This window comes from Lacerta agilis, chromosome 5 (genome assembly GCF_009819535.1).
Source record: "Lacerta agilis isolate rLacAgi1 chromosome 5, rLacAgi1.pri, whole genome shotgun sequence".
NCBI lineage: Eukaryota > Metazoa > Chordata > Lepidosauria > Squamata > Lacertidae > Lacerta > Lacerta agilis.
Genome location: NC_046316.1, coordinates 55,443,157 through 55,730,863, shown reverse-complemented (window position 1 = coordinate 55,730,863; position 287,707 = coordinate 55,443,157). Strand labels below are relative to the sequence as shown.

General features: G+C 45.2%; 6 protein-coding genes across 11 annotated transcripts; 5 read left to right on the top strand and 1 right to left on the bottom strand.

Moving 5' to 3' along the window:
- Window positions 1-39,421: 39,421 nt before the first annotated feature.
- GOT1 (glutamic-oxaloacetic transaminase 1) lies at window positions 39,422-48,713 on the top strand. The gene is made up of 9 exons (XM_033149913.1): window positions 39,422-39,637; window positions 42,662-42,843; window positions 43,140-43,263; window positions 44,125-44,237; window positions 45,187-45,291; window positions 46,027-46,177; window positions 46,472-46,637; window positions 47,149-47,291; window positions 47,677-48,713. The coding sequence occupies exons 1-9, from the start codon at window positions 39,514-39,516 to the stop codon at window positions 47,814-47,816; spliced, it is 1,248 nt and encodes a 415-aa protein (XP_033005804.1). The 5' UTR covers window positions 39,422-39,513; the 3' UTR covers window positions 47,817-48,713.
- A 1,929-nt stretch (window positions 48,714-50,642) lies between these two features.
- CNNM1 (cyclin and CBS domain divalent metal cation transport mediator 1) lies at window positions 50,643-70,117 on the bottom strand. Of its 2 annotated transcripts, XM_033149909.1 has the most exons (13): window positions 68,578-70,117; window positions 65,128-65,271; window positions 64,152-64,292; window positions 63,559-63,728; window positions 62,295-62,394; window positions 61,154-61,201; window positions 59,799-59,861; window positions 54,752-54,918; window positions 53,952-54,120; window positions 53,516-53,632; window positions 53,304-53,423; window positions 52,908-53,016; window positions 50,643-51,295 (listed from the first exon to the last, which is right to left on the bottom strand). In XM_033149909.1, exons 1-12 carry the CDS (start codon window positions 70,097-70,099, stop codon window positions 52,937-52,939), a joined length of 2,841 nt encoding a protein of 946 aa, XP_033005800.1. In that variant the 5' UTR covers window positions 70,100-70,117; the 3' UTR covers window positions 50,643-51,295; window positions 52,908-52,936. The 2 variants fall into 2 exon arrangements, with proteins under 2 accessions (XP_033005800.1, XP_033005801.1); XM_033149910.1 differs by lacking the exon at window positions 59,799-59,861.
- Window positions 70,118-104,721: 34,604 nt separating this feature from the next.
- HPSE2 (heparanase 2 (inactive)) lies at window positions 104,722-217,592 on the top strand. 2 transcript variants are annotated; one of them, XM_033149911.1, is made up of 12 exons: window positions 104,722-105,099; window positions 106,013-106,170; window positions 121,824-121,985; window positions 182,565-182,738; window positions 183,577-183,748; window positions 193,711-193,758; window positions 200,264-200,357; window positions 202,519-202,625; window positions 206,648-206,762; window positions 212,693-212,838; window positions 215,218-215,364; window positions 216,412-217,591. In XM_033149911.1, the coding sequence occupies exons 1-12, from the start codon at window positions 104,840-104,842 to the stop codon at window positions 216,575-216,577; spliced, it is 1,749 nt and encodes a 582-aa protein (XP_033005802.1). In that variant the 5' UTR covers window positions 104,722-104,839; the 3' UTR covers window positions 216,578-217,591. The 2 variants fall into 2 exon arrangements, with proteins under 2 accessions (XP_033005802.1, XP_033005803.1); XM_033149912.1 differs by lacking the exon at window positions 182,565-182,738 and having other exon boundaries at window positions 216,412-217,592.
- A 6,205-nt stretch (window positions 217,593-223,797) lies between these two features.
- On the top strand, window positions 223,798-239,902 carry HPS1 (HPS1 biogenesis of lysosomal organelles complex 3 subunit 1). Of its 2 annotated transcripts, XM_033149907.1 has the most exons (19): window positions 223,799-224,150; window positions 225,354-225,470; window positions 225,921-226,058; window positions 226,853-226,995; window positions 228,107-228,215; window positions 228,588-228,748; window positions 229,006-229,108; window positions 230,500-230,592; window positions 230,894-230,963; window positions 231,371-231,438; window positions 233,426-233,593; window positions 233,674-233,853; window positions 234,127-234,194; window positions 235,757-235,882; window positions 236,489-236,554; window positions 237,243-237,387; window positions 237,596-237,709; window positions 237,995-238,077; window positions 238,721-239,902. In XM_033149907.1, the coding sequence occupies exons 2-19, from the start codon at window positions 225,354-225,356 to the stop codon at window positions 238,881-238,883; spliced, it is 2,115 nt and encodes a 704-aa protein (XP_033005798.1). In that variant the 5' UTR covers window positions 223,799-224,150; the 3' UTR covers window positions 238,884-239,902. The 2 variants fall into 2 exon arrangements, with proteins under 2 accessions (XP_033005799.1, XP_033005798.1); XM_033149908.1 differs by lacking the exons at window positions 230,894-230,963; window positions 231,371-231,438 and having other exon boundaries at window positions 223,798-224,150; window positions 229,006-229,120.
- A 2,992-nt stretch (window positions 239,903-242,894) lies between these two features.
- Window positions 242,895-259,405, top strand: PYROXD2 (pyridine nucleotide-disulphide oxidoreductase domain 2). 3 transcript variants are annotated; one of them, XM_033149905.1, is made up of 16 exons: window positions 242,895-243,084; window positions 243,947-243,966; window positions 244,149-244,242; window positions 244,337-244,410; window positions 245,894-246,049; window positions 247,863-248,016; window positions 248,987-249,048; window positions 249,180-249,277; window positions 250,253-250,394; window positions 251,158-251,292; window positions 252,951-253,017; window positions 255,135-255,291; window positions 256,848-257,002; window positions 257,520-257,626; window positions 257,784-257,904; window positions 259,059-259,405. In XM_033149905.1, the coding sequence occupies exons 1-16, from the start codon at window positions 242,949-242,951 to the stop codon at window positions 259,127-259,129; spliced, it is 1,749 nt and encodes a 582-aa protein (XP_033005796.1). In that variant the 5' UTR covers window positions 242,895-242,948; the 3' UTR covers window positions 259,130-259,405. The 3 variants fall into 3 exon arrangements, with proteins under 3 accessions (XP_033005796.1, XP_033005797.1, XP_033005795.1); XM_033149904.1 differs by having other exon boundaries at window positions 242,897-243,084; window positions 252,945-253,017; XM_033149906.1 differs by lacking the exon at window positions 245,894-246,049 and having other exon boundaries at window positions 242,896-243,084; window positions 252,945-253,017.
- Window positions 259,406-273,012: 13,607 nt separating this feature from the next.
- Window positions 273,013-286,786, top strand: LOXL4 (lysyl oxidase like 4). Its single transcript, XM_033149903.1, has 15 exons — window positions 273,013-273,073; window positions 274,459-274,743; window positions 276,332-276,492; window positions 276,849-277,054; window positions 279,665-279,703; window positions 280,078-280,294; window positions 280,843-281,026; window positions 281,509-281,663; window positions 281,996-282,163; window positions 282,404-282,566; window positions 283,121-283,364; window positions 283,900-284,015; window positions 284,480-284,616; window positions 284,735-284,846; window positions 285,826-286,786. The coding sequence occupies exons 2-15, from the start codon at window positions 274,482-274,484 to the stop codon at window positions 285,894-285,896; spliced, it is 2,235 nt and encodes a 744-aa protein (XP_033005794.1). The 5' UTR covers window positions 273,013-273,073; window positions 274,459-274,481; the 3' UTR covers window positions 285,897-286,786.
- Window positions 286,787-287,707: the final 921 nt, after the last annotated feature.

Sequence of the window (287,707 nt, the reverse complement as noted above, 5' to 3'; positions counted from 1 at the left end):
TAAACCGTACTTATTTTAAAAGTTCTTTTCTTTAAACAAACAAACAAACAAAAAACTATCATTTTGCCGAACTCTTGAGGCTGGACGGAGAGGGGATATGGGAGAAGCCACGCTCCCCTTCTCTTGTCTCCAAGCCTCCCTCTTTGCGCGCCTCCTCGCCGTCTCGGTTTGGTTGGTTTTTTTGGGGGGGGGGGACAAGGAGGGCGCTGCTCTTAATGGTTATTGTCTCGAGCCCATTAGCTTTTTTTTTTTTCGCTGCCCGCTCTGGTTTGAGCGCTGCCTCGTTGTCCCAGCCGCGCTGCGCACTGTTTAGACAAGGGATTAAGGTAATGGATGGAGCCGGAGTCCGCCCAAGCGAGGGGGATGTTGACTGGAGCCGCGGCCGGAGCAGGAAGCCCAGTCGCCGCAGAAGGGATCCCCCACCCTCGTGGCCTCTAATGGCTCCATCAGCCCCGCAGGCCGGGGAGAAGACCGGCAGAGCCGACACGTCCGGCTGCTAATGGCCCCGAAACAAACAAACAAACAACATCCAAGTCCCCCCATTTTAGCGAGCTCGGCGCCTTTGATCAGCTTTGGGAAGCTTCCGCGGGTCTGTAAAACGTGGAAGCCAGGAACGCGAGACGAGGCATCTCACTAGGTGGCCTTAGAAAAGCCAGGGGATTCTTTCGGCCCTCCCCGTCTAACAATCTGGGGAGAACAGCCGATCTCGAGGGCTGCAGAGAGGGTCGCCCCGATTTCTCTCCAGCAGACGGCAAGGTAGATCTTAAGCAGGGTTTTTGGAAGCCAAAAGTTCCCTTGAAACGGAAGGCGTTTTTTTCGCCTGGTCATGTTTCCATTATATAATATATACATATATGTTATATATTTCTCTTTAGATGTGCCAACGTGTGTTGAGCAGACCTCTCTCCTAAGAAGAGGCACCCCTTTATTCGTTGACACGCAGGAGGCAGCGCCTCTTTTAAAATAGCGCTTGCCTCCTGCAGTTTTATGGTAATAAATAATACATTAAAACAAACACGACGTTGACCGATTAATCTGAGGCATCTTTTTAGTTCATTAAAAGTATTCTCAGTGGATTAATTTGGCGGACTACCGTTGCAGCCCTGGAGGTACTTAATTAAAAATAACTGCTACCCATTCATAAAAATCTTCAGCGATAATTCGAACTTCCCTCCTAATTGGAAGGGCGGGGAAATTAATTCTGTGCCTGCAATCCTATGTTATGCTTTCTCGAAAGAAAGTCCCCCGGTGTTCGGTGTTGACTCGAGTCTCGCCCTGGGTCAGTATGCATGGTATTGCTGTCTAAGGCGCGCAAACTGTGAGTAACGTAGGGTCGGGAAAAGTTGTTAAGGTGACAGCCCTGTCAAGTCATCTGAATTCTGAAATGTGCGTCCTTTGGAAGACTGAGCGCCCCCCTCCCACCAACAATCCCGGGACCCTCGCGCCCACAGCCCCACATATCTAATGCAGCCACGCGCACCTTCAGAGATTGCAACTTCTTCCATCTCCTTCCCCCTTCCAAATCCGGTCCACGAATCTTATGTTTTATTTTATTATTTTATTGGTTAGTATTTGCGCCACTGACATTCATTGCAAACCTCCTTCTGCACATTGTATGGAAAGGCGGAAGTAATAATAAACTAAGGCATAGAATGGTCAGAGCGATACAATCCGCGCGATCCAGAAGAGAGAAAATCAAGCGGCTTTCTTGTCATACTTATTCAAAAAGCGACAGTTTAAGGACGTTTAAGACTGCCCATTGAAAACAATGAGACTTCACCATGCTTAACACCAATTAGATGGGGTCGCTGCTTTATCAGGACCCTTTGACTTTTTATAACCCGAACCTAAACACTTTATCTGGGGAGGAACAACTCCTCACTAGGTGTTTGCTTCAGATATCTAAGCAGGAATGCTAAAACGTTGCAGTGATTGTATCCCACAGCAAAATTTCCCATGCAAGCAAATAGGTACGGGAAGATTTGGTGGTTTGCAAGCAACTAGATTCGTATGGGAAGGGACACCCATTTCTTTCTCCTTCGCTCTCGGACTGGTGCGTACACGTGTGAATGTTGTTCCGCAAACTAGAAGGCAAAAGAGAACCATTTTTAAATTACAGGTACTGTATCTGTATTTTCGGGACAGCGGTTGCTAATGGGCTTTAGCTTCTCGATTTCGCAGCTGGCATTGTTCACCTTGGAACCCAGAGCAGAGCTGGTTCATTTGGTTAGTTTTTAAAAAGCGAATAGGGCAGCACTTACTTTGGCGAATTTCGTTTAGCTTAGTCTGCTCTCATCCTCGCATTAAAAAGACTTCCACGTGAGGTCCGAGCAATTGCTGGCGGGCATCCCTGGAGCAGTTAAAGCAGGCGACGCGGATTGAAACACAGCCGTAGCCCCACCGTTTGATATTATTGGCTTAACTGTTCCCCACTAAAAATTCACCTCAGCGGGTTGACAAGACATTGGCCAAAGGGAAGAGTTTTGAATTTCCCATTGATTTCAGTGGGGAAATTAAGCAGATACTGTTAAAAGCCTTTCCCCCCTGAAAGCGGCAACCGACCGCGCGTTTACTCAAAGTAGGTTGTAGACAGTCGGTTTATTTATTATTTTATATACCGCTTATCATTACAAATAAATCTAGAAGCGGTTTAGGAAGGCAGAAATAAAAGCACATTGAAACATTTAAACCATTCGATTTAATAATAATAATAATAATAATAAATAAAACGATAGCAGCAACAGCAGACATGAAACAAAACCAACATTAAATAAACCACAGGTATGTGGCTGCGTGGAAAGTAGCGACTAAAACTGTATATACCATAAACATAATAGTTAGATAAGACAAGGTTACAAAACAAGTACCGGTACTGTACGCTGTTATACCAGGGAGAATAATCAGACTATTCAACAACAACGACGTATATCAACATTAGCAGAGGGCTATAGAATCAGAGAGGAGTGTTTAATGGACGTCGGAAGCATCCAGCGCTTTCCCCGTCGAGGAGGGTGGGGGCGCTCCAGAGGGCAGGGGCCACCACCAACAAGGCACGCTTCCACCTGTTGTCGCCTGAGGGCATTCCACAGCTCATAGAATCATAGCATATGATTCATAGCAGAGTTGGAAGGGACCCCCAAGGTCATCTAGTCCAACCCTCTGCAATGCAGGAATCTCAACTAAAAGCATCCATGGCAGATGGCCATCCAACCTGTGCTCAAAAACCTCCAAGGAAGGAGTCTACGACAGGCATAGGCAAACTCGGCCCTCCAGATGTTTTTGAACTACAACTCCCATGATCCCTAGCTAACAGGACCAGTGGTCAGGGATGATGGGAATTGTAGTCCCAAAACATATGGAGGGCCGAGTTTGCCTATGCCTGGTCTACCACCTCACCGGACCTTCAGTTCAGAGGGGCTTACTCCTGGGTAAACGTGCACAGGATCGCACCCTTAAAGCGCAGGAGTGGCTTGGCAGCCTTGGAGTCCAGCAACGTCTGGAGAGTCACAACTCTCATCACCACTGACCACGGACCAGGCCGGATTGAAGCCCTTTGCTTTGGGCTGGATCGTGTCCCCACGTCCTGAACTGAAGCAAGTGAGCCCCATTGGATTTTAATGCATTGCACTTCCGTGGCCACAGCGTCGGGGAATTGTCTCTCCCTGGCCGCCGAGGAGATAAATTGGAGCGTCCCCTCCCTTCTCGTGCCCCCCCTCTCCCCCCCCATCCCGTCCAGTGGGTCTAAGGACCTCGCCAGGAGCGGGCGGCGGCGCTGGCTCTCCCTCCCTCCCTCCCATCCCGGCTCCATATTTACACAGCGCCTGCCCTTGTGTAAACTCGGCCCGGGCCGTGGTTATTCTCAGGCCGGTCTGTTTGTCGTTGCCTGTCAGCAGCGCCCGATGAGAAAGTGCCCTTCCCGGCGCTCCGCCCGCGCTGATTTATGTGGGAACCTCACGAGGGAATGTGGACGGAGTGTCCGGGCGGACGCGCCCACGGGGGGCAGCAGTAGCAGCTGCGAAGCCCAGGGAGGCCTCGGGTGGGCACCTTCGCTGCCAGGCAGTCCAGTCCCCCTCTGGCAGCCACCTCCGCAGAGAGCATTGGTCATGTGGACCGACCGCAGGATCTCGAGGGGGTCAGCCAGTGTGGCATAATGGTTAGAGCGTTGGATTAGGACCTGGGAGAGCAGGGTTCAGCCACGAAGCTCACTGGGTGACTTGGGCCAATCCCTCCTTTAGGCTAACCTACCTCACAGGGTAGTTGTGAGGATGAAATGGAGAGGAGGAGAACCAGGTAGAACCACCTTGTGATCCTTGGAACAGAAAAGAAAGGTGGGATGCAACTGTAATTTTATATATATTATATATATATTATACACACACATACACACACACACACCACACACCCACACCCTTAAAACACATTCCCCACCTTCAAAGAATTCGGGCACTGTAGTTTACCCCTCACAGAGTTACAATCCCAGCAGCCTTTAACAAACTACAATGCCCAGAATTCTTTGAGACAGCAGATCACACGGCACACACCAGCTGATTCCCCCAACACCTTCCTGCCACTACTTCTTACTTCACATCACCTGCTTCCTCACTCTGTCCTAGTTATTGCAGAAGATGAAAACATCGTTTCCCAACTGGTACCTTTTACAGTGAAATCTGATTTCTCCCAACAGGGAGCTAGAAACCTGACTTCCCAAACCAACCCCAATTATTGCCATAGTTTAGTTTGAAGTGTAGTCACATGTCTGATCATCTGCTGACTAGTTTTTGCGTTATCATTACAGATAATGAAGCAGTCACACAGTCTGCACCATAACATTCTGCATTGTTATTTAAAAAAGGAATCGTACACATCTGTACTTATGCAGAAGTTATATATGTTTGTGATTAAAATAAAGCAAAGGAGTGACAAGATTGAAGATGGTCCTGAAACTTTTTATTCCAAAAACATCACAGATAAAATCTGCCTTTCACAAAGTTATTCAGTTGCTTGTCACCACTCATTCTTCTGTACTATATTATTTAGGCAATAACTATGTTCCATATTCTACTAAGCCGCCCTCCCCCAGTTTCATGCTATCCAGATCCTGGCACCAGTAAGAAGATTAAGAACCATTTCCAAGTCAACTCAGTTGTTCTGTCCAACTGCTTTTTTTTGCAGAGAAATCTCATTTCCCCAATGCTGAATTAGAAAATTGATTTCCTAAATGAGTCCACTTATTGCAATAGTTTATGCAGTTTGAACTATAGTCGCATGTCACGATCACCGATTTATTCATTTTTGTGTTATCACAGATAAGGAGCAACACTTACACACACAACCATGCATGCATGCACGCATGCACACATGCACACATGCACACACAGACTCTATGTCATAACTTTCTGCAGTAATTTTTTAATGAAAGAACTGACCTTTTTAAAGGAGCCAAACATTACTTGTCATATCATTCCTGTGGATACGCTCATCTGAATGGCAACAGCAGCAACAACAAAAGTCAGTGGATCAAACTCTTTTCCTTAGCAATTCTAAGGAATATTAACAAGACAGGGAAAATATGTAAACCCATTACATCATCATTATCATCATCATCACCACCACCATCTGCTTGCCCTTCATCCTTAGGTTCCATGGCAGATTACAACTATTAAAACACAGTGTTTAAAACATTTAAAACAACTTACATGTGCAGCGTGGCAAGGCTATTCCCACAGTCCCATTGCTTTGGGGTTATGACTGCTGGACCCAGGACAGTTCAATTTTAGCTTTAAGAAAGAAAAACCTGTATAAGCCTGAGGTTTTATGCTGCTATAGACTCTTCAGCTCATACATTGTGTTTATGTGTCTGTTGTAACATGGTACCTTGATCTCCTAAAGCGGCCCGCAAGTTTCTCATGAAAGGCCACACAATGAACACTGAGGCATATTTAGCCCAGCCCAAATGCTTAGCCAGCTCTTCATGCTAATTGGAAGGATATCAGTTCTGGAAAAATCACTCTCAAGTCTTCTGAAATTCATTGACAGCGTTCAGATTTGGACATTTCCTAACACTTCATTGGGGAAGGACAGTCAATGACATGGGAAATCCCTTCCTGAGAGATGACACCAAGCGGCCTTTCTCTTGCCTGGATCTGGATGGAGATCACAAACTGCAGAATTATTCAGGGTAACCACCAAACATTTCAGGCCACTGCAGTCTTCTAGAAAAGGTTAGAAATGTACAATATACGATGAGTTAAGTGAGATGAGCTCTTTCGTAAGGCCCAGCCTTTTAAAGCTTTGGGATAAGCAGCAGTTGCACATGCCCAAGCCTGTCTAGCCCCCCCCCCCATGATCCCTCCTTGCATTTTGGAGGATCTTGCTTTCTCTGGAGTTACAGTCCAAGAAGCTGCTTCTTAAACCGAGCGGTGTTGGGAGAAGAAGCCCATTCTCTGATTCATTACTGTGGCTCTTTTTTTTTTAGCTCATTCAGCAATTGTAAATAAATAAATAAAACTGATTTCATCTGCATACAAAGGAGGGTGTATCTGTTGAGTACCGAGGATAATAACAGTACAGTCCAAACCCAAGATCTGTCGGGGTGACAGTTTGGATTTGGTCGGTCTTGTTTCCCACCCCACCCCCACCCCCACCCGCTGAGCCTGGGCTCAGCTGGGGCTCTGCTGGTAGAAGTCTCTCACCCCGACCGAGTTGTAGATCCCTCACTCTGGCTCAGTCGGTGCTCAGCCAGCAGAAATTAAGATGGCTACTAGTAGCTTTATTTGCTTTATGTTGGCTCCTGGTAATTAAAAAAATCAGACCAAATTTACATACTAATAATCCTTATCCATTTTTGTCGCTAAACTAATGTTGCTGGTCATGCAAATTATTACTATTTATTAAATTCCTATACCACCCTTCAACCAAGGATCACAGGGCAGTGTACGATAAAAACACAAAAATACATAACATGGTTGTAACAAACAAAAACAATACCCTACACCACAGCTTAAAAGGTCATATATGGTTTGACTAGCCCAGTGTTTTTCAACCTTTTTTGGGCAAGGGCACACTTGTTTTATGAAAAAAATCACGAGGCACACCACCATTAGAAAATGTTAAAAATTTTAACTCTGTGCCTATATTGACTATATATAAAGTAATTCTCTTGAATAGGAATCAAATAACACAATTTTTCCCACGGCACACCAGGCAACATCTCGCGGCACGCTAGTGTGCCGCGGAACAGTGGTTGAAAAACACTGGACTAGCCAAAGGCCTGGGAGAAGAGGAATGTTTCTTTGCCTGGCTGTGTCCAAAGATATGTAATGAAGGTACCAGGCGAGACTCCCTGAGGAGAGCATTTCACAAGCTGGGAGCCACCACAGAAATGGCTTATGAGGTTTACGGGTTGGAAAATGGGGTTAATATTCTTCCTTCAACATTTGGCTCAGCTTTACGCCACTTCTATTTCTTCATTCTGGTAGTTCTGGCTCACCTACTTCGGTCATTAGTTAAAAGGCACAGGAACAGCAAGGCCAGGAAAGGCAAACCAGGGTGTCTCCAAGCATATCAGTTCACTGATGGATAAGGAAATATCACTTTCTGCAGAGCAGGCAACTGGGTAGCAAATTCCTCAGAATCCATTGGCACTGCTGTGCTATCTTTTAAAATCTACGTGGCACAACTGCAGCTTCTACTGAGTTATCTTTGCTGTGGCCCCTGATGCATCTTCCATGCTGAGCTTGGAGAGAACATAAACCCAGATTCAAAAAAGTTCAAGGCTTTGATTGGCAGAGTGCAAGGTGTGGACGACAGGCAAACTCGAGGCCTGAGTGAAAACAAGTATAAATATAGAATCCCCTTTTAGCCTTTCAGCCCTAGCCTATCTCACAGGGCGGTTGTGGTGATTAAATGGGGAGGGGAAGAACAATGAAGGCCACATTGAGTCCTTGGAGGAAAAGGTGAAATATAAATGCAATAAATGAAAATAAGCATACATCCAATATCCTTTCCAGAAGAGGATAAACCTGCACCCCACCCACCTTCAAACCACATCCCAGAGAAAGGGGGAAAGAAAAGAAAGAAGAAAGAAAGCAAAGCTGGGGTGAAGGGGCCAGAGAGAGACTTTGTTTAAGGAAGAGAGTCTCCCAGCCGTTCACTTAAAGGATGAAGCAGTAGATGTTTCATCAATCCTCTCAGTTCCTCGTTTGACTGATTATTTGCTCACCTTGGACTGTGCAAACTGGAAAATGCAATAAGAAGCTTGTAGGGGAAAATCCGATTTATTTGTGATGGCTGGGAATGTGTCCTTTTTAAGGGTTTATTTTTAGAAATTTTTGAATAGGGCTTAGGGCAGGGAGCTTTTAAAGGGTGGTTGCAATAACATTAGTGACGGTGGGCAGAGCTGATGTGTAAAAGCTGTCCTCAAATCCAATTACAGGAGTGCGAAAAGGTCACGTTGTCATTGAGTCAAAGCAGGGTAGGAAATGCCTCCACCAGGGAGCCGCTGCTGGCTGATTTTAATGGAATATTTCATGCCAGTTGTATATGCAAGCTCCACGCAGCCTCCCCAGTTACAGACTGTTAAAAGCCCGTTAAGACTATTCCTCTTCTGAAATAGGGTTGCTCGTAAATCACATCTGAGCAGCTTGTTAGATCACAGCTCTCCAGTGTCTGAGGCTCAGTTCCCATAAAGCACACTACAATACATGAGGATCAGCTGCCTGCTGCTCACTCAACATTCACCAGCCTCGACCAAGTGGTTGAAGTTAGGAGGCCTATGAGAAATGGTTGATGTGAGTTGAGTGACAGCAGCCAAAGTAAGAGCTCTGTGCTTTCAACAGCTGCATAGCAGGCAACTGAGTCAGCTTTCCCCATTGCTGCATCTCTCTTGCCTGGCAAAGCAGCATTCACAGAATTTATGCTGTTCATTCAGTTGTACAGGAACCCAGTGGTGGTGGGCGGGCTAATAGGTACACAGCAGCAGCCCTAGGGGGAGCAAGGGGAACCCTGCAATTTGCATGGAAGGGGTAAACTGAACGAGGCTGATTTTGGCACCAGTTTGCTGAAACCACTGGAAGAACAGTGTCTGCATGTGTCAGAGTGGGTGGAAAGGACGGGAATTTCAACCAATAAAAATGTAAATGACCCGTGAGTGTTTTATTGTTCAATAAAATGCACAGCTTAGTTTGCTGTGTGTACAGTAGTTGGTGGGTTCTCACTTTCTGCCAGGTGCTGCTTCAGAGGCTCCGCCTTTCTCTTCTCTTGAAGAAGTTGAGATGGCTGGAGAGTTTTTTCTGCCTCCATGGTCCTTCTGCCCATCATTCTTTCTCAAGAGGCAACTATACTCCTGATTTCTCTAGCTGGCGCTTCCAGATGTCCTGTCTACTGAGCATCCATCTTGATTTGTTTGCAGGAAGGGTAGATGATGTTGGCTATTTAAAGAGGAAGTGTGCATGTACAGAAAGCTCATACCAAGAATAAACTTAGTTGGTCTCTAAGGTGCTACTGGAAGGATTTTTTATTTATTTTTTATTTTGTTTTGACTATGGCAGGCCAACACGGCTACCTACTGTATCTGATTTGTTTCAAGGAGTTGAAATTATGTTGCTTCAAAGCGTTTCCCAGTGCATTTTCCCATCACATTCCTTATTACAAGACATCCTATCTTTTGGTGAAGCATGTTTGTTGTGCAAGACCCCAACTGGCTTTAAGTGTGCAACCTGGATTTGATGGTATGTGGTTGAATCCCAGCTGAAAATAGCACAGGTAAGTGTGAAGGGGAGAGCCGTTGAAGCAGCAGCAACATAATAAAGAGATGCTACACAGTCTATGGTTGGCTCCAGATTGCTTAAGAGGGGCATATGAAAAGTCTACAGACAAATCAGGCTTGCAAGTGGCTGTTTTGGCCCTTTATTTATTTATCTAAACAGGCTCATACAATCACATACACAAAACCAGACGTAAAAACAATGAGACAATGAAACACAATAAAAATCATAAAAATAAAATCAACAGCAGGAAGAAGGAAAGAAAGAATGCTAAGCAATAAATATTGCAGCAGACAAAAAAAATATCTAAACAACAACAGAAATGTTTTGACATAATGCTGGAAAGCCAGACCTGAGTAAGTTAAAAGGCCAGAGGCAATGGCTGGAAAAGTCCCTGTCCTGTGCACCCACTTGCCTAAATTGGGATCCAGAGAGGACCTCAGGTGACTACCAAGAGTGTTGCCACATTCAGAATAGTGAAAGAAGGTGGTCCCTATGATTGGGAAAGGGCTGTAGCTCAGTGGCATATTTATTTATTTCCAGGGGGATATCTGGGCTAGTTTCTTGCAGCAAAAACAACAAGGAGGCCACCTCTCGATCATCATTATTTTCTGAAAGGATTCCGTTGCATACTGGAAATTTAAGTTTATAAAACTGAAGGGCTCTGTTGCTCTACAGCAGCCTTCACCAACCTGGTGCCCTCCAGATGACATTGGACTACAACTCCCATCAGCCCCAGCCAGCATGAGAAAGGTCAACATGTCCAGCCATCCTCACTGGGGAGCATGATGGGGAAGGCTTCACCTGTAGAATGTCATGCAGCTGTAAAAGGCACAGGAGCCCTACCAGAACAAGGAGGCAACCCTTCTGTTCTGTGTACATCCACCCGCTCAACTCAAGTCATGTACGAGCATGACTTGGAGTAACGGCTGTATTTTGAACACTGAGAAAACAGTGCAGAGAGAAGCTACTATTAATATCTTTTTTTAAGAGTGGGAGATCCTAGTCATGGTTTGGCTCTCAGGCTGTGAAGCTCGAAAGCCCGACAATTGTTTGTCATGCAGAACAGAAGGTAGCTAAATTTAATTTGCAGTATAAACAGACCAACATTACGCCACTTCCTGGGAATCGTTTCGGATACATTGTGGATGTGAAGGATCCCTGCAGACAATATAAAGGACAAAGGTAAGAGGAAATACGTTTCTGACAAACTTGCAGATCACTGTCCTCTGTTTTCATCACCTTCTGAATAACTGCATATAATATTTATGCTTTCTGCCGTACAAAGTAGTTTTCAGTGGTGAAGAAGACATCAGTGCTTTCCATGTCACTTTAAATGTGTTGGCTACAAGAGCAAACTCCCATATACAGGTAGTAGACGCTTTGATCAGTGGCCCTTGGACAGATGTAGTCAACACGGTACCCTTCAGCTGCTGTGAACCAGAACTCCCATTACCCTGTCCATTGGCCATGCTGGATGGGGCTGACAAGAGCTGTAATCTAGAACATCTGTGGGACCCCACATTGGCTATCGCTGCCCTAGAATATCAACAAAAACATTTTTGCTCACAACCAACTTCTTGGAACAAAACATGGTACAGAGTTATGGGCTTTCTCTTTTTAAAGTGGCTTTGCTCTTACTTATGCCATTAACTTCTCATCCCATTCTGCTTTATTTCTCTCAATTTTTTCTACTGCATCCCCACTTTGCTTCTCCTTGAGCTCAAATTCCTAACATTGGTACGTCTCACCTCTCCATGAGCTCAAGGCTTCTGTAACTAGTCAGTAGTCTCCCCACCCACCCACCCACCCTGCTTTATGCATGGCAATTTAAAATCTTGTAATTTTCAGAAGTCAGAAACCTGCACTACAAGGACAAATCCTTGTGTGAAAGTCACTGGCTATTTGGTTGTGTACACCAGTCGTTCCCAATTAGGGGTCTGGGGACCTCTGGGGCTCTGCAGAACGCACCCAGGGAGTTTGCGGCCCCATCCAGTGGCGTAGGAAGGGGGGCAAGGGGGTGGGGTGTCCTGATTTCCACCCTGGAGGGGTGACACTCTGGGCCCCCCAACACCCAAGCCGAGCCCTGCGGCTGCCCAGTAAAAAGCCACGCTTGGTGGCGGGCTCGCAAACCTGTTCGGCCCTCGCCTCCGCCCGAGCTGGAAATAGCAGAGCGTGAACCGACGGCTAACCTACTTTGCTTCGTTCCTTCCTGCTCAGGCTGCGGGAGGGAAGGGGGCTTCTCTTGGGCGGCTGATGCCCCTCCCTGGCTCTCCTCTACCCGCAGCCCAAGCAGCAAAGTGCATGCCGAGCTGCTTGGGTTGCGGGCGGAGGCGAGCCAGGGAGGGGTGTAGCGCGCATGCGCAGCATTGCTATGCATGCGTCGTATAGCGATGTTGCACATGCACGCTACGGAGTGACTCCGCCCCATAGCTGTCAATCTTTCCTTTTTTGCGGAAATTCCCTTATTATAGCATTGGGAAACAGCAGGGAGGGTTGACAGCTATGTATATAGCAGTGGGGAACAGCGGGAGGGTTGACAGCTATGCTCCGCCCCTGGATTTGCCGCCCCGGGTGACGAAGCGGCTTCCTCTGCCAGTGGCCCCATCCCTTGCCTCCCCCCAACTAGTTTTTTCATTTATGCATGGTAATATCACAAATTTTATGGTCTGTTTTAGCACCGTGCAATTTTTCAATATATTGGCCAAAATTGGTTTTGAAATCACACAATGATAACGATTTTGACCAGGCAATATGCAGCGATATATCGCTCCTCGTACAAGAGAGCAGGGCAGCCATTTCAAGGCAACACTGATATCGCAGTATTATCTCAGCTGATACCGCTGCTGATGTGAGCTGCCTTCCCTCACACTGAGGGAAAACAGGGCAGCCGATTGCGAGGCGCTCCTTCCCCTCATGATGATGGAGAACCGGGCAGCTGATCACCCTCATTTAAGGCACCACAGCACTACCTTCCCCTGGCATGGAGGTGGAGCAGCTTTTCTCAGTCCACAGGAAAGCAGCAGCCGCCACTGTGGATCTGCACTTCACGGCTGCCACCAGAGCCATAGCTAGGTGATCTTGCGCCCCTGGCAGAACTGTCCAGATTGCGCCCCCTAGCCACTGACAAATTAGCTCTTCTTTCTGCCTCTCCTCCAACCCCCCCATTCAATTCACCCTCTACTTTTAAAAACCTTTTCTTATGAGGCAATAATCAATATTTTTATTTATGGACATATTTTAAAGCCGGTTTCGCACACCCTTGCCTGCGCCCCTGGCGGGGGCCCACCTCACCACCCCCTAGCTACGGCCCTGACTGCCAGCACTGGCTGCCCCTCCCCTCCCCCTCAATCCATGCGATGGAGGTGATTCCACTTCCTCTTCTCCCCACACCCATCCGATCTCTGTGGCTGCTCCTTCCCTCATCCCCACACCTGATCTCCAATTTCAGACATCATGATATATCAGAATACCATGTTTAGCTGCTGGTACGTCACAATGTTGAAAACCAGGTATCGCCCAGCCCTAGTCTGCTTTTTAGTATACCTAAAAACTGCTGCTTATTAGGGGCCTCCCCATATTTTGTTCAAAACACTGCTTTGCAAAGGTAACTTCCATAAAGTTATCAAAATTTTCAAAAGTCCAGGTAATCCGTGGCTTGGCTTTTGAAAAATAGGGGCAGAAATTAGCTATTTGGGAACACCTGGCACCCCTGTACAAAAGGAAACAAACATCGTTTCACCCACAATGCACTTTGCCCAAATCCTGCTGACAGAATGGAAATCAGCCACCGTGTCCTTGCACCAACCTTTGGGTGACCTTCCAGGGACATTCTAGAAGGCATTGGAAAGAATTTCTCATTGTATTATCTAGGAGTTTCCAAGGAATTAGTCAGCAGGCTGGAATCGGGCTGCTTCCCCCACCCCCCGAAATCTTGGAGCTGGACCGAACTGAGAGAAATGTTGCCAGGGTGACAGCAAGATGTGATGGATGGGCAGAGAGTGGCTGCGGAGTGGCAGGGCTGCTGGTCAGTTACCCAGGCCTGTGTTTATAAGAAGGAAGAGGCTGTTTCCTGCAGCGAACATAATGCAGCTCTAAAAATGGCAAGGGAAATACATCATGTGAGGGGAGGGCTGCTGGGGAGCTGAGGACCAGAGCGAGTCTGCAGGTCAAGGTGCCTCTGACAGGGCTTTTTAATAGGCTGTTTGCGTGAGAGTTTGCTGCTGTTTCTCTGGAGCCTGATGGCAGCTGAAGGGACAGCCAGGATTCGGGAAGGGCCTGCTCTAAATTGCCTCTTTCCAGGGCGTGCTGATTTATTTAGAAAATAAATAACCAATACTCTCTATTGTTTAATGGCTGTCAATGACAATCCCTCCCTGGTGCAGCAGTCTTCTGTCAAATCCCATTGGAACAGGGAGCGCCGGTCTCTGAGTCCTGGTATCGTGGACAGAGTTCATCTGTCAAGGAAACTGCAAGATGAATTTTGCTCCCAATGGAACAGTGCGCTGCCATACCCTTATCCTCCTCTGCCTTTACTTTGGCTGAGTCAGCCCTGGAGGGAGGGAGTCCAATCCATCAGCCCAAACAGAGGAAACAGGGTCCTCAGTTCCTTTATCACCCTGTGCACCTTATAGCGCAGCTGTACATTAAATGGGTTTCCCACAACATATTGTAATTATGAAAGGGCCATGCATTCATACGGACTTTATCTGAGACCACAAAGCCATTTCCCCTTAAATTTGATCTTTCTCTCTGCAAAAGCACTCCAGGAGTTGGTGCTGGTAGGATTGAAGGCCAGTCTCAGCTACAACAGCTAAATACCATTTTACAATCCCAGGACAGATTGCAGCGCTAATCTATCCCTTTTCACAGAATAATAGACAGCATGGTAGGCGTGGCACATGGTGATGGAGATGTAGCTGTCTCAGGAGATGGGCCATGAGTTGTGTTTCCCATTCTTGCTTCAAGATGATTGAGTAAAACCAAATCTTACCCTGCTTTTCTAATAAAGCCTCAAGGTGGCTTCCATGAACAGCTCACAACAATTCATATAAAGCAAAAAAAAAAACACCTTCTGTTGCAAATTAATACTGCCCACAGTTTGCTTTTCTCTGATGCTCAATGTTTCTTTTTCATGTGTTTCTTTTTTCCTCTGCAATTCTACTGCAAGCTGCATTTGTTGCTGTTTGAGAACCTTTAGAAAGTTGAGATGTCTGCCAGTTAAGCTGGAAAGTTCTCTTAGGGTGTCTGTGTCTTGGGAAGAAAAGACAACAAGTTGTAGCTCCAGCACTAGGGTGAGGACCCTTTTTTCAAACTGAGGGCCACATTCTGATTGGCAGGGGCATAGCAAGGGGGAGCGTAGGGGGTGGACCGCCCCATGTTCCATAATGGAGGGGTGACAAATTATCAAGGAACAATTACTGCCCTACTAGGGCGGTTCATAAAAAACTCTCTTTTTTAAAAAAATGCCTGCTCCAAAGGTCTTATCTTACTATACTAGGGATTATATAGCTATATATGAAATTTCATGTATATCGGTTAATATCTTGACCCTCCTCCACCAAAATTTACCCTCCTCCACAGCTGTTTACTTGGCTGTTTTCCTATGTCATGAAGGCTGAAATTTCAGTTCAGTGGAGCACTTACTGTTCCAAACTCTAATCCTGTGGAAAGCCATCTAATTAGACTTTAATTAGATTTTGAGATGTTTTTAGGGGGTAATTTAATTATTTTTTGATTTTATACCAATGTTATGTATCTGATGTCAGCCACCCTGAACCCGACTTCGGACGGGAGGGCGGGATATAAATAAAAGTTTTATTATTATTATTACTTGTTATTATTCCTTTGTAAGAAAATATGAAATAACGTAAAACAATTTTTGCAGGGAGGGGAATCAATGGGGGGGGGACAAGAAATTATCCGCACCGGGTACCACCTGACCTTCCTACGCCTCTGCTCATTGGGGCAGCCTTCCAGGGCCCATGTGTGGGGAAAATGAGCAAAGTAACTAATGCAAATGTTAACTTTGTAAAGTAGGCCAGTTTCTTCACACACCCCTCTCTACCCTGCCTCAAGGCAATCAAGAGGCATCATCAGAGTTCAAGGGGAAATTTTAGTCAGGCAAAAAGTAGGGCTAGTGAGGGATGTTACCTGGATAGAGGTGATGTGTCTTAGGTGGAGTCTGAGTCTCAAGAGACAGATAGAAACGTGTGAAGGGTCACATCTGGCCCCCAGGATTGAAGTTTCTCACCCGTGATCAGGTACAATGAGCAGAACCAGCTCAGCTCTTTTCTTTCTCCAGCCACTGGGATCTGGCAGGTGAGTAGAATGAAATTCTGCTGGGCGTCTGGAATGATGAGCACTCACAGTAGCTGCTCAATGTTAGAGTTGTTCATTGGTATCCCTGATCTGGAATCCTCTCCATTGCAAGAATGCACTTCCAAGCTTTACTGCAAAACAGTCTTAAATACTATTTACAATAAGATAAATGTTACGAAATAACAAAGCAATCCACTGCAAGCAAGCAATGAGGTTGTCCTTTATGAGGTTCAGTAAATTTTCCTCTTTCTGGTCCCAGAGGGAAATCCTAAGCTTGTTCATCATTGCAGAACATCTCTGCAACCAGCTGCTTCTACCTGCCATCTCCAAGCAACCACACACAGAGTTTCTCAAGCTTCAGCTTCCTGCTGTGAGCACACTCCAGCTCCTGTTTCCGGAGATGAGTCATCAGGTAGCTTATCTCACTCTAATGGGAAAATGCTTTCTCTGACGCATTTGCCAGAGTGGAAGCTTTTTGCCTAAGGAAGGCATGGCCAAACCTGGCCCTCCAGATGTTTTGGGATGACAACTCACATCATCCCTAGCTAACAGGACCAGTTGTCGGGCTTCATGCTCTGCCACCAGAGGGCGGAGAGCAGGTGGGGGCAGGGCTGGCATGAGTCCTGGGGGCATGGCGTCCAGCACGGGCGGAGGGACAGCCGCGAAGATCGCCAGGATTGCGCTGCCGTGGGAGGTGCGCCCCCCCGCACTCCTCTTCCTCTGCCAGTGGCCATGCCTGGCCTAAGGTAAACTTCCATTACAGCATTTTAAATACAGTGCATTCAAACACAGCATTTTAGTAGATTAAACGTATAACTTTAATACTCAAGACTCTGGTGAATGGCAGTCAGAATGATTTCCTCCCTCCATACAGCCCTGTCAGTTTAATATTAAAAAACACAAAAAACACCAAGCATTACAAAAAATTTTTAAAAAAAGAATGAATATTTTATGGGCATGCGCTTTGTTTTACTTCACTATATATCTTCACAGAGACTAACAGAACTGTCAGTTCCTGGACCCAGAGTCTGATTTGGGAATCTCAGATTTACAGACCTACTCTTTAGAGGCCAACCTTCTGTGATTCACTCACTGAATTCAGTTTCATTCTACTAAATATTTATCAGCCTAATAGCCCAGTTCTGTGCATGTTTATGTCACAATCCAACTGAGTTCAGTCAGGGATGGGGAACTTGTCATCCACCTGTTGTTGTTGAACTCCAGCTCCCATCAGCTCCAGCTGGCATAGCCAATGATTAGGGGTGATGGGGATTGTATTCCAACAGCATATGGAGAGGCTCCTTACTTCTGCTATTCCCTAACCTGCCTTCTGGCTCATTTTGTATTTCCCTGCACCTGCCAATGTCTTTCTGTGTAACAATAAATGATTATATTATCTCAGCTTGAGTAGGATAAGAGCATAACAGTTGCATCTCTGAAACTTGCATGCATCTGTGGTTAGGGATGTCAGAGAATTCCGATGAAAACAGGAGTGGAAATTGCTGGTGTTCACTTCTTTGTCCCATGTCCGGAATGGAAATCAATCCAGAAAATATGATCACGACTAGCGCTGCTGCTGCTATTGCTTTCAGTCTGCAAATTATATAGAGTTTATTGTGCCCCTCTATTTGCATTGCATTTCCTTTGCACTCAAATGAAAGGGGTGGAAGAATGTAAGAGCAATGTAAATTAAATAAGTTATGTAATTTACATAGGTTATGAAATTTCACCGCTGTGGACAGGGAGATGAATAATGTCATTTGTGGTGGAAGATGAACTGCAGTGGAATAGAAACAGTGCTTCATGTGATGAATTCAGACAGAACAGAAAACAGCGGCTTCTTATATCCCTACCTGTGTGTATGATGCCTGCCACTAGTGTAGGACCCATCGGTCAGGCACCTGAGCATTTAATTTAATCCCATACTACAATGTTCTTGCTTAGCAGACGCTTCCTAAACAAGCTGGTCATCTGCATTTTGTTCAGTCAATCGCTATCTACCAACTTTCCTCCTTTGAATCTGTGCAAGAATTCACTGTTTGTACAGAGCTGTTTTCACATTCATTTTGGTTTTAAAAATACAGTTTGTTTTAAAAAACTTTGTTTTGAAAATACTATAGGCCTTGTTTCCTGTTTGTTTCCATGTTCCCCAGGGGTTTATAGGTCTGATCTGAATGAAACATACCTCATATTTGTCCTTTCCAATGCCCACTAGACACCTCTCAACAACCACTTCTTCTTCACAAATTGTTCCATAGCTTTGCTATCCAGGATGATATTTTAACTTCTGTTGTGTGCAGCCTCTGCTATTCCATTCCCCAAGTTGAAATCAGATGTCTCAGAGTTCAAATTCATAGCAGTTTGGGGGTTTTCCTCTGCTTTCTCGTCTGTCCCTTCATGCAGCTAACATGGGAGAGTTTGAATATTGAAGTTCTGACAGGGAGAGCTGCTATTTTCAACTGCTTCCCCCTTGCACAGCTTTCCCCCTCTGAATGATCTCGGTTGCCAATGGAAAGGGTGTGTCTTCTCCCCTGAATGGTAGGCAGGGATATTCTTCTGAAGCATGGTATATACCGGTATATGCCAGTGAGCAGAGCGTTCCCACTTTGTGGTAGGAGCAGGGCATGACTCTGCTTGTCTGGGATGATAGCCTGGAGGCCTCTCTCCTGTGGCTGAATGAGAAGTTGGGCTTGCTGACATTCTCTTGTCAATCTCTGCCAGCAATTGGCCAAATGCAGCATCTTGTCTCATCAGACAAAGGGAAGACATGGGTGTTTCCTTCAAGGAGGCTGAGGAGCGCTGAGTGAAGCTCTAGGAATGAGACTGAGTCACTCAGCCGATGGAGATGCAGACCCTGCATTAAGAGCCTGGGCTTGCTCTGCCAAAGTCGAAAGAGGCTTGAGGCAAGGTGAATAGGAAGGTGCCTAAACTATGGGTAGGCAAACCAAGGCCTGGGGGCTGGATCCGGCCCAATCGCCTTCTAAATCCAGCCCGCGGACAGTCCAGGAATCAGTGTGTTTTTACAGGAGTATAACATGTCCTTTTATTTAAAATGCATCTCTGGGTTATTTGTGGGGCACAGTAATTCATTCTTTTTCCGTTCCCCCCCCCCAAAATATAGTCTGGTCCCCCACAAGGTATGAGGGACAGTGGACCAGCCCCCTGCTGAAAAAGTTTGATGACCCCTGGGCCCTAAACTGTAAAATAAGCTGCTGTGAACAGGGCTGTGGAACCTTAGATCTGATGTCTGTCCCTCAGGACTCTCTCAAAGCCACACTCTCTCCCCAGGCTGCACTTCTGCCCTGCAGCCTCCTTGAGTGCTTTTGCTTGGCTGGAATGTCCTTGGACAGTGACAATGCTTGCCTGAACAATGGATGGAGAAGTGTGTGTGTGTGTGTGTGTGTGTGTGTGTAATGTTCAGATGCTCTCTCCCTCCTTGCTGGCACCATCTTTTGGAGAAGGATGTGCTGAAGGCCACATTTGTCTCCGTTTCTGTAAGGATAGTAAGCTGCTCCTTCAGATATTTTAGGATTAGTGAAAATAATCCTTTAAGGAATGATCACTTACCGGTATTCATGCCATCAGCAGCAGTGACGGTCTTAACAAGGTGCAAAGTCAGGCCTTACTCTGGCTGGATACGTACCGGTACTATACTTTAAAAGCACATTTAAGACATTCCTCAAAAAACTCTGGTCACTGTAGTTATTTAAAGGGCTGCTGGGAATTGTAACTCTATGAGAGGTAAACTGTAGCGCTCAGGATTCTTTGGGGAAAAGAATGTGTTTTGAATGTAATTTAAAGGTATATTGTCTAGGCAGCCTTTAACATTCCCATTTGGCTGGTTGTAAACGAATTCAGTCGTGTTGTTTTTAACAAAAACAACTTGTTTTGAATACTTTTGACTTTGGAAAAAATGAAACTCACATCACAGTGTGTTTTTCTTCTTCGTTTGCTAATGAACTGTAGAACTTTTTCACCAGGTATATTGCTTCGCTGTATGATACAATGAAGAGTAAACAAGCAACCAAACAAACACCAGCCTTGATAGTGTATTCATTTCAAATTCTCATTGTGGTTTGGGATTTTCTGCTTCTTGGCATCTTTCTGTTACTCTGGTCCACTATAGAGACATACATTTAATGTACCAAATGACTAGGGCTATAGAAAGCCCCTTGGCACCGTATGACTTTCCTCATTGTATACTGCTAATGTGCCCTTCACAGCCATTAGTTGAAGGTCTTCTTCATAATTACGTTGACACTTGTTTCTTTATCTTCTCCTCTGGAATTTCATGCTTGTACATCTAAGAGCAATTTCATTGCCTATCTCTCTGTTTTGTTAATGAAGATTATATTGTCACGCTTGCCTGAGTATTTATAGCTACAAGCTGGTCGATTTGTTACACAGAATGTGGGTAATGACCAACGTTGTGTTAGAGTCTGTAGACGATCCTTAAAGGTAAAGGTAAAGGGGACCCCTGACCATTAGGTCCAGTCGCGGACGACTCTGGGGTTGCGGCGCTCATCTGCTTATTGGCTGAGGAAGCTGGCGTACAGCTTCCGGTCATGTGGCCAGCATGACAAAGCTGCTTCTGGCAAACCAGAGCAGTACACGGAAACACCGTTTACCTTCCTGCCGGAGCGGTACCTATTTATCTACTTGCACTTTGACATGCTTTTGAACTACTAGGTTGGCAGGAGCAGGGACCGAGCAACAGGAGCTCACCCCATTGCGGGGATTCGAACCGCCGACCTTCTGATCGGCAAGCCCTAGACTCTGTGGTTTAACCCACAGTGCCACCCGCATCCCTTAGAAGATCCTTATTGATCATGAATCCTTTATTTAGTTCATTAAAAAATCAATCACAGACTGAGAAGGGAACAGAGGACATCTAACTAGTGTAGTGATCAGGATGTCAAATAAATGATTGGGAAGGCCCAGGTTTAATTCCCTACTCACCGATTAGCTCTCATTGGTGACTTTGCTGCCTCAAACTCCTTAGATGAAGGGCAGGATAGACACAGAACTAATTCACTTGGGCTAGATCAGTCCCTTCCTCATTCCCAGTGCAGAAAGAGGGATGTGGACCAAAAAGTTCCAGAGGACTTGTGCATCATCCATGTCTTAGGAAAAGATGACTCCCTGGTCCTACCTACAGTTCTCTGTAAGATTCACATTCAGAAAAAAGGTAAGGGTATTTTGCTTTTCTGATGCTTCTCCATCAGAGAACTGAGGGTGTGGTTTGAAGCAAGCTTCTCAATTTTCTAGCTACTTACTTAGGATACCCCTTTCTTTTCTTAATGCATTGGAATCACCCAGGAAGACTTACATCAATTTTTTTTATTAAAAAAAATCAAATTTAATAAAATTTTAAAAGCATAAAATGAAAGGTGTGCGGTTGACTTAGCCTGAAGCTGGACATCTTCTACACATGTAGGGTTTCTAACATGAGAATGTGAACCCTAACTGGTCAGGGTTTCCGTCTCAATGGAGAAAACCCTACACATATTGAAGTGGCCTTGTTCTGATCAAGCCTATATTGCATTGACCGTGGAGCATTGCTGGCATGTGCGTCGTCATCATCATCATCATCACCATCATCATCCAAGAGGTGGGGCTAACTCCAAACGTTCCCACTGACTCCTTCACATGTTTAGAAAAGGACATCTGGAGAGGGCTAGTTTCAAAGTAGTTCTTCCAAACACAGTTGTGACAAATGGTGGCAATCCAAGAATTAACAGAAATATGCTGTGCTTTACATGCAATGAGATAGCCCCTTCTACTCTCAGCAAGTCTATTATTATGGAGAACAACAATAGATCTTAAAACATGTTTTGAATTATCTCCAAGTACTAAGGTCGTGGTGTTCCCATATTCTTCTCCCTACAAAGTTTGCACATGGAGTGCAGCTCTAACAGTTCTGCATGGTGGAACGATCATGTTTCCTCTTTGCAATCTCATAAAAACAGTCTGTGTAGGGTATAATGGTTGGCAGGGGGAGAGCTTCAGAAGCACCGATGCATGCTTCCTGAAGGGAAGGTGTTCTTGGAAGAAGCGGCTCAGTTTGTTGCTAACCAGTCAAGCATCTTCCAGAATGTGCTCTTCAGAATCCATGTGTGATGCAGAGCGGTCAGGGGTATATGTGTGCACCAGACAGCTGGTGGGTCCCCTTCCCTCAATAATCTTGACATTATCTCCCAAACAGTTGTTGCTTGTTTTCTTTTGGCCTGGTCTGTTATTTACAGTCCCCATCCTGCTTATGGTTCATGGTTTCATTTTTCTTCTGGTGTTTACTGAGATCTTTCCCGAGTATTTGTGACGTAATTTTATTAGGGGACGTGGGAGAGATGTCAGACACTCACCATCTGGCTCATCCTCTCCCACTAGGATCTCAGGCAAAGCTTGTGAAGGATTCACAATCCTACACCCATCAGTTAGACTCATGGCTACCATACCTATTGTTTACATGCACCCCACTTTCCCATCTGGTGAGAAGTTCTAGGGAAAGGGCTACTGGGGTAATTTCCCATTGGATGGAAGACAGCATTGGAGAATTAAGATGTGTTTGTAATCAGTGCTAATCTTCTAAAAAAAAAAAAAAAAAAGAGGTGCCAGAACTTCTCTTTTGTTCTCTTAGAATGCCAATGGCATCCACCTGAGAGATGCCAGAGCTTAGCTATGGCTGAAAAAAGCCCTGCTTGTAACAATTGCTTTGTTTAGAAACCAACAAGCATAAGTGAAGGCAAAGAGGGGCTCCTTCAAGGCAGTGAAGCTTCTGAAGAAGAAGAAGAGTTTGGATTTGATATCCCCCTTTATCACTACCCGAAGGAGTCTCAAAGCAGCTAACATTCTCCTTTCCCTTCCTCCCCCACAACAAACACTCTGTGAGGTGAGTGGGGCTGAGAGATTTCAGAGAAATGTGACTAGTCCAAGGTCACCCAGCAGCTGCATGTGGAGGAGTAGAGACTCAAACCAGGTTCCCCAGATTATGAGTCTACAACTCTTAACCACTACACCACACTGCTCTCCATAAGGCCCCCAGAGAGACCTTCAGCCAACTCTCATCTTCCAAATTGTCAACCTCTTTTTGTTTCACACACACGCAGTAGGCTATGTGTCCTACTTTATAGACAGCTGTCCTCTATTTGAAGGCATCTTCTATTTGAAAATCGTCTAGGCCCAAATCTGAGTTGAAGATAAGAACCCTAAGAAGGGAGAACAGGGTCTTTGGAGTTGCCAGCAACACTTAGCACCTGGGTAGCAGACTGAGCAGGAACATAGCACACAGCACACCTGGTCAGAGTCTTCCCCGCTATAATGGGTAACAATTTAATATTTAAAATACTTAAAATAATAATAAATAAATAATTTAAATACTTAAAAATAATTTAAGCATTTCAACTTAAATTATAATAATACATTCTAAGTTTGTATCTCTACATATAAGTTATTGAACTTTACGCAAATTGGTATCCCTTTTTTGGTGATAGATCCCCACCCTACCCCCGCACACACGCTTCATAAGAGGTAGAGTGGCTACTTATGAAATTAATCTCATAAGGACAATAAGAAGGCAGAATTGCCCATCAACTCTTAGCACTTGGACAGCAGAATGAGCTGACACACACGGGTCACCTGATCAGAGTCACCCCACCTCTCAGGATATGTATCGTATTTCAATTTAAATTATAATACTTATTTCTAAATTTGTAGCCATTGTATGCTACAAATGTAAATCCGATTATGTAAATCCAAGTCACTTTTTGCCCTGTTAATAATTTATGACTTATTGCAAATGTACATGAAATAAACACTGGACAAACCACACCTACCTCTGCAAATATGGATACAGAAATCCTCCTCCTCCTCCTTCCTCTTTTGGATCCTTAGACCAGTGTTTTTCAACCACTGTTCCGCGGCACACTAGTGTGCCGCGAGATGTTGCCTGGTGTGCCGTGGGAAAAATTTGTTTATTTGATTCCTATTCAAGAGAATTACTTTATATATAGTCAATATAGGCACAGAGTTAATTTTTTTAACATTTTCTAATGGTGGTGTGCCTCATGATTTTTTTCATGAAACAAGTGTGCCTTTGCCCAAAAAAGGTTGAAAAACACTGCCTTAGACCTCACTGTGGTATGGTTACATTTTCACATTTTGTTCTGCTGTTCTAAAGAAAGCATGAGTGCTATGTGCTTGTTCAATTCAACTATATTTCTTACTTGAACATCAGCTACACAGGACCTTATAAATATTTTTGAAACAACTTCACTCCTAATTCATGTTGCCTATGTAGGGCATGGCCCTTCTGCTGTCTTAGCACATTTTATTGCAACGGCACAAAAATAACAACAACGCTTTCACTTTTGTTACACATTTGGGAAAACCCTGAATTCATACTCTCCACTTATAGATCTCTCTTTACAATAACATTTTGTTGAAAACAAAGGGCATTATTCAATTAAATCCTCTTGATTTCAACCGGAGACGTTGAAGTAATTTTGCTCAGCTGAAATTAAGGGGTATAAAATTACATCGTTTGACTGAAACGTGAATTTCAATGCTTCTCATTCAGATTCAGATTGTCAATGTTTTATTCTATTTTTACATGACAGCAAAACATATAAAAATGGGAAACAGGAAGTTTGTTAAATGCAACTTCCTCTGTTCTCCAGTGCTGTGTGATATTGTAAAACCATGATTCTAGGGTGTTTCAGAAGACAATTTCTCCGAAACATGAATTGGCCTAAACAAATCCTTGACTTGCAAAGTTCCTTCCTTTTCCAATTTGACCATCATAATTATAGCTTTGTTAATCGTTTAGTTCTACATCTCTGAGGACAACCTAGTCAAAGATAAGCACTTTCTAATCCCATGTATTTAAATGGGAGGGATTTTAGCCTTTGCTTTTTATTCACTCATCCAAACCAATGTGGGAGTCAGAAAAATACCTAACTACCACATTTTAAAATCCTGTGAGTATGGCTGAAGTACTGGCAGGCAAGCTACTGTCTGCAATGTGTAAAACACTCTGCCTAATATTGTCCTTATAAGTTTTATACATTTCTATTGACGGTGTAAATAATTTTTGGTCGTTAAAGTATTTTGTGCTTTCTCCTCTTCTGCTGAGAAACCTCATTGCACACACCTGGTCCACTCACACAGTCAGGTTTCTCTTTATTAAGGAAAGGAACTCTTCACATGTTCTGAGACTCTCAGCTCATGCTGGGATTATTATTTTTTAAAATCCAAACATAGCAAACTTCCTGACTAGAGATGAATGTCAAGGATCAGTTTGGCATCTAGGCAGTGTATGGCAGGTGTTTGTGGAGATAACTAGTCCTTGGGCTTTTGGGAACATGGGCTGCACTTTCATGCCAGCAAAGCATTGCTGTGTTTGTGGGAATGTGGCAGCCTCGGAGGGAGGGACATGTCAGTGCTTTTGTATTCCAGCAGGAGTTTATCTCATGGGATCTCACCAGGTTTCCTGGGTCATGCTACACCTCTTTGTTTTCTGAAAACACAGGAACAGGCTTCTCCAGAGCCAAGCGGCACTCAAACTTCTCAACCTCCATGCAGTGGCAACAGCACACAATGCAATTCCACCCCCCCCCCACCCATAAGGGAATATGAGACTGGGCTGGGGGGAGGGGAGAGGGAGGCTGAGATTCATCTGTTTCCTTCATGCATTTCCAGTTCCACATCAGCACTGTCTCAATTGCAGGGATCCTTCACTTTTCAGCAGGCAGTATTTCTTCATATTGGGTAGTAGCCAGAGTTCCCCCCCAACCAGCACTGCACAGGAGAATAATATTAGGCAGGGCCTGCATCAGAGACTGGAATTGCTGGACACAAGGCCTATAGTGCAGGTGTGGGGAGCGGACACTGCCAGTCCCCAGAGCCTCTTGGTTCTGCTGTGCCCGTATCCTTGCTTCTACTGCTTGTTCACTTGCCTTTGCAAGTGAGCAGTAAGAGGAGTGAGGAGGTAGAACAGGAACCTCCAATTGGTGGTGCCAATTGGGCCAGAGAGAGAGAGAGGGAAGGAAGGGAATGCGCTGTGACAGCAGTGGCAAGGAACATGCACACCAAAGCTCATACCAAGCATGCACACGAAAGCTCATACCAAGAACTAACTTAGTTGGTTTCTAAGGTGCTACTGGAAGGATTTTTTAATTTTATTTTGTTTTGACTATGGCAGACCAACACGGCTACGTACCTGTAAAAGGAACAGCAGGTGAGGGGAGTCTACTGAGAGCATCTTGCCAAAGGACCCCCCCCCCCAAAAAAACCTTGGAACTGGCAGTAGTAACTATATGATGAGCAATCTTCACTTGCAGATGGCTTCCCATTGCTCCTAAGACCACTAAGTGTGTTCTCTTTGTGGCAAAGTAGGCTGCAGAGTATCTCCAGATGAAATAACTCCACACGTGAACTCAGCAAGAATCCATTGATCTGGAGCTATGATGTGTTGCCCTGATCCTTTAATGCAAAGCTATCGGTCATCCAAACTAGTGTGGTGCCAGCTTTGTGCCAGGACCAGCATAAGCAAAATAAATTTTATTTTATTTTAAATTAATATTTGTTTATGAAAGTATTTATAAACCACCAACACATAAAAAACATCATGGTGATGTGCGATGGAATCATTCTAGCATAAAATGCTTATCACCATTCCAGTTACTATGGAGGGAATGAAGCCACAGGTTGCCTCTGTACCTTGATATACACCTTGTGTCCAGTCCAAGAAATGGGAATATTCAGAGTCTGTGGAGGGCCCCATCCCTTAGCCTCAAAGTGAATGATATTTCCCCAGACGCCTCTGTATGTCAAAACCCTTTGTATGTCCTGCTCCAACATTTCTGGTAAATAATTGGTGACGCCATGTCATGAGGCCTGTGAATAACCCCAGCGTGGCTTGTGAGCCTAGGATGGACATGGCCACCCACGGTCCGACCCCCTAGAAGGGCAAGGCTACTTTTGTTTGAATTCCTGGATGACTAAATGCTTGGGCTACTTCTGCCCAAACAAGGGGATGTGGGTTTTTTATTTTAATACTATATAAAGCATGTGCAGTCTTAGTTTCAGCAAGGTCTCGACATCTCTTTCCCAGCACCAGCTCTGGAATTCTCAGCTGAGCTTCTGAAAGAACCCCCAGTTTTCTCCTGGGCCCTTCAGAGATTCCCCTCCCCCCAGTCCATATTTTGGTCCCTCTAATGTTTGCAGGTTGCGCGTGCCAGAAAACCGCACTGAAGCTTTGAAACTACCAAGGATGTTGAACATGAGGCAGCTGCAGCTTCTGCTGCCAGTTCCTTCTCTGGTCATTTTTTTCGGCTTCCTCTCTTGCCTGCTCTATCTATAAGGATCAGGGATCATCCACAAAGGATGTCAGACCTCACATGGGAGACTGGGAAGCAAAGTTGTGACAAAGGAGGAATTGGCTATTGGATAAAGGGGGGGGGGTAATTTTCAGCAGCCGCTATTGCCAGGTTTACAGTCTGTGCATCCAAGGCAGTGCTTGGTTATAATGCTCACCTTAGGATCAGATTAATATTATGAGGAATGCATAGGGTGCCTCCAGTCTGTCAATATTTTGCGGCAGAGATTCCAGCATATACAAGGAAATTTAGAAATGCACAATTAAAGTGGATTAAAGCACCTGTAGCTTTAGTGCATCAAAACTCTACTTCACCCACACTAGAGATGTGAAGACCTGGTGAAGAAATGGAAACACTGGGGGAAACCAATTTGGCTCCAATTTTTCCTTATTTGTCTGAAAAAGATGAGGGGAACCCCCCCCCCAGAAAAATTGGGAAAACATGTAACCCCCACCCTGTCTTCTGACCCTTAATTCCAGGTGCATGGGAAAGAAAATTGTTTGCAATAGATTCTGACCTTTCTCTTTGCCCTTAAGTCAACACTGCTTGTTCTTTTCCATCAGGAGATTCCAGGAAGACGTCAGCTTCATAGAAGCATTAGAAAAGTCCTGCTTCATCTGACTAAAGGCCCATCTAGTCCAGCAACCTGTTCTCACTGTGGCCGATCAGATGCCTAGGCCTAGGGAAAACTTGTAAGAGGGACTTGAGTGTTACAGCACTTTTCTCACTTCTGATTCACAGCCATTTTATTTATATATCACATCAGATCAAGTTTAACTCTGCAGTGCTGGAAAAAAATACCATTAACATTGGGTGATCTTCTGAGCACTCCATTCAAGTGGATTCAACTTTCAGTATGGAAAAGCCAAAGAGCCAGTTGGTTGGGTTCCTGTAGTGGCTTAAACAGAGATAGAGAAAACACACACAACAAGATTGCTTATTGTTTCAGCTCTACTCACTGCCTCCAAGTCTTGCAGCTTCTGTAAACCCTTTGAGCTATCATCACCCTCAAGTGATGACAGACAAATCCTGGGATCCAATGCAGCCTTGGCCTGGAAACTCCTGATTCTTCCTTATCCGTCAGTTTTCTTCATTGGCTTGTTATATGCTCATATTTCCAGTCACTGTCTATCCCCCTGCTGATACACTCAGCTATCTAATCATCTCAATTTTCTGCTTGTCTGTTTTTCCTCTCACAGGCTTATCCTCCTCCTGTTTCTTATGTGTTAACTGTAGACACAGTCCGGTCACTAGCAGAAGACAAAAAAAGTTTGAATAAAGCTTCTCACTTCTGAATCAAGTTTGAACATTCTTTTGAACCTTTCAAATACAGCATTCAAAGAGAAACCTATGAAATCATGGACAAAACAGAAGGGTTTTAAAATAATTTTTAAAACTTGGAATTTTTTTGCCTGGCAATTTATAACTTGAGGTTTGTTTGTTTTTTAACTGGAGGATGTATTTTTATGTAACTTTTTTTTAAACCCCTGCTAATTTTATTTACAACTTTTATGGTCAACTTGTTTTTAATGCTTGGTGTTCTCCGTATATTTTAATGAATGTTTTATGTTGTTTTATGTAAATTAACTGGCAGTTTCTGTGGAATAAGCTTTATATAAACCTAGTCAGTTAGATAGATAAAGAAGTAAATGATAAAATGAAGGGAGGCTCTGAACTGCAAATTTGAATATCACACGTATTTATTTACTTATTTTATTATTGATGAATTTACATACTTCCCTTCCTCCTGAAGGAAGGAGCCCAGGTTTGCAAACACATCCAAAGCAAAGCATTCTAAAATGTGTTAAAACACTATTTTTAAAAAAAATCTAGTAGTTTTTATATATAACATATTTGTGAATTTAACAACAACAACTTAAGAAATGATGGCCCTTATCTGTCTCCTGACAAAGGTGTTTCACTTAGTCTAAGAATGGGGTTGGCCATGGGCTCATATTGAGGGAATAATTTCCACTGATATAAATGGTGTATGCGGCCACTACTGAAATCTTTTGCCATTGCATGCAAAACCACAAGACTGCTGCATTCCCAGATCAGGGGGTTCTTTTATCCTGAATGATCATTTTCCACAGAAGTGGCTTCCATCTCTCCCCACCCTTCCCTTTTCACAGAGAAAGTACTTGCAGGCAGAGGAATGTAAACACATTGGAGCTTTGCTCTCTTTGAGTCTCTGGTTCTTGTCCTGGAGCAGGCATATACAAATGAGGAATCCTGGACAATGGAGCTCTCGCTCCTCCTTTTCTATCCCAAGCATGGCCTGCCTTGGCCTGACTTTGGACTGCTAGTTCTGAGGAAAGACAGCTGTAGGGATTGGCCTAGTCTGCTAAGGGCATCCTTCTGCAAATGCTTGCTGCCAGGTCCTGCTCACCTTGTTAGAAACCACCTAGCCATGTTTCCTGCTTCAAACATAATAACCCTTGAAGATGGGGAAGGTCTCTTCCCCAATAAACTCACCAGGAGTGAGGGACCTGTAGCCTTCTTCTATGTCTTGAGTTTCCAAGAAGGAGAGCTAAAAGAGCTTATGGCACAGGCCTCCATTGGCATAAGAACTTAAGATCTCCAATCTGAGTGGGCATCTGGTAAGGGAAGTTTGGTCTTCCTTGAGCATTGGGGTCCTACTGCAGCCACTGTATAAAGAGAATGTCACCATGGCATCAACGTTAAGGAAAAGGAACCAGGAATAACTTTGAGAGATACATTCTTGTAGAACAAATCAGTTGAGGTAAGTTTGAAGGAGTTGGGTATGATTAACCTGGAGAAGAGCCAGTTATGAGCCAATATGATGGCCATCTTCAAATATCTGAAAGGATGAAGATGGTGAAGCAAATTTGTTTTCTGCTGCTCAGGTGTGAGTAGGGCCTGAACCAATGGGTTCAAATTAGAAGAAAGGGGATTTTGATTAAACAATAAGAATAACTTCCTGATAATACAACATGTGTTGTAGTCCAACAGATTGTTTCAGAAGGCAGTGGACTCTCATTTGCTAGGCTGCATACACACTATACCTTTAAAGCACATTTAAAGCATATTTCCCACCTCAAAGAAGTATGAGTACTGTAGTTTACCCCTCACAGCAACCCTTAACAAACCACAGGGCCCAGAATTCTTTGTGGGGGGTGAGGGACGACGACAGCTGGGAGTCAGAAACATCTACTGCAAATCATGCAGAGATCTACCAGTAGATCCCAGTGTACCTTCTGCCCACCGCTGAATTAATGGTATTAACATCAGAACAGTTTTGATCATACTCATTATCATAAAACAGGAAACAATTACGATGTAAGTAACTATTTACACAGCAGACGTAACTCTCCATTCATCTGAGTTATTTGCTTATTTATATAGAGCTCACGACAAATAACAATGTCACGTTTGCTCAAAAATTGAGCCAGCTCTGTGCTTTGTAACATGTTTATGCCCAACTTGGATGGCAGGACATGCATCTTGTTTGCTGTGCTCATCTGAAACAAAGCTGCCAAGTAAGTGACTTGTCTGAGGCCATAAAATTAGTTTTTGCTGGAGAATTCTTAAAGTGTGCCACTATTCAGCTGCTTGAGAGCGGCACTTTTGCTCCTCATTTTAACTCTCCCCTCTTTGATCTAATATATAATTCCCTTCTTAAGCACACACACAAAAATCATGGTTATCCTTGTGCACAAGTAATTTTGTTGCTAAAAGTCTGGGTTAACAAGTGTGGGGTGAAATACATCAAGGTTAGCTAGCGTGTTAGTTGTCAGCTGGCTTGCAGCAAGTGACCCACAGGGGTGGCACAGCTGAGAAGAACTTCCCACATGCAGCTGATATTTTGCTCATGTGGTGGCAATGTTCAAAATCACAGTCATCTCAGCGCAGTGGTGTAGTGTGGGTTGCCAGTACCCTGGGCCATGCAAAGGGGGTGGGTGGGAGGGAAACAGACAGAGTATGCATGCTCATTCAACTGCCTATTGGCATCTGCATCACCCAGCAGATCGCAGCAGCAGAGATAAGAAGAGTCACTTCCTGGTTGACGTGCAGAAGCTGTTTTCAATGGAGCCCCACAATAGAAGCATGCAACTGTATTGAGACAGCACTAGGAGTTGATGAACAACTTTTGATGATCACTGAAAAAAAGCTTGGCAACTGTGTCCGGATTTATACTTCTTGAAATATGGCAACCCTAGATTTGAACCTGGGACCTTCTACATGCCAGGCAGGTGCTCTGCCACTGAGCTCTGGCCCTAACCCAGATACCAGATACAAATTCTTCATCATGTGGCCTTCTACCCAAACAGGTGTCAAAGCCTCATAGTTCATGGACTCATTTGGGTGGCATTCGGTGGCAAACTACTGTCTTGCAGAGTCAGTTCCCCCAGCTGCAAAAACATGTAAGTTTCCTACTCTGCAGGTTGTAAGAAACAGGCCACCATGCACCTGGAAACCTAAAAGGTTCCATACAAATGCTTTGCCAGGGCACTAGGCAGAGGCCTTTTGCTTGCTCTCTTAGGTAGACATACCAGGGATTGAACCCGAGATCACCTTGGTATTCCCTCTTCCTGTTAACCATTGTGATCAGTGGTGTAGTGGTAAAAAATGACATGCAGGAGCTCATTATGGTAGCCCCCATAGCCCCACCCCAAAAATGCAGGGACATACACACATAGGCATGTACTGTATATGTGTGTGCCCATATGACCTTATTTTCCAACTTTATACTGATATGGCACAAACAACAGTAAAACTCAAAAGCCTCATTATCACCCCATTCACTTGCCAGAGCAAGAGCAGTCCGTCAATTACTTTGGCACTCCAGCAGAGGACATCATCACTCATACACAGAAGAAGTCCCAGAACTGTCCTCCCCTGTTTTCCTCCTCCAATACAGCACGTTATGTATGGTCGGTCATGGGGACACATCGAAGAAGAGTTACATCCTTTGGTATCCCAATTATGCCATAATTATTGTAAAAAACATGGTACATGGAGGAGGTGCACAGGAATGCCCCCCTCTTCTGTGTTATCTAGGTACTCATTGTGTTTCCAAAGGCCTTCCCAAACAATTCCTTCACAGTACTTTTCCTTTTGGTGTAGCTTCTCTGATCCCCGTCTCATGCAAAAGTTGAGGCTTTCAAGACAATCTCAGGGTAGCGGGTATGCGTGTGGCAACCAAGGGTTAATGCTGTAGATCTGGACATGTTGTTAGGGATCAGCTAATCTGGGGAATCACAGCAGAAAAAGCTTCCTGACCTGGCCTTGGGGTCTGAGAATGAAGACAGCCCACTCTCCTTAGTCTGGACCCATCTGCCAGAAAACAGCTGTGGTCAGAGGAATGCTAATGTCACCCAGATTCTGAAGAAACGCAGCTACCTCAGAGCTGTCAAGGGAAGATAATGACTACAAGTAATGTAACCCCAAGACAGGAAACAACTGAGAAAGGTTGGGGCAGAGAGGACAAGGCAACACTACCCTGGCAAAATTATAGAGCTCCAGGGCCGGTTCTATCATTTGGCAGAGTTAAGCAACCACCACCTCTGGCTGCAGGTGCTCAGTTGACAGCCACATGGCTTCTCCCAGGCCTCCTAATCTGGCCTGCTTTGCCGTAAGGTGCAGCGGAGGATGCTATCCTGTCACTAGTGTTAAGAGTCAACTGATGGTCCAGTTGGTTTCTCTGTGTGGAGTCGGGAGGTGCTGCCATTTTGTCATTTTCTTCAGGCAGCAAAATATCTTGGGCTGCCCCTGCATAACTCTATGTTTCCTTTGGAGTTTCTCTGTGAGGACCAGGAGATTGACTCACTGAGTCCAAAGAAAGCACAGTTGCCAATTCCTGATCTGGAAGCACCACCTACGGCTGAGACTGTGAGCTGCTATTCAGAAAGAGTGGCCCTTGCCCTGATGCGACACTGGTTCTATCTCCCATCTTTGTCTGTGCCTTCTGCAGCAGGCTGGACTTTAGTCCATTCCCCACCTGTTGTGAACAAGGACTATTTGGAGCATCAGTGTGGGAATCCTAATTCTGAACATTTCACTGCTAAGGTGCTGCTGAAGCTGTCTCCCAGTTACAAAAAGTGTCTGCAGCTTTTGATTTAAGAGCTAACTTTAAGCACATTTAAAGGACATAACATCTGCCAAGAACCCAGGGATCTGTAGTTTCCCCTTCACAGAGCTATAATTTTCAGCACCCTTAACTGACTACAGTTCCCAGTATTTTGTGTGTGTGTCTGTGGTAGCCACATGTTTTAAATGTGCATTGGATATGCTTTAAATCTGTGGTGTGGATCTGCCTATGGTATGCTTGGAAGCGATAACTTGGGAGATTGGCTTGATGGATGCTACCTGGAATCATTGGCAGTGGCAACAAGAATCTGCGTGGATGGCTTTTTCCGTAAAGTTTCAGGTCAGGCTATGGGTACAGGTAAATAATAATGCTAGCATTTCAATTTAGCCTGAAGATGGAAATGGTGTGCTTCATAGGAGGCGGAGTTTGCCATGATACCTATGCTCTGCCTCCACAACTGGAGGCAGTAATGTTTCTGAATGACAGTTGCTGGAAACCCCAGGAGGAAATAGAGCTCTTGTGCTCAGGTCCTCTTTGCAGGTTTCCCATAGGCATCTGGGAGAGCAGGATACTGGACTAGATGGGCCATTGGCCTGATCCAGCAGGCCCTTCATATGTCCTTGCAGGTTTGACCAACTGCGACAAACCAGAAACTGCTTTCTTGAGAGCTTGCATCTACACCTAGTTCTCCTCTCCTGGGCCCCCCTCTACACTCTGTGGGGAGTCTCCCTCCACAGCCTCCATGGTGGATGTGAAAACATAAACATGGATTCCCTGCCAGGGCATCGCTGCAGGGTGGGGCTCTGTAAGTGTGTGGGGTGGGGGAGGGTCTCCCTCTCTCTCGGCTCAGGTATATATGAATGCTCATGTTGACTGGCAGGTCATTTCTCTGTGTCAGTCATAGTCATGAGATTAAGGGGCAGAGGTGCCTCCGGGCCTCTTTCTATGTTTTCTCTTTTTACAAACTTTTCCATGGCAGCCTTTGTGTACCTGTGCAAGATTAAAGTACAGTGGGTGGGGAGCTTGAGGGGTGGGGAATGATACTTCTTGCAGCAAACCGCCACATGCATTGTTACCGGAGGGCCTAAATGCCTGAGTATGCGTTTCCTCCAACATTAATACCCTACCATCTACACTTGGTTCTAAAGTGAGGAACCGCTAAGATGGTGGTTGTTGTTGTTGATAATTAATTTACATGGTGAAATGGGCTCAAAATCTGAGAGCAAATATTCCATTTGAGATCTGGATAAATTTATGGATGAAAGCACATACATTTTATTTGAATATGCCAGTTAAGAGAGAATTGTTGTAAGCTACTGAGTAGGTGGTATATTATAAAATATCAATCAGAATCACCTGTATACGTGTTGGAAATGTCAGACAAAGGAAAGAGTGTGGTGGAATTGTGAGGAGGATTTTTTTTTTTTTTGCTGGGGAGGAGAAAAAGGAATACTGAAGAAGGATTCCTAGATCCATTGTTATTTTTACTGAATGAAGAAAGAACATGCGGAACTGGCTTCTGATATGCTGGCAGCAGCCAGAATCTTATATGCAAAGAAATGGAGATTAATAACAATACCATCTATTAGCGAGTGGATTGAGTAACTGTGGGAGTTTGCTATAATAGCTAAACTAACATATTACATCACTGAAAGAACAAAAACAAAGACAGGATATTTCATGGCTCATAAGATTAAGCTTATTGAATATTGCAATAAATATTGGTTACCACCCAAAGTTCATTATGGGTTTACAATATTCAGTTAGCTCAAGGAAGCATATTTATAAGGTACTGAAATAAATTGGGTGCCTATTGTTATAAGAAGGTAATATAATTAGTTTCTGCAACAGTCTTGGCAAAGGCTAGCAATTTAAAGACTTTTATCAGTCTACACAAAATATGGATCTAGGGATCTCCCTTGCAAATGATCTGTAGAGCCTAGTGATTCTCTCCTGGTATGCAGAAAAAGAGAACAATAGATTGACTGCGGGGCAGGATCCCAACATTTTTATTTCCTGTATCTTGAGGGTATCACTGAGAGTAGTGGGGACTCCCAAGTTTTAAACAACCACAACCAGAGAAGTTATCTTCTTCACCTTATTTATTATTACATTCAGGGCTTTTTCCAATATAATTCCAGGTCCTAGTCCAACGCTAACCACTACACCATGCTGGCCTTCCTGACAAAGGCACTTCCCAAATTTTACATAATTTCATTGTGAGGTTCCATGATGTGTTGATTAAGCAGCAGAGGATATGAATAGAAGGGTAAAGAAAATTCCTACACACATTTTCATTCAGCATGATTTGGTGCGTTAGGATTTTCCTTCAACTTGCAAAAGAAGTAGCAATGAGACTAAGTTATGGTTTCCAGTCTGTCAAAAAAACATTTGGGGACAAAAATATGGGGAAAGAGGATGAATGTCATAAAAGAGCTTGGTCTTACAAAGCTGTAATCTGTTTTTGAGAGTTTATTTCCTTTCTTTTTTAAGAACCAAGGGCCAGTCCATAATTGGTATTATCTCTCTGGGAATGGGAGATTGAATTTTAATCACAGAAGCTTGCGTTGTGTGTATCGAGTCTCTGAGAAAAGTCCCAGGAACAGAAATGATAATCTTAATTTGGATTCTTCTGAAACTATTTTTAGATGCATATTTGTTTTATAGAAGCATGCACAACTTTGTGGAAAGAAGAGTTTTGTAAGAATCCAAGTCTGATTCCTGTATCTCTTTCTACCAAGCCATGGTTATAGGGGTGGAGGTAAAACTAGTCAATGGAAATACTTCTATCCGTTAAAAAATTAGTAGACATTATTATTTCCATGAAAAACCACTTACCACATGCAATAGATAATTAGGCACTTACAATTTGGAGTCTTAAATATTTACGCAATTTTAAATATTCTGTTAACATATTAAACCTTTAAACTTTAAACCACAGGCTCAAACTTTTTTTTTACAAGATCCTTTCCCTCTTCTTCAAACCTAGTTTTAGACTGATGTGCCAAAGTACCGGATCTCAGCTTCTTAAAAATTTTCATGTAATTCTTAGGGTACCTTAAAGATGCCACAAACTTAATAATTTATATTTGGTCTATTCCCTCCCCTGTTTATTGCAGGATATGTGCTCCTCATGTGTGCAAACTTTTCATAGCAGGATTCATTCATTTTTTAATTTTGAAACTTTTATTAAGAATAATGTGCCAACATGTTAGATTTTAGGTCACAAAGAACCGCAATATTAATGTAAAATCTAATGTGTTGGCAGAACCTGGAGTTGGTGGTTCAGTCTTTCAGAAGCAGCAATGAGCATGCCTTTACTAATCCAATTAGCAGGATCCTATTTTTAACATAGAAAAGGTATACTACTGGATTACTTCATTCCTTTTTTTCATTTAACAAAATTTATGTACTGCTTGTCACAAAACGTCTCAGCAGTTTACAAGAAATATTAAACTTCTCAATAAACACACTTAAAAGCAAATAATTGGGAGTTGGGTATGTTTAGCTTAGATAAGAGGAGACTAAGAGGAGATAGAATGGCCATCTTCAAATATCTAAAGAGCTGTCACACGGAAGATGGAGCAAGCTTCTTTTTCTCTTGCTCCGGAGGGTAGTACCCAGACCAGTGACTTCAAATTACAAGGAAGGAGATTCTGACTAAACACCAGAAAGAACTTTGACAGTGGAGCGGAAACCCTCGGATGGTGGTGGACTCTCCTTCCTTGGAGATTTTTAATAAGAGGTTGGAAAACCATCTGTCATGGATGCTTTAGCTGAGATTCCTACACAGCAGGGGGTTGGGCTAGATGAGCCTCAGGGCCCCCTTACAACTCTACCATTCTATGGTCATCTAATTAAAACAGTTAAAACTAGCAGTAAACTAAATCAGATAAAACATATCAACATCTACTTGTCTGGGTAGGCTTGCCTAAACAAAAATGTTTTGATCTGGCACTGAAAAGAAAGAACACACTGAAGATGCCTGTCTGATGTCAGTAGGCAGGGGGTTAACAAAGGGTAGGTGTTCCACTTTAAACTGAAATATTTCATGTATCACTCTCGAAATGATCTTCCCCAAAAGTTAGTAGATATTACAGAATTTCAGGGCTCTATGGATAATGTGGCAAGTGCTTAGTATAGACCTGAACAAACAAAAAGAGCATCAAATTCACAGTAACTGACACAATTCCCACTAAACAAAAACAAAGTACCATTGTGCATAGATGTGGTTTAATGATTTTGTCTTGGAATACTGCTAGTTGGAATTCACTTTGCTTTGGAAAGGATTTTTTGGGGGTACTTTTAAAGGAGTAGGGGATAATCTCCTTGCAGGAAATGTGGATTAGTGTTCCAGATCTAGATAAGACATGCATGTTGTTGATTAGGTCAAGCCTTTGGCATAACAAGCAACAAAAGTAGCAGATAGAGGCCAACCTGCTGAAAGTTTTACCATTTTCATCAACTCCAAAAGGAAACTAGAATCTGAATTAGTAAAGCTTTCTAACTGCCTCTTTCTTCTGATAGAGTATGGCATGAAAAATCTTATTGTTTAATTTTGGTTAATATTTATAATGGTCATAAGCATTATCTGGATCCTTTTTAGCAAGAATTGAGAGCTGCCATAGAAATAAAATCACTATTTAATAAAAACATTGGGAAAAATTGAAATAAAAAGGGGTTATGATACAGTATTTGCTTTAAATGTTGTAGCAGTCCTGATGCAGTAAAGATGGTACAGCAGCTCCCCCCAGTGACCTTACAGAGATAACTAACTCTATATGAACAGAACCCTGGTTTTGCATCATGTTGTTTGTAGCCGAGTTCTATAGTTACAAAAAGTGGACAACATTGCTTCTTTACCCAGTAGTCCTAGGTGTAACCTGAAAACACCTAGTATAGTATAATCCATTTTACAGTGCAATCCTATACATGTCTATTCCATATATGCTGCACCAGGAAGATTTTGGGCATCACATGGCAGGACAGTCTCAAACAAAGGTGTGCTCTCACAAGCCCACCTTCCCAACATGTTTGTGCTTCTGGTTCAGCGACGTCTGTGCTGGATTGGTAATGTCCATAGAATGGAAGATGGCAGGACCCCCAAGGATGTGCTGTATGGGCCTGTTGGCAGACCAACTCTGTTACAAAGATGTCTGCAAACATGACAGGAAGGCTGGCAACATTAACCCCGCTGTGTGGGAATCCCTTGCAGACAACTGGAGTGTCTGGAAATGGCCATGTCGTGTATTCACAGCAGTGACCAGAGGAGAAATGACCGTTCTTCTGGGAGGAGCACAGAGAGAAGAAACGCCATGGTACACCTGCATCAGTACAAGCTGCAACAAAACCTTTATCTCCTGTATTGGTCTCTACAGCCGCCGTAGGCTGTAAGTTTCCAATGGGTTCAACTCCTCTCCGGAAGGTGAGGTTTGTTTAATTAATCAAGCAAGCGCCCCCTCCTCGGACCACATAATCTCCTCTCCCAAGAGCCTCCACTATTTTGGGAGGTTTCCAGGTGGTTTTTGCAAATTCCAGAATCTCCCCGCCCCGCTCGAAACAAACCCCGTGCAACCTCCCTGCTCCCGCCTTTCCTAGCGGCAGAGCATCTGGCCGCAGCTGGGCCTTATTACAAAACCGACCTATTCCGTTTCTACAACAGGCTTTATGACTCCTTTCTCCTACCGCGGAGGGATTGGTTATTTGTAGCTTTGTCCCGCCTCTAGAAGGCAGTGGTTGGCTACCCTTCAGGGGCTTCCCTCGTATGCGGTATTCCATTAGCCGGCAATCTCAAAATTCGTGCGATTGGCTGTCCCGCCTCGCCCCCCTCGAAAGCGGCTCTCCGATTGGCGGGAGGGCGCGCCTCCCTGCTATTGGGGACAGGGGATTCGCTCTCCCCATCTCTCTCTCTCTCTACCTCCGTGTGCTGTGAAGGTGACACTCTCCGTCTCCTCCAGGCAGCGGCGTTCGGGGGGTGTTCCAGCCTTGATATTGTCCTGCAATGTCTCCCGGAGGGAAATCCGTGTTCACTACCGTCCCTCAAGCTCCGCCCGTGGCTGTGTTCCAGCTCACGGCGGATTTCCGTGCCGATGGGGACCCGCGCAAGGTCAACCTGGGAGTGGGAGGTAAGAGAGAAGGGCGGGAGGAGAGAAGCACGCTTGGATGCGGCTCCTGGTCGGAAACGGGTGGTTGAAATCTGATCCCAGGGAGTCCTGGGGAGACGGGCGCTGTCATTCTCTGCAGGCAGGGTGCCCATCACTAACCTGTCCATTTTAAGAGGGGTCCTCTTGAGCCTTTGAGCAGCTGTGAGACAGACAGAAATCCATCAGGTGATGGCATCTCTATAATTGCAGCTCCGTGCCAGGGAACCTTTGCACTTGTTGAATTTCTGCCTACCACCCATCTGTCAAAGAGACACAGAAAAGCTCTGTCTGAAAAGAAATCGATGGGAATGTGACACGGATGCATGACCAAACAATTGGGGGCAGTGATGAAAACAATTTGTTATTTGTATGAATGTTTCACAATCAGCTGATTCAGACATATTTTCTATACTTTCAAAATCCTGCATAAAGTCTAGACTCTAGAGAATCTAGCTCCTGCTGATCGTTGTTGTTTGATTCGTTTTGTTCCTTGCCTAATACCAAATGTTCTCTGTGTGACTCTCAACAATTTAAAAACATGCAAAATTGTAAAGCAGTATAACATTGCAACAATATTATCAGCAGCACAAAACTGCAATGGTTAAGTGCATAGCAACCATAAAACATCATTGGCCATCAAATGGTAAGAAGAAGGGACCATTACTGAAAAAGCCCTTATGCTTTCAGTTGAACATGCATTGGTGTGTGTTTACAATTTTAACTACATTGATGATCTGAACCACTTGGGACCATCTGTGCAACCTCCGGAAAAATTCTTTACTTCTCTTGATGGCTTTCAGGCTTAGCAGGGAAAAATACGCATCAGAATACTTTCCAATTCTGTAGATTAAAAATGGCTAACACTCAATGATCCCTGATCTTCAGAGCGCACAGTTGAAATCCAAGGTGCTTCTAGACTATTTTCAAGAAAGATTTGATCACATATTGGCAAATTGAGATTGCACATTTATAATTTGATTGGGATGTTTTGTGCCACAAACATGCTTCCCCAAAATATTAGACTGTTTGCGATAAGGAGTGTGCTGGGGGAAAGCACTGGAAAGTGCAGAATAACACTGGCTTTTGATGCAGTGTCAACTAACCTTGACTTCTAATCTCCCTGCAACCAAATCTGGATAAATCAGGTTGTCTGGAAGCACCCCGAAAGATAATCACACTGGTAGGTTGTCTCTTGCAATTTGCACTCTTTCTTATGCTCATGCCTTTGCCATTGGATTCATGAAGGAACATCTGAGAAAGTTAAGCAGGAAACTGCATGTAATGATTGGGATGTGGTTCTGCACATATAATCTGTTTTGCCTAAATGGAAGATTTGTACGCTTTTATCTACAGACAGACAGAAGAATGCTCTGTATCCTTAAATACTGTTTATACTTTATGGCATGTAATTTCTCACAGCCAAGTTCAGTTTACAGAAATTGTATTTGTACTTCATCTTACCTGCAGATCTTTGGCTGTACCGTTTATAAATATTGACATGGGGTTCTGTGGTTGATCACAGCAGATCTGCAGAATACAGAAGGATGGTGCCAAAATTGATGCTTTTGATAGGTGTTAAAGACCCATATGGATATGGGCACTGTTCTGCTGTTGATACTTCGATCTGAGGGAGCCATTCAGAAAGCGGTAGAGCTACTAGCAAAGGGGCTGTGTATCACAAGGATCAGTGGCTAAATGGGGGACTTCTACCAATCCTTGAAATGTTGAAGCAATATTGCTAATGAAGCTATGTACCCTGGTTTATAGTCAAAAGTCCAATAACGACAGATGGAAACAAATTGAAGCCGTGAAGAGAAAAACAAGGAAATGGGTCAGGCTGATTGTGGAGAGAAAAGGAATTGTCGTCTCTTTCTTAATCTAATGTTGTCAGATCCAGGACTTTTTTGGATCTTTATCCTTTTTTTACCTGCACTATCCCTCCTGCATTCATTCCCCACTTTCTTCTTTTATCTATGTTCTGTGTCCTGTGACAGTCTCGGTGTATCCTTTATTTTGGGCTTGTTTCCCCAGTTGCTACTGATTGGCTTCCCTCAGGTAAGGGGCCTGTGATGCTGCCTAGACTTTTGGCACCTGATGTTCTTATGACTGGGCTACAGCTGTCAGGAGATCTGGACTGGTGCCCATGCTCTGCTTGGGTGAACCACACGACCTTGAGCAAGTTAATGCCGGGGCCTTGCAGGAACTGGAAAAGGGACTCTGTCCTTAAGAAGCAGAGTCCAGGCTGAGCGTAGTGTTTAGTTAGCTGTCAGTCCTGCAGTTTCTAAAGCATTACCCTTTGCTCCCAAGTTGTACAATCTATGGTTGCCTGTTTCCCCTTTGCCCCAAAGTCACTGCACCTCCTGCAGGTGAATAGCTCAAAGCTTGACCCTCAGCAAACTAATTAGAAGCCAGCTTGCCAGTTCCCTTTTTCTAGTATCCTCTGGAATACTTGTTGTTTGTTGTTTGTGGTGTCTCTTAACTGTGCTCTGCAGCTCATGCTCAGGATTTGAAGTCTTCTTTCTTTAATGGCCCATGCTAGCCCTTTTGCTGCCTTCAGGCATACTCTATGTGTTCTTGGCCTGAAGATCCCGTTAAGCTCTTGATGTACCCGAGCCGCCAAACTTGCCAGGTGCAGTGACCAAACTGTCATATTTGATAGCCTTTTCAATTGGAATAAAGTGCTTGGATTTGAATATGTAAGCAAAGGGGTTGTGGGAATGGCGCTGCATTGGAGACCTCCTGTGTGAGACAGGCATCCCTTTGCAAAAGGATAAAGTGAAAATTGGCAAGTGAGACTGGAAGGAGTAAGGGAGAGAACGAGCTCTCTGTAGTAAGCCTTTTTGTCCATCCTTTTATTTTATACCATACCACTCCTCTGAGAAACTCAAAGCACTGCACATGTCTCTCCCAGACCCCTTCTATCTTCACAACAACCCTGAGAGGTAGGGTTAGGCTAAGAGATGTGTGTCTGTGTCTAGAACCATTCCCTTCCCTTCCACATTGCAGCCTATCGCACAGATGAGGGGCAGCCATGGGTCCTGCCAGTGGTTCGGAAAGTGGAGCAGATGATTAACAAGGACCTCAGCTTGAACCACGAGTACCTGCCCATCCTGGGCCTGCCAGAATTTCGTTCCAATTCCTCACGAATTGCCCTAGGAGACGACAGCCCAGCCATCAAGGAGAACAGGGTGAGCCTGAAGAGGAAACTCCTATTACGAACTTAATCCGTGCAAGTTAAGCCTTATTGAACGCAGAAGAGCTTGATGGCATGGAAGAGATAGGGTGGGAATAGGTTGGCACTGTGGCATATAATCTCTCACTCACACACACATATGTAGATACTGGGGTTTGACTGGAACAGAGGAATTTGGGGACAGGTAAGGATCTCAGTATAGTTAAATGAAGCTATTACAGGAAACTGGATTCTTGCTTATAGGATGCCCAGGCACCTTGTCTTCTAATTATTGCTTTCTCTTTGTTCCAGGTGGGGGGTGTCCAGTCCTTGGGGGGCACAGGGGCTCTCCGTATTGGAGCCGAGTTCCTGAGACGCTGGTACAATGGAACCAACAACACTGCAACCCCTGTCTACATCTCTTCTCCTTCCTGGGGTGAGTGCCAAGGCCTGGCTGGCACTTTTGGCATGGTTTGGGGTAGAGAGAGAGAGAGAGAGGGAAGGCTGGGCTCCCCGTTGTTTACAAGCCTCCTCAGTAGACACGTGTTTCACATACATGTTCGAGGAGTCTTGTGAAGCTTTAGACAGCGGCAATAGCACATCTTAGTAGATTTACCCAGGAACTCAAACTCACATAGGCCTTAAAATGAGGGTGTTTATTGATACACACACATAGAATCAAAATATTCAACACTTCCCTTATGGTAGTAGGGAAAGCCCAACTACACACACACACACACACACACACACCCCTTTGGTTTGGAAGAATTGGCTAAATAATTCTAACCGTGACTAAACTAATACACACAATACACAAGGAGAAGGAAGCACACAGGGCACCAGAGAAGGAGGGGGAGGAACGGGGGAAGGGGTAGGCATCAAGTAGTTTTGACAGAAATACAAGCAGAAATGCTGCTTGAAGCCTGCTAGTCTGTCCCCCACCCCCCTTGGCTCATATTGCAGACTAGGCCTGAGTCATGTACAAGTGGATTAGAGAGGACCTGAGGGTGGCTTCTAAAATGCAGCGTCCCTGCCCCTTGCATGAAGGTAAGAAGCCAAACACAGATCTAGAAACACAGTATTTCTGTCTCTTTCTCTCTAAAGGTAGGAAGGGGGAGCAGATGTGGAGGCTACAATTTATAGGGTGAAGTGCAGGATAGGTCAGATACTTTCCTAGCCCTGATGGGCAGTTCTGAAGAAATAGATCTGGGACATTTTTTTTTAAAAGAATCCCTTCTAATCCTGAACAGCTTGAGCTTTGGCTGAATGATGAATGCTTCTTGTCTTTTCCCCGCAGAGAACCACAACTCTGTTTTCTCGGATGCTGGGTTCAAGGACATCCGAACCTATCGCTACTGGGATGCTGCAAACAGGGGTCTGGACATCCAGGGATTCCTGGAGGACTTGGAGGTGAGCCAGATCTCCTTACGGATTGGGTGTAACATAACCTAGAAGGAAATCTGAATAGGGACTGTGTAGATGTTCTACAGGAGCAACGTTTCCAGCCTATTGTAATATTAGATCTGGCTAGCCAAACATTTGCTAGGATGGTCTGTGTCTCTTGACTGCAAGACAGCACCATGCAGGAATCCCATCTTCTCACTCAGCGGGAGTCAGAGAGCTGTGGGTGGATCTCCCTGTGTGGATCTGATGCTTTCCCTACCACTTCTGTTCATGCCTCCTGAACAGTCATTCCAAACAGGAGGCCCTTTATAGAGCTGCAGCTGGAAGGGGAAATCTGGAGAGCTTGGAAACCTTGATGTGTGTGGAGTTCCTTGGATCACAGTCCATGCTAGTCTTTTAAAAGTGTATGTGTCATTGTTGGTGGCATTGTTCTATGTGAGGGTGCCTTGTCTTGTTAGTATCTATTGTATATACATAGAATATCAGAACTTTATAGAATAGACATAAAATATTTTCAACAATTCTTCACTATCTGATTGAAACCTGTATAGCTCCTATGTCTTATCCATAATGCATATATGTATAGAATAGGTCAGTTGGTAGAGCATGAGACTCTTAATCTCAGGGTCGTGGGTTTGAGCCCCACGTTGGGCTAACAAGTCCTGCATTGCAGAGGGTTGGACTAGATGTGGTCCCTTCGAATTCTACAATTCTGTGTTCATCTGGAATGCAGCATCTTCTACCCGGCTCTTTATTGTACAGTCCCATCAGTGAGTCTCAAACATAAATGGCTAGTGCCACTTGATGTTTAGGGTAATGTTTGATGTTTTATCGTGTTTTTGCTATTCTGCTGGGAGCCACCCAGAGTGGCTGGGGCAACCCAGTCAGATGGGCAGCATACAAATGAATGAATGAATGAATGAATGACTGGGTTTTATTCTCTCTCTCTACCCAGAAAGCTCCGGAGTTCTCCATCTTTGTCATCCATGCTTGTGCTCATAACCCAACTGGCACAGACCCCACACAGGAGCAATGGAAACAAATTTCTGCTGTTATGAAGGTATTAGCAATTCTGCAACAAGGTACTCTCAGAGTCTGTGCCCAAAGCCATATTTCTGGATGTTTTTGAATTAATTTATTAGTACTGCTACATTTTCATCCTGCTCTCCTACCAGGAAGCTCAGCTAAATGGTATATAGTTCCCCCCACCAGTTTTAATTTTACAGCCACCTTATGAGACTGGGGGTGCCGAGAGACAGTGATTGATTCAAGGTCACCCAGTGAGCTCTGCAGCTGAGAGGGGATTTGTATCTATATCTCCCCAGACCTACTGACACCCTAACCAGTAGACACCACTAGAAAACAACTTTTTAATTTTTAAAATGTGTAATTTAAAATAGGTTTCTTTATAGCCACAAATACACTATATTGTTGAGTGAAGGAGTGTGTGGAACCAGTGGTTTTGGTTTCTTCTTTTAAGTGTTTTAATACCTCATTTTAATCCTATTCCCAGGGCAGGTTAGAAAAAGAAGAAAACAATTAAAATGTCAATGTAAAAATCCATGACAAGCATTGTAAAACAGTTGGCAGGATTCAAATTGCGTCTGAAAAGCTTGGGAAGCACCCAAAGGGCAATAAAGTAGGTGCTGAGGAAACATCTCTGGGGGGGAGAGAGCACCATCACTGAGAAGGCCCCGTCTTTGGCAGTCATGTGCTTTCAGGGAGGGCAGTTGAGGATGCCCTGAAGTAAGTGCCAAAGACCAATCTTCTCCCCTTAACTATTCCTTCCTTGCAGCGCCGGTTCCTGTTCCCCTTCTTTGACTCTGCCTACCAAGGCTTTGCCTCGGGTTCTCTGGACAAAGATGCCTGGGCTGTCCGCTACTTCGTTTCTGAAGGCTTCGAACTCTTCTGTGCTCAGTCCTTCTCCAAAAACTTTGGCCTGTACAGTGCGTATATTCATTCAACTTCCCTGCTTCTCGGATTTTGTTCTGTTCTAATGTTAAGCTGCTTTTTTATTTTGGCCTGTAGAAGAACAATTATTGCATTGTATGGTTTTGCTGTTTCGTGCCACTATGGGAACCTGGTTTTTTTTTTTTTTTTTTTTTTTTTTTTTAGAACTGCAAGGTGGGATATAACTAAGTAGAGATTCAAATAAAGGGAAGTGAGAATTTCCTTTTGCCCTGTGGGCTGTTGCACCAGGACTAAGGCTTATGGCTTGACTTTCCTTTCTTTTCCCTCAGATGAGCGTGTGGGGAACCTGACTGTTGTTGCGAAGGATGCCGACAATGTGCAGCGCACCTTGTCTCAGATGGAGAAGATTGTCCGCACCACCTGGTCGAACCCCCCCTCGCAGGGCGCACGTATTGTGGCTACAACACTCACGACTCCAGAGCTTTTTGATGAGTGGTAAGGAACAGCAGGGGCGCGGGTGGCGCTGTGGGTTAAACCACAGAGTCTAGGGCTTGCCGATCAGAAGGTCGGTGGTTCGAATCCCCGCGACGGGGGTGAGCTCCCGTTGCTCAGTCCCTGCTGCTGCCAACCTAGCAGTTTGAAAGCACATCAAAGTGCAAGTAGATAAATAGGTACCGCTGTGGCGGGAAGGTAAACAGCGTTTCCGTGCGCTGCTCTGGTTCGCCAGAAGCGGCTTTGTCATGCTGGCCACATGACCCGGAAGCTGTACGCTGGCTCCCTCGGCCTATAGAGCGAGATGAGCGCCACAACCCTAGAGTCATCCGCGACTGGACCTAATGGTCAGGGGTCCCTTTACCTTTACCTAAGGAACAGCAAGAAGTGGAGGGGTTAAGTTGATCCCTGCCAAGTGGGGATCATGGGCCCCGTTTACTGCCCAACACTTCCCCATTGCTGCCATTTAAAAAAACTGGTGCTGGACTGAACTAATGCTTTTCCCTTGTGAAAGGAAAGCGAATGTGAAGACCATGGCAGATCGAGTCTTGCTGATGCGGGCAGAACTCAGGTCTCGTCTCGAGAAGCTGCACACACCCGGCACCTGGAATCACATCACAGAGCAGATCGGCATGTTTAGCTTCACTGGCCTCAATCGTGAGTACAGCTTTGGGCAGTGTAGATACGCATTGGAAGAGCCTGGGCAGGAAGGAGGGGGTGTGGTATAGGGAATGAAGCAGCTTTCCTGACTTTGCTTGAGGTGATCTAGCAAAAATGGTTCTGGCTTCAATAGTACCTCCTTGCCCCCCACTGCAAGTCCAAGCAACCATCTTTACACAGCTCTCCACTGTGAACAGATCTACCTGTGCATTTCCTTTTTCAATCACTTCACAGGATCTCTTCACATTGCATCCACTTTCTGGTTGCTTACCAGCGTTATTTCCTGCTGTGACCTCAGCTGCAGCCAGCAAACCTTAGTAATGGCTGCTCTGGTTACCTGATGAGATGCCTGACACAATTTTTCCTCTTGCTCTTTCTCCAGTTAAGCAAGTACAATTCATGATCAAGGAAAAACACATCTACCTGATGGCCAGCGGCCGCATAAACATGTGTGGCCTGACCACGAAGAACCTGGATTACGTTGCCAGCTCCATCCATGAGGCCGTCACCAAGATCCAGTAAATCGGTTGCATGTAACTTTCCCCCTACGTTTTGGGTTATTTTAAAACCAACAGAAGCCTTTGGAAAGTGGGAATTTTAGGCAAAGAAATAGCCAGGGGTCAGGAAAGGGTGTCTTAACACTATTGCCTCTTGCCACTTTTCTGGTTAAAATTCTACCACTCTCTGAAGCTGCTACCAGCCCCCTCCCCACTGCCTCAGTGTGGGACAACAGAGTACCCATTTCTTCCTTTGGCCAGAGAATTGAGTAGAAAAGTGGTTGTGGTGTGAGAAAGGGTTACGCTCCCCCCACCCCACCCCGCAACAAGCATCCCTAAGTTTTTGAAAAACCCAAAACAGTGGAAGAAAGAAACACACAACTGCATGTAACATCTAGTTTGGCCCTATGAAACAAGAAAAACTGAATCCCTCCATACTGTAACACATAGTTTGTCTGCTCTACCAATTGAGCTAATCTCTCATACCTCTTTGCTCAATATGGATTGAGAACAGCACTTTTGTCTGCATAGCTTCTTCCCGACTTTTAAATGGCCTTCGGTTTGAGTGTGTGAGCAGGTGGCAGTGGGAATTTTCCTTCTTGGGGTCCACTTTGTACACTTGGCATTAACAGCACCTAACTATGGAATCCAAGCACATGGCCTCTTCCGGCTGCCTTGTCTGCATCTCCGTTTGCACTTTATGTAACCAATCCTCTCTGGCTCATGCCTGTTCCAGTAGAAGGGTTGGGCATTGTGGGATATGTACCAAAAACGACTGGTCTCCTTGTATGAGCTGAGCGGGTTACTTCAGGGAGCGAGGCTGGTGCCGCTTCCCTGGTTTCCAGCCTTGCACAAGGAAAGATTGTAATCTTAATAACCACCTTTTCTGTCAGTACAACCAATAAAACATCTCTTCATGCCATACCTGTCTTTTGGCCAACTTGGGGCTGGGGTGGAGAAAGGAAGAGAGCTGTCAGTTGTGTGTGTGATCTTCAACCCCCATTGGAACAACCCATTACTGCATCCAGGCACCTATTCTTACTCTCCACTTGAGCTTTCCCTGCCTCAGTCTCTCCAGTTGTCAGATTAAGAGGTGATGCTCTTGTGGTAGCTCCGAAACTAGATACTCTGCCTGGAAACATTGATGAGCGAACTATCAAGAGTATCGTTTGGTAGAAGGAAGGGTGATGTTACTACTGATGTAGTTGGTGAGGGTGATGCTCACAGTCCACAAACTGTACTCCTGCTTCTCGTCTACAGCACCTGAAGCTTCTTTCTGCCATACAAACTGAGGCAAGGGATGATCTGTGAAGAGAGCTGGTGCCACTGCTGCCTTTGCTTCAGCAAAACTGAGTGAAGAGGCAAGCTTTGAACCTTGAGACATGCAATGTTTGTGTGTGTGCAGCTCTCTGCTGCTCTAGAGGAGCACGCTATCTTTGCTCATTGTTACACAAGTTCCTAAATTTGATCCTTCTACATCGGAAAATCTTTCAGCGGCTCCTTTTCACTGGGAACAACATATTGATCATATTTGCTTTTCCATCTTTGTATGGTTGCAACAACCCCTCTGTTCCTGCCAAAGCCACACTTTTCTCCTTGTCCATCAAGTTAGCCCCACTCTAAACCAGAACTGGGTTAGAGTCCCACCTCGGGCAAAAGATTCCTGTATTGCCCCTGTGGTCCCTTCCAACTCTACAATTCTACAGTCCTACAAAATAATAGCTACAATAAAGGATATATTCCAGCTTGAGAAGACTAGAGGTGAGCAGGACATCTTGGTACCTTGACTGCAAAATTTGGCTTACAAGCGTTCTACCCCATACTTCTCATTTATGCATTACAGGCATTAACAAAATTGAGTATGAAGTGATGTAGGATGAGAATTTGCCTGCAGTGTAGAGGTGAAAAGCGTTTTCCAGCCGCAGAGCAGCATTCCCTTCTGGGTAATGGTGGGGGTGGGTGGCACATGCCAGTGGTGGGCAGAGCTGGAGGTAAAAGCAAGCAGAGCAACTAAGGTGAATCCTGCAGCAAGCAGGCTGCTCCCTCTTAACTGCTGCAATAGGCTACTTACACACACACCCTCTAAGCAAACAATAGGCATTATCAGAGTTGAGGAACATATTTCAGCTAGGCAAAAGGCACTGAAAGAGGGTACAAAGCAGGGCTGGTAAGAGATACGGCTGAGGACAGAGTGTGACCTGGGGAGAGTCCCAAAGACTAGAGCCCACACCTGGCCCCTGGGATTGAGGTTCCCAATCCCTGTTGCAGTCAAAGTGTTGCCTTGCAAGGAGTTGTTGGAACTGAGCATTTTAATGTATTGACCTAGAGATAAAGCAAAGGAAACTCTGGTATTCTTCAGAGCAGAAGTTTAAGATAGTGTACAAGCTTTGGAGGAAGACAAAGGGTGTCCCTTGGGATTATGATAAACAAGGAGAAGTAGGGCAGTTATTTAAGAGAATGAAGCAACGCTTTCCTGGCTACAGCAAAGGCAGTGCAGGCCTGCTTTCTATGCTTTTCCCCAAGACCTGGAGTTGGCATGAAAAGCCACTTCTCACTTGGAAACAAAAGGATATAAGGAGGAGCTAGGGAATTGTCCACCCCAGATGCCTGGACACAGTGAAAAAAAACAAATCGTTCCAAAAACCTGTGTGGTGCCACCTTTCTTCGCCAGTAAAATACTTGCAAAACCTGTTTGAAAACGGATCCTGCTAGACTCAGGTCTCCAGCTTGACCACCAAACATTAGGAATGTTAAGACCAGGGCTTTTGGCGCCCCTTCACACCAGAACCTTTAACGTACATTTGCTCCTTTCTCAAAGACATACTCAAAAGCTACACGTGAAAGGGAGTGATTTAATGTAAAACAAGAACATTTTATTTCTCCCTGACAAGACGCTTGATGTCAAAACTTTCTTTTTGTCTGGACCTGGAGGACAGGATTGCTCAGTGTGCACAGGTGACAGGTGAGCAGTGCGCTGACCTGCCCTTCGGACTGCCAGCCCAAAGCCAGCAGGTGCTGGTTACAAACAGCAACGGGTCTGGAACAACAGATCTGGGATAATGACCAGACAGACATGAATACAAGAGGGAGCAGATGGTACGATGCTGTTGGCTGCACAAACATGCACTGGGGCCCCCTGTGCTGGACCATGCATAAGGAAGGGTAGGCACTTCCAGCAGGAAGGGGGATTGACCGTGTGGCACCCCCTTCCTCTGGGCATTACCCCATGAAAGTAAGATTTGAGATGGTGAGGACGTTGCCCTGCTAAGACGACCCACAGGGAGCCACACGCACCACCACTTTGCGGTCGCCTTCTCGTTTCCACCTCTTTTGCTGGGCCTTCGTTGCTCAGCTTTCTCTGCGTTTTGGCGCCACATCTCAAGCTCAAAGGGCTGCTATCTGAACCGCAAGCCCTGGAGGTAGGGGATAGTTGATGTGAGACAGAGAAGCAGGTGCCATCACGCACACATGGATCTTGTCACAGTCGGCTGTCATGCTGCAGACCTGAGAGAGCAGGAAAAACAACAGCAGCTTTTCAGCACAGTAAACTAGATGCAAGGAACCTCTTTGCCCCTGCCACAGTGTTTTGTGCAGCCCCCTGTATTTATGTGATAGTTCAGGGCCAGGCCCCCTCCACACAGCACTTGGAAAAAGCACAGGGCCATTGTGCACAGAGCCAAGCGTCCCCTAAGCACATTCCTCTCAAGCGCCTTTTGGTTTTGAAGTAAAACGTGGCCACTCCAAAAACAACATGGCGGTTTACAGGTTCTTGAGAATGATATAAAAGTCTGTAGAATTACAAAAGCTGGTGAATGGGAAGTACGTTAAAAACCATCACCAGCACCCAAGAACGACCTGGCAGGAACCCATGAGCTTGCAGAATGCTGATGGTAGCTGAGCCTAAAAAGGAGAGATTGGAGAAAGGAAATTTCTAAAGCGGTAAAGAAGGGTGGAGGCTAATCATACCCGAATCACCTTTTAATGAGAGCACCTTGAGAATTGGGGATGGGGCAGAAAAGAAATGGAGGAAAGGGGGAAATTATTCACCTGCTCAAGCACCTGAGAGCTCATATGGAAGGGAAGGGGGAGGGAACGACCTCCAGAATTGAGTGCCTCCCATAAAACAAAAACAGGTTCCCAAACTTATTTACCCCACAGACCACTAGAAAATTGCTAAGGGTTTTGAAAAACCTGATCTTTCTACTTGTTGCAGCAAGTGTAATACGTACGGTATGTTAGAGGATGTACAATTTAAAACTGCATTTTCATTGCTTCTTTTTATGGTTTCAGAATGTACACAATAAAATACAATATAAACAGTAAAAGCAGCAATGAAAAACCAATCAAAAGCAATAGGGATATTTAATGTGATAGATATGCCGTCTCCCATCTTCAACCACAATCTACCGATGTTGTGGACTACCTTATTGAAACTCGCAGACCACACTTTGGGAACTCCTGCTTTAAAGGACTTGGTTCTGGAGCTGGCAGCTGCTAGAGCAATATAGCACAGCAGGGAGAAGGTTGACCAGTGATAATGGGTGCTCGTATAAAATATAACCATTAAAATATAATAACTGCTCTTTCAGCTATCTGGAGTCATGAACAAGACAATTCCCCTTTAGAAGAAGAAGAAGGAGAGTTTGGATTTGATATTTTAGGGGTTGGGGAAACACATTTTGTGGTTGGTCCACTTATTCTTAATGTGATACTATCAGAATGCCAATTTCTCCCTCTCAAGAATACATGGAACCGGATGAACACTAACACTGGTTTTGCACAGCACAGAATTGCACAATTAACATACTTCTTTAAAACACCACCAAAGTACACATTCATGAAATGAGACATGCTATTAAAAAAACCCAAAAAAAACAAACCAAACCAAAACCACCACTGCACAATAGAGCTTCAGTACTGGGATTGCACAGCAAAGGGGTGAAGGACCACTGAAGAAATAGAAAAATCCCACATACCAAGAAGTTAACAGAATGGTATTTGTGTGCGTGCGTGCACACACACACATGCAGAGACTTGTGTGCCTAGCTCACAGCTGATGTACATAGCTTCATGAAAAACCAGCAGTGCCAAGAACACAGCAACACATGTCACTCACCTGTGGGCGGGGCAAGGCCATGTTGCCACTCATGTGATGAGAGGTGTGAAGTTGGAATTATCATCTGCACTCTTTTCGCTATCTGCTGACGGTTTTCTCCTCCTCCCACCTGCAATGTCAAGTAGTACACTGTTGCAGACCAGCACCCAGCATTAATGGGAGGGTACAAGATCCTTTGGGCCTAACACATTGGGTGTGACTTCACAGGCTCAGGGAATTTCAAGCAGATTGGTGGCTGGTGAATCTACAGCCTCTCAGTAGCTTCCGCCCTAGGAGCTGCGCCCCACCATTCCTCCCCAGTGGTGAGCAGGACTACACTCAAGTGGTCATAACTGCACAGCTACGTCAACTGCCCCCCCCCAATTTACCCCCTTCAGGCCCTTTGATGTGACTTACTAAGGGTCCGGAGTAACTTCTTGCCCAGAGGCTCCTCTGGGCCACTTGGGGATATGCTGCTCATCTCAATTTCTCTGTTTGAAGCTTCAGGTTCCAGCCTGAAAAGGCAGCCCTCGTTTTCTGTAAGGCACCAATATCCAAGATAAGGTACAACACTCTTCTCTCCCTGTTCCTGGCCCACCTAAATGCCACCGTGCTCCCAACATACTTACTCTGCTGCGTGCTGGTCTCTAGGCAGCCTGCCACCTCCTCCTGGATGTGAGGGATTCCCTCCATGTGCAGGAACACGGAGTCTGTCGGGCTCTTAAGGTGCAGGTCTGAGTGGCTAACTGCAGAGTTCAGAAGGAGAAACCACCACAGCAAGTGTGTCAGGACATGTGAACATTTCAAGTGTGGGATAAAGCGTGGCAACAAATCAGTGTGAAGGATGACCAGGGATAAAGTCAAAGGTGGGCTGTTATCAGTTAATTTAGCTTTCTCCCATTTGGCCTGGTTTTAATTCACATTGAGCCTTTGCTTCAGGATGGGTGCACAAGCAATTTACACTTGCAAAATCTTTTTGTCAAAATCGGCAGTGAATGTGCTTCACCATGGTGTTCATTACTGTACACCATCACACGGTCAGAACATGCCTCAAGCTGTACCTACTTCTCTCGTGCAGGAGGATGGCAGGGTCGTCCTTGGGGGTCTGTGGAGTGCCTCTGACGGTGGGTGCCTTTGTGGAATCGGCATCATTGAAAACCTCCATGTCAGGGGTCTGGGGTGAGATATCCATGTGGCTGGCAGCCAGCGCATTCTGGTACTGCTGCCGTGTGATCTGGGCATGGGAGAGAGGGAACCTTATTCAGATGACTTGCTTTTGTTCATCATCTCCAAAATCCACCTTACATCTTCTGCTACAACCCATGTCCACATCCCTTTGCAACTCAACCACTGGAAGTTCTCCATTTCACTGCAACATCTCTTCCACCTTCACTATCTTTAAAACTCTGCCACCTTCATGCCCTGCTAGTGGCTTTCCCATTGGCACCTGGTAGGAAACGGGGTGTTGGACTAGGCAGACCTTTGGTCTGGTCCAGCAGCATCCATCCTCAGGGAAAGACAGCTCTGCCTCAGCAACCAAAGGATTACAAGGATTACCGAACCTGCCTCAAAACGAACGGGTCTACAGAAGCCCAGAGCCTTGCAAGTTCTGTGTGATGTGCTATTCGTCAACCCTCTCCCTTCCATCTTTCTTTATCAAACCTTGCTCTGCCTTTCATTTCCGTCCATCTAACTTAAGGCTGAAATCTCACCAGGTATCAGCTCTCTGTTCTGCATGCTGTCGATTCTACTTGACTGTTCAACTGATTAACAGCTTTCACATATAGGATAGCCTTGTGCCACAAAATGCCCAAAGAAGCGGCAAGGAGTCTGCACTTGCTCCAGTCGCTCAGCCCAGCAGATACCTTGACAAACTGCACATCACAGAGGATGTGCACGGAGTAATCTGGCGTGTAGATGTTGTTGCTGCTGCTGTAGAGCTGGGTACTGCTGCCTCCATAGTCATTGCGCTCTCGGATGGGGGACTCGCCTGAGCGGTTTAATCCACTGCAACGGGATGGCGATTGGTTCACTACAGACAAAGAGGAAGCAGTGAGAAAAACCATTATCTCTCACAGCAAAGAGGCAATGGTTAAAGTGCAGGATCTCGAGGAAGCATTTCTCAAGTCCCTCCTCAAGTCTGGCATGTAAATTTGGCCACTATCACCTCCAGCCATGAAATCCAGGGTAGTCTCAGCCCAAAACATTTTGCTGGCGGAGGACAAAATGTACCCTCTCTGTTTCCATACAGCTGTCAACTAGGCCGACAGCTGAATCTTCAAATCGTGGTGATGTGATCAGGGTCCTCTACTGGCTCTGAAGCAGCAGGTTTCATGAAGTACCGGTACATGCAGATGAAAGTGGCTGGGCAACTTAGGAGGAACAGCTCTCCACTCCATTCTGCTACCCGAAGTGACTGCCTCGCTTTGTCTAACGATAGGGCTGGCCCAACCAGGGTAGCTTCTGGAGTTAATGTCACAGACTTGCTCAAGGAGAAAGAATGCTGAGCAGGGATGGGACATGGCAGATAATAAATACAACAGGCAGCAGGGTTAGAGGGAGCAGCTTGCTTACTGAAGGATTTTGCCCCCACCCACCCCTGCTTTAAACCAACATCTGCTCTTCCAAAAAAAGCCAACAGCACGCAAGCCCACACTATGCTTCTCAAGCTGATTTGCTGCAAGACTATGCAGAAAGGATATTAGAAAGAGGAAAATTTGAGGGATTATTCGCATGATGTGGATTGAGGTCACCACTGTAGCTCTGCCAGCTTCAAAAATAAGCAGTCTTGATGGGGAATAGAGCAAGAAGAGATTGAACAAAAAACTGGAGAAACTGCTGGATCTCTCTTGCTTGACAAGGAACAGAAATGGCTCAGGTTTTCCAAATGAGCCTGAGAGCATGTAACAGTGTTGCTTTCTACTGAGTCACTGAATCGATGGCTTTTATAGATAACATAAACACAACCCTTTGCAGGTCATAGCCATAAATTATACATTATCTAGTTTTAAGTACATAAAATGTTAATGATATATGTCTCTGAAGAGTGGCACAAAGTAGTACATCCCTGCTGGCATTCTCTATTGGAAAGAAGAAGAAAAGCGAGAGTGCGTTTGGTGGGCAAACCATCCGACCTCACAGAATTCCTGCACAGAGCCAGAAGAGGGGTGGGGGTGGATGGGAACTGGAACTGTTGCCAGCTCAGAAAGGCATCTCCAAATGCCCAGAGGGTTTTACAGCAGGAATTGGGAACTTGGGGTCCTCCAGATGCTGTGGACGCTCCAGCTCACCTCAGCCAGCATGTTGAGTGGTCAGGGATGATAGGCGGAGCAGCCTGGAAGGCTGCAGTTCCCCAGAGCCTTCTTTAGAGCTTCAGGTCAAATACAGCCAGAATAGCAGGAAGACTCGCTTTCAGGGTGAGACTTCAAGTCACGCAAGGAGGTGAATTTCGGAAATCTGATGTGAATACTTCTGCAATTCAGGTGTTGATAGAACACACTGGCAACTTGGATCGTGCTTATGAATTTGCTGAGAGATGTAATGAACCAGCAGTTTGGAGCCAGCTGGCCAGAGCACAGCTCCAAAAGGACTTGGTGAAGGAAGCCATAGATTCTTACATAAAGGCTGACGATCCTTCTGCCTACATGGAAGTTGTCCAGGTGGCCAACAGAAATGATAACTGGGAGGATCTGGTTAAATTTTTACAAATGGCTAGGAAAAAGGCAAGGGAATCTTACGTCGAGACTGAACTTATGTTTGCCTTGGCAAAAACTAACAGGCTCTCAGAGCTAGAAGAGTTTGTCAGCGGCCCAAACAATGCTCACATACAGCAGGTTGGCGATCGCTGCTATGAGGGCATGTATGATGCGGCCAAACTTCTCTACAACTATGTGTCTAACTTTGCTTGCCTGGCATCTATGCTGGTTCATCTTGGGGAGTACCAGGCAGCTGTTGATAGTGGCCGCAAAGCCAACAGCACCAGGACATGGAAGGAGGTGTGCTTTGCGTGTGTGGATGGAAAGGAGTTTTGGCTTGCGCAGATTTGTGGCTTACACATAGTAATCCATGCTGATGAGCTTGAAGAGCTGATCAGCTATTATCAGGATCGCGGATACTTTGAAGGGCTGACTGCCCTCTTAGAAGCTGCTCTGGGCCTCGAGCGTGCCCACATGGGGATGTTCACTGAACTTGCCATCTTGTACTCTAAATACAAACCACAGATGTTGAGAGAGCACCTGGAATTGTTTTGGTCCAGAGTCAACATTCCCAAGGTGCTTCAGGCAGCAGAACAGGCCCATCTTTGGGGAGAGCTGGTTTTCCTCTATGACAAATACAAAGAGTATGACAATGCAACCCTTTGCAGGTTTGAGTGGCACCTTTGTCTACAGCAGTCTGGGCAGCACTGAGCAGTTCTAAGAACAAGAAGTGGGTTGTTGATCGGCTTAATTTCTTCTCCTGGTAGAAATTCGGGCCCCTCAGTGGAAGTTCTGTCTGTTTTAGCATGCACCCATCAGCATGTTGAGGTGTGTGATCCCCACATGCTAAGAGAAGTGACGTTAATAAGGGCTCCAATCAGCCTGGAACAAGAACTTGCTAGTACTGTTCAGGGGAGACCTTTTCCTACTCCATGCAGAAACCTTCCCTCCATACTGCTTTATGGTGCTCAAGGGGCTGGTTTAGGCGTTGGTGATCAGCTGCCAAACTGAACAACTTATTACAATGTATTAAGGGGGGAGGTTTCTGAAAGTTGAAAAGTAAGCATCCTCTCTCCTCACTCCTCAAACTTCCCTGTGCAGTACAGGGAGGAGAGCTCACCATGAACTTCTCCCTTGTTCATGAATGGCAATGGAACCCACATGAGAGGTGCCAGAGTTGAGCACCAGATGAAAAAAAGCAATGACCACACCCTATTTAAAATTGTGTCTCTCCTGCCTATGAATAGCACCAACGTGGCGCTGTGGGTTAAACCACAGAGTCTAGGGCTAGCTGATCAGAAGGTCGGTGGTTCGAATCCCTGCCACGGGGTGAGCTCCCGTTGCTCGGTCCCAGCTCCTGCCCACCTAGCAGTTCGAAAGCACGTCAAAGTGCAAGTAGATAAATAGGGACCGCTCCGGCGGGAAGGTAAACGGCGTTTCCGTGCGCTGCTCTGGTTCACCAGAAGTGGCTTTGTCATGCTGGCCACATGACCCAGAAGCTGTCTGCGGACAAACGCCGGCTCCCTCGGCCTATAGAGCGAGATGAGCGCCGCAACCCCAGAGTCGGACACGACTGGACCTGATGGTCAGGGGTCCCTTTACCTTTACCTAAAACCTATTAATCTGAGACGCGGGTGGTGCTGTGGGTTAAACCACAGAGCCCAGGGCTTGCTAATTAGAAGGTTGGCGGTTCGAATCCCCGCGACGGGGTGAGCTCCCGTTGCTCGGTCCCTGCTCCTGCCAACCTAGCTGTTTGAAAGCATGTGAAAGTGCAAGTAGATAAATAGGTACCGCTCCGGCAGGAAGGTAAATGGCATTTCCATGCGCTGCTCTGCTTCGCCAGAAGCGGCTTAGTCATGCTGGCCACATGGCCCGGAAGCTGTACGCCGGCTCCCTCATCCAATAAAGCAAGATGAGCGCCACAACCCCAGAGTCGTCCGTGCCTGGACCTAATGGTCAGGGGTCCCTTTACCTTTAAAACCTATTAACACAGCACTTATAACATTGGATTTCACTTCAATATCCTTTGTTACTATCATTTTCCTGTACAACACTGCCAACACCACACCTTCCGGTTTTCTTATTACTGCCAAAACTGGTTAACACTCTTTTCTTTCATTCTCTCCACTAAGATTCATATTTTTAGCTTCATGTTTTCTGCAGCCTTACCCCCACCCTGTCTTTTGACCATTCTGTCTTGCAACATTTCATATCAAGTTCTCCACTTTTCTAATTCCCTTGATCCTAATCTTTCTTTCTTTCTTGCCATAGCACCTCAAACACCTTGTAGGATACCTACTGAAGTAACAAGAAGAGATTTGTGGCCCTTAATGCGTATTTATGGCAAGAGCTTTCAGAGACTAGAGTCCACATCATCAGATGCAGAAATGTCTCTAACAGTGGCTTAAAAAAACAAACCCACATTACTGCTTCCATAAAATTTCCCTAGAACACCTCCCTGGAATCCCAATTTCCTAATATTTTAGCTGCTGTTTGTGTAAGATTTACACAGGAAATGCACGTTTACCATTTTCACATGTAATCCTTGCTTTCCCCCTCTTCTTTGACTGACACTTTCTTAGCTCGTTTTCCCCCTGTAAGGTGGTCCCTCTGAATTCAGGCACCATGCACATTGCTTGAAATTCTGTTATCGAAATGAGGAAGCATGCACAGCTCAGCTGCAATAGTGAGACCACAACCCATCTAGTAAGGAGGTTATGTCCCTAGACTCTAATTTTGGAACTGGCCAATTGAGCGTATTCCTTGGATTCTGTAGAAACATATACAGCAGATTTCTGCATATGCACACATTTGTATATGGATTTGTATGCACATATTCTGTATATGCACACATGCATATTTGTATGCAATATTTATTGTTTGCAGCTCCTCTGTGTATGATAAATTATGGAAAAGTGGCTATCCCTGGTGTTTTATGTGCAGCCTTTGATGTAGATCATGGCTCAGCACAGGCAAATAGGTAACAGTTGTGGAGAAGCACAGCACATGCAAAAATATGAAGAGCGTTCATTTTTGCATGCATGCAGAGTAAATGCCCATATGTGGAATTAGAGGAAGAGCTCGCATTTAAGCACAGAATTATGAGGTTGCAGGATAGTGTAGTGTGTATTCTTCCATACTCTAATGTGCAGGGCTGGAAAAAGGATCAGCAAGCAGCAGCATGGGAACTCTTGCTGGGTGCTATGTATACAATTACCTGGGGAGCCAGCCAGTGATTCCCCTCTGCTGAAGGCGAAGGTACGGGACACGGACACAGGCACTAGATGGGGGGCCAGAATCAGGAGACAAAAACCAGGGGGCAGGGGAAGGAGCAAGGGAAAGGGTTTATAAGGAACAGAAATGAACTAGGCTGGATAGACAACAGTATTACAGCTCAGAAAGTTGCAAACTGCTTGCACATATAGAGTGGAGCTGTCTTTCCTGCAGCTATTTATAAAGGGAACAGACAGAAGGGTCCGGCAGGCAAACTGCCAGATCTAGATCAAGGCCTAAGTATCCTTAGTATTGTAGGGTTATATTATGGAGAACCCTCTCCAGACTGGGCGGGGTGGGGAGTATAACCAGAATAAGGACCTTGAAAAGAGATTTCACTCCATATGCTACCAACATTATTTCACAGACACAATGCCTCACCTAACATCATATTTAGGGCCCAGACACACTTTTGTTTGCTCTGTGATTTCAAATCATAGGTGCTAGAGGGGTTTTGTTGGTTTGTTTGTTTGCTGAATCTGCAGGCTGACATTTGTTCCGATTCTGGGTAAAGCTGGTGGGACCAGAAAAAGAAGAAGCAACAACCCTCTTGGACCCATTATTTGAAATCATGGGACAAATGGAAAAAGAGGTTTTAATAAATACGTCATGAGCATTTGTTATAGAACCATGATGCAACTCCACCAATAACCACTGGGCGGCACCAAAAATATACATTATGGTATGCTGACAGGAGCAGGGTTGTTTCTGGGCATTCAAAAGAGATTATGGACCCAAGGTTAGGGGCCATAACTCTTATTCCTACAGATTTTCCTTATTTGCATGGAGCATTACTGTCTTGAGGGAGAATGTGGGTGTTCTGCATGTGAGCAGGGATATTTGTTATGCACACACAATGCATGCATACTCGACCAAGTTACCCACACATATTAAGTATGTGCAGGGCCAGCTCCAGCTTTTTCTGGACCCAGAACAGGAGAGATGTGAGCAGGAGAGGCTTAGGGCTCCTCCACTTCATTGCCTCTTGATTGGCTGTAGAGGCAGAAGAAGTGAATGAAGAGATAGGAAGGTGGGATGAAGAGCTGTACGAGGCTGAGGTTAGGACCCTTGGAAATAATGGGCCAGCAGAGTCTCTGGGTGCAGCTTGGGAAAACTAGGACTGCCTGTTCTGGGCTAGGAAGGGGGATAGTGACAAGGGGCAGGGGATGTGAGAGGGAGGAGTGGTAGGAAGTCCAGTCTTCTATCCAGACTGGGTGTTTCAGGGGATGTCCTGCCTGAGCTGTCCCGCTCCACATTATCCACATCAGCAAAAGATTAGGTCAGGGAGAAAATACGTACACAAGAAAGACGACCCAGCCAGGCTGCCCATTTTGCGCACGTCGTTATCTGAAAATACAGGAGGCAGATGGAAGGTGAATCTCAAGTCAGAGCTTTGTAGTACCAGCCCTACCCAGTACAGGGGAGAGACCCTTCCTCTGAAGGGTATGGAAAGCCAGGGTGGTCATATCAGCTGCAGCCTGCCTGGACTGGCTGCAGATGATTGGCAGTCCCTGCTACAGAGATGCTTTTAGTCTGTCTCATAAAGTCTGCCAGCTTACAAGGATAAGAGAGTGCCCCTCTCACAGACACTGCACCTTCTGACTTTCCATCATTGTTTCCCATACTGCAGTTCCAAAAATGTTATTGGGGAGTGGGGGGGGGGCTTGTTCTTCCACATCTACAAGAGAAGCCATATAGATTGCTGCCAACCATGTGAACAGGAAGCTCAGTGGTCCAGAAGCTCAGTGACTTCCACTTAACCACTGACCATTTCCCTCTGGCAAGGCTGTTCAAACTGTACATGCTCACGTGGCTGCAGCACAGAATTAAAAGGCAACACACAATCTGAGTTCATGAGTACCTGAAGTCAAAACACTGTACTTGGAAATTAGCGTTTAGGCCTTATGTAGAACAGCATTTGACGGTGTGGGCTTAGCGCCTCCAGAAAGCTCAGGGCAAGGGCCAGAAATGAAAGGCTGCCAAGTTGGGCAGGGGTGGGGGAACTGCCTTTCAGCAGTGGGCAGAGCAATGAAGCTAAATTTCACCCTTGTACAGTAGTCTAGTTTCTGCACACATTCCTCCACCTCTCTCTATCCTCCATCCGGGGAAGCAAGAGGCATTATCAGAGTTCAAGGAAGTACCGCAGCCAAGCAGGGACCCTCAAGGAGGGTGCTGTCTGGGGAAGAATCCTAACAGGCCAGATAGACAGGCTGGGAGGATTACGGCTGGCCCCCAGGCTTGTTTAGCACAGTTACCAAGCCTTCTCCATTACTTTTGCTCTACTTTCAGACCTTTGCATTCCCTTTTCCTTTGTTCGCTTTCTGCCCTATTACCATTTGCTAACTCTGCATTTCTGTGGAAATCCAAACGCTGCCATCAGCAAAAGCCCCTTCCTTGGGGCTCCCCCCAACTCATTCTGTGGCTGGCTCTGGATTTTTACCTGAGCAGACAACAGCCATGATAGCTGGGACTCCATAGTATGTGAAGGCTCCATTCTCAAAACGCAGGCCTTCCTTCCCCACTTCCACCTCCACCTTCCCCTGAAGAAGAATAAAACAATGGGAAGATAACTCAACCCTTGTCCTCACAATCTTTGGTCATTCATTTAAAAAAAAAGAGAGAGGAAGAAAAACAAAGCCAGTGCACCTTAGCATAACTGCTTTGAACCAAAACAAAGGCTGTTTACACAGATACGTGTGCGTGTTCCTTCATAAAAGTAGAAAGCAGAAGGTGTGAGCCAAGGCTGTTGGGGCATCAGTAGGAAAAAACTCAGGATAATTGGAGACACATAAAAGCTAGGAGTGAGGGCCCCTTGACAAACTGGGAGAGCCCATACCTGATAGGCTTGGAGTGACTGCCTGAAAGGAGTCTGAAGCATCAACAGAAGGGACACAGGAAGAATGATTCCAGGTTTGGGGGTTAAGGATAAAAGCCAGCCTTGGGCAGGGAGAAAAGTAAACTGGAGTATCTAGTGCCTGGCTGCCATAAGCCAAGCTCAAGCTAACAAGATGTTTGTTTCCCTCCAATATTGATTTGTAAACAACATATTATAAATAGAGAGAAAAGGTTAGTATTACCTGTTGGCAAGGTTCTGGCATGCTGGTTTTCTACCCATCTTACAAACATCACTAAACTTGCCATCTATTATAGATGAGGCTGAATATGCAGATGACAGTGTGGGGAAGGGCTGTGGCTCAGTGGTAGAGCCATCTGCCTTGGACACAGAAGGTCTCTTGGTTCAATCCCCGACATATCCAGGTAGGGCTGGGACAGACTCCTGCTTTAAACCCTGGGGAATCACTGTCAGCCAGTGCAGTACTGATCTAGATGACTCAGTGTAAGACCATGGGGTGTAGCCAGCGGGTGTGGGGGAGCTGCCCCCAATCAAGTAAATAAATAAAAATACTTAACTGACCAATTGCATCGCAGATAACTCGGTTCTGCCCCCCCAAATAAATCCTGCTACGCCCATGTGTAAGAGGACTCCCTATGGGTGGTTTGTCAGTAGCAAATTTAGAGCATTGTCAACTTTAGTGCAAAAGAACTGGAATCCAACACCTTATTCCTTGATCTAGGCTGCAGCACTTTTAAAATCCAGCTGGGGAAGTAAGGCTTTGTAGATCCAAGGGTGGGTGTAGCTGTGCTATACTTGGCAGTCTCTTCACCCTCCGGGACTATGGATTCTCAAGGAATGTTTGACCAACCTGTAGGATGAGCACGAAGTAGTCAACTGGCCGATTGCGCTGGAAGAGGTAATGTTCAGGGGCTCGCCTGTTCTTGTGGTCAAACTTCATCTCCTGAATGACGTTTGGGTGTTTGAGCAGCCGCAGCAGGATCTTCTCTGAGAGATACGGGGACTTGAAAGGCTCGACCTCTGCAAGGGAAAAATGGGAAAGGAAAGCATTTTGAGGTTTGCGAGATGGGGCTTTACACCTTCTATGACCTGCCAACGACAACCCAAAATGGTGACCAAGGGTGCCATGGAAACTCAAAAGAGAGAGGGAATTCTCCAGTTCGGAGACTGGAATCAGGTGGTGCAGGTTTGGCTTAGTTTTATCGGGGAGGCTGCTAGCCATGGCAAAATTTGTGCCCTGCGCCCATCAACTGCTTTCTCCAGATTAAAAAAAATGGGAGCTCAAATAATTTCCACTGTACCATAAAGCAGGCCGAATCTTGAGCTGGGAAAGCTGAAGAGTATAGCTCCTTGAGGTATGCAGGCATCATGGCTGCTGACAGCACTGTCTCAAGGCAAGGACTGGACCCTCATCATTAAAGGTGCTTTGGAAGGGCTGGGTACCTGTGGCCATGAAGCGGTGGGTGGCCAGTAGCAGCTGCGGGGAGATCTTCACCTTCATCTCACTATCCGAAAGTCGGAAAATGGAGAAGTCATGAGGTTTCCGACCCCGGTGGGGGGCCCGTTCCTTCTTCCGATTGTCAGCTGAAAGTTAGGATAGCAAAAACTGAGTTATGGTACTGCTAATCTACAAATGGTGCCCTGTCTCCATCTCTTCTCCCCTGAACCTGAAAGCAAAACAAAACTGATGATTCCTGGGACTCTAGATAGACAGCTAGAAGATTTCAAGTGTATGCAACTCCTCTTCCCTTTCCTCAAATCTTTCATTCGTTGAGTGCATGATGGGGTGAGGGAAAGTTCTGAAACTGGAACCTCCTGTCTGCAAACTCAAGAGTTCCAAAGACTGGTGACATTTGTGGATTTCTTAAGCCATCTTGATAGTTTTATATGGCAATGACCAGTAAAATGCAGGCACACATTTGCCCTGCCCTGCACACTGAGGAGTTCCCACTACACAGATGTTCTGTTCCAACGTTTCTTCTCTCAAGTGCAACACAGAGCGGATATTTTATAATATCTGACAAGAGATGCACACTATGAAAGCACAGAAGTGCAGAAACTAGTTGTGGCGAGATGAAGGCATTCTGTACAACCTCAGGAACTATTTGTTAATTCCTCTGTGCCTCAGAGTGCAATCATGACATTGAAACAAAGTCTGAAGACATGGCTTCCTTGACCACCTACAGCTCTTTCCCTGCGTTTCATTACTTTAGCCATCCTTTAGCCAAATGGTTCTGATGCAGGAACATTGCCTCAGACCCTTGTGAGAAGCAGCAGCTCCACTTTCTGTCAAGCAGCAGTATGAGTAATTCATAAAATCAGTAAGAAAATTAAAACTGGCTCTGACTGAACTTGCTTCTTTCTAGATGCTTGTTTGAGGGTTGGGGGAGCAGTCACCTCTGCGCTTCAAAATACTTACTGTAGAGGTCTGTCTCATCCAGAATCTCAGATTTGATTATCTCTTCAATAACGTCCTCAAGAGTGACGATTCCCATCACTTCATAGAAGGGGTCTCCTTCCCCTTCATTATTCACCCGCTGCACAATTGCCAGGTGTGATTTACCTGCAATGAGAGAATGAACACAAGCAGGCTGAGCAGTAGTTTGAGCGAACTGCCCCACTGCACCCAACAAAAAGGAGTTAAAATATTTGAGGGCCCATTGACTCAAGTGCTCAGTTGGGTAGCAATCCTCTCTTGAAATGAGTATGCAAAGCAAGAGCACTCCATTTTATCCCATCCGCGCCAAGGACAGGTAAGCAATGTATGCCTAGGGAATACATTCTATTCGCTGTGGAATGAAAGGGCTGTGGCCTGAATGGGAAGGTGTCATGATACTTGGGACAGATGAGAGGTCCATAGTGGTATGAAGGAAAAGAGCAATGTCAAGGAAACACCGATTCTGTGACAATACAAAACATACAATCGGGTGCCCTTCAGCAATGAACCAACCCGATGAAATCAAGATGAAAGTATTACAAAAAAGGCCATTAATTCAAAGACTCTTCAATAAACACGCAAGGAACCATTATGGGTGCCCAGGAAGATGCTTTGGGAGCTGACTAGTCTTCCTGCTTCAGAAGGTGTGTGAAACAGCTAACCATAGGATTATTTTAATATGATTAAAAAACAAACCCTGACGTTCCATTTTTAACAGGGCCTGAGCACTGAAACAAAGAACTTAGGCTTAAGAGTTCAATGGTCATGGAAAAAACACGACAGGTTCCAGACTTACCTCTCATTTTCTATATGACTCTCTTCCCCCAGAGCATTGCACCTAACTCTGAGAAAATGCTGGCAGCTGCTCTTTTCCATGTATGCTGCTTTAAAGAACATTCCAAAGCATCTAAATGGGGAATAATTTGCTAGGAAGTAGCACTGAGAGGAAAGCAAGCTGAACATGACTCAGCAAGATTGTACTCGGCTTCATCAAAAGGAACAATGAAGACAAGCCATGAGATGTCATATTTAGCATTGGCTGCATCTCAGCTTCCATACTGTGGGTAGTTCTGAAAGCTGCTTTCAAATATTTCTCAGCAAAGTGGAAGTGAATGAAAGCCAAGATGCATAGATCTAATAAATGCTTAGCCTTGGTCTCTCTGCTGTTAAGAAGTGCAGACTCATTGTCTGTTAAGCTTTTCCTATCCACCCTGATGCTTTCTGATCACCAACATGACAGCATTCAAAGGTGCAGCTTCCACTGTGTGCCTATTCATTTTAATGCTAACTCAAGTGTGAGGATTCCTTTGAGTCCATTCCATCTGCTCACACAACTGGGTACATTTCAATGTATGTACTAACCCCCTCATCAGTTTTTGAGAGAAGCAATTATTGCTGTTTGCCCCAAGGCTTCTGAACTTCTTCAACTGTACTGCAGAGGCAACATCTTAAAAAATTATATATATATATATATATATATATATATATATATATATATATATATATATATATATATATATATATATATATATATACTATATAGGGCAAAATTCCCACAATTTCAGCTGCTGCAGCTTTGGCACCAGATATCACAAGGTTCACAATGAAATTGTGAATGCTGGTGACCCTGAACAACATCAATGGTTATTAATGATTTCCATATGGCCAGAGCAAAGCTGAACAGCGTCAGGGGAGCCTGTACTGCACACCTGGAGATTAAAGAAGCCAAATTCAAGACCAAACATAAAACTCCCTGCCTTTCAAAAGGGCAGCTGCTTTAGATTGCCTGTGTCTGGCACAACCAGCTGCAACTCAGCCAAGTGACCCCTAGCATCACTCAGGGATGACTAAGTAGAACCTCCACTGGACAAATCTTAAACATGGTATTACTCTGGTTCACTGTGCTCACATATCCCTAACAATTAAGGTGTACAATGCTAACTGATGAGAGGTATCGAACCCAAAATAAGTTGTCTGATGCGATGTTTATATAGTAAAACTATAACCTTTGTTCTCTCTTCCTAACAGCAGCACTGCACACCCATGGCACAATCCACCACGTTACAAGGGAATATGGGCACTGTGTCTAGAAAAGTTATCAGGAAGATAAGTTATAGTTTGGGACACCGACAGGATGCCACCTACTCATCCCCAATCCCAGTTAAGTCTAGTGCTATTTGGCCCATCTTTTTCATTTAGTTGGACAACCTATACTTGGGATGGGAAATCTGTGGTCCCCCAGATGTTGTTGGACTACAGTTCCCATGATCCTTGACCACTGACCACCCTTGCTGGGGCTGATGGGAACTGGAGTCCAACGGCATTTGGAGCACCACAATGGATTATTGGCTATATTGTTCCCTACTATTTCTTGCACCTTTTCTGTTCTGTTTTCCCTCTAATAACCTGGTATCTAGCAAGCTGCAGATTCCTACTGTAGCTTTCCCCTCAGAGATACAAATTTTCAGAACCCTTCGCCAACTACAGTTCCCAGGATTCTTTGAGGGAAGTCATGCCCTTGAAATGTGCACCAAATATGCCTGGTGTGGATCTGAATATGAGAGGTGCTGTTCTCTGTGATATTTTAAATTGGTGTAAGAGAAGCCAAGGTTGGGTTATTTGCTTTGCCGCTATCTTGCAACTGCAGGCGGGTGCACAGATCGACATGGGAGGGGCTATTTTCAGTAGACTCTCTGCTGAGAACCGGCCCATAACTCAGTACTGTAGTAGAGCACATGCTTTTCAAGCAGAAGGTCTCAGGGTTAACTCTTAGTACAGTATTTCTAGATAGGATTAGTAAAGAGCCCTATGCAAGATCCTGGGGAACTGCTTCCAGCACCAACCTTGATGGACCCATAGTCTGACTTGGTAGCTTCACATGGCAACAGCAAGTATATCATGCTGTATTCCTAACACTCAGTGGAATAGGCAGATTATAGCACAGTCATCTTCCTTACAAGAGTTGCTGAAGGCAAAGAACTGGCAGACCAGGTTCAGGCTGCTGTGAAAGGAGGGCTAAATGGCAAATGCATGAATCACTCAGCTAAGAGCAAACTATTCAGTACATATGAGTTTATGCACACTGGGTGCAGGGTTTTTGGGGAGGTGGGAGGCCTTAGGCCTACACAGCAATGCATTCCCTCCCCAGCAACTCCAGGAGAGCATTGCTTACTCAGTTAGGTCTAGGGAATCTTAGGGTTGCATGAGCCATGCATGACAAGAACACAGAAACAGACACACACACCCTTGCACCTCTCCCAGGAGTCCAGCCACATTACCTAGGCAGGACATGACTAAGCTAAGACAAGAGGGCAGGCCAGTGCAGGAGGGGGCAATGTGGAGTCCCAGGGTACCTCGCAAGCAGGGCACGCAGGGAGCAGAGAGGCATGTGATGCTGGCGGGAGGCGAGCGGCTGGGGCCCCGGGCCCTCACCCGTCTTGAACTCCTTGAGCAGCGCATCTAGGCGGGTGTCATGGAAGACACAGTGCAGCGGGCGGCGGTAGAAGCGGGTGACCGTCTGCAGCGGGGTGCAGTCATCGGGATCCACGAAGGCCAAGTCTTTGACGAACAGCAAGTCAACAATGTTGTCGCGCCGCTCGCCTTCGTAGACCGGGATGCGTGTGTAGCCTGAGCGCAGGATTTCGGAAATGGTGGCAAAGTCCAGAATGGCATCGGAGTGCAACATAAAACAGTCACTGAGGGGCGTCAGGATGTCCTCCACCATCTTGGTACGCAGCTCCAGGGCGCCTTGCACCATGGCCAGCTCCTCGCTCACCAGGTCATGGGGCTCCGCGGCGCGCAGGGTTTCCAGCAGGCGCTCCCGAGTGGAGAAGATGCTCAGCTCCTGGCGCAAGGCCCAGTCCAGAAGGCGGCTGAGCGGGTAGCAGATCGGGAAGGTGGCAGCCATGAGCAGGCGGGTGAGGAAGAGCGTGTGCGCCGCGATGGCTAGCCCGTGTCGGGAACAAACCGAGTAGGGCAACACCTCCCCGCCCAGGAAAACGACCCCGGTGCAGATGAGCACCGGCAGCCAGGGCACGCCTTGGCTCGCCTCGGGCAAGGGGCTGTGCACGGCCTGCAGCGAGGCGCACAACCAGCCCGCCAGCGCGGCGTTGGCGCCGGCCTGGCCGAGCAGCAGCGTGCACAGGAGGTAAGTGCCGCTCCCGCCGCGGCCGCGCGCCGCCTCCACCTTGCGCGCCTGCTCGCGCTCAGCCGCCGAGCCGCTGTTGCGCAGCACGCGCAGCTCCATCGGGTCGAGCGACAGCACCGCCAAGCGGAGGCCGCTGAAGAGCGCCGACAGACCCAGCAGCACCAGCGCGCCCAGCACCCGTAGCCACCCCTCGTCGGGCAGCGGCACCAAGCCCGCCGACAAGCCCGCGGCCGGCGCCTGCACTTGCAGCGCGAAGCCGCCTCGCGCGCCGTGCAGCTGCCACGCGCGCCCGTCCCAGGCGCACAGAGAGAAGCGGCGCCCCTCGGGCCCGGCGCCGGACTCGCCCTTGCGCGGCTCCCGGACCCTCACCTCGGCCAAAGCCGAGCCGGCCGAGCCTCCGGGGAGCAAAGGCCCCAGCACCTCCACATCCGAGGCCCAGGCGCTGCGCTCCGGGCAGCGCTCCGCTTTGGTCGGCTGCTCGACGAATACCAGCCGTCGCTCGCTCTCCTGCCGCGGGCCGCCGCTGCCCTCGCTCGCGTTGCCTTCGGCCGCCGGCTGGAAATAGACGCGGAGCAAGAAGCGGGAGCCCTCCACCGCCCGCAGCGCACCCCCTTCGAGCCACACGCGCCCCGGCGCCGTGCTCTCCGGCCGCAGCCCCAGCAGCCACGCCGCTCCGCCAGGGGGCCGCGGCGACAGCGAGAAGAAGAGCAGCAGCACCGCGCCTCGGCTCCGGCCCCAGCAGCAGGCGCTGCGGCGCTCCAGCCCGGGCCCCAAGCGGCTCCAAGCCTGGCCGACCATCCTCAGCATTCCGGGCTCCAAGCAGGGATCCGAAGGGCAGCCACCGGCCGCACGTGATACTGCAGCGGCGGCGCGGGGGGTGGGAGCTGCTGCCGGGCCACGTGGGCGTGGGGCGGGCCGGCCAGCCCCTTGGTGTGTCTCATTGGCCGAGCGGCGCCCGGCTAGCCCGCCCACGGACCCCCCGCACTGTCCGGGGCCGAGAGCGTGCGCGGGCGAGGCGGGAGGCGTGCAGATGCTCGGCGCCCTCCGGATTTAGGCGGATGCAAATGGTTGACTTCGAGCCGGAGTTCGAGATTCCGTCCGCCCGCCATCCGTTGGCTTGGTCCCTTGTGACGTCGTGGGCCGGGGCAGGGGAGGGTGTTGTCCAAGGAGTTCATTCGGCCATCTGAGAAGGCGTCTTGGTGTAGGCTACAGCAAAAGTACGGGTGCCGTGGCTCTCTGCTGCTACCTTTGTGGGGTCATGTATTCCGTCTTCTGTAAGGCTTGGAGGAGGAGGAGTAGAAGGAAATCGGATCCTGGAGCAAAGAGTGTAGTGGATTCTGTGCATACATTATAGCGGATAGGTAGGAAGCTCATGATTGCTGCCTAATTACTTGCTTTAATCCGCTGGACAAAATGAATGTAGAAATGGGACGTTTCGTTTTTTAATGCAATGAAATAATATGAATTTGTCAAATGCTGCAGATACTGAGGGGCTCAATCAGACCTGAAGAAAACAAGTGTGTTTTAAATCAATTAGGGGTCTGGGGATCTCAGGGGGTTTGTGGCCCTGTTTTATGGTCTGTTTTAGCGCTATGCAATTTTTCAATATATTGGCCATATATATTGACCACGATAACACTTTTTGACCTGACCATGTGCAAAAATATAACACTCCTTGCGCAAGGGAGACCAGGGTGGCCGATTTCAAGGCACCGACAATACCACACAATGATTTCAGCTGTTAGCACTGCTGATCTGAGCTGCCTTCCCACTTTTGCAGAAAAGTGGTGTGTGTGTGTGTGTGTGTGTGAGTGAGAGAGAGAGAGAGAGAGAGAGAGATGGTCATTTTGAGGGAAGAAAGAAAAGTGAAGAGGGAAGGAAGAAGATGGTGTGGAAGTGGGGGCTGCATGAGTCATTCTCCTGGTATTGGCTGCCTGTTGAAGAACTGTCCATTTGTTACTAATTCCTTAAGGGAAGGTTGTAGCTCCATGGAAGAGCATCTGTTTTGCATGCAGAAGGTGTACTTGAGTTAATAATTCCTGGCATCTCTAGGTAGGGTTGTGAATGTCCCGTCTGTAGCCCTAGAGAGTTGCTGCCAGTCAGTGTAGATAGTACCGAACTAGGTAGACCAATGGTGTGACTCAACATAGGGCAACTTGCTATGTTCCTGTGCTTTTCTGTGAATAAGGCAAATACTACAAAGAGGCTGTAATGCTCAGACATGAAGCACATCCGAAGTCCTACCTCACAATCTGCTTGTGCCAGGACATTACAGGCACCTTCAGCCACTGTTTCTCTCCAATGGTTGCTTTCTTTTTGGAAACTGCAAGCTCCTTTTCTCTAGTGAGCTCATTTTTGCCATCTTGGGATGGAAGAAAGGGTGGGATACAGATGTAAAGAAATAAATAAATAGTGCTAAACTGCACACCTTAATTACATGTTTTTACTTGTAGAAGATGTGCCATTTCCCCTAGCAGCTAAGGAAAAGGGGGGCATTGCTTGCAATGGCTACTGCCAGTAGAGTGCCAAGAGAAAATTGTATTACTAGCCCAACCTTAGGAAAGATATCTATCTGGCAAAGCCCTTTGTGAAGTTATTCTATCTTGCTAACAAAAACCCACATTTGTGAAAAACATGTTAGTTTAAATGATTCACTATAGCCTCAATCCTTTGCTGGTATTATGAAATCAGCTTAATCTCTAATCTGGTTAGACTAAATCTGTCCCCGTCTTTCTAAATCTCCAGGACTTAGTATAAGTGTTTAGAAGTAAGTTTCACTGAAATTAATAGGAATACTTCCAGGTTAAGATGCTTAAGATCAGGGTAGAATTAATTATTTTTCCTAGGAAGAAAACCCTTTATTTTTCATAATAAAAAACATGTTTATTATATTTACATCCCATCTTTCTGTCCCACAAAGTGCACCGTATAAGCAATAATAAAGGAAAAAGATTTTGCATTTGTTGTTTGTTTGTTTGTTTTTTCTAAAAAATAGACGAAAAACCAAATGAAAGAACAGCAACAGACAGTACATTCCTATACTGCAATTATACTCAAGATGGTGATATGCTAGAGTTATGCCAGTGTGGTACATGCTCAGTCCAGGACATGAGGGGGAAACCGTGGGGAAAAAATATTTAAAATCCAAGGCAAAATGCCAGAACTGCTCCCAGTATCCTTGGCTACAATGCCATTTCTCCTAATCCCAGGATATTGTGGAGATGACTGCATCCCTACACTGCCCATAAATGGAGAGAACCAACCAGTGTCAGTGATCTGGGGAACTGGCTATGCTAACACCATGTCACCTCAACACGCACATAGCATCCACAGTGATGCCACAACGTGCAGCCACCCATGTGAGGCTCAATGCCACAGGCATCAAACACACAATTCCTGTGATACCCCAGGCAGACTCACATATGCCAACAACAACCATCCCAGCCTCAGGATGCTGGCAGCCCATGGGACTGATCTCAACCTGCCCACTACTAGTTCACTTTAGAGAGAGCAGAAACTGGAGAAGCCCAGGGAGCATCCTTCTCTTTTTCCTCCAGGAGTCCCAGCCTGAAGCCAGTGTGTACTAGGGTGGGGAAAAGGGGACCCTAACCACCAACTGGGATACATATGAAAGCAACAAAACTATAGGCACAGAGATGAATGCAAAGGGCTGTTTTTTAAGTAGAAATTACCAGTGGCATGAACATGATGAGAAGCAGTACATGGGAATAGGATATGGATGTCTTAATAATTGATCACAAGCTGACCATGGGTTGGCTGAATGATTTGGCTGCTAAAAAGTTAATGCAATCTCAGACATTGCAATAACAAATGCATAGTGTACAGGAGATGCAAAGCAGGAATTCCACTCTGTTTGGGGCTGGGCTTTGATCACTCTCCACCAGACATACCCCCATTTGCCAATTCTCATTTTAAAATGTGGTACTCAGAACTAGATAGAGGAGTCCAGAAAATGATTATATGATTATATCGCACAGTAAAAGGTGAGTAAATGAAGTGGGGCTATTCTGCAATAAACAACCAGTGTGGAAGTACCCAAATCAGAAGAGATCCCATAGAAAATATGCCCTGTATTGCACTATATCAGCCTCTAGCTGGCACAATATTTGCAAACAACTCTGTTAGGTTTGGTTCTCTGCTTGTTAGAGCCGAGCTTTCTTTCTCTTTCTTCTGTATTTTCATGACTGAATGAAATGTTTGCACAATAATTTTTGCTTCAGGTTTTTAGCAAAGTGGTTTCTATAGGCTATCCCTTTTGTTTTAAAGATGTCAGAATTGCTTTGCCGGAGATCAGGCTGAAGACTCAACTAGTCCACCCCCATTCACAACTGGGGTATGTTGAAGGTAAACACTTCCTGTTTGTTTGTTTTTTCCAAATAATATTTATTGTATTTTCCAAAAAAGACAACAAATTAAACAAAAAACAACAACACACTAAAAAAGAAAAACCAAATACAAAACAGTTAAAAAAAACATCCAAAAATAACAACAAAAAACAATATCATTATGCTAAAAAAAAATTCCATTTTCTTATCATCTTTTTCTGACTTCCTCCTGTTTCCCCTAATTTACGTCCCTCGAGAATATTTCACGTAACTTCCAAATTTAACCCTTATCACATCTTTTATAAATACCATTCAATCTTCAAAATTAAAACATTTAAAATCTAAAATCATTTATATCTAAAAAAAAATCTCAATCAAATTCTGAATTCTATAATCTCCTAAAATTTTCATTTACTTCAAATTATACATGTGACAGCCTATCCTTCTAGAATCAAAATTTCAAATATTACAATACTTTTTAAAATACAATTTAAATTTTCCCCATTCTTTTTCCACCGCATCGTCTCTCAGATTACGGATTCTCCCGGTCATTTCCGCAGGCTCCATATACTCCAACATCTTCATCTGCCATTGTTCAATAGTAGGTAGCTCTTCCAGTTTCCAGTTCTTTGCTATTACAACTCTTGCTGCTGTTGTGGCATACAACACTAAATTTCTGTCACATTTCAAAATGTCATTACCTAGAATACCTAACAAAAAGGCTTCAGGCTTTTTCTTAAAGGTATATCTGAGAATTTTTTTCAATTCATTGTAAACCTTTTCCCAAAAGTCCTTCACCTTAGGGCACACCCACCACATATGAAAAAAAGTTCCTTCAGATTGCTTGCATTTCCAACACTTATTACTTAAACCATGATGTATTTTGGCCAATTTAACAGGGGTCAAATACCACCTGTAAATCATCTTCATAAAGTTCTCCCTTAATAAACTGCACGCCGTGAATTTGATGTTTTGATTCCACAGTCTCTCCCAGTCCTCCATCATAATGTTGTGCCCTAAATCTTTTGCCCAGTCAATCATTGCCGATTTCACCAGCTCATCTTGTGTATGCCACCCCAATAACAAATTGTACATTCTGGAAAGATTTTTACTTTTCGGTTCTAATAGTTCTGTCTCCAACTTGGATTTTCCTGTCTGAAAACCAATTTTCCTGTCTGCTTTAAATGTTTCATTAATCTGATGATATTGTAGCCAGTTTGTAACTTGGTCTTTCAATTGTTCATAAGTTTTTATGTTAAAACTCTGTCCTTCTTGTATCAAAATGTCTTTATATTTCGGCCATTGTCGATCCAAGTTTATACTTTTATGAGCCTTAGCTTCCAAGGGTGATAGCCATCTGGGTGTTTTGCTTTCTATAAAAACCTTATATTTCATCCAAATTTTAAACAGGGAATTTCTGATTATATGTTTCTTAAACCCGCTATGTACTTTACATTTGTCATACCATAAATAAGCGTGCCAGCCAAAAACATTGTCGTGTCCTTCTAAATCTAATACATCAGCGTTATCTAACAGAAACCAATCTTTCAACCAGCAGAAAGCTGCAGCTTCATAATAGGTTCTTAAATCTGGCACTTCCTGTTTGTGTCCCCAACATTTGGTAGCTAAACATGAAGGTTCTTAATAAGAGTAATAATAAAAATAGTATTCATTTGATAAAATTTATATACTACATAATTGTAAATACAAAAACAAAGAAAACACCCCAAGGTATTGAAATACCATCTTGTTAGACCATTTTAATATTATTAGTGAAGGGGAATGGCATTCTGCCCTCATGAGGGCTGCATCTTTATGTAGCCACTACTTAGCATTGGCAAGGCAGAGCAGGGAAACATGACAAGCCATGTCTACTTAAAAAGCTAATTAGACAGTGCACCTGACACAATGGGGAGTGAAAAGTACAGACAAGACCAGAGCCAATGCATACATCCATATACTGCATTTGTTTACCTGGGCCAGGGCACAATCTTTGGTGTTCCCAATACAGTTACACAAATCAGTGAATTTGTATTGCTGATTCCTTTAGTTTTCACAGAATCCATGGAACAAGGAGAGACATTAGGGGTTGTATTCACTGTAGTGCCAAGCAGATCACTGGTCAGTGCAAGGATTTCTCCTTGAGCGATGGAATGATCTTCCCATCTCCTTCCCCTGTACGCCCCTCAACCTCTCCTGGGTTTCCCCCCAACCCTCCAGAGCAGATTATGGAATGGTGTGGGGTGTGCATGAGGGAGGGTGTGGAATTCCCCTTGCACTATTGCTAATCCCTGTGCTAGCTCAAAAAATGTAATTAAATGCCACCCTAAGTCACAGGGCTGTCTTAAGCATATCTGGCACCGTGGTGCAAAGATCCCTCCGGTGGCCCCCCCCCCCCGCAACTCCAAAACAAGGGGGTGGTGGAAAATGTCCTCTGCCTTCCCCACCGCTCTGATCCCTGGCGTGGCGGCGGCGATCAAGCAGGAAAATGTGCTGGCAGACATGCTCTGCAGTGCAGCGCATGACGCCCAAGAAGGCAGCCCAGGAAGGCTGCGCGCTGCCTTTCGCCAGGAAGCAGGAGGAGGACAACGACCAACCAGGAGCACGGCCATCTTTAGCAGACGCAGAGGCTTGGGAGGGAAGCTGCGGGGATCGCTCTCCTCCTGTGGAGGCTTGGGAAGGAAGCTGCATGCCCACCAGCCATATAGTTGGCGGGGCACAGCTGTCGGGCGTGCAGGGAAAGGGGAGGCTGCCGGCAAAGCTGCGCAGCTCCCCCACTCACTAGAGCGCCCCTGACGCAACGAACCACTAACACCAATGGGAAAGACGGCTCTGCTACTTGGACCTCTTTCCTTAAGGTAAGATAATGCTATTTATTTTTTAGGATACCTGATGAATTACAAGGCACCATTGCAGTTTGCCAGAATCTTTAGAAATGAGTGACACGTGACTTGCCTTCTCTTCAGGTCAGCTCAGTGGTGTAGTGGAGCAGGGATGAGCAGAGTGAAGCACCACTGCTAATTTCACTGCCGTGACAATAATATCATATCCTGGAGTGCCGTTTGCTACTTCTGTACATAGGGACACAGGAGGCGCTGTGTCTAAACCACTGAGCCTCTTGGGCTTGCCAAGCGGAAGGTCGGCGGTTCAAATCTGTGCGATGGTGGTGAGATCCCGTTGCTCTGCCCCAGCTTCTGCCAACTTAGCAGTTCAAAAGCACACTAGTGCAAGTAGACAAATAGGTACCGTTGTGGCGGGATGGTAAACGGCGTCTCTGTGCGTTCTGGCACTCATCACAGTGTTCTGTTGCGCCAGAAGCAGTTTAGTCATGCTGGTCACATGATCTGGAAAGCTGTTTGTGGACAAACGTTGGCTCCCTCAGCCTGAAGTGATATGAGCGCTGCACCCCATAGTTGCTCTTGACTGGACTTAACCAATCAGGGATCATTTACCTTTATCTTTACCTTACCTATGTAGCAGATAAGTTTTTATTGGAGGGAAACCCACCAGGTAAGCTAAGCAGAGGTTGCATGCATGACAATGGATTAAATCATTTCTGTTTTGTCCCTAATGTCACAAATTAGGGAGCAAGCTTTTGAGTCTGACACAACTCATCATAAGGATGTATGTTGGGCAAAGTATTTGGGGGGAGGAGGTGGAGAAAAAAGCTTTTTTAATCTAAAAATAATTTTTGCTGCATAGTTTACAGCAACACCACTGGTTTTGTTATCAGAATGTATTGCTGAATGTACAAGATGCAGCTTTACATTCAATATAATGGCAGCTGTACTAGAGTTTATTGATGCTACATTCTTTTTTTTTTAAAAAAAAGAAAAGATTTGGGCTACACTTTAACATTTGCCCCTTCCTTCTTTGAGCCTTTATTCTGGCCTCCCTTTCCCACTCTGTATATTGAAAATATAACCATAAGGTGGCTCCCTTTCTCCATAATACAGACTCTGCAGATCTGGTGGTTTTCAAAGAGTGGGCTGTGAAGTTCTTTAGGAAGGCTGAGTAGCAACTGTTGTGATGCTTGTGTTACCATGTTGAAGAGAGTAATTTTCCATTGTGGCTGAGTCTTTACAGGAAAAATCAATAAAAATAACTGTGTCTGCAGAACCCAAAAGCTGTGGTTGATCCTTGCCTGTATTGATCTCTCTCTCTGTATAAGGAAAGTAATGTTTTTCGTGGCAGCAATATATATATAAAATGAATATTCAGGGTTTTTTAATGGCAGATTTTCCAACTGCACAAACTCCCCATCAGACAACCCACACTTGGGGAAAAGAAGAGGCTGAACCAGCACAAAGTGTGCATTGCTTCTTGCTTGCAGCATGTACCTGTGGTTTTCCCAAAGGAATCAGTACTTATCTACTGAAAAATGACAATTCATTTTATGAAACTACCCACAAAAGGAGTACCGGTACTTTAAAGGTATTTACAAGGAGGCAATGAAGTATGAGGGCAGAGTAGAGGAGATTCTGGCCAAAAAAGAAAAAAAGTGTTTTAATATGGGACACAGGAAAGTCTATGGAGCATGCCCACTAAGCTACATCCCTTCTTCTTAGGGACTTGAGATGGAGAAAATGATCATCTCACTCACAGTCTTAGTTTGTCCTGACAACCAGCACAACTCAAGTATTTCATTGTCTTAATACCCTTCATAGCTGCAGAGACTTTGTAATAAACCATTCCCCCTGCAGAATGCAATGTAGTGCAAGTACTAATGAAATATCAACTGCTCACAATTGTCTGTCAGTCCACAGCATCAATGTGATCAAGGCTCCTGTTGAGGTATCAAAATACTGCCAGCTCTGTGACAGCAGTATTTCCAAAACTAGATGGGAAATAGTTTTTGAACACCTTCCTTACACTAGATGAGATCTCTCCTCTACATGGGATAAACAACTTAGGCCCTCTCCTTTTTTGGCATGTGTTGTTTGTTTTTTCTTTCTTTTAAACTCTGCAGATGACTCAGAGCTGAGTGTAAGAGACACCCACAGAGCAGTGCATAGCAGAGAGTGAGCAGTTTGCAGGATCTACTTTATCTTTTGCTGGAACCCCAAGATCCATTAATCAGAGCCAGGTGCAAAAATGTAGGTGAGGGAAACACAGGCTTAGAATAGGTAATGGGATGCCTTGCAGCACAAGCTCAGCACGATAATTTGTTTTCAGTACCACAACTGAGCTCATGCTCCTTTCAAAAAGTCTACTGCTGTTTTCCTCCCAAACTTTTAGTTTTGCCAACCTAATTTAGGAGAAAACAACCCCAACCCTTTTAAAAAATTAAAACAATAAGCAATTGGGGGTCACAAACCCTAACTGCAAATTACCCAGCGTTTTAGCAGGATATCTCAATCTAATTTCTGCTTGCCCCTAGTGTAAGGATTATTTTAGGGAGCAGATTGAAACAGACATCCCCAGAAAAGGAAGCTTCCTGCATGCACATTCCAAAATCTTTTTGTTGTTTGTACTGAGCTGCAGTGCAGTTTATCTGGAAGTCCTCTGGGCAGTGCGTTACAAGTTGTGGGGCAGATCTGGGACAGTGGCCAAGGGCAGTCTGTTCTCATAGGGAAGTTAAGGAGAGGAAATTGTGGGGTTTCATTTAGTTCTACAATTTAAATATATAATCAGTGACAGATGGTAATGCTAACTGCAGAAGGGGCTATTGTACAATTTAACATTTTGCACATACCAAAAAGTAAATAGCCTGAACAACAAGTTAAACAGATCACCTTTCCACAGTGCCCACAGCCCAGGATACAAAGTTTTCCAGATATGTTGCCCTTGCCTCGGGATATCAACAGCCAAGAAAGATGACCAATAGAGAGCAGCATCTAATGTGTACAGTTAATTAGATTTCCATCTATGTTCTTTTGTGCTGGGAGGGACAGTGGTGGTGAAACCTTTAGATCTGGGGCAGAGGTACAGAGTATGGGCCATGTTGCACGTACAGCAGTTTGCAGTAACAGCTATTCCATGTGTGTTGTGCACTATCTCAGCTTCCCTCCCATCAAGCAGCTTTAGACAGCTCCATTTGTACAGCTCTCCGTGCTTTATTTTTCATTTTTATTTATTACATTTATATACTGCCCTTCATCCAAAGATCACAGAGTTGTTTGCAGTACAAAACACAAAAATACATAACATAATAACTAACAAAACTATAACTAACACACCCAATTTAAAAGGTGATAGATGGTTTAATTAGCCAAAGGCCTGCACTCCCAACCTCCTATGGACAGACACAGGAGCTCTCAAGATCTAGGAAGGCAGGTGTGGTGATGCTACTTCCTGGGTATGCATCTCCTTTCAAGGAGAGACAAGCACAGAAAATAGTTATTGGCAACTGCTGCTACCTGCCTGACAATCTGTGGATCCATGGCAGTGATTGTGATTGGTCACAATAGTGACTTTAGGTTCTAATTCATACTACTGGTAATATTGTTAGGAATATATAGGGTGCATCCAGATTGTCAGAATTTTCCAGGCGCAATTCATGCACATACCAGAAATTTAGGTTTGTGCACTTAAAGTATATTAAATGCTCTGTTGCCCTAGCACAACAAATCCACTTAAAAATAAAAGGAAAACCCTAACTAACTTCTGGCAGTTAGTAAAGTGATGGGGAGATGCCCAGAAAAGTGTGGGATGATTTCCTTGCTTAATAAAATGCTTAATAAAAAGACATAATCACCCTGCCTGCAAGCAAATCAGGATGAATGCTCATTGTCACATAACCTCCCAGTAAACCAATTCAAAATAATCTAACCTTTGCATTGGCTTTGTGCAAGGAAATCAGGTTGAATGCTCAATAAACAGGTTGCCTGGAAGAGTCATAGTATTAACACTGGAGCCATTTGAAGTGATGTGTTGGGGTTTTTGTGTGTGGTCTGTAAGAACTCAATTACAAGGACAGCCACCAAACTACTAAAGAGCTAACAAACTCACGGGGTGATACATAAGCAAGTCATATTCAGAAGAGATACACTGAAATCAATGGAATTAAGTTTTACTTTCTGTCCTCAGAGGGTGAATGAAAACAGTGCTCTGGCTTTAATTCAGCAATACATTGCAGTACAGTACTGCCTCTAAAGGCTTAAACCAATTAAATTAGTAATAGAGTGATGTTATGTTGCTCACAGAAGTCTTCCCTAACTGGAAAACTAAAGAAACTATGGAAGAGTACCAATAAATGTCTAGAACTAAACACACTACATGAAAGTGTGTCCTGCTGAAAACAATGGAACTTGCATCCAAATGACATATTTAAGACCCCAGTGCTGAAAACATTCAATCTGTCTTACTTTTCCTTTGACTTTTGCCATCTGAATTTCTTTACTGTTCTCAGCTAAAAAGCTTTTTCCTTGCTTTCCAGGAATAGTTGCATCACTTTTCATACATCCTCTGGGATTACTACTCTGCTGTACTGGAGAAGACCACATATCAGATAGATTGTGCAAAAAGCAAAGCAAAACCCCATACACTATGCAGTAATAAATGCACAGCAAACATATGTGAAGAAGTGTGAATTCCTGTAATGCAATGACTTCATAATATTTTTCTGCTGAACAAAGTTGTATATTATATAGCGTGTGTCAGACTTACAATCTATAAAAATCTTATTTATAGCACAATACTACACTACCTTACCTTGAAGTAAGTCCTGCTAAACTTGGTGAGACTTACTTCTGAGTAAACGTGAATATGATTACATGTCTGTTTGCTGATTAAAAATGTAAATAAATCTACTCCTATAATCTATGATGCCTTAGAGCTTGCCCTAGAGCAAGAATGGGCAAATTAAGCTCTTGTCCCCCGAAAGGGGCTTAATATTTCCCATACTAGAATTCAAGTAAATTGCCCACTGCAGACTTGACTATTACTTATACAACATATTCCTATGCATGTTTACTCAGAAGTAAGTTCCACTATGTTCAGTACTGCTAACTCCCAGCTAAGCATGCATAGGATTGCAAAAGGGGTCTCAGTGACAATATTTGCAAGTTTCCATAGGTCATTTTGCACTTTGGCATCACTGCTTCAGTCCAAGCACATGAAATCACTAATCAACAACTGCTATCCATGATGGAGGAGAAGATACCTTCTACCTTCAATAATCTCATTGGTAAGCAGCAGTGACGGATATGTAAACTCATGTGACCACAATCCTGAATGCTTACTAGTGTTAATACACCATACCAGGTCAATTCCTGGAGGTAAACTACACCCTGTGGTTTTAATTAGGTTTATGACCCAACAGAGAATCTTTCCCATGATGCAGAATTTTGTCATTATGAATATGTGTTCACTTCCACAATCTTTTTGGATGGGCAGGGGATCTTCTGGTGATGGATCAAGAATCTCCATCTTATGCTTGGGTCAGTTGTGAGCAATGCTCACCCCTTGCTCCAAGTGAACAAGAGCACAATCCCACCCAAATTGCCTGGGATTTTGGGGAGGGAGAGAGTGTTGTTGGTGCCTTTTTTCTTTTAACTGTTTGGGATTTCTGGCTTACTGTAGATGCCAGTTTCTTCATGAGATCTGTGCCCAAACCCACTTGGCTTGCTAGCTTGGCTCTGCCATGCCTTCCATCCTGCCAATGCTTGGCCTTTCTCTCTGCTTTCTCTCCTTCCGCATATAACACTCAAGTATCTGGCATTCATCTGTCATTGGGGACTTGTTTTGCCATATTGTGTAAACACACACACACCTGCCAGTGTTGCTAAACAGAACTACCTCTTCTCCTGGTGCTATTGCCATGGTATTTCTCCATATGGAACGCTTCCATTTGCTTGCCAAACTCACTGGGCTGGGGGCTTGAAGTTTCTCAAGCTCTGATACCTTCCAGATCTTTTGGAAACAACATGCTATCTTTGCTGTGCTGCATTCAAGAAACCCATCACCATATTTGTTTCCTTTTAAGGCACTGAGAGCAAAGAATATAAAGAAAGTGCTGATTGCTGAACATGATATTCAAATTAGAGAAAGTAACAAATATAAGCTTGAAGGGCCAGTTAGATCCTGTGGCTTAGAATGAAAGATTCTCCCTGCGCAACAATGCACAAGTAACATTGCAAATAACAGTCACATCCTTGCTATGTATGTGCCCCAAACAATTCATCCACTGGACGAATCTTTCCTGCAAAACTAAAGGATCACCATGGAAAAGCAGAGTCAGGTATTCTTACAGTAACCATTGCCATGTCTTTGTGTCTTGGTTGTTATTACGGTTGCATTTTTTATTTTTGCCACCAGCTTCTGTCCTGTACTTTGACCACAGCTTAATGTGCAGACATTGGCAGGTGATCATGCATATCTTGGTGCTCTAAGATGCTTCTCCTTCCTCTTCCTGCATATCAAGTTGCTATCAAATTCTGCACAGGAGCAGGCCAGGCTGCTTTTTCTGGCTAGTTGGCATTGCTAGTATCCGCTTTTAATTATTATTTCCTTTTGTTTCATTGAGTGTGTGTGCTCTAGCTAGCTTTCCCATCTTAGCTGTACTGGATAGACTTCCCCCAACAAATATATTGCAGACACAGCCTAACTTGCTAAATCCTTCACTCTCTCCATATCCCAAGCCATCTGGATGTGATCTACAGCAGTGATTTCAGCACCTGGCTATTACAGCGATAGGGCTGTAGAAATAGTTTAGATAACTCCACTGTTGCAATCTCCGAAGCATTAGAGACGGTGAGGGCATTCTGCTTTCTGCACAATTATTTGTAGTGATAACATCACCAAGACTCTCCTGAAAGTAAAGAGATTCTCTGGGCACTGGCAATACTTTTGCAATGGTTCTATCCATATTCCTGTTAAACAAAAAATCACGCTGATTTTAATGTGGCTGGATAATGCCTTTTGCTTTTAATGCTGTAACAAAGAAGGTGTTCAAGTCCTCCCTTATGGAAGATAATCCCATAAGTGGATAAGTAATGCTGCCATTTGTGCCTTATTTGTACCTTAAATTGGCAGGAAGCAGTGATAGCAGCATAATATGAAACCCAGAGGAATGTAACATCAGCAAACAATACCCAGATGTTCACAAGCTAACACTGCATAACCCAAGTACAGTACATTTATGGAATGTGCACCAGCAAAATAACGCTTACACCACCACTATCCTATGCATTTTGATTATGAGGCAAATTCAGCTGTGTCCAATTGATTTTAATCCCTTGTAAGGTTACAAACCCTTGCACACCTCCTGAGAAGTTCTATTGAACTCAGTAGGACTGTTTGCCTATGTTGTGAGTGAGAACCTAGTCAGACCTATATATCAAAGAGGCCCAAATGTGCTGTGAATGTGCTTTGAGCACACTTTGAAATGTGTGTGTGATTGCAGCACAGCAGGCACTTGGACTTGCATGTGGATAGAGTGGCCAAGTGCCATACTATAACATGGACAGTCCTCTATTTTTAAATCTGATTTAAAGAGAAAAGAACGATTAAGAAAGGAGAGCAGGGCCTTTGGCAGACTGAGCAAGCACAAAGAGATCACCAGTCTTCTCCACTGGTGGCGAGTTGCCTTTCTACTTAATTTATAATATTTGTTACTAAATTGGCAGGTAGGTTTAATATCAATTAGCATATGCAAATCCCAGGCCTCCCCTTTTTTGGGAGGAGGGGCGATGCCTAAATGGTGACTCTAGGTATGTGAGAGAAGATCTGGCTGGTAGCTACAATTCTGTGATTCTATGAATGGGCAGAGGAGAGAGGTTGGTGGGAACTGCAACTTCTCTGATCCTGAAGATGATGAGGGGCTGAGGGGAATGCGGCCCTCTCGCAGGCACAACCCTCGCTTGACTGGGACTTGGTGAGACCCAAGTTCTCTTACCTTCCGGGTGAGATAAGCGCCCCCGGGGAGCTTCTTCGCTGCGTGTCGCTAAGGAGCGGGCAGAGGCCTAGGCCTTCCTTTTTACGCAGACCTGAAGGAAGAGTGGGAGAGCTGCGCCGCTTCCTCGCTTGCCGGGAGCTCCATGGAAAGGAAATGATTGACCTGCCCGGCCCTCCGTTGAAGGCGGGGGGAAAACAACAACCCCTCACTTCCCCGCTCCTTGGCCTTCCTCTTCCAGCCACGCGGCGGCGGGGACAGGCGTCCCTGGAGAGAAGGCGGCGACGCAGCAGCTTCCTCCTTAAGCGCCCAGAACTGAGGGGATGGATGGCGGCCCACACCTCCTCTGCAGCAGAAACGACAGTCTTGCAAGCTCCACGTTAAAGGTGAAGGGCTAAAGGGCTTTAACCCCGGACTAACATTTCTCTCTCTCCCTCCCTCTCTCTCTCTCTCTCTCATATATAGAGAGAGTTGTTTTTAACCAATTATGTACAACTTTAAATTTCGGTTTATCTATCTGTCTAAAACCTAAATTTAAAGTCGTACATAATTGCTTAAAAAACACAAAGAAATGGAAAACAGACATTATTCTTGCAATGTGACAAAAGTCACATTGGCTGCACAACTGCCATATCGCGTTTATTTGTCTGTGCATGGGGGGGGGGGGGATATCAAAATTTCTTCTGGCTGTCACACAGCAGTGGTGGCAGCTGAGGTCCAGTGAGAGCAGGTATTTTTAATTTGTAATGCTCCAGGGCCTCTTAAACTTGGCATAGTTTTAGGGCCTCAGCATGTCTTAATTCATGCTGAGAAGCGAGAAGGAATACAGATGTGGGCAAGCAGATGTACCCTCCAAAAGATGTTACAGGGGTGTGCATCTAATAATCCAGTAGTACCTTTTTATCCTTTCAAAGGTACACCCCAGTCATAACCATATTATACTGAAATAGGTCCCATTGAAATGAATGGAGCTTGGTTTCAAATAGAATTGGTGGTGTTATGGGTATTCTTCGCAGAATGTAGTCCAGCACACATTTTCTAGGGAAGTCCCCATTGAACTCAAAAGATACTTCCAAGTAAATGTGTGCTTGTTAGTCACTCCACTTTCAGTGAAGAGCTAAGGGTTTAATGTAGGATTGTGCCTCTTTTTAAAGGCAGCTTTGATGTGCAGACATTAGCATGTGATAATGCTTATCTCCACAAAAAGCTTTTTCCTGCTGATTCTTGCATACCAAACTTCTGTTGAAAGCACAGACAAGGGCAGTTGCTTTTTCGCCAGTTGGCAGCCCTATTTCATTGTCTGCAGCTGACTTTCTTTGAAAATGAGCCAGATCCAGAGCTTCTCTATGCCCTTTAATAGATATTAATTCTAACAAACGACCAGCAAAAATGCTGGTGTCAGATTATTTTAGTTACTAACCATTTCAGAGGGTTCAGAACTACCTTGGGGAAAGCAATAGGAAGAACCCTGCTGGATCAGGCCAATGGCCCATCTAGTGCAGCACCCTGTTTTCATGGTGTCCAACCATATGCCCATAGGAAGCCCACAAACAGAACCTGAGTACAAGCAGAATGAGTGCTGCAACAGTACCCCTCCCTTCCTGTGGTTTCCAGCAACTGGTATACAGAGGCATACTACCTCCAACAGTTGAGGTAGAGAATAGCCATCATGCCTAGTAGCCATGTTGGCCTCCAACTGTCTCAGGGAAACAATGGAGTTGCACTTCTGGGGTTGAAGTCAAACTGCTGGAGAGTCACAGCATTGTGACTGCAGAGACCAGTTGCTCAGAACTGCTGCCTCCTGTGTTGTTTTTGATGTATTACTAGCACCAAAGTGAACTCTCTGGGGTATAAGTCTGGGCAGTGTGTATGGAGATCCTGTGCTGCCCAGACAACAAGACCCTACTCTCAGCCTTGCTGATGTGGTGCAAAGGAAAGCAGAGCATTGCTTTTCGTACTACCTTGGCTGAAAGATTTGCCAGAAGGAGGCAGACAAGACACCATCCGTCTTGGGGACTCTGCTCTGTATTTGTGTAGAGTTTACTCCTTTGCCTTTTCTTCTCCTGAAGATATCCCACAAGGCAGCAGAGGGTTAGGATCAGAGTTTTCCTTCTCCTAGATGGGCTACTTTCCCAGGTTGACAAGCCCCATCTGCAGAAACTGCCTTCTTGACCGTTTGATCCACTATTGGTCTTGTCCACTCAATCCACTGGAGCCTGTCTTCCCATGTAAGGGCAGTCCCTAACTCACCAAGGGTTTGAGACCCCTCACCTGGTTTAGTTGGCCAGTTGAAGCTGTGTGGACAAACTACCCCAGAACCCCATACACCACTGATAGCCACTGATAGCCTTATCCTTGTTTTGCCATGTGTCCTACTTTACAGAGGTCTGTCCTTTAGCTGAAGGGCTGTCAGAGGATAGTTATCTATTTATCCAGCTTAAGCCCAGTTTAAAGATCTAGCCCTAAGAAGGAAGAACAGGAGACTTTAAGTTGCCTATCAACAGTTAGCACTGGTACAGCAAACTGAACAGGCATACAGGTCACCTGGTCAAAGTCTTCTCTACCTTAGTTAGATGTATTATATTTCTTTTCTTTTTTTAGTTGTCAAATATCTCTTTATTGTTTAAAATCATAACAAATAAAACATACTCATCACATATCAATTTCAATTTAAATTATACTAATTTTCTCTAAATGTGCACCTGTATCTATAAGTTTGCATATGCAAATATTATGCAAATCTGTGTCCTCTCTCTCATCCTCTTTTTTTGTTGCATTTTCCCTTTCTTGGTCATGTGCAACTTGCCACCCCTGGATTTTGCACTGAAAGCGATAAATGGATTTTGAAATGAATTGAATGCATATGAAATGAATAATATTTTCTGTTGGAGAGTTATTGTAATGACTTACTATTTCTGTAGTGCTTTTCATGTATTGAGTCTTGTTTATAAGAAATGTACATTTCTCTGTATTATTGAAAGAACAATTACTGTAGCCTAGCTAGCTTTTGAGCTAAGAGTTCCTCTCTGTTTCTTTCCTTTGATCTCACTAATGTTAGTGAGGTTGCAATCCTATGCATTTACTGAGAAGTAAAAATACATAGGACAAACTGCTTTGATTGTCATGTACATCAGTAGGCACCAAAGGGAATGGAATTATCTGAATAAGCATGGGAATCAATTTTAGATTATTTATACAGTAAAGATTCACAAAGGCCTTATGAAATCATATAGGAAAAGTCCCCTGGCTACACTCCTAAGGAAAGTTGAAAAAAGAGCCTGTGATTGGATGGAAGATTCTTTGAATAGTTGATATGTATGGAGATTTATCCTGCATGTATATACATTGTGCTGCAATGCAGGTTTATATAGAAGTACTGGTAAGTGCCACTGAGCTCAATGGGACATTCTTCCGAGACAAAGAGATGGGGCAAATAAAGGGCATCCCTAAGGGGACCACACTTAAAGAACACTTTGAGAAATGGAACTGTCCAGAGGCAGGTGAACAGAGATGGTGTGGGTCTTAGAGACCAAGTCCTAATTGGAGAAGAGACTTCACATATTTGAAGGGCTGTCATGTACATGATGAACTCAATTTGTTTCCTGTTATTTGTTTCCTGGGGAGGTAGACCAGATGCAGTGGGTTCAAAGTACAAAAAGTGGATTTTGATTAAATATCAGGGAGAGCTTCCTGATAGTATGAGTTGTTCAGCTGTGGAACAGACTGCCTCAGAAAGTGGTGGACTCTCCTTTGTTAAAAGGTTTTAAGCAGAGGCTGGATAGCTACCTATCAGGGATGCTATAGCACCAGATCTCCTATGTCAGCAGGGGATTGAGCTTGTTGATCTTTGAGGTTCCTTCCAGCTATAAGGCTTGTAAGATAACCCCATGTAATATCACATGCAGTCTTAGCTCACACATCCAGTTTATGTGGGACCCGATTGCATTGGAAGTGGTATGAAAAATGAGACACACACACACACACAAGTGAAATGGGTATTCCTTGAACTGTGCCATCAAGCAGCTGCCAGAATGTTAAGATTAGCCCTGTTACCTAGTACCGTTTGCGTGGGATTGTAACCTTATTAGCTAACCCTGCTCTGGATAAAGCTATGTTTGCATCCAGCCTTTTGCATTCCCCTCTATCATTCCCTTACTCTCAAAGGATGTTTTTATGATTAAAAACAGCAAGCTTAGGCAAAGGGAGGGGGTGTTATTTACAAGCCTAACAAAAATCAGTGGGCTAAATATTTACAGGAGAAAATAGTTTAAAAGGAGCCAGGCTTTCAAAAGTAATTATGATAATGTTCCAAAGAAACAACCCATTCACACCAAGTGGGTGCCTGAGTCACAGCTGGTGCAAGCTGATAAAGCTCTTGGCTGGGGCCTGTAAATTGTGAATGCCCCCCCATAAGTCCTTCAAGAGATCTTCTCCTCACAGCCTCTGGTTGAGAAGAAGGTTCTCTCTAGTCCCTTTGAAATCCCAACATAAAATGTTGCCTCAAAGGAAAAAAACCTATTTTACTTTTTGAGCAGGTGGGTACAGAAAACAGCCCTTGAATTTCTTTATTTATTACTTATTCCAAGGCAGCCAACAGCTGTAAAGTGCAAACTACAAAATATTAAGAACATAAAAACAAAGCAGATAAATATACAATAAAAAACAATAATACTGATAAAAAAACAGCAGCCAGTTGAACAAATTGCAACCTATTTACAGTAGTCACAAGGAGTCAGAATATCATCAGGCCAAAGGCCCTTCTAAATAAAAATGATTTTTGCTTAACCAGCAGAATTCTCATTTTATCTTACTCTTGTTCTTAGAGGTGATTCTTCAGGAGTTTAATCTTATTCATTCCAAAGAATCATTTTCTCAGATCTCTGTTTGTTTAGTCTGCAGTGGACCATCTACAGTTCTCAGTTTTTCATCTTCGCAATCCAACATGAAGTCATTTAAGAAACCAAAAGCAGCCCCTTGACTTGTTGCAGGTGATTGCCAAAGGGTCATTTTGTGACAGTTGGAAGTACCGTAATTCTGTGGAAACTGACTTGACTGGAACTGCCAAAGTGGTGCAGTGGTTGGAGCATTGAGCTAGGTGTGGAAAGACCCTGATTCAAGTCTCCACACAACCATCAATTACTGTATTGGCCTGAATATAAGCCTCATTTCCCCCCCAAATTCTGACCATAAAAAGTTAAAGTGCGGCTTAAATTCGTGACCTTACAAAAATAGGCTTTTATGATACCGCTGCTGAAACAGACATACGGTAAAATGGAATGGGTGTGAGTACCTGTGGAATTTAAGGGAGCAGCTTATATCCGGGTATTGTCTCTCCCTCCCCCCTTGAATTTTAAAAGTACGTGTTATATTCAGGTGTGACTCTTATTTGGGCCAATACGGTACTTTGAACCAGTCTGCTTTTCAGTCTAACTCACCTTGCAGGGTTGTTTTGAAGATAAAGTAAGAGCGTGTTGGTGGGAGAACCATGTGTGCAGCCTTGAGTTCCTAGGAGAAAAAGTGGAGAAAATAAAATAATAGTAAGTGTCCTGTTTTTAGAAATTAATACTGTGTGTTCTAGAATGAGAACAGCTGTCCCTAAAATACAGGATGTTGTGGGGGGGGGGAGACCACCCGAGGGCCTCAGCCCATTGTGGAAAAATGTATCGGGGCCACACACCAGTGATGGGCGAGGCCAGAGAGGAAGAAAAACTTTTCTCTATCAATGTCATGCATACAAATTTTATAAGCTTTTATAATTTCATCTCTTTCTCTCCCTTTTTTCTAAACTCCCAAATGCTGCATCTTTTCCTCATGGGAGAGTCACTGCATCCCCTTGATCTTTATTTCACCCGGGTCAAAGACACAGGCTGGGAGCCTCTATACCCCCCCCCCACAGCTACAGCACTGCTTAATGTCACCAGCAAACTTCACCTCCTCACTGCTCACCTGTTACACTAAGTCATTTATGAACAAGTTAAAAAGCAGAGCCCCTAGTTCTGATCCTTGGGGGACACTACAGTCTACATGTCTCCATTTGGAGAACTGTCCATTTATTCCTTCTGTTTGCTTCCTGCAACTTAATCAATTTGTGATCAACAACAGAACCTCTCCTCTTCTGGATCACCTCTATCTATATGCTTGTTGACACTTTCAAATAACTTTACTTGATCATGAGACAGGACTAGCCCTTGCAGAAACCATGCAGACTTTGCTGCAGCAAGGCTTGTTCTTCTATATGCCTGGTTATTTTATCTTTAATAATACTTTCCATCAGTTTTTTGGGGGGCATACATTAAGCTAGGGACGCAGGTGGTGCTGTGGTCTAAACCACTGAGCCTAGGGCTTGCCGATTGGAAGGTCGGCAGTTTGAATCCCTGCAAAGGGGTGAGCTCCCATTGTTCGGTCCCAGCTCCTGCCCACCTAGCAGTTCGAAAGCACATCAGGTACAAGTAGATAAATAGGTACTGCTCCAGCGGGAAGGTAAACGGCGTTTCCGTGTGCTGCTCTGGTTCGCCAGAAGCGGCTTAGTCATGCTGACCACATGACCCCAAAGCTGTCTGCAGACAAATGCTGGCTCCCTTGGCCTATAGAGCGAGATGAGCACCGCAACCCCAGAGTTGTCCGCGACTGGACCTAACAGTCAGGGGTACTTTTACCTTTATACATTAAGCTAATTAGTCTGTGACTTCCATGATGCCAGTGATTGGTTCATTTTTATTTTGTCTATTAGAGCTAGAACTTTGTCTCTCTTCACCACTATCTGCTTCAGTTTCTCAGACACCCTTCTTCCAAAAGTTAGTTCAAAAGTTAGTGCTCTGCCCTACACCTTCCATTGTGAAGATAGGTGCACCCTTTCAATTCTACGATTCTATGAAATAATTAATTCAGCTTCCTCCCTCCCCAATCTCCTTATCCTCCTTTAGCACATCTTTGACTCCCTTGTAATCCAAGGGTTCTGCCATCTCCCTAGGTGGTCTGCTGCTGTTAATGGATGTAAAGACCTACTTGTTTGGTCTAATGTGTGTCTCTGTGTTTGCAACATGCTTCTCCAATTTTTTTTAGGATATATTATTCACTGCTTACACTTTTTTTTGCCAAAGTTTGTGTTCCTTTTTGTTCTCTTTGTATGGACAAGACTTTCTTTTTTTAATTTTTTTTAATCAAAGGTTTTTTTTTGCCTCTGAGAGCTTCTTAACTTTGCTAATTGACCACTTTGGCATCCTCCTGGTCCTTGTGATACCTTTATTGATCTGCAATGTACAGATTAGGGCCCGGTTAACCTGTTTGACATTCTGGCCCCAGTCAAACTAACCTTAATCATTATTGTCAGAAAAAAGAAATCAACAGGTACAAACAGGAACAGCTGACATGTTAGAATACTGCCCTCCCAAGAACAGTGCTGCTGCCACTTACCCAGATGGTACAGGGAGCAGCATGGGCATACTGATGGACGTGCCAGATTGCCTCCAATGGTGCACCCAGGCTGCCCTAAGCTCACCACCATCTGGCCCCAACTCCACACCATGGCACTGCCCTATCACATGGCTGCTACTGAGTTCAGATGTTCTCATCTGTTCCGCAACCTGTTAAGGGACCATCTGAATGGAGCTCATGGACCACAAGTGGTCAAAGGGCTACAGCTTGAGCATCACAGTAGGTAGGTAGGTAGGTAGGTAGGAGCTTGGTAGGTAGGCAAGCTAGGTAGGAGAGCTTGCCTTAGGACTCTTGGGCAGCTATACAGCTATACTTTCTCTCCTGGAGGACAGCAAAAAAGGGTTGCATCTGTATCAGAGCCAATCTATTACCTTCCATCATCAGTTCAAAACAAGAAAGAAAGCACAACTCAGGAAGAAGTGGAAAAATGCCTTGATCATCAATGATTCCTGAGTCACACACATTTCAACTTAAATTCTTGGTAGGGGTTCCTTTTCTGCCTGAAAGATGAATACTTATCTTTTTCAGTGCATTCTGCCAACATAGGCAAAATCTGCTCCAAATTATGTACCTCTTCTTCACTGCGAACCACTTACATCCATATTCAGCAAGCTCTCTGTTGGTTGCTGTTGAAGACCCAGGCTGCCATGTTTTCCCCAATATCCTCACCTTCCTAGCTTTCTGTCCTCAAGGAAACATTGGCCAAGAGTAAGCTGTAAATAAGCTGTTACTACTACCGTACAGCTATGACCCTCACCTTACCCTGGATGTGCCCACTTGACTGCTTCAATCTGCAGAAGTGGCACTTTTACAAGGGCTGCAAAATATTTGTTCCACTCTTGTGAGAAATTGATTTGTTTTTACTGTGACATCAGCTGATCTATAGATAATAGGTAGGCATCTTTGCTGTTCTGTTTTCAACTACTGCTAAAAACTTTTCTGTTTTGGCAAACCTTCCCAGACATGTAATTTGATTAGGTGCATTTATTTTTCAGTTTCAATTAGATGCATTTTCCCCCAATTGATTTATCTCTGTTTTGATCATTCATTATGTTTACTGTTTCAAAGTCTGTTTTTATTACAGTGTTAATGAATACTATATTTAAGTCACTTAGGGATTATTATTATTTGATTAAGTGGTATATAAATCTTGTTAAAGAAATAAAATAAATACCACCTGATCATTACACATAATAGTCCCTTTGATTCCACTGTGCATCAGTGTCAGCAGAGCTGATGGCCACAAAAAAGAGATACCCCTTTTTCTATGGTATCTTTTGCTCTGTGATGCTGAGCCATGAGCTTCTTTGTGTTACCTATCTCCTAGTTTGTTGCATCCTAAGCAAGGCTGTTGTCAGGCAAAGCAGCATCAAAGCTTTGCCAGGAAGGTCTGCTAGTGCAGAGGGTTCCTCTTATTCCATTGGAGCCTTGGGAACCAGGTTCCATGCAAAGGTTTTCTCCAACTCCAGTACAAACACACACAAATACACACCAACTGCTGCAGTTAATTTAAATTTCCTTCCCTGAAGAGGCCAGTGCAAGGCTGGGTTCTCTGAGATTCTGCATGATCTGACGCCACATCTCAGCCTGGCCCTGCCCTCCTCCCCCTTTCCCCGGCCTGGCTTTCATACAACGAAGAAAAGAAATAGGGGAAGACACTTTCCCCCCAACATTCTCTATTTATCTTAAATGAGGCAAAAAGGGCTTCATCAGTCTGTTTGAAACAATATCTGAAGCAGAGCTGGGCTGTGAGGGAGCGTCACTTCATCAAAGGCTGGGCTGGATACACCACTGGGGAAGAAGCCCACAGGCCTGGTGGTTACTTTAAGTTTATAATGTGCAGGATTTACTTACATCATCTGCTTTCTGTAAATCTGTCCCCCCCCCCCCCGAAAGCAACACTTTGCTCCAGCCTCACCCAGTCATGTCTGAGCACCCAATTCCACAGTCTCTGAATTAACTTGTACCTCACAGTAAGGCTAGACTGGGGTGAAGAGGGAAATCTATGGTGGGAAATTATAATCAGACAAACTTGCAATTTCAGGTACAAATCGTGTAATCATATTGGGCACAATTCCAGCAAAGCTAAGCACTTTGAATGTTCATTTATTTCAACATGAGAGATCTAATAATGCACTTGAGACTGCAATCCCATACATACTTACCTGGGAGGAAGTCCAACTGAATTCAGTGAGCCTTACTTCTGAGCAGACATGTCTAGGGTTGTACTGTGGCTGTTCTAAATGTTGACTAGATCTAGATTGTGTCTTTCATTTTGTAAATCAGTTTGGTTAGAACTTGGCCCATACCTCACAAGGTAAGAGAGTATGATGGGATGGAGTAATTGTACTTACTTTCCTTAGTTCATCATCATACATGCTTCATCTCAGTCAATAATCTTAGTGAAAAGCCTGTTTAAAAACAAACCCCCATGTGCTGCTTTTAGGCAATATTTTAACGTAAGTAGTGCGGCAAAAATCAGAAATACATGAAAAAGGAAAGGACTGCAATCATTAGCAAATTTGAGGAAAGAAGTCCCATTCAGTTGAAACTTGCTAAGTAGGCATGTTTATAGGATTGCGCTGCAAACGTGTGTGATCCATGGAGCTCAACTAGGAAGTAAATATCAAGAGCTCGATAGGACTCCTATTAAATATAAGTACGCTTATTCTGAAGTAAGCAGGCATATAATTGGGGTATGTATATTTTCCCTGAAAATTTAAAGGGCTCTGAAATCAGTGGTGTATAGTTCCAAGTAGATAGCTATGTTTAGGATCAGACTATAATACGCCAGCCTCATTTATTTTAGTGGGACTTATTTTAGGTGAATGTGTTTAGAGTGTGTATAGGAAGCAAAAGGAGAGACATTCAGAATCTACCTTATGCCTCTTGGGGGGAAGGGAGAAAGGAGGACTGTACAAATGTTAATCTGCATCCAATAATTGTCATAAATCCATCAAATAATTGTAATTCTTGGGCACAATCCACTGGAAGTAAAGCAATGCTTTGAGTCCCCTGGGAGAAAATTGCACGCCCCCATATAAATAAATGGGACACAAAAGTGCTTTGCTTTGGCTGGATCATGCCCCAAGGTTTCAACAGATTAATCAATCCACTGTTTTGTTTTTGTTTAAACCCAGCAACTCAACAGAGAGAACATATTGGGGGCATTTCAATTAATATAATTGTTCAGGGCATGTAAAATTACACCGAAATAACTGGTAGAAAATAACAATTGACAAGAGCTAATGACAGGTTTACTATGCATTAATCACAACGATGATGACGGGCACATTAATGATGATGAGGGTGATAATCATAAATAAAACGTTTTGTAGCCCAAAATCCTGTGCCATCCCTTGCTGGATTGATTCCTGTAGGCCACGGGTGGAGGGTGAGGAGATAGTGGGGTCTCCCGACGTGGTGCGGGAAGCAGAAAGAGTGGTAAGATAGAAAGCCCCGCCGCACTCCTCTTTGCCAAGCTGCTTTTCCTTTAGTTAAAATAAGAAAGGGGGAGGGGAGAGAAGACGTGGGTCTCTGGCGCTTAGTGGTACGCATCCTTTCCACAAGAGAAAGAACAGCGGAGAACTCCAAGGAGATTTTCCGCTGCTCATTCCTTAACCTATTTAAGCCATTTCTATCCGGCCTTTTCCTCGCAAGCCTTTCAAAGCGTTTTACAATCCAGAAAGAAGGGCAAAATCCAAAACGGGGGCAAATCCAAAACTAAGGGCAAAGAAATTAAACGAAAGAGTCAATCTTTTTAGCTTTCAGATTTTTGTTTTACAAGACTTGGGGTGCGGGGAGGAGATTCCCGAGATCTTTACCTGGAGGTTTTAGGTTGCAGTAAGAACCCCGCTGCCTAAAGGGATTCCATGGGACATAATTCTGCGTGGACATGGTTAGGATGGCGCTGCCTGCTAGTGGGTTTCCGAATTCTACAGTGGGACCTTGGGAAGAGACTAGAACGGCCAGATCAAAATAGATAAGGTCGAAAAGGTAATCTGCATAACAAATAAGGGATTCCCCCCCCCCCCCAGCAGAAACTCCCTCTATTTCGCAGCTAAATCCCAGCCACGCAACATAACCGATGATTTGCAATAACATAGCTATTGTCTGAAGGAAGGGAGTGCAAACGAAATCCCACTTTCTTTTGGAAACGAGTCCGACAGTGGGAATTCTCGGGGAGGTGGTAGGACTCCCTAGACGCCACTGCTCTGGGTGGAGGAAGCCGGTTTCAAGCGTCTTGCGATCCTTCGTTCCCCTTTGAGTCTCTGGGCCGCTTGTCAGCGAGTAACATAGTCGATGCCATCGGGGATCGGGCGCTGTTTTGCGGATGGAGGAGCCAAGGAGACCCGAGAGAGCATTTGTTTTGGGGCGTGTCTCCCTCCCCCAGTTTGCTTGGCCACCGGAGTGGGGAGAAGCCCACAAGTTCCCGCCGCCGCTTCCCGTCGGGGTTCCAAGGGAGACTCCACTGTTGCCGCGGACCGGTCTTCCTGCCCACCTCGATCCTTCCACGTCTCTACAACCCCCTCCCCCAGTTTCAAGGCGGGTTGTGTGGCAGAATGTGTGATGCCCTGGCTCAGCCGAAGTGATACCTCCACTCCACCCCCTCCACACAGCACCGGGCTTAATTCTACCGAATTCAAACAGAGAAAGACGTTGTTTCTCGGAGAAGATATGTTCTGGCCGGCTGGATACCGGCAGCGGATAAGCAACTTCTTCCCTTCCCTTTCTGGAGCCATTGACTAAAAACGCTCTTCGACGGAGCATCCAAAGTCCGCGAAAGGCGCTTTTGAAGGACATCAGCTCCTCCAGTTCGCTCTACCAGCGGCAAATGACCGGGAGGTTCCGTCTGAGTCCCAGGAGGTGTCTTCGGGTTTCCGAGTCCAAGTTTGCTGCCGGGTTCCCATCCCTGTCGCTCTTAGGCTTGGGGCCCCCGATGTCTTACCGTGTCCCCCTTGCTCGGCTTCCCCAGGCCCGTGGTTCTCTGTCCTGCACGATTCTTTCCTGCAATATCCGCCCGCAAGTTTTTGCGTCCCCTCCTCCAATTCGAAGCGTGAAATCGGGTCGTCGGATTCGAGGCGCGCGTTAATTGTTTCTGTTCCGCGGTGCGCCTGATTCTCTGCAAAGTCAATCCCGTTGGAAATGGGATTTCATGCTGTTTTCCTGGCCTGGTAATTGATCTCCCGAGCGCTGCTAAGTTGAGAGATTTCAGACAAATCGAGCTGTCTAAAGCTGCTAAAGTCGATTCGATTTGAGTCCCACGAGGGTCTTTGCGGCGGAAGGTGGGGGGCAGACGGGAAAAGGGGCAAGAGACCTATAGAGTTCGGGTCAAACTCCGGTATTTCGCCCCCCCCAGCATAGCTGTCAACCCTCCCTGCTGTTCCCCACTGCGGCGCCCCCAGTGATACCCAAACTCTTGTTCAGTTTCCCAAGATTCCCCCCCCCTAAAAACCCGACGGTATAAGCAACATGCCCAAGTTAACGGAGGGAGCAGTAGGTGAGGGTTAGAAAAGACAGTTCTAAGTCTGGGCTTTTGCAGGGAGAAGGGTAGAGAGCAGTCGTTTAGGGAGGACTCCAACTCCCATCAGCTCCAGCCAGCACGAACTGCGGAGCTTTGGTCCAGCAACCTAGAGGAGCATAGGCTTTTAGATCATTCCCGATGAAAAAGCGCCCCCCCCCGATCTTGACGGGTGTGAAAACTGGCTATCCGGTATTCGTACCATCCTCAAACGCAGGACGGTGATCGTTTGGAAGGCAGTGTTGTACAGTGGTTAGAGTGCTAGCTAGGACTTGGGAGACCAGGGTTCAAACCCCCGTTTGGTCTTGAAGCTCACCTTGGGTCAGTCACTGCCTTTCTTCCTAACCTACCTCACAGGGTTGTTGTTGTTGTTCAGTCCTGTCCGACTCTTCGTGACCCCATGGACCAGAGCACGCCAGGTAGGCCTATCTTTCACTGCCTCCCGCAGTTTGGCCAAACTCATGCTAGTTGCTTCGAGAACACTGTCCACCCCTTCTCCTTGTGCCCTCCATCTTTCCCAACACCAGTGTCTTTTCCAGGGAGTCTTCTCATGAGGTGGCCAAAGTATTGGAGCCTCAACTTCAGGATCTGTCCTTCCAGTGAGCACTCAGGGCTGATTTCTTTAAGGATGGATAAGTTTGATCTTTTTGCAGTCCATGGGACTCTCAAGAGTCTCCTCCAGCACATAATTCACAGGGTTGTTGTGGGGATTAAATGAGGAGGGGGAGAAGAACCATGTTCGCCACCTTGAGCTCCTTGGATAAAAAAGTGGGGTATAAATGCAATTAAATGAAGTTTTACTGAAGGAATGTGCCAAGGGGGTTGTTACCCTGTCGCGCATTAGTTTCTTCCCTTGCGTAAAGGACAGCAGGCTACCTTCCAGGAATCCGGTACCCTGCCGTTATACAACGGGGACGGATTTCCCCTGGCAGTTCCTGAGAATGTAAACGCAGCGAGATGGGGCTAGTTCACACACGGTAGTGCCTATTGTTCCTTTTCACATCGCACCAAACGCGGCGCTTTACTGCGTCATCCCCTAGACGGGGTCAGCCTTAAGCAGCTGAAACTGGGTGTCATGGAAGGGCAGAAAATTTAACTGACTTAATGATAATTGTATCTTTGCTGCCAGGGAAACGGAAAGGTATTTCTGCCCGGACCGGATGCCCTAATTCCTTGGCTGGCCTGGCTGTACATGTGTGCCATTTTGCTGCTTGGCGTAGAGCAGCGAGGTGTCTTCTTGCGCCGTCCTTGTGAACAGAGAAATCAAGAGATGGCGCTTCCTGGAACCGAACAAGGAATCAGCTGGGCTTACCCAGCGAAGCCAGGCACCTGCTGTTTAGGGATTCCCCCCCCCCCCCGACCAATCTAAATTGTGCCCCCGCCTTTTAAAAATGTGGCTGGCCAAGGCTAGAGTGTCTCGGTTAGAGCAGCATTGTCTGAAGGGTCTTCCCTTCTTTTCCCAGCCCTGCAGAAGGGGCACTCCGAAGGTTGGACCGGAATGCTAAGTATTCAAAGTTTACGCTCTAAATGGCAACGCATCAGGCTTTCGGCCGCCAGGAGGCGCTCTTTGAACATCATCAAGCTCTTGGTTGCCGTCTGTTTGGTACTGTACTAAAAGGCCTTCCGAAAGCCAGAGGCTCCGTGCAGTGCGCCCCCTGCCGGCTAGTTCTCTTGGCAATGTCTGCTTTCGGCGAGGATACCATTAAGGATGGATGGGGCGAGGGCACCGCTGCGGGTGCGACAAAGGGGGGTATTTGGGAGAAAGAACTTCGCTCCTTGCTATCCTTTTATTTCACCTCGAACAATGGCTGAGGAGATTCAGCTTAGATAGATACATCAGCCTGCCCGCTGGCAACTCTTGCTGCCCAGTCCCACACCCACTGGGAATTTTGCCTGACTATAAACTCGGCGGAAATGCCCTTATGCGGGATCTCATGATTCCAGCAAGGGGTTAGGCTGGGAATTCAGGATTCTGCTTTCCAGGGTTTTCCTGGAGACTCCAGCCTCATTTGCAAAGCAGCCAACGTCAGCACTCCGTCCCTCTGCTAAACATCTGTCCATGCGAAAATAGGTTTTTAAAAAAACAAAACAAAACCCAGGTTTCCAGACACCCACTCCACTCTCGATATTTATGTCTGCAACATCTCATTTGGAAATGCCATCGAATCAGTTTGCAACATCCCATTATAGGGGGTTAAATCCTGACTTCCCAATTTGCAGTTTATTATTATTTTTATATATTCCTCTACTTAGAGGTTTTGGCCTTGGAGCATGTGTTACCAGTTAGAGAAATATCAAAATAATGAATGACAAATTCCGAATTCTGAGGCCATGAATCACAAACTGGAGAGTCCAGACTGAGTAAACGGGGGCCAGGGAGATTCCTCATGGATCACCCAAGCAAATACATTTCATTTAGGAATTATAAGACTTCAGTCCTATACCCGCCTGCCCATTGAGCTCAGTGGGACTTCTGGTTAGATACGTCTAGACTAGCATTGCACTGTAATTATTCCCCCTCCCATAACAGTGTCATAAAAATGGATAAGAGAGACTTTGTTGATCCTCAAGCTGTTCAAAACCACTCCGTTAACTCCGTTCCTCATGAAAAGCAAAGCAGGGAAAAAAATCAAAACAAACAAAACCCTAGGAAAGCACCTAAAAATCTTGACAAGAAGGGAGCACGATTTTTTCTGGATTCCCCAGCTGGGTAAAATATAGGAAGCCAAGACCGGCCAGGCATGAACGTTGAATTCACCAGGAGCTTTTTAAAAACAAAAAAATATGTATTCATTAATGGCCTGAAAAAGGAAGTAAGAATGTGACAAGATTTGCAGGTTATCAGATCATTTAAACCAACTAAATCAGCTAAATCTAAAGCAGACTGAGGCGGTGGTCTTATCTGTTACCTGGAAGCAAGTCCCGTTGACATCAGTGGTGCTTACCTCTGAGTAGACACTTATGGGCTTGCACTGCAAAGACCAGTCGCCCTTGGTGCTAAGGAACGCAAGCAACGAAACAACAGATGAGATTTAATGCTACTTGGGAGGAGGAGAGATGGCCAAAGAACATAATAGGTCTAAAATCTAAAAATGAAGGTCGTTGATTTCAGTAGGTTTTAGACAAGGTCTTGAGGGTTCGGGAAGCAACTGCACTTATGCAGAGCCAGCTTTATACACCCTGTGAGTGTGGAGATGTTATCCAGCATTTCATCCCAGTCCTTCAAAAATCATCTTGTTTTTCTTCCTATGGAAAATGTGCTTAGGATCGCAGTCCCCTCCACTGTTTTAGGAGGTAAGTGGAACGCAGCGCCTAGCACACCTTTGTTCCCCAACAAGTGGAACGGGAACCTGACTGAGGTGGCAGATGAGAGCCCCGCTGAAAACACTGGCACTTCCTTCTGAATAAACACGCGGCCACAATCGCCCCTTGACAACAGCCAGGAGCCACCATTCTGGGGAGTTCCGTCGAAATGTCGGTCCAAGAGACTGTAGCTCCCCAGCCCAAAGAATAAACATCACGTTATACTTCCGAGCGCGGGTAGTGCGTTAAGTCTACTGCAGCGGAAACAACAAAGAGCCCTGTCCTTTCCTTGAAGAGGACAAGACTTGAGAGTGGCATTTGCTTTCCTGCGCGTCACTTCGTTGGATGCACGACGGCCGGGTTATCTAATGTACAATGGGTCTTTCTTAGTACAGAATAGCAAAGGGGCCGTTGAAAAGAAGATCACCTTCATACCATTATGCCTCGAGCCCTGAATAGTATATTTCTGCTCTCCCAGTTGATTTTAAGGGGGTAAAGAGAAGCTCAATCAGAATTACTTGGTCACAAGCAAAGATTTAAACACTTCATCTTTGAAAAAAAGAAGAGAACAAAGGAAGGATGTGTCTCAACCGCACAAAACCAGGAATACCTGAAAAGAAACTGCCCCATTTATATCCGAAGGCATCAAGCTTGAAACGCATCTGATCGTTGCTTCTCGCAAGGCCCAGTTTTAGCCTATGGAAACGTGAGATAATTGGTACCCCCTTGCCTTAAAAATTAGAGTCTCTCAAGGGAACGTTTGCTGATAATTCCTATGTTAAATGTATGCATTTATATTACAGGACATCAGGCTTACAGGACGTAAAACAGTGGTTCAGGCTGCGTACAGGCCATATATTAAAAACCCATTCTGCAAGAGTCCTGGGGATCCTGTAGTTTATCCCCCACCCACCCACAGAGCTACAGTTCCCAGCACCCTTGGCAAACTACAGTTCGCATGGTTCTTTAAAAGAGAGTTTCCCAGGTGAGCCGTGCCTTGAAAGGAACCACTTTTTAATTTTTCTTTGGGTCTGATGCCCTTTAATATGAATGTATGCGTAGCATTTCTGATATTGCTTACGTTTACAGAGGCCAGCCGTGATGGGAATACCCCCCTCCTCTCACCGCCCCCTCCTTTGAAAGCGCTTCCTGGCGCATCTGGCTCTGGACACTGTCAAAGACAGGCTACTGGGCTCGATGACCCCCTCAGGCTACTGTTGTGAATTTGGAAAGTTCTTCAGTAGTGTCAACTTGAGCATAAATACTCGTGAACGAGGAGAGGAAATTGTCCATGTCCTCCGTTATTTTCTTGCAAACCAAGGGCCAGCCTAATTCCCCCCCTCCACCGCCCCAAAATCTAATCTATTTCTCCAGTCGTCCTTTGTCAGCGACACAGCGCCAGGACTAAGTTCTTCCATCTTCGTGATTCCAAACAGCAATTTTACGCAGCATCTCTACCACCCTAAACCTTTTAAAGCTCAAAGCCGTTTTCCCCAACCCCAAGTCCAACTGGGCATCTCCGAAGGCAGAGTTGCACCCACAGCTCGCACATCCCGAGAGCATGTTCGCACAAGCAGGACTTCGATCATTTGGAGACATTCTGATTTCATGAGAAGGTCGCTCTCCTGAGATCAAGTACAAGTTATCAATCAGTGGATATTTCTGCGGTGAGATAAAGGCGATACAAAAACCGCGCGCGGGTTTCCTCAAAAGCCTTATGGGCCCGCGATCTTACACACAATTAAGCTCATATCAAGAACAAACTTAGTTGGTCTCTAAGGTGCTACTGGAAGGAATTTTTTATTTTATTTTGGTTTTTACTTGGGAGTGTAAGCCTCAAGGGGCTCACTTCCAAATTAGGAGGCGTAGAATTCAGCACGGCGGGGGTGGGATCCGAAACTCCCGGAGATTTCATTCACAACCAGCGAATCTTACGACTTAAATAAAAACCCTCTGCAGTGTAAAACAACAACAACAACAACAACAACAACTTCCAGCGTGCACACACAACGGCAATGCTCCTAGTGAAACTTGTTTTCAAACACCGGGAAAGTGCAAAGAGCCAGTTGGACACACCATCTGGGAGTTCTTCGCATACCAAGGAAACCCAGAGGACGACTGAGGCTAACCCTCCCCTATAAATGTTTAAAACTAGGCTTGGAGATCGGTCGGTCTCCATAGCAGGGCTCCAATCTATCGAGGTCCGCAAGGCTGACTACAGAAGAAATGTGATGGACTCCACCGAGAAACAGCAACTCCCGGGAGGCAATAAATCGAGCCGGTCTTCTTGCCAAACCGACCTGGCCTTTAGCGCTCCCACTAAGACAACTGAAGAGTTTGAGGGCGGATGGGCTGTGTGTGTTTGTGTTCTGCATCCCTTTTGTTTTACCCGGGTTTTCCTTTCCAGGAAAGGATCGAGACTCAGACATAAAGAAGGATTGCATTGCTTAAATGGGTTTCTCTGCTTAAAATATATATTCCCGCACTCTGGGACTAAGCAGTTCCAAGCCAGGACAAATCCTGCGGCGCGCGCTCCCGGGCGACCGGGATAAGCTTTTGGCCAAATGCTCGAGTAATATGCATTTGTTTGGCAGTAAAGTCGCCCTTTCTGGACTCGGTTTCCACCTCTGCGCGCACAGGATCGCATTCTTGCAACCTCGGGCACGTTTACTCGCAAGTCACTTCCGCGGTGTTGAACTGGAGGCTTTCACGCAGAAACAGGGCGCGAAAACAGCCCAAGTGAAGACGCCGCGCGTAGTTTGAGAGAGAGAGAGATAGAGAGGGGGGAGAGAAAGAGAAGGACCCTTCAGTCAAATAGGGGTTTCAGCTGGATTAATAAATGGCCCTGTGACACCCTCTCGCTCTTAGGCCCCCACCCCGCAAATGCAAAAACAACAACAAAACAACAACAACAAAAACCAAAACCTCCGTTTCAAAGGGAAGCCTCCCGCCTGCCCTCTGGCTCATCCCTAAGCAAACGGTTGGAGAACCTCTCTCTCTCCCCCTCACTCCAGCGCCCATTAGTCCCGGCCAGCTTGTCTAGTGGTAAGGAGCGGCGGGAGTTGGAGTCCTACAACATCTGGAGGGTCACAGGATCTCCGGTCCGTTGCGGGGTGGGTGGGGGAGATTCCCTTGGCCGGGGTAAGGCCCCTCCACCGAAAACGTAGCAGAAGGGAGCGAGATCTCTTCTCCCGTAAGGGAGATGCTTCGTTACCCATAGATGAAAACCAGCCTCCCGGGAACGACTCACCCGCGCTGCCTCCGAGCTCGGATTCTTCCCCCTTTTTTCCTCTCGGGAGCGCCGGGACTTCCTCCTTTCGTCCTCGCCAGTCTCAGCACCGAAGGCAGAGGCTGGCAGTGGGGTAGGGTGGGGTGGAGATGGAGCTGCAGGGCACCCCTGCTCCCCTCCAGCCCCCAGATTTTTTTACTGTCCAGGGCCAAAGGCCGGCGGAAAAAGATTGTGTGAACCGGGAGACCCCTGCTTACCTACCCATCTCTCGGGCTACTCTTGCGCGAGGTTTCCGCGTCGGGGCTGGGGAGAGACGAGGCAGCGACGGTCCCGGGGTTCCCGTTATTCGCCTCCGGTTGGGGCTGCTCTTGCCAAGCCACCTTTTTGTAGCGAGACTGTTAGCAACGGCGGCGACGGGAGGCCTCCTACCCGGCAGTTGGAGAGAAGGAAGCCCGGTGCGCGCGCGGAGGGGGGGGGAGGCCAATCCCCTCCCCATCTCCCCCTTCCCCCTCCCTCCGGATGCGCGCAGACCCCCTCAGGGAGCCGGCCTGGCCCCTCGGGGAACCCGTGCCGAGAGGGTTAACCCCGGAGCGACTCCCCTTTACCTTTGCGAGAGCGAAAATGTCCGCAGGCGGCGGCTCTTCCAGGGGCGGCGCTGGCGAACAAGGCGTCTTGGCACCGGCCCCGGGGAAGGCTGGTCAGGGGCGTGAGCTCCCCTCTCCCACCAGCACCAAAACATTGGGGGGGAGGGAGGGAGGGGGGCAGGGGAAAAAAGGCAGCTTCGCCCCCACGCTTTGCACTCCGGACAATTAGCCGCCCGCGACTGGCTGTGCCCGGCGCGGGTCTTAATTCGGGGAGCCCCCCTCGGCCTCGGCCCAGCATGCCCTGCCCTAGCGCTGGCCCTCCCGGCTTCCTGGCCCTCTTGGCCCCTGGACTAGCGCTGCTGGCTCACCTCTCGCTCCCCTCGCAAGCCGGGGTGAGGCGCCTTCCCGCCGGGACTGGCCCGCAGGGCGCCCCGGGCCGGACGCTCATCCTCCTGGACGTGAGCGCCAGGAGCCCCCTCCGCGTCACCAGCGAGAACTTCCTCTCGCTGCAGCTGGATCCCTCCATCCTCCACGACGGCTGGCTGGACTTCCTCAGGTAAGGAGGGGCGGCAGCGGCTCCCTGGCGCTCCCCACCCCACGGGCTCGCTCCCCTTCTGCCAGCCCACCTCGGCGCCCTCATGAGCCCTGCCGCGCGCTACCCCAGCGCGCCCTTTGCGCTCCGCGCGTCCCCCCTCCACGGCCTCGCTGAGCCGCGGCTGGGACGGGAGAAGGAGGCCGGGCCATGGTTCCTATTAAGATGCACATGTTTGCAATGGAGAAAGCATCTCGAAAAGGCTGGCTGGAGGGGTGGGGGGAGAGAAATGCTGCTGCTTGCCTTAGCCCCCCCCCCATCGCCCGCGCCCGGTTCTGGAGCGGGTTTCAGCCCCGAATGGACGAATATGAAGCTGATAACCGTCGAAGTCCCCGGGGGCGGTCGCTCCAGGGCTTCTTGGGTCAGGAGAACCGCTCCCCATCGCGATTAACAGGGCCCTGCTGGGAAAGAGTCCGAAGGAATCCCTCCAGAGCCCGCGCCGATGCCCACGACGGGGTGGGCTTGCCTTCCAGCAGGTCCGCGGGGAAAGAGGGAGAGGGGCCTCCCAGGGTCGCGACGCTACCCGTCGGGAGAGCGCAAGCTCCAGGTATTCTTTCTCAGCCGCATCTCTCCCGGCTGCCTCCCGAGGGCTGGGGGAAGATGCCCCGTTGTTCCTCTGGGCGGTCTTCCGTGGGGCGAAGGGTGGCTTTCCGGCCCCTTGGCAACGGCAGCCGGTGCGGGAGCGCAGCCCTCCTTTGCTTCTCCGGGCAGCCTCCTCTTTCCCTTCGGGGCCTTTGACGGCCTGACGGGCTAGCGGCGCCTTCGGTGTGCACCGGGGGAGGCGCGATGGCGGCGCTCCGAGCGCGGCTTGCCTCTTCGGTCGGGCCCTGGGCTGCCCAGGATCAGTGCTCTCTCACGCAGCTCCTTGTCCGCGCAGCTCCCGGCGCCTGGTGACCCTGGCTCGTGGCCTGGCGCCCGCCTTCCTCCGCTTCGCCGGCAAGAGGACCGACTTCTTGCAGTTCCAGAACGTGAAGAACCCTGCCAAGAGTCGAGGCGGACCCGGACCCGACTACTACCTCAAGAACTACGAGGACGGTGAGGCTGCGGAAGCGCAGGCAGGGGCCAGGCCGGGGAGAAGGCAGCGGCGGGGAAAGAGGGGCTGAGGAGGCGATCCCGCGATTCCCTGGACGGGACGGACGAGGGGGGGATGCGATCCCAGAGACAGAGGAAGGATGCTCTCTGCAGATCCCGGCAAACTCTTCCATTATCGGTGATTGGGCGATGGGGAAGAGAGGCAGGCTCTTTTTATGGGGGAAAGGAAGCTTATCACATGGAGCTAGTGATAATGATAAGAAGGTGGCCCTAGTGAACTGGGGCCAAAGTAAGCTCTCTGCTTATTAGGGTCTTTTTGCTGCCAGCAGTGGCTGAGCCCATGCAGGTGACTTTAAAACAACTTTTTAAAAACTCACACATTTACACCTGATTTGTGATTAAAAGCCTTCCTGTGCTGTTTGGCAGGAGGGTAAAGATGGCTAAGGCTCCCAAGCAGGCGGCAGCAAGGGTCAGATAATTTGGTCCCTGGTATCTTATGCAAGAAGCAGTTCAGGTGATGGTGGGCTGCTACCCTAGACCCAAACAATACCTTCCTTGCAGATGTGCACCTGCTTCTGTGCCAGCATGTTTGGGGTGTGGCTCCAGAGAGTGTTGAGGACATCAAGGCATATATGCTGGGATGGTTGCGTGACACAGCCTGGGTTTGTGATGGTGCATTGGGAAGGTTTGTGCCAGACAGACATCATTAACCCTTTTGCTCTGTGTGTATTTTGCAAGAGAGCTAAAAGTAGTTGCTAAACTGTGTCCACAGGTTGCATTTCACTAAGCTTTACTCATAATGGACATCAATTAACACATGACTAACGTAGGTGTGTTAATTTTAATGGGTCTACTCTGTGTAAAGGTTAGTTGAATGTCACCCTATAGGTCAGGGGTGCCCAAACTTTTTTCAAAGAGGGCGACCAAAGTTGTTGAGCTTTTTTAGAGTTTTGCCCCAGGACTTATTAGGCCTCCGAAATGGACTTTGGACATGCCTGCTATAGGTCCATGTGTGAGAAAAGCAATTTGGTCTTCGACTGGTGGTTCAGGACCCACATTAGGTAGCATCCTGATTTATGGTAAATGTGTGTGTTTTTAAGGGACACCAAATTCATGTTTGGGCAAAAGATAGGCTGAGGGTCTGAAAAAGTTGAAGACTAGGGGGAAAGGCAGAGGAGAAGATTCCACCTGTAAGAATCTGTAAGGAAAAACAATAGAATGCAAGAGTAGCTTTGCTGAATCAGACCAGACACCCAGCTAATCCCCACACTCTCCACAGCAGTAGGCAGTCAGTTGCAAGGCAGGGGGGAGAAAACCACCCCCTCTTGTTTACCTGGTAATTGGAGATACATTGCCTATAAATAGGAACGTTAGGTTTTTAAGCTAGCATGGTCAATGAAATCATCTTTACCCATGAAGTGGCTTAATTCACTTTTAACAGTGGACTCCTACCTATATTTACCCAGAAGTCCCACTTGGTTCCATGGTGCTTACTCTCAGATAAGCGGGTCTAGGATTGCAGCCTAAAGTGGTTGCTATCAATTATGCTATCAATTATGCCGTTTGCCTATCCTCTGCTTACTGCCAGTTGTTACACCAGGCCCCTGAATGAGGGAGCAAAACTAAAAAGCAAAATACATGGAAGTACACATTACACTTTGTGAGTGTTTGATTTAGGCAGAAATCCAGAATATGCAAATATCAAAATAAAAAATTGAAAGTAATAATCTAAACAAAAACATCATGGTTACCATGCAACAAAGGTCGGTCGTACAAAGTGAAGACATGGTGTCTCAAAATCTACCAGAATCCACAACCCTCCAAAATCTACCCCTCGGATGGGGTGGGGCAGACTCTCCACAAGGATTTCTTTATATTTAGACCATTTCATAATTAATTGTACATTTAACTTTCCTTCTACTATGGAATTGGGGCTGGATGAATATTTGACAAAACACTTTGAGTTTAAGGGATATAACATACAAAGAAGTAAACAATGCATCTTTCCCCAGGAACACAGGCAATTTCACTGGATAGCTCAGCTTGTTGAGAGAGACATATAATAGTGTAGGACACAGTAACCCAAGGAAACAAGGGTAGATGGAGATGCTTCCTTGCTGATCCTTCCCTGCCATCCGTGGTATAGTTGTTGCTGTGATTTGTGCACTGACCTCTCCCACCTTTATCCTCTGGCTGAGATTACGATATTCCCTCATCCTTTACCTTGGTGACACCAGCACAAAGGGGTAGAGAGCACAAAAATATTGGGGAGAGTGTGGAAGGGGCAAAGTGCATTTTGGGATGGGGAGAGCTTTGTCCCACATGTTATATTTCTCAAAGAAAAATTATGGTATATTTCATATACATTCAGGTTGTCATCAACGTCTTTTATCTGATGTGAGCCTGTTGATTTTGAAGAAGTTTAGTTTTCCTGTAAGCATGCTTGGGGACTGCAGCCTTATTTTAATTTCTAGTGTATGATTCAGTTACAATTTGTATGTAAAAAGTGCATTTTCTTCAAGCAGCTGTTGGACTCTACCAATGAGGTGGTGCGAGGCTAAGCTGCTTGTTTCCCCTCCCTACTTCTGGTACTTAAACGCAGAAAATCTGAGCTGCACACATATCCTACATTTAAAGGACATTATTTCCCCCAAAGAATCCTGAGAACTTTAGTTTACCCTACACAGAGCAACAGTTCCCAGCATCCTTTACAAACTACAGTTCTCAGAATTCTTTGTGGGAGATAATGTGCTTTAAATGTATGATGAATATGCATGCTTGGTTTTTAACGCCTGGTGGTTTTCAAGAACCTGCAACAGTTCTATCACACCAGTCTGGGCAAATGGAATGCATGCCAGCATTTCTGGTGAAGATGAGCCACACAGTAAGGGGCAGGCTTACTACATGCTAGAAAGCCCTGGCTCCATGTTACTAGACTGCTCTTTCTCTTAGCAGGAGCCCGCCCATGGCTTCCTTTCCCACTCCTTTCCCACTTCTTGAACTCAATACAGTAATTCAAGCTATATATGTTTTGTGTGTGTGTGTGTGAGTGAGAGAGAGCGAGAGAGAGAGAGAGAGCAAGAAAGAGAGAGCCTCTGTCACCACTACCAACTTAGAAGTGGTATATGAATACTAAGGGCTATGCATTAGATCAGTAATTGTTACAGAAACCATATACACCAGACACACAACTACAGCAGCTCCTGCTCATTTTGTTAGCTGGAACTGAATTTATAACTGGATCCATTCACACAACACCTCTAGACACCTCCTTTTACAGCACACATTTTCTCTCCTTCAGTTACTCAGCTCAGGGTGCTTCTGATATTTTTGGAAAAAATATCAGTCTGTACTTCTTTCTCCCTGTTTCAGGGGTGATCCTTGGGAGTGAGGAAAGACACGAGGCATTTTCTTAACAGTAGTAAACTTCTTGCTCAATATTTTAGCATCTACTTAGAGTCAAGACTTTGTAGCTGAAATAAATGCTGGTAAACACATAGGACTGAAAAGGTTTTCCATGAATGCCCAGTTTTCCCAGTTAACCTTTGGCTTGTTAGAAGCGGCTTTTCTAGCAAAGTATATTTGCTTATGATCATTTAACCACTGATCTTACTCTCAAATTTTCCACTTTATTTGTAAACTGAGCTGAAATCCCATAAAATGTTTGTAAAGTTTGACTTGCTCCCACAAAAAAGACTACACTGGAGTAGTGCCACAATGGTAACATAAGATCTGCCCTCACACATTTTTCTAGTGCTGCAATCCTGTAAAGACTTAATTTAGGAACAAGCCCCAAGAAGAACACAGTTGTACAGGATTGGGCTGCAAAGTTCAAGTGGTTGAGTTTATTATTTCACAAGCCTAAACAGTTATATGAGCATTATGTCCCTCTTCTAAATACTGATTTCAACTTAACTTCTTCCTTCTAAGCAATATATGTAGAATGGCCATTTTTCTTGGGATTTATTATTTTCATCAGGGCTGAAAGCTGCAATGACTAATTGCTAATTAAGCAATTAAATCAGAACCACTCTCCATCAAAGAGAATTCCTGGCAGTTGAAGACTTTGATGTAAACCATCCATGTGCCCTTCTTGACTTAGGAATGTCTTAATGATCACCCTAACAATAAATTAATAGTATGTAATATTTGGATAGGAGTATTATCTTGAAATACTTTCAAAAGTCCATCTGCCTGTAATATTTATTTACATAGATTGCTCTGTGAATTAACTTTCTTGCTTATTTTTGAAAAACAGTATTTAGTTTTAATATTTCTATTCATCAAAGCTTTTAGGCCTCTCTTCTTGCCTAGACTGATGACCTGGTTGAAGCTTCTGCAACTTCCCAGATGTTTTGGGCTCCACTTTCACTGCTAGCCAGCAGATCCAGTGATAAGGAATTATGCTAGCTGCAATTCAGAATTTCTGAAAGGCACCAGGCTGAGGAAGGCTGGTCTAGACTTCTGTTGCATAAGCACAGAGATTTGGTGTGTGGACATTTTAGCTCACACTCCTCATTGCTGTGATACACTGGCTTTCACTGTACAAGATGACATGCTAACTCTGGATTGATTGATTGATTGATTGATTGATTAATTATGGGTAAATGCAACTTCTGGGTATGAACTCACAGTTTATTAAAAATTGGAGGTGTCGAGGGGACATATTCAGGTTATAACTACTCAGTTTAAAGCCACAATCCTATGCAAATTTAGGAAATGTAAGAAGCTGCCTTAGTTTACATCAGGCCATTAGTCCACCTAGCTGATAATTTGTGGTCCCCAACCTTTTTTGAGCTCTGGGGCACATTTGCAAAACATAAGCAACTGTTGCAGACACTGCAAAATGACTGTTTCACAGGAGAAGAACTGCAGATGCTTAGAACACACCCAACCCTGACCAAAACCCCGGCACAACACCTACAGGCTCCAAAACAAAGAACACAGACAACAACTAAAAAAACATCTGAAGAAGTGTGCATGCACACGAAAGCTCATACCAAGAACAAACTTAGTTGGTCTCTAAGGTGCTACTGGAAGGATTTTTTAATTTTTTATTTTGTTTAAACAAAAAAAGCAGTTAAGCCCCACAAACACTGACAACAAAAAGGCAAAAAACCAACCAATCCAACTCTTAATTAAAAAACTACACAAATTAGAACCTTGGAGAGGCAGGGAAACCTTGGTGCATGCCAAAGTGAGTGTCTGAGGATGCCACGGTGCCCACAAGCACCTCATAGGGGACCCCAGACCCACAACGATTAGCAGTGGCTCTGCATCATTTTGGCAGGCATCTGTTCCCAGCCCTATTTGGAGATGCTGGGGTATTTAACTGTTTTCCTTTCCCACTGAGCTATGCTATGGCCTCTTCCTTACATGGGAATAAGCTTCATCCAGTAATAGTGGTATTTACTTCCAAGTAAACATCTACAGAAGGGATGGGACCCCTGTTTGAGCCCCACTTTGGGCAAAAAGATTCCTGCATTTCAGGAAGTTAGACAAGGTGACCCTTGTGGTCCCTTCCAATTCTTAAGATTCTACTTTATAATGTGATCACGAGACACCCAGAAAGTATAAAACAATGCAGCTACATAAGAACATGAATCATTCCCAAAATATAATACTGATTGTCCTTGAGTCTTCCTGCCACATTTGCCATCCTCCCCTGCAACTCCAGTGTTGCCCGTCACACCCTTTGAGAACCACTGCCTTAAAGGAACAACATCATCCACACTTGCCGATTCTCAGTATAAACCCAAAAATGCAGCACTAGAATCTAAATTTAGAGATGCAAATGTATATCATTTTAAGTTCATAGACTTTTAGGATGAGTGTCCTTTTAACAGAGACTATGCAAGAGTTGGTTTGTGAACTGCACCTTCGGTATTAGGATGATAACCTCTGGTCTGGAGAAAAACAAATGAGGAATCAGACTTTAAATTCCAAAGGAAAGTAACAAGATCCACGTGCGTGCACACACACCCCTTTCAGCCTTTCTTTGGCTGCATGACCCAGGAGGCTGTTAGCTGAAGATTTTCCATAAGTCATTACTGAGGAAGCCAATTAATCCCAGACAGACCTCAGCGGGTAGGTCTGCAACAGAGAGAGAGGATGTCTCTTAGAGATCTTGTCTGCCTGGACAAGAGGCTTCCAGCCCCAGTTCCTTTCTTTCCTCCTATGGGGTTTGTTTTTTTTGATGCAGATACCTCAGTCACCAGGGGTGATGCAAGCCTGAGATTCTCTTTGCAGGCATGGATAAAGTGCCCCCCCCTTCCTGCTTCACATATACTTCTGCCTGCTCCCTCTCTCCTTCCCACTCAAACTTGCTTTGTTGAGGCCACTGCAGTTTAAAAGCTAAAGGTGAAACTTCTCATCGGTAGCATAAAACTTCTCTGACCAAGAGCTGTGGTTGGTTCACACTAAACATTTGCAGAAATAAGTGTTCGCTCAGCCCAAAGGTCAATATTTCAACAAGTTGTGGTAGGGAACTTACACTTATTAAATGTCTTCGCCCAGGTTTCTTTGCTGTTGAGTGACTGCGGCCTTTTGTTTCTTCCATTTTCCCCTCCTGGCAATAAAGTTGAAATGTAGCAGCCCTTCAAAATGAAGTTTCTCATAGAAGTTGTAACCACAGGTCTTAACTTTTCATCACTTAAATGTGGAACAGAACCATTGCAAATGGGGGAAGGAGGGAGGGGACACATGTGGTGTGTATCAGGGATCAGTGTAAATCAGAAAGGTGTGGTGAGGGGGATTTCCTGCCCACAGGCCCAGTGTTCTTACTGGCTCCCCTGCACAGGCTCTTGGAATTGCAGACAGGACCTTCTTCCCATAGAATGTTACAGAGAGCCATTCTTTTTTTGTGGGCCAGGGGAGGCAAAGATCCTTGCAACACCCTCAAGACAAATTGGCTGGCCGTGGAATGGATGCATGTGACGAGGAGATCAATATTTGCAACAACATCTGACCTAATGTACAGACTGTGTTCTGCAAACATGGGTCTGTTGCTGGCTGCTCTGGAAATGCCTTCCGCTTCCCTTCAGATAATAGTGGAAATGTATGAAGGGGAAATGCACACCTTCCATTCTGTACAATGCTTTGCATTGTCCTGGCCACTATTGAAAATCCTGCTGCACCTTCAGATCAAGCATTGTTAAACCATGTCAAGTATCACATTTTTTGTGAGTAGGAATAGTTTTGTTGGCTTGCTTTCCTGGAGCACTGCCTGCCATTATGGAACTAACTTTTGTTTCCCAATTTTCAGGCAACAGGTGTAAAAATAACAAAAAGCCTTGTGGCCCAATGTAGATGAACAAATGTCACGTTTAAGGTGCCAGAAGACTCTTAGGGCTCTTCTGGATGAACTGTTTATTGAGCATTCATTCCAATCTCCTTGTGTGGAGATTATATGATGCTGTGTCAAGGGATTGCTATCACATCTTTTCTGGTGTATTTTGTTTATTTATTTAACAGAATCGATATACTTTTTGAATGTAATAAAATATTCAAGCAGTTGACAAGAAATCTTAATGTCATCAGTGAAAAACAATTTAAACTTTTAAAAAATAATTAAATTTAACAGTAAAAAAGATACATTGACATTTAAGTGTCTGGATAAGCGTGTCTAAGCAGCAATGTTTTAAGCAGGTGCTGAAAAGAGTACTGTATCACTTTCCTCCTCACAAAAGTGTGGGTTAGGTTTTTGTTTTGTTTTTTGAAGCAGGTTTGCTGTAGAAGAGTGTCTAAATACACTTCAAATTTGTACTCCAAATTTGCTGTCATAGCTGCAACAGATTAGCATGGTTATTGCTCTGGAAATAGTATAACATTTGCTAACCTTTCTAGTGATCAGGGTGTCCTAGACTAGGTATGCACCAAATCTTAGCAGCTGATTTGCTGGGGATGTATCTTAAATATTTTGATAGCACCCAACCCCATAAAGATTACTTCCTGGTGCAGGCATAAATGCAACAGCTGCTCAGGGCAACTCTTTGACTTCTGGAAGTCTGGATAACATACTGTACATTGGCTAAGGGATTGTTCTGGATCCCCAGGCTGCTGGAGATCCATACACAGAGAAAGGAATGTCCAGCTTTTGTGGCCATTTATAATCTTGTATTTCCCCCCCAAACAATCGTTTCTTGCCCATTCTGCTAGTTCCTGAGGCTTGTTTGGTGGCAGCATGGGGGAGAGACTTCTCAGTGATGGTGCCCTAGTTTGGAACATCCTCCCTGCAGAGATATGACTGCCACTGATGCTGATCTTTTGGCACCAGCTAAAGACTTGGCTGTTTGCCCAGGCCTTCATTGGAGTTAAATGTCAGACTGATGGTTGTGATTATTCTGATTGTAATTTATCTGCCTGTTTTTATGTTGTGGTTTTATAAGTTATGTATTATGATCTTATTATGATCTGAATTCGTAATGTGCTCTGAAATAGCTTGCAGCAAAGAGCGGGACAGAACAAACTAATATCACCAATCCCAGTTAACATGCTAGCCGCTATATTCTGCACCAGCTAAGTCCCTGGACTGTTTTTAAAAGCAGCTTCGCAGAGAAGGCATTGAAAATTATTCCAATGGCTTTAAGAGGAAGGAAGGCCATAATGTCATTTATCAAGTCAAGTAGCATGAACAGCTCACATGCAGTGAGTGTGCTTTGGAACACCCTGTATGTTGTGTACATGGATGCCTTGTGGCTATGTTGTTACCTGAATCTGGTACTTACCTGCATGTCACTAGTGGAAGTTAAGGATGTTTCTCCAGATGAAATCACTGGTTCATATCTGATTTATCCTGTGTGAAAAGTGTGCAAGGTAATAGGTTAATTCCATGCAGAAACAGGCATAAACTGTCTGTAAATCTAGGTCTTAAAGTTATATGAATGTAACTAGGGTCTGTGAGCCGGTCCAATGCCACCTCCACCCCACCCCAATTTTACACCTCACTTTTTCTTAGCATCTGTTTAGACCCATCTACAATAGGACATTGACTGCTGGGTGGTGGGGTTGATTAGTCTATCTAGTTCAGTATCATCCATTGTGATTGTCAGTGGATGCTGAGAGTCTCTGAAAGCTCTTTCTCAGGTCTGTTAGCTGAGAACCTTTCGCTGAAGATGAAATGCAGGGGGTTGAATCTGAGACTATATGCATGCAAAGTATACACCCTATGACTGAATTATCTTCCTCACTTTGCTGCACAGCATTTAAGTGGGTGTCAGATTTGTATCTTGGGTGGCTAACTGTCCTATGTTACAACGGACAGTCCTCACTTTGAAGGGTCCAATCCCAGTTTAAAGATCCATACGCAATCAACAGCACCGGAACAGCAGCCTGAGCAGGCACAAATGTCACCTGGTCTCAGTGCTCCACACTATCACAAGGTACGTGGAACCATATCCAGTGCTATAGCTCCACTGGTGAAAGAGACCTCTATGCACACAATGGAACTTCCTCTCTCCCCCCACTCCTTTCTAACCTCCTGCACACTCTCAAAATCAGCTCTGAAGGGTTAGGGGGCCGTCCAGAGAAGAACTTGGGGGCAAACAGTTGGAGGAGAAGAAAGAGAAGTCCTGTTTTGCCAGTGGGATCCCACTAGTGCAACACTGGATAAAACTCACTGTAGTTATATTTATATCATAATAATTATTTTTCAGTTTGAATGCTTTTTGGTGAAGTATTTGCTGTTCAAAAACGATGTGTAATTGGCTACCCTACTCCCAGATATCTGTGCTGAGTAAGACAAATCAAGTGCAAAGTAAATGCTTTAATAACTTTTTAAAGCTTTTGTCAGCCTCCCTGATCATTGTATATTGATGGAATTAAAGATTGATAATAAATACATACAGATGTTACTGGGCTAGTGTTTAGTAGAAAGAAGCTAGTTGATTTTCCCTTCTACCGTTTCTCAATGTTCTTGCATCATTCACGATAATATAATGGCCCTTGATATATTATATAGGTATATATTTGTAAATATTATTGTATGACTGTACTAAACACCTCTCCCACATTTCAGCTGCAATTCAAATCACATGCAGTTGGGAGTAAGTCCCATTGAGTACAATGGGCAATGATGGGCATTTTCTGACATCTGGAAGGACAGAAGCCACAGGTACCTAGTTTGTCTAGCTTTTGCTGGACAGTTCTTACATTTGTGAACTTGTGCTACCTTCAGAAATTGAATAGTGCAACTAACTTGGCAGAAAAGAAAGGAGGAAAGACACAAAAGTAAATTGTAGTGTAAAAGGAAGGTCAAGTGCTGCCTTTCACACCAACTGCTTGTGACAATTCTTGGTGTTGCAATATGCAAACTGTGTCTACTTTGGTTTCTTATACAGTATGTTGGTTATTTTTTAGTTTAGTTTAAGTTGCCCTATTAGCATATCAGAAGAAATGACTGAACTAAGAAATCCTTAAAGAATGAAGAAGCCCAACATTGTGTGTGCTTTAAAGGCAATTTAGTGGTGAGTATAGTAGAGAGATTATAGTTTTAGGACCAAGATAAATTTGACTTAGACTGGTGCAAAAAACCTTCTTGTCATTGCATGATTAATTCAACTTTCTGAGCCTTTGAGTCTGCTCAGGAACAGACACATTTACCAGAACAAACACATCCTCCCTGCCCCCATGGCTCCACCCAATTAACAGCTTTTCATTATGGTAGTTAGCATAAATCCCCTTGGGGTAAAATACTCACCTTATCTGATTTTATGCCAAGGCCCAGACAACCTAGTCACCGAATACTTCTAAAAACTTGGCCAGAGAGCTGAGAGAAATCACAGAAGCCATTTTAATGACCATGACCTTTTTAACTAGCTATTTTCAAAGCTTTACAGCTTTCCATTTACTGGCTCTCTTGTCTGATGACCAAGAGACAGTGGGTTTGATCCCTACAGGATGTCTCACTTTCCAGTGTCGCCCTGCCTCACTTATTTCCATTCGCGTTGGGGTTTTGTTTTAGTTTTTTTTGTCAAACAGAAGGTACAATTAAAGTTTCTTTTAAAATTCATTTGGGATTGGTCTGAAAAGTTTAAACAAAGCTCCCCTTAATGTAATTTTTGGGCAATTGCTATGTGGTGGGCATTCCAGCTCTTGGGAAATATTCACTCAGGTCTTTAGGCATCCCAAAGGAATGCAGGGCTCCACCCACAGAGGGAAACCTTTTCTGTGGACTCACACGCTCCCTCTGTCTCATACTGGCTAGATGTTCGCTCCCTCTGTCTCATACTGGCTAGATGTTCGTCTGTCCCTTGATACCAGTTTAGAGAAGGCTGATGGATGGGGTGTGAGATGTACTAATCTCTGCTGGAATTTCTCATCCCACTGCAAAGGGGGTCTCCCTCTGGGAAATTATTTGGGATGCTTTGAACCCAGAGTGCAGAGCACACTCTTCTGCCATGGCTGAAATGGGACAGAACTTCCAAACTCCCCTGGTCTGTGCCTTATTGTGAAGGCAGAAGCTTTCTAACCTACCCTGGGCTGATATGCTGAGATAACATAGGGTGGCTGGAGCATGCTGCCTACAGAAAGCCTCATTGTGCCTCTGTACTATGGTGTGAGGAGTCCTTTGCTTTTCCAGTCCCCCCAAACTCTGGGTTTTGTGTCCTGCAGTCAGCCGCAGCTCACCCACCTGCCACATGGGTGTGCTCCCTTCATACTGCATCCATCTGTGAGTCTGCTGTATCAAGGACTGCACACAGGATTCAACATTCACAGCAAGGACCTGGTGATCCATAGCTGTATTGCAACCAAGTCCAAGAGTTCTAGGCAGAGCTCAACCCACCAACCCAACCCCCATCTTTCATATGAGATCTTGGGCTAATTCTTTGTCAGTATTTGCACACTTACCTGGGAGTAAGTGCCACTGACAACAGTGAGGCTTATTCCCAAGTAAACATGCACACATTTGGGCTAAAGGGCAAACCAGCTAAGAGTCTGGTTTCCTGGAAGAACAGTTATGTAGTTTTAACTCGTTAAACAAAATGATGGGATTAGAGCAGACAAAGTGGGTGGGATTTTTGTGTCCTTTTCCTTATCCAGCTTCATATTCTGTTCCCCCCTATATTTCTTGTTCCTAGTTCCTCCCTTCTACCATCTCAGCTGGTTTTTACCCTCCTTGGGAGGAATTATGAAATATAAATCCAATAAATATAAATAATAACTTTCCCCCCTCTTTTGGCAGTAAAAATTATAATTGCTCAGAATGGGGGGTGGGGTAGGGGTGGTGGAGAAGCCCCAACAATAATGAATTTGGATATCAAATGTTGGGAAATCAGGAAAGTTAACTTACTGGATTAAAGACGGGGAAAAAACTTAGGAGGAGTTGGCAGAATGGATTATTTTGATAATAAAAAAACTATTATAGGAACAATACAGTTTTACAGCATATTGGTGTTTGTTTATGGATATGGAAAATTTCAGTAACATAAGCAGATTGTTGTATTCCAACTAATGATTAACTAACTATTAAGTTAAATAATTAAGAAATTTATATTATTTGGAATTTGTGAACATTTATTTATATGGTTGAATAATTGAATTTTAAATAAGTAAGTAAGTAAGTAAGTAAGTAAGTAAGTAGGGGGAATTGCTCCTGAAGGGATGTGGTGACAGCATCAGCATTCTTGATTTCCATGATGCCACCACCAATAAATTGGGTAGTGGCATCTACAGAGGTCTCTGTGGGCTGGTTCCAGCCCATGGGCCACTGGTTCCTATCCCTTGCTTAAACAAACTACAGATCCTTGAATTCAAACATCATGGAAGATTGGGGTCAGTTTAAGACCAGAAGTGGATGTTTCCTGTCTCCTTCTCCGGCACATGAAAAGGTAGGGGCACCAGCCTGAGACTTGTTGCAGCTCGTTCACATAATAGGAAACTGTGGCTTCCCATTGTGTCTGAACTTGGCCACCAAATGAGCTGAGTTGAGATTTGAACCAAGGATTTCCTGGCTCCCTGGTCATATGCTTAGTTACTGCAGCATTCCAATTGTCTTTCCTGAAATGGGCCCATCATTAGAATTGAATATAACTTTTATTTGAAAATAAAGTATAGACTGGACTCAATTAAGTTAGGCACGCCTTTTTCAACCTTGGGTCCCCAGAAATTGTTGGACTACAACTCCCATCATTCTTAGCTAGCAGGGTAAGTGGTGAGGGATGGTGGAAGTAGTAATTCAACAACATCTGGGGACCCAAGGTTGAGAAAGACTGGGTTAGACAGTGCTCACGAGTCCTAATTTTGTGAAACAGGAATGATAACCAGCCTATCTTACAGGTTTTCTACTGGGCACGCTGAAGGTAAACAAGGAACAGGATCAGCCCACAATATTTTGCCTTTTGAAAAGGAGCACCAAATGACGTCCTCTATAAGTCAATGAGCAGAGTACCAAAAGCTGGTCAAGTTATTTTGGCACCTGAGACAGAAATTCTCACAGGTGTCTCTTCCCATCCCTGGTAGTAATGTGCTATCTATCTATCTATCTATCTATCTATCTATCTATCTATCTATCTATCTCTATCTCAATTTGGTGGCCTTTCATGACACCCATAATCAGATACTTGAAGTGGACACTTCAGTCTGACTCGTTTACACACTTATCTTCATGTGCATGATTTATAGATACACTAAAATGTGTGTGCTGTTCTGCATGCCCTGGTCATATCTGTTTATTTACATGAAACTTAAAGGATTAAATGATATTGGGTGAGGGAAGGAGGAAGGGAGAAAATTATCTCAGCTGGTTGCCTTACAACTAGACCACATGATTTTTGTTCCCTTTCTTCTCTTCATGAGCAGATGAGTAAGGTGTGTGTGTGTGTAAAAGTGGTGTTCTTCATGCGTAATGGGAAGTGTTCTGGTTTTGGGTTCATGCATGCAGAATGAAGGCTGGCATAAAACATAATTTTAATCTGCAGAGTCAATCAACAAGTTTGTACAGCTGTTTCAGGGCCACCTCTATTTCAGCAGCCTGATGTCACCTTATGAAGGCATGCCCAGAAATTCTCAATTTTTAAGAAAGGGTTGACTATGGTGCACCAAATAAGGGAATGTTTTTAAATCACCATCTATCACTGCAGGGAGGAGTGGTAGGAGGTCCTCTCACTCACTGTTAAAAAAATACTGGTGGCGGGTCCTGCCTGCCATTAAATTCTCTTCCTGAGCAGGCTAGCTGCTAGCATTGAGAGGTTCATCAGCAATTGTTAATTATTCCAGGAAGAATGTAAAAATAAGGCTGTTGGCAAAACCTTAGCTGCGCATAGAAACCTTGCCTTCAGATAGCCTCCATCTGTGACTTTTGTTCTGAGCATGTGACTGAGACAGCACTGATTGGCATTTGGTCATAAATTCCTGCAGCTTGACAGGCACTCTTTTATTTCATTAATTTGTGGTCTTTTAGAAGTATTGATCATGAAGTATTGGTGACATGATGACTATAGAAGCTAATGGGAAGTTGTGGGACCACTCTTGAGTGATTCCACTTAGCCCTGCAAGGTCTCTGAAATGCTGATGGGAAGCTGCTCATCTTTTCACTGATACCTTTCCTGTGATGTCCTCCTGCAGGGGTCATCCTGTTTTATTTCCCAGTTATAAGTCAAGACAGGTAGCCATATTAGTCTGCTGCAGCAGAACCAACAGAATCCTGTGGATACTTTGCAGCCTAAGAAATTATCATGGCCTAAGCTTTCAGGGACTAGGGCCCACTTCCTCACTTGGTAGATACACAGACACAGACAAACACAGACCTGAACAGAGAGGGAAATATGTTAATACTAGAACCAAAATGCAAAAGGTATCAATAGGTATTTTACATTTCTAGGCAGAGTCAAATGTATACACGCTAACAACAAAGTGACCCATTTACAACAGTACATTTCATGTTAACATGCTTTTCATTATTATGCTGATTGAACACCCAAATGCCCCATCTCATCTGAGCCCAAATTCACCATTAAACTCTAGTTCAGTAGTTTTATGCTGCTGGCAGCCTTATTCTTCAGTTGTATCTGAAGTGCCTTGGCAAATCTCTCTCTCTCTCTCTCTCTCTCTCTCTCTCTCTCTCTCTCTCTCTCTCTCTCACACACACACACACACACACACACACACACTGCCCTTCATCAAAATATCTCAGGGCGATTGATATTCTCTCCCACTGGTTTCTCAACTTTTAAATGTCAGATTTCTGGCCATTTATACTCTTACATAAACCTGGTTTTTGTTTAGCAGCAGCAGCAGCAGCAGCAGCAGCAGCAGCAGCAGCAGCAGCAGCAAGACTCTGTTGGCTGGCTATAGCATGAATCCCACTGGGAGATGTGTACATGACTAAGCCCCTGTTGGTATGGCTGATGTTGTGAGGTTCTGCCATAGTGCAAAAACATGATGTTGTCAATGGCCATGTGCTGCTGTGTTTGGCTTGGTGACTCAGAACTTGTGCAGGCTTTGTCCAAGCAAAACTTCTCATTAGAAAGAAGGCAATAGTGGTGAATGAAAATGCTGGCCGTCAGGGGTCTGAAGCTGATAGAGACATGAGATGCTGAGGAAGATTGACTGGAAGGAAGCACAGACCTGCAAGGGGCAGGTGGGAATGCATTTCCCACCGGGTGAGTTTGTCTGGTTTCAACTTAAAGAATAGAGACTTTTGTTCTTTTATACCACAGACATCATTCGCAGTGATATTGCCTTGGATAAACAGAAAGGCTGCAAGATTGCCCAGCACCCAGATATCATGTTGGAGCTACAGAGGGAAAAGGCAGCTCAGATGCACCTGGTTCTCCTCAAGGAGCAGTTTTCCAACACTTACACCAATCTCACACTAACAGGTAAGGTTGCAAGGCCATCATGAGCCAAGGATCTGCCCTCATTGCTGAGACTCTGGTAGGACAAACTGATGCTTGTTTCATGGTGGGAAGAGAAAGCAGGTGGCTCCTGAGCCATGGCAGCTCACAGTCGGCAGCAAATGTTGCACAAATTAAAATGTAATCTAGAGGGTGTCTCCTCACTTTGCTGGCAACTTGGATGTTGCCAGTTTCAGAATGCAAGAGAAAGCGACAATCTGACTGTGTTACACATAAACCAAAATCTGTGCCCAATAAGATAGAAGTCAGAGAAAGGGAATAAATACTAGGAAAACCCACAGTGTCTTCATTCTTCTATTTGATGGGCTCGTGTAACAGCAATAATGGGTTGGGTTGCTTAACAACTTCTTGGGACACAGGCAGACTCCTGGATTTGATTTCAGCAGCAAGAGGTGATCTGTGGCTTTGAGCAGCGTTTTGATGCAGCCAGAACAACAAGAAAAATTATTAGCACATGCCCTTTAAAATGAAGTGAAAAATAGCTGTTCCATGAGTATTTATTTATTTAAAAATATGTGTATATAGTCTACCCTTTATCAGAACTGATGCCAGGGAAGCAGGGTATGACGTTAAACAATTGAATTTATACATAAACAATAATACAAACCCATAAAAAATACACACACATGGGGCAACTATGAAAGGGCAGAATAGGCTAAAACAACCATTCCCTTACAAACATTTAAAATTCCTGAGTGAACAGGTAAGTTTTAATATGGTGCAGAAATGATATCAATGTCTGTGCCAGTTGGGTATGTAATGGGAGGACATTCCAGAAATGGGGCACCACCAAGGAGAGGCTCTCCTTCAGGTATTTGGGTCCTAAACCATTTAGGGCTTTAAAGGTTGTCACCAACAAATTGAATTGGACTTGGTAGTGAGTAAGAAGATATATCATTGTTAATCTGGAAGCACCTCTTTATATGTCATATTCCTGACCCATCTTAGATTTCTGCTGGGACCAGAGTGCCTCAATTTAAATATCTCTTATTACACATCCTAGGCATAAACCAGGGGCAGTCATCATCTCTGGAAGGGCCACTCTATTCTTCAGATAGTGATCAGGGGACCAGAAAGGACTCAGATTTGACCTTTCCATATTCAAAGCCAAAGAGAAACATACTCTGTTCAGAGAACAAACTATCACATTCTCCATATGAACAAAAAACTAAAGGCAAGCTTTTTACTGCACACACACACATTGATTAAAATATGATCGAGTTACCAGTAGGGATGGGAGAGAAATCTTAATGAGAAGCTATCTAATTTGTACTTCTCTAAATAATACTTGAACTTATGAACCAACTGTCCATTGGAATTTTTGCTTTGCCAAATTTTGCAATGAAGTTCTCCATTTGTATTAAAATATGCACATTAGGGGGGAGGTATGTCTAAAAATGCATATGTTAGTGAAAATGTGAGCTCATATGCACAGTTTTGTGTGTAATTTTGCGTAACAGACATATTTTTGCAACAATTTTCTCTAATATGCTGCATTTTTATGTGTTAGAGAAAATTGGTTGCAAATATATGTCTGTTATGCAAAATTACACACAAAACTGCATATGGGAAGCTCACATTAACATGTTGATACTTTTTTGTGAGAACATTTTTCTAAAAAACTGCAAGCTGATAAGTAAATGCACAGAGGTGAACTTGAGACTGGAAAAACGAGAGACCAAAATTTACAGTTTTGCCCATCTCTAGGTACCAGTAGCTAGTTATGTTGCCAGCTGCAGCCAGCCTTCAGATGAGCATTTGGCCATGTGTGAAGTAAGCTCCCCTTTATTTGAAAAAAAAAATCTGATGGGGGGGGGGCTGCAGTTTTTATGAGAGATGTAGTTCTGGGATGCTGTTCTTCAAGAGGCAACAGCTACCACTGCCTTCCTCTAAGATGCACTTGGTTGAGAGGAGTGTTAGCAGGCCTAGCAGAAATTGTCTGACGACTTTCACCCTGGGCCTCTGCCCGAACAAGCAACACAAGCCTTTTTGTAGCTCTTCAGCACTCCTCAAAATAGCCGTGCAAGGCTTTCAAGCTTCTTCCCCTCTCCCTGCCCTCACTTGCTTTAGTAGAAGGGATGCAGCAATTACTAAATTTGGTGTCCTTGAAACCAAAGCAGCACATGCACTTTGTGTGAACCCAGTAAATATTAAAGAGCAAATATAAAAGAGATAATGGTCCAGATGGAGCCGAGTGGCTGTTTCTATTACGGGTGTTGTTTGAATTATCCATGAAATGGGTCCTGGAATGACTGACAGGCTGTGAGGTAGTGGGGAGAGCTGCAGGGCACTCGTAAATGTCCTGCCTGGCTAGTGGGAGGACAGAAGAGAAGGATCTATTTCTCCCACCTCTGGCCAGTGGGTGGCAGCGGAAAGCCCCACCAAGAAGTGTCCAGGTTTTCACCAGAAACGAGGCCCAGGTTTAAAAAGAATCCTTAGTTCCCAAGGTTTTTGGACGGATGCTCAGTTTATGTGACATGAACATCTATGTCAGCCTTTTGAACGTGACAGCGCCCCATGCTTTGTTGGAAGAAAACAGGAGGCATCCAGGGCTGGAGGCTTTCCTAGTCTCTTGAGAAAGACACCTAGCTGTGACAGATCCCCAGACTTGTGCCTGCATGATGTTTGGGCAGGATCCTTTCAAGCCATTTCTCATTTTGTGTAACATAATCCCCTCAGCTGTTTATTCCCACTTGAGCTCTTGGAATCTCCCCTGACAACTTGCTTACTCTCCAGTAAACAAACTTCCCCCAGAAGGGAGGGTCTTCCCCCTCCTGTGCTAGTCTGCACGGCAGTTTCAAAGAGGCCTAGGGCATTGCTTGCATTTTTGCCTGGGACCTAGCGCCCGAGGGGGCACCCGGTTATTGCAGTCTCTTGGCCTTTTAAAGTGTGTTTATGTTGGGAGGATAGAAGATTTCAGCTCCAGGTGCCTCTGTGAGGCAAAACGTCTTTCAAGTGGCAGGGCTGCGCAGCCTCCTTGGGTGAAATCGATGTAGCCTGATAATTGTTAGGAAGTTTAATCTCTCATTTCATAAATGTAACTTAGCTCTGTGTTCTTAGTGGGTAGAACATAATATTTACATATAACTAGACAGAGCCATGTAAATATTTCTCTTTTCTATGATGGATTCTATCATTTTGGTTGTGTGTATGGGATGGGATGGGATGACTGGCTGAGGGGCAATTGCACCTGCTTCTTCAGGATCAGAGAACAAATACTTGCAGGAGAAAAATGCATCAGGCAGGGGTTTTCTGGGGCGGAATGAGGTGTGGGGAGTACTGTCCAAGTGTCAAGGGGCCCCTCCAGCATGGTGTTTTCTTCTTCACACAAAAATATTGCCTTACTGGTGGGTTTATTCTGCTTTAGTATGTTCTGTGATTTTCCCCTCAATGCTACCACATTATTGCTGCCCAGAGCGACTGTAGTGCAACAAAAATAGGACAAAAATAAACCAGAACACTTGTGGTATAAAAGGTTACAGGATTTCGGCAGGAAATTACAGGATAGCCACTGACCGGGAGCGAAGCGGTATCACCTCTCCAAAACACTTGCAGGTGCAAACAGTATTGAAAGTGGGGCCATGTGTGACCACCCCAATAGCATTATGAGCACAAATAATCATGAATGCACAATGAAAAGGATGCCTGGAGGAGCCACAGGACGTTTGCAGGGTCACCACTTTCTTTATCAAGCCTTGTTTTGCCACCAGATGAACGTAGACTACACAACTGCCTCTGAGCATGAAGCTCAGCCTCTTGCACAAAGGGCATCTTCCTGCTATTCCAAGGAAAATAACAAGCTAGTTAAAATGTGTTTTGTTATCCTTTCCCACTACCCTGCTTTTCCATATGGCTAAACAGAAGAGCAAAGACAAGAGGTAGATATCTAAGCTGTGAAATGGCTGTGTTTGTACCTATGCCTAAAGTCTTTGGATCAGTTTCTGACAGAAAATCAGCCTTCAGTGTACAGCCTTCATTTGACTGTTCCAGCCCTATGGCTTGATCACCTTTCAGCATACGACAGACTGCTTTTCCCACACTCCATTTTCCTTATCATACACCAACAGCGAGAATGATATGACCATGAAATAGAGTAATTTATATTCTCATCTTGCTGTGTGGCCCAGTGTAATGTGTTTTGAACCAGCCACAGGCCTAGGAATGATTGTGAGCCATGTGAATTGGCCCTCATTTCTCTCCCAAGATTGGTGTCCCAGTGCTGGTCCTCTGCCAATTTATGAAACCTGGCTGTTTGGACAGTGTCCTGTTTGGAATGCAGCGGAGCCAGTTTTGCTTGTGAGTGAGTGTCTGAGAAAGCCATTCTGGGATGAAAACATCACCTCAACTGGGACCTAGCAGAAGCCATTGGTCTCTTTGGTGGAAGCTGTGGGGTTTTTTTGGTCATCTTCCCCCCCTGCTCACATTTATATTTCTTTTCAGTGCTTATATCCCCCACTTCAAACAAATTTTCAAGTGCACTAGTAACGTATTTCAAGTTTATCAAATACTGTAGATTGAGTATGAGACTTGCCGCCACCAATAGCAGAACCATGTGTGCTTACCCTACAGTTGTGGCCAAGGGTGAGGAAGTGCAGGTGGAACAATGAAATACGGAACAATGAAATATGACTCAACGTAGCACCACAGGGCAGGGAAATTTCCTTCTACTTCAAGGGTGTGGAAGCTTTTTCAGCCTGAGGGCCGCATTCCTTTCATAAAGAAACTTCTGGGGGCCACCTGCCCTTTGTGTGTGAGGCAAAGGAGGCATGCAACAGTCAGAGTTTGTGCTAAAATGTACATCCTTTCTTTGGCTGGCTGTGGAAAGATTAGCATTAACCCTGCTTTTGCTTTCCACAGGGGGTGTTGCAATCACTTCCAGAACTATATTAATTGGGACTGCAAGGTTTCATCTGTAGATTAGTTACTGATTAATTGTGAATTAATTGGTGGTGGGGAATCTTGTGCCAGTTTTGGTTAAGTTTTGTTCATTTTTGAGGCTATTTTATTTCTGGTATATTACCATAATACGGAATGAACAAGAAAATATTAAAGGTGCCTGTTCTAACAATGGATGGTAACATTTGCTTTTTATACTATGAGTTATGTCAACATACATCACTATGTCAAAGAAGCAACAAAGAAGTGACATGCTTGTTTATTTAGATTTAATCAATTAATTGATTAGTCAGCAAAAGCATATGAATAAGCAGTTCAAAATTGTTTTGTGGCCCCAGCATTTAGCATACTTGAAGGGACAAATTACTTCTTGGGGCCTAGGTTGTGGATATGAAACACTCCCCCAGCACGTGGCTCTTGGCCCCATGCGTGCAGACATCCGGCTCTGTGCCTGGGTTGGAAGCCTCATGCTGATTTAACTAATCACTTCCTTGAGAAGGGCGAAATGAGCATTTCTCTGCTTGTCTTGAAGGCAAGAGCCTAGGAGACCCTGCAGGGCTTCTGTTGGGGCTGCCCTGAGGAGGAATTTACTGCCAGAAAGGACATGACCTGACTACAGGCTCATTAATGGCAGCCAGATGTGCTGCTGCTGCTACTACCATCCCAACATCCTGCAACTAGGAGTGCCTGCTGTGGTGAGTGCAAACACGGCTGACCTGTCAGGCCTCAGGCTGGCCATGTACTCTGCAAAGCCCTTGCCTAACACTAAGCATGGGAGAAGAATTCAATGCAGTGTGCATTTAAAGCTAGATTTATCAAAACATAGCCATCCTTGAAAATTTGTGCTTGGCTGAATGTTGTGATGCAGTTCTCCAACTAACCAAGTGTTGCTTCCAAAAATGCATATATTAGGCAAAAATGTCCATGAAAATGAATATATAAGTGAAAATAATATACCAAAATGCATTGTATTGAGAGAAGTTGCTTGCATAAATTAATCTAAATTGCGTACAAAAATGTGTTTGCTAGGAGAAATTTGCACCAAAGTGCTGAAGAATTCTCATGTGGATTTTTTAAAAGAAAATTTTCAAATTGCTGCAGAAATGTGGAGAACCGAATTTAAGACTGGAAAAATGAGAAACTGAAGGAACCAACTCTTGACAGATCTTTCTATTACTACGTAACACTTGCTGTCACTGCGAATATTTTATAGTCTTATAGCTTTCCCTGTGAGAAAAAGCTTTCATATGGAATTATCCTCCATGCATGCAGTGTGGCCCAGCTCTTAAGTGCTGCTCTTCCATGGTTCATATTGGGAAGAGGATGGATGGGGAGCCAGCACAAAGGACATTATTCCTGGAACCTTGGGTTGCAGACGTAATCCGTGACGGAGGCACATCCGCAACCCACAGCGTTCACATCCTGAAGCGCCGTGTCTGTGCTGGCGCTGGTGCGATTTGGCAGTTCTGCGCATGCGCGAAGTGCGACTTAGCACTTCTGTGCATGCACGAGCGTCGAAACCCGGAAGTAACCTGTTCCGGTTCTTCCGGGTTTCCCACAGTCCACAACCCGAAAACACGTAACCTGAAACGGCCGTAACATGAGGTATGACTATATCTTCATTTACTGCAGCAGACTCTAGTGCCACTGTCTATAAGCAAAGTCACGTTGACTAACAGACAGAGAGCTTGCCTCTGCTTATGTAAGTATACTCTTGACCAAACGTCTTGCAAACATCAGCATAGTTGCACATGCCAACCATGCATAGCTCTGCTGAAGGGGAAAATAATATTGAAATGTCAAATGGAAATTAATCCAGTTTTGCCAAAGCTTCCATTCACAAGAGACCAGATTTTAATTAGTGCCTTCCAACTTCCTTTAGAAAGTTATTTGACTTCAGTTAGCTGAACTGGCACGTTGTTAGGGAGCAGGACAGACTGGATAGCTGAGCTTTGTGTCAGGCATAGCAGTGGCCTAAATTTTTCCAATGTTCAATAAAGCACTATGTAGAAGCAATTCACTTATTTAAAAAAGGCACCTTCAGCCATCTAACTTTGGGCCGAGATGAATAGAAATAATAGCCAGTGAGATATTCACATTCCTAATTTCTTATGTACCAGGGAACATCCCCTGGGTGAGAGGGTATATGGGGATTCTGTCCTGACATCAGATTGACTTACCGTATATGTATACATCTTATACACTGTAAAATATTCTGTCTGGTCCACTTTGAAGAAGCTAATGATTGGCAGCATGTATCTAAAACCTGCCCCAGTATATTCCTTTCTCTAATCAATCTTTGATAGTGATGCATCCACTTAGATGTGACTTACGCATGTACGTGTATCACTTTATCATTAATACTCAGTGATGCCTGGGGATGTCTGACCTGTCAACATTGAAAAGTATTGTTTGAGTTGACAGTCGGGCAATATTAACATCCTCTTTGCAGTTATTAGTCTGGAATGGCTCATTCACTGACACCAATCATTAGCTGTATGTGCAAAGTGATAGGAGTGATAGCTTTTGTTTATTACACTGTGCATAGTACTGGACATATCTAAACAAAAATTAAATAAATCATTTTGTTCAGTTAAAAATGGCTAAACTCTCCATCTATGAATTTCCCTCTTATATTCTTCATCAATTTCATGTGAACAAGCCACAGGTATAGTGCCTCACAGGAAGAAAATTGAAAAAAGAATGTTCAAGGATATTTTGAAACCTCCACGGGTTCTCCCTCCTTTTCCGCTGACTGGTGTGCACATGTACTCTCTGCCTTCGCCTCTGGTCCCTTTGCTTCCCATCTCTTTACCTCTCTTATCATTGGCTTATCTGTACTGACGTCATAGCAGGGCATTTCATGAACAACTGCCAGAGCCCCTCTATCTGCTGTTGAATCCTGCAGAATTCATAGTGGTGTGAGTGAATTGTATTTTATATTGTCATGATCTGCCTTGAACTTTTTTAATGGAAGGTGGTATATAAAATGTTTTTTTAAAAAAAATGAAGAAGAACTGTATTGCAGGCAACTTTTATTAAACTGTACAGGTAGGACATCCAGATTCCAATGGCCAAGAATTCTGAGGGAGAAAGACATCTCTTTTGGCCTCAGATAAAAAATTCTGGCCAACCTTACAGGGCCATTAAAAGTGTCACTGAGATTATGCATGGAATCTTATTTGAACCTTCTTTAAGCATTACATAACTGGTACTGGTACCACTGTCACCTGTCCTTTCCCTTTGACATTTGTCTTTAAGACATTTGTCATCATTTGCCTGTCTGAATAAAGTATTCCTTTCCAACAGAGCTGCTGGGTCCAGATTCCAAAAGAGCCTTGAGATCTTTAAGAGTTGATAAAAGGACTTATCTTGTCTCTGCTGCTGTGTGAGGGAAACACTGTGCCTGCCAGTATCATTTGAGAGGCTTCACTTCAAGCTGCTCTGTGGACAAAATGTTTGGGTGAAAAATACTAGACCCTCATTTTGAGCTCATGTGCAGCACTTGTGCTTAAATATATGACCCAAAGCTCTGTGCATGCGGGATCATTCCTTTCTCACCTGGGAAAGGATACACTTTGCACATGGATGTGATGCGCAGGCTCCTTTACTTGGACAGGGCATTTTCTTTTCTTAGATGAAAACAAGTAGCCCAAATGTATAAGAGATTCTGGATTACACTCCAGCTATGATAATTATGTTACTGCAGTATCTCTATTTAAACTGAATCAATTTCCTGATATACTTGGAATGTATTTTTCTTGAAGTTTTTCTCCCTTTTCATGTAGGCTACTTATATTTGCATGTTAAAGTGTTTATTTTAGGCAGACAATGATTTAACCACCACTACCCTCATGTTCCTTGAGCTGAAAAAGGGTATGATCACATGTTTTAATTATTGTCTGTAAGCAGCCCTGACTGACTCATGCTAGTAAAGTGGGTTGTAGTCGTAAATAAACACACAAATAAAACAAAACTCTGCCTTCTACGCTGGACGTGGGAGTCTAGGCATATGCCAGCTCTAATTTCTTCATGGTATTTACAATGGCTGAAGGCATCTTTGCATACCCCATCCTGATTCTGCTCAACAACACCCCCCCATATTAGAGCATATGAAATGGTTTTATTTTGCATTATGAAAATGCTCAAGATTTGCAGAACCTCCAGGAAATACAAGATATGCCAGATCTGTTGGGCAGGTACTCAGAATACTTCCCTTTTTGCTTAGCCTTAGTAGGAATGCTCACTCAGAATAAATCCCACTGAGATCAGTAGACCATATTTCCTATACAGCATGTCTGAAAAACCTCGTAGTTAAAACTTTACCCTCAAAGGGCTATCACCCACAGAGCTCTCTTAGCCAATTTTAAGGTAGGCTTTTGTTCAAGGGGTGGGATAGTTAACTGCTATACAACAGCTCTGTACAACGGTATATGTAAAAGCTGCTGGAGTTCCTGTGAGGAAGGAGAGTGGGAAGGAATGCTGTGGTCATGGTGCTGATGGGGTCATTGCTCATTCTTTCATCCGGGTCTTGAGGGACATGTTTCTGATGACAGATCAATTCTTCATTGTCGGGATTCCTGCACAGTTTAGAAGGAAAAGCAAAGGAAGAAGGAACAGTGGGTGAGTTTGCATCTGGATTATCATTCAAGTGGCCACAGGGGTTACTATAACTGGTGGGGGCGCTACCTGCTGCTAGGAATACAGTCTGACTCCAGTGCTTTGCTTGACTCCAAACCACTTCCCCATCTGTCTAGCCCTTCCTTGTCTACAGCTCCTCTTGCTCTCCTGTTTTGGCCAGTTCCAAATGAGATCCTGACTTAGTGGCTGCTAAGGGCTACAGCCCATTTTATTTTATTTATGTTCCCCCACCCCTTTCTTCTCTGATGAACTCAAGATGGCATAGGATTTGCAGGCGGTTGTGATCCAGAAGCTCTGGTTGCACTGTGAATTTCAAAGAAATAGACAACCATATGTAATTATAGCCTTGACATTTTTTTAGAAATTCATCTTTTAGCCAGGACAAGACTCATAGTCCTGGTGGTCTAACTTCCTATTGAATGTGCACCTATTTGTGTGCATTATTGTTCCAATAACATGCTGAGGAGCACAGGGGCTTTGCAATTATGGAAGCTTAAGTAGGTCACACTAATTGGGACAGATCAATATGATTTTTTTATAGACTAGAGCTGTGGTTGGTATTTGGCATACTCAACTTCTGATTGATCTCTATGGTAGGGACAAATTAATAATATATATATGGTTGTGATCTTGTAAGTAACATTTGCATGAATTCTGGATGCTACCACCACTGCTTTCATGATATTTTAGCACTGCATGAAATGCTTTTTTCTACCAATGAGCTGCAGGCTGTGACTGGCAATTCACACTGGACAGAAGAGTAGTTGAGTAACATTTATGGAGAAATGGGCTTGAGAGGTAGGTCACCTTTGCTCCTTCCAGCACAGCTGGGTCATCACGCCAAGAACTGCAGCTATTGAATTACCCAGAAGAAATAGAACGGGTGGGGAAACTCCTTTTCGGAGTGAAATGTGAACCCATTGGCAAGGAAGCAAGAGGAGCAGCTTTGAAGGGAGAAGTTAAAACAGATTCCAACAATCCTCCATTAAGTAATTAGGGGGCACGGGGGATGGATCCATCTGAGATGCTCAGTTACCCCTTTTCTTCCTTCTGCTGGGCACTCCCTAAACCAGATCACCTGGGGAAGCTCCTTTAAGGAGCTCCAGATGGTGTGTGTGTGTGTGTGTGTGTGTGTGTGTATGTGTGTGTAAAACGCTGCCTCCAGCTGTGGCCAATCACTCCTAGCCAGCCAATCTGCCTTTTTGCTGGAGCCCGCGGCAGCCACACTGCCCATTCGTCACGCTTCTCCGATTGCAGCGCTCTGGATAGCTTCTCCGGGCCTTGTCTGGCTCTTCCTCTCTTGTTTTATCATCCACCCCCTCCATGAGCTAATGTAGTAACATCTCTTCATTGGCTATAAATTCAGGGAAGAGCCATAGATAAAATATGGCTCTGCACAGGAAGATGGGGAAACATCTGGTTTTTAGCCCTTAGATTCAGTCTTCACTTGTCTCCTATGACAATGTCACTGTTTGTGCACGTGTAAAAAAGAGAGCTGATACATCTGAGCCAGCCCAACTGGATAATTTGGAAGAAACAAATGGTGGGTGGGGGAGCAGAGTAAAATGTTTTCATTTGGATATGCAAAGAATCACATTGAGTCCAAAACTTTTCCTAACAAGCGAACTGTACAAGCTGCATCTATGGCTAGTTTGAGAGGCTGGGTGGTCCAGGTCTCTTCCTTCTCCTTGAAGGGCTGCTGGATCTCTGAACATTCAATGAGGAAACAGCTGATTAGATGCCTCAAAAGCAGCAATGATGCAAGAGCCCTGGGAGAATTCTAGAAGAACATCAATAGTTTATTTAATGGTGGACCCTTCAGGCAGTGTGTTCCACTGTGTTTCAGTGTGACAATGTGGTATTGGGTTTAAAAAGAATGAGGGTGTATGTGAGAGAGAGCGATTAGCTTAATGAGCAGAGAGTGGCCGAGTAGGTATCCGGAAAACTATTGAGCTTCCACAGTTTTTCCGATCGGAAGGAGGTGAATCCTTGAGGAAATTCTATACTTTTTTGGATTCACCTCTTTCTGATTTGAGCCCTAATACCCTGAATCCAAATTGGGCTGCATTTTGTGCTATATCTACTTGCCTGATAATTTGGGGAGTGGAAGGAGGAACAGAGTTTTTCCACTGGGTGAACTGTTCTTATTGTGTCTAAAGGGCTAAGTAGTACAGATGCTCAGTCTGCATATTCTTTGTTATTCAAAACAAGTGTCAAAGTTCTTTGGCCTAAAATAGCAAAGGCAGAAGCAAGAGACCTTTCTAAGTCTGTTTTAAAACAAAATTCACACGTGGGTTGGAACAAGAACTCAACCTTTCCAGATGTTTGGTAGTTTGTGTGCTTTTTTTTTTACTGACAAGGAAATCAACAAATTGCCTTCAGTCATTCTTTAGACTCTACCCAGGTCTAGATTCTGTCCAGGCCATATTTTAGCACCTCCTAGAAAGAATACTGCCTCCTCCCTCCATAAGCTATAGGTAATGAAAGAACCCTATCAGCGCTTTCCTGCAGGATCATAACCAGTTGCCAAGGGAAGGCAGCTTCCAACACCAGGCCTTACTCTCTTTTATGTATATGGAGATAAGTGGGAAATGAAAAGTTGGAGAGAAGCAAAAGCAATTGGGGCAATCAATGAAGCACAAAAAGACCCATATTTGATCCACCTTTTATGGCAGTAACATGCCAGACCAGACTGAGTTTCTGCAATTAGCCTACAGAGTCACATCACCTTGGAATGTATTGTTGGAATATACTACAAGGAAGTGTCTTCCCAAAAAAGGCAGCAAGTTGAAGTTCACCAAACTGTCATCCTTGATTTGTTTTTTTCCCCAAATAATATTTATTGTATTTTCCAAAAACAACAACAAATTAAACAAAAAAAACAACAACAAACTAAAAAAGGAAAACCAAATACAAAACAGTTAAAAGAAAAAACATCCAAAAATAACAACAAAAAACAATATGTCATTATGCTAAAAAAATTCCATTTTCTTATCTTTTTCTGACTTCCTCCTGTTTCCCCTAATTTACGTCCCTCGAGAATATTTCACGTAACTTCCGAATTTAACCCTTATCACATCTTTTATAAATACCATTCAATCTTCAAAATTAAAACATTTAAAATCTAAAATCATTTATATCTAAAAAAATTCTCAATCAAATTCTAAATTCTGTAATCTCCTAAAATTTTCATTTGCTTCAAATTATACATGTGACAGCCTATCCTTCTTCTAGAATCAAAATTTCAAATATTACAATACTTTTTAAAATACAATTTAAATTTTCCCCATTCTTTTTCCACCGCGTCGTCTCTCAGATTACGGATTCTCCTGGTCATTTCCGCAGGCTCCATATACTCCAACATCTTCATCTGCCATTGTTCAATAGTAGGTAGCTCTTCCAGTTTCCAGTTCTTTGCTATTACAACTCTTGCTGCTGTTGTGGCATACAACACTAAATTTCTATCACATTTCAAAATGTCATTACCTAGAATGCCTAACAAAAAGGCTTCAGGCTTTTTCTTAAAGGTATATCTGAGAATTTTTTTCAATTCATTGTAAACCTTTTCCCAAAAGTCCTTCACCTTAGGGCACACCCACCACATATGAAAAAAAGTTCCTTCAGATTGCTTACATCTCCAACACTGTCATCCTTGATTTGGCACCCCTGCAGCTTTGTGCTGCCTTCCCAAAGGCAGGTAGGGAGGCGGACAGCTTTGGGAAGGAGGCACAAGGGCTCTGGTGGGACCTGGAGCCCTTCCACTTCCTTCCCTGATCTGGGAAAGTGCTAACTAGGTTTTGGAGAAGAGGAAGGAGGACTCCAGGACCCTTGCTTATCAGGCTTGGAGACAGTACCTCTTTGGCTAAGGGCCCAGTGCATGTGCACTGCTCGCACAGCCCTAAATCCATCCCTGCAGATGCATGCTGCCCATGACTTAAACAAATCTATCTGCTTTCCTCTTGACAGTCATAGAAACTGTAGAGACTTGAGTACACTTGCTCTTGAATCCTAGTAAACAGAATATCAATGTATATTCGGTGGCTTCCATTGTTATAGCTGTCTACCTGTTCCTATCAGAAATTATCAGTTGATGAGAGTTATCTGAATTATCCAAGGAGGCTCAAGTCTTCATAGCAAAGCTCTGCTGGATTAAGAAATCTCTTCCTTTGCCAACTGAAGCACGATCTGCCTTTATCTGTTGTCTCCAGATACTCTGAGATATTCCAAATATTTAAATAGCCCAAGACCATCTGCTGAGTACAGCGGCCCATAAGGCTGTAGCACACGTCAAAATGCTCTTAAGAGCCACTGTGCTAATAAGAAGGCTGGATAATCTTGATCCCTAAGTATACATGCATGGCCGCTTGCCTCACTTTTTACCTCTGTTGGTGAACTCACTTGCTCTGCTGGGGGGCAGGGTGGGAGAAAGAAAGGAAAGATTTGGCTGTGTAGGGGGTTATATTAAATATTGTGGCCTTCAGTGTTCTGACACCTTACCTACCAAAGATCGAGTTGTGGGATGAACTGCAACCTGGCTTGCATTCAAGGATTGCTGAGGAAAGGCTGCAGCTGACATCATGAGCACATTTTACTTCCTTTTAAGAGCTTCTTTCTCCAATTGTCAGCCATTGTAGATGGAATTGCTCGATGATTTAATTGCATGATCACATCTAGGAGTGTTTGGTCTTGGTGTCCAACAGTTCATTTATGTTTGTCCCAACTCTGAATTCCCAGCCCTAGAAGTATTGCAGAGAAAAGAGTCTCCATTTGATGGAATGCCATGGACACAAACTTTAGAAAACGAGCCTCCTGAGCCATCTTGAAGGTGTCTGGCACCAGGACAAGTCATTAGTCAATCCTGAAATAATCATCAAGCAGAGGAACAGCTTATTTTATATACTGTTTCTTAGAGTTAAACACTTCCCCATATTCCAGCACTGATTGGAGCCTTGAATTCTTTCCAAGTGTTCAACCTGTAAAGATATTTGAGAACCCCGGGACCTAGTAGTAGCTTTCCAAAAAATGATAGATTTCACTTGAATTTTCACAAATGGAAAACCACAACTCCCCCATAGCTGCAAAGAAGCAGCTGTCACACCAGGTACACTGTATGAGAAAACACTTTTTGAAAGCTTCAGGGATTTCCCATTATCTGGAAGTCTGTAGTGCTCTTAAAATTTGTGAAGAAAATGTTCTCCCCCTTCCTTTTACAGGCACATTTGCCTGGGATAATCAGCTGCACCTGTTTGGAAGCTGCTCTTCATGTTTCCCCCCTCATTTACAAGTTGCACGTGTTTTTGTTAATTTTTCCCAGTAACTCGTAAGTGTCAACAAGCTTACGTTGCAATTCTGGAGCAAGCTGGACATTGTTTTGCTCATGCCATCGTGTTGTGAAACATTGCGAAAGTGTTGGATAAGGCTGAAGTCGTCTGCAGAGAATACAGATTTCTGGGAGGTTTTTCTCCCAGCCCTACCCAAGTCCAGGGTCCAGGAGGCAATGGGGTTAAATTCTATTGCAGTGGAATTAACTGCTTTGTATTTAAAATGATGGTAATAGGATAATCTTCATGTGCTTTTATTGGCCAATTCACTGCCAAAAAAAATGTGAGAGTTGCTCTCTACTGGAAAATGGTTCCTATTTATAGGAGAAGAAGCTTGTGATGTCCTAGGCTCAGTATGTTCCATTCTCCCAGATCCTGTTTCTGATCTGGGTTTAATAGTGTGTGACATGGCCAGATAGGAACCGTATGGTGCAAGGCCCTGGCTTGGCCTGGGGCCTGTGTGTTTAATTCACCCCTACTGCCTAGTGTGGGAGCAAGGGGAGTTTGGCTGTGCATCTTCTCAAATGTTTCTGTCATATCACCTCTCCTTTTCCAAGGCAGGCTTGATAGTGGGCCTTTTGCACATGTTGGGAGGTTTCCACCCCCTTCCTGTTGGTATAGGCCCCCACAGTCCTGGGAAACACAGCTTCTAGGGAGTTTCTCTGATCCCATCTGTGGTTGGACTAAAAGATAATCTGTAAACTCAAACCTGTACCAAAGGTTCTCCAAGTTGACCTTGTATCCGGAACTGTTGCCATCCATGTAAGGAGTTTGCCTATTCTGCTGTGTCTTTGGCCTCAGGCAGTTCCCCAGCCTACATTCTTTTCCCTTCTCCTTGGCCTCTCAGATTCCCCACCCCCTTTAATTTTATGGCTGTTGCCTATCTGGGGACCACACAGCCCGCATTGTCCAGCTTTGGTAGACTGCCAAATAGTTGACTGGCAGCAAGTTCGCTACACTACATCTGGTGGTTTCCCAGCAATGGAATCTTCTCTCAGGGCTGCTTCGTATATTACTTTTATCAATGCAGATGCTAATCCCAGTCTAGGGCAGGTTTCAGGCAGCATGAATGCTCTGCCCACTAGCTGGCCCTTCCTAGTCTCAGAAAGGAAATGTACATTTCATTTCCCTTGTCAACTTGCCCAAGCACACTCTGTTCTTGCAGAAGGAGCAGGGCCTCTTACAGGCCCCTCGATGCAAGGCTGCAGAAAAGACAGTCCTTTGGGTGAACAGGGCCAGCCCTACCTTTAAGCAGAGTGAGGCAACTGCCTTGGGTGGCAGATGCTCAGGGGCAGCAGTAGCAGCTCCTGGTTGTTCCAAGCCCCAGCCATTCCCCTCTATGGTTACATGGCTTCTCCTGCCTCCCCAAATAGTGCCTCAGGTGTGGTGGAGCATGCTATCCCATCACCAGGGTTGAAGTAAGATTCAACTGCCAGTCTAATCATACTCTGTACATGAAATTGGGAGGGGGCCCAATCTTGTAATTTACATCAGGCCGCATAATATCTCGGGCCAGCCCTGACTGTGGGCTCACTCTGGCTCTAAAAGCCTCAGCACAGTTTCACCATTTTTTTGATGGGAGGCACTTGCAAGAAAGCTAGTGATGATAACCCTACAGTGGCTTTGAAATGTGAGATCCATCAGTAGTGAGGGCCATGGGGTTTGTAATTTCTCTATCTGTTAGGACTCTTCTCCACCCCTGCTTCATTTCCAAAGCCTAGCGGTTGGAGTTGTAGTCAAATGCACAAGAAACTGGGAAGGTGTATGTTGTGCCACTAAGTCCCAAGTCCTGACCTAAGGCAAGGTGCCCTCAAACCAAAGCACCCCAAATACAGCCTGTGCTTTCCCCAAAACCATATATGTAGGGCCAGCAATTCTACAACTTGTTCATCTGACAAATTGTTCTCATGAATTATAAGTTTTTCGGAGGCTTATTCTCTATCTTTTATTGTTCAAACCTACAAAGCTCAGTTATCTTTTATGAGGACATAGAAAAGTTTGGAGTAAATGGAGAGATTCTGAGTTGTCCCTAGTCTCCCTTTGATGAAATCCCAGTGTAGGAACCCCCCCCCCCTTAAGTATACATGGATTATGAATACATGGATTGAACTGCCTCTATAAACATGAGCATCAATGTACTCTCAGCAAGAAAACCCCAGCACTTCATACATTACAACACATATATGGTTTGCTACATGGAGATGAATCTCTGTGTAGGAAATTGTAACATATGAAGCAGCCTTCAGCATATGGCAAAAATGGCACAACTCCAAAGATATCCATTTCTGCTTCCATATTCCTTCCTCCAGAATAACCCTCTGCCCTTGTAGACTTAACCATTTACTTTCCATGTAAATTATGGAAACAGTTTGAGGAGATTGGTGTTGAAGCAAGGAGGTTGAGCAGGAGAAATTTTGCCTCTTCAAGTGTTTCTTTCTTTCCCCCACATCTTTCCTGCCAAGGCAAAGCTGCCTTCCCTGCTTAGCTGAACTCTACCCCACTGAAGAGTATTGCCTCATTGCTAGAGTCAGCTCTACTCTGCAGGAAGTCCAGGGCACTCTTCTTGCCCCTGCTATTTGCTCAGATATGCAATTCTAATGCCCTTATCACCTATCTGAAAAGGATTAACTCCTTTCCTTGCACATTGAAAGCACATTTGTCTCTGTTCTTAGTACAGGTCTCTATGAAACTCTTGTGAAATTCAAGGTCAAAGAAAAGCACCTGCACGTTTGCGCTGCAACCTCTGTTGTCTTTGTTTAATTATTCTACGTCTGTCCCAGGATTGATACCACTGCCCTGGGCAGATCATGAATGCCTTTATCTTTCCATGTTTTTCATCTTGCTCCTCTTACTGCATTTATGTTTTATAAATTCTTCTGCATTCCAAATGTCTCACATGCTCATGCCTCCCTATTCTTTTCTGATCTCTCTCTCTCTCTCTCGACAGCAGCAGCACTAAGACCGTAGAATTTGAAGAAAGCATGATCTAGGATCTTAGACATTTCCCAAACATTACACTTCATGGAAATATTTTTTTTCTGTGAGAAGCAGAAATGAAACAGCTGTCTCCTGCTCCTGCTGGGCTTGTTCTTGTGCAGGCTCCCACTGCAATCCTGTTGGGCAAGGGACCAGTGGCCACCTTCATGGTTGTAAGACTATGTGCCAAGCCTTGGTGTTTACATGCTTAAGTGAGATCTGGGTGGGCTTGATCAATACAGCCATTTAGCCACCACATTCAGACCCTTCACTCCAAAGCTCACAACTGACAGATCTCAGACTAAAATGCATTCTCAGTATCATTTGTAAAACCAACAAACCTCAAACCCAGAAGCCTTAAGTCTGATTGTGGGGAGAAGTCTCTTCTTTTGACTTGGAAAATGCCTCCATGTTAACACCAGCTCTAACTTTGAAGTGTTCTTGCTTCTGCTTTATTATACGCCAAGGGCCTTGACCCTTTCTGCATTGCTTCTCTGTAAGCCTTATAGGCTAGTGAGTACAAGATGAGATACTTAGGCAACAGCTAAAATTAATGAACGGGTCTATTTATATGAGTGTCCATCAGAATCCTCTGTTTCCATTCTCTTACAAGTTCATTTCTAAACTTGCCCAGTAAATGTCATCCTGTAACTGTCCTCCTGCAACTGCTAACCTTTCATGAGTATTTTGTTTTCACATAGGTGTGATATTTTATCACCCCAGTTATGGAAAATTGTGATTCCTTTTTTCTCCAGTGCAGCGTCTCAGGGCCCCTAGTGTTGGTACTCCTGCTTCTAGTGTGTTCTTCTTGACTAGAGAATGTGTGTATGTATGTGTATGTTAAATTGCGGCCAGAATGTTTTCAACTTTCCCTTAGTTTTGGAGTAGGGCTGAATCAATAAAATATTCTGAATCCATATGATATTTTTTGCATGGTTTGGCCATTATTCTCAATGCCAGAGTTCTTCATTAACCACCCAACATAAAGCTGGGACCACATTAACCTGTAAGTTTTCTATGAGGCATCAAAAAACTATATTTCTGAAGAAAGAAGACTGAACACAATCTTACCAGCACATCTGGAAGCTTTGATCCTAGCTACTGAGTAAAGCTGATTGCATCACAGATCTGAAAGCTTTGCTGCCTGTGCAGATGCTTTCTGTAGTGATGATAACCTTAGTATATCCATGACATGACATACTATGTCATCAGAAACTGAGGAGCCAAATGAACCCACCAGATTCTAATAAGTTTCTTTCTGGAACTGTGGCATTTGGAATTTCAAATGGATTCAGGAAGGATGGGTGAGAGAGCATGGATGGCAAAATTTCAGACGATACCTGGATAGAAAACCAGTGACTCCTATAATGTTTCCAGATAAAACGGGGATTCTATCAACTTCAATCCTAGCTGTTCTTGAAAACTAGATCCTTACTCAACAGGTTGTTTAACACTTGGCTGAACAAGGTACATGCTTTAAGTCCTGTTTAATTCCACAAGTGAATGGCCATAAGGCATTTTGATTGGTTGTGTGCTGTAGCAGTGACATTTCCTAAATGTAATGGCTGGGTGACAATGTGCAAGATAGATGCCTTTTAAAAGGTAACTGTTTTGACCCTCCAACTCCTTTATACCCTGCAACAATATCAAATTTGGCTGAGGGCGTTATATGTACCTGTTCCCTACTGACAGGTTCATGTGGAGAGGCCTTCTTGTTGTAGAAGCCCTTCCAATTAGAGGCTGGACCAAACCCAAGTACTTCTACAAGACTGTCTCTTTTGGTATTGCCCCCAAATATACAAACCTGTCTTTACATCAATAGGGACTAGAAAAATTCATTTTAAAAGCAATCAAAAGAGAGTGATTTCCAACACCAAATTCTGCATTCCTGTGGCACTGTAATTTGTTAATGAGTTCATGCTGAGCTAGTTGTGTGACCGCCAACTGCTGTTTCCTGTTCACATTTTGACCTGAGCAAACATGCCTACATGCTAAATTGAGCCAAATGGAATTTTGGTGCTTGGTCACAACCATAATTTTGCAGGTGGGTTTCACTGCAAAAAAAAAAAGAAAAAAAGAAAAAAAGGGAGGGGGTGGCAATCTGACTTGAAGTCAGCTTAGCACATGTCGGGTAGCCACGTTTGGCAATCACATTACCAGCTCACATTATGGCAGCTTGGTTAGAATCCAGTATTAGCTAATTAAAACCTGCAGTTGCTATGGGCTCAAATAATCATGTGCCAGATATATTAATCTCTTTAGAAAGGCACACAATTCTACATGCACACCATTTTGGAACAAATTAATCCTGTGCAACTGTGATACATTCATCTGGCAAATATGTGCACCTATAGCATTCCCACTTCATTTTCCCAAATCTTATGGAAAATAGGTTTATCTGTATACACGCATTAGAACTTGTACCATGGGGAAAAGCAATAGGACATAAGACTAGATTATGTCTGGGTCAAATGAAATGTACAACTATGCTAATTTTAGCTCCCATAGTTAGTAACTACAGCCCACTTTAAAGAGGTGCCTTGTGAATCATTTGCATTCTTAGGGCAGATGTGGCTGGTACATTGCATGTTAAATTTAACACCAGTTTAGCAGTAATCAACAGGGCAGTTCACAATTAATGTAGCACCCTTGGAGTTCCCAGCAGGGCTTTTTTTCAGGTGGGCGCCATTGCCATTCTAAGAGAACAAGGGAGAAGTTCATGGTGAGCTCCAGCACCACATTTTCTAGAAAAATAGCACTAGTTCCCAGTATCTTCCTTCTCAACAGACAGTTGTATAATGTTGTATACAAAACATTAGGCTACCATAATAGCAAAAAAAATGTTATTCATAAATATCTGTATGTTTGAAATCTTACCCTTGGTTTTTTTTAAAAAAAAAACATTTCAGACATCCAATTAATATCAAGAGCATGCATTTTGTTTTGGCTGTTTTTGCATAAAGAAAGAGGCATGTGCAAAACTGGAGTGGAAGCAAAATTGCAGTATCTGTCTTTCCTGAAGGGTCTTGTTTGTCTTGGAGTCTACACAAAGTTGGAGTATGCTCTGTCATGGTGCCAAACAATTTGGCAAAGACTATGAGCAGAGTTTCATTCAGTATGGATTCTTCCAATGTCCGGTGTTGTATGTCCTATCCCTGCATGCTCTCACAGACACGCACACACACATGTTGCATTCCTGATATATGCACCACTTATCTCTTGGACTTCTGATGGTTTTGTGGCTTGTATAATTATATAGGGCCATGTGTATGTGGTTGGCTCACCTACTCCAAAGGCCCCGTGGTAACAATTAATAACGGAAGGGCGAACACGGCAAAACATAAATCTTCTCTTAACTACTAAGAACATTTAACCTTTTATTGAAAAAGAAAAAAACAATCCAGAAAGCCAAACCTTGGCCTGTCATTTCCATAAGTGTGTGGCTAGGGAAGGATAATAATTCCCAATTCAGTAGTTAGCAGTGATTTATTTAGGCCTAAAAAGAATACAAGAGCTGCTATACTGTGTTTAGGCTATATTTCCACACATCTCAATGGAGGGGGGAGAGAAAGAAAAGAAAAGAAAAGAAAAGAAAAGAAAAGAAGGAGCTTGTAGGTTAAAAGCCAGAACTAGCTGGGACTCCATATACTTATAGATCTTGTATCTCTGCGCAGACCAACTTACAGGACTGAATTTCATTTTCCTCCTTTCCTTTCCCCTTGTCTTTCTGGAAAAAAGATTGTGGCTCTGAGCACCGTAGTGTGGAGTGTTTCTTCTTCCTGTAAGAAAATTCTGCAGGCTGTACCACACATTGTCAACAATGGAAGAAGGGGAAGCCATGGGCTAAACTGCAGGGGATCCATGGTCAAATGTCTGATCTTCTTTTTCCCTTAAAAGCAACATCATAGATCCAAATCTGACTACTACTCCACTCCAGTGTAATAAGAAGCACTGGAGAAAAATGCAGCAATTAGCAGATGTGTGTATATGATGTGAGGTTTATGTCAGATCAAGAAATAGCATAGGTATTGGGACTCCAAATTTGGCAGCCTGGAATCTTACTCTTTTTTGGTTGAAGAGGGGCAGCTAGATCATCAGATCAATGGCACCAGATGCAGAGGTGCTGGAACTGATCTAGACCAGGCCCGAGACAGAGCCCAAATCTGTTGGATTGGGGCATTGAGCCAGGAAATCCCTGACTTGGGCTCTTTGGATTCTGTGCTCTTAAAGCTTGTACCCTCTGACAAATTAACACATACACCAGAAACTCACAATGCCGGGTTATCCCCTCAGCATAGACTACAAGCCTGGAAGGAATTGTCAGAGAGAAGGAGGAGGGCTAGGCTCCAAGCCAGATGTTTTAAAATATTCCAATCCTCAAGCAAGGCGCCGAGCCTGAGATGGGTGATCTGCCTGTGGAGTCACAAAAAGCTTCAGTACAGTCCTTCCCCAAAAGAATCCTGGGAACTGTAGCTTTCCTCTCACAGAGCTACAATTTTTAGCATCCTTAACAAATGACACTCCCCAGGATTCTTTGCTTTAATTTTTTTGCTTTAGAGTCATGTGCTTTAAATTTGTGCTGAATATGCTTTAAATGTAGAGTGTAGATCTTGGTCACTTGGAGCTTTCCATGGTGCTGCAGCCACTGACCCACCTTGCTGCCTTGCCCCATTGTGTCCTGTAGGCCTCTTGTCCAGCTCTGGTTAGGGCTGAACGTGTTATCTGCCATAATCACTGCTCTGATCTAATTTGGACCCTCTGCCAGAGCCAGCTTTCAAGTCGAAACCAGTATGTCATGAGATCCAGGTCTGGATCTTCAATATAACATACAGATTGGCTTTTCTTGAGCAGGAAACTCTTTCTTTCTCTAGTTTCTCCATCTCTACCCCTATAACTGGTCAGCCTCCTGTCCGTCCTTCAGCAGCAGAAAAAGCTTTCATGCCAATGGCCATACACCACACCTTGTTTTCCTCCAGCAGTTGCTGTTAGTTGTCAGTATTGTCTACATTGGCACTGCCTTAGGCTATTTGTCAGGAAATTCCCACTTGTGGTGTATGTATGTATGAATGGGGGTGGGTGGGTTAATGCATTCAGCTCATAGGGGCATGACAGAGGCCAGACTTCTGATAGTCACATAAGTAAGGTTCTTTGCAGGACATGGGAATTCCGTATCAGGGATGAGGAACCTGTGGCCTTCCAGAGTTGCTAGACTGCAACTCCCACCATCCCACACCACTGATCGAGCTGGCTGGGGCTGTTGAGAATTGGATTACAACAACCTCTCAGAGGGCCACAGGTTCCCTACCACTTTTTCTACATATGTGATGTGGAGCAATGTATTAATTTTCCTTTCCAGCTTCCTTAAGAGAAGACAAAGTAGGAAATGGAGAGCTGGCTATGCATTATGCTCACAATGTGAAAAGTTACATAGGAGCAAGCATTGTCACCACAGTGCCTGACAGCAGCTCTCCAGGGTTTCAGGCAGGGGTCTCTGCCAGCTGTACTTGGAGATGGCAGGGATTGAACCTGGGACCTTCTGAATCTAAGGCAGATGCTCTAATGCAAAGCCTTCTGTCACGTTGCCACATCAAATATGTTGCCTGTTGACAATTCTGCAGGTGCTGGTGGAGATAGGCAGAGAAAGCAAGATGTAATCATGCACAAACACACAAGGAACAAGCGATGGCTCTTCTTCCATTGTTTCTCTTGTAGCATCTAAATTTCTCTAGGAGTTGGGGGTAGGGAAATTAACAGCTGTGCGAAGATATAAAAGGGGAGAAAAAGGATGGGAGGGAGAATGGCTGCCAGTGGTTCTTGTGTTAACCTACAATCTGCTCCCCACTCCCTCTGGGGAGCTTTCAGAACTTTCAACATACTCTTTGTGGTGAGTGTAATGTGTAGCCAGTCTCTGAGCTCAGTTCTGTGTATTGGACTGAAGGCTTTTCTTCCATCCGTTCTAGAATTCTAAAACTCCCAATAGGTGAAACAGTCTCCTTTCTGTGAAATACTTGAATGGCCCCCACTGCTGGTGGAGACACATCTTGAAGTAATATGCATCTCTTGATGACACCTCCTCAGCACTTAGTAAATCTGACCTCCCCTTTCATCTGTCATTACACCGGAGCACATGGCTCAGCAAGCGGTTAACACATTGCCTCCAAACTTTACATTTCTGAGAGAGGAACATGTGCTCCTTGAAAGTGACTGGTGGTATTAAGTGTTTAAACCCATTTCCTGTTATCTTAAGGTTAGGAGGTCAGACAACAGGAAGTCTTCTTGTACTTCCATCCTGCCAGGCTGCCATTCCACTGCCTTGCAGAAGTCTCTGTGCTACTGGCACTATCTTGTTTGGAAGTAAGCCTTCCTTCATCTTTGCATATTACAATCACTGCATTAGAATGTGTTTTGGAAAGAAGAAGTTCTCAGATTTCCTTCTGCTTAATAGAACAGACATTTCCATTATGCATTTAAGTATCCAAATGTTTTAATACATATTAGCCAAAAGAATAGAGAAACAGTTTTATTAATTTCAGGATTCAGAGAACAGCTTTCTGAGGAAATGCTGAAGCTGGAAACTTAACGATGAAACAAATTTCCTAGTATAGATTTTAGCAACTTCTACTTAGACTCCTAGTGGAATTATTTGTTGACCATTTTCCCTGACCATTTTTAGCTTCTCCAGGTCCTCATTTAAACCAGACTAGTAATTTGGTCCTTAATTTGGCACCTGTAGCTCATTGAAAGTTGTGGGCTGCATTTGGAAGCTTTATTGGTGGGTAACACAATATGCTTTTAGGATCTAAATAGCACCATTAACAGAAAATTGGCTCCTGCTCAGAGTAAAAGTATTTATTAGATTTATTTGCTTAATGTTTATTGGAAAAATGGTTGCCCAACAGCCACAGGGAATGCATTTCCTCTGAGGTCCCAAGACAGGGTTTGGAAATTCTTCCTTACTATTTCCAGGAAGAGTTGAAGGGGTTGGTTAAGAGTAGTTCTTTTCAGGTTATGAATGGACATAGGCCAAGGAGATAGCTGTGGGGATTATGAGTATTTTTTGTGGAGGATTCTGCCTCTCTGGACCTCATAAGACATTTGTGGTGTATATGTGTACATGCTTCTGACCCAGATCATCCCATTCTTATGCCTCCTCAGTAATGCTTAGTAAAAGAGAGCTGACAACCAGTGTTCCAGCTGAGATGGTTTCTTCTTCCCCTAAGTGCCACCACAAAGCTACTCAGGAACTGTCTTGCTCTGTAGTTTTCAAAGATTCCCCTGCCCCCTCATAGCTTGTCGTGACTGCTTTATTATATTGCTTTCATGCTTATTGTTTTAATATTTTCATGTAATCTTTTTTGATATTTGTCTAGCAAGTGGTATGTAATTAGCATGCGTACATTAAAAAATAAATAAAAATTGTACCAGTCCTTGCTACAATTTATTGGCTAAGCTCTAGCTTGCAGGGGTTAGGAAGACACTGAATGGAATGACATTCCAGCAACCCAGTTTATTGGGTTTTGGTCTGAGCAATCCCAGTTTTACTCTGAGCAGAAGCCAATTTGCTGCTAATGGTGGTATTCAGACCCTAAAAGCATATTGTGTTACATAGCAATAAAGGTAGCTTACTACTGTCAGAGAGCTAGAGGTGCCAGAACTGACGCAGCCACACCTTCACATTTATGAAGACTATAGCACCTCTGTAATATTGTGCAATCACCTTATGTAGCCAAAATAGCACCATCAGTGCAGAAGAGGCAGGCATCAGCAGGTTTGCTGAACCCTAAGGTTTGCAGAAGTGTGTGTGTGTGTGTGTGTGTGCGCGTAGGGGCACACCTTTCTGAAAGAACTCTTAAGGGGAAGGACCCCAAAACAGTCCAATGAGAACTGAGCATACTAAGTAGGTACAGAATATTGTTGTTTCGGGGGAGCAATGGAATGGAATGGCGTGGCTGGAACTTTGAGCAGTCCACATTTCAAGAGCTTCTTGCAGGTTCCAATATTTTGTTCTTGGCAAAGTGAGAGTGCTTTCCAGTTAATTATTTTAGTGATTTTTTGTGATAAGCAGTTGCATTAGAGTGTCACAGGCCTCTACAGGATTTTTTTTCTACTGTGATTACATGAAGCAACACAAAGCTCCCAGCCTCCATGCCTACACTCTTTTTGCAAATCTTGGATATTAAAAGAAATATTTGGAGTGAATACACATGAGAGTGTAGAGCAGCTGCAAAGTTGTTCCTTTTTTTCTTTCTTCCTTAATATTACCTTTTCGCTTTATGAACCTTCCTTCCTAATTTCATTTAATTTCTTCTAAAAATATATATGTAGGGGCTGTGATCTGAATCTTTCCTGCACTGAATGGAGGCAGGATTATTTTTTTAAAAGGCGATAAAATGCAGGATGTCTATTTCTTACATTTATATACTGTGTGTCTGCCAAGACACCCAAGGTGGTTTACAATTTAAAATATATTTAGATCCAAGAAGTTCAAAACATAGTGGAAAATGAAGGGGACCTCAGTTCCAGATATATCTCTTCCACTGCACACTTAGGGCTGGTTTGATACTTAATAAGCAGTGAATTCAGGAGGACCACCCTTGATTTGACCAAAACCTTTTAGCAAATTTCTCGAGTCCAAAATACAGCAAAAGTTGCCTTTGTCACCAGTATGATTCTGCAAGACTTTACTGCAATTCCTTCTATACTAGATGACTGTACATTCATAGAATTGTGCATGGAACCTCAAGAGAGATTGCTATATTTAGCCATTTATGGGAGTACCGTATACATGACACACACACAATTCTGGGGAAGATGGGCTTTCTGCCCAAGTGGCCAAATGTGATTGGGAAAGGCTCAAGTTCCCTACAAATGACAGTGGGTTGGAAAGAAGACAAAGAAAGACGCTCTATCTTTTATTGAGCTGGCAAAGTACTAGGGATGCTTTATCAAAGACTTAAGTGCTGCGATATCCCCTATCGCTAATGCATGAAAAAAGGATTCCCATGACACGTTCTTTGGGGCTGAAAAGTGCCAGATGGGATTTGGAGCCATTAAGCAAATACTGTCCCAAGTTCAAGTGCTTGCAAACTCTGATTTTGATAAACCTCTTGTGGCGAGGACATATAATTCAGATGCAAGCTTCGAACCTATTCTTCTGCCTCAAGTGGTAGTTGGCTACAGACATCCTTATCTAAGCAATAACCAGCTGTCTTGAGAGTGTAGCCTTGCCTTGCAATTATACAAGAATGTACATTTGGGCTGTTAAAGACCATGGAACTTTACTTGCTCAGTAAGAATCTGAGAGTTTGTCTGGAATGTTTCTCTGTTTGTTGTGACTAATCTTTCCGGAAAATGTGTGAATTTGCCCACCAGTAGAGATGGGATAAAAAATCGCATTTAAAGGTGAACCTACCTAGCAGATTTGCACTTTCTGAAAAAAAATACTTGAACCAAAACAGCCATCCTTTGACACGTGCACTTCTCAAAATTTTGCAATCCAGTCAAATAATGTGTACAGAACTGCGTAAACTGGAGGGAAAGTGTGCATAAAGATACATATAATCATGAAAATAGCATACAGCAGTGTATTACGTGGGAGTAGGCAGGATTTTTGTTGGGGGTTAGGCCTTTTGTTGGGGGGGGCAGAACCTCAGCTAGCTATGTATTTATATTGATTTTTGTTAATTTAGGAGAACAGCTGCCCCTCCCTGCCCCCCTTGGCTATGCCTATGGTATATTATATTAGGGAAACTGCTCTGCAAAAATGTGTATATTAGGAGAAAATCATACTGAAATGATGAATTTTCATGAGAACTTTTAAAAAAAAACACCACAAAAAACCCAAGCAAAGTGATGTGGAACTGTGCAGGCCTAAATTTAGGATTGGAAAAATGAGAAAATTAAGAGAAAATCCTGCAGTGTGGTGCAGTAAGGGAGGGTTCAATTCCCCTCACTTGAAATACTTTTTCTTTTATATATATATAAAAATAGAATCTCTCATCCAGATCCCCTGGTTTATAATTGAACAGGTGTCCTGGCCCTCCACAACCAAGGAAGACACACTTCTGATAGTTAACTCTTTATTGACAGGAGGAACACTTGCAGCACCTTCCAGAGTGCTCCGGATACACATGCACACATGCTTCTGATCCTCTAGGCAGCTGTCCACAGGTCTAGGCTGTGTGGAGCAGTTGCAGCAACAGGGGGACCCTGAACCCCTGCCAGCTTTTATACCCTCCCATGACGGGGTGTGCACCTGTAATCTGAGACTTCTCCTGCATGTTGTTTAATTATTGTTTGAAAATCTTATGGTAGTCAATACCATACATGATTGGGGATGTGTTTAATAATGTTATTATTAATTTTTATTTGCTGCCCTTTATATCCCAGAAGCTCAGGTCTGGTAGCAGTTTTCTAGCAAGGCTTAAATATAAGAAAGTTGCATAGATACAACAACACTTTCAGTTGTAATGATTTGAAAACACCAGGATGGTGCAGGTGGTCACTAATAGACCTCTACTGTGCTCATAAATAATTGCCATCATCTTTCCATCATGTATAGTAGTGGAAGATTCAAGTATTAGAACATGAATCACGTGTCTTATCTTGACACTTTTTAAGATATGCACACTATGACTTTAAAAAGTCATTGAAAAGAGCCAAGAAATATAGAACAGCAATCTGATAACGGAATGGTGAGCAGGATCTACCTTCTTTTAGAGAGGATGGTGGTAGCTCTGGCCTATAAATAAGTTTGTCCTCTGTTTTGCACCAGATTGTTTAAGTGAAATGGAAGCAGATTTTAATGCATTTTTTGTCACTATACATATGTGGGTCACAGATTTGACAGGCTTCTTTAGAACTGAGTGTATACAAGAGAGTGGGCATGCCCATGTTTCCTGAGATGAGAAAGAAGCTCAGGAATCTGTTAAAATGTATTTAGCGATGTTAAGTCTTGCAAGAGACACCCCTTTCACCCATCACACCTCTGCTTGCTACTAGTATGCAGTCCATCTGCCCTGAACATGCTGCATGCTTGTTTAGCTCATTAACCTGCTGGTAGGCTTTCTAGCTCTGGTGACTGCATGCTGGGCACTGTGCGAAGAGGTAGGCAACTTCATTTTGCAAGTGAAGTTACCTGCCTTACATAAGGTCATTTGTGCTAGAGCAAATGTGACTAACCAGTCCGTTTGGCCATGTGGCACCTGTAAACAAAGGGACCAAAACAATGTGCCTGTCTGTGCTGCCTGCAACCATTAGATTTTTTTCTGCAGACCCTTTAATTCCTGACTCTAAGCTGTCTGCACTTAATGCGATTTCTAGCTATTAGTTCTCGAAAATGCAACTTTCCCACACTGTTCCTTATAGCAGAAAGGAAGAAATTGCATTACCAGAAGGAGGAATGTAACTGATAGACCTTTGCAAGAGATCTATCCATTTACCACCTGAGTGAACTCAACAAGGCAACTCTCAAATCCAAATATGATGCCAAGGCCTAGGAGAAGAATCTCATGATCCTCACACTCACAGACTGTTCTTGCACTTCTAGTGTGTGTAGTATTACTTCTCTTGCTGTGTTCTTTTAAGTGCAGCGTAAAAACACAGCAATTTTTCTCATGTGCACATGGGATGGAGGAGAGAAGAGGGTCTCTTCTTGGGCTTTTCTCAGATCTTTTCCCTCTGTAACTGTTTACAGGTCCATGCACAAGACTGTCTGTTTTAATGTTTTAATATTCTAGTTTTAAGGGGTCTCTGTGTCCAATTATACAGTAGCATATCTCTGGAATATTAACACATTAAAAGCAATATACTTCCAGCAAGGAAATCTGATCTTAATTGGCCCTGGAATATTGTATTTTCCAAACTGAACTGTGAACCGTTCAGTGTGGAGCCCCCCCCCCCTTGAAGACTAAGGAAAACATTAGATTCTCTGTGAATAAACTGCTCAGAGGAACAAGGATTTGACTCTTGGCATTTACCTGTCAATCTTCCATTTTCCAGCCTTTTACCCAGAAATGAGAACAGGAACTAATTGACTCCTGTCCCTTTCTGTCTCCTTTTCCCCTCCTATTTAACATGGTGACTCAAGTTAAAGCAAAGATAAAATTCCTGGGGAAGCTGGCATTAATCAAAGTTTGGGTTAAATTAAATTAAAGGCTTTTTATTGAACTCAGCAGTATTAGTTATTAAAACCAGAAGGCCCTTCCTAGCCAATGTAAAAAAAGCAAACAATGACTCACACTGTGGCACAGAGTTTATTGGGGAATTAAAAGGCTCGTTTTCTCTTATTCTGCTGAACGAGACTTCAGACAGTTCCATGTAAACAACAGCAGAGATGGAAAACCTGGCAGCCAATTTCCCTCCGGCACCCTTTCACCATTCCTGGGCAGTGGAACTGGCATTGGTGGAGAGGGCAAGGTGGCGGAGATAAGCTAGTTTTGATTTTGGTAGTCTTCTTTCTCTGCCTGAAGGTATTATTGCTATGGTAGTTCAGGAAACTATTTTGTTGAACAAGCAAAGTTTGAGGAGGGATTGTTTTTCTCTTGTGGTTTCAAAGTCATTAGGACTGCTCTCTCTCTCATGTTTTCCCAGGCTGCCTCTGCAGGCAGGTGAATGAAAGGCATTAGTTTTGTTTCCAGTGAAAGTCAGGGTTCTCACCATTTATCATGAACCTTATACATTAGACCAGAGTAAACCCGAGAGAATTAAAGTGTATTGGATAGCCCTGCTGGTGGTCCCAGAAGTTTGGGTAGCTTGACCCCAGGCTACAAACCCAGGGTATAACTATAGCTAGCAAAAAAGAAAGAAAGAAAATAACCAGCTCAGTTCTGATTACAGGCAGAATTTAGAGCTGATCTAACAGGAAAACGTGGAAACCTGGTTGTACTTGAGTAAAACAATTAATTGTGCTGCCAAAGACCTCTGCACAACACCAAGCATATGTCTCCTTATGAATTGGGAGTACGGTTTTGAGGATCAAATCAGCCACTCACCTGCTACTTCATAGCACTAATTTCTGGCACTGGCAGGTGTATCGTATTTTATTCCCGGGGCAGAACTTGTATGTCAAGAGGCAACCCAGGATTTTCAACTCGTGAGTTTGTCTGAGAACACTTTAATTCTGGGTTTGTTGAGGGCATAAGCAGGAGAGAACATTAGCAGGTGAGAAATGCCTGTGAATTCTACCCTATGGCTCACCCAAGACTTTTTAAACTGACTTTTCCTCAACTGGACTCAGACTGGAAGTTTCCAAGCACAATTCAAAGTGCTGTTTTGAACTGAATGGCTTGGTAGCTGGGGATCTAAAGGACTCTCTTCTCCCATATGACTCTGCTTCAACATTAAGATCATCCTCAGAGGCCTTCTGTAGGTCCCCCTACCACTGGAACTAGGGCAGATGATGACTGGAGAAATAAGGCCTCTTCAGTTGTGGTGCCCCATCTCAGAACTTCCTACTGAGAGAGATTTGCCTGGTGCTATCTGATTTCTTTTCAACTCATACATTTTTTGTTTGTCTAAACTTTTTTTGATTTCTCTGTTTTGTCATGATCTCCTATCCCCTCCCTTCATGTGCTGTTTTGGATCATTTTTGTTTTGTTTTAATGAAGCTTAAGTTGAGGACACTTTGAGGGTTAGCATTTTCCCCTGCTTTGACTGGTCCCTGAGGTGCACTTCTTGGCTGGTCTCCTTTTGTATTCTTAATCCTTTTCCTTTCTCCCTCTTGCCTGCTACTCCTAACTCCGCTTGGGCTGCTAGTCTTCTCCTGTACTTGAGCCCGGAAAAGGAAGAGCCATTGAAATAATGAGATATAGCACATTATTTATCTCTCTTTGCAATTCTTTCCAGACCATGTGCTGGATTTGCAAGCACCGATAGCCATTAATTGTTTTCCTGGGTTTTGCCAGATGGTGAAAGGGTACAGAATGAACTGATACTATTTTCACAGATCCTATATGATGGGCTCGTCAAGCTGGGAAAACCCCATGTTTATTAGGATAGTGGATTGTCTGTACAGGAGATTACAGCAGCTGTAGGAGTTGCTCTCTGGCTACTGTTAGCACTTTCTATTCTGCATGCAATCTTTGGGCTCCCCTCAGGCTTGCAGCCTGTGCTGCTGGTTTTGTGATCAAACACTTTTGCCACACTGTATGGCCTTCCCTTTGATTTGCCTGTCAAACAACTGGAGTGCACTTTTGAACTAGCAGTGGGGACCCATGCCTTTCTTGCAACAACAAGCAATCAATTTCCTGTGAGTTTTCAACCCTTGTGGCAGTTTCATTTCTCTCTTTCCCACCTGTTGACTTGTAAACACACCCATCACTCAGTCCTGAGTCGTTCTGGAGTTTCCAGGAAAGCAAACATTTAATGAAATGGCAAAGGCATGGAATATATCCAATGCTCTGTTGCACCAAAGGCATTGAAGGCCTGGAACACAGTTGCAGTTTGAAGAGAAAGGCCATCATAGTTCAGTTCTACACTGAACATTGCAGAGAATTGCCACAAGGGTAACTTCCTACAACTTGCCAATCAACCAATAAAATAAAAATAAAATTTAAAAATTGAATGTTATTCTTAGCAGTAACATAACACTGCCCTGGATCCAAAGGTAAGTATAACCTTTTAAAAATATTTGAGAGGATATTCAAGTAGACGCTGCATACAAAAAGTTTCAAAAAGCTTTTGATAAATCTCCTTGCTAAAAACTCCCGAGTTATCCATAGGATAAAAGGAAGACATCCTCTTATGGATTACTCTTATGGTAAATGGCTAAAGAACGGGAAAAGAGAGTAGGAAGTAATGAACAGTACTCACAATGGGCAGATATAAACAGTGGGTTCTCCCAAGGATTGGCACTGAGACCAGTGCTTTTTAACTTAAGTTTAAGTTTTGGAGTAGTCATACTGCTTGATTTCTAATCAATGCTTATGTAACTTCCTTATGAAATCCTGTAACTTTTCATAACACAAATGTTCTGAGGGGTTCTGTTTTTGTTGCATTATAGCCCCTACAGGCGGCAGCAGCAGTGGGCAAGCATTGCAGAACAACTCATAAAGCAGAATAAATATACAACTGATGTGTTGTTATTGTGTCAAGAACATTGTGCAGAACACACCCACAATAAAATACCAGGCTGGAGGGGCCCATATGTGTCGATGGAGTCCGACCTAGTGGTGACAGACCAGGAAAGACTTATTGCGTGGATTGGCGGAGTCCCCCAGAACCCAGGCGACCCGTGAGCAGAATAATGACACAAGACAACGTGCTATGGGATTAAAATTGGCCACAACTTTATTAAGATTCAGATGTAGGGAGACCTTGGCTCGGGCGTTGGGCATTTATCCTTCCCAGTCCCCAGCCGGGGATTTGGGAGAGTTCAGGGTTATCCAGCATGTTTGGGGATTGGGCTGACTCTGGAGAACATGTGTTCAAGAAAATGTCAACCCAGTGTCTGGCAGCTGTGACAAAGGCAAGTTCTATGTTGGGGAGCGCTGGGAAGGCAATAGAAAATAAAATTTCCAATATTGAAATGTCTTTATAAAAGCATTCCATATAGTTTTGGTCAATGCATCTCAAAAAAGTTACTGTAGAACCTGAAAAGTTTCAGGAAAGGGCAATCAAAATTATCAGGGGGCATGTGTAACTCACCTATAAGAAAAAAATCATTTAGGGCTTTTTAGTTCAGGAAAAGTAAGCAGGGGCATGAAAGAGTTGGCGTGGAGAAAGTGGATAGAGAGAAGTTTTTTTTCTATTCTCTCATAATGCTAGAACCCAGCATCATCCAATGAAGCTGAGTGGTGGAAGAATAAGGACATACAACAGGAAAGACATCTTCAAAGAGTGCATAGTTAAACAATGCAATCATTATCATAAAATGCAGCGATGGCCACCAATTTAGGCAAACTGGTGCAATTCACATCCCATGGGAAGTCAGTGACAAAGGTCCTATTCATTTTAGTGGACCTGGAATCTATTTACAAACCTGGTCAAAAACTTTATCATGCACAGCAAGAAGCATTTGTAGAAAAAGAAATAACTGTAGTCAAGCATGCAGTGTTTTATCTGACACAGCAGGAAAAAAGAATAATCTGTAGGGTCACTAATCACTCTGATTGAGGGGATGGTAATCTATCCCTGAACCATGAAGATAAAATGTTTTTATTTTATTTATTTAAAATAAAATATTTGTATACAGTCTCTCATTTAAATGATGCTAAGGTAGTATACAATAAGAAAACCACCACAATAAAAACAACAAAGTTATAAAATCCAATAAAAGCAACATATAGAAATTGCAGTAGCCAGCAGAATAAGAAATCAGGAAGATAAAATATACAAAGAGGATTGGAAAATATTTATAGATTATATAAGAACCCAGTACACATAGATGAAAAGTTTAGCAGGTTTTGTGTAAAGTTCATCTGCGTAAGCTAAAACAAGAAGTTAAGAGAGGTACCATAATAAGATGGGTTTGGAAATCTCAGAAGATCCGGATAGGAAGGGTAATAAAAAGAACCCTGAAAAGAGAGGAAAGGAGGTCCATTCACATTTTCTTCTTTGGTTTTTACACACACACACACACACACACACAGAGACACAAACAGTTTTTGTAAACGTTAAAATGTATACTTTTTTCTTTTATTTTTGTATATGTTTAAATAGTAATAAGTTCAAATATGTAACAGAAATGCAATAAAAATGATTGTCAAACCATAATAATAATAATAATAATAATAATAATAATAAGCAGTAGCCAGGAATTGCTAAATTGGTGTGTGAGGGCCTAGGATGTGAGTCTATATATATAGTGGAACCTTGGTTGTCAAACACTTCGAAAGTCGAACGTTTCAACTTTTAAACATTGACAACCCAGAGTGAATGCTTTCGTTTTTGACTTCCGAGGCACGTTTCTCCATTTTTTCAATGGATTTTGCCAACCAGCAATTGCACCTCAGTTGTCGAACGTTTCGGAAGTCAAACACTCTTCTGGAATGGATTACGTTCGACAACCGAGGTTCCACTGTATCAGTTTTTTAACGCTCTTTTCCACCATGGCCATCCTATCTGATGTCACACTTCCATCTGAGACTCTTTCTAATGCTTCAGAGTTATTCTTTTATAGCATTCTTGCCACCTTGCACTTAAACATTTCAATTTGCATTTCATAAGACCATTTTTATATGACACTAAAGAACATTTCAATTCACATTTCACAAGACCATTTTCACATGACATTCTCTTCTATGGCTGTTTGTGCCATTTGTGAATGTAAGTGTTAAATGTAATGGTGGATAAGAACTACAACCAGGCTTGACCCCCAAAGTGAGCAAGGTAGCAATAAACCTGTAGATACATGTGGATCTGCTCTCTTAATATTGCAGTAGAAAACAGAATGTAGTGAGTCAACAGATAGAATGTGGTGCCTATATAATTTATTCTTACAGAATGAGGAGATAGTCATAATGTGTCAGAGGGATCAGAGCATTTTTTAATATATAAATACAGCACCAGACATGAGTTGGTTAACCATCTGGGAAGCATTAAAAATGATACGGGTTTTTGTCAGATGTTTTTTGGTTGCACAGAGGTTCAAAACTGGGACGTCAACTTTCTCCATTTTTCCATTTTATCAACAGGAGCCTTTTAACCATTCTATTGGAGACAATATTAATACTGAACAGACAAAAGTGGGCAGGGGTGACTTTTAAAAACTAAATCTGCTGATGATATTACTTTATTTGAGAAATGGAAATTCTTTCTTTCTTGATGCTACTTATGCCTGGAATCCTTCCTTCCCTGAACATTTACATGAAGGATGACAGGAGCTGTAATAATCTGAGGGACCACAGTAAATCTGCTTTATCTCCTGGAGAGAGGCAATAGTTAGATATTGGGATTAAGCAAGAACTAGATAAAACCACAATACTGAGAATATGGAAGATTAAAGTAGATTTGTTCAGGTAACCTATGAATTGAACTGAATTTTGCATTGTCAAAATGAGCAAAATACCTAGGATAGTAATTTTGCTGTTGAACACTCAGATTTTGACACCATGGCAAAAAGTAGAATTAAATTATAGCACAACTCTATGAATATCTACTCAGAACTGAATTTCTACTTAATTCAGTGCAGGCATTATTCCTAGGTTTGTGTATATAGGGACTGCAGGTGATTTACCTGACAGTAAGTCCCACTAAACTCAATGGAACTTAATCATGAGTAGACATGTATAGGATTCTGCTGTTTTTTTGGGCAGGAAAAAGTTCGAAGATAATAGTTAGCACTCTTTAAAGTAAAAATGAATCCATGTATTTAGGTCATATAGTGTAAGTTTATGATTTGTCCTTAATGGCAATATGCTATTGTTTTAGGAAATATTCAGACATTGGATCCATCTCATCCGGGATACAGTCCTTTTGCACCACTGCCTTCGGGCAAGAGATATAGAACAATTGAAGCAAGAACAAATAGATTAAAAAAATAGTTTCTACCCCAGAGCTGTAACCATCTTAAATGCTGTAACCAGATAATATGACCTTGGAGAGTTGCATGTGTGGCTGAAAATGTGTTTTTTGTTTTTTGTCTTGTTTTTATAGGATGGCATTCAATTTCGTTGCACTTGTACAACGTTGTACTTGTACAATGACAATAAAGAAATCTTATCTTATCTTACATCTTATCATATCCCATTAGACCTGCTAGTACAGGTCAATAGTATTAAACTGTACACTAAATTGAACAGCTTTTTAGGTTAGTATTTAACTAGTTAAACCACAGGAGGGGAGAGTGCTTTTGTACTCAGGGTCTGCTTAAAGCTTTCCTGCAGGCATCTTGTTTTGCCGCTGGCCTTTAGCCTGATCCAATAGGCTCTTATTATATTTTAGTCATAGTCAGAATATACTCATGGCAATTCATGGACAAGTTATTCATGACTAACCTCTATCCATTGATTTCAATGGTTCTATTCTATCATGAAGTCTGATAAAACTCATAGATTACTTATGTTTCTCATGGACAAGTTATTCATGACTAACCTCTATCCATTGATTTCAATGGTTCTATTCTATCATGAAGTCTGATAAAACCCATAGATTACTTATGTTTCTGTATATTATTAAGAAACATTCATTTCTAGTAGTAACTCAAAAGGTATGCAAAGTATAATTACTACAAATGACTCTTGGATCTGATTATCACAACATATACCTTGATTAGTATTGTGTATGAACATGGGGGGGAAGGTTTTAAATATAAAATCTAGTACTGATAACACTTTACTCTGTTCAGATTATGCAGATTATATACACTAAGGGTACCACATCTTCTGGAGATGGAGATGGCTGTGAGCTAATGTTGCTCATATTTTATGGAACTATCAAAATATTTTTTCCCCATATTGGAAACCAATCTTAGATCACTGCCTTGTCGTGGCGAAGGGGCTTGAATTACTCAGGGAAGCTGTGGACAGGTCAAGATGGACAGGTCATAGTGGAGAGTTTGGACCAAACGTGATCCACCTGGAGTAGGAACTGGCAAGCCACTCCAGTATCCCTGCCAAGAAAACTCCATGGACAAAGGTCCATATAGTTAAAGCTATGGTTTTCCCAGTAGTAATGTACGGAAGTGAGAGCTGGACCATCAAGAAGGCTGATCGCTGAAGAATTGATACTTTTGAATTATGGTGCTGGAGGAGACTCTTGAGAGTCCCATGGACTGCAAGAAGATCAAACCTATCCATTCTCAAAGAAATCAGCCCTGAATGCTCACTAGAAGGACACATCCTGAAGTTGAGGCTCCAGTACTTTGGCCACCTCACGAGAAGAGAAGACTCCCTAGAAAACACCCTGATGTTGGGAAAGATGGAGGGCACAAGGAGAAGGGGACTACAGAGGATGAGATGGTTGGACAGTGTTCTCGAAGCTACTAACATGAGTTTGGCCAAACTGCGAGAGGTAGTGAAGGATAGGCGTGCCTGGCGTGCTCTGGTCCATGGGGTCACGAAGAGTCGGACACGACTGAACAACAACATCCTAGCCTTCAATTCAAGAATCCCCAGAGCATCTTGCAGTAAAAACCTGAAAACGATAACCAAAAAAGTTAACACGGCTTAGGAAAATTAAAAGGGTTTCACCAGGTGTGTCCAAAAGATAGCAGAATAGATGTCAGGTGAATTTCCATAAGGAGGGAATTCCAAAGCTAGGGTAATCCCTATATCCCCACTCAGCAGTTATCAGAAGACCACTGAAACTAATCTTAATACATGGGTAGACTTGTGGGAGAGAACAGAATATTCATGTTACTGGGTTCTGCTTATTCAAGGTTACTAGAGTAATAACCAGATATTACATACTATTAAACTTGCTTCCAGTGTCATTTGGATATGTAAAATACATATTGTTTTGGATGATCGGAGAAAAGTGTACAGTTTTTGACATTAGGCAGAATGTTAGTCATTTAGATATGAGAGGCAAGGGGACAACATAGTTCTACCATCTACAGTAGAGTGTGGGTGAGGGATCCATGATCAGCAGAAATATTCCTAATTTTTTAAACTGGCAACATGTGAAATAATATGCAACCATAACTATAGTCATCTGATGATTATTGAGTTAAATATGTTATTATGGGGTTGAACAAGACTCCATCCTTGAACTTTTCTATGTGATTCCTTTCCGATTCTGTCCTATGCTATTCCAGCAATAAACAACCTGTTTTGTTAGACTGTAAATAAAGTGAGTAGAAGTTTTATTTTTATACAGAAAAGGTGTTCCTATATAAAAGTAGTAGTAAGAAATCCCAGCAATCTTATTGGAAAGTTGAAGAGTTTGATCCAGAGAATGAGAATTTGGCAGCAATATGTTAAAAGATTAGGCCACTGTTCTAATGATGAGGACAAACAGAAGCCAGTCTTTTTCTGTATCTGTAGCTGTAAAACACACTCCCTCTTGAGAAGTTTGTTGCAATCTCAGAAGCCAGAAGACAAAATCTGGCAGATCTGCAGAAGATTGTAACAGAACATTATACCCCACAGTCTAACATTACTGTAGAATGTTTTAAATTCCATTATAGGATAAGAAGGGAAGGGAAGTACCGGTATATATCTGAATATGTGGCTGAACTCAAAAAGCTAGCTGCACGCTGCTCACTTGGCAATGTCCTGGAGGATATGTTGAGAGAGGGGTTTGTTTGTGGAGTGAACAATGATAAAATTCAAAGGCAGTTTGCTGGCAAAAGGAAACCTGACTTGGTCCAAATTGGCAACAGCGGTGAGGAACTTAAAGGATTTACACCTACATTCTACAAAAACCCAGATGGAATACATGAACAGCGTACAAACCTCACATCAGCCATAACCCCTTTTAGACAAAGACAGCTTTGTCATGCTTAACCATGGTCTGGTAACCTCAAAATTAGACTACTGTAATGAGGTGTGCATGGGGCTGCCTTTGAAGATTATCCAAAATAGTGAAGTGCATTCAGAATATAACTGCAAGATTGCTAATGGGGATTGAACACTGGGAATGTATCCCTTTGATCATTGTCAGAAGCTCTTCTCAGGTTGCCCCACTGAATGAGGTTGTGGTGGATGGTGACCAGGTGACTAGGATGAGGGCCTTCTTGGTGGCAGGACCCCATCCATGGAATGGTCTCCTCAGAGGGGCTTGCCTGAAATCAAGATATATACAATGTCCACAGCATTCCCCGGATCCACCAAGCTTGTAACTCTATAAAAAAAAGAAAGAAAAAACCCAGAAATGAGATTTGTCTGGCATGACTTGTTTTTGAGAAACCAATGCCGGGTCTTAGTAATCACACCACCCTTTTCTAAGTGCTCACTGACCAACTGTGGAATTATATTTCTAAGACCTTTCCTGGTATCAGTGTCCAGCTCACCAGTCAGTAGTTACCTGAGTCTTCTTTTTACTCCTTTTTGAGGATGGAGACAACATTTGCCTGCCTCCAGTCCACAGGGACTTCACCTATTATTCAATAATCCTCAAAGATTATAGACAGCGACTCTGAGAGTAAATCTGCAAGATCCTTTAGTACCCTTGGGTGCAGCTCACCAGGCCCTGGAGATTTGAATTCATTTAAAGTAGCTAGGTGTTCCCTTGCCACCTATTTTCCTATCTTGGGCTTCAGCTCCCTCCTTGTATTGTTTTTTTCTGTTATCACCAGTTGTGCATTGTTTTCCTTTGGGGGGGGGGAACAGAGGCAAAGTAGGTGTCGAGTGGTTCCACTTTCTTTCTGCCACCCAATAGCATTTCTCCATCTTCTCCACGCATATGACCTATTACTTGCTTGTCCCTCCTCTTGCTTCAAACATAGCTGAAGAAACCTTTATTATTATAGTGCTGTAACATATGGAGGGCACCACACTGGCTGTCCCTGTTTTGGAAATGATAATAAGAAGAGGCACTGGGACAAGTGAAAATAAGAAGCATTCCAAATATCAAATTTGTTAACAGATCCTCAGAGCTCCTGGTGCATTTTAATTCCATAAAGAAACAATCATTTCCTATATGTTTTATCATGAAGTAGGATCAGCGTTGCTCATTGAACAATAAGGTGGAATGTCCCTTTGGATATGACCCATTAAGTATAAATAAAAAGTGCAGTGATCTGTAGCTTGAAGAAGAGCGCCTCACATTAAATAATTTCATGAATTTATGTAATGAAAACTTTTCACTATTGTAACAAACCGTGAAGTGTGCTGGGCTATGGTAAGCACAAACTATATTAATAGGTGTGAATTGGGAGAGAAGAGCCAGTTGTTTCTGATAATCATCACTTGATCCTGATCTCTGTGGTGGATGGGTAGAGGAAAGGGAGGGCTGCCTTTGTCCCAAGATGGATGGTGCTAAAAAGGCCTTATGAAATATTGGTGTGTATTTGTGTGTATGTAAGTGTGTTTGGGATTATATTATGTTCAGACTTTCCAAAGCTGGAGCAGGACTTAAAGCCAATAGCACCACTGAAGCAGATGCTTTTCTTTCTGAGAATGGGGAAAAAATCCAGTCCATGGAAAAGTAGCATATTCCAGGAAAATAACCTCTTGCAGGGGATGGCACTGCAGGGAGCCTGGCTTCTCCCTTTCAAAGAAAATGCAAATAAAAAAAAAAGGAACCAGAAGTGGTCAGGCAGCTGCGGAAGGCGGCTACTGGCCAATGAGGTTTCAATATTTACTTCTTTCTTTACTGTTTTCCTTTCTGTTGTTCTGTTTTTAGCACCCCATCATGAATTCAAAATGTTAGCTCAAGTGCCTGTATCAGCCTAAGACTCTTTGCCACCTTTATTAGGAGAACTCCATCCACTCCAGTCCAGAAATAACCTGAGACTACCTGATTATTTAGTCTTGATGAACCAATGCAGATTGATATAATTGTATCTGAAGAAGTGTGCATGCACACGAAAGCTCACACCAAGAACAAACTTAGTTGGTCTCTAAGGTGCTACTGGAAGGATTTTTTTTATTTTTTATTTTGTTTTGACTATGGCAGACCAACACGGCTACCTACCTGTAAGTGATATAATTGCATTTGCATTCCAAGCCATTGCCCCCAGAGATGAGGTTTGTGCTGCTTTCATGAGGGTGGTAACAGCAACAGGGTGGTACTTATTTGCAGAATATTTCTGGATCCCAGACTGTTCCTCTTTAGAGTGCAGACTGTCAGTTGCCATAAAAGCTGTATAACAACATGAAATAAAACTTGTAGTCTTCCAGCCTACAAGTACAACAGCCTGTGGAAAACAGGGCTGTTGATTTAGCAACTGGGCTGCTCACCCAGTACCTATTCAAAATGAAATACGTTGTGTTCCTTTCTAGGCTTTCCTGCTAAAAACAAAGTTTTTAGACTCTTCTGGGTTCAACAAAAACATGTTGTTGTTTTTCTCTTCCTGAGATGTTATCATTGCCAATTCAACCTGTCTCTTCAGCTGGCTCTCCATTAGATAATAGCACTATTTAGCTTTGCCTTTAGATGTGCATATAAATGATGCCATGGACATTTGAATTTTTTCTCCAATTAAGGAGCTGAAGGCCTCCCCCCCCCTCATTTTCTTAGTGATTATTGTTTTAGAAATTATGTTCTTAGAGATTATGCTTTGAGAATGACCAAGGCCTGTGTGGTGAGCCTGAAGTTGAAACGGTGTTCGAAAAGGATAAAAGCAAATTCCTCAACTTCCTGTTTCATATGATCCCATCCACAAGGCCAGAATGATCAAAAATAAAAGTTGCCTAGAGAGCTTTTCTCCATTTGCACCAGGCGTGCTGGATCACTTCCTTTTGTACCCAGGAAGCCCAAGGGCAAAATGTGTACATTATCTCAGCAAGCACATGTTTTCAACCCCATGTCGACTGAGATAATGGTAATACTGTAGTTGGATCAATGGACAGATAGGTGTTCTTAATTCACCCTGTCTTGTGCCCACTGATTCTTCATTACATAACCCCCTAAACAATTTTACCCTATTTGGCATTCATCCAGTTTTGAAGCCTGGCTGTGGGAAAATGATTAACATTTCCAGGAATGTTGTCTTTGCAGGAGCATAAGCACTCTATTTACTTCACCAAGTTTTGCCTGTAAATGCTCATGTTAGCACACTAGCCTTCTTAGAGCACACTTACCTTGGTTCCTTGCCCTGGTTCCTTACTGGCCTGTTAGCTGCTACTCTATTGCTATGCTTCATGAAGTACCCTTTTTGCAAACTATTAGCCTAAATTAGCCACCATGTTCTCTAACACAGTGTGGACACCTGCAGCCCACTGTATCTCTCTAACTTTGTTCTCTCACACTGTATTCTTCCTAACTTTGCTTGTATCCTTTGCCTTGGTATTTTGAAACATCTGTCCTGGCCCAGATGTGCGTCTAGACTCTGTTTGGAATTGTTAGCCACAGGCTGGGCATCATCCTTTCAGTAATGGCATCATGAGATGAAGAAGTATTTAAGCATTTCTATTAATTATGAGGCACAAATTGCTATGCCAATGTTTGCTGAACATTCCCTGATTATACAGGCAATTGGTTAATTGATATTAATAGTCACATGCTTGTGTTAATTACTGTAGTAATATTTAATGTCCATATTATCCAAACATTTCAAATCTCCAGACATTATAAGAGCACTTTTTCCCCTTGAATTGTGTGTGCTGGATTTGGCAGAAGACTAGCAACAAAGTAGGCCCATTGGCATGTGCTTCATCCTTGTGGTCTAGGAGGACTGATCGTACTCATATAAAATTCTCTCTCGCACAACTGCTGTCTGTAACAATGCTGAGGCCTCCATCTTGAGTATTCATGGGACTGAAATCCAATACGCATCAGCTTTGCTTTGCACAGTGTTCTTTGTGCAAAAGCTTTTAAAAATGCTTTCCTAAATTAAACAAAAGCAGAAGGGAGAAGAGGCATACAAAGAACAGCAGAAAGCTCTTTCTGCTAAGATTGGCAGTGAAATGGTGTCCATGAAGCACAAACTCTTAATGGATGGAATCCTTGTTGCTTTGATAAGTTGAGGCTAGTGGAGGGACCAAGGCAAGGTTTTCATGCCAGCATAATTATATAAAGCGAACATAAGAGCCTGTGGTGAGTAAGATGGACTTTATGATGTCAGCTCTCCGCTAATGAGTTCCCTCCATTTTGTGAGACAGAGTGTCTTTTTGAAAACATTTGCTCTCTAACCAGCACAAAGATAATCCTGTGAAAATATGTTCTGAAGATCCCATTAAAAGGGAATGTGTGACCTGGCTTCCACAGTCAACTGCCCAGACTTATCCTGTGTTATTGTTTCCAAATACCAAACACTTGGTATTCTTATTTTTCTGAACAAGCCAGGCTAAAAGTGAATAATAGCCCCATGCAAGTAAAGGAAAACTTCAGTCGTTCAACAACATGGGTTCATCAAGGAGTATAAAATCTTTTTACAGCCTTGGCAAATAATGAAAAACCCCTGTGAGCTATTCTGCCAGCCTCATGCCAAGCACCCAGAACATCTTGAGCCATTACAGAAAGGCTTTCTGGAGGCCTTCTCTTGGTCTTGGCTTTTTCTATTGGCAGGGGGAGGGGTATGAGTTGATCCCTCTGGCACCCACAGAATAGCATTTCTACTGAGTCTCACCCTGTGTGAGGATATTGCATGCTGTGCTATGAGGGTCATAGAGTATTACTTTGCACACACGCACTCCACCCTTTTAAGATGCCTCCAGAACCAGAGTAAGACAACAGTTCATGGCGCTGTTGATTTGGGTATTTCATGTCCAAATACTGGTCAAAGCCTTTCCAGACTATGATATTGCTGCTAATTTCACCATCTGCCAAATATTACTGCTTGAGGGTTTGGCACTTTCAAGAGTAGTGTTCTTTCTGACGATAAAACTAGCTTGGACAGCTCTGGTTGCTTTGTATAATATTTGTATAACACTGAGTCCTGACCTGCTGGCACAAACAGTCTCCTTCTGGCCCATTGTGTCAGTCACAAGCTGGATAATTTAGTAGTCATAGAGCGTATGTACCAATTTATTAAAATCTGTATATTTTGCCTTTTGGCTGCATTATGTATATGCTTGCAGCCCTATAAGCAGCACCTCTTCCAGCAGGAGGTAACAGAGCACTGACTGCAGAGGAGCAGCTGGAATACTAGCTATGGGCTGTGGGTAATCAGAAGAAAAGCTGCAACTATCTTCCAGAATGTAAACACCCTTATAGCTTAATGGACCTATTTACATTGAAGGAGACCAGGAAACTAAATTTGTTATGTTGTTCCAAATAAGCCTGTGCAGATGGTAAGCAGAACCAGACGAGCCAGTGATCTTGAGTGCAATGGATTTTCATTTGGAAAGTGCTTGATTTTATCAGGTTGTTTACTAAACTGTCACAACAAGGCATGAAACCAAGGAACCCTTGTACATGCCGATACTGGCAATGTGTTCCTGAGAGTGGGCAGTGATGGAAACATGCCTTTAGTTGGCTTCCCACTCTGAATTAAATGAGTTAAAGTGAGTCAGGTTTTTCTCATACCTCTTGAGAATGTCCTGGCACATTTGGGTGTGTGCGTGCATGGTGGGAATCAGTGTTGACCAAAACAAATGGCTCCACTGGATACCTGTTGCATATCTTCTGCAGGCAAGTCAGGTGGAATTTTCCTTTTGTCTCTAGGAAAAACAGTCCCTTGTTTTATTTTATTTTGCCCAGGGAGTATTGTAAGGGAGCAACGTCTGTCCCAGGTTGGGTGGGGAGCTCTTGCTCAGGAAACTGGGAAGTTTACTACAGCAGAATTAAAAGCAGTTAAGTTGCACTCTTGTCTCCCAACTGGGAGCTAAGAACCATTGCAAAATATTCCATCCACCCCCACCCCGTAGGCTCTGCGTGTAGATTTACAATTAAATTGGTTCTGGTTAGCAAACGAGAACAGGACAGTTAAATTGAATTTTCAGAAGAATGCTGTGAATCCTATGTGAAAAAATAACATCCCTCCTTGCTTTTCCTGCTCATCTTATTGCTGCAGTTCACTCTTATCCATCCCTCTTATGATTCTCAGCAACTAGTATTTATAGGCATACTCATATCCATGAGAATGATTACCAACCTTGTAATCCTAAGGTTCCCAGATGTTGCTCTTTTGAGATCTTGCTCTGGAGATGAGTGTGGTCTGAATGTTAGATGCCTTGAGCATACAAACTCTTTGAAGCATTCCAGGAAACCTCCCTAGTTCTGTTTTGTGCTGGAGGCTGGTTTAAAGCTTTTGGTGGCAGCAGGAGAAGAGAACTAGGACTTCTTACTTGATGGCCTTTGGAATAGGTATCACATAGTTGTTTATGGCTCTTGCTATGCAGTGAAATGCTGCAAGTTACAGGAACTGACCCCAAATCCTCCCATTGCTTAGCACATGGGGAATGATCTGATGCAATATAAATTTTAAGCATGTCAACTACTAATCCCTTCTTCTCCAAAGTAATGGAGCACTCCTATTTTTGGCTGTAGCAATGCAGGTAATTGCAGAGAACATTAATTTGCTGTCCTGTCCTGATGGAGTTTGCAGCCCAGCAGGGGAAGTAGTAACATATACCGGCGCTTCTTCCAGGTCAGGTCCAAGGGAAGAGATGACTTTTGCCAGCTCCCAGTGAGGCCTCCTAGCTCAGTTTGGGAAGTTGTTGTTTCAGCAAAGACATAGGGCAGAGGTTACCAAACTGCTCCACGGACTTTATTCATATGGTCCATAGCATGTTGATGAAGCACACTTAGAATCTGAATTCTATACAAGTAAATTTTTTTATTTGACACAGAGGTGGAAACCTACAGATACAGTTCAAAAGGGGCACAGGGAGTTTTGTATATATGGGACAATTTTAAAAACCAAGTGGTCTGCACTGACCTGGTGCAAAAAGATCTTGTCATCGGGAGGAGCCTGGCTGCCTAGATAAAACACTATAGCCCCCCACACCCTTACCTGGGAGTAAGGCTCACAGATCTTATTGCAGCTTTCTTCTGAGTAGACAGTTATTTACTAGATGCAAGTCAGCAGCACCAGACGACCTTGTTCGGCTAGGTACTGGGGTGGATTGCACCCTGCACCTTGCAGAGTCAGGGCCTGGCAGCATTGGCAGCAGCAACAAGCAGCTTCAGCTCACCCAACTCCCAGGTCAGGTTAAGTGCAGTGGTGGGTTAACAATTGTCACCCCACCACTGCACTTAACCTGACCTGGGGGTTCTGGATCAAAACGGGAACCTCAGCAATAGCCCTCTCTTGCTGGAAACAAATCAGGACTGCTAGAAGAAAACACACGTGGCAAAAAGGAGAGTTAGGCCCTGGTGAGCCACCCCCTTACCCGCTTGTGATTAGCCAAGCGGATAGTCAGCCAATCAGGATTATTTTTTAAAAAAATTAAGAAATGATATTTTTTCTTCACTTCTCACTTCCCTCTGTGGCCCCCTTGGAATATATTATTTATGTTATTTTCAGCTTTGGCCCCCTTGGAATATTTCCTCCCCCCCCCCTGGACCATATGGCCCCTGGTTGGGAAGCACATATCTAAAGTCTTTAAAAGGCTGTCAGCACTTGACTTCCAGTGGCTCCCCCTCTCCTGCAGGAGAGTTGTTGGCAACATTTAAAGGGCCTGTAGCCTATTCTGCAGTCACATGCTCCAGCATGGTGGTGGAGCAAAAGCAGCTGCAGCTGCTTTCTCAGAAAACACTTGCTGATTGGATCGGTCCAATATTTAGCATCAAATCTATGTAATTTATTTTATTTAGAATTGCTGAGTGCCATGCATATATGCTCGCTGACCAGTGTTGGTTGGTTGATGCTTTATTCATTTTATCTATTATTTTATTAAATTTAAATCCCACTCTACCTCCCAAAGGACCAGAGGCGTAGGAAGGTCAGGTGGTACCCGGTGCGGAAAATTTCTTGTCCCCCCCATTGATCCCCCCCCTGCAAAAATGGTTTTACGTTATTTCATATTTTCTTACAAAGGAATAATAACAAGTAATAATAATAATAATAAACTTTTATTTATATCCCGCCCTCCCCGGCCGAAGTCGGGCTCAGGGTGGCTAACATCAGATACCTAACATTGGTATAAAATCAAACAATAATTAAATTACCTCCTAAAAACATCTCAAAATCAAATTAAAGTCTAATTAGATGGCTTTCCACAGGGTTAGAGTTTGGAACAGTAAGTGCTCCACTGAACTGAACTTTCAGCCTTCACGACATAGGAAAACAGCCAAGTAAACAGCTATTTTGGTGGAGGAGGGTCAAGATATTCACCAATATGCATGAAATTTCATACATAGCTATATAATCCCTAGTATAGTAAGATAAAACCTTTGGAGCAGGCATTTTCAAAAAAAGTTTTTTATGAACCGCCCTTGTAGGACAGTAATTGTTCCTTGATAATTTGTCACCCCCTCCATTATGGAACATGGGACGGTCCGCTCCCTACGCCACCCCTTGCTACGCCCCTGCAAAGGACCCCCAAATTTGGTGATGCAGTTCTTCAACCAACCAACCAACCAACCAACGAACGCCTTACAAAATGCATATAATTTAGGGCAGGCTTCCTCAATCTCGGCCCTCCAGATATTTTTGGCCTACAACTCCCATGATCCCTAGCTAGCAGGACCAGTGGTCAGGAATGATGGGAATTGTAGACTCAAAACATCTGGAGGGCCGAGTTTGAGGAAGCCTGATTTAGGGGAAATGCATTACATGAATATTTGTGTGTGTGTACACATACATATGCACTAGTTTGGAAGACTAAGCAACATAATTTCTACCAGTGCTCCTCCTCCTAACCTGAGATTTTCAGTGTAAATTAGATATTTTTTTTTAAAAAAGAATTTTTATTAAAGATTTTCATGGTTTACAAAAGTACGTGCATTGCCTCTTTTTCAGGTTGTAGAGTCTTTTCTACAGATCAATTAAATTTGATGTGAGACGTTGGTGTGTAGTAAAGAAAGGGGTGGAGGGTGGGGTTATAAAGTTTATATTCATTTACTTACTGTATGTGTAGAGGTTGTGTGTCTATGCCACTTGGGTAGGTTCTCTTTCTATTCATTTATTATTTTTCCTTGGCAGAGAGATAAATTAGATAACTCAACATTAATGATAAGAGCCAATTTCCTACAGAATCACACATACAACAGGATTATAATTCTATTCAGAAATTCTTGGTAGCAGGTTTTATTACACATCAAAGCAAGTTCTGTATCTTGTGGGCAAGTAATTAAGCAAATAGGACTCTTCTGGCCAAGTACAGAGCTATAAGAAAAAAACTTGGGAACTGATAGCTCTGCCATTAAAGTGGGAAGATTCAAGGAGGACAATAACTATACAGGCATCTTTTGATATACAGGGGGGGTCGAACCAGACACCTTAATGCTACTGTACACACCACAAGCTCTCACCTTTTTTCATGCCTGCCTCTTCAAATGCTGCCCATGTGCTTTGCATTTAAGGAGCCTAGAAGTCCCTGCCCCCCTGCCTCTATTACATGCCATGTGTGGATTAGATGGATGGTTTGGGGAGTTATTTAGTTAGAAACTGCTGTTCAGTTTTGGAATATTTGTTTGACTAAGGCGATGTTCATATTTGTATTACTTGATTTTAAAATGTGGCTTTAAGGAATACTCTAGTAGATAAAGCTCAAGATGTGTTCAGTTAAACCTGAAAATGCTTTACTCCGGGATGTTGACCTTTTGCTCCCCTCCCCGCCAAGGGCTGTCTCTCCTTGCAAGTTGCTCTGGCAGGAATCAAATTCCTTTGGGGGCTTTAGTAGCAGCTCCTTCTTTCATCTAATCAGGTTTAAACTCTGACAAGATATTTGTACAATCCCTGTCTCAAAGGGCAGGCCAATGACACCATTAACCTAATCCTCCTCTCTTGTTTTCCACTTTAATGGTACTCATAAGCTCAAAACAGGGAATATATTTGGGCAGTAATATTTGTGCAAAAGACAACAGTAATAAGAATGGCGTGTTGATAGAATCTGTGCTGCGTTTCTGTTGGAGTTGGGGAAGCCATCTCATTCCTCTTCCTGTCTATTGAGAATTGCTTTGGATGTGTTTGCCACCTCTCTGGAGGACAGGCACCATGACCCATCACTTATCATCCGCTGTCTAACATTGAGGCTAAACTTTAGAAAGTGTTGCTGGGTCGTCCTGTTTAAAAATAGGCCAGGAAGGGGGAAAGACAAATGGAGAGATATCCAAGGAGAAGGTATATTGTAGGAACTGAGTTAGTCAAGGATGCCCGCTATTGCATCGACCATTGCTATAGCTTTTAGTATATTGGGTGCCTCTTGACCATCTGTGGGGGGTTGCAGATCTGAGGTTATCCATTTCTGTTGGACAAGTGGAAACATGTAGTGGGTCAGTTGTCTTTCTTTAGAAGGGTTAACACAAGTGAGCTGATGCCAACAATGTAGTACTTGAGAAATAAGGGTTTTCTGGGCACACTGTACGCACACAAAACACACTGATTAGATTGGGATGCTGAACCATCTCATCACTGTAATATTGTGGCTGGGGAACTGAATTGCAAAATCTGGAGAAGTGCAAATTTCAAAGGATGTCTGTGTTTCAGTTCATGCACTGTATAGGAAAATGTGGATTAGGTAAATTCTTATTTAAATGTGAACTGAATACAAATTCACCACCACCACCAGTGCTTTGTTCTAGACTTCAGATACAGCCGATATCCTACTCTACTGCAGTTATACTAAATCGTAGGGCTGTTGGATAATGCCAATAGAGTTGCATTGAGCTGTAATATTATAGAATAGTCCAATAATGTTTTGTTGATATTTGGGAATAACAGTCCAAAACAGTACAAAAATGGGAGGACACATTTGATCCAGCCTCTGGGATTTTCTTTTATGACCATTTAAGTTCAATCAGATTTGATAAGAATTATACAATCACTGGGTGGAATCATTATGGGGTTAGATAGTATGGATATGTGTCATTTCCCAAGTTATAAGACCTTTGGTGCTGGTGATCAGGTGCATAACACAAGTCTTCAGGGGCTGCTTTCATGTAGCCAGAGGCCATAAGTTCGGCTCTAGGTGGGCATTTTCCTGCCATGACTGGGTTTATTCAAATGCTGCCTTGGATGTATGTGCAAAGCAACATTTCTTCTTTAACTTCCTTCTTTAAAGGCTAAGTCAGCATTTGGAGCATGGTTTTAATTAGGGATTTCAGATCGAAACATTTCCGGTTGTGTGTGTGTGTGTGTGTGTGTGTGTGTTTTCCTTAGGACAGTTTTCAGTTAAAATGTTTTAGAGTTTTGAAAAATACCAGATGCCCAACTCTCAGTGTGCAAAAGAAATGTAAAAAATCCACCAGTCCCTCTTGGTTCTTGGGCAGATCCACGTGTGTGATGTTGGCAGAACCACAAGAGTTGGGGGTGACAGAAAGGAGGACAACAGTTGGGATCAGGCAAGCCACAATAAGGTTTGTTTGTAATGGCATTCAGCTGCAGAGCAAGGCTAAAGAGAAAAGAAAAGCACCCCAAACTATTCAGGAGCAAGCTAGAATGTATTCTCATGTTGTTTTCTCAATATCAAGAATTTAAGGTGCAATTACTATTAGACCACAGCCATCAGGTAAAGCCAAGCTTCTTTGTGCATCTCCACAGGGCTTCTCAAAGCTGGCAGGATGCAGTTGGCCATATTATCCAGAACACATAGATGGTACCTCAATTCAAATGTATTAAAATGTCCTGGAAACAGAGGTGGTTAAAAACAAAAAAACAAACTCAGTTTGCAAATCACTTTCATACATTGTTGCAGCATGCAATAGTAAATGATCGCAGACTTCTCCTGCAGTGATCCTCTTTGCCAGTGATACCATTACCATCTGCCAAGCCTCCTCTAGCAGGAAGGGGAGAACACTTTCAGTGTCAGGCTGGATGGAGTTAGGGCTGGTAACCAGCACCAACCTGGGCTCCCATCCAGTACTACTGCATGCTGCTGCCACCATGCAGTAGCACCAGTCACCTTTACAGGTGGCAGTGGTGGCTGCCGCCAACACTTTTGAATGGAACTGATTTGTCATATTGGTTTATATAGAGCCCAGATTGGGTCTACAGTTGGATCCCAAAGATGGAACCCAGCCATTGTGGGTGGGTATGAAAGCAGAGGCCAGCACAAAACCTGTGCACTCACCTGGTAACTGATCCCAAACAAAACACCCAGCTAGACCAGTGCCTTTTTATTTATTGATTGATCATTTGGCAACTCTGCCTGCAGCTTGGGATAATCATTCTGAAAGTGGTGAGTGGCTAAAATGATGGTGGGTGTGTTGCTGTGACTGGTCTGTGTGGAGGGAAAGGTTTTCTCAACAGTCTACATGTTCATGTGCGTGGACCAAGTGGAGGCTGAGTCCTGTGGAAATAATACATCCATTAGATTTTTGTGGTGTCTGGAAATGCAGCTGAAAGACTAGCAGCCTCTTGCCCCCACTTGAAAAAGTGCACTGCTATGCGAGGACCAAGGAGCAGCCTTTGTTCCAGGGATAATTTTGTGGGCTCTGTCCCTTTTGTGCCTGTGTGGGCTCTTCCTGAGAGAGCTCTGTCAGGCCTTTCAGTAGTGATCTGCTCATTCAGTAATTGTTTTCCCAGTGGGCTGCAGGACTGAAGGGGAAATGGCTGATTGGATGTGCTAATTTATTGTGGCTGGTAAGCATTTTATTATGATTAAGCAAACACGCTGAAAATGTGCTCAGCATTTGTATGATTGGTATCATTCCGAAGGCATTTTGTATTTTCGCCACAGACTGCGAGTTACAGGTCCTTCTTCAGCCGTGCCATTGAAGCAGCTGTCTTCTGCAGTGAATGAACTAGGATGGGGGATCTGCTGCATTTCCACTCAATTCAGATTTCAGGGTTTGCATATGGGGGTGCAAATTCCTCTCAGTGGGTAGAACCATCATGTAAACCAGAGAGATCAAATGTTTCTGAGATAGGGAAACAGCTTTGCTCACCTTATCTAAATGGTATATTTGGACTGGTGATTCTTGTGCCTTCGGGTCATAAGGGAAGAGTTAATGCAAATAATTTTCGCTGCTACTGCACATCCCATTGTCAACATGCAGTTTTCTCAGTGATAGTGATTCTTTGGATTGTATGCAACATTTACTGCTAATCAGAGTAGAAATTAATTGGGGGGGGGGGTTAGTCGGTCTACTTTGTATGAGTAGCGTGCAACCCTTAAAATTTAGACACAGGAATCTTCTTTATATAGTTTGACATTTAGCTCATTGAAGAAAGTATTTATATTTATCACCCACTGTTTCCAGACTTTACTTTACCATTATCCCACATTTCCCAGGACATTTCCCCATCACCTTCATTACCACAAAAGACAATGTTTTCTTTTAGGAGGGGGAGTTGGTCTATTGCCCAAGAACACCAAATCCATGTTCATCACACAACCTAGATTTGTCATTATGTGATTGAATCATACCCACAAAATAGCCACATTTTGCAACCTGCTCAGTTCCTAGCATACTTGAAAGTGCTGCCATGCTGTTTCCTTTTGTCCATAAGTGAGCTGCAGCTACCTGCCAGATCTCATTTGAGAATGCTATGTGTGAGGAGTCTTCCTTATATTCTAGAGCCCAGCACAGCAGGACCATAATATTGAGTGCCTCTAGGAATGCCAAAATACATGTAAGCTAAATATAGCAGACTACTTACATTAGTGACATGCATTCTGCTTCTCCGCTCGCCCTTTCCTGCCTTTATTTGACAGAGCACTGCTCACATGACACAGGCAATATTGGGAACCTTGTCAGGATTTATTAATATTCTTGCTACAGCCAAGCAGGATTCTTCATATTGTGTCTCAGTGACTTCCTTTGTGATGCTAGCTAGTTACCATCCAACAACTCAATAACTGTTCAGAGATAAGTACCAGTGCTTTCCCCATTTTTGTTCCTGGAATATCTAATAGCTTTCCTTAGAGGCTTGGAGTGGAATGATCTAGCTTTAGCCTTTGGCACAGGGATTTAGGCTGAATGGTTGAACTGTGGCAAAACACAGCTATTCGTTGGTGTTCTCAGCACTGCATTTTGCTTCTGTGCCCCGATCATATTTACTGTAGCAGTTTGACCACACACCCTGACTAGATGTGGGCAATGGGGGTTGTAGGCAAGAAAATTGCAAGAGTGAAACATTTTGATAAAAATTGCTATCCCATGTATCCACGGGAACTTATCCACTTCTCCCATTGATGAACTGATACTTGATATAAAGGAAACTGAGTTAGGATCTGTCTGGTATTAATGAAGCCTGCAGTTCCTTGTAAAAATAATTCACATAATGCCTGCCTGGAAGCAGGTATACTGGTACTTTTCCCATCCAGAACTTCTCATGACCACAGGAATTAAGGAAACATCGTGCTTGTTGAGTACCTCATACCAATTTGGCTGTGTGCATCACTAAAATTGTCCATAGCGGAGTCCTGCTTTCTCTGTGGCATAATTAACAACTATGGATGAATGGTGCACAGGATGGGAAGAAGGCTGCATAGACCCTGATCTCTCACTATTTGCAAGCTCTATTCTGACTATCAGACTCACTGGTGTCAGTGTTCCAGTGTACCTTGGGGGTTCGCTTTTGTCTACGAGGACTCCTCTTTTCAGGTGTCTCCTCTGCTTCTCTATCTCTGCATGCCTCGACTGATTATAAATCTGGAGCCTTTTTAGAAAGCAGCCACTTCTTGCCTACTTGGGAATGCTTTTAAACCATTCCAGAAACCATGTTTGTTGATAGATCAGGGTGCTCAGAGAAGAGCGTCTGATCTAAGCTGTATGAGAGCCGGCATAAACTCCAGCACGGCAGTACCAGCTGTCACTGCTTAGAAACACATAATAGATTCTGCTGCTTTTCAGACAGCAGATCTTACAGCCACATAAACCAGTCATTCTGTCATCAAAAGCCCTGGCAGCAGAGAAGTGTTTTCTCTACAACTGCATTCCTGGGGCAGTTACAAGTGCAGAGCCAGAGGGAAGCAAGCTTTGCAATGCATTATTTCCTGAACTGGCCTCAAAAGCAGGAGGGAAAGAAAGGGGTAATTACAAGAGCTGTGGACTGCATCCCTCTGTCTGTTGTCTCATGACCTGCCATGGCAGGCATTCAGTTAAGATATTGGATGCCCAAAGCAGAAGCAGAAACTAAGTTGTCAAAGTTCAAATAGAGTTCTGGTTCATGGCAAGATCAGCATTGGGGTGCTGGCAAAAAATGAGTGCCATGGTGTTATGGCAGATAGTCCATTTTTTTCAGAAGGTGTTTCCTATTATACTCTTATATATAGTAACATTGAGAGTTGAGATCAAGCAACTGGAATTGCAGGTGGTAGGATGTGAGCAGTTAGTATATTGCCTTGGAGCACTTACAGCCACTATTTTCAGCTGGTTTGGAGCTCTTGTGCAACAAACCTGCTTCTTCCAAAGTCATCTTTATTGGACTTCCAAGCCCCCTCCTGTTCCTGTAGCCCACTTCAGAGCTGATGTCACCCTCTTGGCTCCTTCCTGGTGATTCAGAGAATTGCCATTGTTAATGTTGAATTCTGTGGCAACGGCATAATTCTTAAAGCCGAGGAAAATAAATGAAAAAAGGGAGATTATTGTATTTTGTGTCTCAGTCAATGGCATCAACAATGTGCTTCAGAACTGCTTTTTTAACATTTAATTAAATAACACCCCTGGAAATTGTTCTCTTTCTAGAGGTTCCCAGATGCAAGTTAACCCTGGCATAGTCACAAGGCAGGCAGGAGTGTGTCACTGCCATCTGTGTGGAGCATGCTGACTGCATCTTCAGGGCATATAGCTTTTGGGATGAAGCCCAACAGTATTTAGCCACATTGGCATGGATAGCAGTAGGTAGCTCACCACACTAAGAGTCAGAGAGTGTTAAAATTATGGCACTAGATTATTGTCCATCTTTGAAGAAAAGCAGAGAGGGGACTTTATAAATGTATCAAGAGGTTCTAGTCTCATGCACACAGACAGGCAGCTAGGACTATGTCACAACTCCATGCTTCCACTTGGCAGCAGTTCTCCAGGGTCTCAGACAAAGGACTTTTTCCAGCTTTGCTGCAGGAAATACCAGAGCTGAACATGGACCTTCTGCATGCACAGTCACAGATCTTTGGCCTTTCAACCAAGATACTTGTTGCAATCCTGATTGAAAGTAACGTTTCTAGCTCTCACGGTTTCAGAGAAAAACATGATCACATCATGTACTCTAAGCATAGATGTACTCTAAGCATAGATCTTGAGTAGCAGGTGACTACTACTGGAGGTGATGCACATTTTGAAGAAAATGTCTAAGTATGACACAGATTCTGTTTGTGTTCTCCATTGAGAAAAGCTACGTGTTTATTTATTTTGCAGTCCATTTATAGTGTAACACCATGTTTCCTAGCAGCAACCCCTTCAAATAGTAGTGGGATGGTTGAGGAGGAAACAAAATGCCTGCTCCCCAACATCATGCACATTGCCTCCATCCCACCAGCCCAACACATTTCCTAACAGAAGGTGTGGAGAAAACCATTGGGCTGCTTAAAAGAACAGAACAAATATGTATGTAACAGGGAGGAGAAAAGAGGGTCGGGAGAGCAAACACAACAACCCCAAGTGGACATACAATTCAAGGTAAGTCTCTAAGTCACAACATAGGAGGGGATGGAGGCCTGTGGCTTGAGTGATCCACAGGTCAGTGACAGGTTTCATAGGCCTCTCTCTACCATCAGATTGTTGGTTGGTTTGGTAACAATGGGTTGTATTCAACATAGTGCTAGGCAAATTGTTCCATAAGTGCAAGGATTTCTAATTAAACAGTGGAACATTCCTCCCATCTGTCCTGCATGCCACCCCCAAATCTGTTGGGTTTCCCCACAACCCTCTGGTATGTGTGAGGGGAGGAAAGGGTGTGGGGAGTCCCATTGTGCTAGCACTAATCTTTATGCAAGTACAATTATTTTGTTGAATACTGCTCATTATATCTAGCTCTTCTGGATTTGCACTTGAGGTTTCCAAACCCCCCATGGCTTGACAAGCAAAGCTCTTCTGGAGCTGTTTTCTTACCAGGAGCAGGTGACTTCAACAGCTGCATGACAGGCAGAAATACAGGAGGGGCAGCTTTCCCCAGCGTACTAAAGCTTTAGCTGTTATTAAACATTAAAAGTACAAGAGGCTTTCAGAAAAAAAATCTCTTAAGTAAACACCATTATCTCTTTGCACTGGAGAGAAATATGTTTTTTTGTCTCTGTTTTCAGCGACTGGCATTTCTGTTATGGCTTTCATTAGATTGTTCTTGGGTTTTATTTTTGTTTTCATTCACTTTTATAGATCTGATGGCATACTGGCATGTAAACACAGTGTGTGGGCAGCTGGCTGGCTGGCTACATAAATTAAATTACAGTGTATTAAGTCTTGTTGTTCTATTACAATGTGAATTGTCTCCTGCACTCAAACCAAATGAATTGTTTCTGGCTTGGAAGAATAAATAGTACTTTTTTTAGGGTTGGCAATCTTCTTCTTTTTAACTGTCCCTTTCCCTGTGCACTTAAAAACAGCCTGACAAGCAGGAATTATCACTATATTTTCATTCCACAAATGCTTCATTTTGCATTTTCTTTTGTATGGCAGACTGCTCTTAACAACATGCTGGAGTAAGACTAGCATGGCCAGATACAAAAGGGAAAAAGGCTTCTGCACATTTAATAGTTGTGTAGAAGGGGGAATTTGAGCAGATGCACCTAGCATTTGAAAATTTCCTTTGGAATTCCATCTTCTCCACAACTCTTAAAGGTACAGGAGCCCTGAGCAGTTTTGAATCAGGCTGTTCTGTGCATGAGCTGTAAAAAGGTCAGTGGCTTTATGAGGATGGATGAAAAACCCTAGAAATGGGCAGGTATCTTCATCCAGGTCTTCCTATTCTATAAGTGTGTGAAATCTCATGAAGCATCACTCATGTCTTTAACAAGTGGCAACAAGTGGCTTCTCACTTAAATTTCCATGGACAACATGTTTCTTCAGTTGAAAGACTGGAAAAAAACAGTGTCTTGAACTTTTGCAAAATAGCCCCATCCTGAGTGAGATGGAAAAAAACAATTTAGCAGTTTAATTTAAGCCCTGGTAATTGAGAACATAGTGTTTCCTCTATTTCTGCTGGTACTTTGCCCGCTTTTCTGCATTCATTATGGTATATCAAAAATAGTAGTCATGAGTAAAATCCATATCCTGGAGCAAGATGCAAGCTCTAAGCAACCAACAATGGCCATTAGGGTTGCTGGGCCCAGGTCCTGGCATCCTGCTTCCTATCACTGCGTGGCATGGACAGGAGAAGCCCCCTGGCAGGTGTAATTTTTTTTCTCTTTTATGCAGTGCTGCTTTTAATACTACTGGGCTGCAAGCTGTGCCTGAAACCTAACCAAACAGAAACCGGGGTTTGATATAAACACGGTTGCCAACTGTTGAACCAACTTTTAAGAGCAGCTTGCTATGCAGGAATTGGCAGCAGATAAACGTTATCAGTTGTTAATTTCTGCATATCAAGTTGGTGTAAAGAGTTCCCAAACAAGCAATAATGCTTTCTTTTGATCAGTTGACAGCTCAAGGTATAAAGTTGCTGAGTATTCCCTGAAGACTGTAGCTGTACCTTCTAAATGTTTTGAAGCCCTAAGACAAGGTGCCGCTACTGAAGACCTGGCAAACATCCAGGCCCAAACCCCAGAGACAGAAGAAAAAAGAGGGGCAGCTCTGTCAGACCCTCTAGCGAGCAACTGTTTTCTAGCAAGCGCTGGTCCCTGCCTTCAGGAAAGAAATTCATTACATTCAAGGGCAAAGAATGGCCCTGTAGCTTGCACTGAGCCAGATAAATTTGTTGTATTACATCAGCAGCAGCACAGGAAAGGAGGAGTGGGAGGAGGTGAGCAGCTCTCTGTGCTGGAAACCCACGGCTTCTCTCTGCATCTCCCTCCTGCTTTCCTTCACTACTTCTTACTTAAGAAACACAATAGTGATCTCCATGGCAACACATGCTCCCCTGGCACCTGCGAACTCACAGGTGGGATCCTCTGAGCCCTGAACGTGGTTCCCGGCCCCAAGCAGGTGGGGCTTGGCCCATCAGAGATGTAGTTGCTGCTAGGATGTTAAGCACTCTGGGTGACATCTGGGTCCCACCTTTTTTGTCTCAAAGACATTGCCTCATCCTTACGCCTGCTGCTGCCAGTGGGTGCCAGCTTCCCAGAACACGGCTGGTCTATCTGACGTAGCTATGGACCTCCGTTCCAAGGACAAAGGGCAGGATGCAGGATTCCGAGAGGAAGGAGGCTGTTCTGTGTGGGAAGTGCTGGGCTCATCTGCCAGTACCTGTTACTCCAAGGACTCTGACATTTACCAGACTTCCCTGCAGGGAAACAACACCTGATTCCACTTAAAGCTTGCAGCATCTCTCCTCCCTACTCCCACACCTCACCACAGAAAACATGGAGCTCTCCGAGAACAATAATGTAATTGGCTGGGAAAAATCTCCTCAGGATTTTCCATCAAAACCTGGAGCTGGCTCAGACAACGCTAACACACAAACACATGCACGCTGCAGGCCCCAAGATACTCGTGAAAGCACGGGTTCCCCTAGAAAATGCGTGACCCGGACAGAATGGAGCCCAATGTAACAAGGAGTGACTGAGACCTGAGAGACAGCAGATTCCCCCAGGGGGGTGACCCAGCCTTTGGCCCCATAAAGAACAAACCGCCAGCCGTATGGGCCTATTTAGCATCCCCGACCTTTCACCTTAGAGATTCCCACCTCCTTGCCTGCTGTGCGCAGGCCTCATTTACAGCATGCAAGGACATCTTGGAGCTGTTTCTAATGCTAATTCCTCCCACCCCTCCCTCCAGAGGTGCACATTTAAGTTCTGTTCTTCAGCTATCTGCAAATGTCACCTAAGAATGGTTTATATGCACATCTATTTCCTTGCTCGAATAAATAGTTTGGAGGGGGAAGGAGAATTACTGGTGAAGATTGGCTGAATGAAGGCCTCTTCCATATTCGTTTATGTTCCAGTGGCTCTAGCACTGAATTTACGTCTACTAGGCCCTTGTCTGCCATCACGAGGCCATAGGCGAGTCACCATCTTTTAGCCTCAGCTCTTCACCAGTAACATGGGAATCATAGTGACTTATCTCCTAGAATTGTTATGAAAAGAAACAAGTAAATGATTGTTAACATGCTTTGGAAGTTGAACCATAGAGCAAAGCTCCCAAGAGGTCGCAACAGTGCCTTGCTTCCTGTAGGCCTGCCTGCAGCTTGGAGCCCATTCCTGATAGTAAAAGCCATCCAGTTCCAAGGCCAAAAGCTATTTCTTTCCCCCAATTGCTTTTTAGTTTAATATAAAACTATTCCTTTTTAACTGTTCTCCTTCTTCAAGAAGATAGTCCAGGCTGTAAAAATGAATAATAAGGTATAACTGCTCTTCGGAGACCTGTCTGTAAAAAAACGATTCTCAGAAGCGGCTGCAGATGTATAACCTCATTAAACTGGGTCAGAGCTTCCAAGGAAAGCAGACTGCACAGAAAGGAGCCACTTGGAGATGTCTGGTGTCATTCTGTAAACCACAAGCCACCTTGGAGACAGCCTCCAGGAAGCCACAGAAAGCGATAAAGGGCTTTCTCACACAGTCAAATCCCTACACATGTCTAATATCTAGTATGATACTCCTTGTAACTAGACAAGTATGGGCATATTAGTGAGATGGAGCTAACCTGAATGCTGGGGTTGGGGGAGTGATATCCCCACAATAGGAAAACTAACCTGGGAAAGGATGAAGTGGATCCTCTTTTGCTACTGGGTAATAAAATAAAAGTTTAAAATAAAAATAAATAAATAAATAGCAGCTGCTGGCCATTTATAGCACACTGTAGCCTTCGCCAATCTGGGGTCTTCCAGATGTTTTAGATGAGAAGTCTCATCATCCCTGACCATTGGCCAGATAGGCTGGGACTGAAGGGAATTGGGTGTCCAAAACATCTGGAGGGAATCAGTTTGAGGAAGACTGGCATAATGAACCCATCATCTGGACCATTTTGTTACCACCCTTTTCTGATTTCCCTAGGACAAAGAACTTCAGCAACTATGGGGGTTACTCTCTGGACCTTGGATTTCTTTGCACTTGAGTTTCAGGCTGGTTTTGTTTCTTCCCAGCCAGGTCTCTAGACAAACTCTATAATTTTGCTGACTGTTCTGGCCTCCACCTCATCTTTGCATTGAACGCACTGCGCCGGAACCCCAACAATTCCTGGAACAGCTCCAATGCCCTCAGCTTGCTCAAGTACAGTGCCAGCAAGAAGTACAACATCTCCTGGGAGTTGGGCAATGGTGAGTGAGGTTTGGAGATGGGGATTTGGAGAAGGAGGTGGATGGGGAGGAGGACTGGAGAGAAAATAAGCACGGGTCACCTTCTAGGTTAGGAGGAATTCTTAAGAACAGCCCAATGGATCAGCCCAATGGCCCATCTAGTCAAGCATCCTGCTCTCACAGTGGCCAACCAGATGCCTGTGGGAAGCCTGCAAACTGGAAACGATGGCAACAGCATAGCATGCCCACTTGCTATTCCCAGCAACAGGTATTCAGTGCCATAATGTCTCCCAACAGTGGAGATAGAACATAGCCATCATAGCTAGTAGTTGTGGAATGACAGAAGTGGAACACTGCTACTGGGGGTGCTCACTGCAATTGATAGCCATAGGAATCTGCAGGCAAAAAAGAGATTGCTATCTTGGTGGTAGAGGGAAAAAGGAGCTTGTATAAGAAAAAAGATTTGAAAGTTCTCAGTAAAAACAGGGGACAAATAGTGCAATCCTATAAATGTCTCTCCAGGAATCCAAATGTGTTGAATATCACTTACTGTATTCTGAGGTAAGTGTGCATAAGTTTACACTGTAATGAGCTATATAGAGTCATCTTCACCAGTCCTTTCTGCATTGGGTCTCCATGCAGGGATAGGGGAGAGGTGGCAGAGAGGTCAACACCATGTAGGTGCACCAGTGAGATCACTGGGTTTTCTCTGCCAATGTATCCGCACAGTGCCAACCTCCCCTCCCTCTTTCCTGGTAAGTGGCAGTGACTCCACCTTCTCACTCATGGCTTTTACTGGGCACCATCTTCAGAGCAGTCGGGTCAGAGTTGGTGAATGCTTGTTTCTGTTTGCTTCCAGAACCAAATAACTACCGCACCCTGACAGGGCGAGCAGTAAATGGTACTCAGTTGGGCAAAGACTACATGCAACTGAAGAGCCTGTTGCAGCTGATCCGCACCTACTCCAGAGCCAGCTTGTATGGGCCCAACATTGGGAGGCCTAGGAAGAACGTTGTGGCCCTTCTAGATGGGTGAGTGATTTGATTCATGGCCAACAATGCTGGGACCTATGAAATCTTTCTCATACCAGAGACATCAAACCCATCTCTCAGGTTTAATCACTTCACAGCAATGAAAAGCTCTGCAGAGGTGGCTTCTTTGCCCATACAAAATTAAAAAATTAAAAAATTCCTTCCAGTAGCACCTTAGAGACCAACTAAGTTTGTTCTTGGTATGAGCTTTCATGTGCATGCACACTTTCTTTGCCCATGATGGTGCAGTAATAGAAAAATCCACGCTTACCCCAGGCATACATCTATGAAAGGCACAGTAGCCACTCTTTGTGTCATATGAAGCAGTATACTAGCTAAACTGACTGTATGTGCCCTTGATTTCTAGCTGTATGGTGTCCAGAGTGCCAGGGTGCTAGGTAGACCAGGTTCTGGCATTTGAAGGTCCCTGGAGTATTCCATGACATTTTAGACTCAAGTTGGTAAAATTGTCAGGACAATCAAAGCAAAGTGTCCATGCCTCATTGTTGACTCTCCTATAAGATCTCCTTTGCCACTTCCCTTCCCTATGTTCCAGTACATTTCACCATTTTCCTGCCAAATTCTTAAGGCATTGGTGGAAGTTTTCATTGGCTGTCCCTTTCAAACACCCAAACCTTTCCTTATTAACAGTTCCTATATACTCTTATTCCATCTAAAGAGGAAGAAGCTTTGAGCAACCATTAATTGTATGAGAAAGAGGACATTGAACAGATTGGCCATTGCCTCTGCACCAGCTTTTGATACAAAACTGGGACAACTGGCAAATACCCCGGAAACAATCTTAATAAACCTCTGAGCTTAACACACAGCAACATGGGGAAAATTGACCAAGTAACATGCAAACAAAGAAGACTCAAGTGTGCAAATATCATATCCCTGTCACTGGAGCCCCAGGTAACCTCAGTGGCTAGAAGCACTTTTTACCAACTGTGACTGGTGACACAGCTACAATCATTTCTGGACCAGCAGAGCTTGATCACATTAGTTCAGCCATTGATGGCTTCAATATTGGATTACTGCAATGCACTCTATGTGGGGCTTCCCTTTCTACAGAAACTACAGTTAGTGCAGAATGCTGCAGCACAGTTGCTGAGAGGAGTGATACCCTGTCAATATATAACACCTCTGCTCAGATATCTGCACAGGTTGCCCATTTGCTATTGGTCCAAGTTCAAGGTGTTACCATTAGTATATAATAATATATCATTAGTATATTGTTAATATATAAAACCATTAGCAGTTTGGGACCAGTTTACTTAAGGGTCTGCCTTACCTCATATACAGTGGTACCTCAGGTTACAGACACTTCAGGTTACAGACGCTTCAGGTTACAGACACCGCTAACCCAGAAATAACGTTTCAGGTTAAGAACTTTGCTTCAGGATAAGAACAGAAATCGTGCTCTGGCGGCGCAGCGGCAGTGGGAGGTCCCATTAGCTAAAGTAGTGCTTCAGGTTAAGAACAGTTTCAGGTTAAGAACGGACCTCCAGAACGAATTAAGTTCTTAACCCGAGGTACCACTGTATGCCCTTTTGACCAGTTTGATCTGCAGAACTAGCACTGTTGCAGATGCCACATAAGATTCATTCCACACAAGTCAGCATACATTTTGGAATTCCCTGTCTATTGACACCTTTGCTGTACTATTTTCGACTTTTGTTTAAAACATTTTTTCTTTAGGCAGGCCTAAAGTTACACATGCTTGATTTCATTTTAGCTACTGTTGATTTAAATCATTTTAAAAGTATTAAATACCTGGCTTAAACTGTTTTTATTGATAATATATAATGCTATATTTTCTGTTTTTCTAAACTGCTAAGAAATACAATCAAGCAGTATATAAATTTTGTTAAATACATAAAAATAGGAGGGGGACATATGTGGAGTTGCAACAAAATAATATTGGCAGCAGCATTAGCTGTAATGCTGAGGAAGAAAGCATGCTGCCACATCTTCTAGGTAGCAAAGCTGATGAACAAATTGGAAACATTTCTGGGGCAACCTACAAAGATGGCAAATAGGCTAGAAGGCAAACCCCACGAGGAAAGGCTGAAGAAACTGGGCTTATTTAGCTTTAAAGACATCTATGTGGAGAGGGTATGGTGAAAATTTTAAAATTTGTCAACTTTGCACTTTCTGAAACAATTGCAAATGTAAACATAACACTCATCTGAATTTTCTGATGCAGTTCTCCAAGTAAATAATGCATATATTGGGGAAAGTGTAAATAAACATGAAATTATTAGCAAAAACAATGTACAGAAATGCATTACGGTGGGGAAGATTGCAAAATGTGTGCATTAGTCAAAACTGAATATAAAATGTATTTATTAGGAGAAATTTGCACTATGATGCTGATGAATTTTCATGAGAAGTTTTTTTTAAAAAAAATCACAATTTGCTGCAAAATGTGGAGAACTGAATTTAAGATTGGAAAAATGAAAACTGATGTTGACAGATCTTTCCATTCCTATTTTGAACCTGGGACACTCTCCATATAAAGCACATGTTCTGCCACTGAGTTATGGCCATTCCACACAGTAGCCGTTTTCTCTGGATCTGAAATAATTTATGCATTCACTCAGTTATTATGGAGAATCCATGTGATGCTACTGCTGAATTGTGGCAGTGTTTTCCCTGTTGCCCTTTCATCACTTTAAAGTCTTGGTGTTGATTTCTCTGACTTTGCATGGAATTGTGCCACTGTCCTCTCTACTGTGGAGTAGGAAAGTACTATTTATTCACATGGCTTGCCCTTCCGCTCAGAGTGTTTTCACATGCAATTGCTCTTCCCAGAGAACTATGGGCAATTATAGCTCTGTGAGAGGATTAAAGGTAAAGGTACCCCTGACCATTAGGTCCAGTCACAGACGACTCTGGGATTGCAGCGTTCATCTCGCTCTCTAGGCCAAGGGAGCCAGCGTTTGTCCACAGACAGCTTCCGGGTCATGTTTCCAGCATGACTAAGCTGCTTCTGGTGAACCAGAGCAGCGCATGGAAACGCCATTTACCTTGCTACCAGAGCGGTACCTATTTATCTACTTGCACTTGATGTGCACCCCGTCACAGGGATTCGAACCACTGACCTTCTGATCGGCAAACCCTAGGCTCTGCAGTTTAGACCACAGTGCCACCTGTGTCCCTGTGAGAGGATTAGTGGTCTCCTAATGATTCTCAGTACACTAAACAAACTACAGCTCCCAGAATTCTCTGGCGGAAGCCATGTCTTTTTTCAAGTGGCATCATAGTGCTTTAAACGTCCAGTGTGAATGTGGTCTTGGACTGTTGACCCTTGGGTTTTTCTTTTTCTTTAAAAGACTGACTATCTTTAAAAGACTGACAACAAATCTACATGTTAAAAGCAAACTGATTCCCTGTGTCTGCCCAGCCTGAATTGTGAATCAGGTTTCCCTGAAATGAATACTAACGCAATATTGTACCTGAAATCTTGCTGCGTTTGGAGAAGGAGAGGTGCTTTGGGAACTCGGTGTATTTCGTTCAGTACTACTGAGCTAGTTGCCTGCCTGCAGGGCAGAGAGAAGACTCAGAGACGGACATGTGGTCAGGTGCAAGGGAATTTCCACAGATGGGACAGCCAGCCCCACTTGATGAAGTGTTAATTAGGCTATTCAGGGAACCAGAGCTGCTCAGAACAGTCTGTATCTGTTCCCTACTTTGTGGGGTGGAGGGTCAGGAGTCGTAGCATTTCTCAGAGTTCCCGAAGAATCAGCGGAGTTGTTAGCAGGGAGACTGAGATGACCTCAGCCTAGGTTCAGCCCCTGTGTGGAATTTGGTTCCTAAACGATGGATGATATTTGGTGGGTGGAATGTGATGTTATATTTTCCTCTCCAGAAATATCAGATAAAAAATTATTTCCCTTCTCAGAAGTGCAATGGTTGCCTTCTGGCATCCTTGTATATAGGAAACTGGTATCACTCTTTTACTGTGTTCAGCCTTCCTAGGTGTGAATCCAAAATAGAGGATGCTAGTTTTCTCTGAGACTATTGCTTTTAAGCTAAAACCTCATAATTATATTTCCTTCTCTTACACTGAAAACCATGTGGCCCTTTCTCTCCAGCTTTCTGGTCTCCAAATTATATTATTATTATTAGTAGTAGTAGTAGTAGTAGTAGTAGTAGTTGCAGTATTTACATTTATACATTTTTGAGATGGCAGTATGAATATAAACTCAGCTGGGCAGAGGGAAAGAGAGGGGAAGCAGTGGAAGCAGAGCTGAAGGGTGTCTTAATAAAGTACATGCTTCCCTCACTCAAAGTGAGCCTGGATTCTAGTCTGCATTTGCAGTGCTTTTGACAGAAGACTTTATCAGTGAATCAAATATGGACTGAATCCAATATGGACTGAATCATCTGTCATGCTCTTTCCCACAACTTCTGGCAATGACCAGTGTGTGTGTGTGTGTGTGTGTGTGTGTGTGTGGAGTTTGCATGTTTAAACCATCAAAAGTTCACGTATGCCATCCCCCCTCTTTTGTGCGTGTGTGTGAAGGGGTGGGAAATCTGCTAAAGTGCTCCAAGGAGGGAGGGTGGGGGATCTTTGATGTCAGAAGATAGCAGCCAATCTGTGTTGTGAAAAGCTGGCAATTGCTGCAAACTAGCAAAACTGGTTTTCCTGGACCACAGCCCTGGAGAAGGTTAGGTACGTGTGACAAGAACTTGATGAGTGTGTTTCCAGAGTGCAGCAGTTCCTCTTTTTATGTAAATCCATACACATTCTTTAAAGGGGAGTTGTGCCTCAGTTGTCTCACTGAGGCCAAGTGTTCATTGTATATGTATTTTGGCATTTTTGTACTCTTTAATACTCTCCACTTTGACTGGAATACTTAGCACCTGAATAAAAATTTAAAACAGGTTTTGTGAATGAGATTCTTTAAAAATTCACAGACCCCATATCTTAAGGGAGGAGTTATAGAAAGACATTACACCACACACACACCTTTTGTAAAGTAAGATGTGTTCCAGATTTTTCTGCTTTCTTTGTGTGAGAGGGTCGTGTTTTTTTCTGGTAAGGTGAACATAATTTTTTTCCAATGGTTAAAAATTACATGGAAGAATTATGCAAATGATGGTTTTGTTTTATTTAAGTATTCAATAATTCCTCTGCCTCTGCTTAGCAAAATATATAAAATTATGAGGCAAAATATTGAGTTCGTTGTCACCGGATCTGCTGACTTTCTAGCTGTGAGTCTGACCATATGACCAAAAAACCCTTTGAAGTACCTGGACCAAACACTGGGCCTCCCCAGCAACGGAAACCAGAGTAGTAAAAACACTTTCAAAGTGTGAAACTGTGTGGAAATGTATTACAAGGCTCTCTTATGCCATAGACGTTTGGTCATGTAGTACAGATGTACATGTAGAAAAACTGGATTTAATATGGGAAAAAATATTGGGTAGTCTCCAACTAACAGTTACTCAAAGTAGACCCATTGAAATTAATGAGCCTAACTTAGTCACATTCATTAATTTCAATGAGTCTGAGCAAAAGTTAATAGAATACTATCCACTATGTAGCTCTGAAATAAATGAGTCATCTATGTATGCTTTTCCCATATTACAGTGAATGCCATTGGTACACATGGTATACAGAGGTGTACTCTCCATTTTGTATAACATATGAAGCAGCCCTTAGATTCCCATCCAGTGACTTACTGTCACTGTAGATACACAAGTAGGGAAACGGTCTAGGACTCTAGGACCATTGCTTCCCAACTTGCTTGTTCATAACCCACTTACCTGATGCCTAAATTGTACACTCTGTAAACTGGTGTGCTCTTCAAAGTAGATATATTGACACACAGGGAGAGAAAACAGATGTGGGTCAGGGGAGAAAGTCACACATCAAAGAACAACCATCACGTGCCAAAGAAATCTCATGAGGATGTACCAATTATCTCGAGTCTTCATTGAAGAAAGAAGATGTCTCAGAAGAATGGAGAAGGACAGATATATAATGGCTATATTTAAGAAGCAAGAAAGGAGAAATTGAGGAGTTATAGGCCCATTAGTCTGACTTTTATACCCTGGAAGTTATTAGAATGGGTTATAAATCAATCTGTTTTAAGCACCTATGGGAAAACAGGGTAATTGCTAGTAGCTGGCATAGATTTATGATGACGACAACAGGGAAAGCCAACCTAGCAGACTTTTGGCAGGGATCTGCTCTATTAGATCAGGCTAGAACAGTAGGCATTGTATTTTAGCAAGGCTTTTGATGTCATTTCACATGTGCAAAATGGAAATACAAGTAGAAGGAAATATCATCAGGTGGGAATACAAGTTGTTAAACAGTTGACCATTCAGAGTAGATTAATTATTTCAACTAGGGATAGGACAGGTGTTCCAAGGGAATGTTGTGTATATCCAGCAATCCCATTTTTTACAGATACTCAGCTGTTAGGTGGTTATATACCATTGTTGCCATGTGGATACCAGAGAGGGAGGTATGGAAAATGTAGATATGCTTTTTTGGATCAGCAGATGACATCTTGCCTATGAACTTGTGTTATCAAGATCTGGCTGGATGAATCATCTGGTCCAGTGTTTGACCAATTGGTTCCAGCTGGATACTTGATATGGCACCAGCTTCACCTTCTGAACATTGTTCCTGCCACTTCTATTTTTCAAAGACTCTTCTAATCTTTGTAAATGAATTATCACCTAGGAGGCTCCCCGTGGGGGTAAGAAATATCACCAGGTGGGGTAGAGATGAAGGGATCAGGGAGGGGTTGCACATAACGTGATCCCGTCAACATAGGGAAATCATAAATTGAGAAGTGGTCCTCTAAATATTTCAAAAACGTTTCTGCTCATGCTGACAAAGACTCGTCCACTAAGAAGTAGATCACCTTTCCTATTTTGCCACACCCCTTTTCCTTGTTGCTGCCTTTTTCCTTGTTGCTGCAGGCATGTTTGTGGATTTTTTTAAAAAAAATTAAAGCTCTTTTGCACAGAACTGCTCTTGCACAAAAGAGCTGTACTGAAAGTAAAAATAAAATTTGCCCTTGTGGGTACAGGAAGTGTGAAAACAAAAGAGGAGGAAAGAAAAGAGGACGAAAGGAAGTGGTAGCTTTTTATACCAGCAACTCCAAATCCTTGCCTCGCTTGGAGTGACACATATGTTTTTTTGATTATTATTCATGACTGCTTTTTTTGTGTAGATCTCATTTACTAGTAAGCTTGATATTTCAAAAATGAAATAAAAAAGTGTGCCTGAACAAATAAACAAGTGTCTGTGTACATACCCGTGATGGACCTTAGGTTTCTGGAACTTATGGTGGAGGGGGGACAACAGCACACAGCATTCATATATCCAATCAAGCACAATCCACTAGTGTGGACTGGAAACATGGAGATAGATTTTAAAGTTGAAAGTGCTCTAGTTTGGATATGAAGGTGCATAAATGTGCACATAGAATGTCTTAGTGTGGACATGATGCTTACCAAATCTGTAAAGTACTCAAAAGCTTTTCAGGACAGAGATAGCATTTAAAGCAATCACGACAACTTGGACAGCTGGATGGGCAACAAATGGAATTCAGCAAAAGGAAATGGAAACTATTACCAATCAGAAAAGACGAAAGAAGTGCTGAATATGGGAAATCACATATTGGGCAGAGGTATTGCTCTTTTAGCGAGATTAGCAGTGTGATGGTAATGCAAATTAGGAGAAAGCCAGTCTTGGTTTCATTAGCACAGACAACCTATCTAAAACACTGGGAGTAACAGGACCATGGTACTTGGCTCTGCTTTGGCCTCAGTAAAGAACACTGTATATTGTTTGGGGCATCAAATATAGAGGGACATAATATGATTCATAGGAGAGCTAATATGGTGGTTTGTATGGAAGAGATAAGAAACCCCCCACAATCCTGACTGCATTAGCCTTAAGAAAAAGGACATTCCTGTTGAACTATACACACATTGATGGAAATGAATGAAGTCAACCACAAGATGTGGATGATAAATACAGTAGCCTTACCTGCCAGTTTGTAGATTTTTTATAATGTGTCCTGAAATTATTTGTAGCATATGTACACAATGGTACAGATGGTGTGCACTCTATTTAAAAGCACCGCAACCAAAGAAATACAAATAGAAAATAAAACACGCTCCTCCCCTGCCTTTGAAAGAAAGAGGAAAGAACCACAGGGAGATGAGCTACATATAAATGTTATTTGTTGGGGCTGAACTTCTCTGTGTCTTTAATTTAGTAGCACATATCATTTCACAGGACTGCAAATTAACATTTCATTCCATGTGGATGGGCATGTGGAGAACAGAATGTATAAATCACCATTGGAGCACACTAACTGCCCAACATATCATGTTCATTATTCTTCCCATCTTTGCTATTTATGTACACAGCAAGGAACTGAGAATTACATTAAATGTGCATATTTTTCTAGATAATGTTGAGACTGCTAAAACAAATAACTATTCTGTCTGCCTTCCTGACAGCAATGAAGGGGATGAGTCAAATATCAGTTCTATGGGGCTCTAGATCATGGTGAGCCAATGGGGTGCCTTCCAGATGTCATTCAGCTCTCATAACCCCAGCCAGCATGGTCAGTGCTCAGGGATGATGGGAGTTGGAGGGCACCATGTTGGCTATCCCTGCACTTGATGGTAGAAGAGATGGAGATGCCTGTATTCCAGTTCTCCTATGCTAGTTGAAAAATTCATAGCAACCGAACTATCTGTGTTGTGAGCATCTTGCACACACTGTGAACTTAAGTGGAGCCCTGAGAGACTTTTTTTTTCATATTCCCAGTCAAACTGACACACATACTCACAAACAAACAAACAGGCTGCTGTCTGTCGTGTGTGTGTGTGTGTGTGTGTGTGTGTGCATTGCATGTTTCAAGTCACAGGGCCACAACATATGATACGAGACATGGTATTACCCCCACCCACCCAATGTGTTGCATTTTGCCCTTGTTCTTTTTACATGGCTATCATGGCTATGGAGAAGGTTTGGAAATGTACACACTGAAAACCCAAAAGGAGCTTTTGGGGGAAGGGAACGTCCTATTGTCTTCCCATATCTTATTGCCCCTGCTCCAAATTTCTCCTGATTTTGGGGGGCTTCTGTTGCCCCAGTTTTTGCTAAAACAAAACACTGCAGTCAAAATAATCATGCAAATTTGAATAAGTCAGTCTCAGCAAAGTGTGTTGGTTTCTGCCATGCAAAACTGGCAAAGTTGCAAGAGGTCTACCAAATTCTGACTTTTCTTATTGTCATGTACAGCTCTCTGATGTGCTGCTTGCTGCAAACCATACTGCATGCATCATAAAGCCTTGGAAATTTGCTATCTAAGATAACATAGCATGGTTTTTGATATGCATGCTGGGTGCGCAACACCAAACTACAAGGAAATAAATGTTTTTTGGTTCTTGGAGATGCTGGGTGCACACTTTAAGCTTCCTTGCCTTTCAGAGTTTTGGGGGTGCAGGCACTCTAGGAGATTCATTCTTGGATCCTTCTGATTCTCCCTATTCCCTAGGGAGACAGTTCTTGGAGCAACTGCGGTACCAAAGGGCTAATCTGAAGCTACTGCAGTAGTATCATAGCATCCTGAGAACCTTCACCATCCTCTTCAGAGAGTTTCATTAATGGGTTCAGTTTAGCTTAGGTTCTCCTTTCCAAAAAGAATCTCCTTTCCAATCAGAACTGGAGTAAATAAGAGTATGGGTTTGGCTAGATCCAACTATTGCTTTAAATTGAGGCTCTGACAAAAGCCTACTGATTCAGTGTTGATGTGATATTGAATAGCAGAAGAACAGTATGTCGTACTTGGACTGCTTGGGAATGTTAGCGGCCTGTACTGATGTGAGCTGTGAGTACGTGCATGTATGTATGTATGTGTGTGTGGACCACTCTAATTTCTGGAAGCTCACATATTTTCTGTATCTCACAGGTTCATGAAGGTGGCAGGGAACACAGTGGATGCTGTTACCTGGCAACAGTAGGTATTTTTTCCTTTCCCTTTCCAATATTTCTAAACATGCATCAGTTTGGGCAGAAGTCAAGAACTGAGCCAGGCATCGATAGGACACTATCTTCAGACAAAGAACACAGAGAGGGACTTCTAAGACTACCTTTCCCATTCTGTTTTCTTGAGTTCACTCTGTTGGCTAAGGAGAAGCTTTTCTAGTTATATGGACGGGCTAAACTCTTGCAGACAGCAGAACTTATGCTGCGAGAAGAATGCCAGCTATGTAGCAATGAATTCTACCACTCATGTTCGTTTTGGTGTCAGAGGCTTCCCTAGTGTGAAGCTTAGGGTAGGCTAAGAATAAATCTTATAAGATAAGCCTTGCACATTTCAGTATCAATGCAAGAAGATATTCAGAGAAAAGGATGCCGCACACCAGTGCCCTATGTGTGGCAGAGGGATGGTGTCCTCACAGAAACCTACTGTGTGATGAATGTTTCAAAGGGCAGAACTTGTCTGCTAGCACTGTTCTTCCCTCACTAGTTTGAGAAACTGGAAGTCACAGGACAAGCTGACTGTGAATATACAGGGCTATTCTTCAACTAAATTTTATTCAGAGTAGACCCACTGACATTAACAGACCTAGTCATAGTCATTAAATCCAACAAGTAAAGTGTGGGTTGAGTCACAGAGAGGTACTTTTATTGACATTTCTGCCTTTTGTGCCATTTACCTTAGCAACCAGGTCTGTCTACTCTCTGGGTCATGTGATAGCTTTAGAAAGACACATGTGCAGCATTCACCTAGCCTGAATGGGATATTGTCCTGGTTTAACCATGTTGCTGAAGGTGACCTGATCAGGAGCAAGGGCCACTTTTAGAAATGGTGGGCATAGAATTATTGCCGTGGCAAAAAAATGGGATGTGATCCACAGGCAGTTCTCTTAATGAAGAGTTTGCTCAGGTTAGTGTGACTGGTGTTCCTGCTGCCTAGCAACATAGCCTGAGAGCAAGCATGGATTGAATGCTAAGTAATGACAGTCCCTTAACCTTAGAAAGTTGTTGATGCTCTGTTGTATTTGTTGGCATCTTCAGAATGATGCTGTGCCAAATTGGTATTGGCTTGTACAGACATTTTTGCCAAAATAAATTTCTGGCTTTCCAGGATTCCATGGAGATGATGCACTAGTGGTGCTGAAACTGTCCCTTGTTCCAGCGATTGACTGTCAATAATCTCTAGGCTGAGGGACGCGGGTGGTGTTGTGGGTTAAACCACAGAGCCTGGGGCTTGCCGATCAGAAGGTTGGCGGTTCAAATCTCTGCGACGGGGTGAGCTCCCGTTGCTTGGTCCCTGCTCCTGACAACTTAGCAGTTCGAAAGCACGAAGTGCAAGTAGATAAATAGGTACCACTCCATGTGCTGCTCTGGTTCGTCAGAAGTGGCTTAGTCATGCTGGCCACATGACCCAGAAGCTGTACACCGGCTCCCTCGGCCTATAGAGCGAGATGAGCACTGCAACCCCAGAGTCGTCCACGACTGGATCTAACAGTCAGGGGTTCCTTTTCCTTTTCCTTTACCTTTATCTAATCTCTAGGCTAGGGGTGTCTAACCTGTGGCCTTCTGGATGTTGTTGGACTCTAGCTCCCATCAGTCTCAGTCAGCATGGTCAATAGGACCCACATGAGGAAGAGAGCTCTCTCACACAAACATTATGGTTTTGACTGAACAAAGGCAGGATGTGGGTTAGCCTTTCTCCACTGATTGACAGAAAGTGAAGCTTTATAGAATCAGATAGAAAGAAGGGCCCTCAAAACTCATCAAGATTTACACTTAGGCAAGATACTATATTATGCAGGACCCCTTTATGGTGCTTTAATGCCTTCAGCTACACAGAAGCACCATCAGTTTTGCATTCTGAAGGAAGTTCTGTGGTGCATGCAAAAGTGTTTCCCAGGTTATAGCCACAGAATTGCACTTACAGAGAACTCGGTGTTATCTGGAATAACATGGGTTCATGATTCCAGGCTATACCTACTTCATTTGTGTGTGAAACTCCATGATAATCGTGTTGCAAACAGTTATGCATACCATATAGCACTCCATTCATTCTTGGACTCCAGACTCCAGTGAAGCTTCCTTTCTAAATTTACAGAGATTCAGGAGCGCTGCACTGATCACTCTCCCAGGCACAGTGGCTACACAATGACTATGTTACCTGTGCGTGAGATCTGTTGCTATCACTCATTGAGTGCCTTGGTGTTGATGACAGAACTTTTGCAATGTATTTGTTCATGAATCAGAGCCTTGGTTCATATACACTAGTAAGCACATATGGTATTGTAACATACCAGTGGAACAAATGAAACATTTGTTGTAAGAATGCATTGAGTATTTTGCTGCAGAAGGATTCACTCTTCAGGAGATGCCCTTAAGACTGAAATGGAGGAAAGGAATTCAAAGTGGAAAATGTGCAATATCCTGTAACGTGTGTCTTACTCATCTGGGTGGTTAGTGTCCATCTCACTATCACGAAGGACAAAGCCCATCCATATGGGTCACACAACATTTCCCCCCGCCACCGCCCAAATCTAACATGAACTGTTTGAGAAAACCAGCACTTTTAGACAGCAGCAACGGCATGAGTTTAATTACAGCATGTTGTACTAATGCTGGGCCTGATTCTTTGCTACTTGTTCTGTACCTTGATTCTATGAAGTAGATAGCCCTTTTCAGGGGGAAGTTCTGGGAAACTTCACCCACCCACCCTTTCCCCATCAAATTAGCTCCTGCTTTTTCTGGGGAAACTTCATCTGCCTTTCCCTTTCCCTGTAAAGAGTGCCTGCTGCCATCCTCGCTGTAGTTGCTTTGTAGGGGAAAGGTTAGTTGCTAAAAAAGCAGTGTGTGCGCCCCAGCACTGGAGCAAAACAGCAGGCACAATGAGTTTTCACTGAAACTGGGCAGCATCAGAGGTGAGGGATATGTTGTAGCGAATCATTAGAATTTGTTTTAGAAGTGCTCAAAGCAGATTGGCAGACAGGCAATGCAAAGGGGTGGGGCTCACAAACATCACCATCCACATCGCAAACCAATCACCCCAAAGTCAGACTTCAAACACTTGCAGAGTACAGTTGAAACAGAATGTCCATAAGTGGCTAAAATCCAAAACTGTAAGAGTCTGGGATCACACCTGGAAAAAGGAAATGGCTTATGAGAAACAGGCAGAGGGCCTTCTCGGAATGCCTTCCCATCAGATGTCAAAGAAATAAACAACTGTCTGACTTTTAGAAGACATCTGAAGGCAACCCTGTTTAGGGAAGTTTTTAATGTTTGATGTTTATCGTGTTTTTAATATTCTGTTGGGAGCCACCCAGAGTGGCTGGGGAAACCCAGCCAGATGGGCAGGGTATACATAATATATCATCATCATCATCATCATCATCATCAAGATTTTCAGTAATTGAGAGGGAGCAAATGGTGACAATACCAGAGATGGAGGAAGTATTTTGTGCAAGAAACCTGTGCCTTGCTGAGTAGCTGCAGGAGGAAGGTGCCAGCCTCCCCTTCCCCTGCTAGTGACAAAAAACTGGGAGGTGGGACGAAGAGAGGAGGTGGTGGGGCTCTAATTCCAAGCAGACCTTCCTGGAGCAGGAATGGATTTGGAAATTCCTGAGTGTTGGGAAGTGGCTTTAATGCAATTAACTGAAATAAAAGGAGGGGGTCAGATAATGGGGCAAAGGTTCCTCTACCGTAAAGAGGAGTAAAACAAAAACAGCTGTTCTGAAGCCCTCAAACTCTGCTCATTAAATCCCATCTGAGGCTAATGGTTTGGGCCGTTAATTGTGGGTGGTGTCCTAAAAAGATACTGATGCTTTCATAGTTTTGCTTAGTGTAAGAGGCAGCTGGCATCCCAACTCCCCAGAAATGGCTTGCATGGGCTTTTAAGCATGCAGGTAGGCAGCAAGCACAGTGCAAACAGTGATGTGGTACTGAACTGCATGATTAGATATGTATGTAGACATTTATTGTCCACGATTCACCTTGGGCTTTTGCTGCTGAAGTTAACATGTTGATGGGGAGAGGTAAAAAACCCTTCCAGTCTTCTTTAAGTTCCTGAACTGGAGAGCTTCCAGCAGAGCAAATATATTGTTAAAACACCACCCCAGTCTCCATGAGTGGTGCGAGATTCTAAGGGATGCAGACACACTAACCAGGGTCTATGTTTTCTTTTGGGACAATGTGTCACAACAGAGACTGTGGTGTCTTTATGGTATATGAAAAGAATGATTTTTCTGCTACCATTGAAGCTGATATTATTTTGCTCAGAAGCCTGATTGAGCTTCAAACTAATGCTCTTGGGAAGGAGTGCAGTCTGTTGGGCCTATGCCAAACTTTTAACAACTTCTCCATTAATTTCCTAACCCCAAACCTCACAGTAACTACACCATTCAGTTGTAGGGCTCAACTCCTGCCATATTTGTCCAAACAGCATTTCCCACTATGCTTCCAGATGTGCTAGCAAACACTTTAAGTCAAACATGCTGTGCAGTCCCTTCATTTTAATCCAAGGGTTGTGTTGACATATAACGCTAAGGCAAGGTGTGTGACTTGTTTATCCATAATGTGCACTAGCGCTCCTGTTTTGCTCTTCCCAGCTGGGAAAAGCAAACCACAACCCTTGACTTTAGCATTATGTCCAAACCAGTGTGCATTATTTGTTCCTCTCCAAACTAACCATGATGTGAAGCCAAGGTTTATTATTCTTGTCTTGCTGACTGTGGTTTGTTTGGGAGCAATGTACTAGGAGGAGCACTTGCTAGGATGACATCATGCCAAGCCAGAACTTGTGGTTTGTTGCTCCCAGCTGGATGAAGGGAGGAGCAAAGCAGGAATGCATCAACATACAAGTTGTGAATATTATGATTCAAAAAACCAACACACATCTTGGCTTAGCATTACATGTGAATGTGCTCAGTGGTTCAAACTTTTCATGACAGACTTCCTCCCCTCGAAACACGTGCAGAGGAGCCACACAGTTTCAGCATGACAGCAGGTGCTAATCTTGTAGCCTTTTGGAGGGTCTAGGACCCACCCACCCCCTTCTCAGCAGGAAAGGTCTGTTTTGCCTGTCTCAAAAGCCCAAGGACGTTTTAATGCACCACACAGTAAAGGGAATGCTCCAATAGAAGTAAATGAGAGTGTTGGAAACAACTGATTGCCATTGGGCAGCTAGCTATCTACCAGACCTAGTGGAGCAGCCAAGAGAATCACCAGATGTGGGGTCAGTTTGCTCTGGCGTTCTCCCTATCCTTGCAAAGATGCTGGAGACACTTAAGCAATGCAACAGTAAAAAACACTTGTAAAGTTCTGTCCCGCCTTGCCTGTCGGGTGACCAGTCTCTCATGTTTGGAAAGAAAACTCCCAGGTGTATCTTAGAACCAGCACATCCTTGCCTGTCATTTTCCGGCCTTATGTGAAGCTTTCTAACCCAAGTCTAAATCCATCCAGTACTTTTTCAGAAAAGATCCCCTGCTGGCATTATCCTTCTGCTTACGATGTTGCCTCTGCAATAAATCTAGTCCCATTTACCCTCTCTTTTCATTCATGCATTGATTTGTTATACCTATATATTGCACTCTTTCATGGGGGAAACTCAGCTTGGCTAATGGAGGGTGGTAATGGCAGGGTCAGTGTATGGTTTCTGAAACATTGGTCCAGATATCTCTTTACAGGATCTGGTGTTGGTAAGAGCATAAAAGGAACTCCACTGGATCAAATCAACTATCCATCTAGTTGAGCATCCTTTTCCCCATAGTGACCAACCACATGCCTTTGGGACACCCACAAGTGCATGAACACAATAGCCCTTCCCTGTTATTGCGCCCCAAAAACTGGTGCTGAGGGACACACTGCCTCTCAAACCTGGTGAAGAATTGTGCATTTCCTGTTCTTTCATGTGTCAGAAAGAACAGGGTGGTGAGGTTAGTTGTACCAGTGTATTTATACATGGTCCATCAATTAATTTACACAATGTGAGCAGAAGGGCCTGACTGGATGGGCAAGCTCAAAGTTGGGAACCTTAATAATATTTTTCTCTTTATTTTGCACCAGATGTGGTGCTAGGCACTGTGCGGAACATAGAAATGTGTTTCTGCCCAGAGGGCTTGCTGTCTTCATTAGATGGACAAGTTAGTAGGAAGAAGAGATCAGGGACTAATTGCACAATTACTTGTGCAAATGGAAGTAGAGGTGCAGGCAAAGGCTTTGCTGAAGAGATGGATTATGGAGGGGCTTTTAGAAGAGAGGGAAATTGTGGGGAGGGTCCTCTGGGCACAGGGAGCATCCTGTGGTAGAAGGCACAGAGAAGAGAGTGGTAGAAGAAACAAAGGTCAGTAAGAGCAGCTCATCTTACACAGAACAGAGATCAACCTTTGGGGAACCCCAAATGTGGGCATCAGAGGCGCGGTCCTTAGCCAGGGTGAGGGAGAGCACATAACTGCAGCCCCTCTCTGACTGTTGCCTTCTCATTTTCATTCCAGTTACTACCTTGATGGCCGAGTGGCCAAGGTGACGGACTTCCTGAAAACGCGCCTGTTAGACACACTCTCTGACCAGATCAGGAAAATCCAGAAAGTGCGTGAGTGAGAGGGATGGCTGGGGCAAGAGGGCAGCATGTCTCCAAGGGTTGGGAGCTTTCTCCTGGGCTCACTCTGCCCAGTGTTAGACTCACCTAGCAGGGGTTTCAGTTGGGACCAACCTTGCTACCTATGGGCCCTGCAGGATCCCAGCATTCAGGTCAGGCTAAGCAAAGCTGGGAGAGTAGGTATGAAGACATCCAGGATATGTCCCACAGAAGGCTCTGTCCCTATGGGAGCATTGGGAATGGCTACTTTGGAGTCAGTCAAGCTGTAGTAGTATCAGAACATCTGGTAGAGTATGGCAGTACATATACTGTAGTCTCAACAAGATAGGAATTGAGGGTGAGGCAATAGACCTTTGGAAATTAAAATGAAAAGTGAGATAGAATCTTTTCCTGGATCATTGTACACCATAGGAAATATGGCTCTTCTTTTTGGAATGCATCTTGCTTAGCTATGAGACTTCCTGGCAGGAATGTTTGATCCATTGTTGACTAGAATGGTTGACTAATCAAAACAAACATGATTAGTCAGAAAGGACTTTTTTGTCTTAATTTGGGGTCAGATTTTCATCTGGGCTATCAAGCTGATCCTAATAGGGGACCAATCATTCTGTTAGAGAACCCAACACAAATATTAGGTGAAGTACCACTAATTAAAGTCCTGAGCCCCTTTCTATGCTCTTGCCTTGTTTTATTGCTACAAGATGCTGCCTTCAGGTAATGAAGCCAGGTCTGGCAAGTGGCCAGATCTCCTAGGCACTCTGACAGGTCTCCTGTGCAGAGGCAGAAGGAGCTGCAAGCTGGCATCTTCAGTCCTTGTTGTCACTGATGCGCTTTTGTTTGCTGGCGCCGTCTTGTCCTGGGCATGTCTGTGCTGCCAAGGTTTGTCTTGTGTTACGATGGCATTTCCCAGGCCGGTATCTCTGATGCCATGCTCATATCTCCATTTCACCACTTCAGATGCTCAGCAAAGTACCCCTGCCCAATTTGGTCTTAGAATCAAGGCCTTGTGATAATGTTTTGGCTGCTCCAAAACTAGTAAGTCTGTTGCCACCCTATGCCCAGAACTATTATTACTCTCATTATGCAATCTGGTGTGGTTGTGACATGAGATTGCTTCATAGTTGCTACCACCGTAGTGCCTGTTCTCAGTTTCTCAGAAACAGTTTAGAGTCTGAAATCCTGCCCTGGCTTATGGAGGAGTTAGACCCTGTGCACCCATGTAGATTGGCCATCTGAGCACTAACCAGATTTCCCCCCTTTCATTTGGCTGCTATTGCTTTATTTAGTTCTTTGGCAAATTTACACATTATACTTGTACATACAGTGATCCCAGCTCCATGGTGCATTGTACTTATATCATAAAAGCAGTGAAAAATGTGTTAGCTGTGCACACATGTTTATGTATATACACATTACAAATACAGTGTGTGAAAGTGGCCCTTTTGTGCAGTGCTGGTTGAAGGGCAGCTTTCAATGAACATATACGCAAAGGAGTCACCATGTTAGGATCAGAAATGACCAGCTTTTTAAAACTGAGAATGAGGGCAACCTTTGCTGCATAACTGCTATATGGGGATGGATGGTGGTCCAGTCAGGAAGATGGTAGGGTTGCCCCATGGTTAGATGGCATGCCAGCCTAATGTGATGTAACTTGGAAGGGAAGTTTATCTATGTATATGGGATATATCCTACACAAGTTAGTGTGTGGGTGTAATTTCTACTTCTGTAAGGAGATGGGACTTTGAAGAAATAACACCCCCATCTTGCAACAGTGGGGTGCTTTCTTAGCCAACATGCTTTGTGGTGCTTCAGATGGGACACATAAGCCTAGGGAAGGGAACCAGTGCTGGATCAGAGGCTCCTTGTGCACTTAAGAAATGGTCAGAGTAAAAGCCTGCAAAGACCTGTATGTTAAGGGGTTGGAGTAAGATCAGTGCAGGTACTGGAAGTGGGGGAGAGGTGAGGAAGTTGATGCCAGGCAACCTCATGGTGTTTCCTACCTATTACTCACCTTTACTCTGTTACCTCATTAAGCCATACAAAGCTAAGCAATCCTATGTGTGCTAACCTGTCCACACCCATAGCAATTTATGAGTACTAGCTGCCTACTGAAGATTACTGACCATCCTTGACCTTTTATTTTGGCAATAGGTTGTCAATGCACATGTGCCTGGAAAAAGGATTTGGCTCGAGGGCATCGGAGCCACCTCTGAAGGAGGCATCACCAACCTCTCAGATTCCTATGCTGCCAGTTTCCTGTGAGTCAACCTGAGTGTGTTGTTGTTGTTGGTGGTGGTGGTGGTGTGTGTGATGTGGAGACAGGGAATTAATCAATGGATAATTAATCAATCGGTATGTCAGCTGCTTGTCCCCTGGCTGCTTGCCCTTGAATACAAGGATCCCTCACTAGTTCCCCAGTCCAGCGCCAAAATCCAGTTTGGAACCCTAGCAAGGAGGTTGGGGAGAGGTTAACTCTTTGCATCTTGCTGCAGTCCCAGTCTGGATTGGGGGGGGGGAGCATACATTGAAAACAACAAACACAAAAAAGGTTCCAACATGGGGTTTTGTTTTGTTTTGTTTGCAATGAAAATTGCAGGCCCAGGAAGCACAATCCAGATTGAGACAACAGCAGAAGGGCAAAGGATTAAAGCCTCACAAATTCAGGTCCTGATAAGGGTCATGTCCCCTATGGAAGCAGTGTGCGTGTGTGTGCGCCTGCATCTGCATCTGCGCACACATGGACAGAACTCCACAGTTAAGGTCACATGCAGTCCCCCCCCCAAGTGAACTGATTCCTGCCTCATTTCCAGAATAAAAGTTTCAGAACACTTTGCGCATTGATCTAGACCTACGTAACTGGGAGTAAGTCCCAATTAATTTAATGAGTAGTCCCGTTTTACTTCTGAGTATACATGTATATAATTGCACTGAAAAGCCACAGCCCTATGCACACTTTCATGCGAATGAGATGCATTGAATACAGTTGGACTTTCTTCTGAGTAAACATATATAGGATTTTACTGTGAATGCGTTATTGTAAACTCTTCGTAATAAATTTCCCACCAAAAGCATCTGTTTACCAGAAAGAGACAGGAAAATTTTTATGACTGTAAGACCACTTGGACAATGGAACAAACTGCCCCAAAGTTATGGAATTTCCTTCCATGGAGAAACTTTTTAAGGATAAACTGGATGGCTAGTTTTCAAGTTCTAAGGAAATCCTGCCAGTGAAAGAGGCTGTTTTCAATGAGGTCCCATTCCATCCCATTCACTTATCCAAAGTGCGTATCTTGCCTGTTCTTCAGGATGGTTTTTTACAGCCTGGCTTTGCCATTGACAAGGGTGATTCAAGGCTTTGTGTCTTTCCTCCCTTCTGTACAAGTATAGAAAATTGGTCCAGTGAAGCACAAAACTCAATTTCATTAGAATTTTAGCTTTCTTTACCACCCAAGTAAGAAGGCTTTGGAGCCTTATGTGGTAGGTTTGGAACATTTTCTGGAGACATCTCTGACGTCAGAGAATCGAGTAATTTAATATTTTCTGTGGTCAGAGAAAGGGAAGGACATCAGTGCCTTGCTGAGCTCCTTGTCCCTCCCAGCGACTTACAGAAATGGAATACTTTAAAAAAAAAATTAAACACCAATCTGTTTTATCTGTATACTTTATATCAGCCTTCCCAACCAGGTGCCTTCCAGATGTTTTGGACTACAAATCCCATCATCCCCAGCCCATTCTGGCTGGGGCTGGTGGGAGTCACAGTACAAAACATCTGGAGAACACCAGGTTGGAGAAGACTGTTTTATATAGAGCCCAGCTTTTTGAGCCACAGAATCTCAGCGTGATGTTTGTTTGTTTGCTTGCTTGCTTGTTTGTTTACACATACCTCTGGCTTCCTTTCCCAGCAGCTTGGTCAGAGTGCTGATTGGCTGAAAGTTCCCATTCCCTTATTCTCTTTCCTCCAGCACCCGCCCTGTTTGTCTTTGCTCATTAGAATGTCAGATGTACAGTGAAGATGGTGTAGTTGTACATCAGTAGACAGGATTTACTTGAAACTTGCTGTCCTCTCTGTGCTATTTTACACATGCAACCCAATTCTGTGCATGCCTCCTCCCAAGTCAGTCAGTCATGCTTTCTCCCAAATTCACTGGGATTTACTAAGCGTATAAGTAAGATTGCAGCCTCGCAGCTAAAATGAGTAAATAAAAGTGACTTCTAAAATTGCATCTTTTCTTTCTATTTTATTTCTGTGCAATCGCTTTGCTTCTCCCTAACCTCAGGGACCATCACTGATAGTCATGGAATTGGTTTTTTTGGCTATCACTGAATATCTCAGCTGGGATCTATATAACTGTGTACAGTAAATCCAGCACAGCCTTTAATGGAAACGGGGAAAATGTGTAGCATTAACCGTGTTCCCAAAAGTGGTTTTCACCAGATAACTTCACAACATTTTTATCACATTAGCATCTATCTCTTGAAAAACGCTTGAGTTTCTGTTGCCAAAAGGGCAGAGGACTTTTATCAGAGTGAAGGCTGGATAAGAAAATAGTGCTGTGTGCTGGATAGGGTGTGGTAGGGATACTTGAAGATTATTATTATTATTATTTTGCAAATTCCAGTTCAAACCGGTCTGATTTGGATTAATGTAATTATTCACAAAATTTCACACTTTTCTGAATGTTGCAACTCAATTTTCAGCAGTTTAAACAAGGGATTGATTTGGTGTGTATTTTAATGTGAATCCGTTTGTGTGTTTTCATGCTGACTTAAAACCACATACAAACTGATGCAGAAATGAACTAAATTTTAAGATTGGCAAAATGAGAAAGAAACTACCAGTAAATTGACATGTTTGTTCATTCCTGGTTAAACATGGCAAAATGCATTTAAAATGAATATTTTGAGAAAGAGTATATTAGAAAAAGTATTTTAAAAGAAAAAGTCTTTAAAAATAAATAAATAATCATTGTTTTTTATCTAACTAGCCCATCACTGCATACATGGAATGACTTTTATAAGCACAGTGGAGCTTCTCCTACCCTCCAGTCTGCTCCCCCAACCCTCTGGAGCAGATTTGGGGGTGACACAGGGGGAGGAGAGAGGGAGGTATTCCATTGCACTTGCAAAATTCATTCTACACATTCACTTTTTAGCTGGATTCAATCCATATCTTTAAAATGTTAATTTTTGTGCAGGTTTAAAAAAATATTTGTTGATCAATGCAGGAAAAAATGAATCAATGCAAAAGTGACACAGGTGAACACATGCAAAAGCAACATGGACTTCAATTGATTTGTCCATTGCTAGAGTATTGGACTTGAAAAAGAGACATTACACTTCAAAATTTCATCCACACTAGAACCCTTTCGAATTAAGGCATTATTTTTCCACAATTAGCAAGTTCCATATGGCACTTGTTATATTATCTGAAGATGCTGGTCCCTATGGCCACGATTCTTCTATAATGTTTACTATGAAGTAAGTCCCTTTCTGGGAAGGTTGTTGTAACTTTATGAAGAAGCTTCCTCATTGTGTCTTCTGCCTCTAATTGCTTCCTATTCACGAAGGCAGCAGCAGTGTTGAAGAACTTCTTAATTAGTCTCTGTTATTGTGTGTGGGGTGCTTTCGTTTCATTTTTGAATTTTCTTTTCAATTGTAAAATAATGCTATTTCAGAAAATAAAAAACAAGACAAAAGGTACAAATAAATGTACCAGGGTACAAATAATTGACTAATTAAGGGGTAATGAAAAGACAGATTGTTGGTTGCACTGAACAATAAGAAAGCTTATAATTAATGACACAGTAGCCGTAGTGCTTTGCTAGTCCACATTGAATATTGCAATTGCATTTTACCTCTTAAAAACCAAACAAATCAGCTCAGCAAAAAAGGCAACACAGACAACACAGTCATTCCAGCTGGTTGACTAAGAGCTCATTTGAATTCTCCATAAATATGACTGAATAAAGAATAGTAATTCCACACTATAAACAGTCCAACCTCTGCTTAGCAGTGAACTTCAATGGGTGACTGCAGACCGGTCACTATTGCTCAGTTTAAACTACCTCACAGGGATGCTGTGAGGAGAAAATGGAGATGAAGACATTTGTAGTGTACTTCCTTGATGGAAGGAACTAAATCTGTTGTTAACACTTCAGTTGCTCTTAAGTATGGGAGCCAAGAATCTGTGGGGCTCAGGCAGAATGTAGAAGAATGTTCTGGGGATCCATGGCCTGCTACTCTCTGAAATACTGATTAAGTCCTCTGTTTTTTTTGCCAGGTGGCTGAACTCTCTTGGGATGTTGTCCAGTCAGGGCATTGATGTAGTAATGCGTCACTCATTTTTTGACCATGGGCACAACCATCTTGTGGACCAGAACTTCAACCCTTTGCCGGTAGGTGTGCAATACCACATTCCATTCTGTATCTTTTGAATGGGCATCACCAGTTTGTTCTTATTGGGTCTCTGCCACACAAGACTGCTTGGTTTCCTTATTTGCTATAGGTATGCAGTGTGACCATGGCCTCTTGTTTTGCCCTATTCTCCACACCTCTTTTTACACACACACACACACACACACACACACACACACACACCATCCTTTTTGCAGTTGCTGTTTCAGAACAGCAGTTATTTTCTTAACCAATAAAGATATATGATATGTTGACCCACACACTCTATGTCTTGTATTCACATATTTATTTATTACTACATTATTATATCCCACGTTTCCTCCAGAAAGCTCAAGGTAGCATAGGTAATTCTCCCTCTCCACATTTTATCCTCACAAAACCCCTGTGAAGTAAATTAGGCTGAGAAACAGACCCAAGTGAGTTTCATGGCTGGGTGAGGTTTTGAACTCTGGTCTCCCAGGTCTAAGGCCATATTCACACCATACATTTAAAGCACTATGATACCACTATGATACAGTCATGGCTTCCCTGCCAAGAATTCTAGGAGCTGTGGTTTGTTAAGGGTGCTGAGAGTTGGTACGAGGTCCCTATTCTCCTCACAGCAGTACAATTCTCACAGTGGTTTTACAGGGAACTCTGGGAATTGTAGGTCTTTGCGGGAAACAGGAGCCTCCCAACAACTCTGTTTCCAGAATTCTTTGGGGGAATCCATACCTGTTTAAAGTGGTATCACAGTGCTTTGAATTTATGGTGTGAATGTGGCCTTAGTCCAACTTTCCAGCCACTATGCTACACTGCTTCTACACTGTACTCCAATCTCCACTACACTAGCTCTGTCCCCATCTACATTTCTGTGTCCCCATTTCAGGCCAGGGCTGGCTATCCCTTTCCTGTTGTCAGATGTGCAACACAGCACCCACCCCTTTCTCTTATCTCTCTCCGCCTGTCCACTTGCAGTGTCTCTGCCATATCAGTCTGAGTTTTTCCTCCCTGCCTTTCCTGTTCCCAGTCAGTAAATCAGGGGATTTGTGCTTGACTTCTGTGCCCTTGACCTGTTCCTCAGACTCTTGGCTGCATCACAAAAAAATAAAGAAAGAAAGAAAAAGCTACGAGCAGCTGAAAATCCACTGCTCCTTGTGGCCTGTTTGAACTCGGCTTGAAAATACATTTTTCCAGATTGGTTTCTTTCAGTGCTAATAGGAGACATTAGTTAATGTCAAGCACAACATGTTGAAAGCAGATGGGGCAGGGTTACCTCTGGAGCTGGAACTTGGTCCACTGTGAAAGTCTCTGTGGGACCCTTGTGGGGTACACAAGAGCAAGAGAGTCAGGGGTTTCTTGGGGGGGGGTGCACAAGCAGGAGAAGGGGGGGGCAGGAGAGGAGTATTAAGAGTCCTGAAAACATGCTGTAGAAACAACCAAAGTCAGGGCAGCCGGCTCCTTAGGGAAAGACTAAAGAGCCAGGAAAACGGAGCTGAACGCAGTTTAGATTTATAGGAACGAAGGTGAAAGGAGTTCACAACTTCACACAGCAGGGCAGTTCCCTCCAGTTTAATGCAAACCCGCTCATTTGTAGCTCTTCAAAAAGGCTGAGGCCATTGCTGTTCCAAGCGCTCAGGACTCTAATAAGGAAACCGTATGTAAAAGGTCTTTAAAAGTAGCAGGTTTTCTTTTCATCTTTTTTCAGTCTAATAAATTCTACACCTTGCAAGTGGAACTCTTGGCAGCGCCGAGAAGCTCTGGATCTCCTCGGCCAGGAATTTACAAGCCTGGTCCAGGGTACCAATCTGAGAGACACTGCCAGCAGGCCCCTGGAATGCAGCAGTGGGGATCTGGGAAGCAGAAGGGCTGCTGCAAATGCGGAGCCCTGCCTGTAATGAGCTGTAGATTTTGCATTCTTCTGCAGCTGAGTCCCTGGGAGACTCTGGACTTCTTACAGTTGTCTCTCAGATAATCAGCTGTTGGTTCTGGCTCCTTCAGCCTCACATCTTCGGGCATCAGGAAAATGGATTAGAGAAGTCAAAAACCCCTCCCCATAAAAAAAAAAGAATTGTAGAGTTGGAGGTGACTGTGAGGGTCATCTAATACAACACCCTGCAATGCAGGAATCTTTTGCCCAATGTGGGGCTCAAATCCACAGCCCTGTGATTAAGAGTCCCATGCTCTACCAACTGAGCTTTCCCATGTTCTTTGGGTGGATCAGCGGTACAAAAGGACATCATGTTTTTTCCAGTGATCAAGGTACGTTGGGAAAAGCAGGTTATCCTTAACCCCCAATTCACATTCTTCCCTAGAAAGACTGAGGGGGGAGCATTTCTTGGAGGCTTCTTTATTCATGATGCCTTGGTCCAGAAGGGCAAAAAAAGGGGGGGGGAGGAGATCGGATCTGATTTGATATTTTAATGCTTTAATGAATTTGTCTTTTTCCTCCCCTAGAGGACTAGGTCAACAGGTGACTAATATATGAAATAAATAAATCTGTCTAATAACGAGGTGGAAGGGAAGAGGAAAGGATATATAGCTTACAGCTAATGATCAGAACAAGTGTTACATGGTCCCAAACCAAAATGACATATGCCATCAACTGAGCATGCAAATATAATATTTATTTGTGCTTTTATTTTGTATCTTTATCTTGTGAACCATCCTGAGATCTTTGGGTGAAGGATAGTATGTACATTTAATAAATAAAATAACAATATAAGTCATTTTCTCTAAGTCACCGCTATACCAGGTGACTGAGAGTATGGGGGCCCCAGAAGGGTCCAAGTCTTGTATGTGTGTGAGAGAGATGTAGGACAGTTTCCTGTAGGATTTGCAAGTGCTTCAAGGTAGTTTGTCCTAATGTGGAACAGGACTCCCTCTTCTGTGCTATTTATCTTCAGGGACTGCACTTTGAATGGCTGTCCTTCCATTTCTTTTTTTTTTAAAGCACCTCTCATTACACTTTTAGCCGATATCTTTCCTTTTGCCCTCAGCAGGTGAGTTGCTAGAGGGTTTTTGTTTTTGTTTTTTAAAAAAATCCCAGCAACAATAACAGCAAAGCCAGACTGAACCTGGGGTGAGGTGTGACGGCCGCTCTTTTCCCGTGGGAGCTATCACCGAGATGAAAGCAGCTGTTTGGGCCTGTGTAGGGCTGCTGGGATGTGAAACCAAATCCTCCCTCTCGCTCGGTGACAAAGACTTTTCCACATGCTGCCTTTCCTTTGTGCAGACCCTTAGCTGCTGAGAGAAGCCGCGGCATCAATCACTGCCTTAGCCTGGCTGCCCATCAGCTGGCAACGAACTCAGGCTGGGCGCCCATTGCAAGAGCTCCGTTCCTTGGCTTTCCATGCCATGGCCCATCCAGCTCAGTCAGAATGAAAGCTCCAGCTACAGAGATGCTCTGCCGAAGCAGATGCTCTGATAGCTGAGCTCATGTGGCTGAGTTCAGAGATCCAGGGATAATTCAACCTGCCAACATGAGTGTCTTTCAACTCTGCTGCTGCTCTGAAGATCAAAGATAAAAGACAGTGCCTTCAAATACCACCCATATTCTACGAGCAGAAAATATATAGTGCAGTGGGACAAAGTTTTCTGGTCCTGCTAGATAGAAAAGTCACAAATCTGCACTTGCAACTTATGAGGAATAAACAGCTTGAACCGGTGGCCTTTGGATTGCCAGGAGTCTGGCCACTTGGCTACCCTAGAAATAGAAGGGGCCATGGTAGTACATCTTGTAGTAGGTGCTGACTCAATTACACCTGCATCTTTGGTCACAAAGGCTTTAGTTCTACACACATACATCCAGCTCTGTGGATGTAGAGAATGAAGTGGAAAGTGCCTTGTACAAAACAGCCATGGAGCCTTGATTGCCGATGGCACTGAACTCAGTTCCCATCCACCCCCATGCTCTGGACTCTGTCAGGAAGAGGTGATGACAAGGTACAGTTCAGCTATTCCTCCAGCTGCTGCAAGAGCCTGGGAGACTCTCCGCTCCTACCCAGCAGCCATCAGGGCAGGATCCAATTCCCGTCATGTCACAGTAGTGCTTAGACTCCATCCAAGGCAGTCCTAGGCTTATCAGCACAGCTTCAGGTTCTGTGGCACATCACATGGCCACTCATCCCAGTTCTGAGCTAGATAGACCAATGGTTTGACTTAGGGTAAGGCAAGTTCCAATGTTCTCATAAGGGACGGGTTCATCAATTAGCTGAGCAGCAGTACTGGACTGGATAGTAATGGTCTATGCCAGAGGTTTTCAACCTCTTGACCATTTTCAGCTCCCTTGACCAACTACCTTCTTTCTGCAACACCCCTGTGGGGCTCAGGAGCCCAGTTATGTCACCTCTTGCCTGCTAAGCTGGTAGCATCTCACCCTTTTTCAAACACTCTCCTTTGTGGAGTGTTCCCTCCTCCTCTCCTCTCCCTTCTCCCTGGGAATTCTCCAGGCAGCCGCTGCAGCCACCCCTGATCTCTGAGCTGCCTCAGCTCCTGGCCAGACCCCGAGGCACCATTCACCTGGGGAGCTTGTAGCCAGGGCTGCTGCAACTAACAGCTGTACAAGCCTTTGGGAGGCAGAGATGCGAGAGGGCATCAGAGGAGTAAGGGAAGGAAAGATGGACAGATGCCAGTGTTGCCCGTGACACCCCTGACCATCATTCAAGGCATCCCAGGGTGCCACGGCACACTAGTTGAAAACCACTGGTCTATGCAACACCCTGTCCTGTGTCTAGGGAAAATGAAGGCCAACAGATGCTTGACAAGGAATGTGTTAAGTGAGCTTCCAGGAAGAACATGACAATGGCACCCCTTGGGAGATACTCCCAGAGTACTCTCAGCTTACTCCCAGCTTACTCCAGCCTGCAGGCCTAGTTAAGCCTGCCAGGCTTCCCACTTTGGTCCATGGGAGCATTTTGCCCAGTCTCTGCCTGAAAGGTAAATCTGTTGTAAAGTTGTGGGGCAGGTAAGGCTGCACTTGCAAAGGAGGAATTGGGAATGTGTCTGCATTCAGGGTCAGGCGTACTTCAAAGTTCCCCTCAAGTTGTCCTTGATCTGAAATTCTGTCTCCTCACACCCCTGGATGATATTGTTCACCGCAAATACTCTCAACCTTTTCTTTTAACACTCTCACAGCTCAGAATTGTGCTGCAGCCTCTGAAAATGAGTTCTGGGCAACTATTCTTTGTAAAGAACAGAGTAACAAACCCAGTAGGCACTTTGGTTGGGAGAAAACACCACACTGTTTGCCTCACACTTGCGTGCTAAGTGTGTGTTGTTCTCATACTTGTGGCTGATGGCACCCCTGTTGCTGCGCCTCATCTCATCTGCAGGCGTGAACATGCGTCTCTGGAAGGAACAGGACGTGAAGTGTGGAGAGCAGAACCACAAGTGACATTTAATGTTCTCCTCTGTTTGCCAATAATAGCTCTCAGAGGACCGCGAGTGAAGGGACTATTATGCTGCTGCTACATGCCAGATTACAGCAACATTTATTCACCATGTGGTTAGTGCACAATTTCACAGCCCTGCTGGCCTGGTTGTAAAGCTATACTGGGCCTCTGGGAATGCATCCTGTAATGGCTCTGCCAGGAGACAGGCAGGTCTGCTGAATAGGACTGCATGGCAGGTCATCCTATTCACACCATTCCCAACACCTTCTGCCTCTGGACATGTACCTGTGCAAGGAACCCCCAGGGTCCTCTGACAAAACTCCCCGCAGTGGTATAACTGAGACTAACGGTCACTCATTCTACGGCAGCATAAGCCAATATAGGGCAGAGTTTGTAGGTTTTTGGTAGTTACAGTGAAAGGGAGAATTTGAGCAGAAGGTGCAACATGGGAGAACAATATTAAAAGTAGATCTCCTACCTGCATTGAATGTGGTGTAATGGCTCACCTGCTTTTATGTTTTTCTTTTTCTGTGGGGCAGGATTACTGGCTCTCCCTGCTCTACAAGCGACTTGTCGGGCCCAGGGTGCTCTCTGTGCATGTGGCCGGGCTGCAGAGGAAACCTCGACTTGGCAGGGTGATCCGTGATAAACTGCGCATCTATGCTCATTGCACCAGCTACTACAAGTGAGTTGCCTCATGCCGCAAGCACAACTTCTTGGAACAGAGGTAGGGGCTGGGGCACTGGTGACTGGAAGACCCAAGAGGGTTAACTCAGCATGGGCCACAACCCTGGAAGAAAATGTCACTTGGCATGGAGGAGGAGGAGGATTTGCTACTGTCATCCCTTTCACCTAAGGTCGCAGGGCAGGTCACAACAATAAAAACACAACATTAAAAACAATTCAAAACAACTTGCGATCTTGGAAACAAAAGTGAGTCCCAAAATGTATACATCTCTAGTGTCAAAACCCAAGGTAAAGAGGTGCGTTCGCAGCCAAAAGCTATTTAATGATAGCGATACCTTCTTGCTCCATCCTTCTGAGCAGCTATGGCCCTGTCCCTGCCAAAGAGCAGGTCTCTTACTGACACTTGGTGTCCCAGGGACAATTAATACAGCAAGGGAGTAGATCTTGTCTATAACCCACCCTTTCTCCACCCCCCCCCCAAAAGAAGATTTAAGTTCTCCTCCTGCTGCAAGGAGGTTCTAACAATTGTTTGGGGACCAGGATTTAAGGACCTGCTTTTCCTCTCCCTGCTGCCCCCGCAATCCCTGTGCACATACCTGCATCCTTACTTGCTCTGGTTGTGGCTGGGGTGGGCGGGGAATGGCTCTGGTGATGATAGGGAAGAGCAGCTATCTCTGAGACTAGGGTGAGTGCCTTTGCAGCCCAACTTTTATCAGGATGAGATCAAGAGAGTGCATTTTCCTCCAAAGGCCCTGGGGGTCTGGTTTCAGTTCCTCCCCCCCCCCACTCCCCTCACTTGGGGCACCCAGCCTAGCTAGGGTTTCTGTGATAAGCCTTTTCAAAGCATCCTCCTCCGAGCACAGGGCCTGGGAGTCCCCTGTGTGCACACAGGTCCCCATTGTTGCTTCCTCATTTCGGGCAGATGCTTTCAACAAGCTTCCCCCTCCAGGAGGGAGTCTTGGCCAGTGACTGACAGGTAACTGGCAACTGGGATAGGGACAGGTGGGAAAGGAAAGGCAGCAGGAGCGGGCACAGGTGGGCAGGTCATCTCATGCCCTGTGCATTTGGAAGAGAGACTGCTATTCACCCTCTCTGTCTTCTGTTTTGGGCATTTCTGGCTAAGCTCGTTGCAGAAGCATGAGTACTGTAAAGAGCTTTAGACTCTAGAAATACGGTCTGAGGAAAATAATATTTATAAAGCTCTGAGTGCCTCATGTTATCTTTACAAAGATCCTGCAACAGAACTGTATTATTGTCCCCATATTACAGATGGGGTCCAAGGCTGAGAAGATAAGTGATTTGCCTAAGGCCACATACCGTAGTAAATTCATGCAGTTGAGGGGAGGTTTCAGCTGGGGATTCCCATCTCATGCTCTTAACCTTTCCACCATTTTTCAAACATTCCAAAAGGTGGAGCTTCCTTTAGCAATGTAGCTTCCTTCTGCCCTGTAAATTGACCTTCTTTGACAGTCTTAATGCTGGTAGCGCTTCTCAGGGCCAGCTGCAAATTGTGGCTGATTCAGAGGGATTCGATTAAAACTGCAAGTGCCTGTTGTCGTGCATGTTAGCTGCAAAACACACATTAATGACTCTAGAGCCCACTTGACCATCCCATTGGTTAGAAATGCATGAGCAGCCAGTTTGTTACACACCCACCCTTTCACAGGTTGAAGTGGCTGTCCCCATGGCTATATCAAAAAGCAGTGAACTTGAAAGGCTGTCTAGTCCAGCTCCCTGCTGCAAAGCAGACCCCTCCTTCCATCACCCAATCAGACTGTGCACTCTGGACCAGAAAATGCCACGTACATAGCACTGTCCTTGATCCTTTCTCTTACCAGATTGGAACCACACTGAAGAATCCATCCCTAGGTAACATCACCTTGCGGTTACTTAAAATCATGGGATGCAACAGTTCCATTTTGTGCCCTTTCTTCACCCAGGCTAGATCGCTTGGCCAAGACATTTTAACAGCTCCACCTTACTGGAGAAATAGGGCTCTGTGTGTGCTGAGGAGTTCAGAGGAGCTATGCATTGCAGCCACATCATCACACTGGCCAGCCTATTGCAGGATATGTCAGGGCCATTTTCTTGCCAAACTTTTCCTTGCAAAGGAGAGAGAAAAGGAAAGTGATGTGAAAGGGCAACTTCCTGAATTGGAAGGGCAGTAAACATTTCATACTGTCATGGATTTTAGCTAGACAAAAAGGTCAACAGCTTCTGCATAATATGGCCCCATCCTCCAGTTCCTTTGACGAGTGATTTTATCTTGGGATCTGCGGAGCAATAAGGGAAGTCCTCAACCTTGATACTAACAGGAGGTATCTAGGGAAGTGTGCACATGACTGACCCTTAGCCACCTTTTCTCTATCTCACACAGCCACAACTATGTCCGCGGCTCCATCACACTTTACATCATCAACCTGCACCGGTCCCGGAAGAAAATCAAGCTGGTGGGAACCCTTCGTGACAAGCTTGTCCATCAGTATGTGCTGCAGCCCTATGGGCAGGAAGGGCTACACTCTAGGTGAGCACTATCATCCTGGTAGGCATTGAGAAGTGGTATTAGAATCCAGCCTCTCCTGATTGACAAGAAAGACCATTGCTGCTAGAGTTCAGTGCCTTGGGGGGGGGGGGAGAAGGGAAGCTACTGATGCAGGTATCAGGCTTGTGATGCTCCCCATCAATTCCCTATTCAGTACATGCACCACCTTTACAAGATGCTGAGCCTGCCTAAATTTGATGCAAATTGTACTCCCATCTTTCTGCTTACCAACAGCTGACCCCACAATAAATCTGTTAGCCTGTAAGGTAACGAAGGGTTCCCCCTTTCACGGTCTTTTCCTGCAACTGGCTAATTTAGCTACCCCTCTGGAAGTTGCTGCTCTAATGTCATTCAACTTTATGTTACCACTGTAGTACCAAGTAGTTCCTTTCCCCCAACAATCCTCCCGTGCCTGACCAGACTTCTTAAGCCCTGTAACAGGACTAATGTGTAAATTGCTACACACACTCCATTTGTTTACTGTATTTGCCTTATAATCAATCAGGTCAGTGAAGCAACAGGCACCTAAAATGAAACGACATATACAGTAGGGTGTGCTGCTACACATAACTTTAAGTGTCTGCCTGTATTAATTGGGGGAGGTGTGGACAGGATACACTGCAAAGCAGCAAAGAGAGCACAATGTAATTGTCACCCCCAGGAAGATTCTCAGCTCTGATGGTCTAGAACTTCTTTCGACTTGCCCACAAGCGTATTTGCTACTATTAGAGCTGCATAGTTCGTGCACTGATGTCCAGTGGGAAAGTGTTGCCTGCTATTATGGAATGAGTCTTACCACTCCCAGCCCTGGACCTTCACATGACATTGTCCTCAGAGTCCAGGCCCCTTCAACTCCTAAAGGTGCAAAGCTGGTGTGGCCACCCTCTTGAATATCAATTCTCCTGCATCTTTCCTCCTAGCCACAAAAGACATCCCAAAGCTGTGCCACCATCCCTTTGTGTCTAGGACCAGCCTTTCCCTTGTGCTTCCCTAAGGTGGTTTTCTCATGAATTTGCTCTGTGTGTGCAGGTCAGTGCAGCTTAATGGGCAGCCGCTCACCATGGTGGACGACGGGACTTTGCCCACGCTGAAGCCTCGCCCCCTCCGCCCTGGCCGGACCCTGGTCATCCCACCGCTCACGATGAGCTTCTATGTGGTGAAGAACGTTAATGCCCTGGCCTGCCGATACCGGTAGCTCCACCCACCCCACTGCCAAGGACAGACCTGCTAGGCCTCGGGGTGGGGGCATCTGCTGCCAAGGGCTTCCTTCTTGGGTAGACTAGGCAGGTAGCACAGAGAAAGGAGACTGAAGAATCGCTATGGGTGCCCGCAAGCACTGGGCATCCGTGGATGGCGTGTGGTTATGATGTCAACAACACCATATGCAGTGGCTCCTCCTCCATAATGAATTAGGAGAGAAAGAGGGGGGGGTGTCAAAGTCAGATCCACCCCCCTCTTATGGAAAAAGCATTAAGCCAGAGTCAAGAGGAATTGCCCAGCAAGCTGTCCCACTGAAGGATGGAGCACTGAGTTGCTGCTTCAGAAACTTGGAAGAGCACAGAAACCTGAACCTTCTGCAAAATGACAGATCCAGGGAAGCTGCACAGAGCATCCTGCCCTTGACAGCCTGGGAAACGTCTTAAACCCTGTGCAGAGATGACGATCATATAGTGGAGACATTGTGCCACCTTGTGGGCAGGCGGAAAGGCTCTGATAGAAATAGGAGGCCCTGGCTTTATTTGCTGAACACATGCAAGGGCAGGATGCAGAACTGATCAAAAGGAAAAGCCTCAGAATCATCCTGGGCCCCTTCAGCTTTAGTACTGTATTCCTTTGGGCGCTGCTCCCTCTGCTGGCAACTGGCAGTAGAACAAGCTATGCAGCTGTCGGGCATTGGATGGAGCACACTGGCTATGCAAACAGAGGCAGTTGCACATGGCGCTACGAGGCATGTGCGCATGCAGGAGCCAAAATAGCCTCATATAGAAATAAGCAGCCAGTTGGTCTGCAGGAGAAAGATGTGCAGCATATGTCCATCCAGATCAGACGAGCCACTGGGGTGTCTGCAGCTGTTTTGAGTCCTGTGGCATTGTGGGGTGGGGGAAGAAGAGGTTTGGTCTTGGCTACTGTCAAATTATGCTGCCTTCTGGGAGCATTTGCTGTAAATGTTAATTATTAAATTATATTTTCTGAAGAACTCTAAAAGATCCTTGGAACAGAGCTGGGGACAAGGGTCTCTATTGGACCTCCTGGGGGATTTTCAGATATTTGAACACTGGGGTGCAAGGTAGGGGAAAATCACCATTCATAAGGACAGCCACTTGAAAGTTGGTATAATATCTGTATCTGAGCATGCTTGAGCCTGGATTAGGGTCCTTCTACTATCTGCAGTTGGCATTTGCATGCAGACAGGTGTCACACCTAGGACCAGATGGCAACCAGATTCTCTTATCAGCACCCCTGCCTCTGTTTTCTTGGGACCAGCACCATCCACACCCCCTGGATCCAACCTAGGAATCAAGCCTGTTACACTCACAGAACCTTTGCCAACCTGGTGCCCTTCAGTTGTTCTGGACTACAACTCCCATCAGCCCCAGTCAGCCAGCCATGCTGACTGGTAGGAGATGCAGGGAATGAACACACTGTATGATAATATGCATTCAGTGATGGATGCAGGCACCATTTTGGGAGCGCTGTACACACAGCAGCATCCTCATGCTGCCCCAGAGTCACACAATTTGTCCATCTAAAGCAAGTTCTGCTGGAATGGTTATAATCCATTTGGTGCCAATAATGCACTTCGCACATATGTGGATACAGAGAGTGCCTAATCTGATCACGTCCTATTGAGACAGACCTACTGACATTGCAGGGCTGTGTTGCTTCCCCTCACCATGTTTAACTAGTCTGTGGATGAAATAGGCAAAAACGGAAGTAGTACAGTAACTTAGCTGCCTTGGTATATCAATATATATTCTCTGTATATCAACACAGTTTGCAGCACCTCCCCTTCATATGACTATGATTTGTTTTTCCTTAATTAGCACTAATTGAGGAAAGGGAAACAGAGAACATTGTTGCACACTAGTTTGAAAATGCTCCCACTTATGTAGACAGACAGGGTAGTAGTTGCCATTTCAGATGACATTAGCAACTGTGTTTAGCAACTCAGAGTATTTAAAGGTGTAGGCACTGCCTCCTAAGTCATAGAATTGCAGAGTTGGAAAGAACCACAAGGGCCATCTAGTCCAATCCCCTGCAATGCAGGAATCTTTCACCCAACATGGGGCTCAAACCCACGACCCTGGGATTAAGAGTCTCGTGCTCTACTGACTGAGCTATTTGAGCTGCCACAAGGTCATATCTTGGCAACCCAAGAAGGCAGCATTTTGAGATTTGGACAGAATGTCCATATTTGCTCACAGCTGTCAGTCCTCACATTATGTTCTGTTCCATTTTATGCTGTGAGTCACCAAGAATGAGCTTCAGTTTGTCCTCTCATGAGCATCAGAAGCCCAAGCCCAGTTGCTCTGAGTGGAAAGAAAATAACCTTTAAGGCATTTACTTGCCCTGTATCCAACCTTGGGATAAGCATGTCAATCTCTGCCTGTACAAGAAGAATTAGGGAAATGCTCATCCCTAGAGACACTCCATGTCTGGTTAAACAACCCCCCAACACCTGTTCATTGAGCAGACGGCACCCAACTGATTTAAATCAAGTGAGATGGAGTAGAAATGGAACCGTTGCACTGCAAAATGAAACAGTCCCCTGTTCTGGCTTGTACAGTCGTACTTTGGTTTTCGAACAGCTTAGTTCTTGAATGTTTTGGTTCTTGAATGCCGCAAACCTGGAAGTGACTGTTCCAGTGTGCAAACTATTTTTGGAAGCCGAACGTTCCTGCAGCCAATCAGAAGCCGCACTTGGGTTTCCAAACATTTTGGAAGTCGAACAGACTTCCGGAACAGATTCCATTGGACTTCCAAGGTATGACTGTACTGTACTTGATTCCTAGAATGCAGGCAGTCTGAGCAAGCTGTAGGTTTTTTCCTGTGATTCACATCATGGTGTCCAGTAAGCAGCCTTTGGGCAGATTACCTTGGTATCCACCTATCTCAGCCATTTATTTAGAGAGGCTCATGCAGCTCTCTTCCCTGATCTGCTCCAACCCTCAAAATGGGCTCTTCCTCAGGTCTTTACTTGCTTGGCTTCTACTGCAGAATTTGAGAAATGGCAGCAATGTCTGCCCTTGGTCCCAAGCCCTTTGAAACCATAAACAGGGTTACTGCCTCCCTGCCTGCAGCTCTGTGCCCACTTGATAGCCATACAACATTTTGTGTCCAATTATTGTAAAAACAGCAACTGAGAAATTTATTACTAGTTGGAACAGTTCTTTGGGAAAATCCCATTATCATCCCTCTTCTGCAATTCTGCTGTTGCTTGTGCAAGACCCATATCTATAGCTGTCAACCTTTCCCTTTTTGCGGGAAGTTCCCTTATTATAGCATTGGGAAACAGCAGGGAGGGTTGACAGCTATGTATATAGCAGTGGGGAACACCAGGGAGGGTTGACAGCTATGCCCATATCTTAGCACAGTGTGTGGACCCTTTGGGGATTCACTTGGTTTATCTCAATATAGAACTGAATAAGCAAGAGAGCAATGCCAGGAAAAAATAGCCTTTATGTCTTTGTTTAGACAAGTATTGGATGTCATAGCAATGCCCTTGCATAGTCCACAGATGGAACCCAAGGGAAATCTCTAATTTGTTTCCCCAAAGACAGAGAGTGCCCATCTCAGGCCACCTTCGATCGCTCCCCTTGCAAAACACATTCATTCCACTTGTGCTCAACTTTTGTCAAATGAAAATATTCCAATTGATTGATTCAAATTATTTTTAAAACAATAGGAGGTCATCACAATCTAGGATAAAACAAGGGGAAATAAATGCAACAAATGTCATAAGCCATCACAGGGTAAAACAATAATGTGAGAGAGGGGGTGTCAATATAATAGAACCAATGTGATAAACAATTTTTAAAAAAATCATAATTAGTACAAAGCAACTCAATTAAAACCTGGTGGTAAGAGTGCCATTTGAAGTGCTGGCTTAACTCCACCCCAGCCGATTATTTGCCTAGATTTAAGTTTCTATCATATCAGTTTCAAATTTTGATATGTAGTTAACTATTGGCCATAATGAAACATATAAAAATAAAATAGAGCTAATGATGACAACCATTCTGTTCCAAATATAGCTGATAAAAGATAGCTTGTGTCTTGGCTAATGCTACTAAAGAGATGGCTACTCTTCTCAGTATTGTAATAGTCTTGTAATGGTAAAAAGGTAAAGGACCCCTGACAGTTAAGTCCAGTCATGAACGACTCTGGGGTTGTGGCGCTCATCTCGCTTTACTGGCCGAGGGAGCCGACGTTTGTCCGCAGGCAGTTTTTCTGGGTCATGTGGCCAGCATGACTAAACCGCTACTGGAAATGCTGTTTACCTTCTTGCCGCAGCAGTACCTATTTATCTACTTGCACTTTGACGTGCTTTCAAACTGCTAGGTTGGCAGAAGCTGGGACCGAGCAATGGGAGCTCACCCCGTCACGGGGATTCGAACTGCCGACCTTTCAATCAGCAAGCCCTAGGCTCAGTGGCTTAGACCACAGCACTACCCGCATTCCTGTCTTGTAATAAGTACCCAACTATTTCTGTCTGATGCCTTATATCTGATGGTGCAGAGAGTAAATGGGAACCATATTGTTTTTTGTTTTTGTTTTTTGGAATGAGGCACAGCAGAGACTATAGTGTCTTTAGGATATGTGGTTTATTAATGCATATATACCTCAGCCTGCAATAGAGGGGTTAACAGCATTAATACCCCAAATTGTTTCTCCCATAGTCACAGCCCTGGATTCAAACAGATGTCAAACATTGCTCTTTGACCCTCTCTCCAGCTTGCTGCTTTTCTTCTAGGTCACAATCCTACCTCTGCTCCAAACTCTGGCTTTTTTCTGTTGAGACTCATTTGCCATCTCACACCAAGCCCCTTATTCCCGCTTAATGGTTTATCACCCAGGCTATCACTTCACCAGGAGGCTAGCTTGGCTATTCCACTAATTAGAAGCCTTGATTAAATTCTAACACTTGCTGGATCCAGGGATTAGAGGGGTCTGGCACACATCTTAACACCCCAAACACATAACAATATGCATTCACTGTTATTACAATATGTATAGTTTTGCTTTGTTTCATTGGTGGAAGAGAACTTTGCTGTTATGTCAAAGTCTTCACAATAAATATACATTTTGAGATAGGACTTTATGGAAGACCTGAAAGAAGTCCACCATATGGCAGTCAGAGAAGAAGAGGTGCCAGACATAACTGGCATCAAGGGAGAAAAAGGAGCCATTTAAGGAAGCAGGAGATGGCTGATATTATTACCAATTACAATAAAACAGATAGTTGAAAATAAGCCAGCTACCATGAAACACAGTTTAAAACACAACCAAGCCTAGAAAAGTTCGATAAAATCTGGCAATGGTACATATAATAAAGCATTTCAGTTAAAAGTGAGAGAAAACACAAACTACTTTGAAGTTCTCTTTAAAACCAGAAGTAATGGGAGTCAGCTGTATTACCCCTCTTGGGAGGAGATTCCATAGGATTCCACCACCGACATGACTTGCCTGGAACGGAGACAGAGGAATCAAAGATAAAGGCAAGGCTGTCTGTCCCTGATCAAGAGGATGGATGGTGGTGTCAGTGGAGATGGAGTATGTACCAGGAGAGGAAGGCTTGTGGGGGGAAAGATAAGAAGTCTAGCCTTGACTACGCTGAGACTGAGACAGCAATAAAACATCGAACTATCAGACAAGCAGCTGTAGATATAGGACTGGATGGAGACACAAAGTTCTGAGGTGAAGCTGGATATCATTATTGTATAGATGGTACTGAAATCCCATAAAATTTGATGTGCTATTTTTACATTTATACCTCCTCCGAGGAACTCAAGATGGTGAGCCTGGTTCTCCTATTTTGTCCTCACAACAACCCTGAGGCAGGTTACACTGAGGTTGCTTCCAGACCGTTGCTATTTCCAGGTGGGATTCAACCACATGCCAGCAAATCAAGGCTGCCCAATTAAAATGGATTTGGAGCCCTTGCACAACAAAGCCGGCGCTTCCCAAAAGATTTGACTTCTCGCGATAAGGGATGTGTAGGTCAACACTTGCATGAAGCAACATCTCCTTACCTCAAGGTCACCTAGTGAGTTCTGTGGGTGTTTCAACCTGGTCCTAGCCTGAACCTCTAGCCACTAGGCCACACTGCTTCTTGATGAGGTCACCCAGAGACGTGTAAGGCAGTAATGGTGTGTGTGTGTGTGTGTGTGTGTGTGTGTGCTGTTGTCCTCCACATCTTGCTGGAGCCCCTCTTCCATCAGTCCCAGCCAGCATTGCTAGTGGTCAGGGATGATGGGAGTTTTAGTCCAACATCTGGAAAGCCACAGGTTCCTTATTTGCAGATTAATGGTGGGGGGCATGCTGAGAAGGGTAGCCTATACAGCGCAGGATATGCAACGGGTAATAGCATCTTGTAGCATGCTTGCCATCAGTGAAGCCACAGCACCAGTGATATCGTTAGGCCAACTAGACAGCCGTCTGGGGCACAGACCTCAGTTTTTGTTATATCTTATAAATTACTGATAATAGTTTACTTTTATATTTTGAAGAATTTTACCCAGGGCCGGATTCAGGTTTGATGAGGCCCTAAGCTACTGAAGGTAATGGGGTCCTTTATATGTCCAGCTGCCCTTTGTCAACAACAAATTCCCGCTGTTTTTGTGTTGAATATATGCTATGGTAATTTATGGACCTAATAGGTATTTAAAGCCATTTTGCAAGTAACAAATAGGAGCCTACACAACACAAAACACTGTTGCTGCATGTAGGTTTTATTTGTTTTTTTATCTTATATTTTGGAAATGTACATCCAGGTTTTTTTCTTTAATTTTTTTTGGGGGGGGCCCTCAAGAGAGTGGGGCCCTAAGCTATAGCTTGTTTAGCTCATACGTAAATCCGGCACTCTTACCGTTTCTACAAAACATTTGTTTTTTGGAAATTTGAACTTAGCAAATTTTGGAGGGCGGTGTAACTAGCTAGGGCCTTGCCTGGGGTGCAAAATAGGCTGGCACTGCACGAACCTAGGGAGCTGTTACCCCAAAGAAAGCGAACCTAGAGCACGGGAAAGCCCTTCCTAGCCTGCCCTGCGTTTCCAGGGGCCGGACGCGTCCAGGTGCACAACCTGCCTCCCTCTCCCTCTGCGCCCAATCGCTGCAAAGCAATCCTGCCTTCGCCCCGCCCCCGCCCCATTTCAAAGGACGTGGTTGGGTGAGCGGGCGCAGCTACCACCCAAGATCTTCGCAGAAGTTTAGTCCCGGCTGAGTTTGCGCCTCTCCGCCCCCTGCGCCAGGTGAGGCGACAGCAAGTTCCAAGGCAGCCTCGCCAAGCGCCTCGACAACGTCCCGGAGGAGGAGGAAGAGGAGGAGGAGCTCCTGGCCCCGCCCCGGCCCGGGCGGAGTTGCCGCGGCTGCTGACATGTTTCCCCGGGACGAAGTCACGCGCGCTTTTCCTCGGGGCCGCTTTCGTGGAGCCGCTTCGGGACGGGATCGCCCAGCAGCCTGCTCGGTTACCACCGGCTGCGTCTGATTCCGGGGAACCTCCTCGCTCGTCGGCGGCTTGCCTGGAGGCGGATCTCTGGAGAGGGCAAGGTAAGGCTGTCAGCGCGGGCCCGGAGGCGCCCCTTCGCCTTCCGTGGGGGGCGGGGAGGGCGATCTCCGCGGGATCTTTGCACTTCGCAGCCAACGGGGCTTCCTCCCCCTCGCTTGCTCTCGCTTCCACTTACTGCAGCGAACAGTGGACCTGCCTGAATTTCCTGTTTCCACCCCAAGTTTGGGCGAAAAAAGGTTTAGTTTCGTTGCACCTGGCTATTGGGAAGGGAGGCTTGGATCAGGCCCGGGCAGCCCACGACGATTACTTAAGAGAGCTTCCTTTCTTTTACGCCGCCCCGCTACTAGAGTAACCCAAAGTAACAGCAGCCCTTGTTTTACACGCTGCATTTTGCTCAGCTTGCAGTCCGCCCCAGCTGCAACAAAACATGTCTCTATGGGTTTTTACAGCCACAACAAGCTCTGTAACTCTCCAACGGTTTGACTTTGCCCCAAAGGCACACTCCTCCTTTGTCTCTGGAGACAAATGGATGCCAAGAAAAAGTTGGTTCAGTGCTTTTGGGTGGTCATCTTGTCCCTTTTATGTTCTTTATCTTTAATTTATGCAATTATGAAGAAAATTCTACCATTTCATAAGTAGAGAATTAAATACAAACACAGTTGTTCCAATTGCCCAATAGCACAACGATGCCTGTGGGTTTGTGAGCAATAGGGGAGATGAACACTATTGGAAATTAAGCCTCCAAGCCCATCTCTTGGCAGGGGGAGAGGAGGAGTGTTTGTCAAAGGCATAAAGCCAGGGCATGTATTTCTCTGGTGTGGGGAGTAGTTCCAGTGTCTCCTGTGCAGTGATAACCCTCAGCTTTTACAAATGAGCTCGCAAGCCTATGTTGTGTTCCTCAGCCACCTCCTTCCCCTGCTCTCAAAGAAAGGTCACCCCCAGTAAGAATTTTGCAGGACGGATTCACATGCATACTGAAAGTGCATCAAAGGGCTGAGCTGAGCAAAATGGACTCTCCTCCCTCTGTTAACTCTAAATTTGTTCTGGTGTTCCCTCTAGTCCTCTAGACTCTAGAGCAGGTCCGGGGACAGGATGGGGGATCCCATTGTGGTAGTGTTAATCTCTGTGCCAGTGCAACTATTTAGTTGAATACCAGCTTGGGTTGACATTTGGACCAGGAAGCTGAGGATGGGCCTTTTATTGGGGGGCCTAGATAATGCATTAATGTGTATGTTTATTTGCAGATGAAGTGTGTGCTGATTACTAGTGAGGTGGCCGAGGTCCTGTTCTACTGGGCTGACCCAGAATTCATGGCGGTTCTGCACCAGCGCTTTGGGGGCCATGATCAAAGTGGTGGTGAGGTGAGATTTAAAGGAAGGGAGGGAAACGGACCAGAGTATATGGATGCAGGGCCAAAATGACATTGCTGGCATCATGTTCAGCGCTGGAGGAGGATGCTCTGCAAAGTTCCTGGAGTGATGGAGGAAAGTGTACTGGAGGCGGAGGTGTGTGTATGCTTATAAAAGCTTTGGGGCTTGTCTGAATAGGATCAGTTTATTTTTTCCTGTTCTGGTTTTGTTTTTGTATTTGATTTTTTTTTTTAATGGATGCTATGTTTTAATTGTTTTCAACAGTACACTGCCCAGAAAACGCAAGTTCTTAGATGGCTAATGGATATGATACATATATATTTAGCTGGGAGGGAACTGGGTTATGGCCTGTCCATGGGTGTCCATGCATATGCACATGGGATATGGCAGGACTTGGCAGGGCACAGTAGCTGCCGCTTGTCCCTCTTTTTCTTTCCACAGCTCCCTGCTCTGGAAGACAGCATCAACACATTGTTTGCTCCCATGATCATCTCCTGCACAACACTGCTAGAGAACCTAGGGGACACATACACTTGCTTCTCCGCTGAAAATGGCAAAGACCTCTACGTGTTACATATGGTAATCAAATGTGCCACGTGATTAGAAAAGCATAGACGTTGATGGGAATTTAGTGGACAGACTAAGTCACCTTCAGGCATGCATTAGCAGTGGAGGGTGGAAGCTAGCCAATGCAGCTACATGAGGCCTCCCATATTATTTCAATTGCGTCATCCAAGCACCTTTTCCTTGTTCCTGCAGTCGCAGGGAGGTCTTCTTCTCTGGCAATCGCTCGTAGCTGAGTAACATTGTTTTCCACGAACACAGTCTTAACAGTGAGTCCCTAAGTGACTGTGGAGGCCAATTCTGGATCCACACATCCTTCCACAGTAGGGACATAGGTTTCTAGGCAGGAGTTGATCAAGATGAGGGTTTGCCAAACGTGCCTTCCTCTTAGCAAGTTTCTCCCTTTTTTCCTGAGTTTGAGCGTCTTCAAAAAGTTCACGACACCTTTGGTAAAAGCAGTTCTCCATTTGGAGCGCTCGCAGGCCAGTGTTTCCCAGTTGTTGCCATTTATATTACTTTTTTTTTTTTTAGATTTGCCTTGAGAGAGTCGTTAAACCTCTTTTGTTGACCACCAGCATTACGCTTTCCATTTTTCAGTTCGGGATAGAGTAGTTGCTTTGGAAAGATGATAATCAGGCATCGCATCCGAACAACATGACAACGCGCAGATCTGTTTTATTTAAATAAATACTAAAATGCATCAATATTTTTGGAGCAAAGGGGACTTTAGATATTTCCATGATCATTTTACATCTGTGTTCATCCTCCTTGTAATGACTGAGATAGCAATCCTCTTGCTGCTTCTACAGTTTGGTGAGTGCCTGTACATTGCTGTGAACGGCGATGGCTCCGAGAGCGAGGATGACTTGCGGCGTAAGCTGTATGTGCTCAGGAGACTGGCTGAAGCTCACTTTGGACTAGTCACACTCGACAGCCACTTCTTCCGCAGAGAGTGAGTTACCGTGCCAGAGCAGGGATTTCCTTCCTTCCTTTTCTTTATTGTGATGAGCTTGTTTTCCTCCATCCCTGGATCACAGCATATAGGACCTGCTTTCCGTGTGATCTTCTCAGGCCCCAGTGTGCTGAGCCACAGGAAAGCAGCTTCTCCTTGGTGCTGTTCCACACAGCTGGCATGCGTGAGACTAGTTTGTATGGATCTGTCATACTTCCTGGGCACATAACCTCCTGGTGCATGAAGGAAAGGGAAACCTTAATGCAAGAACCCTGCCCATGTGAGAGCAGTATTCTTGGAACACTGAGCAGTAGCTTCACAGGATGTCGCCATAGTGCAAATTTTGGTTTATATGCACATGAAAAGAGCCTGAGCCTGCCTTCCCTATAATTTGCAGAAAAGTAACAGCAAAGTAGGATCTTTTGGGGGGTTTGAGTGCAGCTCTCAACAATGCCTGTGTCTGGGAATGGTTACACAGGTGAGATAAGACCAAGGAGAGATGAATTGTATATGGCCTCTCCGCTCCACAGGTAGGTAGCTGACTTTGACCTGGGTGCAATCTGAAGATTATTAATGTAGCCAGAAGAAGTTCTCTTTCTGATCTGACTATGTAGAAATAAATTCTCCGCATAAGTTCTAAAGCCTTACTTGCAGAAACTTGTTTTGAACTTTACAAAAATTATAAAAAGATACATTGTCTCAGTTACACATTTCTATTCTTACATACACTGGTCGCAGTATAAGGCTCAATCTTTGCCAAAGAACAGTTATTTCAGCTAAAAAAAAATAAAAGAATCCTCTCTCTTTTCCAGCTTGCTGCATTTTGATTAATTCTGAGGGAGATCTGTGTGTGCTTGAAAAACTACTCTGAGTGGTGTGGGCTACTTCATTAACATAAGTAAACACTTAAGTTAACTCACCCCATTTTTGCAGTGGAAAAAATACAAGCCTTCAGCTGTGTGTTCAAACATTCTTCACAGTAGCTTGCATACAATACAGTTACAGTTATGTACCATTTTATGTACCATTAAATAATTTTAACACAATCTATAAGTTTGAGGATTTCTGTCTCTGCCCTGGAGGTGACTGTTGGCCTCCACTGATTTTGTAGGCTGCGCCCAGGGGATTCTGAGCAGCGGGCTCACATATGGGGACTGTTTCAGAGCCTCCTTCAGACCCATCACCAGCTCTGTCAGGATGACCAAAGCTTTGCTGTGGAGGTAAAGTGGACTGGGGCAGTCGATAAGTGGTTGTTGGAATGAAACCAGGGATGCAGTTGTTCTACTGGGTAGCCTAGGATGGATGGAGCAAGCCAGGATATGAGTGTGTTGCCCTCTAGTACAGGGATGAGGCACCTTTTCCAACACACGTCTGAAGGTGGGTAGCGTTGTGGATAGTTTGTCTAGTCAGGCCTAGAAGGGAATGCATGTCCTGAATCTGCGTAGACTGATGGAGCTGGGGGAAGTGGGCTTTTCATGTTGTGTGCCTCACGATAATTGCTGCCTGGGCTTCTGCGTAAGGGACCATACATCCCAGGGCTGGGAGGGAAGACTTTGTGCTGCAAACCTGTTCCTCTGCGCCACCCTCTTTAGGCCGTGGAGCGACTGATCCACCCTCAGCTGTGTGAGCAGTGCATTGAATTCCTGGAGCGCCAGGTCGTGCAGCACATCAATGGCAGCCCAGAGCGTGCTGGGCACGAAGTCGTGCATGCCTTCCTGCTCGTGCACACCAAGCTCCTTGCCTTTTACTCCAGGTAAACCCCCAGTTCCTCTCTGCAGTCTCCTCCTCTTCCCCTGAAGCACATCCTGCTCATGCCAGCCCAGCATCTTCCACTGTGCCCGTTGCCTCCTTTGGCACCCCGCACCTCTGCTTCAGTGCCAGCCAGACCACCCTGGGCCTCTGGTTGTCCTCCTGCCTCTGTCTCTAGGAGGATATCCCCCCACCTTCCGATATGTGGCTCCCCTAACAGATGGCCGTGACTTCACCTCTTCTCTTTCACCTGCCTCCTAGCCGGAATGCCAGCTCTCTGCGGCCTGCTGACTTGCTCACACTCCTTCTGATTGTGCAAGACCTGTATCCCAGCAGCGCTTCTGAGGAGCTGCCAGCCTCCCAGGTACCTGCCCAGGTGGGGAAGGTGACACATTCATACAAGGGGGCTCTCTGTTTGTGGGGATTCCTCTTTGGGATCTTCTCAGACAATGACCTTGAGCTGGACTGAGCTGTGTGGAGTTGGGCGTAAGTGAGATTCTGGGAGCTTGGTGGTATTTTTACTGTCTCAGAGCTGTCTTCCAAGTGAATTGCACTTGCCTCTGCAATACAGACCTTCATGCAGACTTTTTAGGATGTGGCTACAGGCTTTGGTAAAAGGTTTAAATTGTGTTTTATGCACTTTGAGGGGTGCATTGACCTATGCTTTATCAGGCTACTGTAACTAGATTTTGCATTTGGATGGGTTTTTAAAAAAATGTATATTATTATTATTATTATTATTATTATTATTATTATTATTATTATTTATTTGTACCCCGCCCATCTGGCTGGATTTCCCCAGTCACTCTGGGCAGCTTCCAACAAAAATCAAATACATTAAAATATCACACATTTATATTATATTTGGTGTGTATGCCACCTTGGGAGGGCTATGACCTAAGTGGCAAGCTTAAAATATTTAAATAAAAATTAATTAAATCTAAACAGGAGCTGGGATGGGTACCCTGGATTAATAATAGTAATAATAGTAAAATTTGTATTTATACACCCCCCATCTGGCTGGGTTGCCCCAGCTACTCTGGGCGGCCTCCAACAGAAAAACATAATAAAACATCAAATATGAATTAATGTGTTCCAATATAAAAGTCGCAATAACTTTAAAATAAATAAATCATATCAAACAAAGTGACACTCATTAAGGGCTGTTGCGCTGTGTGAAGTCTGTCTAGATGCCTGAATAGCTAAATGTCACAGAGAATAATTGTGGATTAATCATTAGAGACCACAGAGACCCAGGTCCAAATTCCCACTGAATGAATTTAGTCCAGTTCCTTATATGTCACCTTGATCTCCTTGTAGGAAGTCCTCAATAGGCCTCTTAACCACCACTTTAATTTCCCATAATGTCCTGGGCTGACACTGAGTCCAGGGCATGGTGGGAAATTAAAACAATGGATCGGCACAGGTTCCTTGTTCATTTTTAGGGGGTCCTCAAACACTTATTTAAAGAAACAATTCAGATCTGCTTTTGGAAAATTTCATGGAGCTCAGGATTTGCAAATTATTTGCTGCAATTTTATTTCAATGTTTGTATTTTTCATGATAATGTTTCGTGCTGCTTTATTATAAATGTGCTATTTCATAGTATAAGGAATGAGACTAAGCTGCCTTGTGAGGATAGAGACACTATCAAAGGCAAGATTTTTATTAATAAATGGGCAGGAAGGAGCATGGCCTACATTGGTGGGTGAGTCCTGGCAGCTGTCCAAAGATGGCTGAGCCTGTCTCTTTCAGTTCTCAGAGGATGAGCCAAGTCTCCAGAGGCTCCATAGCAGTGAAAGCATCCCAGTGAACAGCCCTTGTTCCCGTGCATCTTCCCAAGAACAGGTGAGTATCAGCTAGGCTTTGGGCCTCCCATCCCAAAGGCCTAACCCTGGGTCCTTGGAATTTGTGGTTGATCAGGATTTGGGTTGTAGGCTTAGCTTTAAAACCTGAGGGAAGCAGGGGAGACTAGGATGTTGCTGTGGCAAATGATATGTGATTCATTATTTGCTAGGAATGGTGAAAGCCCCATCATTGTCCTACTGGGATCCCATGGTGGAACCTATTTTGGCAGATGGGGAGGGAGCCAGCCTGGGCTCGTGCTGAGTCTGTTCCCTCCCACACCCTCCCTTACGCCCTCCCTCAGGTAGCAGATGATCTCTCTATGCCCGAGGAGTTCTACACCCCCAAGGCTTCCCCTAGCCAGCAGAGCACAGGTGAGTTTGGGGTCAGTGCGGAGGAGTCTGAGAAGTGACTGTGGTCTCCTGTAGATCTGGGGAGAGCTGTCAGAATGCAAAGAAAGAAAGAAAGGGTGACTTGCACATCAGCTGGCTTGACTGAGTGGTGACTGCGTGGAAATCTGATTTCCCCCTCCCTGTTTTGGAAAGGGGCATTGCCCCGCTGCTTGGCTGGCGCTCAAAGGGCATGCAAGTGTGGCTGTAAAAGCAATTTCCTATAGCACCTGCCAAGGGATGGGGTTAAGTGTAGGTGCTGCCCCAGCTAGGAGGTACCTGGATCAAAATGATGTTCCGAGTCTGTTGTTAGTTGCTGTTGACAGCCACCTTAACTGTTCCCACCTGTGGTGCTGGGGGTATCTGGTGTCTCTTCTCTTTGTTGCCTGAAGGAAGCACGGCCTGGGCTGATGGTGTGGACTCTCAGGGTGAGGGGGAGACAAATTCTGCTGACATCCAGGTATGTGCTTGGGCTTGGGATCACAGCTCTGGATTTTTTTTCTGCTGGGCCTTCCTTTCTGCTCTCTCCATTTCCACTTTACATTCTCTTCTGGGTCTGTCTGTCTTTTTTTGTTTTTGTTTTTGTTTTTGGCCACCTGTACTTCTCTTGTAGCCAGATCATATGGAACGTGATCCGTTTTTTTCTCACCACCGTCATAGCTTTTTGTGAGCATCAGTCTTGCAGCTTGTGGTTATGCCCCCCCACAAATGGGGAAATGAACGGAAGCAGCTTCCTCAGAATTGTGCAAAGCACAACATGCGATGAGAAACGGCAACAAAGAAACTCTGATAATGAAAGCTGGACAAAGAGGATCCATTCCACAAGGATTTTAGGGCAGCAGGCATTAGGGATCCCTTATGATCACATTTCCCAGTTTGCTTGATAGAGGTGTTGCTTTCTTTCTATACAATTAAATGTTTCTGTACTTTCTATATTTCCCAGTACTGTGAAATCTGGGACAACCTTCCCCACCACCTGAACCATTAACATACCATAAATGCAACCTTCGTGGTGTCATTGAAATTGCATATAAAGCTCACCGAAGCACATTGTAGTAAAGTTAACATTCCCTTGTGCTGGCAGACCAGGGTGTCTGTGCGTGGATGACCTTGGGGCTTAAATGAGGGGAGAAGAATGGGCAAGAGAGCCTTTAGAGATCTCCTGGCCTTGCAGGGAAAGGGTTGGAACAACATCCCCTCAGTTGCCCTCTTTCCCCCCCCCCCCCAAAAAAAATGCAGATGGGAAAAACTGGCAGGGGAACAGGTCTATGCATTCATACTGCTCCACAATTACCAGCAGCATGCGGATGGGAGCAGTTAGCCAGCTGGGATTGGGAGCTAGGCATGTCCTGTTTTTCATGTCTGTAGTCCCTAATCCCACCCACTACCTCAGCTAGGATCCCATCAACAGTGAAGGGGACTCTCCCCTTCCAGCTGAAGGGATCCTGGTGGTGGTTGGGGGCAAGGAGGAATGGAATTGGGCTCTGAGGCTGCATGTTCTTTGAGCCCAGGACCTTAAGCCTGTGACCCTCCAGGTGTTGGGATACAGACGAATGGCTGTGCTGGCTGGAGCTGTTGGGGAGTGGAAGTCCAAGGACATCTGGAAGGCCACAGGTTTCCTCGCCTCTGCTTTAAACTAATAATAATAATAATAATAATAATAATAATAATAATAATAATAATTTTTTATTTATTTATACCCTGCCCTTCCCAGCCAAAAAAAACGGGCTCAGGGCGGCTAACACCAATTAAAATCACAGCAAAAACAAACACAATCAATTTAAAATAACAGACTAAAATACAAATTTAAAAATTCAATATTAAAACTGCAGTCTCATATTCAAATAACCCACCAATAAAAGAATGAAGCCTAAATATTAAACAGAAACCAACCCAAAGGCCAGGTGGAACAGCTCCGTCTTGCAGGCCCTGCGGAAAGATGCCAAATCCCGCAGGGCCCTAGTCTCTTGTGATAGACTGTTCCACCAAGTCGGGGCCAATACTGAGAAGGCCCTGGCCCTAGTTGAGGCCAACCTAGCATCTTTGTTGCTCGGGACCTCCAAAAGATTATTATTTGAGGACCTTAAGGTCCTACACGGGACATACCAGGAGAGGCGGTCCCTTAGGTACGAGGGTCCTAAGTGCTGTCCCGCCTTGGCTTAAAGGATGGTGGGGTGTGGGGTGGACTACCGTAACTTGACTCTGGAGGCCTCCTTTCCTGTCCTCTCCGTTTCCCTCCCGACTTCCTTCGCCTGTGGAATTGAGTCACTCTGCTTGTTTCCTAGAATTGGCACTAGATGGAGCTATTGCTTCACTTTCCTGTTAAAGGAGCAGCCGTTTAGTTCCTAAAATTATGGAGAAACTTGAGACACTTCGCCCAAGAATGCTCTATGTCTTGTCAGGCAGATCCCAGTTCCATGACAACGGCATGCTAATCTTTTCCCCAGATGGCTGAGGATTCGCTGCAGTCTCTGGCTCCTCCAGCGCCAGAGGCTACCAATCCGCGGAGGATTTTCCTGGACGCCAACTTGAGGGAAGGCTACTGCCCCATGATGCCCCACATGATGTACTGCCTGCCTCTGTGGCCAGGAATCTCGCTGGTGCTCCTCACTAAGGTGAGCCAGCTCCTCTCCTGAGCAGAGTTTATGATGCCCAGCCTGCCGGGATCTCACTGAATGTCCCCTCTGCCTCGCAGAGCCCCAGTTCCCACCTGGCACATTCCATCTACCAGCTACTGGATGGATTTCTGGTGCTGGAGAAGAAGCTGAAAGACGGGCAGGAGACCAGGCCTCACCTGCGCTCTCAGCCGGTCCTCGTGGAACTCCGGCATCGGATGGACAACTTTGTTAAGAGGTTGGGTGGGCAAGAGCCACAGGTGAGATTTGGCCGATTTACACAGGAGCTGCCCAGGCACAAGTGTGCTGGAGTGAGCACCTTTTCCCAGAACACACAGCTAAGAGGGGCTGGGTGATGTTGTGTCTAGTGGGGCAGAGCTGGGCAGGCATGAAGAGGCCTGAGCTATGGGTGAGTTCCCATTTACAGGAGTAGGAAGGGCAATAGAACCGGTGGGTAAGAGCAGACCCTGCAAAGAGATGAAATGATGCTGCAGCTAGGAGTCTCCCTCTCTCTCTCTCCCTCTGTCTCTCAGTTGCAGAATACCTGGCTGGAATTCAAGAACAGAGCTTTCTCTCGGAACGAGACTGGGAGTTCCTGCGAGTGAGTTACTGGTCGGGCTGGGCTGAAGTGAGGGAGATTAGAATACAGGGTTGGGATAAGAATTTGGGGGTAGCCTCCTGGGGGCCAGTTACTATACCTTGGCCTCATCTGAGGATAAAATGGAAAGGTGGCAATGGCGCAGCCATGCATGGTGCCTTCACGGATGCAAATGATGAAATGATGATGAAAAGAATGAATGGAATGAAATAATGATGAAAAGAATGAATGGAGGTCTATGAAGCTTAAGGGCTCTTTGGACTGTGAGTGTTGCAGTCCTGGGACAATGAAGCAGCTGGCTGGACTTGCTGTGAGGAAAGGAGAACAATCCTGGTCTTGCTGGATCTGAGCAACGAACAGAATCCTTTGCTGTCAGATTTTGATTTGTGGGGTGTGTGTGCGTGCGTGCATGCATGCCGCAGCAATTCTTTCAACAGCTATGAGACACGGTTGCAGACAAATCAGGAAGAGCAAAAAATATGAGGTAAAAATGGGAACCAATTTACAGAACTAGCCCGTTGTATAGCCCTCCTGGGACTGTACCACTTACGAATGTGTGTTTGAAGCTCCCCTGTGTGTGCGCAATCAAACAAAGCTTCCTCTGCACATAGTGAAGAGCACACGAGGGAGAAGGCTTGGCTTCAAACCCTCCTCCTCCTTCCAGGCATGCAATAGAGTACCATGTGCTGAGTTCGAACTTCGGCAGGGGCCAAAGGAGGCCTGGCTGGTAGCTGAAGTGGGAAGATTTGGCGTGCATTTGGAAAGGGGGCTGGAGGGACAGGGGAAGAGAACAAGATTCCAGTTGAACAGAGTGGGGGAGAAATGGGCGAAAGGACCAGACTGGTCTTTTCACCTATTGATTTGTTCTTGGGACACTAATGGAGTTACCAGCTGAATGGATTTAATGGTTCTTGCAGCTTGGGGAAAATGCTAACACTACCAAGTTAACCTCTATAGGTTAACAAAGATGATGTATTGACAGAGACTGCATACAAATGAAACACAGTTCGAACTCTGGGGCCATTCCTACTGCTTTCTGCTTAAAATAAGCCATTTTCTCTGCATGACTGTTGCAGATATTTGTTCTGCAATGCTTCCCTAATGCTACCACGTTATTGCTGTCCAGAGCAGCTGTAGCACAACAGGAAGGGGGGTAACTGAACTCCAGAACATCTGTGGCATGAAATGTTGCAGGATTTCAGCAGGAATCTGTGGAATGTGCGCTGATTTGAAATGAAGCCATGTGACTGACACACACACACACACACACACATCCCAATAGCATCATGTGCCCAAATAATCATGAATGCACAAAAAAGGGACACCAGGGAGGGATCCTGAATGCCCTTCATAGGTGACAAAATTCAGATAATGCTGAGTGTGAAAACTAGCATTTCTGTAGAGGTAAATTTTGCATTTGTTGCTCTGGCCTCTTTTGCCTCTGGCCCCACCATTGCTCCTGTCATGTGGCCCCTGGGAAGTTGCCCAGAAGGGCATGTGGCCCTCAATCTGAAACAAGTCCTCCCCTGCTGCTTCAGCGGCACACTGATCTCTCTTTGGCGCAGGCTTCTGCAGGCCTTCTGCCGCATCCGGAGGCAGCTGTGCGCCGTGTATCGGCAGCTCTTTCTCGGATCCTCTGGGACGCAGGGCCTTCCGCAGAACTTGCTGGACCAGGTGCAGCAGCTGACACGGTGAGTGGGGTGGAGCGCAATGGCAAACCCACACGGGAAAAGGGTGGCTGTTGCATATCTCAACTTGTACACATTTGAGAGTTTGCACCTCATGCTGAATATCCCATAAGGCAGTATTGGTCAGTTGTTGGACTACAGCTCCCATCATCCATAGCCAGCATAGCCATGGATGATGGGAGTTGTAGTCCAACAACATTTGGGGACCCGGCATTGAGGAATGCTGCCGGAAGGTCACCCTGAAGTTCCCTTGAGCACAGCTCTCTTCCACTCTTATATCCGTTCGGTGCTGTCCAGGAGAAGCTGGTACACCCAAGTCACGCTCCACTCCTTGTGGCGGCTGCTGAGAAGCTTCTCGGACCCTCCACCTGAATGCCCATCTCTTCCTACCCTGTGCACTTTTGGGTCTAGTGCCTGCTTCTCCCCACGATAGTGGCCAACTAAGGAAGGGACATTGGGGAATTGAAAGGCTTGCTGTCTTTCCTCCCAAGGTGGGGCTGGAAACTCCAGCTCCGAAACCAGGCACCACTTGCTTTGAGGGCAGGAAGGCAACACGTGCACTGAGCTCTCGGCCCTTGTAGCTCATTCCTGGTTCCTTTTTGTTGGCAGGGAAAAGCTGCAAGACTGGAGAGATTTCCTGCTGGTGAAGAGCAAGCGCAATGTTACCATAGTGTCATATCCTTCCATGCTTTTCCCCAGCCCCATTCACTTCTTTTCTCCCGGAGGACCTTTGATCATCCCCAACCAACACCACGAGGAGAAGAGCTTCCTAGAGAAGTGATTGTGAAGTACTCCCCCCTCCCCGGCTGAAGAAACCTTGGTGTCATGGGATAGTACTCCCCTCCCCCCACTTTGCAAAGCAATCTTTGGGACAAGAAGTTCAGCTCCCACCCCCACCTAGGCCATTTCCTGTAGCATAGCTGGTAGAGCCTGAGACTATTAATCTCAGGGTCATAGGTTTGAGCAAATTTTTTTTTTTTATTGCAGGGGGTTGGACTGGGTGACCCTCATGGTCCCTTCCAATTCTATGATTCTGTGACTTGGGCACAGAGCTGGTGCAGGTGAATGTTGAGGTTAGTTCTCTTTCCTGGGCTCTACAAGTGTTGGGAACAGGCTGGTGAAAGTTCTCAGGTTCTCAGTGTGCCAGGAAAGTACACTGTCCTTGGACAAATGTTAAGATCTGGAGGGAGGAGGGACGTGGAAGGATTTCCATCGCTCACTTGGGTCAAGAACCCCATCCCTGTATTATCCAGGTTCCTTGGGAGCTTTTTGTGGGGAGGATCCTAGCGGGGGCAGGCACCCAAGTTGCGATGGGGCAGCTGCCTTCTCCCCAGCCACAGGCCCTTAACTGTCTGCCATCCACATATCTGGAGGAGTTCCCCGGGCTGGTGCACTTCATCTACGTGGACCGCACAGTGGGGCAGATGGTGGCTCCGTCCCTTGGTGCCGCAGAGGACTCTGCTTCAGAGCTAGGCAAGGGGCCTTTGCCTGCTTTCATCAAGCAGAAGGTAAATGCTCCCCAGCCTATGCAAGAGCCCCAGCTCCTCCTCCTCTCTGGCCTGCAAAATTTCCGCTGCAGCGAGAGACAGGCGTGAGCATGTGATGGGAGTTGGAGGAGAGACCAAGAATCTTGGAGTGGTGATTCGGGGCTCAGAAAGGGAGGTCTTGGGCTGCTGGGTGCATGGTTCTCTGTCTTCCCTGTCTCTTCCTCTCCAGGTGTGGTCCTTGGTGGCGCTAGCAAGAAGCTACTTGCAGAAGGGCTATACCACGGTGACAGTCCGGGACGGAGACTACTATTGCACCTACTTCCTTTGGTTTGAGAACGAGATGGTAGGTGCAGGAGCTTTGGGGGAGAGGGTGGGCGGGCTTGGGATGCAGAGATTTCCTGCAAATTCCTAAGACGTCGAGGTGATTTGAGTTGATTTGAGGCTACAAATGATGCATTCAGGAGGAAGGATGGGATATTGACACGGTGCATAAACAGTGTCCTCTGCTACGGGGTGGGATAGTATGGGCTGGAGAGATTTGCCTCTACATAGCCTAAGAATGCCTGCAGTGGTCCCTAAGCTACTGTCCTGTCCCTGACCTCTCCTTTCTGCTGCCACGCCCCTGCAGGGCTACAGGCTGGAGGTTACGGAAGTGCCGGTGCTTTCGGATGATTCAGCCCCCATTGGGACATTGGCCGGTGACTATTACAGGTGAGCAAGGATTCCAGTGCCCCAGAGACTATTGGATACACAAGGGGCTTGGAGGGAGACTCCAGCCAGAAGATCCAGGTTGGCTGGAGGAGAAGAGCAATACTTTTACAACTTGGCCATTACGCAGCCTCTTCCTCATCCTGGCACCTGTATACAGTTCTACAGAGTGCTGCCTACAACCTCATGGGAATTTCTATTGCACATAATATAGTATATTTTTACGAACCATCTTACCTCTGTTGCTGTAAGTTGTTTTTAATGTTCTAACTAGCCCTGGGACCTTGGGTGGGGATAGGGTGGGGAATATTATTATTTATCATCATCATCCCACGTTCCGGGATTTCCAAAGCTGGGGGTGGAAAACCTGTGACTCTTCAGACGGTGTTGGCACTACAAATCCCATCATCCCTTGACCATTGCCCCTGCTGGCTGAGGTTGGTGGGGAGTTGGAAGCCAGGGAGGAGCAACACAAGCCTTCAACTTTCCTTGGATTACATGGATGGGCTTCAGCCATTTCCCCCACCTTGTCTCTAGTCTAGTGGTGCATCTTCTGCTGGCTGGGCTAGGGGAGCTATTTGGAATCCTCCTTGTCCCAGCAGCCCTGCCTCTTCCCCATTTCCTGACCACCGTCTCACCCCTGCAGGAAGCTGCTCCGTTACTGCAGCAGGACCCATGCGAACGAAGTGGTGAAGTGCTATGAACTCTTCACCATCCACCTGGGCATTGTGCCAACTGAGTTTGTGATCCAGCAGGCGTGTGACTTGGCCCGGCGACTTTGGGAGCCAACCCGCATTCCCTTGCTCTAGGGGTTTCATTAGTGAGGACTCTACTTTCTGGACTCTGCTGTGTGTACGCCTCAGATCTCTATAATGTCTCTGCTTCTTCTGGGTTCTGTTCTGCCTGCCTGCCATGCAGAATCCAACACCCAGGTCTCAAAGAAATGGTGGCTTGCCTCAGGAAACGGAAACTAATGGGACCAAATTGCTTTCAAGGTAATGCTAGAGACACGTGGCAGTCGTGACACACTGACATTCTGTGTGATGTTTGACTCAAGGAGCTTCATCTTCTCCTTGCACACGCAAGGACCTCCATCTGTGAGAGAGGTTCTTAAGCCAGAAAGGATGGTCAACCTGTAGCATGAGATGCCCACAACCAATTCCCCCCCCCCGAAGCAGCTAGGAGTAATCGAGAGCAAAGCTTTTCTCGAGACCATCACTTGTGGAAGGGTTTTTGAGAATGGGCTCTCAAACCTGGTGCCTGGTAGATCATCAGACTTGCTCTGCTGTTGGAAGTTACGTTTTTGTTGCCATTGGGGAATCTCCATCTTCCCATAGCGGAGAAGGAAAAGTGTGAGGAGAGCCAACTGCATTTAAACCTCCCCATATTAAAAGTGACAGGTTTCAGCTGAACAACTCTGTAGGCTTGAGTGCCTTCAGAAATGTGTGATCTAACATAAAAGATAGTTACCAGCAAATTAAACCCTGCACTTGTACTTCTGAGATTGAAGTTTGGTTTGGAGGATGTGAGATGCTTTCCCACAGAACAGATAAATGCAAAGTGCCCCTTTCAAGGAAGCAGCCCCTGGAAAGAGGGAGATGAATAAACACAAATAAACCTTTAACTGAAAGCATCTTGCATACCAAAAAAACACTGACTGTCTGCAGTGCAGGGTTGTAGGACGGAAATATCTCTTGCAATTGGTATGCAAGTTGGCTACACACTCTAGTAGCATTTTTAATTGTATGTTTAGGAAACGAGTAAGCTAAATATTTTGTAAATGAACTGTATTAGCCGTCTTAAAATAAATGTTACCCCTAGGTCACTATTTCTCTCTTTTGTGATATTCATGTCCCAGATACAATACAAATTCAGTGGCAAAAAGAGTTTTTATGTCTCTGAAGAATTATGATTTCTTATAAAATGTTGCAAAGGAGAATAATGGGAGGGGTATGAAAATACCCGATATAATCTACATTACAAAGCTTTACGAAAGAATGTGTCCTTATTGCAGTGCTTTCTGGATAGTGACCTAGACTCATGAATAACTTCAAAACAAGCTCCGCTGTTAGGAAACAAAGAAACAGGAGGTTGGACTAGGTCAGGGAAGGGGAACCTGCTGTCCTCCAGACATTGTTGGGCCCCATCAGACTTGGCCAACTGTCAGAGATGGTGGACAGTAGTAGCCCAGCAGTTTATGGAGGGCCACAGATTCCCCTTCACTAGATTGGGGTTCTTGATCAGTTGCCATAAATCTCGTTTGATACAGTATTTATACTGCTGAGCTCCCAGCTGAGGTTGCCACCTTTTCCTCTAAGCAAGTTCTTAACAGCTACATGATGGGACAGATTTTCCAAATGGAATAGCTTTGCCTAGTGTGGAGATGGCAATAAAAGAGAGGGGGGGCTGTGCTTGCTGAGTTTCTGCCTGCTGTGCAACTTATTTATTCATTTTATCTACTATTTATATACTCCTCTGAGGATAGCTTTCAGCAGAATAAAGCATTTGTCAGGAAAAGGTTGGCAGCTGTTCTTCCAAGGATGATGGGCACAGAGCAAAGAGGACCTTGGCATCAGACTTTTATTAAAGGTTCTATATATACTAATACTGGACTCACTTATCCGAGTGCGGGTGTTTGTTTAGCAAAAAAGATAACCATCCATGTGCCAGGAGGCTCTGAGAAACTCCAAGCATTGAATGAAATACTAAAAAGTCTTTAGAAACATAAATTGTTAAAACAGGCAGGTGAGACCAAGATCAGCCAAATGAGGACCGAGAATACTCAGTGACCATTGTTGTTGTTGTTCAGTCGTGTCCGACTCTTCGTGACCCCATGGACCAGAGCACACCAGGCACTCCTGTCTTCCACTGCCTCCCGCAGTTTGGTCAGACTCATGTTGGTAGCTTCAAGAACACTGTCCAACCATCTCATCCTCTGTCATCCCCTTCTCCTTGTGCCCTCCATCTTTCCCAACATCAGGGTCTTTTCCAGGGAGTCTTCTTATGAGGTGGCCAAAGTACTGGAGCCTCAACTTCAGGATCTGCCCTTCCAGTGAGCACTTGGGGCTGATTCCTTTAAGGATGGATAAGTTTGATCTTTTTGCAGTCCATGGGACTCTCAAGTGACCATACAGTGCTGCTATTTTGTTACAAGGTGGGGGTTAAAAGTGTAAAGTGGGAAAGGGGAGACGGAATCGTGTATCATGGAAGTGGGGCATGGCTGGCTGCTTGGAACCCAGAATCAGGCACAATGTTTTGCTGCAGGTCCCACTTGTGAAATAATCTAAAGTATGCTTCTATTTCATCAAAGATTGGTTTCTAGGCTGAAAAAGAGTGACAAACAGTATAAAGCTGTGTCTTTCTACATTGCCATTTCCTCCTTCATATGGAAACTAATCTGTTTTTTTAAAAAATTAAGTCTCATGGTCACATTCTCATTAAAATGCTAAGCAGAAATATTCTTCAATCTCTGAGAGATCCCTATTTGCAAAGGGATGGTTTGGTACCAAAAACATTGTATAAGATAGTGGATATATCAGCCTACTGTAGTATATAATTATACCAATAGATATCAGAGGTTAATTATTTCATTAAACGCTTGACTGGAAACCCTTCTCATCTCGGCTGCCTGCCTGCGTTGGCATTCAGTAAGGGGGAAATACTCTGCAGTGCTCTGAGCACAGTTCTTTGATTTGGTTTAAAGTCTGGCGTCACTTTCCCAATATCATACTTGAGCTCAAAGTGTACCATAACATTTAAAAAGTAAAATATGTCAATCTATATCCACGTTGTCATAATATCCAAACACAATAGATGAAAAACTGCAGAAGCAATAAACAATTCAATACACAATATAGTTCCATATGCTTAAGTTCCTCTGGGTGCTTTTATTTATAAGGTGGAGTATAAAATAATTCAAAACTAATGTATCAGAAAAAAATTAATTTATATTTGTATTACATTTATATCTCACTTTTCCTACAAGGGGGACAAAGTGGTATGCAGGATTCTCCCCTCCTCATTTTATCCTCAAGAAAACCCTGTGAGGTAGGTCAGGCTGAGAGATTGTGACTTATCCCAGGTCACCCAGCAAGCTTCATGGCTGAATAGGGATTTGTACCCTAGTCTCCCGGGTCGTAGCCCAACACACCAATAAGTAAGCCTGACTGAGTAAACATGCATAGAATTTCACTGCTGAGCCTGACTAGACTGACTACTGCTCCATACCTGGAAATAAGAAATCTTAACAACACAAAACACTGGCCAAGCCAAGGAAGCCCTTATGTCGTCTTTGTAGGTGGATTTCACGCACATCTTTTTTAACCGAGGGTCGTTTCGCCTCTTGCAGCCCAGACACAGATTTACCGCCTCGGTGAGCTCCAGGTTAGCCTTCCACATGCTTCAAGCTGATCATTGACGCTGACAAATTCTAAGGCTGACTCTTGATCAAGACAAATAGGCAGCTCGCCTGGAGCCGCATTAGCGAGGCTTTGCTTGTCTCCTCCCTGGCTTTGCGTGCTCACGTCGCAGCCTCGGGCCCTCTTGCACACTTACAGTTTAGTACTCCCTACAACTCTTTCCATACGTCTCTTTGACCAGATAAGGGGCCTCTTCGTGCATCGGATGAAGGCAGCTGCGCAACTTGCAGCCCAGGAAAGCAGATATGTCCCCCAATAAACTTAACGCGCGCCTTCTCTTCTCTCCTTCCTCGTTTCCCTGCGGACCTTTGCATTTGGGTCGGTTCACTTGCCCGCTCCGTCTGCCCTCCCGCTTCCTCTCGGCCCCTCCTTCTTTGCAAGCTCCCCGCCCCACGCCCCTTCTCCCTGGGACTGGGCTGGAAGCGCGAGGCGAATATCAAAGTCCTTCCAGGCGTCATGATGGCCGCGAGGCCCCGTCGGTGGCTGCGCGCTGCTGCTGCTTTCCTGAGGATCTCGGGGGGCTGCAGAGGGTGCCACGTCGGGGCTGCAGCCTCCCTAAAGAGGGAGTACGACGCCGTCGTGATAGGGGCAGGTGGGTGGCTCAGGCAAAAAAAGCAAGGACCCGGCGTCCAGGTAGGAAACATAATAGTGGGGGTCACCCCGTGCCCAGGGCGGGCTAGCAGGGGGGACCGTGCTAATGAATGCTTCCCACGAGGAAGAGGAAGGCAAACTTTCCTGCAGGAAAAGCGGGGCGAGTAAGTGGGCAAATAATGGTCTTAGGCTGGAAAAGAGCAGAAGGTTGGTTTGGAAAGACGATTGGCCAAATATATGGAGGAAAAGACTTGTTCGAAGCATGTAGCTATGATGGCTATGCTCATCCTCCACAGTCGAGGCAGTCTGCTTCTGAATACCAGTTGCAGGAAACCTGTGAGAACAGGATGCTGGATTGGATGGGCCACTGACCTGATGCACCAGGGCTCTTATTATATTCCTTTTTAAAATTGCCTTTATATCCCACCTTTTTCTCCAAAGAGCTCAAGGTGGCACACATGGTTCTCCCCATCCACAACAACCCTGTGAGGTAGGATAGGCCGAGAGGCAGTGACCGACCCAAGGTGAGCTTCATGGCCAAGTGGGGATTTGAACCTTGGTGCCTTAGGTCTGGGTCCAACAGGACATACTGGCTTACTGGTTTGGTGGTGCTATGCAAAGGGAGGACGCTTTAAACTGGAGGAAGGGTGGCTGGGATTGCCCCTTTATTTGAGAGAAAGCTCCATTGAACTCAGCGGGGCTGACTTCTGAGTAAACATGCTTCACTTCAGACTGTGGGACACAGTTTTGGAAAAGAACAACTTTAAAGAATCCTTAAAAAAAATAGAAGTTCATTGTGGCTACGTAAATTGTGGGAGGAGGAGGTGGCCCAAATCAAAGCTGCTCATCTTGTCTCTTTGCAGGACACAATGGACTGGTGGCTGTGAGTATACTGAGAACTCCTAAGGGGGTCCTCTGGGAAGAGATAGGCTCCGAGGGAGGGGGCTGCTGGTCCCTGCCTGGCTTGTCATCTGGGGAAGTCCATCTTCTTGCCTGGCGATTGTTAAATTCAGCAAAAGGAATGGGACTTATTCATGGCTAAGGGGATGCTTATTGCATCTTCAGGCTGCCTACCTGCAGAAAGGTGGCTTGAAGACAGCTGTGCTGGAAAGAAGACACCTTGTGGGGGGTGCAGCAGTCACTGAGGAGATTATCCCAGGTAAGAGCTGTGCTTCCCGGGTTCTGCCCTCCTGCTTCTCCAGGCAGCATCCGATCACTGCTCCTCAATGCACCTGACATGTACTGTTCTACAGGGTTTCGCTTCTCCAGAGCCTCCTACCTGCTCAGTCTGTTGAGACCCCAGATTTACTCAGAGCTGGAGTTAAAGGTATGGGCTGTTTGTTTGTGCTGGTGGGGCAGGGTGAGCAATTACAGTACAATGGAAATTGCCGGGTTCCTGCATGGTTTCTGGCCATTTTTGCTTGTCTTTTTTTAGGCACCCCCTGAAGCTAAACCCCTGCCAAATTCTCTTCCCTTCCTTCCAAAAATAAAAAGTTCTGATTTGCTGAACGGACCTTGTATCTTCCCAGTTATCCAAAGTTACCATGTAACAAAGACCAGGGCAGTCTCTTTTCAATCTGTCCCCCCCCCCCCTTATAATTTTTAGCCAGCAATTTTAATCCAGGAAGTCAGTCATAGTTCTACCACAGGCCCAGCCCTGTAGAATCCTCTGCCAGCAGAAATGCAGCAGGCCACTTCTGTTTCAGCCTCTAAACACATGCTGAAAATTACTCTATTCTGCTAGGTTTATGGAAAGTACATCTTTCCATAATAATTAATTCGATGATCTCTGGTTTTAAATTTTGTACGTGTTGTTATATATCGATACTGTGGCAAACCACTTTGATATTTTAATGGTATCGTGGTACACACATCTTTTAATAATTTTTTAAAAAGTTTAAACAAACAACAACAAAAACAATTCCAAATCCCAATATTGAGATTACTCTGAAACTCCTGACTTCTCCCCCATCCCTTCCATGGGTCCTAATGATCATATTTACAACTGCATATCAGTATTCATCCAAAAACAAAAAAATCCTTCTAAATTATCCATACTTTCTGTTACTTTACAAGTGTGATTAAAATCCTGCTAATGTTTTAACTTGCTTACAGTAGTCTTGTAAATAAATTATAAACTTTCCCCATTATTTTTTCAAAGTTCTTGTCTTCTTGATTTCTGAGCTTCCCAGTTAATTTTGCCATTTCGGCATAGTCCATCAACTTGGTTTGCCATTCTTCTTTGGTCAGGGTTGTCTCTTACATCTTTTAATAAATTAATATGCTTGGATGACTAAGCTACCAGGTTCCTACACATTCTGACTGGAGTACCTCTGCCACCCAAGTTGTACATTCTGAAATAGTCATTCTCCATCCCTCTGTCTTGGTATCCCGTTTGGCACTGAGGTAGATAGATACTTATAATCTAAAGGCTGTCAGTTACTAGGTTTAGGCTGAGAAGGTAAGGTTTTTATTCATTTAAGTCGGGAGATGACATGCCTATCCATGTTTGTTCAGAAGCAAGTCCCACTACGTTCAATGCTCACTTCTAGTTAGGTAGGTGCATGTGGGACTGCAGCCTTGGTTGGCGGATGACACAGTTCATAAAATTCTGAATGATATGACCAATGGGCACAAATTCTAAGGCCAGTGTTCACTACATGGTCTTGGTTGAGGCCCATAGGCCTGTGACAGTGAAGCCTCCTAAAATCTAAGGACCAAGCAGTTTATATCTGTCTCACCTCATGTGCATGATAATTCAGCATGTTCTGTGTCCAGGTCTAGAGGCCATGCTGCCTTCTGTCTTCCAGAGGTATGGTTTAAAAGTGCTTCCACGTGACCCTTATTCCTACACACCGCTGCTGGAGGATGGTCGGGCCGGAAAAGCCCCCCGCTCACTGCTGCTGGGGAACAACATGGCTGACACACAGAGCCAGATTGCCCAGTTCTCTGTAAAGGATGCCCAGGTATTGTGGGGGAAACTTCCTTGGGTATGGAGGGGCGAGAAGCAGGCCCAGCCCAAGACATTTTGTTGTTGGAGGGGGGAATGGTCAAACACAGCCTCCTGCCCAGCCAAGTATTTTTGGCTCCTGAGGGGAAATCGCCCAAAGCATCCCTCTGGCAGTAAAAAAATACAATAGTAATAATCATAGAAGCGGCTTGCTGGGTGGGCCAAAACCAATATGATAGCTTCCCAGCAGTTGAGTTGCTGTCGCTTACCAAGATGGGGAGCAGAGAGGTGGCAGGGAGCTCAGCACATTGCAAACATACTGGCAGGAGTGTTGGATTGGCTTCGCCATTGTGTTTGCACCACAACATCCTCCCTGCAACTTTTTATAACCCACCTGCCGGGAGGCTATTGTAGCAGCTCCACCCCACTTGGTGATTTGCTTCTAGATAGATAGATAGATAGATAGATAGATACTTTATTGTCATTGTATATAGTACAACGAAATTGAATGCCATCTCAAATTTACAGCCACATATATGCTTTTATACATTTACAGCCACACATACACATACATAGCATCCATCACGACTCCCCAAGATCATATCATTTGGTTACAGCATTTAAAATAGTTATAGTTCTTGGATAAAAACTGTTTTTTAGTCTATTCATTCTTGATTTAATTGTTCTGTATCTCTTGCCCGAAGGCAACCGTGCAAACAGACTATATCCAGGATGAGATGAATCCTGTAGAATGTTGTTTGCTTTTTTGAGACAACGGGAGCTATATGGGAGAGGATGACCGATAATCTTTCGGGCTGTGGTTATGACCTTCTGGAGCATTTTCCTATCAGTGACTGTGCAACTGGCAAACCAAGCACAGATACAGTATGTAAGAATGCTCTCTATGCTGCCTCGATAGAAGGACACCAGCAGTCTCTCACTCAGATTGTTCTTCTTTAAAAGTCTGAGGAAATAAAGTCTCTGCTGGGCCTTCTTTACCAGAGCAATGGTATTAGTGCTCCAGGTCATACCCTGCTCGAGAGTAACACCCAGAAACTTGAATGCAGCCACCCTCTCCACCCGGTTCCCACCAATATACAAGGGCTGAATGTCGGCCTTTTTCCCCCTTTAGTCCACTACCAGTTCCTTGGTCTTAGCAATATTAAGTACCAGATTATTTTCTCCACACCAACCACAGAGCCGCTCCACCTCATCTCAATAGGCGGACTCATCCCCCTCAGAAATGAGCCCCACCACAGTGGTGTCATCAGCAAACTTGATGATTTTGTTGCTAAGATGGGTAGCTGTACAACCATACGTATAGAGGACATAGAGCAGGGGACTCAACACACAACCCTATGGGGAGCCGATGTTAAGGCTGAGGGCTGTGGACATATATGACCCTACTCTAACCCTCTGAGAGCGGTCTGACAGAAAGTTCAAAACCCAGAGACAAATGGAGTTAGAAAGTCCAAGCGCCTCTAGTTTGGACATCAATCTATGGGGGGAGGATAGTGTTGAAAGCAGAGCACAAACAGCATCCGCAAAGTAAATAATTTGCTTTCATGACAGCTAAAATCAGCTGCCTTAGGTAGCTTCCTCATTCTGCCTAATGGTTGCATCGGCCTGGGTAAAAGCGTTTAATGAGTCAGGGCCACAGGGCGCTGGAAACTGGGCCCAAAGACCTGCAGGGACTGACTGGGCCCCAAACACTCACGCCTGGCCTGTGAGAAAACATTCCTTTGGCAAATGGAAGTTGTTGTCTTGGGAGAATCTCGGCCTGACATGGCTGATGGAACAGCACACAGCAGGTTTTTTCCCCTTTGTAGGCCTTTCCCCAGTATGAGGCGTTCATGAACCGCTTGGTGTCAGCCATAGACCCTCTTCTTGATACCTGCCCTTTGGACGTGGCTGGTTTCAGCCAGGGCTCCCTTCTTCAGAAGCTCAGAGCCTTACGAGGCCTACGGGCCCTGATCCGTGCAGGTAAAGGATGGAGGGGCTAGACCAACATTCTTGGGATCAGGGTGGCCTTAAATCAAGAATGTGTGCCCACTGGATTTCCCCTCATTGGCCATTTTGTGTGTGTATGTGTGTGTGACTGAACCTCTGACCTAACTACTTAAACCGGGGTAGCTAACGTTGTTGGTCTCAGACGCACATTTGGAAATCTAGGGAACTGTTATGGGCACCACAAAATACCCATTTCACAAAAGGGAAATTGGCAATGCTCAGCCTTCCCCTTCAAACATAAAACAAATGGAAAACTTGCACTCCCCAAACAACCAAATACGAGCCAAAACAGCAGGGCCCACCCCCTCAAAATGACGAAAGCAACACTCAGTTGTTAAAAAATAAAAATTGGGTGGAGCAGGGAGATTTGTGGGCATCAGGGGGAGTCTGTAGCTCCTGTGGTACTTGTGAGTGCCACATTAGAGACCCCAGATGTAGACAGTGTGTCAGATCCCCTTTAGACGTTGAACTTCAGCTGCCATAATCCCCACCCATTGGTCATGGTGACTGGGCCTGATGGGAATTAGAGTTCAACGATGTCTGAAGTTTAGCAGGTTTCTCAACCCTACCCTTCATTTATCTCTCTACCAGCCCTTGGTTGCTCTAAGCACAGGTTGTTTACAACCAGAACAACCCCCCCCCACACACACCAGGTGGTGTGCTGGGGGGGGGGCAATAGTGGGAGAGGGCTGCTGTCTTCATGGACTTCTCAGAGAGATCTGGCTGGCCACTGTGACAAAGGTGATGCTGGATTTGATAGACCATTTGTTTGATCCAGCAGGGCTCATCCCTTGACTTGGCTCAGTCGCTTGCCTGACCAGCGGGAGAAGCAATGCTCACCTGGTTAAACCTTTCCTTAGGGACTGCCTGAGGTTCAGGGATGCTCTTTCATCTCTGGCTCTGTATTTGAACTACACCGCATCCCTGTTTTCCTTTTTGCCAGGCTTTACTCTGGGGAAACAGCTTCCGCAATATTATCAGGTTCTGACGGCCCCCATTTCCAAGGTAAGAACCACTGCATGACCCAGTCAGAATCCCTCCTGCTCATCAGAATGGTTTCTGCTCCTTCTGTAATCAATCAGCAGGTTCCTTTAGATGTTCCATAGTGAGCCTGTTTCTCTTTCATCTTGTTGCAGATCTTGGATTTGTGGTTTGAGTCAGAGCCCCTGAAAGCAACACTGGCAACAGATGCGGTGATAGGTGCCATGGCTGGTCCCCACACACCAGGCAGTGGGTAAGGTTCTGTTCTGGCACACACAGCCTTTGGTTTTTGCCCATCTTGCCTCTGTGCACACCCTTCCCACCCCCCGTTTCAGGTTTGGCCCCAAACTCTCTTGCTTATGTGAATATCCAGAGCGGAAGCGGGGAACCTGGGGCTCTCCAGATGTTGTTGGACTCCAGCTCCCATCAGTTCCAGCTGGTGTGGTCAGAGGTCAGGGATGAAGGGAGCTGTGGTCCAGCAACATCTGAAGAGCCTCAAGTTCCCCATCCCTGGTCTACCAGAGCCATCAGAGGTCTGCAGGTGGGCAATGCTCAACACAAGCAGAAATGAGTTATACCATACTTAAGAACATCGTGGGCCAGGTTCAGCTAACTAGTTGCACTAGCAGAAGGCAGCACAATGAGTCCCACCAGCGCAGTGGGACCCCCCCCCCACCATGTCAGGTCTGTTGTGCCCAGGTCCTGCTTGTAGGATTCCCAAAGGCATTGGGGATGCTGGACTAGATGGGCCAGTGGTCTGGTCTAGCAGGTGCTTCTTGCACTCTTATATTTCTTCCCCGTGTCCCCCCCCACCTTCCCATCAGCTCTGGGTCATCAGGAGAAACACCCCCCCCCCCAGGAGGAGAGGAGATTGTTCCCATCAGGCAAGCAGAAATGCTTGCGCCGACAGAGCGATCTCCTTAGCGCTGCTTTCAATTCCACCCCATGCTTTTAATTTTTTTGTCGGTCCTTCGGGACTGAAAATGTAGAGCATTAAATATTGTTAAAAATGAAGCCATTAATGATAACAACATGTGCTCGAAGGGGAAAGTGCCGTGCATTGTAACAGAGCCCTGCTTAGATGAATGCAAGCAGGAGGTAAAGAAAGCTGAGATGGCGCCTAGCATGCCTGGCCAGCTTCTGCCGGGGAGATGCTGCATCCTCTGCCATGCTCTGGGAGCTCTGAGCCCTGCCTGTGGCAGCCCCTAACTCTTGGTCTTTCTCGTAGGTATGTGCTGCTGCACCATGTGATGGGTGAGCTGGAGGGGCGCCAGGGGGCCTGGGGCTACGTGGTTGGGGGCATGGGAGCGCTTTCCCAGGCCCTGGCCAATGCTGCAACTGCACTCGGGGCTGAGATCTTCACGGAGAAGGTGGGTGGATCCAATGAAGGGCAAGCAGTGCAGTGCGAGGGATACTGACATGCTGGGATGGCAAAGGGGAAAGAAGTTACCCTGGCACAATTGTGCTGGTCTGCGTGGCAGCAAAAACAACCAAGAGTCTCGTGGCACCTTAAAGATGAACAAGTTTGGCATAGGCTTTCCTGGACCAGAGTCCACTTTATCAGATGCACGGAGCCTAATCCTCAGTCGCAGTGACGTACACGTTTACAAATGAAGGTTAGAGCCTTGAAAGCAGTGAGGCCAGAGGGAAATTAAAAGCAGAAAAAGTGTAGGCAGAAGCAATGCAATTATAGCCAGAATGCACACAGAGTAAGTGCAGTGCCCGTTTGCAACTGCAGTGAGAGGTGACAAAACTCGGCAACACTGATTTAATCTGTAGCGGGACAGGAAATCATTGTCTCTATTCAGACCCAAATGGATAGAGGCGAACCTCTCGGTGAATGGTGCTTCAGCAGACTCTGGTCCACAAAACGCCCTGGTGATTATCCTGGAGCAGTGAATGCAGTCGCTTGGTGCCAATGGGACGCCACGTTTGGCATGCACCAGAAGACAGAGGCAAAATGACACTCTCCAAAATGACAGTGATGTTGGCATCCCTGGAGATTTTTGTGGGGAGGATGAGAAGCTGAAGCCAGGGTCCTTCTTACACCTGCTGGTATCTTGTTGATATGGGGCAGGTGGGAATTAGCTTTCTCCAGGGACTCATTATACTCCCCTCTTCTCAACCCTGCAGGCTGTTGCCCAGATTCTTCTGAGCTCAGATGGGAAGGCGCAAGGTGTTTGCCTCCAGGATGGAACAGAAGTGAAGAGCCGCCTGGTCCTGTCAAATGCATCTCCGCAGCTCACCTTTCTGGAATTGACTCCTCAGGTGAGTCCTCTTCCTTGGCATAGCATGGGAAGGCCTGGGGGGGGGGGTTTCTCCAGACTTTCCCCACTATCCTTGGTTTTTCCTATCAAGCAGCAGGATGCCCAGAGCTTGCAAAGGATGTAAGGTATGTCTATTTGCACTCTGGTCCTTGAGGGACAATACCAGTTTATTGCAGATACCCTGGAAGAGTGGGGAGCAGAGGGGGCTAGAGACACCCCCCTTTAAGATTTGCCAGTGGGCTGAGCCCTCACGTAGGAATGATTGAGCAAAATATACTGCTGCTCTGGTCCAGGCTAACTGACAAAGCCCAGTTTCTAGAACTCAGTAGCCAGTTGCACCATCTTGCTTTCTGTACCTGCAAACCAAAGTGTTGCTGTGAAAGGAGGAACTGAGCTGACCAGAGACTGAATGTGTGGAGAGAGAGGGAGGCAGAGTTGAGGATGAGAGTGAAGACGCTGAGCCCCAAACAGTGTGCTTCTGGTATCTCCTACTCTTCCATAATATTTGTGAACTATGTGTTTTCAGTACAGCTGGGAAACCCTCTCAAATTTAATGTTTAATCTAATATTGGACCACTGTGAGTCACCCTGCCTTAAAAACACTTCAGGGCTCTCTGGTCTGCTGTATTCGGGGGGAAGGTACTGTCTGGGAGCGCTGCCTTCATAGGTAGATTATTATTATTATTATTATTATTATTATCAGTTTTTAATGTTTGATGTTTTGGTGTGTTCCTTTATACTTCATTGGAAGCCGCCCATAGTGGCTGGGGCAACCGAGTCAGATGGGTGGGGTACAAGAAATGTATTGTTATTATTATTGGTGCACTTGTAAATGGGTAAAAGAGTACAGTATTGGAAAATGATACATAATGAATTGAAAAGAAATGTTCAAAAGTACTCCCCCCCCAAAAAAAACCCCAGAGTCTTTTCTGTTGAGGATAATTCAGACTAAAATTCCCAGGTATCAAAAAAGGTTATTTATGTATGCCACTACTGTGGCCCATGTTTTGTTAGCCCCAAAATGGAAAATGAGCGAGGTCCCAACCAAAGAAGAAGGGGAACTTAAATTGACAGAATATGTGCAGCTTGCAGACTTAACATATAGAATAGGAGAACAAGAATAACATACGTTTAGAGAAGACTGGAAAACGTTTATTGAATATATGGGAAATAACTAGTTACAGCTTAAAACGCTGGCAGCATTAAGATAAATTCAATAAGTGTAGATAGGTTTTGATGGATGTAGTACTGGAATAATGAATGGTATAGTTTTTGTAAAATATGCAGGGATTTATGATATGCAAAATGAACCCATGGAAAGAGAAGAAGGGAAGTCATTAAAAATCAGTACTTTAAATTGTAAAACAGAAAATTTAATAAAAAATTATATAATGAGTGTGTCTGTGTGTGTGAGAAATGTATTATTATTATTATTATTATTATTATTATTATTATTATTATTATTATTATTATTTGCATTAGCATCAGAGGCAATGAACTGGCTGCCCAGGATGCTAGTACAGCAACATCCTTTGGGGGGACTGTGATTACCAGCTATTAAAGTGTGTGTGTGTGTGTGAGAGAGAGAGAGAGAGCAGTTCAACCTCCAGTTTTCTTCCAGGAGCTCATTCTGTGCCTGGCTCTTCTCTCTAGGAGCAGCTGCCCCCAGAATTTGTCCAGAGAATCTCCCAGTTCGACTCACGCTCTCCAGTCACCAAGATCAATGGTGAGTATTGCATGGAGGCAAAATGGGCCAGATGCTTACATGCAAAGTTTCTGCACTTCCACGGTCCTGCAAACAGGAGGCGGGAGAACAGTCACCCTGTGGATGAAGAACGTAAGCATTTACACGTGGAAGAGAGGGGATGTCTTTCAATGTCTTGCCCAAGGGCAGTAGATGCAAACGTGGACCTTGTGCCAAGTGAGGCCAGCAGCACCATGTGTGGCCAGCAGAGGGAGCAGTAACACTACTAATGGGTGGTTTTTCAAGAAGGTTTCAAGGAGCAGGTTCATTCATTTGTATGCCTCTTCCCCCCGCCCCGCCCCCCCACCCAAAATCATGCTCAAAGCGGATAATAACAAAGAAAACGGGAATGCATTTCAAGCAAACAGTACAAAAACAATTTCATAACAACAGCAAAAAAATAGCAAATGTAATAACATTCAAAAAATGCATTTTGATACAATAAATATAACAAGATTGCTTAAACAACACGCAGCATTCAGTAGCAAACATAACAAGGGCGCATCAGTTTCACCTGTGTCCTAGAAACACCCCTTCCCCTGACGTTGCTCAGGGTCCCTCCCCTGCAGCACTTGCAAGGCTTCCAAGGGCAAGAAGGGTGGTGGTGGCTGGAAACAACCCCCCGCCCCATAATGATGTGGTCTATGTCTTCCCAATAAAATGCCCAAGCCAGCTGCTGGGAGAATAGAGGGAAGAACTGGGGAAGCAGGACTCCAGGGCTCCTATTTTCTCTTCCGTAAAAACCCTGGGTTCACCCTGCTCTCCCCTCCCCATGAATATTTATGCAGCTTTCTCCTAAAACCTCTTAATAATCAAAGAAGTGGTTGGTAGACATTTCCCCCCCCCCGCCCTTGCTGTTTCCTTGCTGATAGCGTGTTGGTGGCAGAGGGGCATGTATCCAGCCAGGACGGAGGGGCTGGATTTTCCCTTTCTCACAGATGACTGGCCTGCCTGCTCTTTCCCGCAGACGCTGTTAATAAATCCAAATACCACTTGGCTATAAAATAACAATGTGTTCATGCAGCTGTACCCAGACGCACCCTAATAAATTAGGCGCAATGTGCTAAAAAGTGCCACCTCCGTCCTGCACCAAAAGGCAAGCCACTCGGACACCACAGAGGGTGTTTGTGCTTTATTTGGAAATGGGGACATTGCTTTTAGAACTTGGAAGCAGGTCCACCGTACAAAATGTGCATGGATGCAGAGCAGGGGTGGTGAATCGCAGGCCCTGAAGGCCTTCTATCAAGTGCCCTTGGGACTCTTCCCAGAACGCACCTTCAGCCTTACTTTACATCCTTCTTGTTTTTGCCCAGCTGGAATGAAGATCATGAGTGGCTGGGGTCTCACTGGCACTGCACCTCGCAGAGTCCCAGGTGACCTGAAAGCAAAGTAGTAGTAGTAATAATAATAATAATAATAATAATAATAAATTTATTATTTATACCCGGCCCACCTGGGTGGGTTTCCCCAGCCACTCTGGGCAGCTCCCAACAGAATATTAAAAACACGATAAAACATTAAAAACTTCCCTAAACAGGGTTGCTTTCAGATGTCTTCTAAAAGTCAGATACTGTAGTTGTTTATTTCCTTGACACCGGATGGGAGCGCGTTCCACAGGGTGGGCGCCACTACCGAGAAGGCCCTCTGCCTGGTTCCCTGTAACCTCACTTCTCGCGGTGAGGGGGCCCTCAGAATGCCCTCAGAGCTGGACCTCAGTGTCCGGGCTGAACGATGGGGGTGGAAACACTCCGTCAGGTATACTGGGCCAAGACCGTTTAGGGCTTTGAAGGTCAGCACCAACACTTTGAATTGTGCTCGGAAACGACCTGGGAGCCAATGTAGGTCTTTCAAGTCCGGTGTTATGTGGTCTCGGCGGCCACTCTCAGTCACCAGTCTAGCTGCCATATTCTGGATTAATTGTAGTTTCCAGGTCACCTTCAAAGGTAGCCCCACACAGAGCGCATTGCAGTAATCCCAAGTATTGAAAATGAGGTGGGAGTTGTGGGGCTTAGCACAAAAGACTTGGGCCTTGGGCCCCCTTTGCCCCTCCCCTGACACCACCCCTGTCCAGCCTCACCCTCCGTTCCTTCTGTCCACAGTGGCTGTGGATCGTTTGCCTGATTTCCGAGCGGCCCCCAATGCCAGGGATGGCTGCCCCTTGCCCCATCACCAGTGCTCCATCCACCTCAACTGTGAAGACATACAGCTCTTGCACCAGGCCTTTGAAGATGCCTGCCAGGGGAGACCGTCAAGCAGGTATGGGTGGGAATGCTAATCCTCGCAAGGACTGACTGGCACAGGTGGGCAGGATGGGGAATCCTTTAGCTAAAATTGGCCCCATCCTAGCCAAGGAACAAGAACAGCTAAGGGGAAGAATGTGCTTAAAACTGAGTTACAAGGGGCTCTTGTTTTGTGTCAAATAGCTGTGAGTGGACCCTGGTTGCTGCTTTCTTGCATCTGTAAATCCCTCTGCCAGGCAAGTCCCCTAAGTGACCCAGAGCCTCATGTCCTGTTTCCTAACACTGCACTTGTTTGCGAATCAGAAGAGCCCAGATTTGTCTCCCTCGTTGTTCCCAAAGCCCAAACGGAGATCAGCTGTAAGAAGGGAGAGAAAATGTAAAAATTGCAGAGGAGAGCTGACCGCTGCAGAAACCCACATTGCTCACGGCAGCCTCATTTTGGCATAGTTCCTAGTCTCAAGACCTTACCATGATATGATCCTGGTCTAATGAGATAAAACTCCTCTTCTTGAAAAACAAATGGATATTGTCAAGTTCTTCTCCGGCATATTTATAATCTTGCGTGTGCTTTGGGAAGCACTGTTTCCTACACACACAATTAGCTGTTTTAGACGCTGGAGTGTCTGCCAGCCTTCTGCCCCAGGGACGGGTGCAGGGCAGACACTTTCATTTAGATGCACCTCCTGCATCGCCGGCTTTTGGCAACCGTTCTGCTTCGCCTTCCATTGCAAACTCCCTGAAACAGCAAGAGGCTCTGCACCACCACCCTGTGTCGCTCTGGTTATTATCATTTGTTCTGCCCTTTAAGAGCAGAATATAAATTACGGTATATTCCCTCTTGCAGTTCACCTTGGAGTTCAACCTCTTATAGTGTCCATTGTACAGAAAACAAATAAAGCATGTTTACCTAGAGGTCAGTTCCATTGAGCTTAATTTTACTTACTCCTAGATATATGTGCATAGAATTGCATCCTTGGGCTTTAAGCATTGTGTTCTTAACAACATGTTAGATTAAGCTGGAAAATGGAAAGCTGCATCTTTCATATTCAACACTCCCGAGCACTGGGCCACCTCTGTCACAAATACAGTACATGTTTACCGTATTAGTTTATGGGAATAACCATTGCTCAATAACCTTTTTTATTGTTCAACACCAAGCAAGTAGGAAGTATGCAGCATTGTCCTGCATTGTTATCACTCTACATACTACTCTGCATACCACAATGAGTTATTACCAGGCTTGTGGCCATCTTCTCTTCTAAATATGTGTCCCTCTTACATCCCCTTCTGCTGCAACAGTGATGGTGGCCCTCCAGAAATCGCTGGACTCCAGCTCCCATCATCTCCAGCCAGCATGGCCAGTAGTCAGGGATGGTGGGAGAGTCCAGCAACATCCACAAGTTCCCCAGCCCTGCATTACGCGATACCTGCAGGTCTACAGCCAGAGTCGAGTCACTGCTCGAAGCCTTGCTGGTGCAAGATGAAAAGTTCAGTAGGGCTGAAGCAGCTGCACTGAGGTTCTTCTGGACTTGACCCCGAGCGTTCCTGCTTGGCCTCTCTCTCCCGTTCCAGGCCCATGATTGAACTGTGCATCCCGTCTGCCCTGGACCCCACACTGGCTCCGCCGGGCTGCCACGTGGTCTCTCTCTTCACTCAGTACACCCCCTACACGCTGGCCGGAGGGAAGCAATGGGATGACCGTGAGCGTGAGGACTACGCTGACCGAGGTACAACCATTGCACAGAGGACTGGAAGGAGCAATGGTGGTTTTGTGCTGCCTCTCAGGAAAGGGGAGAATTTTGCATTTTAGGGAAGGCCTTACCACCTACCCCAAACCTTACTCCATTGGGCCATGTCTCTCATTTCCCATTTGCAAATCCCTGTGCTTCACACACGTCTGGTCCCCTTCGCTTTTGGGAGAGAACCCTCCTGCTTAAAACTGCCTAGCACAGTCTTCTCTGGGTCTAGTTGTTGCCCACTAGCCCACAAGCTGTTCTTTCATGAGTCTGCCAGGGGTGCCTGGAGACCAATGCCCAGGGTCAGCTGAGAAGGGATTTCTCCATGGTGCCTAAGTGTGATTGTCTAGTCTTAGTGGCTCTTGGGTGCTTAAATTCCAGTTGAATCCTTGTCAGAAAACCAGGTGGTTTTTTGGGAGTGGGTGGGTGGGAATCCTGGGTGACTGATACTTAGTCTTCCTTGAGGCAACTCTCAGTCTTTCCCATGTGGCATCTCTTCCCCTTGTAGTCTTTGATTGTGTTGAAGCCTACGCCCCTGGGTTCAAGGCCTCTGTCATCGGCAGGGATGTCCTGACGCCTCCAGACCTTGAGCGGATCTTTGGCCTACCTGGTGGGGTATGTATTGGCTGAGAAACTCTGCCCATAGACTCTCCTGCCCAGCTTTGCCTTGCATCTCCCAGCCTCCACTTCTCGACCTCCTTTGTACTGGGAAACAGAGACAGGGCACTGCTGCTTCCCAGCCACCTTGTCTGATGCTGCTTCTGGTTTTCAGAACATATTCCATGGAGCAATGTCTCTGGACCAGCTGTATTTTGCCCGGCCAGTGCCTTCCTATTCCAGCTACCGATCTCCAGTGGAAGGCCTCTACCTCTGTGGAAGTGGCGCCCATCCTGGTACGTATCTGGCAGGGGCAGCGCAAGGCCAGACGAGGCGTGTCTGTGCTGCTGCAGCAACGAGGGGGAGAGCCTGGCCTCGGTGGGAAGGGGGTGGCTAGAGAGGACCAGGGAGAAGGGTGGGCTCTCTGGTTGTGTTCCTGGTCCACCTTTCCCTAAAAGCCCATGACACTGGATGCAGCATTGCTGTGGAGTGAGTTTGTTATGCTCCTCTAAGGTGTCTCTAGAGCTGGGTCTCAGGCTGTGCCTTTGGGGAGAGGAGCAGAAGGCTTTCTTTGCCGAAGGACAAGAGAGAGAGGGCACTCTGTGGGTGCCCCACCCTGGAGTGGGTGGAAATGCTGGGTTTTTTTTACTCTTAAAGATTCTGCCTGTGTATGTAAGCCTGCTTGTTTAATTTTTCAATGTATTTCTTTACGTTTCGGTTTTGCCTTTTGCCCCGCCCACTTCAGCTTTTTGCTCCGCCCACTCTTGGAATGTGACCCTCCTCAGAAGGTTGGGCTCAAACAGGTTTCCCACCCCTGCTGTAAAGGACAGACACTTGTGTGTGCTCACCTTTCCCCCTGTGCTGCAAATCCCAATGAAACCCCTCCTCTCCTCTCTTTTACTTCAGCTCAAGGAGAAGGGGTTTTTCACTGTGACAGGAGAAAGGGTTAACACCACTGACCCTCTCCCCCATAGCTTCTATTTAAAACAAAACAAGCAAAATTCAACATGTACATCAAATGCAAAGCGCACATTTTATGCGCTGTGTCAGTGGCTTTGGCTTAGGTGTGCCTGGGATAGGTAGAGCTTTTGGTGTCTGGAAGGATAAATGGAGGCATTCCTTGCCTTGTCTTCAGCCTCCTCCCTCCTGGCTAACGCTGGCTTGGGACTGGATTGTGAATCTTCTCTGTGGGGCATTGTTAGGTTGTTTGAATGCTTTCTTACGATGCAGCTTAAGAAGGGGAACGAAAGGAGGTGCTCTCCCTTCTCTAGGGTTCTTGCTGTGGGGAATTGTAGTCCCTTCCCATTCCTGCCCTGCTAGGGGGTGAGTGAACTGGGTTCAAGGATTCCCAGTGGCAAATACCCACAAGAGTTCTACCATTTGGCTTGCTGGCTGTGGACTTGGTTAAGCTGCCCACCCTATTCTTGCAACATCTCCCTTTTCTTCCCAGGAGGAGGTGTCATGGGAGCGGTGGGGCGCAATGCGGCTAGAATGGCTCTGGAGGATTTTAAGCAGCTGTGACCTCCCCAGGGAGGACCCTTGAGCTGCCCTGGCTCAGGGAAAGGGACTGACGGGAAGCCACTCTGCTGCGTTCTGTCTCTGGGCCCAGTGCTAGAGAGAGATCTCTGGTCTTTTGCTCTGGGCATTGCACAGCCATGGAGCAGTAGGTGGGCGCTGCTCTTGCAGACAGATGGACACAAGTGTGCCACAAGCGTGTTTGCAAAATGCTCTTGCTACCACTACCGCTCCCAGCTTTATAAATCAGCTAATGCACTCCTCCTGAATGCTCCTATTGTACCCGAGGCTGCAGTTTCTTGCAAAGGCTGCGGTTTCTGCTTCCTTCCTTCTTGGGCTGGTTGGGAGATGCATCCTGTGGTTCCTGCTACAGGAAAAGGGGCAAAGTTTAGAGTCCTGGGTGAGGCTGGCTCCTGAATAGAGACTGGGTATTTTAGTAGACTAGGGACCCATTGAGTTAAAATGCCCTGCAGCACCAGCATTTCTTCTGAAAGCCCGTCTCTGCTGCCCAACTTAGGATATAGGAGTTTGTCTTTGAGAGTCTGACCATTGGGTCCATCTAACTCAGGCGTGTCTGTACCAATTGGCTGTAGCTCTCCAGGGTTTCAGGCAGGGATGCTCTCCAAGCTCTACCTGGAGATGCCAGGGATTGATCCTGGGACCTTTTGCATGCAGACAGATGTTCTGCCGCTGAGCTTACATCCCTTCCACCCCAACTTACAAGACAGCATCTTAGCTTCTGTTCTTTAACGTGCTAAAACACAGACATTCTGCAAACATGGCTCCAAACACTGAACAAACTGTCCTGAGAAACATCTTAAAATCTACTCATCTCTGGAAGCTCAGTGTTGCATGCCACCCCAATCTCAGAGCGGTGCAGGATTCCAGAGTTTCCAGGCACTTACCCAGGGTTTGTGTTTCCTTTGGAAATGAGGCACAGCAGAGACTGTGGTGTCTTTATGATATATGGTTTATTTACACACATATACAACCTGAGCCTGCGATAGAGGGATTCACAGCATCTACACCTCAAGAAGGTCTTGTTTTTCCTCATAGCCACAGCCTTGGCATCCAGCAGAAATCAATCATTGCTCTGCTTCTCTCCCTTTCCAGCTTGCTGCTTTGCTTCTAGCTCACATCACTACAACTCTCTGCCCTCCACTCTGCCTTTGTCCTTCTAAGTACCCACAAGTTGGGGGAGGACAAGACCACTTGTCATCTTGCACAGAGCCCCTTTCCTTTGTTCCCCTTCACCCATCACCCATGCTAGCGCCTCAACAGGAAGCTAGCCTGGCTCATGTTTTAACACTTGCTGGGTCCAGGGGTTAGGAGTGTTCTAGCATATAGCCTATTCCCCACCCCCAATTCATAAAACAAGAAACAAGGCCAAGTTGTTACAGTGCTGCCTTAGCTAAGGGGCAAGGAGAGTCGGCTGCTATTTGTGTCTGTTGACCTTGTGCTCCCTATCCAAAGCCGGACATGCCTGGCTGAGCCCCAGTCCAAAAGAGCCATATTTCTCACTAGCAAAGAGCAGCTGCTTGCAAACACCTCTCTGCATTCGGACTGCAAATCCAGCTTAGGAAGTGGCCGGTAGCCAGCTGTCCTCTGGCAAGGGCTGCTGTTGGATTTTGTGCCCGAGGCAGCCTGATGATCCCACGAATCAGTTGCACTGGCTTTCGTCCAGTTCCATCCCATTGAAATCAATGGGATAAATCAGCTTAAATCTAAATACTCTGCTTTAATTGGCGGATGGAACTTAGCCAACGTGTGTTGACACAATAAGGAAAAATCGATAGCTAACTTTCCTCCCTAGCTATGATGGATTGATTTCATGTGAAGAAATGATTGTAAAATCATTGCCAACGGTACACTTAGAAAATATATGCCCAAAGATTAAAGAGTTTTTAAAAGACTGAGAACCCAATCTTCCTTTGTAATAATCTTTCACACTTTTTTTGGGTGGGGGTGGGGGTGGGGGAACTCTGCCACTGACCTCTGGGATGAGAAAGGCAGCCAAAATGCAACAGCTTTGCTGGTGAGATTGCCAGCAGTCACAAGGTGCTGTTTTCCCAGGTATTCTTGCTGAGCACAATATCCATTCATTCCAACGCGGCACAAAACTCAATTGAAATAAATGGGGGGTTGTGTGCAGCAGTTGACGGACTTTCCCAAGGAGAAAAGTCTAGTGCTGATGGACGTCTTTGTGTTATGTAATGCTCTGCAACTGATGCCGTTTAAGTTAAGCGTCTTACGCAATGAGGATGTCAGAAAGTTGCTTTGAAAAAACGGAAAGCACATTCTATACAATAAATAAGTGCCACGAGCTATGAGCAGGGTTCTCTCTCTCTCTCTCTCTCTCTCTCTCTCTCTCTCTCTCTCTCTCTCTCCCCCCCCCCCCCCGCATGGGCTCCCTAAACATTGTCAACTCTAGAATATGCTGGCTCAGTCAAAATGCAACCCTCGAAGCTTCTCTTGCTGCACCATTGCCCTGCTGATTCATAATCTGGCATGTTCCCCCTTGCAACCTCTCGATTCCTTTCTTTTTAGTGTTTGCTTTTCCAGTGTATGACAGTGACTGGAGTTATAAGTGCAAGGGCAATTAATTTTGCCTAATGGCAAATTATAAGCTGATAAATTCTCTGTGCCCTGGGTCTCGGCTATGTAATGCTGCCCCAGCGTTGCCATATTTTGAAGAGAGAGAAAAGAGGACACATTTGCCGACATCTGCATTTAACTGTGGATCGCTATGACGGCTCTACCCATGGAAAAGAGGACGTGTCCTGGAAAAAGAGGACGTATGGCTACCTTAGATGTCTGCCAGTGGATGCTTCTGCTAACAGGACTTTCCCTCTCTGAAAGAGCCACAGCACAGCCTGATGAAAGCAACACAAAACCCGCCTTAACTCCTTTGAGTCTTCTCCATGCCTTAACTCCTTGAGTCTTCTCCATGCCTGTTAGGCCAATAAGTGCCTCTAGGTGGAAGCATTGCTCCTTTAGCATAATTTAGCAATGTTTAACAAGCGCAAAGCCAAATACAGCAGCGATAACTACCTTGCTAAGGCAGTTCCATACTTCTCATTGTTTTATGTCATGCCGGCCTTACGTACAGCTATTTTAGCATCGCCAGCAGTAAGCCAGCGCAAGCACTGCGCCCGCTGCATCGAGGCTGACGGAAGGCCTTCCTGCTTGAGATATAGCAAAACGTGGCAGGCAGGGATGATGAACGCGGTGTTGGAGCAGGGCCCTGCTAGGAGCTGAGAAGCAGGCAGGTCTCCCATGTCCTACGAGAGAGCCACAACTCCCAAAAGCAGGAGCTGCTGATCCTGGCTAGTGCCTCTGACAGCTCAGGTTCCTTAAGTTGGTGGAGCAGGTCACCCGAGGTAATAGGAATACTAACCTCGGCACTCCCAAGAAGTGGAAACCCTTCTTCACTCGAGGTGTCCCTGCTTTTCCGACACCAGAGGGCAGATGCATGCGTCATGATTTCCTGCATGGAAACCGGTATGACTGATGGCCCTTTGTGGGTGTTGTCTTCCCAGTCAGCTTACCCAGGAGGAGGAGAGGGCTGAAATGTCATATGCTGCACCCAGAGCACTGAGGCTTCTTCTCTTGCTCAGCTGTCCATGCCTCCCTGCCCCTCTGCCTCCTCCCTGGCCTCTGCTCACCCATCCTCTATTTGACTTTGGGTTAAGTATCCCTGCAGTCCCAGGGAGATGCCACTGCTCTTTTCGCTCTGCCATTGGCTCACTCCCCGCACCCTGGCTGCCAATGGGATTGCTAGAAAGCACAGCTTCTGAAATGTTTTTAACTCACCCCGTAAAGGATGAAGTACCTTGCTCAGTTGTTATATACATTTTACATTTGAATTGTTCGCTATGTGCAATTGTTAAAACTGTTTTTCTATATGTAGTAGTTTTATCATGCGTGGGCAGTATTGTAAGTCGTTCTCAGATGCCTGATGGGGAGAGATTCATAAATGAGAATAATAATAATACTGGATACATAAATGAAATAATGATGTTCTTGAGGAGCATAGGAAGCTGTTACAATGGTTACGCGGTTTTAAAAATACAGCATTAATATCAGTTGAAACAATTTACAATCAGAAGAATGAGAAGGGTCCTAAGGACATCACCCATAAGGAGATTCCAACTAAACATCAGGAAGAACTTTCTGGCGGTAAGAGCTGTTTGACAGTGAAACCGTCTCCCTCAGGAGGTTGTGGACTCTCCTTCCTCGGAGGTTTTTAAGCCATGGTTGGATTGCCGGCCTCCCGTCCAACTCTACAATTCTACGTACTTATCTCATCTGTAAAAAACCAGGGTAAAGAAATGCTTCTTTAGCGTATGTTGAAAGCTTTGCTAGGTGTACCTCTGTGTGGAGGAGAAAACACAAACTTAGGGGCTGCCACAGAGAAGAATCCCTCCCAGATGGCCACCCCCCCAAAAAAACCCTACACATTTGGGGGTGGTAGAATTTACACTAGCAACCCCCCTCCAAAAGAAGCATTGTATGAAGAAGTTCATATACCTGGCTTGGCACTGACTGCAGGCTTGGCACTCTGGGAAAGGTATGGCTCATAACACAGGCTTCCCTGAAATACCTGACAACTTTAAATGTTAATCCGAACCAGGCTACAGGGTGCTTTCTGAAGAGGAGATGGCAGCCTCCAGCCTCCTATCGCACAGCATCTTGCCCTGAGTCTCCCTCCTCCATGCCAGCTTCTTGCCTGCCTTTGTGGAAAGAGGAGAAGCAGGAAGTGTTTGTGTGGCCTAAGGGTGCTCTCCCCATCCCTGCCAGCTCTCACAGGCCAGCCGTCAGCCTCCGCGGCGAGCTGAATGCTCTTCTATCCGTTGGCTAGGCCTCCGAAACCTCTTCCTGCTGACGCTTCTCCCAATTGAACTCTGCGCCCTGCCTCCCACCGGCCCCTAAATAAAACATCCCTGGAACGAGGTGCTGCACCTGAGACGGCTATATAAATATTGACGGGATGAGAATAGCTCCAGGCGGAGCTGTTTTTAGTGCTGCCTGAGCTGCTCCCTGGCCTTAACCACAGAACATCCCGGGCCAAGGGCCTGACACGTGCTGAGGCGGCAGCTGACAGGGAGGACCAGCTCGCCCCCTCCGCTCCGCCCTGTGCCACGTTGGACTGGCAAACGGGAGTGCCAAGCCCAGGCAGTCAATGACACAACAGCTTCCCAGCCTTGAGCTGCGATGGCAAGCAGAGCTGAGTGCTCTGTGGGCAGGACAGAGGAGGAAGAGGAAACACAAGCAGGTGCTGGGGGAAGAGGAGGCTCTGGTTGCCACAGGAGAAAGGCCTGCAAGGGATCCAGGGAAGGAAACCACAGCTTAGTAGGAAATGGTGGGGTTTTATTTATTTATTATGTATACAGTCCTGGGTTTAATTTCCCATTGAAGATCTCAAGTATTGGGGATGGGAAGGTATTCCCCCTCCCCACCAAGAGACCCGCAAAGAGATGCAGCCAGTCAGCCCTGGGCTTGATGGGTCTTTGGTAAAGTAAATAGGTAATCACAAGAGAGATTAATTCCTGCCTTCCAAGGTGGGCCATTTGACAAATATGGATGAGGGTAAAGCAGGTGGCATTCCTTTCTACTTTTGAGATTCCCCAATCATTCCTCCTGCTTTGTGTACCATGTCTGAAGTGAGCTGCACTAAATCAGTGGGGTGACAAGGCCCCATTAGAAGCCATGTGGGGCCCCAAGATAATTCCTTTACACACGCATCTGCGCAGGCAGGTCTGGCTCTTGATGGTTGATTCAGAAGGAAGCGGCCCAGCTGGACTGGGGTGGAGAAAATGGATCTATGCTTCTCTGCAATCCTTTGGAGAGTCTTGAGCAAAGCAGAGCAATTTTCAAACTGGCCAGCCTGCTATATTTGCAGGCTAAGCTGTGAATTGGCTTGTTTTCCTTTTCTTGTGCAGGTAGTATAGGTTACACATATATTTCCTGATGTATTAACCACTTTCCGTTGAACAGCAGGTTTCTTCCCTTGCTGTATGATTCACCGCCAGTGTTTAGTTTGCTTTGAATCATAACCAGCATCCATTCTGTTCTTGGCTAAACCACGCAGGTTCGTGGTGTCACCAGATTCTCTGTCTAGGGTCCAAATCAGATGTCATGTGAGTCCCCCGTTATGAAACCCCCAACACCCTTTTCTTGAGTTAAAAGCACCTGTGAGAGGAGGAGTCATTTGAAAGCAGGCCATGATGACACTCGAGGAGGGGGCTAACATTCCCCCCCCCCACACACCACAGCCCCAGTCAAAAATCCCTCCCTGCAATTGCAGTTGGCTGTGAGCAGCAGGTGGGGGGGGCAGAAAAACTGATACCCATATATTTCCTGTTTCTCCTTCTCCCAACCCCAAGGTTAACAGCAGGTTGGGGGGGGGGGTTTGAGATCAGAGTTGCTACATGGAGGAAACTGGTTAAGCCCCTCCCCTTGCATGTTCCACCCTTTCACCTGTGTTTAATAAATGGGAATTGGTCCTCAGTGCAGTGGCGGAGGAAGCCTCTCCGCCGCCTGGAGCGGAGGCACCCCCCTGGGGGCAGGGAGTCACAACGCATGCGCCAGGTATGCGTAGTGTATCCAGGCCAGCGCTGCTGCTCCCATGGCGAGCCGGCGAGTGAGTGGTGGCTTGTGGGGCTGCCCTGGTCGTGCTGCTTTAGGGATGGGGCTGCCCCAGCCATCCGTAAAGAAGCACGGATGGGGTGCCGGGAGGCAGGGGAGGGGCCGGGGAGTGTCACCCCCTCCCCTGGAAACCGGGGCGGCCCACCCCCTATGCCCCGCCCTTCCTACGCCACTGCCTCAGTGCATGTAGGTTTGTATAGTATTTTTGTTGTGATGCTATTGGATGGCACTCAGCTAAGTTTTAGCCAGAGTAGACCTTTTGAAATTAATGGACATAACTTAGTCATGTTCATTAATATTCAGTTAATGATTGAATATGTCCATTAAAGATGACATACAGTAAAAAAATTTTTAAAAAATTAATATCGGTGGGTCTATTCTGAGCAAAACACAGCAGAATACCACCCACTGTGTACTGTTTTCATGTTGCATGCTGCCTTGAGATCTTTTAAAAATATTAAGCTTGTGAGTTTATAAATGTTTTAAATAAATAAAACAACAGCAAATCTATTTTGCATTAAAAAAGTGCTACCTTTTGACCTCAGTGTGTACTTCTGAATTGCATTGCTGTGGCAATGAGGCATGTGTGTAAAGCTGGAGCAAAAAAAAGAGAAGTTAATGCCTATTTATAAATTTATTATACCTTCTTGTAACTCGGAGCATGAGTATCAGCCCATATTATTCTGGCATGTTCTTTTGTCTCAGAAACTAATTTGATGCATAGCTAAGCTAGAATGTGTTTTTAATGCTTCCTTCATCTTATATACATGGTTTTATGTTCTCTTCTGTTGTTCCTAAATAACCATTTTTGTTTCGTTTGTGTGATTTGCCTTGGTTATACAAAACCTCTGTCTTCCCACACAGTCCTGGATTTAGACCTGAGGCTGGGGAGACGTGGATTCAGACCCCCAGTTAGCCGCAAAACTTTTCTGAGTGACCTTGGGCCAGTCACTGTCTCTCAGCTTACCCTACCTCACAGGGTCGGTGTGAGGATGAAAGGGGAACTAAACTCCTTTAGAGCAAAGGCAAGATAGAAATGCTACAGAAACAACAGCATTAGGAGTAAGTATGAAAGTCGAGCTTGGAATCTCCGGTGTTGCAAAGAAATAGATGCTGCTGTGATTGAGTTAACCAGATTTACCTGTGTTGAGTTAAAATGGATGGTAAAGTGGTGGCAGCTCGATTAGGATGCCATTGAGGAATTGGTTCAGCTCCCTCCTGATTTTCTATGCTATGACAAGTCACTCAGGAGGGTGGATCCGACTGTAAGAAATGTGCAAAGCATCTGAGCTGGATCAAGACAAGCATCCCTGATATTTGCAGATACTTGGCCAATGACGTGTCCTGGCAAATCTTCCCAGAGCTGGCAAGTTGGGCAGGAAAACAAATTATCGTCAGCCCACGTGGTAGGAAGAGTGCCCCTTTCTGGTTCATTGATGCTTCCCTTTGACTCACCCCAGCCAGCCCAGCCAGCCTTCCAGAGGTCATCCATCTTGCCTAGTCTCATGTTTTGCACAGAGCAGCTGCCCTGCTGCTGACAGCTCTGGGTCAAAGGCAGTCCTTTTTGGAAGGATCTGGTACTATGGCAGTTGCTTGTGCCTTGACGTCATTTAGACAGAAGCCACATGCTGGGCAGAGATGCAGAAAGTGTGCCACTGCCAGCCTCTTGGTTGACCAAGCTGGGCACAAGTGGGTAGCCACAGGACTCTGCCAATAGACATGGCAGGATGCTCCCCTGTGCCCTTCTCATAAGGAATAGGGGCATGAATATTTATTCCGTGGTCCCGGTCTTTCCCTGCAAAGGATTGCCAGAATGGTGAGCTCACAGGGGTATTTGGGGCCATGCTTTTTCTGGCTCCTTGTGCCAGGAACCTACTCCTTAAACTCTAAGCAAACAGCCTGTAGCCACTGGCACATTCCTGCCTGGGATGTGGACTACGGCATGGGCAACGCTACTTCCTGTTTATTTCCAGCCTTGTAACAGGGCTAGTTGCTGCTAGGCGGAGGCCATAGACCGTGATGGGCAGGGCCAGGATGAGTCCCAAGGAAGTGTTGCACGGGGAAGGCAGCAGCCCAAGGAGACACCTCGCAGGAGTACAGCTGTGGACCATGGTTAAGGTGCCTTGGCAGAGCTGTCAGAAGAATCCCAGGAGTGAGAAGTGCAGAGCTAAATTAAAGCTGGCTTCAACTGATGAGTCGTGCATCTGTTGATGGCATCCATCTGTCCCGTGAGACATTGGAGGAGTGTGCCTTTGGGGTGGGGGGTGAGGTCAAGCTGTTGGACAGTTGCAGCTTCCACTGTGGTTGTAGAGACCAATGCAGGAGAGACATGTTTTGTTGCAGCTGGGGCAGACAAAGGCATCCAGTTGTGCTGCTGCAGATGCACCATGGTGTTTCTTCTCTCTGTGCTCCTCCCAGCAGTCATTTCTCCTCTGGCCACTGCTATTGATACAAGACCTGACTGTCTGTTTCCAGGCGAGCAAGGGATTCCCACAGGGTGGGATGTTGCCAGCCTTCATGTCACATTTGCAGACATCTTCGTAACACAGAGTTGGTCTGCCAACTGGCCTGGGGCCAGAAGCCAGCTCTCCATAGAGCACATCCTTACTCTACATGGAGTTCAGAAGTGATCACGAATCAGGGAAACAGGGTCTGTTTTCTGCTCCCATGTTTCTTTCTGTTTTGGAGTGGTGCCTGTGTCTGTGTGTGACCCTTAATAGAGCTTATTTTAGTGCATACATCATACACCCACAGTCATGACCTGCAAATATCCTCATATGTTGCACAAGTGCCCACAGGCTCACTTTTTTAAGCCCATAAAATTGATGCACACATTGAAAACAAAGCATGCATCTTTTTCCACGCAGTGAGCTATTAATCTTTGTGGCTTGCAGCTAGAGGGCCAACAATCCTAAACACGGTTAAAAGACATGACTAGGCAAAACGAGGAGGAAATGGGAATATCGGTGGCTATTCTTAAGCAAGACAGATGGGAGAGAGTTGCCCTCATTGACGGTGTCCCCAGTCAATCAGCTTCTTGAAGGTGGAAATGATTGACAGAGAGCAGAGCTCTCTATTAGTATCTTGAGCTGTTACCTCTAAAAGCCTTTGCTGGAGAGAGCAAGGAATACTCTGAAGGGACATAGGTCTCAACCTGTAAAGATGAAAGTTTTACCCTGAAGCATCTTTGCAAGCAGAAGAGGAGGTCTTTTCTCTCTCTCCCCCCAATCTAATAGCAATTCAATAGTTGCTACTGAGGAGGTTACTGGGAATTTGGGGAGCGGATTTATACTGAGACAGATCATTGGCCCATCTAGTTTAGCATTTTTTACATCAGGGCTGGGGAACCTTTTCTCTGTCAAGAGTTGCATTGCCATGGGCAATGCCAGAGTACAATCATCTGTCAGGGCCCACACGCCAGAGGTGGGTGGGGCTGGAGCCAGTGTTAGGTGGGGCTGGAGTCAAAAGGTGGTGGATTGCCCACTCTCGCCCTCCATTTCTTGCCATCAGCATGATATTAGGTCAAGAGCTGCACATGGCCCTCAAGCTGACCCCTGGTCTACACAAGCCGCTAAACGGTTCTCCAGGGTTTTGGTCAGGAATCTCTCCCAGTCCTTCCTGGAGATGTCAGGAATTGAATACATATAGGACCTTTCTAACGCCTTCATAGATCACTGCCTTGAGGCTCCAGTACTTTGGCCACCTCATGAGAAGAGAAGACTCCCTAGAAAAGACCCTGATGTTGGGAAAGATGGAGGGCACAAGGAGAAGGGGACGACAGAGGATGAGATGGTTGGACAGTGTTCTCAAAGCTACTAACATGAGTTTGGCCAAACTGCGGGAGGCAGTGAAGGATAGGCGTGCCCTGGTCCATGGGGTCACGAAGAATCGGACACGACTGAACGACTGAACAACAACAGGACCTTTCTAAAGCCAAAGCCTGCACTTTGCCACTGAGCCACAGCCCCTCCTCTGGCACTTCATTGGGGCATTCTTCTGTCAAGTGGAAGCACATCCATAAGAGCAGAGGGGGCTCTGCCCCACCAATCTCAGCCTGCCTTCTTCCAACCAAGAAGGGGCATCTCTGCCTGTCACTGGCTCCACCTACTGTTGGTCTCATGACGCCTGCCCCACCAATCCCAATGGGCACTGCACCAGCCACTGCAGCCTATTGGCACATAGTGGAAGATGGCAGAACTAACCTTGTTGCTAACGAATTGCATGATGTGGATGAGGTATCCTTAAAAAAAAATGCACCAGAAAAGTAGAATTCTGAATCTTCAGTGGAACAATAACAACAAGAAAAACGGGAAGAAAGCAGTTTACTATATTGGCAGAGCATTCACAATGTCTTGGGGGCCATTTTCTCTCTCTCCCCTACCCCAACAACAAACTGTTTCAAAGATGGGAAATGAACCTAGCTTGGGGAGAAGGCCTGGGGGAAAGGTTACAAAAGAAATACTGCTGGATGAATCTATTGATTCTCCTTGCAAATGCCTCCACATTATAATTAGACAACAAACACATTTGCTGAAGTAATGCACAGTTCCTCCCTGTGGTGGGTAATGTGAAAAATAAGTATGTTTAAGATTAGTCACAAAGCAAACATTCCTCACAAGCAATGGGATTATCCCTTGAGTGAGCATCATCGCAGGCTTTTTTTGTTTGCATAAATGCCATCGGATCTCTCAGTTCTACAATGGGGCTCATCTTCCATCAGGTCTTCCTGGATAAATGAAACAGAATCATCAGTTCCTCTTTTTCCTCTATTCAGCCTGAATGCACCTGTGATTTTCTTGAATATCCAAAAAGGAGGGGCGTATAGTCTGTGTACTGGTGAATTCCTTTGTATCACCAGTTCTGTTATTATAGACGAAGTTCATGGGAGAATTACATTTTGCAATCAAAGGGCATATCTAGACTGTTGCTATTTTAAGTAGGAATAGGAATAATTTATTATTGGCCAAGTACATTTTCCAACATACTTGGAATTTTCGGGTGGGATTCCACCCCACACCTGCAAATTCAGGTTGTACAATTAAAGTTGATTGGGAGGTCTTGTGCGACAAACCCACTTCCTCAAACGGTCAGACTTTTTGTGATAAAGGGAAGTGCTGGGAAATACTTTGGAAAGTGTGGAATAACACTTGCTTTGATGCAACACCATCTAACTACCCTGAAAACAAATAAGAGTGAATGCTCATTAAATAGCCAATACTGTCTAATATCCCCACAAACAAATCAGGATGGTAGTTTACACACACACACACACACACACACACACACACACACACACACAGGTTGACTGAAAGTGCCCTTAGAAGATTCTTGGTCATGCAATCTTTTGAAGGGAAGGGTTGTGTGAATAACCAGCAGCAAGCTGTTTTGGAGATTTGCAGTTTTGTTGTGCAGGCAATTGTTGTAGGTACAACCTTAGGTGAGAATAATTGTGCAAATGAGGACACTGTGTTGAGATGCAATTTGCTGCCGACCCTACCATTAGGCAGAGTCAGGCAGATGCTCAGGAGTGTGGAACAGACAGAGGTGTGCAGAAGACCACATGACCAGCCCTGCACCCCACCCTCAAGCTAGCCTGGTACCCTCTGATTCAGTTGAGGGCATTGCCATGTTGCCAGTGTGGAAGAGTCAACTGCCAATGTAGCTGGTTTCCATACACTGACTAGGAGAAGGCGCCATCTTGTCTTTCCTCAGGCAGAAAAATGTCTTGGGCGGGCTTTGTTGTAAGCTGACTCCACATCCAAAGCCTGAGCGTTTGAACCCTGCATTTCATTCTTTTCACAGCCTTGGCTCTCTTGTGATTAGACAGACTCTCACATGAAAGGGAGCAGAGAGGCAAAGATCCTCTTCCTTTGTTGGAATGAGAGAGAGAGAGAGAGATAGTTAGAAAAAGAGAGAGAGTATCAGAACTGCTACCTCTGAAACCTAATGTGAGATCCATCATCCGTAGCCTTTGAAACAGGCTTCTTATTTCATTTGGAGAGCATCTTTGGGAAAACAACTGCCTACTAGGAATCTTGCTTGGTTTTGTCTGAAATCTAAAGATTTCAAAACTTGAGATGGCAGAGCCTTCAAGCTTCTGCTTAGTGAAGTTAAGGAAGATTGTGAGACTTGGCTGTGGCCACGTGGGCATTCTGGGACAGAGCTAAGGTGTTCCATCCCAGGGATGTTGATGGGATCAATGGAGGAAAAGTTTACTCAGATTCCAATCCTGCTCCAGAAGCGATGCCAACTATCAGGGTGTATCAGGAGCAAGTCTGTATTGCTGCTGCTTTAGATTCCTCTACCCTTCTTCAAAAGAGAAAACTTTCACACAACACCCAACAGGCCAGAGAGCCTCCTGGGTTTCCCCTTAAATATGTGGTATATCTTCTCTCTCCAGCCCTGATAATCCCACAGGGTCACAGGATGCCCGTGCACTTTGGGCCAACTCAATCCTGGACGCGTAGAATTGGGGGAGGCACAAACACAAGCGTTCAACTGGCAGCATCCTGGCAGGGACTTCCCCATCCTCCCTGCAAACCATATTGCCCTTTTCTCTGCCCAGATGCCCTTTCAGGAGGAAATCCAACAGGTGAAGGCTACCCCAGTTGCATCAATACTTCAGCCATTGACTTCCTCTCTCGGCAGTTTTTAAGACTGGGCTGGGGAACCTGCGACCCTCCATACGTTCATAGAATCGTAGAATTGGATGGGACCGCATGGGTCATCTAGTCCAACCCATGGGCAAGCAGGAATCTTCTTATTGGACTCTGGCTCCCAAAAGCCAGAGACAGCAAGAGCGATGCTCAGGAATGATGGAAAGAGCCCTCCACCAGTTCCCCAGCCTTGATTTAAACGCAAAGGGACCTGCCAAAAGTGTTCCCTCCCCCAAGGTGGAGAAAGTAGCGGCAGGCTGCGGCCACCCTATTCACGGGCTCTTTCTGGAGCCCCCCTCCCTCTTGAGCATCCAGGCAGCCCAGGCTTCGGCCTGCCCTGCCCCTTCTCGGATCTGTCCGAGAGCCAGAGGGGGCGGCCGCTACGATAAAAAGGCTGGACGGGACGGGCTGCGGACGGAGCGGAGGAGAGGCGGCAGCGCGGGGACAGGCTTGGCTCACCTCTCGCTCTCTGCCCCGCGTGGACATCCTGGTCGGGGTCGACGCCTTCTGAGCGCCCGCAGCCCCTGCGCTTCTCCCCTCCGGCTCTGTCGCTCGTGGCCGCCGGCATCGCTCACTTGTTGCCGTCTCTCCTTCTCCATCCCTGCAGACCGTTCCTGTTCCCGGACTGGCTGAGCCGCGCGTGCACGTGAGTATTGAGACGGAAAGTCTCTCAAGGGAGGGAGGTTTTGCGAGGGGTGGCTCTGGATTTTTGGGGAGATTTATTATTTTGGGGGTGGGGGAGAGGGGATGTCCCCTACAACTCTTCTCCAAAGAAATTGGGCTCGTTATTTTGCAAGACAGAAACCCCCTACCCCACCCCACCCCCCAAAAAACCCCAGGTGGTAGAAAGAAATGGAACATGGATCCCGACAGCAAGTGCATTTTGTTGATTTTGAGAGGCGGTGTGTATTAGGAAAATAGAGATAAAAGAGGGGGGTGTCCAGCAATGTTTCCTTTACTCTTCCATGAGCGGGTTGAACTAGATGACCCTTGGGGTCCCTTCCGATTCTATGAGCTCTGCATTCTCAGATGAAAACACTGACAACCGCTACCCCCGCCCTCCAAAAAACCACCCAAGGCAGCGTCTAAATAAAGGAAAAGCAGACAAACAAACATCTCAGCTCTCTGAATTGGAGGTATTCAGCAGAAGATTATAAGTCACCATCCCGCGCATGTGGGTGGCTGGAATGTTCTTGCCTCAACCTGTTCACATCTGTCTCTCTGTCCCTCCGCATCTGTCTGTCGGCCATCCATTCATCCTGGAGGAACGGGCTGTGCGTTTTTGGTTTTAACTCTGTACAGTAAATGTATTTTAAATGTATTTTAATGTTTGGTGGAAGCCGCCCAGAGTGGCTGGGGAGACCCGGCCAGATGGGCGGGGTACAAATAATAAATTATTATTATTATTATTATTATTATTATTATTATTATTATTATTATTATTATTATTACAGTATCAGTGTTAGGTGCCTCGCGTGGGATAACTATCATCATTTCCTAGTCCCGAATTTTTCACACACCCTCTCTGCCAAACGAGCGTTAGTTTTAAAATACTGTGTTACAAGCCACCTTGAAAGTCTCCAATGGAAAAGCAGGATATAAATGTTTTAAAAAATCAGTCGCAGTAATTAACAATAGAAACCGTTTAACTGCATAGTTTTATTCTATCTTTATTTGTTCCTAGCATGACAATGCTCAGAAGATGCCTGTTTTAATAGAATGGGAAAAACTAACGTGATGACTCTGGACTACAACTCCCATCATCCCTGGCCATTGGCTATGCTGACCAGGGCTGATGGGAGATGGAGTCCAACAGCAACTGGAGGACCCTGCTGTAGTACAATATTCAGTCTTTTGTTAAGGACCAACCCTGTTAGACTTGCCCAGCCACTTTCCTTCTCACCCTGTAACTTTGTGCGTCTGTAATGATACCTGATCAAACATGGATTCATTGTAGCAGGGAGTTCCACTGACCTCATTCCTTACCCAGAAAACTATGTTTCTATTAATCAGGTTTCTCATATCTCCCAGGTCTCCCAGTCATCCTTGGACCCATGATGCTCTCTCATCTCACCTTCCTCCTGCTGGCATGCGTGGCTGTGCCCAGCTGTGCCCAGCGTCCACAGATTCAGCTGCGGCTGGTGGGGCCCAGGAGCCAAGTAGGCGAAGGGCGGCTGGAAGTGTTGTACAATGGGCAGTGGGGCACCGTGTGTGACGACGACTTCAACATCCATGTGGCGGGCGTGGCTTGCAGGGAGCTGGGCTATGAAGGTGCCGTGAACTGGGCGCACAGTGCCAAGTATGGCCCAGGAGATGGTAAGGAGGAGCTGGAATGGGGGGGGGGACATGGGGGTGGTGGTGCTGGTGGGCTCAGATTTTGATGGGTTTCATAATAGAATCATGGAATTGTAGAGCTGGAATGGACCACGGAGGTTATCTAGTCCAACCCCCTGCAATGCAGGAATTTTTCTGCCCAATGTGGGGCTTGAACCTACGACCCTGAGATTAAAAGTCTTGTGCTCTACTGACTGAGCTATCCTGCAGACTTGAGACTTCTGACCTATTCCCAGTGTCCAAGCTGAGGACCTGCAAAGAGGACCTCTGAGCAGGTACAGAGAGCATTGTCTTCACTGTCAAATAACTACAGTCCACATTGAGATCATGGGCCCTTGTTTTCAGGATCTGAAATGCTGCTTCCAGGCCAGTTGGAGCTATACAGCACATTTCCTTTTCAGAAACGAGTGCTTTGGTCAGGCTCTAGCCTTCTTATCAGCTCCAGTGTCACCAGGGGCTCGCAGTGGGTGGAAGATTTGGTCTGGCACACCGCAGTAAAACTGCTCTCAGCAAGGGGGCACCATAAAGAGCAGGGCAAGTGTGCCACCTGGAGTCTTTTAGTAGGAGCTCCCTGCTAATGGTTCACTTCAACCCTGTTCAATGTGGCTGCCTTGCCAACCTGGAGTGCCACCAAAGGTGGAGAAATTACTTTTGAAAATGTGCTTGTCTGTTGGCACGCACATCTGAAGTGTACGTCTCCATCTTGAACCTATGCATCCAGATCTAGGGGGCTGTGAAATGCCAGACCCCCTCTATGACACTGCATATTTTGTTCTGGCTAATTTATATCCATGGTGCTTTTTTTCTTTTCTTTTCGATCAGGTAATTCTACTGAAAATATCTCAGGTCTGAAAATATCTCATGTCGCCTCAGATAGACTGGCATCCGATTAGCACAGTCAATCTGCCCAGACAAATCTGCATGATAAATTAAGTCCTTGTTCTAATGTCAAATGCTTTGGTATTGTGCTAATGGGAAGATTTGCCTTAGCAGGGATGGGCAAACTTCAGGTTCAGGGGATGTACTCTGGATTCCCCCCCTCCAAACTTGAACCCCAATGTTCACCATCCAGAACCAGGTACAAAATAATGGCTCCAAAGAGGCAGATATTTATTTATAATGACTGAGCACATAAGCAGCACGGAAATCTGGTTTTGCTACCCAAACTGAACTCAGGGGTCTTTTTGCTCCAAAATCATCTCCATCTTTCCACCCACCTTCAGCAGCCTCATTTAGAAAAGGATGGGCGTTTTTCTTTTACAGTACAATCCTAGTATACATGTTAACTCAGAAATAGTTCAATGGGACTTCCTCCTAGGTAAGTGGGTACAGGAATACAGCATTATCATTCCTGTTTTCAAGCAACTAATATTTGGGAGCCCAGAAACCCTTGATGATCTACTGAAGATCACCTGAAGACCACCCAAAAGTTTGCCTACCCCTGCCTTACAGTATAAATCGGAGAGTATGGGTTTTCCTAGGAAACTGGCACCTCTCTGGAGAAAATTGGGCTGTGACAGCCATGCTTGGAAAAAGAATAGCTAGGAATCCTTGTTCTGTCTATCCATAGGCCCAATCTGGCTGGACAACATGCGCTGCTCTGGCACAGAAAGTTCCTTGGCTGAATGTGAATCCAATGGCTGGGGTGTGACAGACTGCAACCACAACGAGGACACTGGCGTGATCTGCACAGGTCCACGCCGACCCAACCCAGCTACGGCACGCATCCAGGTGAGGGCCTGGAGCTCTGCAAGAGGGGCGTAGAGCAGGTGTGAACAGCCTTTGACCCTCCAGATGTCACTGAATGATAACTCCTATCAGTCATGGCCAGTTGTCCAATGGGTAGGGATGATGGGACTCGGAGTTCAGCAACATCTGGAGAGCTGAAGGTTCCCCACACCAGGCTTAGATCCACATCTCGTGCCTACTTACTCAGATGTGAGCCGAACTGAGTTTCATGGTACATATTCCTCAGTAACTGGCCATAAATCTGCAGCCTAATGGGAGACAAACCCAACCTTGGAACACGTCTTCCCTCATCTGTGGATGGGTGAAGTAACACATACCATATCCTTTCTTTTGCGCAGGACTCCAGAGTGGAAGAGGTGCGTATCAAGCCAATCCTGGCCAGAGCCAAGTTGGCTTCCCCAGTCACAGAAGGCGCCGTGGAAATGAAAATCCATGGGCGTTGGCGCCAAGTTTGTGATGCCGGCTGGACGCGCAACAACACTCGAGTGCTGTGTGGGATGCTGGGCTTCCCCCAGGAAGGACGAGTCGCTACAGGCTTCTACAGGTCAGAGCCGGCAGGGGGAGGGGGGGGCTGCACAGGCGGAAGGGCAAGTTGCCTTGTCAGGGCGCAGTGGTGCAGATGCGGCAGAGAAAGTGACAGAGTGCACCCTCAGCCAGCCAGGAATCCCCTAGCAGCTTATATTTTCCCTTCATATCACAAAGAACCCCAGATCCTAGCATTTCTTAATTTCTAGGGTCTACTCCAAATCTCTAACACTATTGTCTATGCTGACAGTTTCAGGGAGGGAATCTTTCTCAGCCCTGCCTTAGAGATGCTGGGGATGGAACTGGGGAACTTCTGCTGCAAAGCAGGTGCTCTACCACTGAGCTATGGCCGTACTCACATAGAATAATAGAATTGTAGAGTTGGAAGGGACCACAAGGGTCATCTGGTCCAGCTGCCTGCAATGCAGGAATCTTTTGCCCAACCTGGGGCTTGAACCCACAACCCTGAGATTGAGAGTCTTCTGTTCTACCAACTGAGCTACCCCCGAGTCTTATGCAGTACAGTGGTACCTCGGGTTAAGAACTTAATTCGTTCCAGAGGTCCTTTCTTAACATGAAACTGTTCTTAACCTGAGGTACCACTGTAGCTAATGGGGCCTCCCGCTGCCGCTGCCCAATTTCTGTTCTCAACTTGAAGCAAAGTTCTTAACCCGAGGTACTATTTCTGGGTTAGCGGAGTCTGTAACCTGAAGCATCTACAGAGCCGTCTTAAGGGGATCTGCCGCCCTGGCGCGGCTATCCCTCCGGCGCCCCCGCCATGCCGCCTCTCCGCCGCCTCCCTCCCGCGCTTGCCGCCCCTTGGGAGGGGGGTGGGCGAGCGGGGGGTGAGGGGCGTGGCGCTGGAGCGGCGCGGGGCTCTGCGCGCCCTTCCAGCGCTTCCGGGATGGGAGGCGAGGGCGGCCGGCTCGCGCTCCGCGCGCAGCTGGACGGCGCGGCGCTGCTGGGCAGCTTGAGCTGCATCGGGCGGGCGGGCGGCCGGCTGCGCGCGGGAGCGCGAGCCGGCCGCCCTCGCCTCCCAGAGCCTCAGCTGGAGTGCTGGAAGGTCGCGCAAAGCCCCGCGCCGCTCCAGCGCTCCAGCTGGGGCTCTGGGAGGCGAGGGCAGGCGGCTTACAGCCCGCCCGCCGGCGCGCGAGTGCCCGCCTGCCCGTGGGGGCGGGTTGGGGAGGAGGAGCCCGGTATGCCGGCGGGCTCGCGGGGGCGCCCCTGGGGCGCCCAGCGCCCTGGCGCACCGCGCCACCGGCTTCTATGGATGAGACGGCTCTGCATCTGTAACCCGAGGTGCCACTGTATGTGATTTGGGTTTTTTTTTAAATGCCATTTTCACAATAGTCCTGCATACACTGGTGACTGGTGCACATGAGTGGCTTTTGGGGGCACAATGGCCTCTCTATGTCTTGCCTCAATGTTCATTTTTGTCTCTCACGAGTGTCCTGTCCAATTCCTGTGGCTTTGTGGGATCTGACTATGCCCCCCCCTCACGTGCTGGTAGTCCCACGTGCCTCTGTTTTCTTCTGCTCATCTTCAATGCCCCACCCACCATTCTCTCTATAAATATAGCCCTGCAATGAGCAGGTGTGGGTGCCAGGACCATCTCTCCAGCGGGATGAGCCAAACCGCAGTGGGGTAATTACAGAGAAGGCTGGGGCTGGCCCAGGCAGCTTCTCACAGGGGAGAAGGACCTGCTGTTTCTGGCTCCGAGCCTGGGAGGCTTCCTCCCCAGACCAACATATTTCTTGCAGCCAAAGCGGGCTGTGGAGAGACTTGGGCCCATCTTCCCAGACCATGAGGGCGAGGATTCAGCGAAAGATGCCAAGGCCCTTGGTACAGCTGCACAATCTTGATTTAGATTACCCATCCTTTTCTGCGGCTGCTGGCGATCTTGTACCATTTGCCACAGCTATGGAATTTGTTTACAGGAGAAACCGTGCAGGTTTCCAGGAGTCCGGTGGTGGTGAGAGGGCATGACAACAGTAGCATCAACCAGCTGCTGTTTGAAATGTGGTCAGCAACCCCAGAGGGAAAAAGTGGGAGAAAGGAAGGGCAGTTGGATGAATAAGGCTATGGCATGGGTGTTTACTTTGTATTGTGTCTTTTAAATTTGCTGCTGTTTTCTGTGTGTGTGTGTGTGTGTGTGTGTGTTGTTGTTGTTGTTTTACTATTTTTATTACATGTCATACATTACTTTGAGTTGTGTGAGAAAGGTGATAAATAAATAAATAAAGATAGATAAATAAATAAATAAATAGAGTAAGTGTTTAGAATCTATGATTGTGAACTTTTTAAAAAAGAACCCACCCAAACAAAAAGTCTGTGCTTTTTTCCTTAAAAAATGTTTAGGGGCACTCTCATTTTGACTCAAGAAAATCACCATTTTATAGTTCAAATCAGGGAAAATAAATACAGTAAATGGACAAAAGTACAAAGATACACAAAATGTTTAGGAGTATGTGAACCTTTCCGTCCCCCCATAAAAAAGCACTGCAAAAAGTCTCAATAAAAAGCACATTTGGGTCTCTATAGAAGTGGCAACTCCAGTCACACACCATGTGCTTTGTGTTCTCAATACCACTCTCCTGATGCACTGATATTCAATCTTCTCACCATTCAGGAAGCTCTGGAATCAGAAGCTGAAGGATCCACGGTCCAGGTGAGGATTCTTTTACTAGTCTTGTCCTTCTGTTCTGCAGTGCACAATCAAAATGTGGTAAGAGGAGACTTGGAAGGATGCTAGGAAGGAGAAGCATCATCTCTAGAGGCCAGAATATGAGATCTCCGCACAAGGATGACCCCTCTCACGAACCCTGCCCACCAAGTGTTCCACAAAAGTCAGGGTGGGCAACATCTGCCGCAGGCTCAGAGCCAGAAGGGAGATGTGGGTCTCACTGATTCATTCACCCCCTCCCCTTTCCCTGCTTGCTCCCAAGAGTTCGTAGCAGCAAATTTTTGAAGCCCCAGCAAAGATTGTGAGAGGAAAGATCATTTGGGATGGGGTCCATTCACCTCCGCCTTTTAATTTTACAGTTTAAAGAGCCTGACCGCAAACAACACGTTCTGGATCCACCGGATCAAGTGCCTGGGCACGGAGGCCCATCTGGGTGAATGCAAGCTGCATGTACCTCCCCCAGCTAGGAACCAACCTTCCTGTCCCCGGGGCATGCATGCCCTGGTCAGCTGTACAGCAGGACCACAGTTCCAGCCTAGCAGAGCCAAGCTGCCTGGCAAAGCCAAGCCCAAAGAGGTAAGCAGAAGGGGGGGTACACTTCCCACTGGGCAGAGTTGGTGTCAGACCAAGAAGGATTCATTTATTTATTTCATGAAATTTAAACGCCGCTGGATTGTAAAAGGTGTGTGTGTGGGGGGGGGGGAATGCCTCAAAGCAGTTTACAAAAGATAAGACTGCAAAATCAAGAACTAGACCCAAAGTCTTCCTATCAAGCATGGGAGACCTGATGGTGCAGTGGAACTGCAGGATCCACCAGCAACTGCACTGCAACAACCAACGCATTATTTTCCTCTTGGTCTTCCCTGCTATTGCTACTTTAGAAGTCACCCAGTCCTAGCAGCCAACTCCCTTTGGCCCCCCCAATAAAATATTTGAGGGGGCTGCTGCCCCAAAGTTGATGGGCATTGCCATTCAAATGGTGTGCGTGTGATCGGTTATGTGGGGTGGGGCTTACCTGCCCCTCCCCAACATTTTGTTCAAGTTGGCACCTTTGCACCTGGTCCAGACAGGCAGGTGCCCTTGTGCCTTCTTCTTGTCCCCCATCTGCCTCTCCACTCTTGCAGGAGCAGCAGGTTCGTCTCCGTGCGGGCGCACAAGTAGGCGAAGGGCGTGTGGAAGTGCTGGTGGGCGGCCAGTGGGGCACTGTGTGTGATGAAGACTGGGACCTGCCTGCCGCCAGTGTGGTGTGCCGACAACTGGGATATGGCACGGCACGAGAAGCTCTTTCCAGGGCTCAGCTGGGCCAAGGTGAGTGGATGATGAGGCTATGCAAGATTTACGGGGGAGTTTCCCTCGTCCTATGGGGGAAGGAGAGACAAGGAAAGGACCAATTCTGGGCTGGATGTCCCTCCCTTTAGAACACGCCATGGAGCCACACAGTTTGGATGGGGAAAGGGAGACCCATGGAGGGTGACAGGAGTTCTCTGGGGACTCTTTGGCGATGTGGCCTAGGGAGAGAGATCCAAGGGACAGTTGAGGCAGGGGAAGAAGAGCCAAGCAAAACATCCTGCTGGGATAGCTCAGTTGGTAGAGCATGAGTGAGACTCTTAATCTCAGGGTCGTGGGTTTGAGCCCCACGTCGGGCAAAAGATTCCTGCATTGTAGGGGGTTGAACTAGGTGGCCCTTGTGGTCCCTCCCAACTCTACAATTCCATGAAAACAGAGGTTGGGGAAGCAGTGAGGTCAGTCTGGTGAGTGTCCACCCCTACTAAAAGCGGCTCCTGTTACAGGCCTGGGTCCCATCCACTTGACAAGAGTGCGGTGCAGGGGCTATGAGCCCTCGCTGGCAGAGTGCCGCTCCCAAGGGGCGATGCAGACGGGGTGCCGTCACGAAGCAGATGCGGCTGTTCGCTGTAATGTGCCCCAGACAGAAGCTCGGAGCCAGGTAAGACCTGATTCCTTGGGGGCACGCAGGCAGTGAGACGAATTACGCGAGGTGGGAAATCAGGTGTTATTCTTTTGGATTCTGGTAGCTGAAGTGACACTTGCTGGGCCCAAAGGTCAGGGCTGGGGGGCTGGAAAGCGGTTGAGTCCCATCTCAAGCCCATGTGAAGACAAACACCTCATCCAGGAGGTGAGGTGCCCTCAGGCCTGCATCCCTGGGTAACTCGGCCCTTTCCTCCTCCGAATTCTTAGCAGCAGCCATAGGTACACCTGTGACCCAGACCTCACCACACTGGAATGATCTAGCCCCATTAAGCCATTTCCCTCTTTCAGGTACGCCTGGCCGGTGGGCGCACTCCAGAGGAGGGCGTGGTTGAGATCCTGGTTTCCAAGGGAGGTGCCTTACGCTGGGGTGCCGTCTGCGGGGAGCACTGGGGACTGCAGGAAGCCATGGTCGTGTGCCGGCAACTGGGGCTTGGTTTTGCCAGCCATGCTCTCCAGGTGAGTTCTTGCACCCAGAGCCAGGTTCTGATCCTGCCTTGGGCAGTCAGCTGCACGTGGCTTGCTTCCCCAGTCACACGGACGGAGGCTGAGGCTCCCTGTCCAAGCATCCAGAGCTGGGGAGGAGTTGAACAGGGCGCCTTGGAGCTTGTGTGTTGAAGAAGGGCTGCTTCCCACCCAACGCTCCCAGGGCCATGCGGGGTTTTGCTCAACAGAATTGCCTTTGCTCTCTCTTTCCAGGAGACGTGGTACTGGCAGGGAAACTCCGATGCTGCCAAGGTGGTGCTGAGCGGCGTGCGCTGCAAAGGCACCGAACTCTCCATCCTGGAGTGCCAGCACCACGGGCCTGTGCACTGCCCGTCCGGAGGGGGGCGCTTTTCTGCCGGAGTCACCTGCACCAGCAGTGAGTGGAAATGGGAAGAGACCAGCATCGGTGGCAGCGCATAACATGATATGGCAGCTACATCTGCGGGGATGTAGCAGCCATGTAGAGAGCCAGTGTGCCATAATGGTCAGAGTCGTGGACCAGGACCTGGGGGAGCAGGGTTCGAATCCCCACTCGGCCATGAAGCTCTTTGGGTGATCTTGGGCCAGTTGCCTGCTATCTCTTAGCCTAGCCTACCTCACAGGGTGGTTGTGGTGATTAAATGGAGAAAAGAACCACATACACCGCCTTGAGATCCTTGGAAGATAAAACTGGCATACAAACATAATAAATACAAAACATGAGAAGCACAGTTCTGTCCTGGGGGAAGGCAGGTAGATTCACCTCTGGCCATATGCCAAAGCTGAGCCAAGGACTGCAGCGCTGAGTTCAAAGGATACGGCTATTAGGGAGGCGCTTGGGAGGGAGCAGTACGGCAGATGAGGGTTGTCTGTCCTCAGAGTTTAACCTCCCACTACACACACAGATGGGACAGCGTGACACCTCATGTAACTTTGGACTTCTCTTTGCAGGTGCCCCAGATCTGGTGATGAATGCCCAAATAGTGCAGGAGACCGCCTATCTAGAGGACCGCCCACTGAGCATGCTGTCCTGTGCGCACGAGGAAGGCTGCCTTTCTGCCTCTGCCGATCGGATGGAGTGGCCCTATGGGCACCGGCGCCTGCTGCGCTTCTCCTCGCAGATCCACAACCTCGGCCGGGCTGACTTCCTTCCAAAAACCGGGCGCCACGCCTGGATCTGGCACCAGTGCCACAGGTAGGGGGTTCCCTCTTGACACAGTGCTGCCACTACTTCCATATTCACTGCTAGCAGAGGGATGCAGGTGCCCTCTGGAGCACGTGCAGGATTTGGAGCAGAAGGCTGGATGCCAGAAACCGATTGTCGGGTTCTCCCTGCTATGCATATGCGGTCCAGACTTCCTTTCCTCTCCCCAAACCCAGTGGCTTCCTCTCCCTGTGAGATGAGGCTCACGTGTCCCAAAGAGCAGCATTTACCCCCAGCAAGATGTTTTGTGGTGCGAGCGGAGTTTGTTGCATCTGGGAAAATAGCAACGTTGACACCAGGCTTGTCATTATGGGTGAGCGGAGTTGCAGAGCTATAATAGTAGCTCAGCCGACAGCCCCGCCTAATCCTCCTGCACTGCCGGGCTTCATGGATCAGCAGATTTCTGCTCCTCCCCACCCCCCCAAAAAGGACTCCAGTGGCTGCTGCCCAGCCCAGCCCACTTTCCCCCCAACCCTCGCCTTCCCCTGATTGCACAGCAGGCTCCTGATGGCCCTTCCTCCCACAGGCACTACCACAGCATAGAGGTTTTCACTCACTATGACTTGCTGACTCTCAATGGCTCCAGGGTGGCTCAAGGACACAAGGCCAGCTTCTGCCTGGAGGACACCAACTGCCCAGATGGTAAGTGCCAAGAGGGAGCAGGGCCAAAGCCAGAATCTGGTGTTGCCTCTACAGCTGGGGGTCCCCAAACCTTTCCCCCCAAGCCACTCCCCCCCCCCCGGTTCCATAAAGTCCTCTCCACTGCCCTCTACCCTACCCTATAAAAAACATTATCCAGAACAGAGGTTTGCATGACAATAGCACAGCAAAATTCAAAGGCTTAAGTCAGCAGGATAGCTCAGTCGGTAGAGCACGAGACTCTTAATCTCAGGGTTGTGGGTTCGAGCCCCATGTTGGGCAAAAGATTCCTGCGTTGCAGGGGGTTGGACTAGATGACTCTCATTGTCCCTTCCAATTCTATGATTCTAAGTTATGCAGCCCCTGAAAGCAGAGGACCTCGGCAGTGATGCATGGCAGGCCTTATTCTGTATCAGTGCATAGGGAGAATGGCATTGAGAACCCAGCCTATGGTCATTCCCATACAGGACTGCAGCGGCGCTTTGCCTGCGCCAACTTTGGAGAGCAGGGTGTCAGCGTAGGCTGCTGGGACACGTACAGACACGACATTGACTGCCAATGGGTGGACATCACCGATGTGCCAAGTGGGAGTTACATCTTCCAGGTAAGTGGTGGCAAGTGACAGGGATGGGCAGGTGGACTGATCTGGACACAGAACATCCCCCTGCCACAATAGCTCTCTGAGCCACGCTTACAGCAGTTTCTGGCCTCTACCCTACCAGGTGGTTGTGAATCCGAAACACGAGGTAGCTGAGTCGGATTTCTCCAACAATGTCCTTCGCTGCCAGTGCCAGTATGACGGACACCGCATCTGGCTGCATGGGTGCCAAACGGGTAAGAAGAGAACAGCGAGAGAGCCTTGGCTATGGCCAAAGCTGGGTGGGGGAGATACCCATTGCAACAACACTGCAGAACACGCATAGTGTTATGATCTGGGGTTGTATGACAGCAAAAGGTGTGGGCAGAATTTGCGTCATTATTGGGAATGTAAATGCCCCAAAATACATTCAAATGAAGGAAAGCTACTGCATATCACCCTAAACAAGTTGTGCTTCCTTTTTTCAGGTTATTTGGCTATAGCTTTTGATAGAATACAGATAATTTTACAAACTTTGTTGCATTACATTCTTCATTAAATTATCTTTCCATTGATAAATATTTTATGGTATTACTAAAAATAAAAGTGGTGTTATGAGCCATCAAACCTCGGAAAGACCCCCCCCCCCAAATTTGGCCACTAGTGTATTATTATTATTATTATTATTATTATTATTATTATTATTATTATTATTATTTGCCACCCATCTGATTGGGTTGCCCGAGCCACTCTGGGTGGCTTCCAGCAAAATATAAAAACACCATAAAACATCAAACATTAAAAACTTCCTTATGCAGGGCTGCCTTCAGATGTCCTCTAAAAGTCAGATAGTTTATTTCACTGAGATCTGATGGGAAGGCGTTCCACAGGGTGGGCACCACTACCGAGAATGCCCTCTGTCTGGTTCCCTGTAGCTTCAATTCTTGCAGTGAGGGAACCACCAGAAGGCCCTCGAAGGAGAATCTGGGCTGAATGACGGGGGTGGAGGCGCTCCTTCAGGTATACAGAGCTGAGGCTGTTTAGGTTCAGCACCAACACTTCGAATTGTGCTCGGAAACGTCCTGGGAGCCAATGTAGATCCTTTAGGATTGGTGTTATATGGTCCCGGCGGTTGCTCCCTGTCACCAGCCTAGCTGCCTTATTCTGGATTAGTTGTAGTTTCTGAGTCGCCGTCAAAAGTAACCCACAGCCACTGTTTCTTCCTCTCACTTGTAGGCGATGAATATGGAGCCAACATAGAATGGGATGAAGAGGCACAGCAGAGACTAGCCAGCAACTTGGTCTGAGGCAAATGCGGTGCAAGGAATTCAGGTTCTCAACTCTTCCTGGGCCCAGAACCTGCTCAAAACTCAGAGCAAACAGCAGATACCAGCTGGCACAAAAATGATAGCTGAAAGGATTGTCTCCATGCCTCCCTGCCTCACCACCAGCCTTGGGGTGACATGCAGCAGCAACAACAACTATCCTTGCAGTACCTGTTGCCCCTTGGCCTGCTTATCACAGCCCAGCCTGCACGATCTGCTTCCTATTTTTACTGAGGTTGGCAGCTACGGACAAAGATGGGGCTGAAATGAGCTGGGAGGCTATAGAGTCTTCTCTCTCCACCCCCACCCCTACCCAACCCAGGCCAAGAAAGTAGCACTGCTAAGAAGAGGCCCTTTCCTCTTGCCTCTCTGGCAGATGGGCATGGGAGCAGCCCAGCCCAAAGCGACTACCTCAACCAGCTCCATCCGCTGAAGAATTCTGCCTCAGGAGCCCATGTATTGGGGGGGGTAGCCCTGTTTGCTGGCTAGTCCCACAGGGACTCTACCACTGGCATGGAGGAGCCACCTTCCTGCCCATGGGCACAGAACCCTGTGACATATCTCTGAGTCCGAGGGAATGGATGCAGAGGGAAACCAGGCGTCTGGGCCCTCGCCTGCTACACACTCCACCCGGGACGTTCCTGAGGCTTAAACTTTAAGGGATTGGGGAAGAGGGTCTGGTGCTATCTGTGGAGTTATTTAATGTGCAATGAACTGTGATGGCCGACAGCATGGAGGGCAAACGCCCTGTGTAGGGGGGGTCACTTGGTCACCTCAGGGAAGAGTCCTCGACCCCACTCCACAAGCCCAAGCGCCAAAGGGCTCTCCGTCTCCACATTTCATAGAGCTTGTTCCTGCCAATAAAGGTTGTGTTTGTTTTTTTATAAAAAAAACTAGGCAATGGTGTTTGTGTGACTGAGTCATAGAGTGGAGTAAAAACACAGAGGTATGCAATGCCTCCGTTGGGTGCTTCTTCGCTCTTCCTGCAGGAGGCAGGACCACATGGGCAAGTGGAGAAACAGCAGAGGAAGGCAGAGGGGTGGGGGACCCTGAGGGCCACATTCCCTTCTGAGCAATCTTCCAGGGGGCCACATGCCCAGAAGTGGGTGGGCCAGAGGTGAAAGTGGTTGGGGCAATGAATGTAAACATCACCTATGCACAGTAGGCTGGCATCCTTCTCCTCCATCCAGACAAGCAACAGCCTTTGAGTTCCAGGTCACATTCCAGCCACTGGAAAGCTCAAGGAGCAAAGTGAGAGAAGATTGTGGCCTGAGAGTCCAAAGAGCCAAACAGAGAGAGCTGGGGGCTGCAATTGACTGCTGGGCCTAACATTCCCCATGCCTGGAGAAGCACTACTTCAGAGTTTCCCAAATTCCAGCTGTTTTTGGACTACAATTCCCATCATCCCTGACCACTGGCCCTCCAAAAACAGCTAGAGACTCAAGCTTAGGAAACCCTGCCCTACTTCACGAGCCACAGCATTTATAGGACAATCCCCGAGAAGGCTCTTTCTCTCCGCGAGTGCAGCAGAGGGTGGGAACAGCTGGTGACTATGAAGCCAGATGGAGCACACACCTTGCAGGAGGAGTGAGATGGGCGTCCTATGATCAAGGACGACAATGTAGATAGCTATCGATGTTTGGTCACAAGTGGAGCCTTCATGCGATGTTTAAAGAAGTCGGGCTGAAAGTCCAGGTCATAGCAAAGTGGCACCTCTCCCCTCACTCACCACTGACTCCATTGCAGTGCTCCCCCTCCCCAGGAAATGAGCCAAGCCTGGAGAAATGGCAGAT

Coding starts and splice junctions, on each gene's coding strand:
- LOXL4 (XM_033149903.1), top strand. CDS start 274,482: ATGATGCTCTCTCATCTCACCTTCCTCCTGCTGGCATGCGTGGCTGTG. Junction 282,567..283,120: donor CGGAGTCACCTGCACCAGCA/GTGAGTGGAAAT, acceptor TTCTCTTTGCAG/GTGCCCCAGATCTGGTGATG. Junction 284,016..284,479: donor GGACACCAACTGCCCAGATG/GTAAGTGCCAAG, acceptor ATTCCCATACAG/GACTGCAGCGGCGCTTTGCC.
- PYROXD2 (XM_033149904.1), top strand. CDS start 242,949: ATGATGGCCGCGAGGCCCCGTCGGTGGCTGCGCGCTGCTGCTGCTTTC. Junction 249,278..250,252: donor CCCCACACACCAGGCAGTGG/GTAAGGTTCTGT, acceptor TCTTTCTCGTAG/GTATGTGCTGCTGCACCATG. Junction 251,293..252,944: donor TTCTGGAATTGACTCCTCAG/GTGAGTCCTCTT, acceptor TCTTCTCTCTAG/GAGCAGCTGCCCCCAGAATT.
- GOT1 (XM_033149913.1), top strand. CDS start 39,514: ATGTCTCCCGGAGGGAAATCCGTGTTCACTACCGTCCCTCAAGCTCCG. Junction 42,844..43,139: donor CAGCCATCAAGGAGAACAGG/GTGAGCCTGAAG, acceptor TCTTTGTTCCAG/GTGGGGGGTGTCCAGTCCTT. Junction 43,264..44,124: donor CATCTCTTCTCCTTCCTGGG/GTGAGTGCCAAG, acceptor TTTTCCCCGCAG/AGAACCACAACTCTGTTTTC.
- CNNM1 (XM_033149909.1), bottom strand. CDS start 70,099: ATGCTGAGGATGGTCGGCCAGGCTTGGAGCCGCTTGGGGCCCGGGCTG. Junction 61,202..62,294: donor CATGGCTGTTGTCTGCTCAG/GTAAAAATCCAG, acceptor CTGTATTTTCAG/ATAACGACGTGCGCAAAATG. Junction 53,017..53,303: donor GAAGTTACTCCGGACCCTTA/GTAAGTCACATC, acceptor TTGACATTGCAG/GTGGGAGGAGGAGAAAACCG.
- HPSE2 (XM_033149911.1), top strand. CDS start 104,840: ATGCCCTGCCCTAGCGCTGGCCCTCCCGGCTTCCTGGCCCTCTTGGCC. Junction 193,759..200,263: donor GATGCTGTTACCTGGCAACA/GTAGGTATTTTT, acceptor TTTTCATTCCAG/TTACTACCTTGATGGCCGAG. Junction 200,358..202,518: donor AGATCAGGAAAATCCAGAAA/GTGCGTGAGTGA, acceptor TTTTGGCAATAG/GTTGTCAATGCACATGTGCC.
- HPS1 (XM_033149907.1), top strand. CDS start 225,354: ATGAAGTGTGTGCTGATTACTAGTGAGGTGGCCGAGGTCCTGTTCTAC. Junction 231,439..233,425: donor CAAATTCTGCTGACATCCAG/GTATGTGCTTGG, acceptor TCTTTTCCCCAG/ATGGCTGAGGATTCGCTGCA. Junction 233,854..234,126: donor TGGGTGGGCAAGAGCCACAG/GTGAGATTTGGC, acceptor TCTGTCTCTCAG/TTGCAGAATACCTGGCTGGA.